This window comes from Lonchura striata, chromosome 1 (genome assembly GCF_046129695.1).
Source record: "Lonchura striata isolate bLonStr1 chromosome 1, bLonStr1.mat, whole genome shotgun sequence".
Classification (NCBI taxonomy): Eukaryota; Metazoa; Chordata; class Aves; order Passeriformes; family Estrildidae; genus Lonchura; species Lonchura striata.
In genome coordinates this window covers 33,498,315-33,742,107 of record NC_134603.1, presented here as the reverse complement: position 1 = coordinate 33,742,107, position 243,793 = coordinate 33,498,315, and the positions used below count along the sequence as shown (strand labels likewise).

At 39.0% G+C, this 243,793-nt stretch overlaps 2 protein-coding genes across 4 annotated transcripts; both read right to left on the bottom strand.

Annotated features, from left to right (window-relative positions):
* Positions 1–17,025: 17,025 nt before the first annotated feature.
* On the bottom strand, positions 17,026–23,724 carry PRDM14 (PR/SET domain 14). Its single transcript, XM_077783016.1, has 8 exons — positions 23,452–23,724; positions 23,176–23,382; positions 22,831–23,115; positions 22,605–22,787; positions 22,166–22,436; positions 20,516–20,718; positions 19,164–19,265; positions 17,026–17,253 (listed from the first exon to the last, which is right to left on the bottom strand). Exons 1-8 carry the CDS (start codon positions 23,722–23,724, stop codon positions 17,026–17,028), a joined length of 1,752 nt encoding a protein of 583 aa, XP_077639142.1.
* A 6,526-nt stretch (positions 23,725–30,250) lies between these two features.
* NCOA2 (nuclear receptor coactivator 2) lies at positions 30,251–217,257 on the bottom strand. Of its 3 annotated transcripts, XM_021543382.3 has the most exons (24): positions 217,045–217,257; positions 207,431–207,510; positions 147,731–147,974; positions 102,906–103,007; positions 101,847–102,019; positions 79,548–79,651; positions 75,293–75,470; positions 73,811–73,996; positions 72,821–72,922; positions 72,584–72,724; positions 69,114–69,261; positions 65,740–67,009; positions 56,953–57,163; positions 53,624–53,833; positions 51,635–51,850; positions 50,889–51,018; positions 47,695–47,860; positions 45,570–45,848; positions 44,649–44,726; positions 43,881–44,118; positions 42,995–43,172; positions 40,574–40,772; positions 37,047–37,136; positions 30,251–34,391 (listed from the first exon to the last, which is right to left on the bottom strand). In XM_021543382.3, exons 4-24 carry the CDS (start codon positions 102,986–102,988, stop codon positions 34,380–34,382), a joined length of 4,392 nt encoding a protein of 1,463 aa, XP_021399057.1. In that variant the 5' UTR covers positions 102,989–103,007; positions 147,731–147,974; positions 207,431–207,510; positions 217,045–217,257; the 3' UTR covers positions 30,251–34,379. The 3 variants fall into 3 exon arrangements, with proteins under 3 accessions (XP_021399057.1, XP_021399054.1, XP_021399053.1); XM_021543379.3 differs by lacking the exon at positions 30,251–34,391 and having other exon boundaries at positions 35,718–37,136; positions 217,004–217,257; XM_021543378.3 differs by lacking the exon at positions 30,251–34,391 and having other exon boundaries at positions 35,718–37,136.
* Between the last annotated feature and the right edge of the window lie 26,536 nt (positions 217,258–243,793).

The window sequence follows — 243,793 nt, the reverse complement described above, 5'->3', positions numbered from 1 at the left end:
ACTTTCATTCCTGAACTGTTACTATTTCTCTGAACTTTTGAGTATAAATACATGGCATCTCACTATCTCACTCTCAATTTCCTAAAGCAGAATTTAAGGAAAAAATTTTAAATTCCTTCATCTCTGCATTGCCTATGTTTACATGAGCCGCTAGTTTTTGGGGACAGTGGCTTCAAACCTTTAGTTTCTTAAGGGTATGAAATAATATTTTTCATGTGTCTGTGCTGAGTTAACCCAGAGTAGTAATTATGCAAGGGTTACAGTGAAACAAAGCAGTACATGAGTTTCCCTCCCATGATAGCAATAGGTATGCTGCAGGTAGATCTGGTTTTGAACAACTCCAGTCATAACTATGTAAAATCCTTCTGCATGTGTGCTACTGAGTTTTGAGCCCAGCATTATGCTGGGAGTACCAAGTAAGCCACGAAGGTTTCATTTTTACTGATTGTGTCATTTACTGAAGAAGCAGAATTGGTGTTTTTACTTGCATTAACAGCCCTCCAAATCCAATCCTGAAAATCCCTGATTCCTATTTTCTCCTGAGATATTAGGAGAAACCAAGCTGTAGCTGAGGTCAGCAACTGATAGATATGGGACTGCTTATTTGTTAGAATTTGGAGTCACGTTGTCCCAGAAGAAACTTATGAAGAGCTTAACATCCTAGCCTTGGTGGCTAAACACCAGGAGTCAGGAAGATGCATCTGCATGAAAGAGGCTATACAGCCTCACTATGCCTCCACTCCCTACCTACAAGCCAGAAAGGAGCAGCATGCTGATAAATCCCAACAGAGTTTGGCAACTCCAAGAGGTGAACAACATAACGTGGCTTCACTAGCAGGTGGCTCTGCACAGCTAGAGAAGGTGTGAGGTACTTACACTGTGGCAGAATTAAGGTGAAAGTAGAATTCCACATTAGCCCAAACGAAAAACACTTCCTCCAAGCTGCTAAATTACACGAACACGTGAGTCAAAGCATAAAAAATTTGAGTCACTTTTCTAACTGGCAGCTGAGATTTGCAGGGGAATCTCATGCCCAGCCATTGCCAGCAGAAGATCCCAAGGGTCTGCCAGGCTGGATGCACTACCCAGCCTGGCTGCTGTCCCAGGGCTGGCACAGGACAGGGGCAGGCATACTTCACTGGTCAAGATAAGCATTTAAGCAGCTTCCAGTAATCCCTTCATTCATTAAACTACACTAAGCAGATTTGCTTGGTCTTCAAAATGAAATCAAACACGTGAAGAAAGGAAAGTGCACCTAAACTGATGGTACAAAGTCAGCATGGGCACTTGGCACCAGGGGCCGCCTGCCTGGGGCAAACACAGATGCATGAGGCTGGCTGCAGCAGTCAGTGCATCCATGCTGGAACAGGTCATGTAGGCTTAATGAACATCCCCTCTTCCCTGTCACCAAGGGGAGTTGGGAAGCAATGTGACTGCAGGGGTCTTGGCACTCACAGCTTATAGGGAGGTGTACTTTTGGCTTGTGTTTCTCAGGGCCAGTCAAGAAATTCAGGCAGCTAAGGCTGAACACCTATTGAGATTCTAACCCACCTTGCCAGATTATTCTCACCATCCCAACTCCCTTGTGTTCCCTAAAACATGTTCCTCCTCTCCTCTCCTCTCCTCTCCTCTCCTCTCCTCTCCTCTCCTCTCCTCTCCTCTCCTCTCCTCTCCTCTCCTCTCCTCTCCTCTCCTCTCCTCTCCTCTCCTCTCCTCTCCTCTCCTCTCCTCTCCTCTCCTCTCCTCTCCTCTCCTCTCCTCTCCTCTCCTCTCCTCTCCTCTCCTCTCCTCTCCTCTCCTCTCCTCTCCTCTCCTCTCCTCTCCTCTCCTCTCCTCTCCTCTCCTCTCCTCTCCTCTCCTCTCCTCTCCTCTCCTCTCCTCTCCTGTTTCCTACCTCCATTACCTCCTTGACATTTACCAAGGAAGTAATACTCTGATAAGATGCCTAAAAAATACAGCCTTGTTTTTACAAATATTCAGACACCTTCTGCTTGTCCTTGTTTGCCATTACCTGTTCTCCTGTTGTTCCAGCTGCCCCTCACCCCACTCATAAACGTGCAGGCCAGATAAGTATCACAGGCCACAGACAGCAATCCTGATGGCAGACAGCATTGAAAGAACAATCAGCTCCTGCTGCCAAGCCCTTACATACATCACCAGCACAACTGGCCACAGCAAGAGAGGAAACACAGGTTTGGTGAGGCACACAGAGACTGATTTTACTTCCCCAGAGTCACTCAGTGAGAAGCTGTTTCATCACTTCCTTCCCTTCTGTGCAGACACCAATTTGCAGGGATGCTGGTTTTGTGCAGATACTGCCACCTGCCTGGTGACCCCCACTTCTGACATGGGGACATATCTGTCTTATGGGATCCATGCCCCCAGGGACAGTAGCTTGAGGGTATTTCTCAACATTGTCTGGATAAATGCTCTTGACACCAGGAATTGCATTTTCTGATCTTGTATGCATTTCCCTGCAATGCAACCCGACCTGCTGGGTCTGGTAGAAAAGTCTTAGGTCATGTGGAACATTTCCATCTAATGTACTGGGGAAGGACCAGCCCAGAAGAGGGCTTCCAGGGCAGCCCACTGTGTGCATGGTACAAACCACAGCCCAGACCTGCCTTAGCTGGCACTCCTAGACTGTACAACAGCCTAAGTAATACCAGTAGTAATTACTTAGAAGATATTCAGTAAAATTACATTTGTTTTCACAATACTATTATCACCAGCTATATAACCCATTCCAATCCATGTCACCTTGTTTCAATAGTAACTACTGAATATTCTTTCCTTGTGTTCCTTCGGATTGCAACAACAGGCTAGTTAAAATCTGCAGACCTATAATACTAAAGATCCTCCTCAAATTATGCATTTTCATATCAGGGAGTTAGATACCTGCCAAAGCATTCCTAGCTTAAAGGGAGTGAATCTGCTCATCAAGTGTGGGAGCTCCATGTTTTAGTAAATTGTTTTTCTTTCTTCAGCTGTGCCTAAGAGAGAAAAAACAGGAACACAACAAAGTGAAGAAAACCATGGGGAATATCTGATTTTATATAAAAGAAAAGGGGGAAAAAAATATTTTATTATTTTTCCTTGTATTCTATCTCTCAAACAAGTGGAAATGTTATTCTAAAATACATATAATGAACGAGATAAAAAAAGCAACAGGAAGCATGGTATCACCCCAAAAACAAATCAGATATTTCAGGTTGGATCCATCTCACTCAGCATTTATTTTAACAAATGGATTGCAGTGTAGAAAGCATAGTGAAATTCATCCCAGGAGTCTGAGCTATAGCTTTCATTCTAGGACATTAATGGAAGATTTTTAACCAGGCTGAGTTTACTGAAACAAAAACATCTCAAGGTCACACTTCTTAGGATGAGATATGTTCAATAAAATCACTGAAAAGGGCACATATGTTCCATGCAGATATACTTACAGATGTCACTCATATATGTTCTCTACCTTTTGAAACCTGAGGTGTAATGGGAGTATATTTATGTTAAAAGGCATTTTAAAAAATCAAGAAATCAATTTCTGGTAAGAAGCCTTCATATGAGGAAATGTTTTTTCCATCTCTTTGGGTCCCTTTCTTATTTTCTTTTTTTTTTTTTTTTTTCCCCTGGCTTACAGACATTGTGGCAAAGTACAGCAGGGGCTTTGTAACAGTTTATTGATGAGGAGTGGCCAAGGACATCTGTGGTCTAGAAAACCCACTACCAATGCAAAACAAAATCCTCAACCTCAAAACCATGAAGTGAATTTTAAAAAGACCACAAAAAGCTCCAGCTTTCTCCTCCTGGGATTCCCCATGGGTATTATTTGAAAAGCAGCTTGTTTTTTTTTTTGTTTTGTTTTGTTTTGTTTTGTTTTTTTCCTGTTGGGATTTCCTATATCAGTGAGAAATCAGTTGATCCTCTGGAGCCTGGAAGTTCCTTAGATCAAAGATGCCATGACCAGAGAGAGGAAGCAAAATTGTTTAAGTGCCATACCTGGAGCACTATACTTCTTCAAAAGAAGCAGAGTAAAATTTTTCAGATGTGTAGATGATGGTCTCTCAGTTCTGTGCTGATCCATGAAAATTCCAAAGCAAATTTCACAGACATTGGGAAGTCCTGACATGGAGAACCAGTTCTAAAATTTAAACCTCAAAGTTGTGTTTTTATCCAAAAGAAATCCTCACTGTCTGACAAATGTTGGACATAAAGAGACAGTTTTCTTGACTTGCTGATAGAAAAAAGTCACAAACTGAAAAGGTCAATTAAACTGATAAAAATTAATTAAAATCAGAATGGCAGTATGAACTCTGGCTACAACAGCTTAAAAGGCACTGGTATCACAGTTTTATTAGACTTTATATTTCATTAGAAATACAAAATGACTGAAAATTAATGTGTTAATTTTACCTTTAGTGCTGTCAATTCACATATATCAAGCTATTTATTAAAAGCTATCAATGTACCTATTTAACAAAGTAAATCCTGTGTACTGCAAAACATGAAGGAAAGTGTGATGGCTCATTTCATTTCAGGTTTCACTTCAACTTCAGGCATGTGATTTATTACCCTGTTATTGCAAGTTTAGGCTTTTAAATCAAGTAACACAAAATCTTGTGTATTTTGTGCAGCTCTGGTGAACTGCAAACCTGAAAAATATGACATTTTTCTTACGGCTTATACATTTTGACTGTCTGAACTTCAACATGCCTTTCTAAATACACACACACACACACACACACACACACACACACACACACACGTTAACACAGAGCTAAATTCTGCAATATGATACATCCTGATTTCTGTGGCTGAAGTGGAGAAAACAGTTTTAATTCAAGAAAATGATTTTGCAGTGGAAGTCGATCAATTATCTCTCCAGGGCCCTGAGAGTGAGGTGATAAGTAGAGCAACTGCTGAATATTATTGGGAAAATAAAAGATGCAACAGACAATAAGAATTCCAACACAAATATTAGGGCTTGGTGCTGTTTTGAGATTTTTTTTTAATTTTTTAAGGACTTGCTAATAAAGGAGTAAATTCTAAGCATCATAATTGACACAGCAGACAGAAGGGTTTTAATCAAGCAATCCATACATCTGACTTTCTTCTAAAAATTGTGTCTTGGTTCCTTTCCCATATATGTGCTAATTACAATCTTGAAAGTTTAAGTAGCTACAAAGTTGTGTCAATTTGTTCACTGTTTAAAATAACAAAAGGGCTTCATCTCCAAGGAGGAAATGTGTGCAAAAGAAAATTCAGCAATGCAGGAGAAGGAAATTCCAAGTATACCTAAAATCCTATAAAAAATAACTTCATTAAAGAGGAGCAGACATGCAATTGAAAGCAAGCTGATTAGGATATTCAGGGCGTCTAGTAGAGCACCAGCTGCAGTGGGCTTAGATGCCCTACACTGATGAATTCCATTTGAAGGAGACATATTAGCTAAGCAATTATTAGACAGGTTTTTGAGCATGGTTACAGAGGAATATATACAGTGTTCCAGCAAAGGGCATCATCAGGCATGTGAGTGCCTGCTCTGCCCATGGAAAGTCAAAAGGAATGGAATAAACGGGATTAAGAAGGTATTTGCAGCAGGACAAAGACAAGGACCTGTTAAGCACTAACACACCAAAATGTTCAAGAGGAGCACTTTAATTGCTTTGGACTGAGTCAATGAAGAAATAGTAAACAGTGGCTACAAATGTGTTAATCTCTCCATATGAAGATGCGATTAAGAATAGCTCACTTGCACTGGTGACACTGCTCCTTTCTTGCTCTTTCCCCACACACCCCCCGTACGCTGTAGAAGAGCGCATAAAGCAGAGGCTGGTCCCCAGCAGGCTGAGGAGATGGCAGCGCTGCTGTGGCTCCCTTCGAGGCCACGCCCGGAGGCTGTTTCCCTTGGAGGATATGTCAAGATGGGAGAGGGAAGCAAGGCTGGCTGTGGGAAGTGCATGTTTGTATCTCCCTTCTGTACAGTAATTATTTTTGAGGTGCATTAACATGGATTTGGGCTCTACTTTGGGCATCAGCCTCTGCAGTGCAAAGAAAAGAATTCAACTGCTCCGCAGCTCCCTTTATCCCCTCCGCCATGTGGAAAATAAGAACTATTATCCTCATCTCTCTTTACACAAGCCTATGAAGATCTAAGGACAAAAAAGTGTGAATTGGCATCACACTGGCACATTAAAATATAACTACGCCAGTTTTCCCGAGTTTCTGCCGGAGACAATCGGCCCTGCTCCCACTTTAAGTGTCTTGGGAACGCCCTCTGTCAGCAGAGAAACCACTGAGTAACAGAAGGTCAGCAGCACAGCTCCAGTACTTTCCTCTGCTGCAGGCTTCCACCTTGTCCTGGCTGCTGTAACAGCGCCTTGGAGAAAGTGGCACTCAGAAATCAGCAAGGAAGAGGTTTGGAAGAGACCAACCTGGCCCAGAGCCTGCTCTACACAGCTGGTGCAGCCTAGACCAGCTCAGCTGAGCCAAAAACTCCAGGGCTGGGGTCATTGTGTTGTAAAGGAGCCATTGTAGCGAAAGCAATAGGGGCGTTTTAAAATACCACTACATGACAATTCCAGTGTCAGAACCGAGCAAGTCAAAGAAGGCAGTTCCTCATAGCAGGTTAAACTCCTGAGGGTGGAGATAATCTCACAGCAGGAAGGGAGGAAAGTGCTATGCCTGCCTGGGCCAAGATGCTTTCACACTCCTCATTGCCAGCTTTAGGCTACAGAGGGGCCATTATCAGAATCATTGTCATTATTATCCTAAAATCTGCTGCCCGACATTCAGGCATCTATCAGGAAAAGACCCAAGGCCCTATTAGTGCAGGCAATAAGCCCCCAGGAGGAGGGGAGGAAACTCATTCCTAGAGAAATTAGCAGTTGCTGCTGGCTACATTCCTATCAGCTTTGTTAATTCTGAAGTGACATTCATTGGTAAATCTGATTTTACCACGTTCTCCCATCAATCAGTAGGACAAGTCTCCTAACAGAGGGTTTTTTTATTTTCACACACAATAATTTGCCTCACAGACACATGATGTAATGATCCTGGGGGAAGCTGATCATCAATACTCTGTATCTATATGAAAACCATGTTCCCACCACCATCACTGTGTCCTGACTGTGTCTGTGATATCTGCCTTTCTGCTCCCAAGCTGCAGTTGAGGAAGTCAGAATTTTCCTAAAAAACTTATTAATCAATTGTGAAAGAATGCCACTCACTCCCCAAGTGATGCTTCCAAAGAACATGATGTTAAATCCTTTACCTGGAAATGCTTCCATTGCAAATGCAATGGAGATTTGAAGACAGTGTCCCACAAAGCCTGGTGTTTTCCTGATACAAAAGAAAGTGTTAGAAAAATCGTGAGTTTTCATCCCATACCTCAGCAGGTCAAGTCCTGCTGAAATTCCAGTTCTTCAAGCTGATTCAGAAATATTTTGTCCTGTTTTAGATGGCTGGTCACAAAAGACACTATCGATAGATTCTGATAGATTTGCAATTCTAAGTTAATATTTTACCACCAACTGCATAAAATACAAAATGAATTAACAAATAGACTGCATACACATGGTATTTCTTTTGGGAAATTAAATATTTGATTGTGATAGAATCTTTAAAGATCTGGGTATTAAAAACCCAATAAACTTCTTGATATACTTCCATCTAAGTGAATGGGAACAGGTAAAAGCCTGCATTAGTCTTTTAGCTGTTTGGGGGTGGGGAGGGGAGGAAGGAACCTCTCAATTTCTTGCAGATTTATGTAAAATAGTCCAAACTCATGAAACTGTGTGTGAAGAGCACAGTCTTTAAGGTGATGAATAGTACTAAAAGACCTCCTTACCACTCTGAAGGTAGTTAACTGACCTGACTGCCTCGAGCTTTGACACCTTTAACCGGCATGTTTATCAAGGGAAAGATGGGTTGAATTTGTAAAATATTTGTCCTCCTTCTGGGGCCATACAGGAACCCACTAAACCGTGTAATTGCTTGATTTTCTTCTACTCCATACCCTGCAAGAGATGACAGGCAGCGAACAGAAAAGAGACTCTGATGCTGAAGGAAAGTAAGTTTTAACTGTCTGATGGGCTGCTGCGTGCCTCCCTCCCATGGGGACGGCTGTAACAGCGGGTTCAAAGCTCTTCCTACAGCCCCCGGGGACCGCTGTGCGTGCAGCTGAGTCCTGCTGGGCACTGCCTGGCGAGGGGATGTGCCCAAAAGCAAGAGGAGATGGGCAAGTGGCCATGTGGGGCTGTGCATGCAGAAGGGTTGAGCAGAGGCAGAGCTGCTGCTCTGTTCTCAGCAATGCCTGCTGAGCCCACCACAGTGCCCGGGCTCTCCCGGGGGTCCCCCAGCCACCACAGAGCCGAGCTAAGCCAAGGCACCTCCGATTAAACTATGGCAGGTTAAACTTCTGCTGAGTTTCTAATGACTGTAAAAACTCCCCTTTGGCCTTGGGTGCTATAACTATTTATGAGGCTGACCTTTAATTACTCTCTCATGTAGAAATCTTTGATAATATGTCTTTGAAAGCTTGACAAATACGGACCTACACAGCACAGATCAATACCAATATAGTAACATAGTACAGCAGCTTCCACAAAAGCAGATGCTGAAAGGTATTACCAGCAAAGTTGCTTCAAAGGACTTATCACTTCAGCTGGGCACTGTTGGCTCTTTCCTATTACTGAAGAGTTTAGGGAATGTAAAAAGCAAACATGCAAGGGATGCCAAATATTAACATGGCATAAAGACTGGAAAGGGTACGAAGCATTATCCCACTGGGCCCAAGGGAACCGCAGCTGTCGGCAGCAGCAGGACAAGAGTGACTGCCATCTGCCGTTGCTGTAAAGTTTGCTGCTCATCGCCTTTCAGGGCTGGAAAAAAATGGATAGTGTTTAGTACCTAGTTTGAATGCCACAGAGCTTCTTGAAAAGCAGCCCCTTAGCAAATCCACTCTCTTCATGAATGCCATCCAAAGTAATAATGAAACAGAGAGTGGAGTTATTAATTCTATAATCAATTTACTTGAATATTCAGTGCTGCTTGACTTTCCAAGTTTTAACGGACATTGTACACATGCATGAGCATATCTAGGTACACATATGCACATATATGTGTGTGTATATGTACACACAAATAAAAGCAAAAAGTCAGTATTATTCTGTTAAGAATGGTGAATACACTTGGCAGATGCCTACACAGTGTAAAGGGGGTTATCAGTACAATCCTACAGTTATATAAAACAGAAACTCATAGTCTAGAATACTTCATTTTTATTTTAACCCACCTAATAAGTATAACTTATTATTATAATATAAGTTTAATACTTCATGCCATAAGTACTATGGAAATAAGTGGAGGTTCTCCTATGACAATGATTAAAATACAGAATATGCATCATCTTTGACCATCACAATAAATTACAGGGAACTTGCCATTGTTCTCACCTAATGGAAGTTTGCTGCTGGATGATTCCCAAAGACATAGATTGAAGAAAATGCAAAGATAAAATTTTAAAAGTTTTATAATAGTTTTTATTTCCTCATCACTTCTAGAAAAATAATGAATTCATCTATCAGACAGAAGCGGTTAAAGGAAAGCGTCACAGACCAAAAAATTGTACAGATTTTGGGAGAGGTTTTAAATGCTAAGAACCACCTTAGTTTTCCTTCTCTTCTGAATTTCTGCAAAATTAAATTGTTTTCTCTTATTCAGAAGAAGAACTGTTGTCCTTTAGCTCTCCTACAGAACTTTTTTTTGTCATAACAACATCCTGGCCAAAACAGCTCCCAGGAGACAAAAGTAATGAAAGCCATAAAGGAAGAAGGTTTTTGTCATGCCAGGCCCTACTTCTCATGTCTTACACATACAAAACCATCAGCAACTAAACTGGGATAGACAGACTATCTGAATAGATTTGGCCAGTTACTCCAACTAGTTTAAAAAATCCAATATGTAGAAACAAACTATGTTGACACTGATAGTAGTGTTACATCAGCATAGAAACAGAAAAGGAATTTAAAAGCCTTAAATTCAGGGACGTTCCCCATGAGGAGGAAAGATCAGACTGATTTTCTCTGAGCTTTCCTCCCTGTCTGTAGATCTGGCATTTGAACTCTCTCTTTGATGGAAAGAAACTCAAAAAAGCAATCTACCTGAAGGAGTCCTTCTCCATCCCTCATTTCTCTAATCTCCAAAACATAAGGCTGAGGACACCCTTGGGAAGGGGCCTGGGGGTGGGGTGTGGGGGGATGAGTAAAGAACACAGATGCTTGAGCAAATAACCAAATGTCACTTATCCAGGAATTTTCCCTTTTGACGGCACGTTTTTTTCATGCTGGATTTTGTTTTGTGTGCAGTATATTAACTGTGTGTGATCTCTCCAGCTGTGAAACTAAGAGGAAGAAGCCTTAGAAGAGGCATGGGTTAATTAGAAGCCTATTGTGATAAATTTAGTAATATCCATACAAGGTTTCATACTACTCTTGACTGGAGGTCCACCAAAGTTGAGAGAAAAAAACCTCCTTTTGACTGGTAAGCTTCTGAATCAGCCTTGTTACAGTGCGTGGAGCAAAGACTCCCAGCAGGGTTTGGGCCCTTCAGAGCCATGGTGTGAAGCCTTCTTTTGCTGCCAGCATAAGGAAAGAAGCTTTCAAGAAGGCAGCTCCAGACACACCAGAAAAGTAAAATCCTGCCCTCCAGGGGCTGGACTGTCTCTCTTCCAGCACTGCACATGGCTCATGGAAGGAAATGTCCCCAGTCCCTCCAGCATCCTTCAGCACTGCCATCTCCAGCACTTCCTGCTCCAGTCTTGCCCATCCTCAGTATCAGCAAGAGCAGGATGCTGCCAGCCCACATTCCCTCTCTGGGTACAGCCATACATCAAGCACTGGGTAGGGGGAGCTCAAGAATAAGAGCAGATATGGGGCTTTTCACATCCCTGACAAAACAAAAAAAAAAAAAAAAAAAAAAAAAAAAAAAAAAAAATTGAAAACCAAATCCAGTTTTCATTAAGAGTGCATTGGTGAAACTGATACTACAGAAATACACATTCCTGTGTGCTGCCTTCCTGCTCCATAATGGCTCTTGCATTAGGGACTGGGGGCAGGGGGCTACTGTTATCCATTTACTTTAGTAAAGATTGCTATTGAATGAAACCTTTAATGGGGTGTTTATGCTCCCGCTCCACTAAGAGCTCCAAGCTTGTGGCAGAGTAGTCTTTCCCTCCACCTTGACAGCTATCAGAGAATCAATACAGGTAATCCCTCAGCTGGCCTCAGCCCCGCTGCTGCGGGTCTGGCCTGGCCACTGCACTGGGGTCACTTGTGGGAAAGCAAAACTTCTCCAGGGAGTGACTTTTCACAACATCCCCCACCTCTGCACTGACCCTCTGCACTCCAGAGGGAATGCCACCAACCCCACTTTGATTTAGACAGAGGATGGACTTATTCTTGCTCTCTAGAAAGCTTGATTTCACTTCAGGGGTTATCTGTGAATTGCACTTTTTGGCCGCTATAATCCAAGTTATCATCTCTTTCTCTTTCCTTCATTCCAGGTGGGTGCTTTCTCTGCTCCTGCATTTCTGTTCATGACTAAGGTATCTCCTACTGGCTTTGCTCAAGTTCCTGCAGACAAAGTGGAAGGATTGCATTTTCTCACTGCTACTTGGCAGGCTGATAACACTGCAGTTTACAGGACAGTGTGGCATTCTCACAATAAGGTATTCAAAAGTGCTCTCTACGCTACTAAATTGCTGGGCTAGCCAGAGGTTAGTCCTGTGACAAAGATTAGTCCTGTGACTTTAAGTCTGGTTTGCCACTGCTGCAGTGGTGTAAAGCTGGGATTTCAGGACAGCCCCTACAGCAAGGCTGCTGCAGAGTGACTGGCTGGGGATGGAGATGGAATAGAGACCCTCAAGCCCCACTGCAGGAGAGGCAGAGGTGCTGTCACTCTCCTCTGGTGCTGCTGCACAGCCCCAGCTGTCAACACCCAAGCCCAGGAACCTCCGAGGGGATGGCTTTTCAGAAAAGGCACTCACTGGTGGAGATGAAGCCTCCTTGGAGCTTAAGTCAAACACCATAAAAGCACAGACTGAAAGTCTGGACAAGTTTCACCTAAGGTTGAAAAGGAACAAAAGAGGGCAAAAACAGAGCCTCACACCTCTCATGTGCCTAAGGCCCTGCACTAGGTGTCTTCGAGAGAGATAGAAGGGGGAAAGTGCAAGGGCATGTGTATCAGGAGAGAAAGGGAATGGTGATGGTGACTGTGTCTGTAGGGGTAAAACAAACACCAGCACTTGCTGCAAAGGCCTGTAGGAGACAGGGGACCCAAGGAATGGCTTTCTTCAGAAGGGGACAGCCAGTCAGGGCTCCTCTGGTGAATGATCTCTCTTGTTTAATGGACAGTTTGGCACTGACCAGTATTTGTTTGTGACATTATCTTCAATTCACCAACTTCCTTGCTGCTTTTCACCTTTCTTCAGTGCTTAACCCTGTTCTCCACAGTGAGCAGCAGGACAGGGACTGGGACAGCAGGGGCTGGGGACCAGGTGTTTGAAGAACAGGGATATGCAGAAGATGCTAGAGGCAGCAGATGTCTGTGGCTAGGCCTTTTGTTCTCTCACACTTGCAAGCCTGAGCTCTGGGACCACCTTTTTTTTATCTCCCCATTGTCATGTACTCGGGAGTTAGCCTCACACTGTCTCTCTCCCTGCACCCCTCTGTTCCAACAAAACAGTTGATTGCCCTCATACTCTGGTTTCTATTTAGATCACTTTCTATTAACATTTAAAAAACCCTGACAGAGTTAATGCAGAACACTTAAAACCAGCTAGTGTCTTACAGGACTGATTAGTCCCAGGGACTTTGTCTTGCTGCTCCCCTTGGGAGGACTGTTTTTAATCCTAGTTAAGGGAAGAAGAGCCAGGGTGCATGCACGTCCTTTGCCTTACTGAAAGCAGTGACAATGTGACCCCAGACAGGGACATCACTCCACAGCCAGTTTAAGCAAAACTGAGAGAGAAACACGGGTACCTATTGCACATAGCGTATTACTGTAGTTACTGTCATGGAAAACAATACTTCTGTCCTATATTTGCAGGTGCCAAGAAATGGAAGAGATGGATTTAGTACAGCATGCAAAGCCACAGCCCAGCCCCCTGAGAACTGCAGTGATGTCCTTTCTGCTGCCTCGGCTCAGAAACAGCTGCAGGAGCATGGAGCACCACGGTGCCTGCTCAGCACAGACCTGACAGCCAGGTATGCCCAGCACAAGGACCGAGCCTTTAGAATCTTAGAAAAGATTCTGCTGAACTTGCAGAAAAGTTCATGCACGTGCACTTGCAGCCTCCTTCATGCACATGTCCCTCTGTGCCATGCAGTCATTCCGGGAACCCGACAGATAGAAAAGTGCAGCATGCACACAAGCTCCCTCAATCTCCCCCCTTAGCTGTGTGTATAAATATCCAAAACCTCACGGCTGGCTGAGCTGCACATTCACTCAGCTGCTGAAAGCATGGCCACAAAAAGTGTAAATGAATGTGCAAATTGTAGGGGAGGAAAACCTCAGCTCACAAGACACACACAGGGTACAGGCACACTACAGGAGGATTCCCTAATCTCTCCTAACCCCCATCTGGCAAGAACAGCAATCTGTTTGCTCTGACAATCAGTGCATTTTTGTTTCAGAAAACTAAAATCTGCATGGTTTTGTGGGTGGCTCAGCTTGACCTCCCTCCTGATAAATTTCTCCCCACCCTGCTGTGAAGTGTGCAGATCCAAGTGCCATCCTCACAGTCCCCAGCACAGCTGGGACTTGCTATTCAAAAGGGAGAGGATGATTCTATAGAATAGTTAAATGCGACAAGGTAGTTTAATTCCTTTTTTAGTGCTCAATCTGGATCCATCATCTTGCTTGCAAGTGGGAATGAACTCAATCCAGAACTGAAAGGCCTCAGCTTTCATGAACTGTTGGGGTACTTAAGACCAAATCCATTAAGACACTGCATGCCTTTGACTTCTTGCGCAGTCAGCTGCTCCCCAGCAGGACAAAGACTAGAATTCACAATAAGAGACTTACAAATGACAAAGTAAACACCCTTCATCCATTTGCTAGTACCTCAAATACCCAACTCTGCATCTAGCAGAAAACATTAGTGTACACGGCAGCCTCCAACGATTTATTTTTATTATGCAAGATTAATAATAGGAAAGGTGGGTGCTAATGTCTTTAGAAACAACTCGATGGGCTAGGGTCTTTAGGACAAACGGCTGTTAATGTCTTTGAAATGGGTCTTAATGTCTCTACCAACCTCAAGCTGAAAGTTTGTTACAAAGCCCAGACAGTTTGACTATAGCCTAAACTCCTGAACTTAACGGCAATAGAAAAATGGGTAAACAAAGTCTGTTGCAAAACCTAGATAGTTTTAAATTCTGAACTGTGGGAGAAAAAGACAAATGTTCAAGGCAGTTTGGGAAATCTGTACCTCAGCCAGTGGGGAAAGGAAGAGGGCAACATGGGGCAAGGAGCCGAGGATAAAAGGAGGCTAAGTTTCCAAAACTCCAGTGGGCTTTCCCTCCCTTCATTCAAATAAAGTTGCAGGACTCCTCTGTCTCCTTTGTGGACACTGGCTTTTCATAGCGTGGTTTTGTGCACAATAATTAGCATCAAAATTTGCATATATGGTTTTAATGTGCAAGACAGCCAGTACCTTCAATAAAAAGTACAAGTATAACTCTTCAAATATAACATACTCCTTTACAGACAACACATCAAAGACTATAGAAAGGTGCAAATAATTTAGCACAAGACATTTGGGGTTTCTTCAAGAAGAAGAAAATGCACACAAGAGCACTACAGAGGCACCATTTAAACATACAACCTTCATTCAGAGCAAAAAAAAAAGGAGGTTACCTGCACAGGAAGCTAACCAGGCATTTCACAGTATTTCAAAGCCATTCCTAGTCATAACATTTTCTTCATTAGTAGGCAGTTTATTTCACCAAATCCTGATTTTTTTTAAAGGGACTGAACTAACAAAGGCTTTGCACACATAATTCTTGTTTCTGTCGGCCAGGATTTTGTATGTTTGTATCTATCCTCCTAGACAGCAGGCAGCTGGAAGGAAGGTTCAGTTCTACCTGTTTCCCAGCATTGTTTGTACATAAGTTCTGTGTTAATTTTCTGCTCATGAGTGAATTTTAAGGGCCAGGGATTCAGCCCTCAAGATGTAAAAAATTTCGTCTGCTCTATTATAGTAATATTTGGTATTAAAATAAGAAAAAAAAACAGAGCCTACCCTAAAACCTACATGAATAAACATATAATGCAAATGGATTTGATTATTTCACATACTGCCTAGTGCTGGACATCAATATTTTGTTTATTGGTAAGTTATTTAATAAATAACTAAAAAATATTTTCACCATGAAAACAATGAGAACAGAGCAACTGAAGGTACAAGAAAAACCTTATGAAAATTAGTGCAAATCAGTATATTTAAGGATACAGTATCTGCACAATATAATTAAATGTACAAGTAAAATTTTCTATTTTTATGCTATAAATAAAGAGAACGTTTAAGTTGGTACAAAATAAAAACTTTACTTTCTTCTACTTTATGTACAAAATTCTTGTTAATCCTAGCTGATCTAGGATACTTTGAAGAGAATTTTATCATCCCAGTAATACTGAACTATCTGTGTTTATCACCTAGCTCCAAAAAGGTGGCTCAGCTTGACTTCCCTTGATGCAACCTACAGTCCCACTGGCACTGTGAGCCCTCTCACATGCACAGCCTCCTGCCAGGCCTGGTGGTCACTCAGTGGTAACTAAAACTTCTATACCAATTACTGCACTCCCTATCCTCAGCAGTCCTTCAGCGCAGGCTCTTTGTTAAGCCTCCTTGTTAAGATTTCACAATGATATGCAATGCAACTTTTTTAAGAATTGGAAATGTCTCACTGACCACACTCCTGCCTTGCCTGTGTGGTCAGTGAAACATGGACGATGACACCTTCCAGTCCTCCCATGGAAGCAAGGCCTTTTCTGCAGACTGGGGAAGGAATTTCATGTGCAGAGTTTTAGGCACTGAGGAGTAGTCCTGATATCATTTTGCAGTAATACAACATAGAGCCAAGAGGAAGCAGTCGAGCCCACCCTTCATATCAGGGTTCACTGAAAATATTCACCTGGCCAGGACCAGACAGGTTCAGGGAAATTCAGAAAGAAGAGCCCACTGCTGGGATTGTGCTTTCCCTGGCCTGCTCAGAGTCTACAATGAAACACCTCTGTAAGACCACTGGACTGCTCATTATCCACCCAATGGCTTACTGATGCTTAGGAATATCACCATGTTTGGTCTTCCAAAATCTTGAGAAGACAAAACCAACCCCCACTATCTCTGCTAGCTGGGATATCAGGCCTGCATATATCTTACCACACCCCACTTCTCTCCCTCTGGGCTAACCAGCATCCAGCACCCTCTGGAAGAGTTGCTCTCACAGTCCTGGAGCTCTTAAGTCTCCCAGCAGCTGAATTATTTAAAATAGCTCTTTGTTGCTCCATCAGCCAGTATCTATGAGAAAGTTCACTTTTAAATAGAGCATCACTAAAAGAGAGGTTAAGGGTAAGTAGACCATATACCTGTGGTCATCTCTCCAAACAACACGAACAGGTTAAATCAGCTTTAAGAAATGCACCTGATAAAAACATACAGACTGTACGAGGCAGTCCACAGGCATTGGAGATGCAGAAAAACTCCTCACAGTGATATTTGTGTAGAAAGGGGTTTGGGGAGGTAGAATTCCCTCCTGCCTGAAGACATTAGAGTATGGGAGGAGAAGGAGAGTGGCATCAGGGTATACCCTGTTCCCTGTGCTCAGTCATGTGCCCTGGGGTCAGAGACCAGACCTACCCCAAGAGCCACTGCAGGCGTCACCTCCTGCGCTGTGCACAACTAGACACACACAGACCAAAACACACATGAGCTGGTCCAGGACACGTCCGTGGGGTTCCCGCCTAATGAGCGGCATGAATCTTCATGTGGAAGCTGCAATCCTCCTGCTCGGGGAAGTGCTGGCCGCACACGGAGCACGCGCAGCCCTTGTCCTTGCTGTGCGTGCGCCGCACGTGGCTGTCGTGGGCCGCGTGCGAGGCGAAGGCTTTGCCGCAGTGCTTGCACTTGAAGGGCTTCTCCCCCGAGTGCTGGCGGATGTGAGTGCGCAGGATGCTGGACGCTGTGAATGCCTGAAAGGGCAGGGATCATCGGAGAGGAGATGGAATCGCAGGTAATTTGCTTTCACACGTGCAATCCCCACCTTCAGCTAACCCAGACCCCCATCAGAAGCAAGTTACCCTGAAAATTAAGTCCTGAAATAGCTCATGTTTCCACTCCTCAGGTAAGTGGAAAAAAAATAATGAAAACTCCCAGCAAGGAGGAATCAGAAGGTAACAGCTATTGTTATACAGATGTGGCTAAGTCCATGGAGAAAGATTTCTGAGCAAAGACACCAGTAAATATCTTCTATATGTCAGAGGGAATAAGTCAATACTAGCCTAATTAGCTTTGCAGCTCCTTTATGTGTGGGAAACATAATGCAGGCTTTTCTTCCACTTTTTGTTTTCACAAGTTCATTTTCCCTACTCCATCATACCCTTCTTTTTCTGCAGGCAGAGTTTCTAGCCTGTTCCCCCACCACTTTTGCGTAGGAAAGTCATAAAGACTTCTTCATTAGGGGATAAAACTCACTAATTAAAATTTGAACAGGAATGCTGTAAACTTGCCTATGTTTCCCCATTTTTTCTTTTCCAAAGAGAGGCAATTTCAGGTCCTTTAGTATTTGCAGACCACATAAAATAAATACTCTCTAGTAATTTTTCACAGCAAACAATAAATCTTAGATACTGTTTCACTGGGAACCTTAGAGCACAAAAAGATCACAGACTCCTATACATAAATCCTTGGAGGTGTATATCAAGGGCAAAAATATGTATTGGGGAGAGAATAGTGATGTTGACCCAGCACTGTTCCTTTAATCTCACAATGCTCTGAAATAAGTGACCACTGATTTCCAGCAAAGGAGCTGGAAAAGCAAAGCCACTGTTAGAGGGAGAAGAGGAAAAGAAAAATTGTAATTGCATAGGAGGAGCCAGTGAGGATTTATTAAAACAGACTCTGGTTTTCCAGCCTGAGAGATTATGGCTATGTCCTAGGATAGCTGCATCCTGCAGCCTGAGGACTAATAGTTTAATCTCATCCAATCCACAACAGTCCAACTAGAATGGGCTGGGGACTGGTCAAATGTCCTTAGAGATCTCTTTATAGAGCAACCTGTAAAGCTCTGCCACCTCCTCTTGTGATTTGAAGATTAAGGATTGTTTCATCCTAATCTCTGTTCAGCATGATCACGGGGAGACAAAAAAAAATATAATAGCCAAAAGGAGTTTCCTCTAAGATTCTTTACAGCAGGACACCTCAGCTTTGTGTTAGTCCAGGCAGTCATAAACAAAACTTCTCTCTACAAAATCAGGAGCAGCTGATGGGGCTCCTGCATTGCATGGACACTCCACAGCACCTACCAATATTCATCCTGTGCATCCACAAGCTGTCTGCTGCAAGAGCTGTCAGCACTTTCACAGGGAGAGCTCACCTGAATCATCCCTGCTGTGATGGGCAGTAACAGCAGGGCACATCTCTGATCAGGGCTGTGTGGTTCTCCTTGTGTTCTTTTTAAAGTGAAACCACCATGCCTGTCTGCCCATCAACAGCCCTGATATTTCAAGGTAAGCATGCACAAATTCATACTGTGCAGGTTAAGTTTATAGACCAAATCTGTTTATTTCACTACAGAAGCAGTGCCAATAACACCAAAAATTACCTATCTGATGAAAAAGTGGGATATTGGATCTAGCTGCATGCTTTGAAATGTTCTCAAGCTTCCCTAAAAGCAGTGATCTGCAGATCACTGAGCTGGGATGAACCACAAATTCCATGACCATATTTCTTCAGCCTCATCCAGCCCTGTCACCTTACCTCACAACTGCCCAGAACATACACCCACTCATCTGGCTAACAGTTAAATACAAAGCATTTTCTTGAGAGAAAACAAAGAAACAAAGCACAGCAGAGGGAGGGATGGGGCAGGGCTTTGCCTTACCTTGTTGCAGTAGACACATTTGTAGGGGCGCTCCCCAGAGTGAACCCTCATGTGCTTGTTTAGGCTTGAGGACTGAGAAAAGCTCTTCCCGCACACAGAGCACTGGGGGGGGAAAGAATAAAGTTAAAAGGAAGCATGTAACTGCATAGTTAATAGCAAAAATTAAGGATGTGGATGATGTGCACATTTCTTACATATAATCTAGATATACACATATATGTATGTATTCATGTGTAAACACAATAGTAATTTTAAGCTACAATAAATTGAAATACCCAGAAGTTTAGTCTGGTTTTAAGAACAGCTTTACCTGCATATGTACATATATATATTAAAACCATGCAAAATTTAAATCATTTGCATTAAAATTGTTTCAATAAATAATTTTTATTTTACAGAACAGATAATGTTGATTTTCAGTAATAAAAAAAAAATAATTCTGTAAAATCTTTAAAAAATAAATATATAAATCAAGTCCAGTTTTAATTTTTTCCCTAAAAGACAAGCTACCTAAAGAATAAAATAATTTGAAATTTACCAAGGAAAGGGAAAGAAAAAGGAATTATATGGTATTTAATAGAATATTTTTTTATCTGTTACTAATTCCATGCAGATATTCTGACATTGCAATAGTGCCATTTTAGTTACAAAATATTTTTTTCCTCAAAAAAATACACATTGTAGGATGATCTATAAAATTTGGAGAATTTTGAGGGCTAATTTAACTGTGCCATTTCAAGCACTAGAACTTGCCTCTCCCAAGCTTCTAGAAAAAGCCTGATTTTCTATTCCCACTGCTGCTAGAGAAAATTAGTGCTAGAAAAGCAAGGTGTTTGGTGCAGATGAGTAAAGCATTTTAAAGATTTGCTTTCATCAATTGAAAATCTGCTTCACACTGAATGTGAATGTAAAACTTTTAAGCTCTGTTTGGTCCAACAGACACAGACAAAGCTGTGGTGGGTTCTGAAGGATGGGGTGTGGGAAACACACATCAGACATCTCTCCCCTGATCCTGGACAAGCCAAGAACCTTTAAGCACAAGTTAACGCACACACCGTGTACGAAAAGAAGCAGCATTCATATGCAATCATTCAAAAAGCCCAGGAGAAAATTTCTTTTTAAACTCTCACTGTGGCAGTGGGGTTTATTTTCCCAACCTAAATCCATTAAATTTCTTTAACCAAACTGTGCTGCACATGACAAGCTCTCCCTGAGTAGTCCCACCAGGAAACTGCCAGGGAAACTGGAAGAGGAGGAAGGTCATCAGCATCTTATCTGGACCAAAAAAAGACTTAATATTAAGTACCCTCAGAAGAGCCAATGCCTGCGGAGAGGCTCGGGAGCAGGCTCACCTTGTGAGGTCTGTGCTTTTCGTGAACGTGGAGAATATGGATCCTCAGCCTGTCTCTTTTTTCAAAGGATCGGTCACAAAGGTGACAAGGAAATTTGCGGTCCCCCTGGTCCACGCAGCGGGTGTACTTGAGGTGTTTGTCCCGGTAGTACTTGTAGGCAAAAACTTTGCCGCAGCGCTCACACTTGAAGCTCTCCCCGGCCTCTGTACAGCAGAAGGGAAAGTGCCACCCCTCCGTTACACCACGGCAAAAGGGACTCAGAGATTAGATCTGTATCCTTGCCAGAGCCGGGACCCCTACGGGGAATTTTAACTCTGACTGATGCTGGCAATATCATTAACAAAAAATGTGTGTGCCGCGTCTCCTGAGCGTTCCCAGTGCTTCCCTTGCCTTTTTAAAGGAGGGGAACAAACTAGAACACACAGTCCACTAAAATTACTGTCTAGCTACTAACTTCACCAAAAACAGGATTTCATCCTTGCATATCCATAAATAGCAAGAAATCATGTGAAAAAACAACTCAGAGTCCCACATAAAAACTTCTCCCCAAACGGAATCATTGTGAGATATTTTTTATCAATAATTGTCCGCAAATTTTATCTACCATCCCAAAACGAAAAATAATTTTGCACACCTTTTCTATTGTTTTCAAATAGCTATCGAACAAAATAGCATATTTATTTGACTTTTTTTTTTAAATTTCAATTAATTTTTTACCACTGAATTTAGAAAAAACACCAGAAAATTTTCAGGCGTTTATACATCTTTTTCTGTCTTTAATAAAAGCACCTTTAGCTTAAGCCTTAAGATGAAAGTAACAATTCAGCATCTGTCTGAATTAGACACTTCAAGAGAAGAGGTACAAAATTTTCCATGCCAAATTTTCATGCGAATTTGCTTCTGTCCCTTTCTGCTGCACCCTGCCGACTCATTCCTTCCCAGCTTTTCCCGCACTGGCACATACCTGTTTTCCCCATACATAAGTTTTGATTATAAGAACATCATACTTTCTATACATTACAGGTAGAACTACCCTCCCTCTCCCCTCACCCTTGCATAAGTGCACTTGACATTTCTTTTGCAAGCAATATTGACATTACGGGATCGGAACGACTTCAGCCTGCCTCATTTACTGAGAGCGTTAATTATACGAAAGTCAGGTACGCAATCCTAAAATGAAACAGGACCAAAGCCGGAATAACCCCGAAAACCCCATCTCCTCCCAAAACGAGACCCTGAACAAAGGCGCTGCGGGGCCGAGGCAAGTTCAGCATAGGACCACCAGATGTTTTACAATCGTCAGACCAAACAACGCTTTAAACTCCCCGAGGAACCGCGGACTGGGAGCGGACTGACGGCGGAAGAAAGGGTAACCTCTTGCTCCGCGCTGCCGGCAGCCCTCGGTGCAGCCCCCCGGATTCCCGGCGCCGAGGGGAAGCTGCTGCTTCGGGGTGCAGGATGCCGCAGGGAGGGGCGGCCGGGCAGATCCGAGGGACCACCGCCTCACCGCAGGGTCTAGGAAGCTTTTAAAGTAAAACAGCCGGACAAAGGTGGTGCCTTTACCTCCCCTCGCGTGACTCTAATCCAGGCCAGGCACACGTCCGTGGGAATAAGGGGCAGTGTCGCTCAAGGGGTTGCCGGCAGGCTCACCTTCGGGGTGCTGCGGGGGTTTCTTCCCCTCTGCCATGCCCTTCAAGCTGATGGGGATGCCCAGAAATTGCACGTAGCAATCGCCGTACCACACCAACAGCTCTTGGTTCGGGAAAATTTCCTTGCAGGTCTCGTAGAAGATTTGTCCCTGGCACTGGATAGCCGTCAAATTCTGCTCCTCGGGGAACCTAGCACAGTTCACCAGGGACATCCAGTTGCCAGTGGAGCCCTTCCCGTCGATAAAGTGGCTCAGACCACCGTATTCAAAGATCTGGAGAGCAGAGAAAAAAGGATCAGGTTTGACCTTCCGCACACGTCCCGCTTTCAGCAGTCCCACCACCCACACCGGGCCGAGCCCCTCTTGCAGGCTACAATAGAGGGGACCTCGCCCCGGCCCCGCGCTGGGGGTGCGGGGTGCGCCCGACGGTGCCGCCGCTACCTCCCACATCAGCGAGTTGTCGTCGTAAGTCTTGATCTCGCTCGTGTTGACCACTTTGCCTTGGAAAGGGCCGAAGCGGACTCCTTTCGGGATGGGGTCCGTACAGAAGACTCCGAGCTGAGACACGTCCCCGTAGGCCACCCGCAGCACGGAGAGCCCTGCGGGTGACAGGGGGCTGAGCGCGGCGCGGCGGGGCGGGCACAGCGCGGCCGCTCCGGACACTTACCTTCGGGCAGCTGCAGCGAGTCCCGGTCGAGCAGCGGGGCGGCGGAGTCCGCAGCGCCTGCAGAAGAGGAACCCCTTCTTCAGCATGGCACCAGCCCTGCAGGAGCGGGTCCTGCCTCCCCGACAAAGGCCGCAGCCCGAACCACCCCCGGCTGTTTCCAGGTGTGGGCTCGTAACGCAAGAAAACCACCGGGAAAATAAGTCCGACGTGCCTCCGGCGATGTACCTTGAGCCAGGCTGCCTGCACCCCTTTTGGGACTGTCCCCGAACCCTCCCGCACACCTGGCTGCAAGGAGCGAGCTGCCGCCCAGGGTCACCCTGTGCCCCTCTCGCCTCCGTCAAATACCCCCTTACCCGAGTTGGCGGGGGACACCCGGAGCCCCGAGATGGCGTGGAGATTCCCGGTGGGCTGGCTGCCCCGGAGTGCCCCGTACAGCACCGCGTTGAGCTCCTCCTCGGTGAAGTGGTACCTGTGGCTGTGCCCCGCCGCCCCGTCTGCCCCCGGGCTGCGGGCAGCCCTGTGCGGGGGGCTCGGGTGGGGAGGCGAGAGCGACTTCGGGGCCCCCGTCGCGAGGGCCGAGCCCTCACTGGGAGGGAAGGGGGACGGCAGCCTGGTGTAGACGGGCAAAGGAAGGCTGGGGAAAGGGCCGGTGGGCAATGGGGGCGGCTCGCTCACAAAAGCGGGGACCCTGCTGAAAGTGAAGGGAGGCAGAGGCGACGAGGTGGAAACCAGCCCGCCCAGGGGTTTCAGGGGCTGGAAGAAGTCGGGGGCCGTCTCGAAGTAATGGGCGGGTGGGAGGAAAGAGGGGTAGTAGGAGGCGAGGCCGGCGGGGCTCATGCCGAACGAGTCTCCGCCGTCTCCGGGGACCGACTCGCCAGCCAGGGACAGAGCCATGTCGGGAAGAGCCGGGCCGGGAAGCGGGGGGCAGACACCTGTGTGCTGCCGGTGCGGGGTCCCTCTGCGGGGCGGGACGGAGGCACGGGAGCGGCCTTGCGCCGTCGGGGCGAGCGGCCGGCCCCTCCCGACCCCCCGCGGCTATATCGGCCCGAGCAGCGGGGCGGGGAGGGTGGGCGCGGGCGGTGGCGGCCGCCCGGGGTCACACGGCCCCGGGGGTGGGCGGGGGTGTTGCCCCGACCGGCACGGCTACCCCGGGGCGGAGCCGCGGCTACTCACGGAGCGGCGGCAGCCCCTCCCCACGGGTGGTAGGGGAGGGGGGGGGGGTGAGTGGGTGGTCCGGGCTCCCGGACCCACCTTCCCCACCGCCGGCTCTGCCCTCCGCCCCTCCGAGCCCCGGGCCGGCCGCGGCTCGTGGCTCCTGCCTCTCCCCAGAGCAGGCGGCCGGCGTGCGGGAGCGCTGCTGCTCCGCACGGGCCGCCTGCTGCCAGAGGGGAGGGCTCCACATGGCTCCCACACAGTGTGTTCGGGGGTTGCAGGGATGTGGTTTGAATATGGAAAGTCAGAAAACACCCCTGGAACTCCAGTGACCTGGACAGACGGGAGCGGCGCAGTCTTGCTCACTGCAGGCTTCACGGGCACAGCTGAGGTGCTTTTACTCTAGCCTGGGGCTTCCTGTCAGGTGCTTAGCAGAACATTGTGCTCCTGCCGGGGTTTGCACGGCTCCATGACCACGCCTATGCTAACCTGCCCTGGATGGGACCGAAGGAAGACACCTGACCCTTGCCTCCTGCAGAGGTGCTGGGTGATCCCCCTGTCTGTGGTTTCATCGCGGGTTTTTAGAGGGTTTTCTCCTGCTTTCCTTCCATGTGGACACATGACAAAATGGCATTGAAAAGAGGGCTTGGAAGGGGCTGGAGGATCCTAGGGGCCCAGGTGTTCATTTTGCAGAGTGTCATCCCTGCTGGTGCAGAGAGATGGAGAAATCTTCAGCCTTTGTATGGACAAAACCCTATACAGCATGTGTTACTGCAGAGCTGCCTGTTGAGCTCATTCCAGCCTGGGTGACATTGCACATGGAGGGAAGGGACCCGATGGGCTCTGCTGCACTGTAGAGAGCTTGGGGACTTGCACCCGGGGGGCTCTCTCAGAGACAGGCAGCATAGGGCTTCTGGGGCACAGCAGAGCATGAGCCAAACTGTACACAGACACAGCTGGAGTAGGGAACTCAGCCAGGCTTAGCTCCTGAAATTTTAAATGCCATTTCAGTGGTTATATTTGGTGTGCTATAGAAATTAATTAGCGTAGCTCCATGTGATCCTGTGTAATATATTGTCTTCATCCCAAAGAAGGGATGTGTTAGGAAGCACTTGAAACAACCCCAGACAGAGAAACTTCAGCTCCAGACACAGTCACTCCCTGCACTTGACCAGAGGTGAAGCTATCCTTTCAAACCTGATTTCTTATCTGGCCTGAATTAGGTGCTCTGAAATAGAGAGCTTGAGAAAGAATCACTGGCTGCCCGGGGCAATGAGGTTGTTTGGCCCTCATTCCTTTGGGCACTGCAACTCCTACTTACCACAAGCTTTCATTTACAATCTCCCTTTATTTTTTCACTCAGGACATAAACACTAAGACAACAAACACAGGCACACAACCCCACTGGAGAGAGTCACAGATCTGATCCAGTCTCCCTCCAAGATCCCTTCCACAGTCAGTCCAACATATCTCTGTCCAAAGTTGAGCAGAAACATTTCTGTAGTCTGCATTAAATGCATTGGGCAAATTCTTCTACCTACATCCATCCTCCATCTCCTACCTACCCATCCTCTACCCAGCTATCCCAACCCCTGCAAGACAAAAGTACTGAATACACCGGGGAAGCTAATATGCACAAGTTGGAATGCACCCTTCTAAAATTTGCTTGAGATAGTCTCTTAGCTTAAATGGCCTGATTTTTCAGTTGTCTTTTCAGTTTTAGTTTTTTTTTTTTTTTTCTAATTATCTCTGCTTTGTGCCAAACCTCTGTTATTTGTAAAACAGAATTGATGTTATAGTGCTTTAGGAAACAGTTTCAGCAGGCATTTCAACACAACTTTATTGATGCATCAGTAGCATAAAAGTAGTACCAGCATTAATCGGATTTACAGGAGCAAGTCTTTGAGCTCTGCACAGAAAAGTTTGAGCTATATTTAGAATTTAAATGTTGCCAGTGAATCTGAAATCTTTTGATGATTCTGTATCCAGGTATCACAGCACAGGAAGAGGGAGAGGGACTAGGGGAGACATGCTCACAGTAGAGATTCAGGAGAAATGGAAGTCAAATAAGTAAAACATGAAATTCTAAAAATCTTACCATTAATTAAATTGTAGACATGACCAGGAACAAAAGTTTTCCTTTTTCTAGAAGCCTGATAACACAGAGTCCAGGAGATAAAAAGGGCTTGAAGCACTGTTGCCACTATATTGCAGATTAATCATTAGATGCTTTAACATCCTCTAAGAAGTTAAAGGCATTTAGTGCATTAAAAAAGCCATGACCTCAGGGAGAGATGTGCGGGAAGCAGAAGGGCAGCCTTGCAGATGCACCCCCAACAGTCCAGTCAGTACTGTGGACAGCCCCAGCCTAGAGGGCCTCCCTTCCCTGATTTTATGTCTTATTACAAAGTAATCAGAGAAGTCCATCAGCCTCCCTTCCCTGCTGCAGGATTTAGAGAGAGTAGGGATGCATATTAAAGACAGGCACCAAGGGACATCCCTGCAGGTGGCTAGCATAGCATTCAGTCACTTCTCAGTTTGGACACGAGTGAGTTCTTCATCAATCTTACATCCACTCTACATCTCTCTTACTCCAGGTTTAAAGCCTGCCTCCTACACATTCCCAAACACTCAAGTTACACCTGTGAGCTTCCGTGTGATCCCCCAAAAACCACAGGGCCACAGCACTTCCTGATGCTCATCTTCCCACATGTGGCCTCCCTGTGCCCCAGCACCTACACCAATACCCAGCTGCAGCATGGAAATGGGAATCCCAGCGATGGCACCAGATGCTGTCATGGAAATAACCTGAATTGCAATTTAGATGAGGTCACAGCATGAACAGTTTATTGCCATGGCAATAGAAGAGGACAGGTAGCAGAAGAGCAACTGAATCTGCTGGTGGACTATTAAAAAAAGGGGGAAAACAAAATTAAGGTGATTCAACTTCCTTTTTCTTGTACTAGTTGTATCTTTAGATACAGCAGCATTTTAATGGTGTTACCATTTGCTCTGTGACTTTGCAAAAGTAATTAGCTGTTCTTAACGCATTCAAAGTACACTGAGATTAGACAATTAACTGAAAAATACATGCACAAGAAAGAGGTGATGAGGCCAGTCTAAAATTTGGATCAAACCAATCTTGCCATAGAGATGCAATCCTCTTCCCTTTGCTGGAGTGGGCAGCTGAGTGAACACAAGCAAATATCTGGAATATTTGTTGTTCTTGTGTTTTAAAGACACTTCACCAACAGTTTGCAGAGAGTTGAGTAAGTTATTCATCAGGATCACTGCAGGACCTTCCAGCATCCTGAGTAGTTGTAGAATGAAGTGATAAAGTGAAGTATAGCAATTGGAGAGTTTTCCCATGTTTCCTCCTCTGTCTTCTCAGGAATATCTCCTAGGGAGAAATTCCTGGGCACATCACAGAAGTTGAAGCAGTTTCACCTCCCCAGCAGCTGTATGGGAGAGTGTCTGTTTCCCCAGTCTTTGCTACCTTCTTCATTCTTAAATGAAGTCCCAGTGAGTGGCAGTTGAGTAGTTTACAGCATATTCAGTAGGAACTGACACATTCCAAGCAAAGTTCCTGCTGCTGTGTGAATGGAAGGAGGGTCTGAATGCTCTCTCAGCTCCTTTTTCTGCACAGAGCCCCCCTTTCATCCTGGAATGTTTCTGCCTTTAGTGCCTAATTTCAGGGGAGGTGAGGGAAACACAACTTGGATGGCATTCAAACTGTCACTTGGCCTGTCCCCTGCACCCAAACTGCTGTTGTTCTTAAAGCCAGAATCTTTTAATGATCCACAGAAGGATTCCAGATCCTTGGGAAGAAGTAACAAAACATTCCCATTGGAGCAGGAATTATCCGAGCATGCTTGTGTTACAGTGGCCTCTTGTGCTCCTGACAATCACACTGGCTGGCTCTGAGTTTTCCTGCCCACCTTCCCTCATGAACGAGAATGATGGCAGCATTTGTCTCATGACAGCAGCCATGGTTTGAAGGTTCACCCAGCAGCAAAGCTGAGCACAAATGCCAGACACACAAGGATGCTGATATGTTCAATCACACAGATTACCATGAACAAGGTGCTACTCTTCAACTGCACCCACTCGTGGTACCCATGTAAGATGTAAACACAGCTAAGTTTCCACCTCTTCTTTAACTGGTAGAGCTCTATGTTCAGTGATGAAAGCACATAATGCCCTCCCTCTCGAGGCTCACAAACACTGGTTCATGGGTGGCCTTGCTCTGGGCACTGCCCTTCTGCCTGCCCAGTTTCCCTGCCCACAGTCCCAGCTCTCACAAAGCTTTTCAGGTCTCTTACTTGCTGGCTTGTGCAGATGGGTGCACCAAACATGAGCACTCACACAATTATCCCTTGTGCACTCCACCACATTCTGGTCATACTCCAGGGTACAGTGTACAGGTTTTTTTTTGTACCCCAGTGTACAGATTTCACCCTTTCAGGCAGAATGTTCTGTTTCAGCCACCATCAAATGTTTCTCTAACTGTCCTTTAAGATCCTTTACTTAATTTTTTTTTTTCTCCTGAGGGTCTCTCAAGCTTCTGATTTGAGATTTGGTTTTTCTTTTGCCGTCCTCCACATACAAATTGAAAAATACAAGCAACTGAAACTGGGGAATCACAGCCTCTGGACTCCAAGATTAGTTAAACCCTGTAATGCAATCGAGTGTGGTTTTTTCATCCCCAAGGTAAGTATAGAGAATGAGAGACTGAGGAGAAGAAACAAGATATACAAGGGCTTCCTCCTGGTCACAACATCTGGCTTAAACCCACCACGCTGGCTGAGGCCGCAGTCATTAGCAGCAGTAACAAAGGAGGCTCAGACTGGAACCTAAGAAGGGTTAATGAGGTCCATCACAGCACCCAAATCCTTAATTCTTGGTGTGGTTTCTTCTTCAGCTGAGAGATGTCCCAAGAACCTGTCCTGAAGTGGTGAAGAGCTCAATGCCCAGCTCTCAAGGACCACTGTTCATAAAAGTTCACTTACATTGTAATTCCATCTTGGACCTATCCTGACCTACATCTCCTAAGGACTTCATCAAATTGTCAGTTCTTTTAGCTGACTTAAGGATAGGACCTCTTACTGTGGCTCTGGGCTGACCTATGTTAAAAGCTGGAATTCAGCTGAAGTGCCAGGAGGGATTTCCAAAAGGTTAATTATTTGACTTTTCAAAAAAGGTTAATTACACAAGTAATTATATATATATATATATACACACATATATATATATACACACACACACATATATATATATACTTACTACATGCTCATGGCCAACAGAATCACTCAAGGCTGCTCTGAGTTCTGCTTTCTTCACAACAAGAACTAATCCATTAGGAAGGTTTCACTGTGATCACCATTCCAGGAGACAAGGTGTGAGTTTGGTCAAAAGGCCCACTTGGGCTGTACTTGCCATCTCTATCTCCACATTTCAGTCCAAGAACCAAGGAAGAGGCCTGACATCACTGGTTGCTCTCTGCCCTTGCCATAGCCACAGCCCAAGCACCCATGACACGTAGCCCTGTCTGCAAGACTCAATGCACAGTTTACCATGAGAAGGGCCTTCAAAAGACAGAGTCACTCTTTCTTTGGTCATGATAATGGATTAGAAGAACTTGTCCATATGTCACATGCACTGTCTCTGTCAGCAAAGCCTGATCTAGAAAGTAAAACACAGCATTTCTCTTCCATAAAGCCAGTTACATCAGAGGTCATAATTAGCTTGTCATATTTTGATGCCAGGAGTCTTAGCTAAAACTTTTGTATCTTCTTTTCAATATTCATTTCACAGCGACAACATAAGATCATTCTTTACATTGTACATTCTGGAATGCTACAAGCATTCTTGTAGCTCCTTTTTTTGTTTTTAATTGACAAATCAAAACCTTTTTAACTGTCTTAAATTCACCATTTGGCATAGGAAGGAGAACAAGCCCGTAACTCTTCTCATCTCCACATTTGAGGTCTGCCTCTGCTGACACTGTCATGAAAGATGCCCATTTCATCTTGACTGATAAAAAAGGTACTCATAATGAACTGTTCTCATATTAAGCCATGTGATATACATTTTCAGTCAATATAGCCCTGAAAAGATGAAATGACTTGCAAGTAACAACTAGCTGGAATATAAATTCATTACCAATGCCTGCTGCCTTTTTAAAACCTAGCAATCCATCTGTCCTCCAGTACTTTAGTGCTACATTTTATACCCTCCTATGAACAAATGAAGACACAACAGAAACCTGTTGAAATCTCTAAAGCCATGTAAAACCCGAAGGCATTAAAATTTATTAAATGATGCAATAACAACAGAATTCTTTATTTACAATAGCATTATTTAACATCAAATAAGCAAATAGCATCAGCAAAGCAATATTAACTTGCATAAATGTATTTAAAATTTCTCTGAATATATCTACTTTTGCATAAACTGCTAACACTAGAAATACAAACATCAATGCAGGTGAACAAAGTGATGTTCAGAGTCAACTCCATTTTGAAAATAAATCACAACCTGAAACACTGTAAGCTTTCTCCTGAAGAACCATAGTTTATATATTGCTTAATTTTACCCTTGTATAATCTTTTCATATACACACATCTCAGATGCAACTTCATGATGAACTGTACAAATAAAACCCACAAATGACATAAAGGGAAAGAAATTAAATGACAGTAAATGTTTGAAGAAATGTGTCCATCATCTCTATTGAACATAAAGATTAAGTGATGATGCACTTATTCCAAAATTGTACACAATTCACTATACAAATATAATACATCAGACAGCTATGTAGGAATATACAAGACTTAAAAACAGATCTAAGGCATTATGCTAGATTTTAGCATTTTGAGGTTCTTGCACATAGCTTTTACCTGTAGTAAGAAACTTAAAAGATTTTGTTTTAGTCTACAAAGAAACACCAGGGAGAAAATTCTAATTAAAATCAAAGCCACTACAGTAAATTTTCTTTTGTGCAGAGAATGCTTTGCTCTTAGGCAGCATACTACCATACAAATACTAGAAAACTTTTAAATTCACACCAACAATTAATGGCTTAAGTTGCATTTCAAAACTGATTGTGTATCTTTGGGTTCTGCAAGTGGAGCTGTGCCACCCATTTCATCTGTTAAGCCCATATGAATTCTGCTTTTAAACAAAGATTAAAAAATGTATTGTATAAACTGCAAAAACATTGCTTTTAATTAATACAGGCCCAAAGGGATACTGGTGTGGGACAATATTTTAAGGATTGAGTAAAATTAATTCCTTGTAGCAAAACAGCTCACTTCACTTTTTAAACTCACCACATTACATGAACACTTAAACGGGTCGTACGACCATGTATATATGCTTATTTTTCACATTATGCGCCTTTCACATTTAATAATGTAAATAGAACACTGATTAATTGTTCTCTTAAAACAAAATCCAAGTACTTTCTCTGACAACTTTACTGTATACAGGATGAAAAATACTGATAATGAAGGGAATTGATTTGGCTTTTTTGTTTCTATAGTGATCAATATGATCAGAAGATTCCTTCACTCACTTTTCTCTTTCATTACTTAGAAGACGACAAAAGTCACAATGAACCCAAATGGTGCCAAAGTGATAGGTACAATCTCCTTTCTTTCAAAATGGCAATGGATGATGAAGTATCATAATCACTACAGATAAGGGTTTACAGGTCTGTTCTGAAATGGGACAAACTGAAACTAATTTTTTTTCCACTGTGAAAAAGAATAATCTATCTGCAGAGGTTATGGTTAAGAACCAAAAAAGAATGGAATAGCAATAAAATTATTTTAAAATTCATTTACGCTTTGTGGTGCATGAAATTAATTACTTTAAATTTATACATTTCTTATATAAGTAATTTTTTGTCAGATACATAATGCAAGTTCAAGATCAATGTTGTAGTAATGAGGCTGTGGAGGGTACGGCTGGTGGTTATTTTTGTTTCCCATCAGCAGGTCAAAGGATGGCTCAGCTGACTAAACATTCTGCTTCAGTTCGGCAACAGAATGGTGACAGCTGAAAAAGTGTTGCTTCTCCAAAATGGCAGCACTGTCTTCTTTAGAGACAAACACAGAAACAGGCTTTGTCATATTTTCCTCAGCCTTAACATAGAATAGCTGCTATTTTATTTGAACCCCCACCTGAATACCAAAACAAATTAAATGACAACAAGACAAACCTTTCAATCCCAAAAGGCAGGGCGGATGAGAGTGTATAAATGCATTTCATTTTACATTACATCAAAAAATTTGCGTTCAGGTTAGAAAGTTTGTGGATTAGTGTCCTGGTTCCGGCCAGGATAGGATAAACTTTCGCAGTAGCCAGGAGAGGGCATGGCTAGGACCCAGAGGTTATTCTGTAACACCTCACATCATTGCGGGGTTGGGAAGGGAGTCTCGAGAAGGGCTCTCTTCTGGATCACGCAGTGGCGGAGGGAGCATCCGGCAGGTCCCGGGTTTCCATGAGAATAGTTTGTCTCTTTCTTGTACCTCTGTCACTAGTATTGTAGTTGTAACTGTTTTCTTATCTCATTGCTGTTTGCAGTACATTGTTCTTATGTCAACCCATGATTATTTACCTTTTGTGCCTCCAATTTCCCTCTCCAGCCCTCCACAGGGAAAGATGGAGGGGGAGCGAGCGGGCTCATGATTTGGAGAGTCTCAGCGGGAGCACTAAATTAGGGAATACCATTCCTAAACAATTAGGAATCAGCAGAAAAAAAACAGGTCAAACTCATCAATTTCTTAATATACCAAGTCCTCAGAAACTGATGTCAGTATAGTAAAAGATTATTCAAACCACAGTGGGCAAGGAAAAAAACCAACACGCCTTAACAGTGGCCTGCTTAGTAACAGTTTTTCTAAGATTTGTTACGAAAGGATATAAACATACAAAAATCAAGAACTGGTTCCTACAGTGGCTGCATATAATATAGGTTAATTAAATGGTATTATGAGCAGAATCACAAGGCTTAGAAAATGAGAAGTCTCAAGCCTACAAATTAGGTCTAATCAAGGCATTGTGATCCTTTACAAAACACTTTTCCAGGAGACACACACGGCTAAGAAGATATCTAATTTAATACTGAAGTACCTCATTTGGAATCAATTTCACAACATGTATATCTCACAAAAATTATACAAGTTAAACACTTAAGTTTTCAACTTAAATTATTGCTTGTTTACATATAAACTGGATTTTATGTACCTTACAAAAAGTCTTCGTAGTTCACACCGCTTTAAAATAATCAGAAACATGATAGTGGTGAAGTCTGTAGTGATATCTGCTATAGGTATTACAGGAATTATTATCTTCCCAGCTAAGGGATGGGAACCAGAATTATCATGCTTTAAAGCAGGTATCTTTGATATTATGCACCAATTCTGCCACTACCATAATCATTACATGCATTACCATTGAACTTTGCTGTTCGGCATCCAGTAACTGGCTGTGCAGATTGCCGGAAACACACCTAAGGAATTAACAGAGTAACCTGTTTTTAAATTCTATTAGAAAGAGTAAGATGACAGAGGTCAGGAGAGCCAGGTTAAAAAAAAAAAAACAGATTTGCTGATTGTTAGGAATTTAATTAAATGAGAATGCAACCAACTTGTATGTTTGGATTAATGACTTGCATCATAAACACTACCACAAAACCCAACCAAATCACCCCTTATAAACAGCCCTCTCACAAGGTAATTTTCATCTCTTTTACAACTTTAACCCCATTCAAAATTGGTCTGTATAGTTTTCTGCATCAGTTGATCTTCTCTGACTTGCTGTCAGTAGAACATGCTTGTTGGAGGTCTCTAAATGTACCAGACGTTGCTTCTACACCCTCCTCCATGCCTCCTCTCCGCCCCAAAATGCAGGCCTTAGTCTAAAACACCAGTTTTCAGACAGAACTGAATCCTTTGCACCAGACTGTGTAAGCCAGGGAAAACAAAGCAAAAAAACCCAAGGTCTAGAACTAAACAGAAACAGAACAAGAGCATGGTTGTTTTTCCTTAAATACATACATTTAAATACATTCAATCTGACATGGTTTATGAAAATTGCCTGTCAACATTTACTTTGCAGGAGAGATCTAAGTTGCACTAAGGTGAATGCAGTGAACAGACTGAGCAATGTCTGTACGCTAGCTTCAGACTGTCAAAGAAGAGGCTGCTCTTCAGCAACGACCCCCGGCTCCCCTCGGGAAGGCAGGGCTGAGTCCTGTTGGCAGCAGGCAGCCGCTGGGGCTGGCAGCTCCACGGGGACACGACAAACAGACACAGCTCTTCAAACTGGTAAGGGTTTGGGGCCATAAGCCCAGTCAGCTGAAGAAAGGAGCAACCAAACCACCCTCAGGGTCAGCAATATTTCTGCAAAAGAAGAGAAATGGGGGAAAAACAAATTAATTCTTCCTGTTGGGATAGAGAGGATGGACAGGTCAATGAGATCTGGGATGCTAGAGTGCAACATCCACTGTCAACCGTGCATCACTCTAATGCTTTACACCTGAAATTTAATTGCAATTTATAAAGCTAAACTATTCTTTGTGTACAACTGACCAGCAACTTAGTTCCTTTGATATCAGTGAGGGTTTAATTTCACTGCATTCTTAGGTCCTTAATTCATTCCAATTATCCCTGATGTTATAATAACTCAAGATCATCCGCCTCTTGTAAACTCCAGCTGAAGGCATGGCAATAGGGTTTAAAAGAAGTCTCATTCTCAGAATATGTGCAAAAATCTCTCTCAGTACTGCATCACTGTCAAAGAAAACAACTGCCCTGGCTAACTTTCCCTTCCAAGACTCATAATGAAAAAGGGAATAAAGAAGTAAAGCCAGCTTCAGCTGCGGATCCCTAGAGATGTTTTTTACATCATACTTAATACCCTTGTGATGTCTTTACACAAATATAGTACAAACTGGTTTCAGCTGAGTTGATTATCTTCTTTCTTATTCACAAAAACATCAGGATGTGGTTTTCACAGTTGCTTTAAGACTACTCCTTCCAATGGCTGCAATCTGTGCCTTTCTGTCTTCCTCTCCCTGTAAATGCCTGTTCCCATGGGGTGCTGTGGTCAGTCAGGTCAGAGAGTCAATCCAGCCAAACCCATTTTCCTCCTCCCCTGGGGTTGCTTTTCACTCGCATCCTGTGGCTCTGGCTGTGGAGCAGCTCTTTGCTCACAGCTTCCTGTCACGAATGAGGAAGGCCCTGTTTGCTCAGGGACAGTGCTGGTGGGTAGGCAGCTTTCTGCCAGTCTGCTGCTAGGCTGCCTTCTGGAAGCTGCCTACACTGTGCTTTGGACCTTACTACACCTTCCTCTGCATTCACACAAGGCCTAGAAATGCAGCTTTACTGACAAATGAAGTCAGTGTCAAGAATTATCCTGTAAAAGCAGGAAAGCAAGGTCCTACATGTTTTGTACATCTCCTATTCCCAGTTTAGCTGGTGCAGCTGGAGCTACTTGAGTGTGACCAGCCATGGGCAGCACTGAGCCCTGATTGTGGCTCCTTCCTTCATCACAGCACAGAGACACCACACTCACATCCCTCATGCCCTGACTAATATGGACAAACTAAACTTTGACTCCTCTTTCTAACATGCTGAGAGGCAGTTCAGGGATCCTGTTAGTGGTTTTTGAAGTGGAAACAAAAGTGCAAATCCAAAGATTTCCTTATTTTCAGGGTGCACATTTAGGAAACAGTATCTCCAGAGAAATACTAAATAAACTCTCCCACTATACCAGCGACTTGAAAAAAATTATGCAATGCAGAAGTTGCACATTAATTACATAGCTTAAACTTTCTTAAAAAAAAAAAAACAACAAAGCTTTGTAGGAGTAGTTTATGGCTCAGCTGCATGAAAAAAGCAGTTTAACCTTTGTTACAGATCAAAGTTCAGTGAAAGGTATTTATAGAGCATATAAACTCCGTTTTCATTGACAGTCAGAGGTACATTAGTAGAATAAATGCAAAATCATTAAGTGCAGTCTGATGTACCTTTTCAAAATAATTTAAGAGATTTGAAGAAGTTGTTTTCTTCAGGTGCAACAAAGCTTCTCTTATGCATCGCTACTGTCCCCTCTCATTATCGTGGCACTGACTCTATTATTATAATTTTACACCCTAGAGATTCCCTGCCAAGAGCCATGCCGCTAACATTTTTCCACCTGCACCCTGACTTCTCTCCACCATCTCTTGTACCTAAAAAGGCCTAAAAGAGAGCTGGAGAAGGACTTTTTACAATGGCATATAGTGTCAGGACAGGGGTCAATGGCTTTAAACTGAAAGAGTGTAAGTTAAGATTAGATATAAGAAGAAATTCATTACTATGAATGTGATGAGGCACTGGAAGGTTGCCCAGACAAGTTGTGGATGACTCATCCCTGGAAGTATTCAATGTTGGATGGGGCTTTGAGCAAGCTGGTCTAATGGCAGGGGGTTGGAACTATAATGCCTTGGTATGTAACAACTTCTGCTAGACCAGAATACACTGCTTCTTTTTATTAATCAAAGTGACCATGAAATGGCTGCAGAAGAGACTCTTTATGTACATATCCCTCACTCTTGGAGACAGACACTTGCATGTTTGTATGAGCAAGATGAAGATGTGAGAAGAATTGGTGTCCAGGAAGTTTTAAATACATATAAATACAAAAAGGACAGGGATACAATAAAATATATGTACTACTTCTGCCTCAGTACTTTCACATTCTTCATTTTCACTCATGTTATTAACTTTTCAGACAGATGTTCCCAATTTCCCCAATTTCTTTAACAGCAGGGAACTTCACCGTGCCCCGGCCCGGGAGGCCGCCGCTAGGTGGCGCCTCCCCCGCGTCGCTCAGCCGCCCTCTGTCTGTCTGTCCGTCTGTCCTTCCTTCCGTCTCTGTGTCTATAGAGCAACCTTCCCTCACACTGATTACTATTATCCAGGGCACTTGTAACTTGGTAAGTAAAAAGGGACTGTACCCGCTCCAGCCACAGTATATTCACAGTTCTGCTGTGCCTAAACCCCATTTCTTACCCGTGCTGCATCTCCATCCTGCTTTATCATATCCATTCCAGGCAGCTGGTTTGCAAAGAGATTGCCTCCCCTCATAGCAGGATCATTAACCTATTGGTAACAAGATATTATTAAGGATAATGAATTAAAAAATATCTTGGGAGGAGGGCTGGGAATTAAAGAAGGAGCTTTACACTACTTGCATGTACCAACATCCACTCCTGAGACGATGCTAAAGTCAGGGAAGTGACTGTATAGCTAGGCACTCCTCTTGCACAGCATGTATTTGACTTATATTATTCTGCTTCACAGTCAACAGCAAAGATTTCATTCCTGATACTATGACCCTTATGCATATTTTACAAAGCAGGTTCCATAAATTATGTCAGCGTTATCTGAAGAGGAAATCCCTGCTATCAAAGTTCTGAAAGCAGAAACATGTAACTACCTTCCTAACTTCATGTGGCTTTGCTGCTTGCAAACCACCACACACTTTTTTCAAAGCCCGATGAGATAACACGTAGGCTAAATTATACCAGCTACTGACATAGTTTTAACAATACTCTTCTGTTTGTAAGCAATGGGAGAAAGGTAACATTAAATGGGAAAATGTGCAGTGGCATGCTTTTCTTAGGAATGGTCTCCACAATTTTCTGAACACAGTCACAGGAAAGTATTGAAGCTGTATGTTTCTGCACAAGCAAAAAGTCTGTCATGCTTAGTTGTGTAATTTGCCAAATTTACAGCATTGCTTTCTCAGGATTCATCTTACCATGCAGGAACAAGAGAGGAGAGAGCCAACAAAATCTGTTTGGCACCAGGGATAATATACCTGCTTCTCACCAGGCATAGCTGCTATTATTAGGTAGTAAGATCTTACTTCCAAAACTATCCAATAGTAATAATGCTGAGTTTTTTTCAAAAGCTAGAACACATTCGCAGAGAGTAACAGTGAATCACTGTTAGTCTCACTGCGGTTAGAAAGAGACAAGCATGTGAAGTTCAAATTATGTATTGTGGAACAAAAAGTGACACTTAACAAGTAAACAAAAGTGTAGGTGACAATATAAGAAAACCCCAAAGAATGAATGAAATGGCAACAGTCAGCAGAATTACAGAAAATACAGTCATTTTGAAAACCACCAGTTACAATAAAAAGTTTAGCAGAGTCTAGGTCAATTGCTAAATAAAGATGTCACTTAAAACACTATGCCCTGAAAACAGGAAAAAAAAAAGTGTCAATTTTAGTATTTAAGTATACATTTTTAGTTACTTGTGTTTCTCAAGAAAGAAAATGCAAAACAGTACAGCACATTCCTGAAGACGAAAAAGTACTGTCCTGTGGCCCAGAAATGGCCCCTCAGCTGTCAGTTGGCCACCTCTGACCTAGACCAAGCATAAAACATTTCTTGCAGATGACACAATGCTGGGGTGGTAAATCAGGAGGAAAACAGGTTACTATCACAGAATGAGCCACAGCACTTTGCTTTAACAGACTCAATCTAAGAAATGCAGTTTTATGGAGACAGGAGGGAGGCAATACTTCTGGGAACAAAGAATGCAGGTTTAATCTATGTAGAATGTGTTGAGGAGAATTTGGGTGACCATCATAAGGGTTTCAGTGTGACACTGTCACCAAAAGAACCAAGGCAACCCCTACAGTGGAAGAGAAATTACAAGCAGAACTTGACTCTACACAGTTTTGGTGCAGTCACCATTAAATTATTGTCTCTGGTTAATCAATTCATGTTTCTAGGAGGAGATTATAACAACAGAGTTTAAAGCAGATCCAAAAAAGGGACTGATAGGTTGAAACCTGAATGTTGAGATGGATAAAGAACCTCAACCTATTTAGTTTACTGGAAGTTAGATAAATGTTATCTTGAAACAAGATCTTGTAGTCTAACAGGAAGGAAAAGCAGTGTGACAGCTGTGCCAGGTGAAACAGTAGCCTGCATGGAAATCTTTGAAATAAAACCAGATCTCTTTCTACAATGCAGTTTGTCAGTTCAGGTTCCTAGGAAAAATTGTGTAGCATGGGCATGCTGAGAAATCAGATCAGGTCATAACCTTTAAATCCCCTTTCTTTTCTTTTTTGGTTTTACTATTGTTTTACTACAGTAAATGTGTACAACTCTATTAACTCAGTAACTAATAACAAAGAAAGTCTGCTATAATTTGGCTTAGCAACAGGGAATATCAGAGGAAGTGACAAGTTTGGGAGTATCAAAATTACTTTGGGTGACCAGTATGTAGCAGCTGTAAAAGACAAATGTGATCTGCAGCTATATCTGTCAGAGTATTCCAAGTGAAATGGGGAAGAACTAGTGTCATGCACATGGCTCTAGTGCTTAGGAAATACTGATTCAAACTATAACAGCTGCAGGAAAGCAAACGGAGTTTAAAGCCTAAGAGACTGAAAAAACATGGCTTGTTTGGCTTACAAGTTTTGGTTTACACAAAACCCAAAACTAAACAAAAAAAAAAAAAATCTACCCAAACTAACAAAAAAAATGTTGATAGAATCTTTCTAAAATACAGGAGAAGAAAAGAGCTATTTAAGCTGAAGGACAACATTGGAAAATTGTTATCAAATTTAGGCTGGAAAAAAGTCATACATTAACAAGCCATCAACATAACCAAATTCAAACTAGAACGTTATGGTATCAGAAAAAAGTTATAGCAAGAGATGTCCATAGCAGATGTTACCTGAAGACATCAGAGGTACCCTCCTGCCAATATTTCTAAGGAAAGTCCATCATTTCAAGCCTATATTTTTGAACAAGCTGTGTTTTGAACAAGCTGAAGGTCAGCTTTGAAATGAACATATTTATTAACTAACCTTAATTAATTATATTATATAATTAACTAACCTGTTAATTAAAAGGATTTGTTTTTCAAACACTTAATAATGTATTGAGAGAGTTTAATTACAGGTTGACAAACAGAAATGTTATCTTTTCTTATTTCAGATATCCTAAGTAGCAGTATCAAATGAGTATGTAAATATCCTCTCAGCAGAAAAGAACAGGTTACTTACCTATTGATTCAGTAACCTATTTTATATGCACCACATTACAAAAAAATGTGCATTTAGTGCTTGTAAAGTTGCCACATGGATAACTCTGAAAGCTGATTTAATATTTATTGCTTGGGATTACAAATACTGTGGCAGTTGAAGCATCTTTTAAACCTTGCCTACATGGGCAGCTTTCACTCTTCTCTCTAGGAAGCAGCTGCCTGCCATCCAATTCTAGCCTCCACTGCCAGGAAAATCAGCAACTGCAACTGTGCTACAGACACTTACCTACTGAGAACAGGAGCTACCATCAGCATGTGCTTCCCGTGGAAATCAAGGAGCTAGCTACAGTGCTCTCTCTACCTCACTGACCACCTTGGCTTCAAGTGCAGAGCTAAAACCAAAGTCCTTTTAACATCATCATTTCTCAATACAACTAGTAAGAGAACCATAATGCAGTGGACCTAAAAATCTACTGGAAGTAAAAGCAAATCCTCCAGCTTGTCATCTCTCAACCTTAGATTCTCACCTGCTCAGGACCCATGGAGGACAACCCTGATGTAGGCACAGAGGTCGCTGAGGTCATGCTGATCTGCCCTGTCATCTGGTTCATGTTGTTCATACCACTTGTGTTGGTTGCCATGGATACACTGATGTTCATGTTATTGTTGTACATGCTGGTGCTTGCTTGCTGCCCAAAATGTGGTGGGGACTGTTGTGAAAACATGCTACAGCAAGGAATGGAAAAAGCAATGCGTCAGACTTAGAATGCTGAAGCCACTAAGAAACTTTTAAAATTGTATCTTAAGCTAGAATTTGTATATACTGTCATTTATTCCAACTTCAAAGGAAAAACTGCATTAATGTATAAGGAGTAGATTTTCAAAATTTAAGGTCCCATGTCTGTGTACAAAAATACATGCCTTTGTGTGTGAAACTATGGCAGAGTACAAATCTGTTATGCACATGCAAGAACAGCCAATTAGCTGCCTAAAGGAGCTTTGTATGTATTTTAAAGTAATCTTTGGAAAGAGAGGAAAACACCTTTAACCTCCAGTGTTAGTACAGTGCAGGACTGCTGAGCTGAAATTGTAGACAGGGTAATAAACTTTCTTTTGCAAAATAGGCTATTTGCATATATGAATACCAGATTTGCACATACAGTTATGGCAAGTGGGCTCACAAATACAAACATGCAATTGTGCAGAAATTTATTTACTAGGTCTTAGCATCAGGTTTTGAAAATGTGGCACTATAAGAAACAACGTAAAATCCAAGATAATTACCACCTATGCTTCTTTAAGGGCATTTCTGAACAACTTACGGGGGAGTAACTGTGGGAAACCTCACCCTAGACTTTATTCACTCCAAATGCTTTCTGGACAGTATCTTCCTTCCCATTATGCTGAAAGTTATATGACAGACTTCTTTACATTTCCTAAAATATGTTTACACACACTGTTTATACATCAATCTTTTCTAGTCTGAGCATAATCCAACAGCCAAAGAAGGAATTATTACTGACAATGTGTCTGTTTAGAGGATGTGCATTAGACTGAAATACTGTAAGGGCTACTGTGTCCCAGTATCAGTGGCTGACTTCCCACTCCCTGTGAAGCACTGCTCCCACAGCTGAGGAAATCTTTCAGGGTTAATACTCAATGCACTTGGGTACTGTGTTAGGCTGTTGCTGTGCACTCTGAGACCTGGTGGAGTGCAATGGCATTCTGGGCACAGAACCAAGCCCATAAAATCCCACCATTCTCTTGCTTCCAATTCCATGTCTTTTCAGGCCACCTCACCCCGTTTTTAAGTTGTTATCTGGTTGGCTGAAACAGTACACTACAGATCATTGTGAATACTCACTGGCTTGTGTAAGCACATTTGACATGTCTCTGCTGTAGAGCTGCAGTTTAGCAAAGCCAACCATTGGACTTATGGAGCTGCCCCTGCTGCCATTTTTGGCAGAAGCCATGACAGTGGCAACTATGCCTCCTGCAGATGTTTCAGGAAGAACATGAGGATGAGGCATGCACAAGGATGAGGATAAGAGATAAATCAGCTGCTTTAGGGGGAACTTTACTTGGATTAGCCTCATCAATAAAATATTAGTGTTTTGTGTTTATTAAATCTTTGTCAAGAAAAAGATTTGCTGCTGTGCTAGGGACAGTAAACCTGAGAACTTCAGGATGACAAAAGAACGGTGCTAGAGACAGCTGTGTGCACCCCAGTGCCAAGTGATACAGGCTGTACCTGACAGCTACCCCCATTTTCCAAGGAAAAGCTCAGATCACTGCCATCTGGAGCTCATTGCTGCCTAGTGATAGTGTTCAACATCCAACCCATTCGATTTGGACAGATTGATTATTAGAGCTACACCCACTGGGGCAGGGGCCTTGGCTGTAAAGGTGACTGCATGGGTGAGGTATTGCTGCAATGCTGTCAGCGAATGACAGCTGATCCCCAACATGTGCAAACACTAATGGGCTGAACCTGGTTACACTCCAGCATTTAAAGTGGGAGGTGGTAATCCATTCACTGCAATTCCAGAACAGTAGAATGCACAGGCTCTGGTTTAGCTGATCCAGCCATGTCAAAAGCAGTGTGGGATGAAAATCATATGCAGAAGAAATGCATCTACACAAACATTAGGCTGGAGTTCACCATGCAGCACAGGTGCTTCTTAAGGGCACACAGTGTTTGATCAGTTATAACAAACAAAACAATGCATTGTGTGGATGCAGGTCTTTTAGCTATGCACTCACTTTGCCTTGTATGAAGACAAATTAAACCAATTTGTCAAGCCAAATTGAAAATAAATCTCTTTTTGGATAGATAGTTAGCAACAAACAAAGAGCAAACAGTTACATAAAATGAGCCCAAAAATACATGTAGACTATAAGTGACCCCATTACTCTGTATGTTCATTTAGGTTTTCTTCTGGATTTACCTGTTACCACCCATATTCCCTTGTGCCCACCCATTCATCTCCGTAGAGGACTGATAGGCAGGATTAGCCTGAGACTGCTGAATCATGGGGCTTTGAGTGTGAGCCAGCCTTGGTGACATCAGTGGACTCTGAGGAGTGGTGGCCCCTGTGAAGCCTGGATCAGGCTGCTGACTAATACCTGAAAAAGAAAATGAGAAATTTACCCACTGTACATTCAGAGTTAAAACAAAGCAAGAGCTCATACCTGCAAATGTGTCTTTAACCAGTCTTATAAACTGGTAAGAGTAGGTATCAAATTTAGATTGGATGGACATAATTTGTTATGTCAATAGAACTTTCACATAACATATTATTTAATACAATTATAACATAACTTACACAGTAGGTATAAATAAAGAAACTGTGTAACAATAACTGTATGAAGGTAACTGCCCAGAACAAAGTGGTTTGTAGCTTTGTAAAACAAAGAAAGGAAACAGTATTAATTATATTATACATTGAGTTAGGGATAGGAAATGGAATGCCTTAGCTAAAACTGATTTATATTACTTAAATTTAAGAGGTTTTTGTTTAGCTCACTCAAAATTCAGAGTCCATCAAGCAAATACATACACATATATGTATTTGTGTGTGTGTGCACATATTTATCTGCAGAAATCTATATATAAACAAACACACACACTGCACTTCTGCTGCTGCTCAAAGAAAGAGCAGTGCTTGGAGAGTAACTGGTAGTAGAGCTAGGAAAGTGGAACCTCCAAGGGGTCCAAAATTGCCATGTTTTTCACTGTTCCCAGGACACCAGGCAAGAGCCTGTGGACCACTAGGGGGAACATGGGGGAGGTAAGGACTGACAAAATGCACAGAGAGGAAGTAGAGCCAGTACCGTAGTTTGGAGGAAATGGAAACTGCTGAGCATTTGCCTGCGGGATGCGCGGGTTGCTCATGGTTGCCGGGATGCCACCGGTGGCCACCATGCTGGGAGTCATGCTCAAGCCTTGCCCTCGCATCATCAGCGTCCGCTGCTGCACCTGCTGCTGCTGCTGCTGCATCTGCCGCTGCCGCAGGTGCTGGCTCAGGATCTCCCGCTGCCTCTGCGCCAGCATCTGCGCGTTGATGGGGCCCTGAGGGAAAACCACCGCCACCCATCCATCAATAACCTTTCCAAGGCAACCCAGCCAGCAGAGGCATCTCCACTAGAGCAATCTCAAATTCCAGCTTTTTTCCCCCTCATCACACAACTAACAGAAATACAAACCAGAAGAGGATAATCTTGCTAATGCTTCTGCTGGGAAAGACCTCCAACACTGCAAGAGTCAGTAACTGAAATAATACCAGTGTTTAAGGCTTCAGTGATTTGTATTTGCAGTGATTTGCATTTGCAAATGGAGCAGCTCTTTAAAAACACACATCTTTAGGAAATGAGAAGCATGGTTAAAAATGCAGTTATATCAAATCTATTAAACAATCATCCATCCCATGTAAAAATGGGAATGACTCTCAGAAATGAAACAGCAAAATACTCCCTATCACACAGATTACAGTATTTGTATTGATAGTGTACTTGCCACATAGCATTACTATTGCATTATACTGGGGCAAGAAAGCAAAAAAGGAAGTGACTTTGTTTTTTAAAAGGTATTATTTTTCTCACCTGTGTTGGCACTCCAGTTCTCAAAGACAGATTCATATTGGAGACGCTGCTGATCTGATTTATCAGTGGCTGCCGATTCTAAAGAGAAACAAAACCAAACCACCCCAACACCAAAACCCAGAAGTTTTTAGAAGGAAAAGGAAAAAAAGAAGTGCTGCATACAGAGTCATACAGATATACTTCCCTGATCAGCTGGTCTGTAGACCTAGTTCTACATTATCCAAGCAGTGACTAATTTTCCTCCTCAAATCCTACTCCCATTCACAGAATACTGTTTCTTAAAGAGATAATACAGCATAAAAATAACATCCCAGGCACTACGCTGTTTATACAAAACATGCTCCCTTCATAGTTCATACTCTTTTTCACTTTGGGACTGGACTGTTGAGGTTTACCCCAAATTAGACCTTATCCTGATGACTGAAGGCAGAAATGATCTTTCCTCCTTAAATACAATAAGCATTGATATCCCACTGATAGTACTACAAACCTCTATATTTAAAAACAAAACAAGAAACAAGAACTTAATTCTCAGATGCAGATCAAGGCCACGGGGAAAAAAAAGGATGCAGGATACAGGCAACAGGCAGCAATAAAAGCAGTTAGATTGGCAGAATAGTCAAGGTAACAGCAAATAGAAAAATATGTATATAACAAAAAGCACCAATGTAACCTTACTCAAAGACAGTGAGATCTAGGCTTAAATACTGGTCCCGTTCTTGTATCGTATTATACAAAGAACAATGTGAAAAGAAAAAAAGAAGATCAAAAAAGAGAATGTGCAAAGCACTATCCTGCCAAAACTCATTGTGGCTCCTGTTAAATTTTAGCTTAGAAGTGGAAGGCAGCAAGAGCCGCTCCATTTGGAGCAAGCTGACCGCATGTGCCACCTGGGAGAGCTGGGCACAGGAAGGGCTGTACCTGCTGCGCCTGGAGCCGGTGCTGCAGCTGCAGCCGCAGCTGGTTGGGCTGGTTCTGCACGATGCCGGCGGGCCGCAGGCCGGGCCGGGGCTGCATGCGCAGGGCGGTGTACCCCGGGCGCTGCCCCATGGCGTGGAAGCTCGGGTCCTGCATGGGCGCGTAGCTGCCCTGCGCCATCTGCGCCTGCGCCGCGTACTGCTGCGAGAACACCGGAGCCTTCTGCTCCATCAGCATGCTGGACTCCTGGCTCGGGAAGGTCTCGGGGTCGACAGCTTGGCTCTGCGGAAACACACCAACAACAGAACAGTTGGTGGGACACGGCTTTCCAGAGAATTACACGGGACTAATACAGACAGCCTGAGAAAACAACCTTCTAGGATGGGAATGTTTTGAAACAGAAAATTACATTAGCTTTCTTTACCTCAATTTAAAACTTAAAAATAAGCTGAACTGTATATTTAACTATCAAAATATACTCATGGAGACAAATTTCTCCTCTCTCTTTTCCTTTGTTTTGTTGTTTTTTTCTCTAAATAAAACTCCATTATCTTTCTTGTGTTCTTTACACAGACATTGCATTACTCTTCTAATGAATAAAAACCCGAAATGACAAATGCTAGATCAAAATCTGTAAACAAAGTGATGCTACTATATTTTTGCCATTCAATCTGAGATAAATTCAAAGGTATCACAAATGAATAGGTAGATTTTTATCAGTATCTTTAAACAAAATAATGACTTCAAATAAAGATGCCTGAAACTATTACAGAAGCTAATGTGAACAGAGTGCCTAATTCGTTCAGGGCACTTTTGCACTAACTGATTATCCATTAGCATAAATAAATGAACACAATTCTGAACTCCATTTTAGATACTCCCCTAGTATTTGCTCTAGCCAGAATAATTTTATAGCTTATTCCACACTGACCTTGAAAATGAAGTTAATCTAAATTTCAGTGCCCTCATGAAAGTCTTTAAGCTGCTGTAAAATGTTCGAAGGCTATTTTAAAAAACACATTTTTAAAATGAAGCAGTCCTCTTATCTGCAAGATCCTTTAACTGTTTCCACTGAATTATTAATTAAATAGAAACATATTTACTGCTTCATTTGAAATAAACCATTATTCATATTTTTTGGTGGTGGCATTCCAAAACCTCTATAATATTGCATGGAAGTTTCATTGGGCAAAATTGAAGTTCACCAATAAATTGTATCTGCAGCTCTACACCTCACTGACTTCTGTTTTGTACCAAACAGGCTTGGAGATAGCTTTCTCATGTTCAAAGCAGAATTTCACTGGTCCTATTTCATATCTAAAATGCAGAGCTGGTTCACAATTAATCCTCAAGGTGCTGATGAGTGCTGGGGAATGAAATGGGTATTGCAGGTTCCTCTAACAACATTAAGGTATTGTACAAGCATATATTGATTTTGTAAATAAAATTCTGATGCCAGAAATGTCAAGAACTAACTTCTACTTGAAATACTTTTATTTTTACTACATTTTTTTGTATAAGACTGAAACAGGGAAGAACAACGTGGAAGTCAACAAAAATAACTGGAGAAGAATGGATGAAAGAGTGCAGCAAGCATGTTCAAAATTTAGACAAAAAAATTACAGTTTAAGTCCTTGAAATCTAATCAGCTGCCTCAGATAAATCTCATCCCTTAACACACATTAATCTACTAAGGAAAAAACCATGGGTGAATTTACTCATCTCAGGTTTGCTAATCCAAAACCCTGTTGCCCCCACCACACTAAGCTCTTGACCCTGTTCCTCTGCTCCTAGGTCTTCATGCTCTTATTTTCCTCTTTCCTATATTCTGTTGCTGGCCATGATCTTACCTTTTGTCCCCCTACAGCTGTTTCTCTGACTACCAATTTTTTGTTTTGGTCAGTTTAGTTGCATAAAGCAGGTCAGAAGGATATCTAGCTGAGGGTGGCAGCGGAGAGGGAGACTAAACCAGGGACTGAGGGAAAAGTTTTCAGGTGACACTGAGCCATTAAATGGACTTCCACCATCCTAGCTTGTAAGAAGTGTTTTCAATTTTTACAATTTCACCATGACAACATATTTTATAAAAGCAATATCTGATACATGCAAAATACCACGTTCAGTATACCTGGCTCACTAGTTCAGGTATTCCTAGAGCACGATCAATTTCTTCTAAACCATCAAAATTCCTTAATGCCATGTAAAGCTGATCCAGAAGAGCACCCTCATCACTTGGTGACTCTGATGAAGGATGATTACACAAGAGATCATCTGGTGAGCTGCCAAACGGTTGCCTGTCAAAACATGAACACAGGGCTGGTAAACAGCTGCTGGAAAACATGAAATAATATCAGACGATTAGTACTCACACTGAATTAACAAGTAGAGACAGAAATCGTTCTAATCACTGCCAATTTTGGTTAAAAAGTTATTCTGGATGGAAGTTATGCTACCCAAAGACTAACGCCTGTCAAGACCCTACAAGTGTGGTGTATCTAACAAGCAAGAAAGCCCAATAAAGGTAGCCCAAGTGCTGACTGCATATTACAGGGTCAACAGAGGAACTGAGAAGTCAGTATAGAATACAGAAGACAGAAGGCTAAATAACTTTAAAAATTTTTAAAACTAGTTGTAGCTTTTTTAAACTATAACTGTAACTATTTTTAAAACTAGTTGCAACTATTTTTAAAACTAGTCGTAACTTTGAATGTCTCATGTCAGATGAAGTATACTACCACAAGTAGTACTCATTTCCACAGACTCTCCCCTCAACTGGTTTTCTATCAGGCTAAACAAGCCAAAGAGGTCACTAACAGGTCCATGGATTGTCTGATCTTGCACAAGCTGAACATCTGGAAGAGCTGGGCAGAAGCATGAGGGAGCAGGGAGAAAAGGACATTCCCCTTTTTGCTTGCAGCAAAACACTCCATCAGCTCACCCCAAATGCACATTTGGGTATCAGTTTATGCACTTTGTTATGTGCCTTGGAAGAACATCAGCAAGAATTTGGGTACTGTCAAGCAGCATGTGGTAACTCTATAAATCCTGCTTACCTCACCCCTGAATTTGTATGCGAAGCACACTTGCAGTTACAATGGCAGAATAAAGGTTTGCTATAAACCCAAAGGACAAAATTTCCTGAGAAACAAACTAAATCTGAAATAACACCTTATCTACAGCCAAATGACATGTTTTTGTTCTGCAGTTCACACACTTGCCCTGCTTCATGCATGCCACCACAAAACTGCAACAGAAAAGAAAAAGAGCAGAGCATTCTACAGGCAAAAGGCAGCTACAATATGCACATCGTGGAAGAATCCCATCCCAGATAATTACTCAGAGACAACAAAAGCTGTCACCCATGGAGGGAGGAAGAGCACTATATGTGAACCCTTTTTACATGTCTCTTTAGAAAAAACAAAGAAACATGTTTGTGTATTTAGTTTCCATAATGAGCTATATGGTTGCCATGGAAGTCTAATTTCTATGTCAAAGCTAAGTGGGAGAGAGCTGCATCGTCAGGCTGCACACTGAATGAACTCAAAGGATGGCAGGCAGGAAAACGAATAAAAATATATTCTTTTTAATTGGATCCCAGACAGTTAAAAAAAATAGGAAGGATATACAATACACCTTTAAAATATTGCAAAGCATTAATCAAACTCATATATAGAGAAATTTACCTAACTCTCATAGATGAAATTATAAATCAGCAAAGAGGAAAGAGAAAAAAAATCCTTTGATTCAAACTGCTTACAAACTCTAAAGATAACTTCTAAGAAGGGATCCATTATATGGAAAAACAATTGATGAGGCTAGCAAAAAATCTTCTCTGAAATTGCAAATGAGTGAATACACATGATAAAGAAAATCAAACATTTGTCAAATTCTGTATATTAAAAAATGACAATTACAATTTCTCAATTTATTTTATATACCCCATTGACAATTTTAATTTTTAATTTAAGAATTATTTTTACTCATTTAATATATGGCAACCATCATATTATAAGAATAGCAATCTTGGAGATTAATAAAGCAAGAAATGGCAGCATCAACCAATTAATTGTCTCTGGTTGGGGTGTAAATGATCTAAATATTGTTACTTTCAGACGCAATGCAATGAGAGTTTTTTCCACCATCTTCAGCTATAAGGAAATTAATCAGATATAAGGAAATTATGACAAATGCAAAGGTAAAAAAATGGAAGAATGAACTGTCTGGCTTGCTGACCAGACATGACCCTGTATTTTCTTTTAAGAAATGTAGTTTTTAAAGTGAATAATTCAGTTATACAAACAGTGCATTTTGCATATGGATATGCTAACTGAGGGAAACACTAGGAAACATCTCAAAAAGCATAGAATATAAGAAAGTAAATGCCACATATATTTATGGATAATATTTTCAGGCATCCTAATGGAAACTAGGAGAATGTAGTCAGAAGATTAACATTTTTTTCAAACATACTTTTTTTCCAAATGTATCTACTTAATTTTCTTTTCAGTGATCCCTTGACTTACTACTTACACCAACATTTTGCATATATGGAATGTCTAAGGATTGCAAAATGCAACATTTTGCATTCCTTAGACATTCCATATATGTGAAGTCACTCTAAAGTAAGCTGCAAACCTTTTGGAGAAGACATGGCTCTTTTTTAAGACATGTAAGCTGCTTACAACAGTTGTGTCACCATTTAAAAGTCTTGATAATGAATGAAGTTATTAATACATTACATATGAGTTAATGAGTTGTGACCAAACTGCAGTTCTGATTACCTGAGGAGGAGCTAACTTCAGGGAAGAGGCAGCTTTCCTTTCACTTCATCTTTCCTTCCTCCTCTTTTACAGAATTTAGGTCAATTAAAAAAACCCAAACAAAACATAATTAACCATGTCCATCACTTAAAATGCTACCCTGCTGCAGGAAGGGACAGATACGACTACACAGTCATAGCTAGTATTACTGGCACTCTTCCATATTTAGTGTTAAGTGTAATTGTTAACAATAAGAACAGCAAAATCGGACAGAATCATGCCTACGTTAATGCTCCAGAGGTGAAAAATGGTGCAACTATACCTCAAGTGCTGGCAGCATTCACTGTGATACAGAACTCTCAATTCACTCAAGACATTACACAGCAAAGAGAGCATTTATAAATATAACTGAAACACACATACATATCACGAGCACAAAATAATACAAAATTTAAATTGATGTACATTTGGTGAATGTTTTATGTAGAACTTAAGTTTCCATGAGGTGTGTAAATTACAGGCCTGCAAAATCTCTGTGATCTGATGTGACACCAAGACTCACCTGTTCTGATTACCAAAAGTTGCCTGTTCTATAGGCAAGATGCTGTCTGGCCATGGTGCAGTCTGATTTGGAGGTGCCTGCTGCTGGCTATACTGAGGTCCTCCTATGTTCATTTCCAATTCAGATGGCCCTAATGAAGAAAAAATAACCATGCAACTTTTCTGAAGAGAAGCTACTTGCATATTTGTTCTTTCAACTGAGTCATGGTAAAAGCAAACAAAAGCATTAAGACTTCAACATTACACTTAAAAGCATCATTATTCTTTTGCTAAAATTTCCTTTTAAATTTTGAGAAAACATGAGTATTCTGATAGTTCAGAATTATAAAATAGCAGATACAACACTGTAGATGCAAAAATGAGTAAGACAAGTGTAAGAAAAAGACTGCACATAGAGTCAGTATTATAATGCACTTGCTTTATAGGTGACCAGGAACAATTATCATTCCACAGCATTTGGTTTAAAAAAACTCCACAGTTTTTAGTGAACCAAGGCAACCTCATGTCCTCTTTCTTTGGCCACACAACTGTGGAGCTACAGAGTAGCAGGAGCTGTCCATCTCAAAACGTGTTAAAATTTAGCATTTTAGACACCTTCTTTCCCATGTTCACAGGAAAATTTCACTGTGATATGGCTCTTATTGAATCTATAAATGAACTGAAGATCTCTTACTTTCTTTTTTTTTCTCCTGCTTTGTCTTTAACAATCCAGCATGCGCCAAAAGGAACAGCTCCACATGGACTTACCCATATTCATGACCTGAGATGGAAGCATCTGCCTTGGGCCAGGCTGGTTGCTGGGTCTCAAGGGGATGCTGGCCGTGGGGTTGCGGATCATGCCTGCTTGCACCGGCCGGTTCATGGTGCCAGCCGTGGGCGCGCAGGTCACCCTCACCGCGGGAGCCTGGCTGCCCCACTCTCCAGATGCCATGGCAGGCCGAGGGGCATTGCCACCAATCATTCCTGCACAAAAGCCAAACACACTCAGGTACCAGCGCATGATCAGAACAGCCTTAACATTACTGCTGCTGAGGAAGCTGCATTTTCAGCAATACCAATGCAGTAGTTTCACTCAAAGCACACTGTACCACAACTACCCATCCAGATGTGCAAAGCTATGGAATAATGCCTTATGCTACTTAGTCAAGGGACTGGAGACTGTGATACATCTTACAAGAGGAAGACTCTTTTATCATTTCCGAAATGCTGCTCAGGGTAAGTGTTCCCACATGTAGTCTGCAACAGGTGCTGAGGGTGTGTGGATAGCCTTAACTTCCTTCCTCAGGAAATGAATCACGTTTGCTGATGTGTGCCAGTGCTTTACTTTCCAAGTGCTAAGTGAGCATGGGGACTTGAGTAACAACATGTTAACACTAAACACACTTACAAATTAGAAGGATTGAGTATCAATTTGTGTTCTGCAAACATCTTTTGGCCACTTCTTTCACTTGGAACCCAGAGCCTTCAGAGCTTCAAGGCTCACCCAGGTAATCTCAGACTGATACACAGTGCAGGGAAATTACTCACAGGAACTTTCCGATAGATGTTGAAGTTCATTACCGTTATTATAGGGGAAGTCCTCCCACATCTACTGTAAACAACTGATACGCTTTATTTACACTTGGAATATATCAAATACTACACTCTGACAGTAGCCAAAAAGCCTCAAGCAAAACCCAACACAAAAACCCCCAAGCTGCAAAGACAGCAGACACAGTATTTATGCATTTCAATTTTATATGAATCAAGACACTAGATAAAACACTGACTTCAGGTTGGACTACTGGTTCAGATTGGTCTTTCCAGTTGCATTATAAAACATCCCTAAATGAATGCTAAAAGCCACATTAACAATTATTACTTATCAGTTCAAATATTTGGTGACATACAACCAGAAAAAACCCTCTGAAGAGGGTCTTTGTTTCAGCTGTTGTGAAAAATTTGCTTTAGTGTTACATCCCCAGGTTCAGTCCATTTGTGTACATATTTTATCAGCTGAAAGATGTGCTGTGCTAGAGCAAGGCAAGGACACAATAATATTCTCAAACTTGTATACATAAGATGAATAAAATCCTCTAATATGTATACAGAACATGAAAGTAAGAGGACACTTGAAAGCATACAAGTTGATCTCTAAACTGCTTAAATAAAATCCTTCGGCTTTTGGCTGCATGTCTCTTTTAATACTGATGCCAACTAAATATACAAATTTGACACCAGTTAGCCAGCTGAGGGGATTTACAATGCCCATTTATTTACTCAGAGCTTGTACAGTGGTTGCTGCACACTTACACAATCTCAGAGTATGCACTAGTTGAAATAAATCCATCAGCCAGACTTTTCTTGTCAAACAGGCTATATGTTTGTTCATTATTAGGTGAACGTGTTGTTAGTTGCAACATCTGATGGTTCCCAAAAAGAAGATAAGGCTATTAAATAAAGAATAATTGAGGGCAAAGCCAATGTCACAAGGGCAACACTATTGCCCATGATTTCATTTTGAAAGACCCATCTCTATAGGTAGGTAAAAAGCAGTGTATAAAAGGCAGGACTAAAACTATGCAGACACAGAAATTCAAAATAAATATGCCAAGACATAACATCCCACAAAACACAATTACTTCCAGACTTCATGGAGAGTAATAATCTGCACTGGTATTAACTCCAATGTTAAACTGCACATGCTATAGCTTGTTACTCAAGTATATTTGGAAAAAAAAAGGAAAATCATCTTACCTGCGCTGCTGTTGCCTAAAGTTCCTTGACTTCCTATCATCCCTTCATTCCTGCCCATCAGTCCCGGCTGAGGTATCACTGAGTAGGGGCTACTCGTTCTTATGGGTGGGAAAGTTCCTGCACCTGTTGGGTTCTGCAGTGTTATATCAAGTGGCAAATTCTGGTTTGGTAATAACCTGCCCAGTTGCCCTGCTCGTGGGTTATTAAAAGCTAGACAGGAGGATCAAAGAAAAAAGCAAAATTACAAGAATGGAAACTTCACTAGGTTAAAAAAAAAAAAAAAAAAAAAAAAAAGGAAAAGAAGAAAAGAACTTAGACACAATTAAAGCTCTTGGTTTCAACTATTTAACGTTGCATAATTTACTCACTCCATATCTGTCTGAGAAACATCCCTTCTTGACATTTAAATATAAATTTCAAAATGGAACATTCTGACACTAAACACAAACCAGATATGACGTATATTTAAAAAAAACCTTTAAATTATGCAGTTTAACTGACAGAAGAGCCACTACAGCAAAATACACCACAATGTGTTATGCATACTACTGCCAATTAATCTTATACCTAGTAGGACTGTAATTGCATGCAGATGCCATCCTTAGGCAGATTGTTAAGAATTATTTCAGTTTGGAAAGTTTTCCAGCATAAGCTGTACCCCTCAAGAAGTTTCCAAATTAAGGACAGACTGACTCTATACTGGATCCCACAGCCCCTTTCAACATGTCCCTCTTAATTTTTTGTCACTAATGAAAAAAAATACTTTTGTGATTCAGCAACAAAAAACAACAGTCCAGAAACAGAGCTGTGCCACCATAATATTCTGCTAAAAAAAGAACCCTCCTTGATAGCTACTGCCACCTTTATTAACTACTTTCTTCTTGGTTGTGCTTTTAATATCGGCCTCTGCAAATAAAACGGCAGACTGCCTCAGCAAAGTGAGTTCCAGACTGTGACTGGCAAGCATCTGGCTCAGCTGGTCTTCGGGCAATGTTCCAATGCATGAAAGCATCCTGTGTGCTCAACTAGTTCTCAAACATGAATCAAACACTGACCTTGTAGCTTTGATTCAATTTCCAATCATACCCATAAAATACATGCAAGTAAATTAAACATTTTTGTGAAAATATTATTTGCAATACTTTCCGATAGCTTCCCCTAGAAGAGGCTCTGATGTGAACAGCATCCTTACAGTGACTTCTGCATTTTTGTGTTCATCACATTACAGAGAAGTTAAATTAATACTTTCTTATTTTAGATTGAAGTAGTGCTACTTTTGAATCTGAAAATTTAGATAAGGCTTAATAAGTTTGTTAAAACACACAGAAATATCTCACAACAGAGGTCTCTGACTTATTTTATAAAATCAGACGACAGGAACTCATTGTACTTTCTTTTAATGTAAGTTCTCTGCCAGGTGTATTTGCTCATGTGTGTGTACAGAAAATATATCACATCACATCACATACACCTAATTCCTACCCATGAAATTTACGTTTTATCTTGTCTCCTGATAACTAAGCAAACAAAACTTACTTATGAAGCAAAAATTACTTTCTCAAGATTAGAAGCACCATGAAATCTAAGGACTGAAGCAAAATTAAACTTCAGTGACAGTTTCAGAACAGTTTGCTCCAGAAGTTTGACACATCACATAGATAAATGAGTTATTTTATGTGCAGCTTTGCCAGCACCAACTAATACTACAAAAAAGAATCCTGGAAATGTGGCACAAAATAACAATATAGTTGATGAGCTGTGACGGTGGTTAGATCACATCCACCTCCTGCTTATTCTACTCTTTGTCAGGATGGGACTGAAGGAGGCTCCCTATCCCCCATGTAACAGACTCCAGCAATCTGGCAGATCTAGCAGCCTTACTATTTTTCAACAGACAAAAATATTTGTGTATTGAAAATAAATGTAATTCATTAAAACCTGTAAAATTAAAGTTGGTTATTTCATCAGAAAAAACAACCATAAAAAAACCCAAATCTCTTTTGGAATTGTGTATGATTTGACATTCATTCTACATTGCTTTTTTGTGAGCACATGAGAGGCCCCTAACTTTTTCTGTGGACCTGTTTTCTGTATGGTCTTCTACTGTACACAGGGCACAAGCTCCTAGGGGAATCAGGCACAGACACAAGACTGAGCCAGGGGGAAATATTTTAGGGTTTTAATTGAGATGGGAAACAGGATGCTGCTTTATACCATGAAGCCACTCTCATTTACAGTCATACTGTAACTCTACTGCCAGTAGCTTTGAAAGCAGATTTAAAGCTATGCTACCCCTAGAAAGCCAAAAGGCTGGAAGAAACAATCAGATCTTGCTTCAGGAAGAATATGCTGAAGACTTCATATGCACAGAGATTCCCTTCTGACTTCTGAGGTGCTGCTGTTAGTACTTCTATACTCACAAAAGCAAATACATAAAACCCAAGTATCCTTTTCTGAGTAACATGAATAACAAGTGATAATTTAAGAATCTGAAGTGGCCTTAATATGAATTTACGCACTAATATTTATTCATAGAATATTAATATTTATCTAAACATTTCTAAGTAATTTGAGTGAATTTGAAAGTAGTACAGTGTTAGTTTATTATTATCAGAATGGCTAAAAATATTATCTAAACTCTATGTTTTATAAGAAAAAAACCTAGAACTCATCTAACAAAGTAAATAGATGTGGACATCCTAGCCAACAGAAGCAAAAAATGAAGCAGCGTTTTTTTATGCTATTTTATTCAACCTTAGTACTTGGTAAGACTCCTGTCTTGCTTGCTTTCCATTATATTATGATGGCAAACCAACATTTCAATGCTGATTTGTAAGCTGATTAATAAGGTTAAGGAAAGTCATCAGCTGGAAGTGACTCATCTAAAAGCCACAATCTCAAATTAAAGTTGGGCATTCTTAATCTTCTGTCCTTCTATTAATCTTGTGGTTTTACAAGAAGACTCTCCTTCATGCTTAGAAAAGCTTTGCTGCAAGAGCTGCCAGAAAAGAATGCCCTGCATCGCAAGAGAATGCACGTGCTCTCCATGCCAAAACCCTGACAACCGCAGCATCACCTGTCAGCGCAGGAGGGGATGTTTGATTTGAGGGTACCCTGACACGTCCCCGGGGACACAGACCTGCAGGGTGTGTGAGCCAGACACAGCTCCGGTGTGCTTGGAGCTGGGATGACCGCAGATGGCGCTCTGCCACCGCACAACACCAGCCCAGAGCTGGAGCTGCCCAGCTCCTCCCTGGCTGACCTGGGGGCACCAGGACCCTGCACTGGGGGGGTTCCCGAGCTCGGTGTGGAGGGCGGGGTGCACTCACTGCTCTGTGAAATCCTCATTGCTGGTTTCTGGGTGGCCACCGCTGCGCCGGGGCTGCTGTCACTGGTGAGCTGCATGAGGTCATTGATGATGGCTTGCTTGTCGACCGAGCCTGCTGGCACGCCTGGGCGGCTATCTGGGAAAAGCTGTGGTAACTGGCTGTTCTGCAGGTCATCCAAAATCTCTTCCAAGTTATCCAACTCGCTGCCTGGCTGCAACAAAGAACACACAAACCCACAGTACAGCTTGCTGATGGCCAAGCCAGGCACCCCCCAGGGTCACAGCCACAGCGGCCGCCTATGTGTCTGGCAACAGCCCTGATGGGGAGGCAGCTCACAAACCTTTGGAAAGGAACTATGCAGGCTTCCAGGGCTCCTCTGCCTTGCTTTTGGGGAGCCCAGTGTGCCACTGGCTCTCTTCAAAACCCCGCATTGGGACATATCATTCCATACCTTGGGCAACAGGGGGATTCCTCCCTGTGTGCTCTGTGATCAGTGCTGACAGCAGGACTAACAGGAGAGCCAGGAGTGCTGAAGATGGGGGTTTATGTAGATATAACCAATATTTCTTTCAGCACAGTTGTATTTCTAGTCTCTTTATGACTTGATTAAAAGCATACAATTGGAAAGTTACTTTATGGCTATATCAATTCCCCATACACCTTTTCTTTGTTACATTCAAAACCTGAACACTGAATAACTCTACATAAGTTAACTGGCAATATATATACACAGGATTGAGAATTTATTTTACTCCCAACTTCCCAAACCATTGAAAATAACTTCTCTAGAGTATGACAAGAGAAAACCCCATATGAATTTACATTTAAATGCAGTGCAAAATTAATGAAATAAAGATGGAAAAAAAATTAAATTCACCTTACACTAACATAGTTACTGACCTGCTTGTTTTATTTGATATATTGCTTTTCACTGGTATTCTCTTTTGTAAGCTTCTCTAAAACCTCTCAGAATTGAAATAATTTTCTGACTGAAATGTGGAAATTATTGCAAGTCTATTCTCCAATCCTAAACCCTTGATTAGGGTAAAACTTGGGTAATAATTAAGAACAGGATGTCTGGTCTCACTTTACTACCATCTTGAACAGTAAATAAATCGTAACAGTATTTATAACAAATATCTACTCAAAATCAGTGTCTTTGTTAGGAAATATGCAATGACAGAGGAGAGGCAGGGTGAGCAGCTACCCGTGAAGGATGGGGAACTGAGAAATAACATCACAAATGTGCAGAACTGAAATACAATTATTCCTGGGCTTTTTTTTTTTTTTTGTCCTTCCCCACATCTTGAGCTTCTTATTGATAGCAAACTTAGGCCACATATCACAGGATACTGTAGAAATACCTGAGATGGCTTTAAAATACCTACTGAGGTTCTCACAGGCTAGGTAGGAAGCATCCTGTCTGTACAGAACTCCTGCCACCACATCGGGAAGTCAAGCTATTTGATTCAAAGGTAGCTAAAATGAAATGCCCCAAGGTTACACTGCTCTGTGCTTTTTTTGCCTTTTTTTTTTTTTTTTTTTTTTTTTTTTGGGTGACTGACTGCAAATAATCATGGTATTATTTTTTATTCTTTCTACATCATGTCCTAGTCAGATAAATTGCAGTATATGGTGCAAAAGAGGAGGGAATTCACTCCATTAAAAGGCAGCACATGGGTGATCTAGGGGCTGGTGTTATTGGCAAAATAGTAGGAAATCAGAGAATCAGAGGACTGGAAGAAATTTAAAGCCTCCAGGCAAAATCAGTGTATGCAATTCCCTATGGAAGTTCATACAGTTGCTTGTTAAAGACATCCAGAGACAGAAAATCCACAGCTTCCCTGGGGATTGGCTTCAGCACTCTGCCATCCTTACTACTCTTGTATTTTTTTTTCTCAGTCTCAATGCAAAATCTCTCACACAGAGATTAAGACTCTTCCTTCCAATCCTATTTTGAATCTGGAGAACATACTGTTTTACATTTTCTTTTTCTAACTTTTTCTCTATTTGAAAACATGTGCCTTTTGTGTTTTAAGCTGAAGTGAATAAACAATCTCAACTCATGAACTTTCTTCAGGAAACAACCTGTTTTCTCAGCCACTCATTCTTTTTGCTCCTCTGGATTGCTTTCAGTTGATCCACACATTTTCTGAAGCCATCTCCAAGACAGGACTTAAAATGAAGCCTTATAGCTGCTGGGTAAAAGCAGAAAATTTCCTCTACACATAGTATGCTTTGATGGCATATTCCAGAAAAGCATGTGATTCTTTTAATTACATGACATTTACTGACTCTCACTCATCTTGTCATCACTATGATCCCTAGAACAGCTCTGAAAAACTCCTATTTAGTCACTTCTCCCCTCATAAAAAAACCAAACAAAAAAACCAAAAAAAAACCCAAAAAATCAAACCCCTGAGATGTAATGATAATAAAGAGCATTTATTCAGCCTGAATGTTCTAACATTTTGTCTCTGTATTTCTTTGTTGCAGCTGAACCTGAATAGCGTCCTCCAGTGTGTTTGCAGACATTCAAGTGCCACACTCAACTTTACCAATCTCTATCGTCACATCAGGTCATTTATGTTAACTAAAACACTGAGCAGCTCTAGATGCTGCATGAGTCCTACAGCATCTCCATTTTGACAGTGAATCCTTCAATAACCAAGTGCGTGGAGGGATTTCCAAACAGCTTCCTCATTACTCACAGCAGTTTTATCTTGACCATGCACCTCTACCCTGCCATATGGAAAAGGGCCTTACTCAAATCTAAACACCTTGACACACTATTTCTCTTATGCCAACAATTCTGCTACCCTCTTGCTGAAGGAAAACTGTTTGGCTGGTCCAAGATTACCTGTTCTTGACAAATCCCTCTGATGACTCACTGCTTTCCAGGCAATTACAAGCAGCTGGGTGGACCCAGCACATCAGTAGAAAAGGCTGAGCCAGAAGGAATCAAATGTGATTACACGAAGCCTAAATCACTGCAAGGACAGGTGATAAGCACATTCAAAAAGGCGCTCCAAGAGACAGCCATGAGTGATGTTTATAGGAGCTGCAGTTTGAGCGATGTGAGATCTGGTACAAGAAGACCGCAAGAGCCAGGAGAAGAGACTGATATAGAGCATCATAAATTATACAAGGATGATTCAGTACTCTTTGGGGGAATTAAGACATATGGCCTTCATTACATGTATCTGAGACAACAGCGAAGGGAAGTTTAATATGTTGCAGAGGGGTTTTTTTGGTAGGTTTTATAGGGGATTTTGTGTCATCTTTTCTTTTAGCATTCTGGCTACTGCAATTCTTTGTTCAAACACTATATATATATATATATATATAGAAAAAGCAACCTCAAAACCAACCTAAAAAAACACCAATGAAGAACAGATTGATCCAAATGTGTCAGAAAACTGATCTCCCAAAGATGCTTTTAATTCCTCTCAGAAGTGGCAAATAAAGGCCAAATAAAACAGATGTATTACAACAACCCAAATACATAACCTTCTCCTTTTTTTGCTTAATAATCAATATTAAATATTTCATCTTTATATTTTTATAAGGGTTCTCAACTGCTACAAAAGCTCCAAGATATTTGGAACTAACACCAAGCTATGATGTTAGCCTAAGTCTTTCCAGACTCATTCTCAAATGGCACCATATGTGCAGAAACTAGCATTAAAATATTTACTTGGTTAGATTCATAGGATTTTTCTTTTATTTATAGTCTATATTTATTTTGTTAATGGCCTAAATTGAATTTTATGTAAATAGAAGGCACCCTGAGCTCCCTGTGAAGCAATTATTTGTCAGGAATTAAGAAAAAAAAAAAAAAAAAAAGCACCTGATAAAGTGCTAAGCATCATAAGAAAGTTCTTATGTGGGTATTTTCACTATGTCTAAGTAATGAAATTACAACAATCTCTGTAGAACTTGGGCACTAAGTTCCAGAAAGTGTAAGACAAATAATTCTCAGGGATATTTGAAAAAGTACTTATTTTATACTGTCATATAGAGAAATACAGATTAACTTAAGAGCTTACAGAATTTTTTCAGCTGTACTGAAAGGCAGCTGCACCTCAACATGAAGTTTGGTTTACAAAAGTTGCTGTTTCAAAACCTAGCTTCCATGGATTGTGAAGGACTGGATAAGATACTCAAGTCTCCAGAAAGCTCCTTCCTGCCATAGGCAATGCCCATGGCTTGCACTGTGGCCCTGTATTCTAAGGACTTGCAACAGGATGTCTTTTGGTGGGGACACAACTTGAAACTAAACCTGACTTGCATAAATTTGAAGTTTAGCTCATCAACCTCAGAAGTACGGGCAAAGCATTTGACCATAATAGGCAAATGAAATCAAATCCTTGCTCCAAACTGGCAATAAATTAAAGGATTATGAAAAGAAGGGAAAAGGAAATGAGAAGTGGAACCAGTACAGTATTTTTCTCCCTGGTAACTGCAATAAACATAAAATTGGCTAGAAATCCTATTAAATTATCAAGCTATTCTATGACTAACATTTGAAAGCAGAACTCTAATTGAAAGACATTCAGAAAATGGAATCCCCATTCTAAGGTTTTAATAGAATTTCAAGAAGAAACAAATGTTCCTCATGAACTTAATGGATTCTGGACTATTAAACCAGAAATAGGTTTTTTAAAGATGAGTGACGTGTAGAGAAAATATGTTAGTATTGGGAAGATACTGGTTTCCACATAAAGCATGAGCACAGCAGAGTTGATAAAGTATGTGAGGGACACCAGAGCAGTTTCTGAGTTTTAGGACAAAAATGTACATACTTGAGATGATTCCTGGAACAGCATTTGTGCAGACTGTTGTATTGCAAAGTCCCTGTCAAAAAGGCTGTCTTTATGGTCTACTGAACAAAAAAGAGGAGAGTACACTTGTGGAGATTAGGATTTTGTTCTACGCTCCCCCAAGTGATTTCTCAGAGAACGAGCTACTTTAGCAAGGTAATATCTAACATTGTTCATGATGTTTCTCTAATGTTCTCCTGTACTTTCACTCTCCTTCCCCTCCAAGCTGCCAGTCAGTGCTTGCCACATCTGACCACCTCCTGATCACTACAGGGGCTGCTCCTGGCAGTGGACAGTCTGGGAGAGCAGGAGAAGGCAGGTTTACTGTTGAGAGACACTCTCTTCCCTTTCTAACAGTGGTGAACCATATGAGAACTTGTGGTGCTTGACAGCAGCAGCCCTACTATGGTTGGTGCTGTAGGAAAAACCCCGCTGAGTGTCCCCAGCAGGTCCCTCTTTTGTCCCCTCCCCTACAGCTGCCGTAACTGGAACAGCAACCAGCCTAATAAAGCCTGATAACCATCATCCCACCAAGGAAGGGAAAAAAGTACGGCAGGGCTGGAGATATTCTCTGCCATTTGAGAAAGGCTTCCTGTCAGTTGCTGCTCTCTGCAGAAGGGTATGTTTAAACACACTACCTAGAAGACTGCTATTTTTAGTACAGTGGTGCACTTCAAAGCATTTCCTGCTCAGAAAGTCACACCAAAAGTAAAAGGAGGAAACGCAATGGCTCTGTTGCCTCCCAACACACTCTACTCCCTTGTAGAGGCCATCCCACTGCTGCTCTGCTGCAGTTTCCAGAGAAACTGCACACTCCAGTGACTAATTACTTAAAAATACAACATTCCTCAGGGAGGAGAAGTTTTAAATAAACCTGTAAAATAGGTAACACAAGCACATGGCTAATTTTTACATATGGGAGGAAGAAGGAGGGGGAAGGATGAAGGAGGATGGAAGAATTTAGCTCAAGAATCTGTGTTCTAGTCTTGTACTAAATAGTTCCAGCTTTGATCTAAATTTAGGCAATGAGCACTTCCTGTGGGAGACCATCATCCAAAGCTGAAGAGTTTTGATGCTAAATATTTTTAGTGATTTTATAATTGGGGTAAAGCGGTTATATGTTTAAAGGCCTGGCCTTTAGATAGTTAAACACTTACATTATTCTATATTTCTCACCATTTCCTCTCCTACTCCATCCTGGACTTCTGTTTATTCAGCTTCAGGTTTCGTTGCATTTTAAGTGGGTTTTAAAGTTTTGTTTACAACCAACAAGACCAACAAAAGCCCTTCTGTCATTATCCAGTAGTCTTCCATCACAGTGACAAGACTGGCTGCTCCATACCTTGGAGCTGAGGAAGCCCTTACCACTTTATCACAACTCTGCACTGCTTTGTGGTTTTCTGAACAAACCCAGCTCCCGGACCTTTCTGTACCTCTGGCTCTCTCTCTCTCCTGAGAGACAAATTCTGTCTTCAAATTTTAAGAAAAGGCAATACATCCACAGCCCGCACTTCAACCCCCTCAAATAGCTCCCCAGCCTCAGAAACATAAAACCTAAAAATAAAAACTGAATAGACTATTCACTTTGTGAAGTTCAATCTTCAGGAGACCTGATTTTCAACTGCTTGAGGTAGGCAATGCTCGTAGACACTGAAGTCTCTTTCTTGAAAGTTGGTTTTACAGTTAGTCTCATGTTTACATTTAGGGTGAAACTTGCCTATGGAAAAGTAAAGCAGCTAGTTTAAACTGTTCACCTGTGCTACCACTTGTCAATGGGAACACCAGTAAAGAACAGCTTACCTCATCTGTTTTAGACACTCATTAGGATAAGATAAAAAAAAAATCCTGAAGTATTTTTATGTGTTTCCATCAGCAATAAAAGGAGTTTGTAGGACTACCTTGGACTAGACAACAAAATTCTAGAGGGGCAGAACCTGTTCTCCAAGAGTTGGTTCGTAAGCTAAACTGTTTCTTGTGTACTGCACAGAGATCATGAAAGAGAAAATTTTAATTATTTTAGAAATTTAATTATTGGGGAACAAACCATCTGAAGGCCATGATTTTGATCTATGAATGAAAGGCATAGATTTTTTTGTGATTACCAAATTTTACATTCTTATCCAGTCCATAATTTGGAGAACTGAAAATCTCTGCTTTCAATCTAGTACTGACTTTAATGTGTAGGATCTGAACTAGGAACTGAAATCTATTAGACATTTGAAAAATACACCATTCTTGCCAGTTTAGCTATGAATTTCTTGGTATGTGTATTTTTCTAGCCTAATGAAATATAAGTTCTCACAGAGAATCTACACACTACCCTTACAGACACAACAAAATACAGGCCTCTATTGAAAACTAAATTAACATCCAGGCTTGAGGATAAATCAGTGCAAATTTCAGTGAGGAGAAATTAATACAATTTGGCTTGGTTTCCCCTAAAGTGCAGGAAGGATTGAAAAACCACCATTGCTCCTACATGGTGGCAATAATTGTCAAATTTTATTGAAACAAAAGCAGCAAAGTAACCTTAGAAGTTGCCTGGATAACTGAGATTTTAACAATGCTGCATCTACACTGGAGCAGCACGTTTGGCCTCTATGTTTTGTGGTTATAACCACTGTTGAAAGAACTGTCTACTAGTTATAGACTGCCAAAAGGGCAAATTAAAAAAATAATAATCCAGTGTTGTGTCTTAGTGCTAAGAAAATGTCATCTATCCCTCCTCAGCCTCACAATACAATATAGAAAATATAAACAAGAATGTCTTTATACACACATAATAAAAAGATACAATAGGTTTTAAAAAATAAACAAGCTCAAACCTAGTCTGCACATTAGAAAATATACAAAATTTTTAAAATTAAGGATATGGCTGTGAATGAGACACAAGAACACTTGCACTGTATGTGATCTGATCATGATTTACAAACTAAGGCTTCACACACAGGGCTGCCTAGGGATTAATGACCAACTGGGAGATTTGATAGTGTAGGACAAATCTAAGGATCATTAACTCCAGCTAGTTATAACCTTCTCTGAAAATGCTTTATACTGAAATTGATATTGTAATTACCCGTTTTATAAATAATATAAACAGTAATACTGTATTATCAGATTGCTTTCATTGTGTCCCTTTTCCTTGCAAAGATCTGAAAACTGGAGCACTCCGGGTGATGTGGACCTGGTGCTTTTGGAAAGTGAATTCTGCATGAAAGCCAGTGACATAACACTTCTTAACATAGGTCCCAACAATACACAATTTATTATTGTGTTGGGTAGCACAGCAACAAACGATCTTGCACAGAAAGCAAAGAAATTCTGAATGCAAAATTCAATGCAGATAACCTTGCACGAGGAGACATGATCCCTGCACTGAACTATTAATCTTTCACAGAAATTTGAGGCTGAATATAAAGAATTTTTAAGACAACAAGAATACCCCATCAAATCCTCCAAATTGGCACAGAAGTCTATTGGCTTTGATTTTAATTTGCAGGTCAAGCATAGCATGAAGACCAGTAATGCAAAGTTGTTATCAGTCCTTTCAAACAATTTCTGTTCTTGAGCATGAACCTGTTTTCCATGGGAAGAGTGTAGCTGCTATGCTGGGCTAGGTCAAGGACCCATTCAGCAAGCACAACAGCAGTTCAACCTCAGCCTGTGGGATAAGCTGTCAATTAGGTAGCACTAACCAAGAGTCACGAGTTATTTTCTCTTTGCCTGACTACCATCTGGGAAAGGCACACTGCATTATCCATCTCCTCCCAGGCAGACCCTGTGCTTTTACACAGTATGACCATCACAACCTAGTAACACCCACTGGGAAACTGAGTGAAGAGTGAATTTCAGAAGACAGGTAACAGCCTCCTGAAATGCCAGGATGCTACTCTTAGTGGAAGTCACATGGCAGGAATGCAGGCCTGGAACAAGTCATTCACACATAATGCAAAAATTAACTTACCTGTTCATTAGGCTCAAAGCTTATATCTTCTTTTTCCGTTCTCATAGCTATTAACTTTGTGCTACCGGAAGGGTCTGTCTTACTGTCCAACCGCTCCAGTTTTGGGGGTATGTCTGGTAAACCAATATCTTTAGTATCATCTTTATCTAGCAAGTAGCGAAGTAGTGCATTATTATTCTTCTTAGGACTCGCTGGCTCCTGTTTAACAGTCACCTCTGAACCAGGAGCTGTGCTACTGGACTCCTGGTTCAGTTCTTTGCCTGTGGCCTCTGCTGTGAGCTTGGCCAAATCTACAGGAGAACTACTGTCCTGCAATAGTCTGTGCAAAATTTTATGCTTCTCCTTGAGCGAGGTTCCGTGTGCTGAACCAGACCCAGGCAACCCTCCCGTGGAGTCCTTGCTAATGTCTCCCATGGTACTGGACAAAGGTGAAGGCTCCATCTGATCTGATTTGGTGGTCAGCAATTGTAAGAGCTTTGTCTGGCTTTTTCCGTCGTGCAGTTTATTCTGTCCATCAGGTCTTTCGCCACTGACAACTGGCGGCATGTTGCTATCGCTGTTGTCTTTCTGTTCTCCTGAATGGCAGCTGCTCTCTGCTTGTCCAGTTGTACCTTCTGATTGCTCCCCATATATTCCAAAGCAGTCTTTAGAGTCCAGGCTTCCCATCTTGCTTAGCTGGGGAGGATTCATATTCACAGGGGAATTTTGTAAATTTCCCATTTTTAGGTCAGGTGAAGCCAAGGACGATCCTAGAGAAACGCCGTGGCCCTCGCTGAGGGCCTGAAGTGCGTTCAGGGAACTGTTGGTGTAGTTATGGCTATTTCCTGTGCTGCTGCAGACTCCCACAGGTGAATGTAAGCTTCCTGCAGGGGAGAACTGACTGGGTGGGATGCGAGGACTTCCTGCCACTCCAGGGCTCACGCGATGCCTTGGGGAAAGCATAGAGTTTGGCTGCCCTGGGTTCATGCCGGGGCTGCTTTGTGAGGGGCTATTCATTTTTAGTGCATAGTTACTACCCTGAGGAGTGGATGCTTGTATGCTTGACACATGGTTCAGTCCCCCTGAACCACCAAACCTGCCTGCTGGCATGCCCACTTGCTCCTTTGGGCCATTTATGGCAAAATTTATATTGCTACTGATGGTCATATCCTGACCTGGGTTCCCACTGCACATGGCCTGATGGGCAGGGCTGCTGGAACTAATTGGGTTCAGTATCTTCCCCATTCCTTGTCCAGTCAAATCCTGATTCATTCCGCAGACATTCTGCTCCCTGTGTGGCAAGAGGAAGAAAAACAGCCTGTTAGCTAAATGACAGCGGCCAACTTGCAATTGCATTACGGAAAAAGAAGCAAAACCCCAAACCTCACTTTAAAATAACACAAAACCCCTACAATCAAAAACAAATCAACAATTTGACAAAAGTGATATGCAACTCTCAACAGGGCTGCACATTAAGTGTATGGTTTTTCAGTACCTCATTAGAAAACAATGAAAGAGAGAAAAAACAAAATTAAACCTCATTTAAATGACAGCCATTAGAAATGCTGATAGGTTGCAATTTCACACTCCCTTTAATGTATCTCTCCTCTACAATTTGGCAAGAGCTAACTTCTAGAACTGAAACAAACCTCATCTGAAACATATGACCCAACAAATACATGTTTTACAAGACAGCTGTGGACAGCTGTTTGCTGGAGTTTTGAATTTTTCTAAGTTAGCCCCACCACAAGGCTAGAGTGGGCTATTTGCCCACCAAGTTCATACTGAAAAGAAAGTTGAAAAAGTCACATTTTTACACTGCCAGATTATTTCAATACTGCTCCAAAACAGCCTGTGAGCCAAGGGAACTACTGGATACTTGTTCAAAATGAGAACAGTCTGTTAGCAATCCAGTCCTGCACAGGCATTTAGGAAAAGGGGAGAAGAAAAACAACAAACCATACACACAGGAGCTGAAACTTGTATTTTAGAGATAGAAGCCGCAAGACAGAAGAAACAGAAGAGAGAGACACACACACACACAGAGAAAAAGCTCTTCTGAGAGCACCTGAAGGTCATTTTTCTTTTCCTCAGTAGATTTTAATTAGTTTATGGGAGGATGTAATACACTTTTTACTCTGTGCTAAAACTTAAATTAGGAAAATCGGATATATTCCCAAATGCTAAAAGCTACAAAAGAGACAGAGTCAAGTAGGTTAGCAAGGAAAAAAATGAGATTCTGAAAAAAAAAAATCAAATCAACTCTGGACTTCCAAAATCAAATACAAATGGAACATTCCTAATATGCATTCTCCATGAGACAAAAACCATTCCTATTTGCACAGTGTAAGTAAGTGCAGATAAACCTTGAGTTTTGCTAAAGCATGAGCAGTGAAATAATTGAAGAATACAGAGTAGTGAATCTTCTTATTCTGTACTGGTTACCTTAGGTGCAAAGGTGAAAAGCATTAACTATAAAAAAGGGGTATTTTTAAAACTTTATTAGAAATACAGTAGTACCAGCACTCTGCTAAAAAAAGTGCAAGAAAATTTATGAGTACCATTTAAAAATTATTAGTGCTTGCTTCTTAAAATTTAATATTTGGTACTTAATAAAATATTAGGTCAATTCAGCAACCCAAAGAAAACAAATTGCAGACAGCTTTTGGTCAGATCAATCTACAATTTCTATAATATGGTTTCAGTTATAATTATGTTTAGCACTGTTTTTTTTCTCTCAAGAAAAATTATACAGAGGATTAGGAATAAAGCCAGGAACAAAATCTGATACAAATACACCAGGACATGCAATGACTTAATAAAAATTGTATGTTGAAATTCTGATGTCAGTGATTACTCAACCCTAACTTTAGCGTATTATTTGCTGTACTTTTTGAAAAAAACTCCAAACTAACAGTTGTGACACTTCTTAGGATTGAACATATGAGAGCCACTAAGCCAAGCACCAGAAAAGACAAGGCATAAAGGGAATAAAAAAATTAAATAACACTTTAAGTGCAGTCCTAGTAATCATAACATGTTCTTTTAAGAAGAACCAGAACCAATAGCAAAATGTGAACTACAAGAATTCTAAGTTTTCTAGATTTAGTTACAGTGGGAAAGTTTCTTGTATCCACTATGCAAAATACAGGAAATTAAAACACTGAAAGTAAGAACACGGCATTGAAAATCCAGCATGCCATTTTTCAATTCTGAAATAATCTTACAGTCTTTTCCTGCTGCAAGCATTGATTTCAAAATCTTACTTTGTTTCCGTGATATCAGTTCTGGGTTAACTGAAATCCATCAGCCTTAAATAATCTATTTGCTTTGGCGACCTTGTAATTTGCATGACTCTTAGCAGAGTGTGGATGTAAGGAAGTGGCCAGGATTACCTGTGAAGCATATGCAAGGAGATTACAAGCTGAGGTTCACTGGTCGTCTGAGAACGGATGAGCTTGCTCTTCGTTTGGGCAGAGACGATGGTGCCATCCGACAGGGAAAAGCGATAAACAGGGCTGAAGGCCAGCCCCTGCCTCAGCACTGCAGGCAAGCACAACAACACAGGTAAACTAATGAGAAACTGCAGGGCAGGTAGCTCAGCTGCTCAGCATCTGATGCTCAGCACCGATACGCAGATGCAGTGCTAATTAAACAAAACAAAAAGAGCATTTTGAAGATATAGATGTGATACATACAAAAAAAAAAAAAAAAAGAAAAAAAGGGATCTAGCATGCTGTAGGGTGATCAAATAAAAATCTGTAAGGAGTGACAGCAATAACAGGAAGATACTCTGAAATAGAATGTATTTCAGGAGCAGACAGGAAGTTCTTGATGTCCATTTCACTTTTCATCAAATGTTTGTCTAATTCCTTTTGTTCCTCAAACACTTTTTCATTTTACCACCTACACCTTGATGATTTAATACAAATGTCCTTATTTTTTAGATCATCTATTTCCATTAGCCTGTATATTCTTCTCTTTATTGCCTGTCTAAATTGTCTTGCAACAGTTACTCTCACTACTTCTTTAATTTAAAAAATGCATAAACTCTTACATGAGAACAATTAGAAATGAGAATTGAAAAGAGAAATTATTACTTGTAAAAGAACAAATACAAAAAAGAAATATATGTAGCTTAAAAAAAGTTACCTAAATCAAAATTAGGGCTCTGCTACCCCTTCTCTGTGTTGACTGCATTTCAGGTTTGGGGTTTACTTCACTGTACACATTCTGCAGCCCTTTAAGTTTTTAATGTAAATCTGAACTTCAACAAATTCAGTTCTCTCAATTCTATATATCCTGTGACACTTCTTTAATGAAAAATTAAAACATGCTGTGGAAAAGCAAATCTCCCAAACATTTAATCTACTGTTCACTCTCTGCCATCAATGAAACAAGTATGGTCACTTATAATTTCTAGTCCAAAAGCAATCACATTAGGATTGCAGACATCAGAGAAGTAAAATACTTCAAAAATTTTCATATAATCATTTAGGGAAAAAATAGGAATTAAGTACTACAAATACATTTAAATTCTTGGGTTTTCATACATCTATATTTTGTGTGGGTTTTTTTCTCCCTTTTTTATTTTTTTAAAAATTATTAATATCATGTGATCTTCATTTCATTGCTAGTCTTTTAATATTTCCTGTTGTAATGAAATGACGTGGTTTTCCAAGTGTGGCTTTTATTTTTCTGGTCTACAGAGCTGCCACATTTTCAGCCTTGCAAGACTGGTTACGATTGCTTTCCTTCCCTGTCCCCCACTGTTATATATTGTTCTGCAAGGTTGCAAAGTATTATCTAGACAGTGAGAAAACAGGAAGCACAATTTAAACAACCAGAAGGGGTTTTTCAGAGTAAAAATGTAACAAAAAACAAAAACCTACAACAGTGAAACAATGCAAAACAAAATTTCACTGTTAGGTATGTCATTGTTTCAGTTTAACCTTTGGGCACCAGAAGGTCCAACGCTCTTAACTTCAGCATATACCCCATCAGGAAATTCCAGTACTCAATGCCAACAGGATACAAGTGAAATCTCTACTTAAATCATTTTCCAAACTAATTCTTTAAGCAAACAAGAATGTTTCCATATTCCTCTTGAGGAAATGCTATTTTTCTGACTGTGGCCAATAAAAACTTACCATATATTCTGCATTTTACACTGAGAAATATTTTTAAAACATGTTTTTTATTGTATATCAAGCTAATGCTGTATTTTTTTCACATTGTAATGCTGGATTACATGTAGGAGATCATAACTTTCCTTGCTTCCAGTCTCAAACCACAGTGACTTGAAAACTGCAAGCACAAAGATGCTACAGCCCACAATTTGACTTGTTTTTCTTCTCCATTCTGCAGGGCAGGGAAGCGAAATATTTCAGCCATTATTCCTCTTCAGTGCTGCATCATTTGTAGGAAAGTAATTCCAGAGGTTTTTCCTCCTCTTACCACTCACTCTTTTCAGTTTGACAAGAAGAAAAGAGCCCTCTCATTTATTAATTCTACAATTTACATGATGACCCTAAGCCACAACTGCAAAATGATACAGTGTAAACTCCAAAACACTTATATTTTCACCATTTCATAGGAAGCTTAAGAGAGGACTCATTTAAACCATAGGACCCAGTGTACCAGCTGCTAATTTGGTCAGGAATAACTTCAAGAAGACTGAAATAAAGTGTTAGGATGCAACAACACATACGCCTAAATCATCTCTGGTACAAATGGGTCCTTACCTGCAGCTGCTCTCTGAACTCCTGGTGTTAACTTTAACTGCATATTGCCTTCTTCAGTTCTGTCTGAAACCACAGCACAAGGCTGTGAACTTTTAGCAATTCTATTGTTTATACCCCAAAACCTGTTATCTAAAATAACACAGCTTTTCTGTGACCCCACATTTCTAAAACACCACCTGAAGATTTCAGGAAAGCAGAACATATTAAAGAACATTTAACTAATGCCTCATGATTAAAGCTCTTTTTTGTTGGTGTGTATTTGATGGAATAATTTGATATCCCAGTTACAGTTTAGTATCCAAGATGACATGTCTTTGTTTAATGACCATGGTAAGTATTTGTTATAAGCCAGCTGTAAATCCTGTTTTTTAAACATGAACCCAAAGAATGATGCTTCTGTACTGGAAATGTTCCAGCTATTCCCAGTTGGTTTTGAAATTATTTTCCCATGGACTAGATAAGGTTATTTGCTTTTATTAATTTGGGTCTGTGTTACTGTAAGTATAAGGGTTTTATGAAAAATCCTCATCCAGTCACTACCGCAGAAACCTTATGGGGACCATTCTGAAGTGCAGTACTTTCCTATTTTTTACCTGCCATAATCTTGATTGAGTAGAAGTGCTTGTGGTATATCCTAAAACAGTTACCAGCTAGATACAGTGCAACAATGTAGGTTTCCAAATAGCATGAGAGGTGCAGCTCTGGGAATTTACACTTAGTGTTTCTCACAGGAAATGTGACAGCAAAAGTAAATTTTTGTTGAGAAAGGGAATACAGGTAATGAACAGCAATATGTGAGTTGAGGTTTTGAAGAATAATGGTCAGTGAACATTTTGGTGGACGACGTGCAAGGTGGTCTTTCCTTCCAAAATAATTTTGACATTTTGAAGATTTAAAACACACTCCAGGATAGCAAGTTCTAATGAAAAGGCTGAAACAATCAGTGATAAAGCTGAAGACCTCCTAGAGAGCCATCAGAATGTGTTAAGTAAAACAGCTTGGGAAAGGGACTGTCAGTAGCTGGTGGTTGTTCCCTCAAAGCATAACAAAGAGAGCACATGCAAGAGATACAAATGGCAAACAGGTTGAATATATAAAGTGATAAAAGTATGAAACCTAACCTTCCTGGTGATGCCTCTTGGCAAAAGATATTTCTCCCTCATGCTGCGAATGAAACCTCTGAATGCATCTTCTCACCAAATCCTCCCAGCCAGGTTTCATAGCTGCTCGCATGGTACTTGTGTCCAATGAAGTTATTTTGCCTGATATTAGATACATTAGAAAGTATTTGTTACAGCAACTTCTCCAGCAAGGAAAAGAAAATAAAATTTAAAACTTCTACTCTTATTTCACAATACCTTGAAGATCCTGGCGTGTAGTAAAGCTCTCTGACGAAGGAAGAAGTGGTCTTTCCTTCATTGGAGCTCTTCTTGCAACACAAATCAAGCAAGACTGCAAATCTTAGAGAAAAATGTTACTTCATTTTATTTTTATGGTAAGGGAAGACTTTTGCTTCAACAAAGACTTCAGAAATATTTTTTTAAAGTTCCTTAAATGTATTTGGACCAAAAAATAGATTTTGTACCAGTAAACACAGACAAAACTCAGTGGGTTTGTATCTTCATTACTTCCTAAACATTAAATAAAACAGGAAAGGTGTGTTTGTTTTCTTTCAGAAGAAAAATTAACAAGGACTGTACCACAATCCATAAGTACTGGCACATGTTTATGAATCTACCTGTAGTAGCTCAACCACTCAGGAAGTAAGTAATAAAAGAGAATATACTGCACACACAAAGAGCACATTTCTTCAACACTCACCACTTTGTACTTTCTAAGACAAATTTCTTTAACTTGCCTCAAATGCTTGCTGTTTCTGAGAACTCACCTTCACAATAACCATTTTTCCTTACCTGAATACTTACAAAATAATCTGAGGAAATTTACCTGCTGAAGTAGTAAATGGTAAAGGAAATGGTGAGCCACGATTGTCTTCAAATTCTAAGAATTCAAAAAACTGCCCTTTGAAACCTTCTCCTCGTCAGCTACATTTTTCTTACAATTTCAGCAATATAAAACTAGGGTATCTCCCTTTGAGGTAAACAGAATTTCTCTCAGTTCGATTAACAAATAGGTGCGTGCAAGTGTATACTCTCATAGCCAAGAAAAAAGTACAGGTAAATAAAAAAGCTCCTTAATTATTATATTAACTACAGTTAAATTAAAAAAAAACAAAAAAACAAAAAAAACAAAACCAAAATCTAAGAATTTTTCCAATTTTCAGACTTAGAGGTCACTTTATCAACTGCTCTGAAATTGCATTTACATAAACTAGAAAGGGTAATTACCTTCACCGTCCTCCTTGAAAGAATTTGGTTGAGAAACAGCAAAGCACTGCATAGTTTCATATTTCTGATGTGCTTCCTGGTTATCGTGGCCTTCCTCAGAATCAGCCAGAGGTTTTACCAGCATCCGACAATTGAAGGTATGGCTATTACGCCTAGGAGTGTCACCAGACCAAGATCCCCCATTCACTGAGCAAAAGCAAAATCAGATAGTGAGACAAATCTGGTACCAGGCCTTTCTGCTGCTTATCCACAGGAGATTAATCAAGATGTTTTACAAACTGGCTGGGAAACAAGCTCATATAACAACAACAACAATTTAATTTTAATATTAAAGCCCAAACCAGCACATAACTAGGTCATTTATAAAATTAACAGAGTTTAAGAGCACTGCTAATTTGTTCAGCTATTATGGTTTTTTTTTCAAGTGACTTAAAATGACATAGTAGGAAAGCAGAATAAAAGTCTAAATATTGGTAAAAGTTATACATCACAGCAAAAGCCTACTGGGTAGATCAAGTTGATTTATGAGACTGAAAAAAATAAGGCTTATATATACTTATAAAAACAGGAAGCAATACAATAAGAAATATATTGAAACACACAGTCACAGCTACAATGGGAAATTCTGAAGGGTTGAAATTGCCTGGGTGGAGCTATGGATAAAGCTAAAGCCTAACACAGTGCTTAAGACAAGTAAAAAAAGAAACAAAATCCGGAGATACACAAATATATGTACTGGACATCAGTCAGAGCAAATCATTGTTATACCACATTAGGAAAAGGCAGGGTCATATTTAAAATATTCTTCACTTGTTCTCTTCAGTCATAAAATGCAATAAATGCAGTAATATATTGACTTTAGCCATTTACATTTTTGCTTCTTCAGAGTATACAAGTACAGTAATAAAATGCTAAAGTGAATAGAGTAATATTTTTAAACTGCTGTGAGTAAATGAGGAACCCAATATTGACTTTCTCTTTCTTTTCATCTCCTCCAAAATTCAATTGCATTAAAACTAATATTAATATGAATCCAAAAATGGCTGAAACTAACAAAAACAGTTTTTGAAAGTTAAAAGTAACTATTGTTGAGAACAAAAACATTGAAATAAAAATTCTAACATAAGGAGGTTTCTGATTTTTCTTTTATATTTCTCCTTTTCTGGGCCATTTTTCGAACAAGCAGCCTAGACAGAGAGTTCACAAAGCTAATGCTGACTTTTAGGGATTCATTCTGGAGATCCATTAAAAAATATCAGCTAACATGAATTACTAAGAGCAATTTTAACAAAGAAGAATTTAAAAAGAGTGGAAGATGCTTTTGAGAATAATATTAATCATTCATAGTCTATATATACATTAAAAATAAATAATATTTATGATGAAACTGTAAGTAGTGTCAGGACATTAAGTTATTGAAATGCTGACTTACAAAACCAAAGTTAAATAAGTAATGGTACGATATCAGGAAAAGTTATATACCTAAAGATTTTGGCAGCAGGATTTTGACAAATTCATTGTGGTCCCCTACATGCAGGATGCTGTATATGCTTGTGTTCATCAGCTCTTCTTGGTTGTACCTCAGGTACTGTGTCACATTCTCAGAAACAAACACAACATTACCTTCTGGGTTCACTACAAAGAAGAACCCATCTAGGGCCTAAAGAGGGAAAACCAGAAAACCAGAGAGAGAGAGAGAGAAAAACACAATAGCAAACAATCAGATTAACAAAATACACTGAAAATAAATATTCCATTCAGAAGACATAACTGAATCTTTCCTCATCCATCCCAGTTCTTACATTATTGTCTGTAGGAGCAAAGGACACATTTCAGATTGAGCTTCTATCTCACTTATATGACACCAGTGTAAAAGCACAGAAAGGTACACACCTTGCAAAATAATGAAACCCACAATCTGCAAGCATGATTGCAGATGGGAGAAATATATCATCCCTCTAATTTTATGTCAAATGAGCAGATAAAGGGGGGATACAGTTAAACTTAAAAGCACCAAAGCTTTTTGTCTAAGTATTCAATTAACAATCTACACAGACTTCTGCACCTTTGCCTGATTTATTCACCTCTCCAAGGACTGGCAGGAAATCACTAGAAGAGTTGTTAAGTTATTCTATCTCCAGGGACAGAAATAAATTAAAAAAACAGGCCACCCACAATTCATTGTGGGTCAAAACCAAGTGGATCCATACTAAATCTGAACACAGCTCACCGCAAAACAGTCTGAATAAGGAGGAGCTGCCACAGCAAGCACAAGGTAATTTTGATTTGACCCAACTTGTGTACTGTACAACTCATCTGTTGGTCTTAGCAGGCAGTTTTGCCCACTGGTTACAGAGAGATGTTTAAAATATCACACATTACTGGGCAGTTAGCAAATCCAGACAATAAAAGAGAAGGCTAATGATGAACTTTACTTCTGCCTTCAGCCACCTAGCAGAAGGCTAAGGAGAAGACAGAACCTGACTCTAGGTTAGAGGTTCACAAGGGAAGATTCAGATGCAACAGACACAGGCTTCAATTCAGAAAATTTTATGGAGATACAAGAAAAAAAAATCCACCATGAAGGTGGTCAGATATGGGAAGAGGTTGCAAAACCACCTTACAGAGATATTCACATCTTGGCTGGACTTGGATCTGGGCCATCTGCTGTACTCAGACCAGCTTGCAGTGGGAGGTAGGAACACACAACCTCCAGAGGTTCTTCCCAAACTTAAGTTAGATAATGATTCTGCACCAGGGGAAGATCAGTGAAAGCACAATGCAAGCGGAGCAGCTGAACCAATGGCTGACAAACACTTTCTTTGTTCTATTTTAAAATTAAAACATAATAAAACCCACAAATAAATGTATATGCGTATACTTTCCCTGACTGCCTCTAAATTAAGATAAACTAGGTCTTTATTTTCTCCTGTTGGCACAAATTCTAATCTCTGTCATTGTTTTTTATCATTGCCTTCTTTTTGTTTCCAATAATTCTTGGTTCCTCCTGTTGATTCGCTTTCTTTGTGAGCTCCATCCTTTATATGTACTTTCTTAACATTCGCTACATTTCCTACAGAGTAATATTTATTTTAACTAACAAGGATTTACCAATTAGTTAATAAATTGAGGCTCTAGTATAATTTTCAGCATAATAATTTATAGTATAATGATCAGTATCTCTGCTTTGGATTAGTGTCTTAGGCTGCATTTTGCCACCATTTAAAGCCAGTGTGAGCATAGCCTGTTTGATTTGGTACTTCCTACATCACAACAGCAACCTGTACTGTGTGAGGCTATGAAGAGTTGGAGCAGAGAGCTGAACTGGCTGAAAATTAATCAAAGAAAGAAAGATGCTAGCCACATCAGTCTCCAGCTGGCCAACCATAGAAGCCACAGTATTTAGAGCTGGCAGAAGAGTGTGGGTTTGGCTGAAGCATCCTGCTTGGCAGCTGTCGACACATTAATTCAGAGGGGCTGCAAAACCAAAGCTACCATAGATGTTTATTGGAGTCCTAAGGAGAAAACTTTCAAAGGTGGAGAGAGCAAACAAGAGATTATGAGAGTTACTGGCATCCCACAATAATCTTCAGTTTTCCCTACTGCTTCCTAGAGTGGCAACTTGTTTGGCAAAGGAGTGCTCTCTGTGCTGCTCCCTCACAGCTGCTTCTTGAATTGATCACAGACGTGGCCATCTGGGCTTAGAGTAACAAAGGGCCTTATATTTCAGTCTCTCATTTCTATTCTCTTAAGAAAATAATCTTGAAGGTAAGCAGCAGCATGCTTTTGAGAAGTTAGTGCACCAAGACACGTGAATATTTTAGAAGCCTCCACTTTTGCAGTAATTTCTTACTTCTGTTCCCAGATGTGAGCCACCACAATCAAAAACTTTTCTTCAGAGCTATTGGGAAAATGGGTGAACGAATAATGGACAGTATGATGGAAGAGAAGAAAACAGATATTTTAGATTTATATATTGGAACAGAAAATACATTTGTGTTGAGATGTTGTCATCTCTCTCTTGACTATATTTCCACACTTCCTTCACATATACTTTATGCTTTAAGCAAGAAATATGTTAAAATATTCCTCAGAGGCAGCTGCCTGATGAATTGTACTCACTGTCTTCAGCTGGAAGCACTAATTATTTTGAGGATTCTTCAGTTTTATTCTTTAATAAAAACATACAATTACATTTCTAAACCAAATCAACTAATAAACTGCTCATCAGCATTGCAATTTTTATTATTATTTGGCAGAGAAAAGGTAGGGTTTTTTTTTAAGAGGTTGTATAAAAGGGTTCTGTAAAGATTAAATAACTGAATTGCATTTCCTTAAGGTGATAAAGACATAAAGAAAGTATCTGTACTCTTTCCACAGCAAATATAGAACAACTTTCAGTCCTTTTTAACTTTCCTGGTGCAAAAGGACCATGGCTCATTAATTTCCACAATGTTTCATTGTTCATATGCAAAGGAAAAAGAAACTAAATTAAATGGAACAACAGAATAAATGTGTGATTTTAGATGCCATGTTTGCTGCAGTAGCCAATCACACAAGATAAGCCAGGAAAAATATAATCTTATTCTTATTTTCCTTGTGATTAAAACAGGTCCTTACAATTAAATTAATAGAAAATTAAAGATAAATTTTAACATAGCAGTGTAACAGATGAATGCATAACCTTGTTTAATAGCAAAAACAACAACATTCAATTCAGTATGCATAATAAATATTAAATTAAATAAATAAATTTCTTACCCCCGCTTTTCAAAGAACAATGCCTCCAACGTGTCTAATCTTGTTTTGCAGTGTGAATTTGGAGCTTTTATTTCATGCACAGAATAGAAAACTATGTCTTCATTTGACCAATTGTGAAAAATAAAGCAGATACTTAAAACTGTTATACAGGCATCCAGAAATGACAGAATAATTATGCTTCTGCCAAAGCTGGTTCCTTTACCTTGATTCAGAGTTTGTGTTTTATGTTACCTAAAGTTACATTTATTCTTCCCTACAGATAAAGTCCACAGTCAGAACAGGATGGGAATAAACAGTCTTCAAGTGAGTTTAAGCAGATAAAGCAGTAGTACATGTAACATAAGGACCCCTGGTAACCTACGTACCCAACATAACTGCTAACACACATTTGGAAGCTAGGTTTGAATCATACAACCTTTTGGGGTATCAAAATAACAGCTAAAATCAGACAGAAATATTAACTGAACAAACTGAAATACACATCTTGAAAACCTCTCCTAGATTACTTTCATATTTTAGAGGGAAGAGTCCTGCTTCAAGCGCTGAAATGATAAAATACTAAAGCAGTATAGCAATGACATGCAATTTTAGAGCAATATTATTCATCTGTATACTACAGTATATAGAAGTCAATGGCTAAGTGCAACAGGTCTTCCACAGCTGTTGTGGTTCAGAAAAATAAAACATGCACAAGCAGACACCCAAGACTTGCTATCAGCTGAAGCCCCTCAAGCTGTCTTTGTTACAAAGAAGCAGAACTCTCAGTGCCTCTCCCTGCTTCAAGTTAAAGAGTTTCATCACTGAATGCAAGAGAAATAAATACGCTGCTTGTTCTTTAATGACATAATCCCAAGTATCCACGATGGCTTGTCTCTCTTGATCATTCCTTTACAGTGACCTCTGACTACACCTTTTCATTTCATTCATCCTAGGAGGAGCAGAACTGCCCTAAATACAGGGATTTTGTGCTCTTTACCTCAAGCATCATTGGTCCAAGTGCATCCTTGTCGATGACACTCTGACCTGTAGACGATACATCTGCTTTTTGCACTTCATCTTCATTAGCTGCTGCTGCTTTTTCTGCAAGAGAAAATAGCGTATGTTAAGTGACAGCAGACTGATCTCACACCAAGAGCCCACAGAGTATTGAGAAGGGCTGCTGTGAAATGCTTACAGTGCAACAGTTCTGAAAATGAGATTAGACAGTCTCCCATAATGATTCAACGGAAGCATAGCTAGCCTATTTGCTTCTCAGCTTTCAGGGCTTATGACACAAATGAAATAATTTCTCATGTTTCTCTGCTAGACATTTCACCAAACTACAGAGCCTAACCCTGGGCAAGGACAAGGGCTCTTTATGAAGGTGCAGTGGGCAAAAACTAGGATCAAGGTGTAGTCAGACTGATCTAAAAGAGGACGCAAAGCTTACAGCTGCAGAGCTTTTCCATGACCGCTATATTTAGAAGGAAAAACATAAGTCCACAATCTACGGTTTCAGTACTGAGAAACAGCGGCCTCAGTTCTGCTCCCATGTCTCCACCCATATTCTTACTATCACGTAATTTTCATACCGCCTTGTTTACCAATATATTATTAGAACTACATAAAATTTCAAGTGCTGCATTTGAAAATTACAGGCAAGAAAATAATGATTTCAGGTTCCTGCAACATAATGCCATACGTTAAAATGTGTTGTATACAGCATTGCAGGTTATACCCAACTCCACATGTAAGGGATATTCACAGAACTTTCAAACCTAGAAGGTTTATAATTCCTATCAAGTAATTAATTCTATTAATTTTTCTATTTCAATAATTATATTTTTGTTTAAGGATTAATTAATAAAATAAATACAGCTACTATGTAAAATATATATTCTAATGCACATTGTAGATTAATGAAACTAGTTACTTTTTGTTGTTAGTTCTATACTCAAAACATTATTTTACTATTTTTCAAGCAGCAGTTATGTAAAAGCTAGAGCCATCCTGCAATCTAGAATATTAAAAAAAAATTAGAAATTTCTTATTTTTTAGTATGACACAATAGATTATTTTACTAAACATTAAAGCACACTGAAATTATAACAAGAATTTATGTCTTCATAGAAGAACATTCATTGCAGGAATTACTGAAAGTACCATGTGCAGATGGAACAAAGGGCCTTTGGAAAATCACTGAAAGTGAAAATTAAAGCATCAGTCATGCAAATTAAAATGTATCCAAGTTTACAGTATTTTCCACTATCTGTAGAGCTGCAATAGTGCAAATAAAGTTATTCTGAATTTCCTTGGGATAGGTTTTAAGGTCAGTGTGAATATGTGCTGCTCAGACATAGAGTAAAGAAGCTGCTTTTGTGAAGCCCTGGGTGTTCTCCTGTCAGCGATCACCCACTGGCAATAAGGCTTTGGTCATTTGAGCTGTCTCATCCTAGATTTCTATGGTTTCTTGCTTTCATGAAAAGACTCACAAAAAATTTAGCTGTCTTCTTAGGTGTTATACACTATATAACACCACTGTGAATAAAGATTTAGCAAATTGCTCTCAAGATGGAGTTGCAGCAAATGGACTAATTTTAAATCACTCTGATTAGCATAATATGATAGAAATAAATTCACTAGAAATAACTATTAACATTTCCTCTGCCACTTGAACTCATGAGGCCATAAAATTAGTATCTCTGGTCTAGACTAGGGGTGGGATTTTATTTTTTTCCTTACCTTTCTTGTTTTGGCAAAAAGCAGAAATTAGGTGTAACAGAAAAACAATTGAACAATCCTTCCCATGCTACAACACAGTGGAGTTGGCACCATATGATATACGAAACTGAAAACATGTTCTAAAAATTCTAAAAGAACTCTAAAAATAGAGTTGAGCTTTTAATAAAGCCAGTGATGATATCTGTTTCCCATCTGTTCCTGCTAACATAAAGTGATCTCTTATTTTCACACTGCAAAATATTAGAATGGACAGGGATATCAGCTTCTTGCTCTTATTTGACCACTGCTCCAGCCATTGATACCATCTTGATTATGGGAGAACATGGGATTATTCTCTATGAGCCAGAAATGGAGGGGCTGCGGATATGATCCCACGAAAGCGTGAAAGCACATTAATTACAGTTTCCTCATGTCACCAGTTTACAGATTACTTTTACTGATTATTTTTTGCATAATATGAAATATTTGCTGCTGATTTTTTCATTCTTATAAACATGGATTTTATACATTGATAAAAATTGTTTTGTTTATACAAAGGAAAAAGAGGACATTTAAAATTGTTATAATAGTAATCAACACAGAAGCTGCAATACCAGGTCAATCCAAGGATCTTTCAAACCTCACATTCAGTTCCTGAGAGTCTCTGCTTTCCTCTCCACTTCTCTCTTTTCTCCATTTTGATTGTTTGACCCCTGACTGCTTCTGCTTCATCACCAGCTGTCCCTCACAACCATTTGACTTCTTAATTTTCTTTTCCCTTTTACACCCTTTTCCTCAGAGAGACCAACATCTTTGTAGAATCAATAAACTCAGTGCTTTCTCAAGGAAAAAGTGTAATGAACGGAGAAAATATGAAAATTCTATTTATACTCGAATGTTACTACCCTCTTTTCCCAGAGATGGTGACAATGTACTACTCATGAACTACTACTACTCCATGTTCACTACTCATGAACTTTGGCTAGGCACTCTGAAAAGCAGTATAAATCACAAGTGCTCCAAAATTATTGACTTCCTAATTGGATCTGTAGCTTACTTGGGTAAAAATTCAAGTATCTGGAGAGCTTAGAAGAGGCTACACCTCCAGGCCACAAGCCACACTTAAATTTAAGTGGCATTGTATAGGACACCTAGGCCTCAGACAGCCTCTGAGTAGGACCAGCTGTAATTCACGTCACTTTTGTAAACTGCACCTACTAATAACGTTCAACTATGCAATAAATTATCCATTTTTGACTGAATTACAAAGCCCCTCGTGTAGACTTTATCAGCACATACAAGACAACTAAGTGTGAATCCTGTCAGCAGTGTCATCCTGACAGTCAGTCATGGGGAATGTCTTGAAATGCAAATCTCTCCATCAGCAATACAGCACATAGGGCTAATTGACAACAAAAATTTGTTACAGAAAGGCTGGAAAAAAAACAGTGATTGATACATGAATTTCTAATGCTGACAAAATAATGCATTATCACAAATCAGTATTCTTTGTTTTTTTAACAGTTCCAGCTTCTGGTGTTAAGTAATGGTGCAAAAATGTAAAGTTTACTTTCCCTTTTTTACTTCTATCTTTTTTAAGTTCATGGGAGCCCAACAAAGAAATCAAAAGCACAGAGAGTTTATAATTGCTACACTAGATTAATGATCTTTAAATGTCATGGCTTAGGAAAATAGCTGTAAAGGCCCAACCTCGCAAAGCCTCTCAGAACCCTGTTTTTCCAGCCTCATGAGAATCATTAGTGTTACCCTCTGACTAACCACAGACACTAGATTTTGCCACTGCAGCCACACGGAGAGGGGAGCTGGTTCCCTGACCTCACAGCTTCCAGTGATGTCTCCTGCCAGGACAGTTCTGCCCCTGTTAAATGTTAGCCAAGTGTTACTGGGTATCCTACAGGCACGGTGGCCAAAGGGCAGCACAGGAAGAGTGTGGACAGGGAAATTCAGCCTTCTGCTGGAAGTGAGCAGGATGGAAAGGCAATTCCCATGGCTTCATCTCCATACAGGGAATTCTGCACTGGAGAAGGTGCATTGAATTAGAAACTGGTCCCATCCTTATGAATATAGCTACCAGGGATCAAGCATATTTTATCTGAATTACAGTAGTATAAACTTGATGCACATTAAATAATTATTAGCTCTGCTCAATTAAGAGTTTAGCCTAGAGAGAGAAAAAAAATTAAATAAAATACAAGTACCCCTGAGAGAGATACTACAAAGAATATATACATCCAATTATGTAGTATTTTAGTGATGTGTGTAATTTAGACTTTAAACTGTGGGTATGTTTACAATTGCATAAGCAGTATTATACTAAAATACATATTAATATTTTCAATTGGGCATCTTCCTAGTGATCATAAACTGTATTTACTTTTCTACATTTAACATACAGAATAAAGAAGGGGAAAAAAGCCCTCTAAATATTTTCTGACAAATTTATGAGTGGGAAGCCTCAAGCTTTATTCAAAGCTCATTCCAGATTCTGAAAGCAAACCTTTGTGAAATCACATTAGTTTAACAGAAATTCATAAGTCAGAGAAATAGAAGCCAAAAGCAATAGTTGGAAGTCTCCTGCTACATTTTAGCTTAGCAAGCCCTCTTGTTTTTCCATCCTCCCAACTAAAGCTATGTCAGTTCTCTCTGCATTTCTGACAGCAGACTCAGAAGTGTTACTGACGGGCATCACCTTCTCTTGGTTGTGTTTCAAACCCTACTTTCCTACAGGTGGGCAGGCAGGACCAGCTGAACCACTCAAAAAGCTCCCTTTGTCTGTATCCAAGCTCTGCTCCAACTTCCTTAAGGAAACCTGCTACAGAAATATTTCCCCCTTCGTGCTCTCTGTGAAACCAAAATGCATTTTTGAATTAAAAGAGGAAAACTTAGCCTCTGCAGAAATTTCAAAAAGATGAAGCATAACTTGAAAGAGAAAATTTGCATCAACACAGATTTAGCCTGTTTTTCACTGGAGCAACATTTAAGGTTCTTCACAGAACAAGAAGAGCACAAAAGAGATGCTGGTGAAATGGTGGGCAGGGAAGAACCCATGCTCTAAAAGCCACCAAAGGAAAAGGTCAAGCAAAAAAAAAAAACAACCTGGTAACAGACAAATTCAAGTTTATTATATGAGACTGTTTAAAACAGGCTTCCCAGATGCCTGTGTCTTTGTAATTTTCTGGAATCACTATTGAAATGCCACACATCTCAAATCACATACTCTTTTGTACAATAGGTAAAAAAAATATAAACAAAGAGATTTGCAATAAGTGACACCAGAAAGCTCAGCTCTGCACTCTTCAAAAAATCCCATACAAATCAAGATCCTTATAACAGTAACAGGAACATCACTTGAAAGTGAATGTAAATACTATACAAAGTTTAAACATGCAATTTAATTTTACACTGGAACTACCTTGAAAACAACTTGAAAACAACTTATCTTCTCCAGTCTTGGTATGTATTAGCTAATTATTCTTGTCTTGACTAATTCATGTATCTACGTTTGCCCTGCATGATCCTTCTGAATTGCTGTGCAAAAAAAACATCCAAATGATCAAGAAAAATGCAGAAGTATCTAATTGTCCAAAGATAAGGGTAGATACAGTACCAAAAACTAATGCTAACATATAATAGAACGTACACTTAGCAAAGGCTATATTTTGGTAATGTATTTGGTAATGTGAGTAGTTTTGAATTACTACACGTGATGAAGTAAAGCAGTGAAGAACGTGCAAGTTATTTTGATGCTTGGTTAACCACAGGGAAAGCAGCTCTGCCTTGTAGCTGTGTAATTCAAAGCACTACAATCCACGGCTCACTTGAAACTTGATATCCCCATGCACGTCCTTACCCAGTTCCCATTGCCTCAATACAAGTTGTTTTTATTCCGTGAAAGCAAGCAATTTTTCAAAACACCAGAGCCTAAGAAACAGCAACTATTTCAGCAATCAATTTTAACACCAGCTTATCCCATCCTTGTGAATAAAGTTAGCTACTATTTTAGGGAAGTGATTATATAGTGAGGTTGTTCTTTCATCACACAGCACACATCTGTCCAGAGCAAAGAAGCTCTTAGACTCTTGAATACATATTTTCCCCCAGAAACTATAGATCAAGTCTTACAGGAAAAACTATGCGACATCTCAGGAAGGTTTCAGGAGGTAAAACAAGGGAGAATTATGCATCTGCACTGAACTAAAATTAGAAAAGCTGCCATATGGCTCTGTGAAGCCAGCAGCACGTTCTTATTCATTAGGAAGCATTCTGCTAACATAAAAACACAAGGCCTTCCTGTGCTCTCCAAATGTGTTTATCTTTTCAACATTAATGCATGATATATCATCAGGCTGCTGAAATCTCCTGCAGTGCATATTAAAAAAGCACAGCTGCACTTTTTCTCAGCACGTTTATTCACTGCGAGCACAGCTTTGCCCACCTCCCTAACACAGCCCGGCTCCCCTCCGGTTGGAAAGAGCTGCACTCCCACTGCACGCTCACCTGCCCAACTCATCTCCCGTGCTCTGTTCTGCTCATCACATCCACATGGCTTAGCTTCATATTTACTACTGCTGGTGGAAGCACACTTAAATGGTAAATGACCCTAGGGCTTGAGCTAAAAGCCCTTGGAAAGCTGTAAGTGAAATTACTCGCTCAGGAGTAACAGTACTTACAACATTGCGGTTTCTTTTTTCCAGTGCAAGCTGCTCTAACTGGTGCAGCTGCTCTCCTATCCCACACATACCTGCCCCACCTTCCAATGGCAAAGAAGCATCACTAGGGCACTAACTCTAGGGAAAGCTTCATATTCTCACAAAACCATCAAATATAGGTAAACATTTGTGCAGCTTTACAAGCTTTGAGTGAAGTCCCACTCTTAGAAAATTCAGTAACAGTAGCCAGCATATAAAATTTTCATGGACACTGAAAGGAAAACTGAAGCACTGAAAACCCATGATGGATTTAGGAATAGCATCAAATGGAAGTAGTAACACCTAAAATTAATACTAGTTTTGTCTCTTAATAATTTTAACATTACGCCATCATTCTTTTCTTGTACAAATCAGCATTTTTGTCACTCAATACACCTTCTGTAAGAAGTACTGCCTGAGAAATAATTGCCCCCAGCTCAGTTAAACTGGAACAAGGACAAAAATAATGAAATTCAACTTACCAAGGATAATATTTAACTGCTTGAGAGAAAGAAGCCTATTATCTCTGTATTTATTTTTTGCTAAATAATTTAATAAGTCTTTTACTACCTTTTCCTTGGTTTCTTCCTCCCTCTCATTTTGCTGTCTTTGCTTTCACCAACATCTATGACCTCTTTTCCTTCTCATTGTTACAAAACTCAATAATCTGCTTCTTGGAAGTGAGGAAAAAGACAGGGGCAGCAGTGGAAGTGCCCACTCCTTCCTGCCCTGGCCCCAGGATCCAGTTGTCTCCAAGTCCCATGAGTTGGAGTACTGCAGTGCTGCATTCCTGGCACATGGCAGCACTCAGAGCAGCAAGGCAGAATACACATAAATAAATACAAATCCATAAATACACTTAAATAACGTATACGAAGATTGCTAACTCTTGGATATAACAGTAACAGCTAAGAGTGATGTTATTCACAGAAACAGCATTATTTACAGAGCTTCATACCTACTATCTGCAGATTTATCTACTTAATGCTGGGGAAGAGATTATTCTTACCTGTTATTACCCTCGAAGGTCCCTAGTCTCTGGTAAGTTAAGGACTGGGGACTGAAGTAAAACCCAGAGTTACAACCTTCTCTCTGCTGCTGCTCAAACAAAGACTAAAGCGTCCTATCCAGGACCCCAATTCCTCAATGGCTTGATCCATCCCCAGCACACAATAAAAATATAAAACAATGCAGCAGTTAAAATAAATTCTTTGGTGGTATTATTTCTAGTATTTTTATTTATCAGTAAAGACACAGAAGGACAACTGCTATATTACCCTTCAAGTGAAATCTAAACTAAGACTGAAAGGAACCCTGACTCCAGAAACTAGTTTTCACCCCATGCCTCATTTAAATTTGTGGTGATGTGTCAACTACCACATTGTGAGTGGAAAGCTGTTTTTCATCTCTGGAACATGAAATAACGCTTCCACTGTGACCATCACCTGTTGAATCCCTGGACATGCTGCAACATTAACCTTTTCCAGTAAGTTTTCAGAAAGGTGAAAAGGAATACAACTGGGTATTTTACTCCTGCAAAATTTTTAGACCTGTCTTATTATTAAAATATTTGAGTATATTCAACATATGCTTTTATATGAAATAAAATGTTTTGCTTAACTTCCAGTCAGAGAAATTAAATGTAGATGTATATATTCCTGTGTTTTAAAGATACTATCTTTTCCCCAAAAAGACCACTAACATTATCTTTCTAGTGTATAGTGACTGATTAGGGAAATAGCTAAATAAATTAATCATCAAAGGTGCCTGGCCCAGGAAATTTCCTTCTCAAATGGCCAAAATCCAGGATGATGCTGATAATTTATAATTTTCACTGATTTTAAAATGCATTTTTAAATGCAGTAGTTTGGGGCTCTGTTTTTGCATTTACATTTCCTAAGAATGTCTAGTAACCAGTATAATCACAAATATCTGATTGATTGCAGTGTCATTTACAATATTTAATAAACGCCTAAAATGCAGTACTCAAACAATAAAGGAGTACACGTGTTAGATTAAGTACATTGGCTGTCAGTGCCTTACCCCAAAATACCCTCAATTTAATCAGTCACTTATTATTCTGTGCTAGAATCAGATAAGCAGATTCAAATATATGTATCTGTAGCTGTATACACAAGCACATCCAGGAAACGGTTTTGCATCTGTTGCTATTTACATGATTTCAAAACACTCACGTAAACTACTCAACTGTGCATGATAACAAATGCTGCACAGCCATCAGCACTGACTTAAAATCTGTTACATTAATATGGCTGCATTTCAAAAGAAAGAGCCAAGCTAACTGACCTCTGCACCGAAATATTAGATACAAATATTTGGCATCACTTCATTTAACAAAGTAATTATTTTCTTTGGTATGTGCTGAATTAGGACAGAAAATTTTACTGTATTTCTTGGCATTTGCAATTTTGTAAGTGTTAGATATTTACCAAATGAGTAACCTCATCTTATTTTGATAATCCATCTCTCAAAACAGTATTAATATGAATGTCTAAATGGTGGGAGTCCAATGTTCTTTAACACTTTGGCTGAGCTAATGTTTTCAAAGACAAGAAACATGGCAGAATCTGATAATTTTGTTCAAAACAGGGCTCCACCATGGTCTCAGAAAGAATATATTGCTTTTACAAATGTTAACAGCCCTCTAATTGGTTCTCTGACACCAGCCAGATTTTGAAAATCAAGATATAACGGTTAACACTCTTTAGACTAAAATCTGCAGATGCAGTTGCCAAGCTAATTAAACTTCTGGGTTTCCAAAACTTAGGCCAAAATAACATGCTAGAGAGGAGTATTAATCTAGCCAGACTCTATTTCTTGAAGCCTAACTCTTCTGTACTCAACCAGCTGTTAAAAGGAAACAGATGACTCCCTTTCTTCGAATGCCACATCGCCATGATTACAAAATATCTGTCTTATTTTAGGATGCTGATAATAAATCTTTGTGACACACCAGATCATCCACAACAACAGGCAAAGATCTTTCTGCTTTTATAAATTGCCATTGACAACTGCGTAAGTTTTAAAGAGACTTAATGCGGTCCACAAAAACGAAATATGATGGATCATGGGCTCCCCAGGAAAGGAGTTTCCATAATAAAATGTAGGCCAAAATGGAGCACAGGTAATTGAAGACAGCTAAGGAAGAACAGAAACAGCTTTAATTTAATGTGTCCATGTTAACATGGATTACAGGGCTCCTACTGTTTCTAATAGTCCAGATTACGGTAGATAAATCTTTTGCAAAAAAGCTCTAAATCATTAAGGACAAGTAAAGTTTTCTTCTGTAACAGCCCAGTGTTCAGAAATAGAAGCTTGGGCCCCTCTCCTTACTTGTCTAACCCACCATCACAGGCCTCAGCCAAATTTTCAAGGCAATTTAGAAACAGAAACTTTCCCATTACTGAAAGGAAAGCAGATGGAAAAACAAAACCTTCTTAGAAGAAACTGTTTATTTCTGCATGTTAGTTATTTAAAGAGATTTTTTTAAATCCAAGTCCTTTAGAAAATTGTGTTTTAAGATAAATTTCATGTATTTCAACAGTGGCTACATTACTTCAATTACATGATGAATACAGCATTTCTGTGGGAAGAAAGGTAATGATTATTAGCCTGAATTGCTTAAAATATTCTCTAAAATTAAGAGATCTTTTTTCATTAACCTAGAAAAATCTTGCCTTATCATGTTGCTATCATTTACATCCAAAGTCACTTTTAACCTCAATTGTATTAATTTATTCCGTCACATATTAATTAGTAGACGTTTTAAAACATCTGCTAATAGCACTGATAGTTACAAATGGGCTCCCTTCAACAGACTGAACCATACTTAAAGCTTAATTAATTAGGCCCTCCCATTTCTGTTTCTCTAACTCAGATTCATGAAGCAGGGAAGTCTGAAATATGTCAGTATAATCCATAAACAGAAAAATGATTAAACACTAATGGTATTGTTTCCTCTCTTTTCTCAATGAGCTTTATCAGTTCTCTTCTGAGGAGAAACTTGGAGCTGTTTTAACAGTTCCCCAAAAGTTCTCCATGGGCAACTATGAGCTCAGTGGAAAGGACGCTCCATGTTGTGCCAGTGGGTGCTGCCTAGCCAGCTCTGTAGTCTTGCTGCTCTTCCCAGCCCCAAACTCCTGACATGGCACAGGCTGGGAGTAAGGGGCCCTTGCTGGGCAATCATCACCCTGAAAATACTGAACACATATAGCTTTAACCAGGAACTGTTGAAGATTATGGTCTGCCTCCAGCCGTGTCCCTCCCTGGCAGGAAGGCCAGTAACGCAGGCTTGCAGCCAAGCCTGAGCATTACATCAGAAGTGATAATCCAGAACATTTTCCTCCAGTCTCCAATTTACTTATTTGCCTGCAAGAAGGAATATGGGCGCCTGCTCCTCATTTTACATTTTACCCGTTAGAACACCAACAGGTGAGACCTTTTACATAACAGCTATTAATTCCACAGCATTATGTGCTCATCTCCGCCTAAACACTTAAGAATACTGGGGCCAAAGTCCTTATTAAATAAACCAACCAACTAACCCAACAAAAATCCCCACAAAAAACAATAGAAGAAACCATACCCCTTCCTTTGGAAAGCATTTAAGCGGTTGAGATAAAGGATATATGTTCCTTGTCTGAGCTTCCAAGAAAGAACAAGTGGCAATACCCATGACCATCACATAGCTCAGGGAAAGGAAGAGTATTCTTGCACCATAATTCACAATGACCCTGAGAAAGCCAATATCCTCCCTCAGTTATATTTAATAAAAGTTTTACAGACTGGCTTCTCTGCCTGTATCGCTGATATAAAAAGGTAATGGGAAAAAAGCTTACTGGGCATTTTTACATTTTAGATTGCCAACTGCAAACACATAATTATATTTTGAACATTAACTACAGTGGCCTGACAATCTGTACTGAAATGTTCACTTAAAATCAGCACCTCTTGCAGATAGACAGATGGTGGCTCAACTTTCAAGCTCAATAGTAATCACAATAATCCTTGATTTTTATCAGTGTAACAGTCAGTGATTCATTAGTAACTTTTGTCACATTCCCTGAACTATTTGATGATTTCTTACTGCAGCAACTAAAAGTAAAAACATTATCAGAAGAATGATAGTGAATGGAATAAAACTGTCACAGGTTTGGTGTTGCTGGTCGTAAAATTATGGCTAAGGCCACCCTAAAGGCAAGAGACAGCAGGACTGGGGAAAGTGTGAAAAAAAAAAAAAAAAAACAAACCAAAAAACAAAACCACAGGACAACTGCTGTAAAGAAAACCATGCAGACTTGAAAATATAACTCTTAAAAAAACAGAGGGAAATTTGAAAATACAAAGAAAATCCATTTGATAAAAAATGCCATTTTTGACAATTAGTGACAAGGAGCATTGCATTCAGAGGAGTCAGTGGGGCTATTAAGAAACAACTAAAGACAGAAAAAAGCCCCCAAACATTCAAATCTTTTCTTCAACCCAAGACAGTGAAAGAACCAAGACAGGAAGAATTTTTAAAAAATACCTTGATATTTTTTCCACCAAACATCAAAATAAACAAACCAAGAAAAATCTAAATGAGGGTCCCTATGAATTTTCCAATCTATATTTAGAAATTACGACCTTGATATCTTTTCCTCCCTTTTTTTTTTTTAGATTTCCAAGTAGATTAAATGCTATATTTAAACACTTCCTCTCCACTGCTGAATACAGGTTCACACCTAATTTGTCTCTGGAAGTAATCTCCCTCAGAAGAATCATGGGAATTGCAGGTTGTTCCAAGTCTTTCTAGGAAATTGTGTCTCAGGAGAAGAAGTACCAGTATAAGGCTAGTGCTCTTCATTATTACGTATCTTAAGACGACAAGGGACCATTCTAACTGCCTAGCCAGCTCTCTGTCACACATCCCAAAATATTTCACCAGCTCCTGCATCATGACAAGAACTTTCACTGAATAATTTGAAGAACATTCAGACTTCTTTGGGAGGGCTGACAGAACTTACCAATTCCTTCATTAAGTTGCTCCCAATTTCAGTTAACTTCCATTAACAATCTGCCCCTTCTGCATGAGTTGGTCACAAACTCCAGCTGTATCCTGCCTTTGTGTGCTGGAGTCCTCTGTGGCAGGCACACTATGGAGCTCCACTCTGGTTCATGCCAGTGAGCAAAGCAAGGTGCACATGAATTTCTGCTCTGAGACGACTTGGGCCTCAGTGAAGGGATGTACGACACGGCTGCTTCTTCCAAAGAAGCATGTGGATACTCATTCAGATAACATGGACATATCTGAAGCACCTCCAGTTATGGAGCATCTACTTAATGGATTTCTGATTTATGGAGTTATCCACTTTAGCAGAATTTAAATTTATGTACTTTTCTGTCTCCCCTTTCTGATATTTGCTCTGATCTTGTGCAAGTTAAAGAAGGGGAGTATGTGTGTATTTAAGTGTGCAGGAAATATATTAAGAGTACCCCTTGTCTTGTAAAATACACAGAGATGTGCCAACACCCCATAATGATGAAAGGAAACAGAAATCATGTAGGTATTGACTGTCTAGTCATTTGTCTGATGGCATTCACTATGAGCTCAACAATGTTCATGACAGAGCAAGCAACTGATCATTTGCCATGTGTGGGAATCCAGGGCTTCCCTCTGGCTGCCTTGGAAGGCCTGGGACCCTGGAAGGGGGTCAGGAACCCCCCTGTAGAGATCCCCAAGAGACACTGTCTCTGATCTCTGTCTATGGAAAAGAGTTTTCAATCTTACAGGATGAATTACAAACTCTGAGTGTTTGATATGAGTAATAATTAGTGTGGCATGGGTGCAAAAATACAGTTTTAGGTTTCTAGATTAGGGGTTCAAAGGGGACAAGATGGAGGAAATTGCATGTGTCCTGTCCTTTTTCTCCTTCTTCATGCCCTCCACGTTTCACTGTAGCGTTGGCATTTTTCTATTGGTTCAGGCTGGGAACACACTGTTCAACGTAGATGATAGATTATTGTACATTATTGTAAATATAGCACACATAGTTTCTGGTATATAATGTTTGTAACATCCCACTGAAGGCAGAGCCCCACATGCTGCCCTGCAGGACAGACCTGTGGCAGGGCAGCAGAACATGTTAGAGATAAGCAAGAATAAACAACCTTGAAAACCAGCACAGACGAATTATGACTTCTTCTTTGGCAACAGGGCAGAAAGACAGAGACTTTTTGCAATTTCAGAATCATCAATACCACAGATTCCGATACCATGTCACCCTTCAATCTTCCGTCTGTGATTTTCCCCCAGTTGCCCAATGAAGCTGAAAGATGAAGTAGTAATATCAGTCTTACTGTTTTTCATATCCTTGCTGATTTCACATTCAAGGACCCCTATTTCCAACCAACTGTCCATACACAGAATGTTTTACAGCAATAACAAAATGCATGACTTAGAACAGATGCAATTATTTTGGTTCTAGTTTGAACACAGAGAAGCCTTTGATCAATGCTTCTTCAATGTGCTGTAAATCCCTGGGTTTTCAGGATTCAAACATGGTATGAAAGGCATTGTACCCTATTGTGAGTAAATATTATATTATTGCTTTTCAAGCTGCAATCTTTAAAAAGAAAAGATAAAAGCTGTGTAACAAAAGCTAGATTCCTTAAAATAGATGATCTTTTTTTGACTGAAGTATCATCACTATTCACGGTGAATTAATTTGCTATTCCATAAATTAAGCTGCAGACAGAGAGCCAAGGTAACATGAAGCCTCCTTCATTTACTTGCTTTATGTGCTGCTGAGATTAAGACGTTGCATTCACTAACCTAAAGCACACAGCAAGATTTGGTGTTCTACAGTCAGCACCTTTTACACTGCAAACCATCCAGCAACAAGGGACTAAAACCACTATCATTAGAACTCAAATCAGAAGGCTACAATTGCTCTAACACTTAAGCTCAGCATTTATTTCTTTGCATCTAAACTCAGCCTTTGTTTCTGACCACACCTCTAAAGACAGAACAGCTGATGAGAAACACTATACTCAAAAGCTTGGTCCATATTGTGGAGGGATGGATGTCAGCCTATATTTCTGATTTTATTTTTCCCTCAAATAAAAATGCTAAATGAATTTATTATATTTACAGTTCATAAAAGATTACATGATAAACTGCAAAAAAGAAAACCATGAACAAACCTGAAAAGTTTTAAAGTTTAAAGTGCTCAGTGACAATTTAAATGCAGCCTGAGAACAATACACTCACCAAGGAGGCAGCCTCCAAAACCCAAAATTTCAAGAAGAGATGTCTCCATCTCTCTTAGGCAAGACATTTTTACTACAATCCAAGTAGTACATAGGCCATAATATGATCATTACATATTAGAATAACTAAACCAAATCTTTAAAGAAGATATTCCTGTAAAGAACAAAGAGGGAACACTTGACAATATCCCCTAAGAAGGTTAAATATAGAAGAAGCAGCTCAGTCCCTTATAGTATTCCCCAGCACTGGTGTTACAGATCACAATCTCTTACAGCACAATCATCTCTGCAGCTATATAATACAAAGTAAACAGCCATATTCTGCTACTTTTAAACGTTTTTTTTTTCTTTTGTACATTTAGAATTTATAAAAGAAAACCAAAGAAAAAAAAACCAAAGACCAAAGAAAAGTGAAATATGTCCCCCCCAAAATAAGTAGGATGTAAAACAAACAAGAAAGTTTTCCCGTAGCACTCGCCAGTAATGACTATTTCTACATGACAAGGACCAGTACCTCCACAGCTAGGAGTAACATTCAGTTTCTCTTAAATTTTGACCCATAACTTGAAGTCAAAGCTTAGATTTTTGGTCTAAAACTTCAAGCAAATTATCTCTGGCATGGAAGTAATCCATCACTGACTAAGCTGAAGCCCCTGGTCAAGAGCAATGTCTTGTTACATGAAACCATCATGTGAAACCCTGCAATGCCCAACAACATCAGGACAGCTGTGGGCACTGGCCCTTACCTCCATCATGGTTGGTGCACTTGGACCTGTGTGGGAGTGGGGCCCCAGCAAGGACCCAGGGTGAGACAGATCCTCTCTAACAGGCCACTCAAAAACACTGCTCAGGATCACCACACAACTGCAGAAATGCTACTGTCACAGTTAGGGAGGAAATGGAAAGTCATGAGCAGGAGGAGGGCAGGGATGGTGAAACCAGGGCTTTTCAACAGCTGATTTATTTTCCACAGGTTACTTTGCAGCCTGAACACTTGGTCATTTTTATCTGTCTTCTTGAAGCAAGAGAATCATAGAATCACAGATTGGCTTGAGTTGGAAGAGAGCTTTAAAGATCACTTAGTCCACCCCTCCTGCCATGAGCAGGGACATCTTTCACCAGACCAAGCCGCTCAAAGCCCCATCCCATCTGGATCTGAGCACTTCCTTGGATGGTGTGTCCACAACTTCTCTGGGAAACCTGCTCCAGTGCCTCATTACCCTCACAATAAAGAACTTCTTCCATGGAAGAAGGCTGTAAGGAAGAAGTCCAATCTAATTCTATCCTCTTTCTGCTCAAAACCACTGCCTTGTGTTCTGGCACTACAGGCCTCAGTAAGAAGTCTCTCTCTGTCTTTCTTGTAAGCCTTCTTTACATATTGAGAGGCTGCAATAAGGCCTCCCCAGAGCCTTCTCCACTCCATGCTGAACAACCCCCCCCCCCCCCCCCCTTATCCCAGTGTGGACACAGTTATATGTCATAAAGCATCTTCAGCTACTTATTCAGTAAGTAATATTAATTACATTATAACACTGCCTCCACAGGAGAATATTAGTATCATTAAAATGCCTTAACTTATATGTAGATAAGGTCTAAGCTAAGTATTCTGCATGATACACAACTCCAGTAAAATAAGCAAACACCAGGAATCTTCCCATTGCTGGGTCTGCTGGCCAGTGACTACTTTTGACCAGATGCAGAAAAGAAACTGATTGTCTGCATTACCTAAAATCACTTTAAATTCTTCAGTGAATCAGTAGCTCTCTGGAGTCATGCAAGTAGTAAAGTCAACATAAACTGTGTATTTAGCCAGAAAGCCTTACAATGTATAGAGGAAGATCAAAGACACTGTCAATGTATCAGTCTTAGTTGTAGGCAGGGGAGACAACAAAGCAAATTCAGTAATAGTTGTTGTTTTGGGTTTTTTTGCTTTTGTTGTTTTTTTTGTTTGTTTTGTTTTGTTTTTTTTTGTAAATGCTCTGTATAAATTCCTTGACTTCAAGCACGAAATTCTGTGATGCTTAATTCCGTCATAAAATCCTATCAGACTGAAAATACAGTATATACAAATAGCGATAGCCATGTAGAATTCCTTCAAAAAGATTCAAAAATTATTATAAAATTTAAATAACTCATCTTAAATATGATTAATATAAAATGTAATTACAGTAAAATTGACCCAGTAAAGCATTTGCAAAACAAAAACCAACAAACAAAACACAAGTCTGCATATGCTCTCTTGCCTTAATATTCTGATTTTACAAGATATTTATGCACATAGCTTTGAACCTTTAAGTAGTTCCACTGACTTAACAGAGATTACTCATCTGCTTAAAGTTAGGCAGTTGCTTAAATACCTTGTGAAATATGAGTCTAAATTCAGATCTGATAAATTCAAAGTAGCAGCAGCCAAAGCAACACCTCATTACAGCGTTAAGACCATGCTGCTTTCTTTTAGCAAGTGATTTTACTTGCATGCTGGTGCTGGAGGCTACAATACACTATCTGCTGGAGTGCCCCTGTGATTACACAGTACTGCTACAAGGAAGCAAAAACTGGTTTTGCTATCAAATGTGAAACCAGAAAAAAGATAAATATGATTAACAACAAGCCTTCTTTTAAAGTTCATACAGGTTTCCATGCATGTCTCTCTTCATCAAGTACTTCTCCCTCTCCCAACACTATTTTGCTTTCACATGGCAATTCATTCTGTCCAAGGCCTGTCTTTTAACACTATTCTGAAAACAAGACCTGTTTCACAACTCAGAAGTGTACATTAACAGCTAGACTAGTAATTACCACCAAATATTCCTTCTCTGAACCACTGAAAAGCTGATCTACAGAACACAAAACCTCTTCAGAAACTAGTGACACATGAAAACTGGACTCTGCAGGAAAATGGAAGTGACACAGAATCATATTTGAGGATACTTTACCACAGTAAATTATATCCCACTGTATGTGAATCTAAATAAGACAGGTGGATGCCATCTTTAAAAAAAAGGTTACAGAAGACAGAAAGGCTTGGAGAATAGAAGGGGAGAAATAAGAGATGGAGAACTGGAGTTTAATAAAAGGAATCAGGGGACTTGAAAAAAAAAAACAAACAACCCCCTGTTTTGCACTTTTATCAGGACACATTCCTCAGCACTCCAACCAAAGAGGTCAGAGGAGACTTTCTGCAGAAACTGCTGAAGAAGCTTAAGGTGATCTTCAGTATCCTCTGTACCTACTGCATTGCTGATATTCAGACAGAAGCACAACTAGATAATAAAGAAAAAAGCACAACTAGATAATAAAGAAAAAAGCACAACTAGATAATGAAGAAAAGGAAGTTTAAAAGTCTAAAGCAGGATTTGTTCAAACAGTGAAATGAGACAAATAGTCTCTGCTTTAAAAGACGACTTATTTGCCTGCTGAGACTGGGGCCAGCATAACAGATAAAAGGAGCTGCAAACTAAGGGCAAGGGTTTAATTTTTATACCCAAAAGAAGAAAACAAACAAGCAAACAAACTAAACCAAAAGAAAACAAAAAAAACACCACAAAACCCTGAAATAAAACCCAGCAAAAGAGAGACAAAGCAATCAAAAAATAAGGACAAAAACCCCACTACCATAATGAGGGGAGGAGTCAGGCTGGTGACAAGAGCAAAGGAAAATGATTACTCTTGGAATAAAATTAAATGAAATTGATGTGAAACAGTTCAACTAATGGTCTACTAAGGAAGAAGAAAATTCAGATTACTTTTGTTTACTGTCAGAGTTGTTGTCTTCAGATATGAGAAAACATTTTCAGCAGTACTTATATGACATAAGTTAGTATCTTAAGTGCTGAAGTTGCTTCTTAAAATAAGACAGGATCCTAAAATCAATCAGACACTATTTCACTAAGCATATTTCCTAAGCACAATCAAATGGCTTTATAGTTCCTTGGACGTCTGGCATATAAAGGAATGTTTGTTCCCAATGGTCTTTAACTTGCCTAACACAAGCTTTTTAAATTAAGCACGTGCAAATCAGAACTTACTTGCCTGCACACATTATGAACGTATCTGCAACATATATGGCCATTACGCTTTCCAAGAAACTTAACACAGACTGCAAACTACAGGAGAGCTTACACTTTAATGACCATGTAACACAACAGTTCCAAATTACTTTTATGTTATAAATAAAAAACTGAATTAATGTTCTCCAAAGTACTTGAAACACAACTCTCAAATCCCCAATAGAGATACCCACATAAGATTTACAAGAATACAACTTCAGTTTCATCTTCACGCTATAATCACAATTTTTCATCTCCTCTGGACATTCACAAAATCTCCATCCATCAATAATAAGATAAAAGTCCTCAGCAGAAAATTAAGCTTTTGTAAAATAACTTGTCATCACTTTCCCAAGTACTAAAACCATTTCAAAACCCAGATTAAAACTTCATGCAATGGTTACATCTTCCAAATATCTTGAATTCTTTTAATGAATTTAGCTTTACACATGCATTTATAACTTGCCTTCAAATTGTAATAAACAGAATCTCTAACATACCACAACTTAGGAATCTTTGAAGTATATACTGTGAGAAACGATATAAAGATAACAGATAAAGTATTCCAAGTATATATTTGCATATAAAATAGATCAGGGTAACATTATACTAGATTATATAGTATTATTAAAGATCTATTAATTTTTCAGTTACCAGCCCAGCTAGCTTGACATGGGAAACAAATATCTGCATTTCATCCTTCCTTGTTCTCACTCCTAGAACCTAGAATAAAGTTTCCCTGACAAATCTCAATAGAAGCTATAAAACTTGTTGCTCTTAGTGGCTTTACAAGGTATTTATAACTGACTGTGCTTTTGTAAGCAACTAGACCTTCATGTGCAATTAGAATTTTTAGTATTTATTTCAAAGAAACAACCTCTTTACTAAAAGTTCTAAATAATAAAACTGTAAATTAAGTTATCACTAATTTAATCTAATCTGCTTTGGAAGAAATGCAGAGCAGACCCACTGTGTGATCACTAAGACATCTTAATTTGTCCATGTCAGTGCAGAATTACTGAAGAGCTTCAAGATGTTAATTTAGTTTTGTCCTACAAGTATTCTGCATAACACTAGAAGTCAACAAAACAACTGTAAGAAAACATTATTTTTAACCTTAAGTCTCATGGCACTTCATGCAAGTATGGCATTATTTTAATGACTTTTGTTTTAGAAATAGATAATGCAAGTTTTGATACTTGTCGAGTGTTATAACAGGTCTTTACAGTGGAAGACCAATCAGGAAGATTCGGAACAAGCCAAAAGTTAGTACATTTAAATTATGAGCATATCTAAGTGCAGGATTCCCAATGCAAGGTGGTAAACTACCTATAAAACATGAGAGAGCAATAGTAATAGCCTCACTAGGTTTCCAAACTGTTTACATTGTTTATGTCAGGTTTTTTGTGGTACTCAACAGACATACAGGTAATTGTACTGTTTATGCAATTTAGACTTTTAGTATATGTGAGATATTTTTGTTAATGAAATACCTGTTCCAAAATAATACTTTGTTTCAGAGTGTGCTGTCATTCACATTTTTCTTAACAGGAAAAGCCTTTTAAATTTGCTATTACAATGAAGAGAAGTAGCTTCTATATAGGAACAGGTATCAAAACTTTATCAGCTCAAAGGAATAATTTCAAATATTCTGATCTTTCCTCTGAGATGCTACTAATGACCACCTTGAAGGTCTTAGTGTTTTGCAGTGCCCCTTAGAGACTTAAAGTCAGTCTGTACAAGCTGTGAGTTTTATGTGGATACCCAGTTACCAGAACACCTAATTGACCTCAACTGAAGAGCCTTGTGTAACAAATCAACATTAAAAAGAGCAATTTAGTGTCTTTATTGCTCAAGGTTTGCAAACTACTTCTACTTGTTGAAATAAACAGTGCTCATAGCAGTTTAGTCTGTCTTTAGGACTGCATATTCAGTCGTTTCTGCAGTAAGACTTTATGAACTAAAAGAACTAACTGCATGTTTGGCACAATTCTGACCCTTAATGACTTCAATAGTTGACATATAACCTGGTCTGATGAGTGTGAATATTTCATAACAATATGAAAACTACTGTTGTGATATTGGTCCTAACAATAAAACTCTGATTTGACAAAGTTACCATGAGTTAGAGCCAGATTTTCAAACTAGATTTTCTAGAATTGCTAACAGAATTACCAAAGTGGACGAACAGATTTTCCTCTATGCACCCACTTCACAGAAAAACACAGGTTTTTTGCCCTTTTCCTTTTCTTAGGTAAAGATAAGGAGTATGTGTTGCTTGGTGATGGCAAAAAAAATCAATTTGAGAAAAGGATGAAGAAAATAAGGGAAAAAGAATATCTCAAAAGTAAGGTGCAAAACAATGATGGGCACTGTGTCAGGTTAACAAGTATACTTCTAATAAGGGGCATGGCAACATCACTAGAATATCTACTTTAAAATTCACAGCAACCTAACAGCAAAAAGAGGAGAACAAGCTGAGAAATAGGAACGCTCCCTAAGATTAATCAGAATTTTGGAGGCAACTGACACCATCTGACTATTTCCACTTTCCATTTAGTTTTGAATAGACTGATGGCTAAAACTGTAGATCTACTTATATATGTAGACAAATATATATCTAAATTATGAAACATGCTGTCTTCACTTTTATAATTTTACACACACAGCATGGAAAAGGAAAAATTATTTTCCCACATAAAAAGTGAAAAAGTGAAAGATGTTTAAAGTGTTTGAAAATCAAAGGAATCACTCTAAACACAATTCATGAAGAGATATCAATCTTCTATATTAAAAGAAAAATTATATGCACCCACTTTAAGAATTTGAATCTGCCCCAAACACCTGCAGTATGCCTGCCTAGACAGACCTGTGCCACAAAACCCACTTCCAAAAAATTTAAAGTTTCTAAAAGACTTGGGTTTTCTCTTTGAATAGGAAATATATCAAAAGAAAAGAAATACAAAACTAATCTTCTAGACAAAGAACAGGAAGAAAACTGTCACGTTCTGTGGTTTACATTTATAACAGGACCCTATCTAGAGATTAGAATAGTTTCAAATCTATTGTAGTTGAGGATATGATGTCATCATTTAAAGGACGCAGATAATTTAGTCCACAATATCTATTCATACCAACAAAAGAAAGCAAAACGAGTATGCAGAACACTTGCATACTCCACTCTCCTGGACTATTTCTCTTTTGCATGGATTCATCATCCATGTAAGAGTATGTGGGTTTTTTTGCACAAAGCTATCTGTTAGTTTAACTTTTGTGAAAGCATAAGTGATTTCAATTCCATTAGATACACACATCAGACTGATCGATTTTCTCTATCTCTAAACAATTTTCAGTGAAGCTTGTTTTTAAAATACTGAATATTATCCTTAAGACACTCTATTCACATGACTGTACATCATTATTCATTACTGATTAATGAAAAACATGGGAATTTGCTAAAGAAAAGCTGAAGAGACTATCAGGTCAGCCAAAAATAATATAGCAATCAAGATAAAATATTCGAAATCAAATAATTCGTCTTCTTACCTTGTTCTTTTATCTGACGAATTTGCTTCACAGTTTCTTTCAAGATTGCACATTTGTCAGGTTTAAAGTTAAAGTTGTCAATGTCATTAAAATTTGCAAAAATCAATTCTGCAAGCTCTTCAATGTATTTATTCTCTTGCTCACGATTGCGTTTCTCAGTGCTTCTTTTAGGGCTGAAAGAGGAGTTTATAAAAATTCTGTCTTTAATGTCAGTTTACTTGCCTTTTGGTCAGCTCAAAGATGATTTTAAAAGGTTTGACAGTAGTTTTACAAAAACACCTTTCTCACTACCAAAATATAACTTACAAGTTTCTCACACAGAAAAGGTTTCCTCTGGAACAAGGAAAGGAGCATTAGAAAAGATGTTACTTATTTTTTTCCAGCAGTCATGTTTTTCTTTCAAAAGAGGATTGGGATTAGAAATTGAAAACACAAGATTATTTTGGGGGATGGGGTGGGGCAGGATTTGAATATTTACAAGTATCCCTCCCACATGGCATTGAGAATCCAAAGAGTATTATATAGTGATTGTGTATGAGAAAATAAAACAGCTTAAATAGCTACACTGAACAATCCATACCCCCTGCCTCCTTGTGAATTTATGGCAATCTTAAGAAATGATGAATGAGTGGTTATGCTTTAAAATGCATTTGTGTTGGTAACAGAACTGCTCTAAAACTGGAAAATATTTTTCAAGACCTAGATTATAATGTACAACAGAGGTGGTAAAAATAATCTCAGATTAACAAAATGAGTGACTGAAGACTTCTTGCAGTGAATGCCAAAAACCATTTTTACATCTCTCCTAAATTGTCACCAAAATACTGCATTTTGGCACAACACTGGATTCAAAAATAAACAAACAAATAACAATAAAAGAGAATAGTTCCCATCCCCACCCCAAACCCTCAACAACACAGAATTACTGCAATAAAGTAGTTTGGCACTGACTTCTCTTTGCAAGAATGTTGTTTGTCATCTTCTAACTGAAAAACAGAAGCACATGTAACCTTTGTTTTAACTCATTCTCTCAATATTTCCAGAAGTAAATGGTCTAACCTGGGTCCAACCTGATCGGGATCCTTGCGCTTTCTTGACTCTGCTCTGGATGGGTCAGAGGTATTTTCTCCCATCCCACTCATCTTGAACACATATCAGCAACTAGAAGGAAGAAAGTGCAAGAAAGGGTTATGGTGGAAAAGTCTTGTGTTTTCAGTTCATATTTACAAGTTTCTCATTCCATGCTCAACTATGATTTTACTTGGCAAATCTATCATTCTAAATAGAGATTGTTTGAAAGATAGCAATAAAAATACTGTGTTTATGACCCTACAAATGCTATACAAAACTCCTTGAGAAGAAAATTTGTAGTGGGTAAGTAATGCATTATCATCTCTTTGATTATTACCAGTTACGTAAGAACAGTTAAGTGTATTTTGTGCCTGGGTTGCTGAATTTTCATGGCAAATTTGCAAGGTTGAATGATGAAAGACAAAGGAGACACCATGGTGCCATGCAAAAAGAAAAACACAACATGAAATAAAATACGTGTCCCAGCTACGTGAAAAGGTAACACATGCAGCTTTAGTTAAAAATCAGAAGCTAATGCCTGCAAAAGTACATGTACAAAACTGTAGCAACGGAGCATCTGTCTGTGGCGCCTCGCGACGCTCCGAGCAGTTGCACACTGGGCAGGAAGGGAAGAGAGGTGCGACCGTCCCCCTGCGAGCTCTGCGATCCCAGTTATCTGATGGTTCGGCGCAGGGACAGATGGAGGCAACACAGGGTTTGGGGTGCTCCAGAGTGGGTTTACTAGGTGGAGAAAATGGAGCCCCAAGACAAGCTTGGAAGGGTAAACAGAAGATTTTATACAGAAACTCAGGAGGAGGGGTGTAGGAACAATAACCAATGAGGGTAGAACTGGGGAGGGGTCTAAGGCGTGACTAAAAAAATATCATAAACCTATAAAGGGAAATACGGGAGTGGAATAACACAAAGTAAGAAATAGGGTGTCAAGTGCAACTAAATGGACAGGGAACACTCTGGAAGAAGGGGAGGGAACCAGAAGGAGTGACAGGGAATGTTCTAAGGAAAGGGGCAGGGAAAGGGAGGATTGACAACTTGGAGGGGAGGAGGTTAGGGAAGAGGGAAATGAAGGAACATTGAACAAACATCAATTTAAGGCAAAAACACACCACCACATCCGTCAGCACTAGAAATTGCTGAGGAACTGATAAATATTTTGTACATATAATCTACCTCACAAGGAGAATAACTGGTCAAGCTAATGTAGAAAAAGAACACAAGCTTTTAATTTGTGCAATAAACAGCCTGTGGAAATCCTACCCTGCTCCCAGCTGTTGGTTTCCCTATGCTCTCTAGAAGGACTCGAAACTCGCCTGCGTCCGATTACATATTTCTCATCAAGTACCAATATTCTGGAGGCAGAAATCACCAAAGGACATAGGGAGATGATGTAAACAATCAAAAATTCATGGAAGATGGGGCAGCCCCAGCTCAGCATCTGCCTAGTTGCTGCCAGTTTTGTGAGGATGATGGCAAAGACATTTCAGAGAGCTCCTGTAGTGTTTGGGATTAGCAGGAAAATAAGCATGAGGGGTATGAAGGAGGTGAGTGTATCCAAGAGGTGACTCACACCATACTAAAATAAGAGCTGGAGCCTGTAATTGTAGGACCACTTCATTTTGGCATAAAGTGGAAATCAGGTATCAAAACAAGGGAGTTCACCACCTCCTTCATGCCCTTCATTTCTGTCCCACCATCTCCTTTCCCTCTGCTGGCCTGGTCAACCATGCACTGAACCTAATAAAGGAATTGCCAGGGGTTAAAGACACATTCCTCTTCCCTTTTTTGTTTTGACATTTTTAAATATCTAGCTGCTAGCCTGTTTGTTGGTAATCAGATGTAGAAATCTTGGTTTTTCCAATGAGCCAACTGAGTGAAGATATTTCAGATATTGGCAGAAAGAGCTGAAAGACTAAGGTCTGAGCAGTTAATGCTGAGAAAGGTTACTCACTGTAACCTGAGCAAGCGAACAATGAGTTGGAGCCATCTCAGATTCAGAACTGACCACCACCTAACATTTCCCTAGATTAAAAGAAAATAAAAATTTATTTTTACTGAAAGTATTTTTTTCACTGAATATTCTGAGTTTGAAGGGACCCACATGGATCACTGAGTCCAACTCTTAAGTGAATGGCCCATACCGGGACCAAACCCACAACCTTTGTATTACTGACTCCATGCTCTGACCAACTGAGCTGATCTCAGTACTTTTTTAACCAGTTTGAGCAGAGAGTGGAGTAATTTCCCTTCTTCTAGATACTGCTCAAGTTTCATAAGAAAGACTGTATCATGCCTGTAATATATAGCTGCCGTCTGGTCTTTGACATGAATGGCACCAGATTGTAGATAGCTGGATTATCTTTTTCTCTACTGAGTCTGTACAAGCACACTCGTGTCTGCGTACACACTGGTATTATTTTGAGAAGATCCCACTGTAAGCGGAGCAAGAAGGTTCCGTGGCAGAGCAGACACAACTCTCCAAGGGAAGATGCACCATCACAAGGTCCACCATTCTGTCCTGGCTGCAGAGGCCCCAGTGATCTCAGCAGGGCAGTGGCAGTCACACCAACGCCAGCCACCCTGCAGAGCATGAGACATCAATTGCAGTCTCCAGTTGGTCTGACACCCTGCTGCTGACACCCTGGCCCTGAGCCCAGCTGCTCCCCTATAGCTGTCTGTCCTCACTGACTTCTAGCCCCAGCAGACACAGACATCTGCATTTATCCAAGCACAGCAGTAGCAATACACACTCTGAAACAATGCAATTTGAGGAAAGTGCAAGATACTATTAAGGAAACTGACAATATTTAAACAGAAGCTTTGCCAGTGGAGAACTGGAACTGTCCTTGCAGCTCTGTTTCAATGACTGAATTGTTCACTGACCAAGGTGAGAAAAAATCGTCAGCATGATGAAAGCTGTACATTCTCAAGATCTGACCTCTGATCCAGACTCAGATGGTGAGTTGTTCTTCTAAAGTTTAGAAGAACAATTAGGCTGGGGAGTCCCTTCATTTCTTATGCTTTCCAAGTAATACCTAAGAAATGTAAATCAGCTATTTTTCTTGAGAAAAGCAAGCATAACAATTCATAAATAATGTCAAACCCTCAACTGTCATCTCACTCCCCTTCCCTCCCAAGCAGTAAGAAGGTAAGCATTTACGGTGGACACCACCCTCCAAAACTCCTTCCTCCTCAAGAAAGCACACAGAAACTTACTGACAACTTTCCTACCTACTCTATCAGACCTACCTCAAAGTTTTATTTTTATGGGTACCAAAGTTTCACCAGTAGCTCCATCAACACATAAATCAATTCTTCTTGCATTCACACTAATGCTATTCTGTAGGAATCCCACGAGGTCCACAGTATCAGCCTTTGGAGGACATATTAAAACTCATCTCCCACCATAAACTCTAAACTTTATCCTTCTGAATTAAGGCGAACAAAAGCAGTATCATAATTACAAAACTAGCACCTTCTTCTCTCCTTATTAAACATAGCAAATAGTACTAAACAAGTAATTTATGTATTTATTTTATTTTGTTTGCACTTACAGGCTATTACATCCTTTTCTCAGCAGCATTATCAGTTTATTCTTAGAATGAGTTACCCATGTCTTTCTCACTGATCATAATTTATTTCTGGAAATCTACCACCTACTACCATGTTTGCTTTCTGTTCTCCTTTATGTTTTAATTCAAAATCTTGTTCTATACCTCTGAGATTTTTTATAGGCCATTTTCTTGTCTTGTAGGTGACTGTGCTCCAGAGCAGACTGTAAAATCCTCTAGATAGGTGTCTTGGAAACTGGAGAGCTAGACAGATGATACTGAAGCAATCTAAAAAATCTCAAAGGCTAAAATGAAAGTCACTCATTGTATCTAGCACATAGTACTAAAATCAAAAAGATGTGCCCCCAAACCCTAGGTATTTAGGGTCTGACTGGGATATCTAAGAGGTCAGAGATTCTTCTGCAATTCAGAAACTAAAATCTATTCCCTAGTTCACAGAAATGAGGAAGAATCAAGTTTTAGAAGGTGTGGATAGACTCCTGTGTAACATTATCTTACCAACTAAAACAGCCAGAACCTGAGCGACGGAGATAGAGTTTCCTCTCCAGAGAGAGCTCCCATCCTGTATTTCCCAGCAGGCAGGATGGCCTCCTGGGTTTGGCTAGGCTACCTGCCTGCCAAAGCTGGATGTTTATGAAGCATAGAGGGCAAGACTGATTAACTCTTGCAGTGTACAGTTTTTAGGGGTGTGGTCTGTACCACTAAACTCACGAGTAAATAGTTCTAACACTGGAGACACAGGGATTGAGGTTTAACTCCTTTAGGCTGAGGAGGGTAGCAAAGCTCCATCTCCCATTTCTCAGCAATGACTCTAATGAGTCAAAAAGGCAAGCACTCTTCCAGATTCATCTTGTCTCTTAAAAATAAAGCAGCTGTTTCACATATTTTACCATGAGCTAATTCACAATCAAGACCAATGCATACCACTAGATGAAAAACTTGAGAAATTTTGGGTACCTCTACCAACTGCATGTGGCACAATCAAGAAACTAAAACCACTTTTTTTTCTAAGAGAGTCCTCCTGGGCACATAAAGTACCAAGAAGCAGGGTTCTGGGAAATCTCCAAGCAAGAAACAGAAAATGTAATAAAATTTTATTTAATTGATAGATGGAATTTAGACATGGAAATAAACATCTCTAGGTTGAAGCAGCTAAAATGCATATTATATGTTTTGGTTTCTGCCTTAACTTCCTCAATACATACTAGTTTATCTGAATCAAAATGTTTTGGTTATTAATTATTACCAATAGTTTTATACTACACAAACATTCATAACATTATATCATTCAATATTTTAACAGGAGAGCTTAAGATTTCAGATATTCCTAGGTTCCTGAACTACTCATAGAACTTCTCAGCTCAGAAAACACAGAAGTCCCACATTTGAAGTCTAATTTTTTCCAGGAAACATGACAATTCAAAGCTAAAGACACTATGAGCAGAATGACAAGTCAGAAACTGAAAGTTTTACTCCAGTAAACTTCCCATTAAGAGAACTACCTTAGATTACAAAGCAGCATTTATCCTACTCCACTGATCTTTTTATACATCTCTACAGGAATTTTCAGAAAGATAAAGAAATTAAACCATTTGATCCATTCAATGCTTTAGAAGTAGTAGAAATGTAGTATCTATCAGCTCTATCATATAAAAATACAACAATCAAGAAAATGATGGTAAGGGTTATTTAGCAAGGTACATAAAAATGATTAACCAAATTAGGAATTGGTAAAAACAAAACCAGCAGTAATCACTGCTTTGAGAAGAGAGAGATAAAAACATGCTTGATAGTGAAAAATATAGCATCATGATATGTTGGATACTGAACTAAGAAAGTTTTATTTCAAAAGAAAGTGTCTTACAAAGTGAATTTTGAATGCATGTCTTGCAGAATGAATTTTCATGCAAGACCAGGCACTCTCTTTTTTATTGTGTAAGTTGAGAGCCTAATTGCACTCCAAAATACAAACATAATATCCCACAGTGGAATTGGTATTTTGCCTTCAGTGGTGGTACCATATTCTTGTATTCTAAATTATGGTTGTTTTCCATGTGTCCTACCCCAACAAAACACCAAAACTACAACAATAGCTAAGAGCTGAACTTCTGATGCTGACTAAGATACTACTCAAGCTTTAATTCCACTGGGCATAAATGAGCAATAGAGCAATGGAAATATAAATACACTCACTGTAGCAGCTTCCTACAAGGAAGGAGATAATTAGAGAATCAGATATATTATTACTAAAAATATCCAAAGAACTAATTTTACACTCCTACTGATGACCTGTACCAACAGGACATGTAAGGTAACTTGATACTTTTTTCCTATTTATATTTAAGATCAGAAGTGCATTTTCCTTCTCTTTCCATTTCACTACCAGTGGCCAAAGCATGACAAATGTAAACAAAACAAAACAAACCAACAAACAAAAACAAACAAAAAACCAAACAAACAACAAACAACACAAAACAAAAACACCCACTGGCTAATTATTCAATTATTCTGATAGATAAATGTAAATCACAAACACTGAAAAATGAAATTTAAAAAATATTAGGATAGCACATATTAGTAACTACATTCATTGACACCTAACCAGTTTCTACCAGATGTGGGAGACTGAAACAACACAGCCTGAAATATGCTTAAATTCTTTTTTATTTTCTTTTTTGTTGTTGTTGTTTTGTTTTTGTTGTTATCAGTAATAAAACAATAGTCCCCGCTCTTGTCGTGACGGCACATCCTCCTTTACATCCTCCACCAGCAACTGCTAAAGTTGGAGTACACAGAGAGGCTTAACCTAATTATAAAGCAATAGTAAACATCCATCTTTCAAATGGGAAAGAAAAGCAGAGGCACCATGAAGTGGGAGACAGGAAAATATCCACTACAAATCAATTGTGTGAATTTTTACAGCTCTTCAATTCCTCAAATGTCACAGAGGAACATGGCATGCAGAGCAAGCCTTCCAACACTGATCCTCAGCACCAGTGAATTCAGTTAATCATCCAGAGTCAATGTAGAAGAAGATAATGTGCATTTTATCTCTTATCAGAGCAGGCCATCTTCCAAACAAGGCCTGTTAAACTGTCAGATTTATTATAAGCCTAACAAATGCAGTTAAAGAATAAGTGAGGATTACACCTTCAAAGCTGCTATTTCAACCTGAAAAGTAGCAAACAAAAGGTAAAGTACCATATAGTGGACAATCAGGTAGAGGTACTATACTACCACCCCTCCAGCCCACCAAGAGGTGAAACTAGTGAACATACAACTGATTCATATTGAAGAGATTTACTGAAGTCAGTGTTTTACTGAGTAACAAACAGAAAAATACTGTTTAGCGACTAAAACTATACTTCCATTAAGTCAGTGAAAAGTTTGGCAAAAAAATTTTCTCTAACAGCTAATTTGAAAAAATTGAAAAAATTCAGTGGTTGTTTACTCAGACATACAGCCATTATAGTTCATCCTTTTTTCCTGTGAAGTTGCCATGACTAGAAAGCTTTCTATCTCAGTTTCAAAATTAGAAATATGCTCTGTGTGACATTAATTCTGGTAGAAGCCAGAGGAAAGTTGGAAGTCACATGCAAATTCTGATTCTTCACATTTTTTCCTGCTTATGAACTCTTTTTTTTGCTGGATTCATTTCAGAACTGGAAAATATTTAATATTGATACATACTGCAATCTGCAACCTTTTCAGCGAAGGCAACACTTGCTAGTCACTTTCCCAGGCCTCCAAAGGAAACTGCTGTCAGAGGCAGGATAAGATACTAGATCAGAGGGGGGGGGGCACTGGAGCCTAAAGCCAACCTTGGCTTGGTCAGCCCAGCAGCTCAGGGGGAGCTTTAACTCCCGGCACTCTCCAGGGCGCCCAGGGGCTCGGCCTTCGCGCACGCAAACTCGCTCAGCACAGGAGTTTCCACAAATCCAGACAGACGTGAATAAAGGTTTGAAAATTAACAAAATAACCAAGAGGTAAAAATCAAGGGAAATACAAGGAACAAGAAAAGAAAGGTAAGAAATATATTAAATCATCGTCCTGAATCCCTGGTATAAGTAAGCCACATGCTCTACAACCAACTTATGTCTTCCTGTCCTTCACCACTAAACACTTGGAACCCCAAAAACAATGGCAATCTGACGAAATAAACAAGATGTCCAATACCTTGGCTGGTGATGGCAACTTCAGATTAAAAACACAAACTAAATTATTTAAGGTTATGCTTCTTTCTCAAAACAGCACTACCACCTTTACTATAGGTAAAACTGTCAAAAACCTTAGCCACGCTACAACAGTCACACAATATAAAGCAAAAAGGGAAAACAGAGATTCTAAAAGGAAGGTGATAGCAGCAAACTGAAAGACTCTAGTCACCTTTAAAGGATTTGTACTAAAATCTGACATGCACCTGTAGCCTCTTCTATCTTTTCTATTCTTTCTATTTTAAAGACAGTCTATTACAGGTAACATAAACACAAGATTTATGGTAGTATTTAGCAAACTCTATTCTTCAACTCTGCAAACTGGAACTAAGAAAAGAAACATAATTTACTTGGAATTGAGTCCATGTATAAAAACTGAAAACTGGATCCAACACCTACTACTCACATTTTTAAGCTGAAGGCTCCTTCCTCAATCTTTTCCCTCACTCTTGTGTAATGGCTTTAGAGTGGTGTATTAGACAGTAAGAAGACGACATATTCCATTTGCAGCCTGAAAGCCAATAATGCTCATGAATTTTTTACCTGACAGACACTTCAAGATGCCACAGGGAAGATCATCTAATAAACACATTAGGCTGCAAATGGGCGGTAGCAGCTCTTTAACACATGCTGCAACAATCAAATAAATGGCTAACATTAATGTTCAGTGTTACAGACTGGGATTTAATATGACTTTCTGTAAAATCCACCTACGTCTTGATGGAGAAAGAGGTTTTTCTTAGCTACTCAAGCCCACAGGTTTAAGAAACCCTCAATTCTGCTTGAGACTTTGCCAAAACCCCTCCAGACTGACCCCAGCTCTGTAGGCTGGCTCCTACCTTCTGTATTCCCATAGGCTAAGGCTCTTAACAGAGCCACTCACTCAGCTGCTTATGGATTAGGCTACGTCAGCACCTCTAATATGCCCAGGAATAGCAAAACCAGGCTCTAATAAAACAACAGTGAAAAAGTATCAGAAGAAAGAAGTACCTTTTTCTTTTTTTCCCTTAATATACAACAGGTTTGCTTAATTTCTACTTTTAAAGAGGAAAGGATCTGTTTGCATCAAAACATCATCAAAGAGGAGACAGGTGTTACTACTTAAAAAAACCTTCAAGACTCTATATTGTAATTTCAGGTCTGGGGTTCTATTTCTCTAGTTATCAAGAATTGTTTGTGATTTTTAATACTCAAGAACAAAAAAATGCAGGTTAATATCACAAAAACTTCCCCTTAAACACCAAATTAAATAACAAAATGCAAGGCCAGAATATCTGTATCTATCTATATCTATAGATATCTATATATCACTCTTACATCCTTTTGTTTGTATTAGGTAGCTAGCTAAGTTAAAAGACCAAACAAACCAAAAGTTATTATAAATCAATTTAGCCTTACATGATGCATTTAATAAATACTAACCCTGCAAGCATTTTCACTGGAAAAGGAGTCCAAGTTCCTACATAAGTTGTTTATTTAATCTAGATTTTTCTCTTGCAGTTCACAATTATTAACAATTTATGAGACTGATTTTGAAGCCTATTATTCATATCTGCTGTGATTTAAAATAAAACTTTGTGAATAGCACAGGTAATAAATGAAGCAAATCCAGCAACACAGAAAAGGATAATATTATGGGAACATTTGTATTTAAACAGCTTTCATTTCCAGTTGATGATACTTCTGGAACAGTGAGTTAAGCATATTTTGACTCCTACTGAATCTTCTCTGCCAATCTCAGTTTCCAAACTGTTATTTGTCCACTTAAACTCACACACCAACTTCCTTCCCAGAAACCACCAAAGAGCAAGGAGAAAATCAGACTCAAGAGACAGGAAAAATGGAACAACTCTCAAAAGCCTAAGACACTGTGGAAAAACTCAAATCCATGACCATTTTCTAATCTCGTAACTGACACAAATGTACACATTACTTACAACACCAGAAAGCTTATACAGTTTGGTGTGATTTTCAAGATGCCTGTCTTAGCAATGAGAAAAATATGACCAATCACATAAACAAAGGCATTTACACGTGTCTGTAATGTCGGCTTGCCTACATTAGGATTTCACTGCAGTTAACTGCCTGTCAAACACCAGTCTATTTGCACTAGATAAAACATATTCCATTGATAAAAAGCTCAGGAAACATGGTTTTGTATAGGTAAAAAGTAGCGGGCAATCCAGACAGAAACACAGCATGTTTCCACACAAGGTGTATACAGTATATAGCATTTAGAGTTACAGGATATACACACAGAGATAAAACCTATCATATCTGAATTTGAGTTCTTTCATTTACCAATCTGAGTTTCAAAGACTTCACACAGCTAAAGAGGTGCTGGTCCTTCTGGTCACTAGGACAAGCTCAGCGTGTCTGCACACTCAGGTGCAATGTGATGTGCAACCTTCAGTCTTAAGCAAAAAATGCCTATATTGCACGCCACCTTCCATATCTCTAACCTGGACATCAAAATAATGTTCCTTCAGCCCCAGAGTAGATACTGTTACTGAAAGCACATAATCTTACTGAAACTTTTCTTGCACTTCAGTAACTCCAACTCTATATGTCTTCTCTAGCACCTCGGCAAAAATTGAACTCATGTTTTCAATTTTCACATTCCTACTGTACCAAGAGGGTTTATCTTTCTTTTCTACTTAACCACCCATTACTAGGAAGCATGTTGAAATTTCAGACCATTATATAGAATGCCAAGTACTTAATTAAAACTCTGAGCTGGATAAAGTGTACCTAAATATTATCTATAATATTTCTACACATTTTGATATTGTTATCATGGTGAAAGAATAATCCACTGCACACATATGTACAAGATACATACTCCACACTTCCTTCTATAATACTGAGATGCTTTCACAAGCATACATTTAACAGTGTATAATAATAAATTTTCAAATTAAGAATCAAGAATTCATCCTGCTTTGTTCCTGAAGGTTGCAAGTTAACAATAGTCTGAAGTCAGACATATACTCAAGTTAAACAAATGGTATTTGAGCTCCACAAATGGCCACAGTCTTGGCAACTTTAACAACTGTCTATGCGGTGAATTGAACTTCACTTTGATGTCCTCTGTGCCCCTCAGAAGTTCAGAATGCTGCACCACTTCTTTAAATTGTATACCAAATTATCCTGTTCAGTACAGTGCCCAAGGTTACAGTTTACCCATCCTCTCTGCCTCTGCAATGTATTTAGAGTGTCTGTCCTGGAAAACACTCAGTGTCCTCCTCAGCCTATGATGGCTTGCTGGAACCCTGGTCCCAGAGGGTGCTGCCTAGCAGCAAGGATGTGGTTCCGGATGTTATGGGAGAGACCAGATGGGGAGCCTGGCCTCTAGTCCCATCCCGTATTTGTATGAACAGGTAGATTCCCTCAGCAGGTGCTTCCTGCTGATACTGGTATGCATACCAGTGTCATCCATTCACACTGGAGCAGCAGAATAAGAGTTGGGAAGTAGAAAAGGCTTTCTTCTTATTAAAGTTTGAGGAGCAACCAATTTAATACATGCTTTTTGAGAGACTACAGCTATATGCATGAAAGATTATCTTTGTATCACCTCCCAACATGCAGAATTACAGTTTTGTACTTAAATATATGCTAGATGGACATTAGATTTTTGGCAAAGCTACTGTGAGTGCTAACTATACACATTGTTACTAAGCTCAATAATTAAAGCCACCAAATTATGCCAGAGTCATATATGAGTGTCTTGCTAACACTTACAAAGTATTATTAACTTGATGTTCTTAATACATCCAGGAGTCCAAAAACTGGTCTGTGAACATGAGTAACAGTTACTAACAACTTCAAATGTCATGTCTGTCTTCATTTTATTTGCTTTAGTAAAACAATGCAACCAGCAATAACAGAAGAAAAATTTCACTGTCATTTTAAAGCACTTAAAAGCATTAAACTCATAAAAATGTTGTTGCTTTACTTAGTCAAATGCCAAGAAATAAAATCTGATGAACACCAGTTTTGTAGCCATGTGTGTCTATATGTATACACACACATACATATGAATCCAGGCAGTAACCAAATAAAATATTCACAGAAGTGGCTACATGAGTCAACCGAAAGAAACATTTCATTTGTGACTACTCTGTCATGGAATCTTATAGCAGGTGTCTTGGAAGAAGGTACAAGGCAGCCATAGATGATCCTTCCCCCAGATCTGCCCTCTGTCTCTGACAATCAGTGGTACAATTAGCTGTAGTGATGCCCAATTCCATCTTAAATCCATATATACCTTTGGCTTCCACAATGCTTACAGGCAATGCCCTACGAGCTTTACAACAGCTCTCTATAAGCTCCCCAAAGCAGAAATGGCACTGTAAAAAAAAGGAACAGTTCTATGGGGATGCTATGACTCAACTGAAATAAATCAGAATTTTATCACTGACTTCACTAAAGCTTCAATTCTCCTGCTAGTCTACTATAAGAAGATATCAAAGTGTAATTTCTCTCTTTTGTAGGTCATAAATCACCCCATGGGCCTGAAAAAGCTATGCTTGTATCCTGTGGCCCAAAGAAAACAAGGTTACTCTACTATTAAAGCTGAATGCTAATTAGGAACCATTTTATTCTCTTTGTAAGAATAAAGTAGAATTCATTTTTGTTAATAATGAAAGTTTAACATTTTGTTAATAATGAAGTTTCTGGTAAAGAATCAAAAGTGCTAAGAAAGAATCAATGTCTACTCCAAGTATTTTTAATTTTGGATTGTAATGGAATATAATTACTGAAGAGAGGAACACCCACTATATTCATAGAAGGAGCTGACCAGAAGTCTGCAATACACAGCCCAAAAGCAAAAAATAACACACATTTATAACTACTTGGACTGATTACCTGGCAAAACTTCAGGAAAAGGACCAAAAATAATTGTATTCCAAGCAGTTCTAAGAGAAGTTTCTTCAGTGAGAATCTGGTGTTGCTCAATCACAACAGCCTATGCTATCAGGAATGGAAAATCACAGCAGTACAGCATCCTGATGAAGTTTGTTTAGGGACAGGGTGCATAGGAGAAAATTAAATGGAAGCAGCAAAGAGGATATTCAGGTATAACACACACTGCAAATTCAATGCATTTATCATAAACTTTTGGGTTGTGTCTTCATTCACAATTTTTGTCCAATTCCTGCACTGTTCCTTGTGTTCTGTATCCTCACCACCCAGCCAGCCCTCCCCAGGGCCCCACTGTGCCCTTCAGCTATCAGGGCAACCACGCAGGGATCGCCCCTGGGTACTGAGACCAGCCCACTTCTGGAAGACCAAGCTTTCACATCTTACACCTCACTTCCAGAGACCAAACTTTTACCTGTTAATCATAATTTTTAGTCCAATTCAGGCATCCTTCTAGGCTTGCCACAGATGAATGTAAGCAGCAAGAGAAGCTAAGGAGGAATGCAGGCAGTAAAATGACTCCATCGGGATTTCCTCACAAGTACAGTGATTATCAACTTACAAACACCCTTCTCATTTACTCAGCTCCAACAGCTTGGCTTGTAGATCAGTCCTCAGTCCTTAACTCAGCTTTCTTACTATAATTATGGGGCTATTATGTATTAACGTGCTAACAAACTTATTCTATTTAATAAATTAGATTCTGAGAATCAAGGTTGTTTTCATACCTTCCCTCATTATTTTCTATAACTAGCCTAAATAAATAAATAAAATGTCTTTATAAAATCTAACCAGACACTTGACTTCCCAACAACATTTATTATTAAAAATTGTTCTAAGAACTCTGGAGTAAAAAAACCCAAACACATTTCAAAGTACGCCTCTAGTTCACACTTTCCAAGGAGGGTTTTTTTCTTACAACATTGGTATATTTTGCAATGCAGTCACCTTCCCTCCTTCCTTGTACAAGAAATTTCCCTTACAGATATGACAACAAAACAGGAAAAAAAAAATTAGAGAGCAACACCTTTTGAACATTACCAGTGTAAACCTGCTGACTATAGAAGTATACAAAATTCTGAAAAGTGGGCAAACAAAATTATTCTTGTCAAAGATAGTTTTATATATGCTAGATACAATAATTCTGTAAGAAACCACTTACGAAAGAAAACATCCCAACTTGAGTTTTGTGAGAACACAAAGCCACCTGAAGAACACAGTCTGCACAAAAGGTTGATTTTGTTCCAATTTTCCCCCCTTACTACATCCTAAAAGGCATCAGGGAAATCAAAATGACTGTACCAGCAGCAAAAATTTATTTTTCTACAAAACACAGGTGCCAACAGATCAGAAAGCACTACTCAGTCCCCACTATCATGTTAGATCTCCTGTAATGAAATAAAGGAAGAAAACACAAGAAGCAGAGAGGAAGTTTCATTGTTCTTGTGGCTTCGACATTTGGTGCTGTGAACGTGACAGGCTCTCAAGCCTCCACGCCACGGCACCGCCTGCCCCAGGCCTCTGTACCAAAATGTTACTATGCTGCAATTAAAATAATCAAACCAAGACAAAAGAGAACAAGCAAATAAATAGCGCAAACTTGTTTACGTTTCTGGCTCTGCCCTCACAGTATGAAATAAAGTCTCTTCAAACATCAACTACATTAATTTAAAAAACAATAATATTTTCCTTTCTCCCTCCTATCTCAAAGTAGCATGAGTTTTTCAAAGTTCTAAATAAAATAAACTAAGGCATTTCCTGTATGCATTTAGTTAATTATTAAACCGATTCTATGCATGATAGTCACCACCACTATTTCAGTATGAATCTGGGAAAACACACTTTTAGCAAACTGCCAGTGCACTGCAGTAATGACTGATCATATGCATCCTCTCAACCCTGCCCTTAACTTTCTAAAGAAATTACAACCAGCACTCCTATACAAATCTAAACACTTAATTTTAGTTTATTTTTTTGTGGTCCAGGATTAGTACTACTGCTGTGATTTAAGGAGAAATGCTGGGCTTAATGCTGTGTACAAGAGGAAAATAAAGTCAACAAGACTGCAATAACTTCCCAAGCAGGGGAAACAGCATACTGCCTTCACTTTACTACAAGTAACTACCAATAACCTTTTTGAGGGGGATTATTAGTTAGTTAATCTGCAATATTAAATGCTGTCCTCCCAAGGTTAAAAGAAAGGTAAATACTGCTGAGATATTTAATGACATCATCATGCATAACCATGAGATAAATACGAGGTCTGAAGATTAACTGAATGTCATTCTGTTTACAAGAGCATGTACTTGTAAAGAAAACTATTAAGATTATAGAGAAAGTTACATAACAACTACCAATATTTCAGTGTGTTTTGTCTACTCAAGCTCTTGGTCAGAAAAAGAAAGCTTTACTGCAAAAATAAAGCTGACATACTTTGTACTTTTCTCATGTGCATATAAATTACTGAATATTGAATAGTAATTACTGCAATGAAAAAGAAACTCTCAGGCTCCACCTCCTCTTGACACTGGGAAAATATAGATGGGTTTGTGCATTATTCTGGATGCCAGAAAACTTGCTTACAAAAATATTTCCTGTGCACTAAGATATATTTAGCCTTATAAACCCGTAAAACTGTCACAGGCAACCACAAGTACACCTGTAGCCATTAAAACGGGGGAGGGGAACAACAGAAACTGCAGACTCGGATTTACATTATTTCTTTGCAATTGTTAATTAGGAACATTATCTTTAAACTCTCTTTCTCAAACAGAAATTGGCTGTTCCTCCCACACTCCCAAACCAACATCTGCTAGCCCCCCTGCACCCTCAACATCCAGACACCTATGATGCACACAGGAGCACACATACGTGCAAAGAGAAAGCACTAACAATGAAGTCACAGCACTTCAGAAACACACCTTGTCGTCTTCCAGCCCTTGCAGATGAAGGCAGATCTTATTAGTTTTTCTGCATTTTCAGATCAAGATGTAGATAAATCCCCCAGTCATCACACTGGGTTTTTTGAGTAAAAATAGGAGGGGAGGAAAAAAAAAAAAAAAAAAAAAAAGAAGAAATAAAAAATAAAAAGAAAAAAAAAATCCAGACGATTACCAGTAAATTTACAGCTTTAAAAATATCAGCTCTCTATTATCCCAAACCTGTGTTATGTCTTGATGTAAACCAAAGCACATGCTGAGTGAGGACGTGCGCACACAGCAGCTTATCATCTCTGTCATCTGCTTCTAATGACAGCTGACAAACTGGCCACGCTAATCCTTCCCTAACTGCTGATCAGAGAGATCCCCCTTTGACAATCCAGCATGGTGGAGTACTCGAAAATTCCTCCTGCTTCTGTTCTGTTGCTGCTCTAAAAAGCAGTTTCCTTTTCATTGAGATAATAGCCTTTTCTGCAGTCACGTGGCACCCGGGCTACATTAGCAGCGCTTGATGATAACAGAGTTACTCCCCTCCCTCCCTTCTGCTGATTTTAAGTGTACGACTCCTGGAGAAACCCAAACCTGGCACACTTGAAATCATTTTGCATCTTCCTCTGTCGAAGAGCAAATTGTGCTGTCGATGTGGAAGAGGAATATAAGGGCTCTCTCTCCTTCTTGCTCCAAAACTAATTAGTGAATATATTTTTAAGCAGTGCCTTTGTTGGGGCATACACATTGGTCATAAACATGTCATATGAGACTAAACCGAATATTAAACATGCTTAATACTGAGTATCTGGCACAATAGAATTATTATTTTTCCCCTAGAGTACTTTAATTTTTTGCCTGTAATTTTAGTTCTGTTGCAATAAATATTCTTCTCTCAGCAACAACCTATGGTTCAAATCCCCCCAGCACCCAACTCTCCTGTAAATACAAAAAAGCACAAATAACAAATGAGCCACACTACAGACTCTAGTGTCAGTGCTTCTATATATTAAGTGGCATCATTTATCTTGCTTTAACTCAGTACCACAACAAATATCTTAAGCATTTTTTTAAACACACTGTCGAGTGAGGAAATCTACTTAAGCTTTAGCTTCAGATTTCCCTCCTGACTGACAAACCCCAGGCAGGTTTGCACCTCACTACCCAGTTTTATAAAAGGCAAAGTACACAGACAAGCATATTGTTCTGTCCTGCCTTCACTGAAGTAGTTCACAGACTACAGAACAAGCCTTTCCTCTTCTGCACTAGCACCATTTCCCTACTACCTCAGCACACAGCATAAACATCCCCAATTTATTCCTCCAGCTCTGTCCTCCTCTCACAACACTGGGCCAGTGCAGCTGGGCACAGACCAGCATAGCCTTACCCAGACATTTCATTGTTGGGATTTGCAAACTATTTAAGAAAGCTGTGGATGAAGCACTGTAAAATAATTGTCAAGCCCACAGAACCACTTCTGCAGCTTTGTACCTGCTCTTTTCCTATATGATCAAGAAACAGAATTATCTCCTTTCGTTTTAGGGCAGATATTAGGAAAAATGGTTCTTCCCCCCAAGGGTGGCTGGCCACAGGCTCCTCAATGAAGTGGTCACAGCACTGAGCCTGGCAGAGTTCAAGGAGTGTTGGACAATGCTCTTGGGCACAGGGTGTGACTTAGGGATGGTGCTGTGCAGGGCCAGGAGTTGGACTTGATGATTCTTGTGGGTCCTTCCCTGTAATTCCTTCTATTTCCACCTTATCCCATTACACTACTTCATTCTCCTTAAAGACAGCACTGATCATTAACTTATGGTTTCTCCAGGAAACTGGAAAACAGTTTTAGATACTGTGGCCATACTCACAGGAAAATAAAATGGAAATTGTGAAGAAATAGTGGCTGTCCTGTACATATGATTTTTGCCAGTGCTGCCCCAACACCCCTTCTGTTTTACTCCTCTCCCTAAGGACAGTTCTACTCAGGAAAGCAGCCTTGCCCAAGGCTCTGGGGAAACCTGCTCCAACACTGATGAACATTATGAGCTCAGGCCCAACCTTCCTGCAGCAGAGCGGCTGGAAGTGAAATGGGAATGAGGCCCCTTCTGGAGCAGCATGAATCCTATTTTCTACTCTTCTCTTTTTCATGCTACAGAGGGAATCTGTGAGAAAGATCCTCAGCCCAGGAAGAAATAATCTGGTCCCATAAGGAGAAGACATACAGCAGAAAAACATATTCACAATAAATTGAGGGGGTTTATTATTTTCAGGCCCTTCTCAGTATGTCCCTCCTTCTCAAAGCACTACATTGCATAGAGTGAGCAAAATAAACATTATTTAGAGTTACACACAACTTTTACCCCAATAGAACAGGAACTGCTTTGCAATCTTAATTTTATCTCATTTGCATTTTCCATATTTATTCCTTATCTAAAGAAGATGCATAAAGCATACTGGTCAAATTGGAAAATTATACTAATGGGACAAAACCTGAAGATTAGGCAGAGCATCTCTGATATTCAAGAAAATATATTAACTGACAATCACCAGAAGGAAAATGAGCTTTCACAAGATTGCACACACACACACAGAACACTTCACTTGTGAAGTACGAACCTAAGGAAAACAAAAAGTGGGAGCATCCCAGTCAGATACCATAGCTAGAACTGATATTTACAGGAATCATAAAATGAGAAATTTAAAGTCAAAACAATATGGTGAGCACAAACACAATAATCACAGTTCTAAAGAAAGAATTATGTGTAAGTAAAAAGGAGGTAACAGAAAAGAGTCATTGTAGCAATAAAATAGGAGTTGAAGGCTGAAAAAGCAGTGAAAGAACACAGATGTTGTTAAAAAGATTGCTTAGTGAAGAACCGTATACAGATAAAGCTAACGGAGAAGCGGGAACATACCACTGCAGTGTACAGACTAATTATAGACAAAAGGGGAAAGAAGAAATGAGTGAAAAAATACTCCTGACAGAAAACACTGCTCTGAATGGAAACAAGGGAACATGCAACAGCAAAGAAGGAAAGGCTCTTTGACTATACCAGGCAGTGAATACATACTTCCAATGAAACTACAGAGTTGCTGCTACCTTTTAAATAGTTTCACAGGAATCACACACTCAACTTGGCGATGAACAGGTGACATTCAAAACTAGCTCTAGCATTAGAGACTTTTTTATGTTAGGATAAGACACAGACCTTATACAGCAGAAGAGGTTCACCTAAGTTTTCTCTAGGAAATTTATCTCATTAATACTTCATTTTCTTTGTCCAGCTGCAGGTGACTTTGAAGTAGAAATGGGGAAGATGCAGCTTCACTAAAACATTTACAATTTATGTTCAAATAACTGAAACTGATAAACAGACCACTTTCCTCACTGCATGCATTTCACAATTTTTAAAGTTTGTTTTCTTTTTCTTCCTTTCTTTTTCTAGAGAAAGAGTGCATCTGGCAGGCAGGACATATCACAACAATCAGGTGTTCTTTGCCCTTCTAATATACCCACACCTGAGACAAGGATTCGTAAAGCCATCTCAAAATACCTTTTCAGTCTTTTTAATTCCAATTAATAAATTATTTTTAGGATTCAATTCCACCCTCACAATCCCTTCAATCCTATCAGTTTGGAGCACCCAGAGGGGTACCCTAATTGACAGGTATAGTAACAGCCCTAATTAGCAAAATAGCAAGACATTTCAAACTGTGTTTGTAAGAGTTTGCAAAGCTGACTCACCAGGCTTTATTCAAGGCATGAGGCCACTGACTTTTAGGAAAGCTGACTGGGCAGCATTAAGTCTCACTCCTTGTGAGAAAGAATGGAAAGGTACTGTACTAACTTAGAGAACAACCAGAAACTATTAGGACTGACTGCTATGATGCACTATAAGGATATTACTGCTCAGATAAAGAACTAAAACAGTATAGTGATTTACATGTGTTACATTTCAATAAATGTAGACACAAACATACAGTTCTTAAATATTAGGTATTTTTTTCAAACTCCTCTAACTGAATCTTACAAAAAAACATTGGTTTTTCAAGTCAAAACTGAAAACCTGTTGACTTAAATGTTAATGACGTGGACATTTCATCAATTTAGAACTCCTAATTGAAAACTCCTAATTGAAAACTAGGATTACACCTCTTAACAGCTGATGAAAAATGAATAGAATACTGTAGATAATCTAGTTTTTTCTGACCTTTGCATCTTCTCTCGAAGGGCACAGAAATCCTATCACTGGAATTTGTAGCATCTGGCATTGCTCAGTCTCTGTATTAGCAGTACATGCACCCACAGTGCTAAGAACCTTTTGATTTCTGTCCATATGAGGGCAATGAAAAGACACTCCCTTCCATCTCAACCTTAGATATTACTGTTGACTTCTCTCTTCATTTAATAAGCTGTTCAATGCTTCTTGAAGACAGCTCATCAAGGCTCTCATAACTTTCATAAACATCCACTCAGAGCATTCCACGTGCAAGTATCTGCAACATCTAACTGGAGAATTCAGTACTGAGATGTGTGCCATATATGGCAATTAAGTTCTGTATGGGCATGTTCACTGAGAATTGTGTTCTTTTTTTTAAGACAAGTTTGATGACTATGGTTAATTGAAATTTTTGAGTAATAGTTCAAGAGGATTTCTTTTATCTTTTTTTTTTTTTAATGTCTAGTGTTTCACTCCTTTGCCTTTAATTAAGAAGGGATACAAGATAAGAAAAATGGGTTCTTTCAGTGCAATCTGGAAATGGTCAGCTCCTGGCTCAGTTCTTTTACCTCCTGCACACCAAAAAAAGTTGTTCTCCCCTGCTCAGAGCCTCTGAAGCAGAGTGCTTGCCAGTGCTCCTTACAGGTTATAGACAGAAAGGTGCTCTCTGATGGAAATGGGCCTCAACCCACAGAGAAAGTTCAAGACCATGAGTTTCTTCCATCCATGCTGAGAGTACATGAGAGGAATTTAGCAAAGGAAGTTTAGCAAGCAAAGAAAAGCAGAACTAGAATGCAAATACTAGAGCATAGAAAAAAATGTTATATTAACACACTATGTTACATAAATGTATTAACAGCTAGTGCTAGCATGTGTTTTTAACAGAATGTAGCTAGTTATGAAGAGTCAGGGATTTTTTATAAAGAAATTATTTTACACTCTACAAAATATGACTGCCAGTAAATATATTTTTTAAATTAGCTTAAAAAACAGAAGTACTTTGAAGGATTTTTAATAGTAAAAGGTTCCCAAAATCTGCAGACTGAGTGCTGGCAAGATTCAATGGCTGAGATTTGAATTAGATGAAAGTTTTAACTAGATAAAAGTCAGACAAGAATACATTTATTTTTAATAGCAAAACAAAACCATACTAATTAATCCAAGGATAAGGTAGTTCTTCTTTCATGTAGTTTTACCTATAAATAAAAGATTTCTAAATTACATTATATGACTCAATCAAGGTAGAAGATTAAAGATAAAATAATTTGGTGAAATTTCAAGGTTTCTGATAACCAGGCAGGGCAGAACAGTGTAACACTCCAGCTGGCCATAACAGCAACAGGGTATGAACTCAGCAGTATTTGATACATTGCCTGTGTTTCCGTTGAAACAGAAACTTGCTGTTGTGTTTAATGCAACTGGAACCTCTAACTTTTAGATCAGGATACAGCAAATTATTCTGCCATACCTGGTGATGAACACTCAGGTCTCTGCAGCTAGATCTCCTTTTCAAGAGAAGACTAACATTTCCCAGGAAGTCACAAAAATCTCATGTCTCCTGAACGTTCAGCTGTCTTCTAACTGCTAGTGGCTTGCAGACATTGCCTTGCATGTGAAAAGCCAGCTCCCACAAAAAGCAAGCAGGAAATGCACAGACACTGTATCTTGCAGATCCTGAGGTTCTGGGCTTTCACATCCAAGAGACCTCAATGAAGAAAGGAGATGCTACTGATTATGACTACTGTCACTTGGGAGAAACTTGAACACAGGGACAGCTGCTTTTTACAAATTTGAGAAGCAATAATAAGCTAATTTAACATTGCATCATCCACTCTCATCAGTTCTAACAAGGACCTGAAGCAGCACTTTGTGATGCTGAGCGGTGAACGGCAACAATGAACAGCAAACATTGATGACTGACCCCTTGCCTTAAGCACTCAGCATGTGGTACACAGAAAAACAGTCATGCTCCAAATTTTGGCATTATTAAACATCCAAAATATCAGTGGATGAGATGGGGTACAGAAAAGAAGCTGAAGAAAGTTAGATTTTCTATGAATAGATTTCAAGCAGTAATTTCCACAGCATTAGACAGAACCACAAAACTTAACTGAGCACAAGCATAAATACTCCTGAGAAAGACAAGAACTGGCTCTTTTTGATGAGAAAACCAAAAGCCATAGACCTATCAGCCTATCAGCCTATCAACCAAAAAGTGAAAGGAAAAGCAGGACCAATTGAAATTAATTTGACTTAAAATAAAATAATGAAATACTCTGCTATGAAATAAATATCAACTTCAGGACAATTGGTCTATGCTAGTTTTTATAATGACGTAGATGTGACAAAATTGGCATTTAACTTTAGTACTGTGTAAATTCAGAAACTACAAATCCCACTTGTGAGAATAGAAGAGGAAAAAACCCCACCACCTTTGTGACAATCCAACAGCAATGACTGAATGTAGAGTATTAAGGAATATTTAACATAATGACAGTTATGTGTTCAACAGAAACCAGACTTGCTCACTTTTCACACAAAAGTGCAGGTTTGCTATAAGCAGTAGTAATAACAAATGACACCATTCAAGCATCTAAGACAATACTCATTTCATTTAAGCAAAGAAGCAATAAAATTTAGGTATGTAGGTAAATATCTACAGTAGAAACAAGACAATTCTTACAAAGACTTAATTCTGAGCAGAAATGCTACACAATCTTAATTAACCCCCAGTGTGGTTAGCACTGAATATTTAAGTCCATGCTAAGAGGAAACATGTCAGAACTTGGGTCTACTGCTAACTCTTATAAAGTTCAACATACTGAATTCCAAAACAGGAATCTGGTTACAACTTTACTTTGTACTAGGTTTTCCCTAAAATCAACTGCAAAGTCAGTTCATCTATAAGACTGAAGAGAAAAGATCAGAAGCAGAATACTGCTTGATCATTTTAATCTGAAATATTTAGAACATATAGCAAATCCTGTCCCATCCTGAGGACTCCTATACACATTTACACCATATTTTACATCAGTATGAAAAAGTCAAATGCAATATTTGAAAATAGATAGCAGACACAATACAACTGCTATCAACTGCAAACAGCAGACCTGACAGATCTTCCCTCAATGTAAAATTAGTGACCCATACCATGTTTATACACAGTACATTTTCCACAAAAGCAATCTCAAAAGTATTACTTTAATGAACATATCAACAATACTGGCAGTGCATTTCATTTTCTCAAAGGCTGCATTTGAGCATGTTGTATTGAAACCAAAGAAGATACAAGGATTGAGAATGAGGAGAAAAGTCAAGTTTGGAATGGCTATTTCATTGCTCTCCTTTTGTCAAAGAGATTCCCATCTTTATCTTTCAAACACATGGTTGTCATGACTCATCTTGAAAAAGCAGTACTTGACAGTTCACAGGACTACTTCTTAAAATCATTAGCAAATAACCTTTAATATGAGACTTACAAGTAATATAGATTTTTATAAATTGCCAGTCTCAAGTTCTTAAGAACCTATATTTTCTAAGCTCCAAGTTAATAATGTAATAATATATAATATTGTTTAAGCCATTTGTCTTGCCATTTGAAGCAAATATCCTTTGAGAAATCAGCCAAGTTTAAATTAACTGTCCTTTCTGCTGTGCAATTTCTTCCCCAAAACTAAACAGAAAATAGGAAGGCATGTAACATATCAAGACAAAAGAGCTCAAAGAAAACATTTTGTTGGCAGTTTTAACAGCAGTATGGCAAAGACAGAAACAATTTGAAATAATCTGGACATAAAGTCATATTTTGCCTTCAAAAGTCAGAAATGCAATCACATCTCGGGGTTCTGTGGTCAAGATGACCCCGAGATCATAAAAAGTCTTTTCCTCCCAGCCCCGCAGCCAAAGAAGAAGTCCAGATGTGTCAGTTTTGCTTCTCAAGGTTGTTTATTTTCTCTTATCTAAAACGTTCTTTCTCTGACCTGCTAAGCTCTGTCTAGCAAGTCAGATCGTGGCATTCTGTTTGCTCTTTAGGGTGGTGTTTACATTTTATACTATGAACTACATGTACTTTTTTTACGATTAATTCCCAATACCTATCACCTATGTTAGACAGTGTGTCTCTACTCTAAACCAATAAAAAGTGTCACCATCACAGTGAAAGATGGAGGGCAAGAAGGAGAAGAAAGACAAGACACACCCAAATTCCTCCATCTTGCCTCACTGAACCCCATTCTAAAAAATCCCAAAATTCTATTTTTTCACCCTGTGTTACATTAACTAAAACTCTTGTGACTTGTAAATCTTCACACAAAATTGGCAGTTTTTTCCACAGCCTAGAATCAAAGCCACAGGTGTTTTTGACTTTGTGCCAAGGTCTCCAAGCACCCTGCCAAAGTCTCAACACAGCCAGGGCAGCCAGAAGGATGTCCTGGGTTCCCACAATCACAATCCAGTCAAAGCAACTGTGAGAGAACTGATGTGCTTTATTTCCAAATTACACCTCCATCTGAGAAGCAGGATGCCCCAACAGGGCCACCTTAAACTCCAAGTACATGGCCACTACCATTGTCCAAAGGCAATCCAGCCTTACTTGCTAAGCAATATTTCAAGACCATCTTTTGACTTTGTTTTGTGATGTGCATTTTTACCAGCTGCTTTGCAGATGACACTGCAGTGGTAATTTTGAATGATAAAGCCATGTAGAGTCCTGGACATGGGAAGGCTGATTTTCTCTTTATTGTATATGTGACCAGGAGGTCAAGTGAGGTGATTCTCCCATTCTACTCTGCTCTCATAACACCCCACCTGGAGTCCTCCATCCAGCTCTGTGGCCTCCAATACAGGAAGAACAGAGATCTGATGGAGTGAGCCCAGAGGAGGGCCACAAAAGATGATCAGAAGGTTGGAGCACCTCTCCTATAAAAACACAAAGAGTTGAGGTTATTCAACCTGGAAAAGTCTTCAGGAAGCCTTACAGAACCTTCCAGTACCTAAAGGGGACTTACTGGAAACCTCTGGAGGGACTCTTTACAAGGGCATGTAGTGACAGCACAAGAGGAAATGGTTTTAACCTGAAAGAGGGTAAGTACAAATTAGATGTTGGGAAGAAATTCTTTACTATGAGAGTGACAAGATGCTGGAACAGACTGCTCAGAGAGGTTGTGGATGCCCCATCCCTGGAAGTATCCAAGGACAGGTTGGATGGAGCTTTGAGAAACCTAGTCTAGTTGAAGGCCTCCCTGTCCATGCAGGGGAGGTGAAACAGGATGATCTGTAAAGTCACTTTCAACCAAAATTATTCCATGATTCTGTGATGCTATGGGAGTTGTGGGGGTTGGATACTATTGTTTTGGAATAGCTACACAGACACTCTGATAACCATATTTTTGAAAATGCTTCTAACTTAACTCAGCAGAGCCAAGGTTCAGGGACAATCACTCTACTCCCAGAAGAGAGCCTGACAGGAGTGGATACAATGAAATTTAAGTGAACTGAGGCCATGAATTAACACTAAAGGGAGCTTTGTTCTCAAACCGGTGCGATTCTCTTGATAAGCATGTTTAACACTGCATTTGCTTGCCAATGTTACTGTTCAAGAAACTTAAGGTGCTAGCAGGCTGCTGAAGGATTTTTTTTCCCCTTGAAAGTCTTTTGGAAAAAAAAATCTCACATTTTTCAGCGTGCAAGGAAGGGGGTGCAAGGTACAGTGATGACCATCCAGAAATGTAAGCCCTTCCAGATCAAGAAGATACCTACAGTAAAATAAATTTTACAAACAATGTTGAAAACCAATTAAAAAAAAGGCTAATCCATGTCCCTATCAGCTAAGAGATGCAATTTCTTAAACTACCTACTGCTTGGAGACTTTGGATTTAATGCAATTCTGAATATACTGGCTGTCAATGCTACATAAATGCACATACAGTAGGCACTGTGGGGCACATGTGAGAACACTTTTTGAGAGGAGCAACAGTGGAGAGCCCCCAGTGGAAGCAACGAATGATATGTTGAAAATTAAGTAACAGGGCCAATTAAAATACCTCAACTTTAGAAAACCAGGCAATATGAGACTACGGCTCCTGCCTGCAGTGCTGTTCTTCTCTACAAAAGTGTATTTAAAAAAAAAAAATCCTGTGGTTTCAATATAATTTTATGACTTGAAATATTTCATAATACAAGGATTAAAGACAGCAAAGGAAATATTGAGCTGAGTATCCCCTACTTAACACTGACACTAACATTTGTATTTGCAATGGAGATCACTGAGACGGATAAGGAGAAAGAACTGACAAAGTTCCCATTTATGGTTCAGGTTCTTAGCAAGTTTCCATGACACAGAATTCCTGCAATTTCTAATACATCACACTTAATATCTGTGGTATACATAAAATAGATTAGTAACTTTTATAAACATATAGCCTGTAGTACCTCAGTGTTCTTAAAAGTCAGAGTGGGGGGTAGATAAGAAAAACCAGACTAACCAAGACATCAGATTCTACAGCTGTGAGGAGGGCTAGATAAAAGTATCCAGTAAATACAAATACCATGCAAAACAATGCCTAAAGTGTAATGGAAGAGAACCAATAAGGAAGGCAATATAAAGGGAAATACTTCCAAGCAGATGGCTCCTTTTAACTAGACACTTCACTAAGGTTTAAAAGTACAGTCTCCTAAACAAAATGTATTGATATGTAGAAGTAAATTTTTTAAAAACAATTTTCTGAAAAAGCACTGGGAATAGCACTGCTTCCCTTCACCATCACAACCTGTTTTCTACTAACATCTTCCCAGTCCTTCTAACTGGACATGACTGCAGCTGTAGACTTGCCATTTATCCAAAAGTGCAGTAGAGAACCAAACATATCCAGGAGTCTGTTATCTCCAAGAGAAGTTCTAAAACATGTGCAAGAACCCTCTTACCTCTATTGTCAGCACTGGAAAGTCTGTGCCTATCCCAAATAGTTAAAAGCTCATTTGGATTTAGCTGGATACAAATTTGACCTAATATTTGGACTTGAATTAAAGGCCAAGCATTTGAGATTTATGCTACTGTCACAGATCTCATTTCTAGGTAATTTAAGTGTGCTCCACTGAAGACCATTCCTTGTACTTTTTCAGGGGCCAAAACTGCTACAGAGAAATCAAATTATTAAAGTAACATATGTCAGCAAGAACATGCACAGCAGCTCTACAAACCCTGTGCTAGCTGCCTACTGTTTTCCAAGCACAGTTGAGAATGTTCACATTGAAGTGCAAAGGGCTGTTCTTGCAACAAGCCTATTCTTGCTTTCTGCATGCTTTGTATCTCTACCTATTCAAGACAAGTTATGTATACACACACATAAGATATGCCTAAATTAGTAACATATATAACGTAAATAGGAAGCAGAGAACACAACTCTTTCAATGACAAGTAGGACCTACAACAAATCCTAGGAAACATAATAAAAGAAAAATCAGTTTCTTAGAAAGCACACTGCTGGCATGTCAATTAGAAAACAAAGGGCTACAAGCACTAGCAGTTTTCTCTTACCCTGTAGTAACTTTATCATGATTTTGATGCCATGAAACTCTTATTTGCTTAGTCCAAAACCCAGTATTTGCCTCACCTATGACTATTCTTTTTGGTCTTATATTCTTTTTTTTTTAATGTTTATTATTTTGAAAACTACATTTGCACTTCTCAGACAAAGCTGGGTATTAACAGTTGAAACCAATTCCTTGGAGAAATATTATCACATACTTATACACATAAAATTATATTAGATTTCATACAATGAACATTTTTTCAGGTAGAGCTATGAAGGTATGACTTTTATTCTCGGGAGGCAAAGGAACAGACAAGACATCCATAACCTTACAGTCTGCATGCTGTGCATGTCATGTAGCAATAAATAATTCATATTTTGACCTTATGGGATACCTTTTACTCATGGATTTCAAAGAGCTTTTGCAAAGATGGATATATGCTTTATTATCGGAAGTTTATAGATCTCAGGATGAAGAGAGACATAAAATTACCTATTCAAGGTCATTTAGCAAGCCAGGTGTATTTAAATAGGTAGTATCAGGCATTCTACCTTTTTGGTTCAGGTTGCAACTTACAGGGACACCACAAGAACAGCCAGATATTGCCTTAAACTTCAATTAAACCTGCAAGAAAGTATGATGGATGTGATCTCTGTAAAAATACAGAAAATCTAAACATATTCCTGAGTGAGAAAGGAGAAAAAATTACTAACTCTAGGTATGTGGTAGCAGGTGGGTACAGGAATTCTCCAGAATAATCTTATGCAAGCATTCTGGAAAGGGCACTAGATTCACAGGCGGAGCTGTCAGGATCTGCTAAAGAGGGATGAAAACAAAGCTGTCTTCCTCCACAATGAGATTTTCTTGGAGACCATATCATTTATCAGAATGAACCTGAAGAAAGTAGAAGCAGTTCTACAATAAAAATGATATAGCGAGGTGAACAGTAGAAAATAATACATTTTAGGAAGACTGATTCTATTTCCAGCAACTTTCCCATAAGATACACTACCAGCACTTAAGGTATGTAAACCAGAACTAACCACATTAACTATTCTAATAAATACTCTTTTATTTTCATTTGCTAAAAAAGTAGCACTTCCCCTGATGTTAATAATTAACTCCTGAAAAATATTTTAAATAAAAAATAAATTTACAAAAAGCTTTGTATAGAAAACAACTCCAAAATTATATATGAGAACATCTGTGAGAATGTAGCACTGGGAAGACAGTTTGTTAGTTAACACCACAGCAATAATGCTTTGGATTAAATACTTAAGTCTTGCAATTCTCTGAACTGCCTTACCTAACATTAAGTACAGGGCTCCATTCATGGCCTTCACTGTAAAGATTGTGTGCAAGTGCTTTCTTGAAGTAAGCTTGGAATATTTCTTACCTTTCAGGATGGAGTCCTCATGTTGTCTCAGACTGCTAAGAACTTAGAAGCATATAACATGCATAAATTATCTGTTTAGCTGCCCTCTGAAGTGCAGCAGTAGCAGGACCCAAGGTCCTTATGTATTAGCCAAGAAAGATAACAAAGATATAAGCCTTGGGTTGTTTCTTTGTATTGCTCATGTTTGCTTCCTTCTCCCCAAAGAAAGAAGGTACTATAATCTGCCACAGAGGGAGCTTACTCTGTTCTAATAACATGATGATTAAACAAACCAAAGATACACATTTTACACAGGGAAAAAATTATCACCACTGTTATCACTACTGGCTTATAACAATTGGTAGCAAACCACTATTTTATAAAAGGTCAGCATTTCAAAGGTAGATTTAACTAACACCACCACTGAAATGTTTCCTTTACACAGAATTAGGTGTCAAAAAGAAAAAAAGAAATAATGAAAACACACACTTTGTATATACACCAAAATGAGGTAAACCCAAAACCTAGTGACTGGCAAATCAAACTACCATCAAGGAGAGAAAAAAACCTATTCTGACTTGTCTATACAATCAGAATGAAATGGAGTTTACAGACATCCAGCATAAACTAAGAAAAGACAGATTTGCCAGAATTTTCCTGGGATTAATTAAAGTGGAATTATTTAAATCCTTCTCTCCTTTCCAGGCCTCTCCAAGTTGAATTTAGTCCATTTAGGTAACAAATTCAAAGTAGACAGGAAGGCATGTGCTATTGTCAAATCAGAAAAGCAATCTGGTTTAGAGAATTTTTTAAGCTTTCAAAATACAAAACCATTCAGAAGACCAAACAAAATACATTCCTCAATTCCTTTGTGCAAGTGGAGTCCTTCAGACAGACAACAAAATGTGCCCCTCATGAATAATTTCCTGCACAAGATTTACATGAAACCCTCAAAAGTCTTGATGTTCATGCCCAACTGCAAAACATATTTGATGCAGCAGAGAGATAAGCAATGCTTGTTGCTGGAGCTCAGTCTCTGATTCCCCTACCCTACAGCTGGTGTGTAAACAGGAGTATCAGCATTGAGGACTGGGATAAACACAAGCCTCGGTGCAAAAGGTGAGGGACCATTACCACACTCTGCACATGTTTCATCACAGTCTGCCCCGTACCTTCTCCGTACTTAAGCTCCTTACCTTTTTTTCACTGCTACTTTCACCACCTGTGCTTAGGCAGAAGTCATTATAAGCTTGTTAGCTGTAAGTGGTCACGTCCACAAACATGGGGAAGGGTTGGTGCTTGGTGCCAATCAGCTTTCACAGCTTTTAATCTGCACCCTACCAGTGATCCCACTGTCCTAAGGATTGACTATCAGGAGGTCAAAACTGTTCCCTGAGCCAAGAGAGGCACAAATGTCATGTTCCTGGTTCCCTCTCTTATGCTGAAAGCATGTATCACCCTAACTCCCATATCTTACAGAAAATGAACGTGTCCAGTTACTTCTTTGATTTTGAAAGTATTTGTTATGTCACCAGACATTGTGCAAAGCCAGAGATCTTCACAGCTTAGGCAAGGAGAAGAGAAAATCTCCAAAGATCTGCAGAGCTCCCCACCCTTTACAAACCAAGAGTATCAAATTCAACACTTTCTTGTAAGAAATATCTCACCTTGATTTTGATACTTTGTGTGGGGAAAAAAAAAATAGATCTGAATCTGAGCCCTGTCTACATTTTCACTAGCAACTTAAATGTATCAAGAAAAAACATTCTTTTAGCTAGGTCTGTATGGGCAAATCACTGCTTTTATGCTCCAATTACACAGCCAGCACTTAGTTTGGTGAGCAGCACCAAAACAGCTGTGTTATACTGTACACTATGACTATATTCTGTGTATTAGTTTATTTGTAATGATTATATAATGGTTTATTGACAACTTAAAAACTTCTCAATATCCAAAATATTCTTGTGACAATAGTTCAGTTACAGAAACCTAAATATTACTGGTATGGTGGTGATGATGCCCTCCTGCCACACTGATTTCAAGCCCAAGTTAAACCAGGTAAGCACCAACTCAGGTGAGCAATACCTCGATACAGGACAACAAGGAAAGGTTCCACCAGGTTTGGAAAGTTGTCTTCTGGAGGCAGAAAACCCCCACCATTTTACTTGAAACTGTATGCAAGGTGAGGTCTAAGAAACGACAGCTTTTGTCACTTACTCTTTCACAGCACATACAAAGGAAAACTAAATTAGATATTTAGATAACACTAAAAGGAAACTGAGTTTACCCTTATTGCACACAGACGTTTCACCTACTTACCAAAGGGTAGATAAGAACTTTTTGTGCCACTCATAATGGAAACCTTCGTACTCAGCTTTGAGCAATACTAGAAGAGTAATTTTAACTATTTTATTTCCAGCAATGGTTAGGAAATACAAGCATCTATCTTATAATGTGGCAAGAAATGATGACCAGAATTAAAAGAAGAATATGCAGGCATTATAAACCACAGGTCACTGATACAGGTTTAATACACCCCCCCAGTTTGGTTGATGTGTTAATAGGTTTTGTATTTTAAAGCAGCATACAGGGTATTCATCAGGTAACTATAATTGTTCAGGATATTTCAGGAACTGGAATACAAAACTAGTTATTTACATAATAGCTGTGAAAAGTGCACATCCTTCAATTAGATTTCTATTTTAATCAGTGAAACTGTGGGAATAATTCCACAATATTTCAATAATAACATTTCAGTAATAATGCTTCAATACCTTTTTATACTTCAGATAGAACAAGAATATAAGCAGAAAAAATGAGTCTGGATGTTCTGGTTCCAAAAATCCTTTTCGTTCCCAAATTTGAAACCCACTTCTTTAATTAATTTCCCTTTCTATTTCATGTATTAAGAATAATTTTTTCTATGGAATTGTTTTTGGATTTGTATTTCTCAACTACAACAAATTCAGAATACCTCTATGAAGCTGCTACTTATGAGACAGAAAGCTGACCACAACAGCCCCTAGTTTCAGGTGGAATAGCTGTCATGCAAAAAAGCCTTAATTCATTAAAGTGATAACACAACAACCACCTCACACTGAAAAATTATGCTACTACCTTTAGATTACAATTACTCAATGAGGCTCTAATGAGGTCTGTGGGGTAACCCTGCCAACCCACTATCTCTGGGAGAGGCCACGAAAACGTCCCCAGCCCAGCACAGGGCAGCCCTTGTGGCTGCGAGCCCACTCTGAAGAGCTGGGACATAACAGGTCCAGGCAAATTTTGAGTGCAACTCAAACCTGGCAATCTGAAAGCTGCTCATCTGTAAAAGAGGGGAATGCACCAGTGGAATTTTTAACTGACCTACAGTTTGTTTTGGTGTGGGTTTTTTTGTGTGTGAGGAGGGTTACAAAACTGTAGAAGGAATTAATCTGTGACAGTGGGTGCTGTTTGACATTTGAGGAGAGTAGTTTTCATTTCACTGCATTTTAACAACCAGAAAAGTTTCAAAATGTTGTGTGACCAGATTCAAACTCATGTAGTAGCAGTCACTGAGCCGTTTAAGTGCCTTAAAGCTTGCAGCAGCAGCTCTTTGCTGCAGGTACAGGCATGGCTAAAATGAACACAATTCATCTCCAAAAAGAAATGGAATTACACCCAGCAGTCTATGTACAGTGCAAGCTCCAGCATGATTTAAAAGAAAAAAAAAGCAAATCCAACCAACCACGCTTTATCAGTATTTTAAAATTCTCCCTTCCTCCAAAGAGCATTTTCCAGTATCTTATTTAGCTTACTACCATATGTTTGCAATTTCTACTCTCCGTAGAAGTCATTCTGAAAAACCAAAGGAAAATTTTTTGTGAACCACAAATATAATAAAATAACCCCCTCCATGAAATGGTCTAAAAAGCTTGGATTGCTTCTGCTCCACCTCCCCACATCTGGCACTCGCATCAGATTACAGGCCAGAAGGCAACGCAAAAAGACAGAAAGGGAGATAGTGGCTGGATCACAGCTAGAAGGAAGCATGCCTTCTCTAACTCACTCTTTTCCCAAATGCCGATACGTCAAAGCCTGATAGGAGAAACAATTGTGGGAGAAGTTTGCACACGTACATACACCAGATACACAAACATCGAACAGGCAGTGAATTACACAAAATATGCTCACATAACTTCAGAACTATCAGTCTGTGCCAAAAGTGCAACTGGGCTTCTGATTTTGTAACTGACAAAATTTACAGGAAATGGGCAATCATTGGTTTCTAATTCACAACACTTTCACTTCTTCTAATTTGCCATGTATTTCACAGGCACAATAAAACCAAAAGACACTGAATAATCTAAACGCCACAGTCTTGTTAAATAAGCAGTTTACTGACTGGACTTTTTGAAGTCTAAATTTTGCAAACTTAACTGGTTTAAAACTCAACCAGGAAGATGGATGAATCTACACAAGAATCCAAGGAGTTGATTGAAATCTACACAAGAATCTAAGGAGCTGATTGAAAGTGTTGTTTCCTAGAGCTCTCTCTGGAACCACATTCTCCTCATCCCTTCAAGCCTGCATCAGTAGCACAACAGCATAAAAACTTTCACTGAGTCTTTCAAGCTTAGAAATAAATCTACTGCAGTCTGAATTATCGAAATTATTTAGATGGTTCAAATTATTTTTTTGTTCCAAATGGACTCGGCACTCTAGTAGGGAACTCGTCGAGTCAAACACAAGCAACAAAAGTGGAATTCTTCTTGCTAAACTAATTGATGGCCCTACAAAAACAAAATGCAACTGCATATTCAAAACTTTCAAAGACGTACTGTATTAGAGCTGCAGAGCGCCATCCCCTCAGTGCCTGCTGTAATATGATCATAATTGCTGTGAAAGGGCGAGAGACTGACTATACGTTAAATCCTGCCATCTGTAGGTGCTTTACACAGTTCCATTTGCTGCTGCCGGGTCAAAAGTTTACCCTATTTTCGCTTGTTCATAACCAATCACACAAGCCTCTGCTATGCATAATCTTTGACCTACTCTCAAAGCAATTTTTGTATTATATAGTCATATGATTACACTGAAAAAACCCACACATTTTATTAAGAATACAGTTCTTGTTGGTTAGCTTTATAATTATTATTATTTCCATATTCAGTAAGCGTACTGTACCGACCTTGTTCTTCCCAGTTAACTCCCTTGGAGCACAATCACAGACCCATGAATTCTCCAACATTTCTGGCTAGTTGCAGTCCAGAACCACATGCAAAACAGAGCTGGAAAGCATTCACAGTATCTGTCATTTTAGAAATAAGGGGAAAGAACTGCTCGATCTGTACTAATAGGGAGAGAAGACGCTTTGTAAACATTTAAATTAATGTTCATAGTAAAAATAAAAAATGTTTCTGAAAATTAGGACAGCCATAAGAATATCCCTATATATTTACCTTAAGAACTAAATATGCAAAAATATGCTTCATGGAAGCATTTATCCTACTGATATTATTATTATTAAATATTAAGGGAACAAGTAGTTTCATGAACAACAGAATTAATTAAGCCTCATCTCCCACAGATTTATACATCCTGGTTGATTGACTTTGGTGTCTAGAAAGGTGAAAGCTTTGAAGGAAGCTTTTCCCACAGCTGGGACATTTGTTTAAAGCTTCTCTTTTCCCATCACTAGGATTCCCAGACAACTAACAAGATTATTTCATGCTGCAACCTTTCCCTCTCTCAGGGCACCTTTAGGTGGTTCCACCTATACTCAGCTACTTATCTTCACAAAACCTGCAGGATCTGAATTTCAAGCCCTCCACTGTGCCAAAAAATGTGATCAAAATCAGCAGTAGGTTCAAAAGATAATGCGGAGAATTGAAGGGATGTGTGCGCATGGCGTGACCTCATGAGCCTTGTTTCTGTAGAAAAAGAGGTCAAAAATAAAGGACAATATTCAACCTTCTTGCTATTTCACATAAAGCTAACTTAGAAGGACCCAACTAAACAGCTGGCTATACTAATAGATCACCTAAAAGTAACCCCACAACATTTAAATCCATATTGCATATTTTGCTAGACAGTTTTTAAAGAAAAGCAGACACACAGGCCCCATTTAATTTCTAATAGGAGATCAAACCAGATACTTTTCCACATATATGTATTTTACTGTAATCTATGAATTGTGATAGATTTGTGATGTTTAAAATTATTTTTAATCTAGCATTTATACAATTGTGTTCAGTCTTCAAGAATATAAACACAAGTCAGCACTTGCATGAATAGTTACATTGCTCCATTTCACATTTGACTTTTACTTGCTAAACCCTTCATAAATGTAACAAGAGAATATAAAACCAGCCATTGCCACTGTGATCAGTGAAGTAATATAAACTAGAGAATAATCAATCAAGTAACAGCATTAAGCCATTTCCAAGCAGGTAATAAAATATGTTCACATGCAAAATTCTAATAGTTATGAAATCAAATAATTTACCAAGAGACAGAATAAAAAATTACCCCAAATAAATAAATCAAGATGTAGATTTTAAAGGCCAACCCCAGTCTACCAGCTCACCTCTTTGGTACAGCAAAGACCATACAGAGGACTTAGCAGCTCTTACAGCAAAGATCAAGACCTTATATGTGCAAAACACATCTCCTTAGAATGCTATATATGAAGTCATATATTATTTCCATAAACTGCTCAGTCTAAGTCAATGAGATGCTTGGAAAAGAGAAAAAGCTAGTCAAAATGTTTCATTTTCACAGAGAAATAAATAAAACCCAAATTAAAACAGAAGTCAATATTTTAAAGCTGTGTGCCCATGTACACATAGCCTTCTCTCATCTGTTAACAGGACTGCTATCACCTATGATCCAGGGTAGGAACAAGTGAATAGTCTCTCGCCCAGAGGAAAGCAAGATGGATGCTGTTACAGGAAACCTACTCCACTCAGTTTATCAGCAGCAAAATGAACAGAGGAAAAAGCCCAGTATAAAAGAAGAAACAAAGAAAAGGCAACAGGACTGACTCTTAAGAACACAAAGGAGAAGGCTGAAGGCACCCAGAGGTATCTAAAACATGTCTCAACACAGGGAAATTTTTCACCTTGGCAGAACAGTCTGATCTAGAGCAGAGCTCAAACAACTGGAGCAACAACTTATCAGGAGATAAAAAGACTAAAGAAGTAAAGTTGAGAATTCAGGAAACCTGACTCAAACCCCAAGATGATCCAGTAGCATGGAAATGCTATAAAACCACTCAGTGTTTTAAATAAGTTTGTGCATCTCTTCTGATTTTCTTACAATACAAAATGTGATTTTAGAAAGTTTGCAATTGAGCATGAATTTATATTACTCTTTATATTACTGGGGCAATTTGGAGAATTTGACACTGGTCTTGGTAATATGGTTAGTTCACTCATATGGGCCCCATTCTTGATAAGGAGAAACAATCTGTCCCCAGCAAAGAGATCTTTCATGCCAGAGTCAGAAACTTTACAGGAACCTGATGAGGCTCCAGTGAATTGACAAGTACCAGGATTTTATACAGGTCCAGAGAGCAATGACATGAGGGATCTGTGATGCAGAATTTTTTCCTTCAGTTTTATTTAAGAACAACAATTCTGCTATACAATTAGAGACAATTAGGTCAATTGCAGTAACTCCTTACAACCACATATATTTCTGTTTGACTGTATTGGAACTAAGTGAGCTAGATTATTTCTATAAATACACATACACAAAAGTAACAAAAAAAGTTCTTCTACCATCAGCTGACTGAATTATAGTAACTTGAGTCCTTAAAGATAACACCCAACTTGGACATGATTTTTTCTATTATTTTATTTTTACCTGAACCATTTTCATTAGTACAAGAGCCTAATGATTTCCTAGGCATGAAAATTCTTAAAACAATTAATTAAAAAAAAAAGTTTAAAAAATCATAAATCATATAAAAATCAAAATCTTAATTTAGTATTTAACCGTATGATCATAAAAACATACAACCAAGTGTGGAGACAATTGTTAGAAGCATTTCCTTTGGATGACATGCATACATTAAAAAGGTATTCAGTGCTCTCATGTAATGGATATGCATATTATCTCGGGATAATAAAAATTTTATAGACTAGCACTGCATGACAATGAAGAGTACACATACAATTTTATTAACATTATTATTGTCTTATATATATACAGAGCTACCCATCTTCCCATATTCTTTTTGGGTTTAATAGTTACAGTCTCAAATTAATCTTGCAGTTCTTCTAAAAGGCAATATAAAACTGTAATATCAAAATCCACTAAAAAAATAGTATTTGACTTCTCAAATGGCAATTAGAAGTTTGAATCTGAATTACTTCATATGCAAATAAGGTGCTTTTAATATGGCAGAGGAGCTTGTAGTTGATAAGGGCATTTTAAATGAAGTGTTTTAAAGGATGTGGTTTTCTATTAAAAGAGGTCATCCATTACAAGGAGTTGGCAATTCTGTTTCAGTGGTTGGCTGCAGAACCTCCCACCAGCTAATTCTCGCAGACTTCACTTCCTAGTCCTTGAGGTAGTCACCAACCTGGCCAGCCCGCACATGCCGCAAGTAGCCATCCTAGAAATAATATCAAGATATTATCATGGAAATAAAGCCAGACCACAGGAGGAAGGGAGGCTCCTTCACTCCCTTAGAGCCAGCCCTCTAAACTGGATTGTGGCAGCGAAGCTGTTCTCCAACTCCTTTGGTAAAAAGCAGAGCAGATGGAAATTTCCTGTAGGCTGATCTTGGCCCAGAGACCACTGTTTGGATGATACTCCTCCACGAATAAGAGCAATCCATTCATTGCAACAAGCTGACTGGCCCTACTGTCTTTTACAACACAGCTCAGTCCAATCCCTTCAGTCAGTGATAAAGCACAGCGCAATGTGAGCACATTTCATCGCCTGTGCCCGGGTAGGAACTAAGCCATGAAGGAAAATATGGCCATGTCACGCTAAGCAAAGAAACACATGAGTAACTCTGGCAAGCAGCTAAGATAAGGCATTTCTGAATGACTAAAGGTAATGTTTTATTGATGTTATGATAAATTATTACCTACGGACACAGAATAAGCAGACACAGCAGCACAAGCTGTGCAACCATACTCTTCAGAGTGGCAGCTGAATGTTCTTCTCTTAACAACATTGGAAGATAACAGTAGAAAGAAATCTTTACACAATAAAAAAATGTTATAAACCTGTTGTGTCCTGGAAGTTTCCAAATTTTATTTAGAATGAAATAAACACTTCAATGTATGTAACCACCATGGATTTTTTACAAGACTCAAAGGAGTTCTCACTTTTTTGGTCTTTCCTCGTCTGTCCATCATAGCTAAAACACTATGGAGCTCAAAGCAGAACTCTGTCCTGACTTCTGTTCCCTTTGCAATACCCTCTTTGCTATGCACAGGCTGCTAAGACTGCTTTTCCAAACTCCACTCAAACATGAGTCAAGGAGCTGGTCATTAATGTAGCTTTTCTGGTTGTTCCTGTTACAACCAGATGGATCTACCAGCTTTTCCCGAAGAAATTAAAACATTGGAACAGGATGAAATAGTCCCTTTAAGGCCTAAAGACAAAAGGTGGTCACTGTGAATTTATGATATTCTACTATTTATCTGACAGTTGAAGAGGAAAGCCAGGAAAGGGAAGGGAAATGTTCTATATTATGTTGAGGACAGAGGAATTGCTGTTGAGCTCTGCCTAAAGGTTTATCACAGGGCTTTGCAAAATGCAGTGCTCTCTATCACATGAAGAAAAGGCACACTCAATCACCATATGGAGCCAGTGCTTCCCTGCAGAAAATCTCCTGGGTGAGCAAACTTTACCTGGAAAAGGCTCCTCAATGGTCCTTTCCAGCAAGTAGAGTACATGGAGAATATTCAGTAGGTATTTGCTGCTCAAGTGCATTATATCAGCAGAGACAGAGAGTGTACAGGCCTTGTCTGGATGAAAAGTTAGGGCTCTCTTCAAAGGCTCTCCAAGCAGCCTAAAGCATATTTAAACCAACCCGAGAGTGTACGGGACCAGAAGAGGAACTCTTTCTTATCCTTTTGTACTCAAGCTTTTCTGTCACACTAAGTGCATGGAGTAGAGTCAAAGGCAGGATGGCTGAATAAACTCAGAAAAAAGCTGTCCAAAAAAGCTGAGCAATCAGCCCTCAAAAAATTAATGATAAAAGACTTTGAATAAAGCCAATTTGTAATGGAATGTAAGAAGGGAAGTCCCTAAAGAGAAAAACTGTCTACCAGCTCTGCAGCAGGTTTTGCTGCCCCATGCAGTTTACCATGGCAAGATGCCAAGTTGGCAAGTCTTGCTCTTCTCCAAGGAGCCTGGCAGAGATCCAGCCACACTCACAGGTCTCGTTACTGCTGCCAAGCTCGAGGGGCAACTGAAGACCCTCTTCTGTGAATCTGCAGATCTGGTTATGACTGGGGACATTTGTGTTTCAAAATGTTCTTAACCAAGTCAAGTTCCCTCTGTGTTTATACAGCGACTGAACAGGCGAAACAGAATACTTAACCCAGCTACAGAAATGAGCCACAGATTGTTAATTATATGGCTATTTGCACTTTGACTGGAAGAGGAAGTAAGCTGGTTATAACTACTTTGGGCTTTACTCCTGCAACTGCATTGAAACCACATTTATGACAGCTGAAACTATGCAATTTATATAAATGTAGGCGCTTCCTGTTTTTGAAACAAGTCGTGGTCTGCTTGCCCTTACCTCACAGTAACATCACTGGAACCAGAATGTATTAAATGTGCTCAGTTTTACTGACTTTATTATCTTAATTTGCTAATTATTTTTAAATGTGTAGATAAAATACATATTTTGGAGTACTGCTGCCAAGCATATCTATTCCTAGGACCTAGCTGTGCTCTTTAGGCATTAGGAAACACATGTTTTTCACATGTGAGACTGAAATGCCCAGCTACCACCAGGGCATGCTCAGTCCCTGGTGACGTGGTCATAGTCACTCTCAGATAAGGAGGCAGGTGTGTCACACTCCAGTGGTAGGCAGGCTGCACCTGAACTACACATGCAGGCAGACCTAACTTTTTCCATTCAATATGCAGTATTTAAAGTAATTTGTAATAGCAGCAATAATGAAAACCTTATTACTTTGCACAGTGTAGTATTCATTCTTCATTCTGGCTAGTGTATGTTCAATTTTATAGACAGTGTGTGTGAGGAGTAACCATAGCCTTACTAGCATGAATTGAAGACAATCACAATTTGACTAGAAAATAATTTTGCAAATATTATTTAACAAACCTAATAGGCAGGAGCATGTTTCCTGTCCTTTTCCCTCATTTTGCTTATTTATGTTAACTGGAACTCACAAACCAAACTTCTTGAATGAGTACAATTACGTAAATCAGCACACTTGCTTTTCCAGTACAGTCATTTTCCTACAAGATTACAGAAGGAAGACTGATGCTACTATTCAAGCAGAAAGTAAACGGATATCCAGCAATTCCTGATGATAAAATGTGGCAATTCTTACCAAAAAAACCACACACAACCCTGTTTAATTTACAGTGTATTCCTCCAGATTTAGTCCAGAACATACTCTTTGAAAGTCAGGTATCCCTCTAAATCCAAGATATCTACAGTCAAGATAGCCAAAATCTTCAACAGAGAGAAGGGGCAACATTTCTACCATCTTTGTTTTGCTCTCCAAGAGCACAACCTCATATTTCAGACCATTAGATCCCACTCTTTGGGCTTTAAGAACTCTCTAGCTTCACAGTGCTAACAGAGTAAACAATTACAGAACTCTTAGTCTCACACTGTCAGAAAATTAAATAAGAATTCAGTTTCAAAATCTTTGTGTAAAAACCTTCAACTGGAAGAAACACTAAAGCTAAAATTTCAAAATTGCACCTGATTGATTTATTTCTCTCTACTTTAAAAGTAAACACAATATACAGGCAAGCAGGCATTTCTTAAAAACACTTCCCATGGTTGCCTTCTCAACCAAGGCATGGTTTTGAAAGCAATTTACAACTACAAGAGCTGGGTCCTGCCATCCCTCTCTTCCAGGCCATCTTCAGCACAGGCATTGTCCAACTCTGCAGTTATAAAGGTCAAGAGCCAGCCAAGTGACTCAACCAAGAATTCATCGAGCTGTCCTCTGGTTTGACTCCCTGAGCCAGCTCAGCCCAGAGCTGTGGCTGCAGTGGCACTGGCACAAGGGAGAGGGGTAACACCTCAGCCCAGAGGGTCCAAATCGCACTTCTGGAAGCTGTCAGACCAATGCTAGCTGCCATGATGTCACATTTGTGGCATCTCCACAAAAACCGGCTGCATGTTCAGTCCCTAACCTCCAAACAAGAGAGGACACATAAAAATCCAATTCATGATGTCCACACAGAGCTGCCCAGACTGAAGAGACTCACTGAGCTACAAAGTCTCTTCTCATCTTCTGACTTTTTTTCTGACTGAAGCCCACTGTTTCTACAAAGAAATGCTCAAGTCTAGATCTTCAAAAACTTATTTCCCAAAGTAATGTGAGCATTTCTAATAAGGAGAAGAAAAAAAGAACTTAATGAAGGCAACCCAGATTAGCTAAATGACACATCATAGTGGAACAATTCTGCTGTTAAAGACCATGCAGATGTTATGATGGAGGCAAAGAAAGCCTTTCTTTAGCTACAGCACAGCTGCTGCATACAACTTCAAAAAGACTTGGCACAGGATTTCAGCCACAAAACTTTCCCCTCACTTCATTTCATGAACGTCATCTGCAGCCACAGTGAGCCGCACCAAGGACAAAACCAACACATGGGGAGTTTGCAACACCTTATCGGCAGAGGGGCAGCTTTTTGCACCAGCAGTACTCACATGCACATTCAGAAAACTTGTATACACATCTCCATTCCTCCTCAGCCCAGCAATCCCTCAAAAGTAATGATATCCCACACTGCTGTCCTCCTATTTATATCTCCATTATCTCCTAAATCTAAGAAGATGAACAAACTATATAATTAACAAATATTACCGCTTAAAAACCAGCTGTAATAAACAGATCATTTCCTTTACTTTTTAAGTAACATTAGAAAGTATTATCAACTTCCAATCACATCCCTCGTGCACTAAGCTACTCTAGACACCCTGACCACAAAGCTGAAAATATCATAGCTTACAATTAGACTGGATGCACATGGTTAATGCCAGTCTTGCATTTTCCATGTAATATATGTAGCATAACGAAAGTGTATATTCACTGTCTAAATTCAAAGTCCAGCTTTCCCCTTTAAATAAGCCGAAGTATTACAGCCAGTGATAGGTAGTAAATAGGAAGAACTTGCATTGATTTTATAATACTTAATTGTAAAGCACACAGAACTTAACTTGATCTGCATTACATTTGTGATTTGCTTTCAGTGATGATAGTGTCAAGAGATATACCTGAAAGCTTTAAGATGCATGTATGTATATGAGATAAAATCAAAACATTTCTTTTCTGACATAGGGGAACAAAATCTTGGGAAAACTGTTTTTAATTTCTCCCTTTTTTCTTCTCTTATTATTCATACAATGTCAGCTTGTTGATTGTAAGACACTCTTAGGCATCTAGCATGTGAAGCCATAAACTGCTTTGTCACCTTCAATATTTTTCCCATGTCTGCAAATCTAAAAAGGATCAGTCCAAATAAGAACACAGCAATAGAAGCAACTAAAACTCTATTAAAATTTAAACTTTGTAAGTAAAACAGACTAGGGAAAATGCAGAAATAAAGAAATAGAAATGCATGGGAAGAGGATTTTTTTTAAAACCTGCTCAACTACTTCACTACCAAGAACTTGATACAAAGCTGGAAGCCTACAACTTTAAAGACTACTAGTAATATTGACTAAAAACAGTGAAGAAAACTCATTAAGCTAAAGGTGAAGCTTGAAATACTAGAAATATTAACCACAGTATTACTGTATTCATAAAAATAAAACATTTTGACATGATCTTTAATAATATTTTAAAAAAAGTAAAGAACATGGGCTCTAACCCCCTGACTCTACTGATCTTATAAAACACCATCTACTTTTCAGAATTAGCAACAGGCTCATGAAATTGAACCAATTTGTTCAACAGATGTTTCAGTTGACTCAAGAGAAATTTTACTTTTCTATTGTAGAAATAGAGTGAGCTGAGTAAAATTCCACTCTTATTAACAGCATTTGAAGTATATTAGCTCATCATTAGTTGCCATTCCCACTCCTTCTTTCTTTGACATAACAGAAAACATTTTCCACACCGGATTAGACGTGACACTGAAATAAAGTAGGCACATTGATAAAAACAAGTCACCCTCCTTCTCTCCCCCTACCCCTGTTTTATGGACACGCAGGAGTGGCAGAGTTTCTGTTTTCCTTGGCGCTCCTGTCTCACATTAGCCGATAATCTCCCCGGTGTGGCTGTGCCAGCGCGCTGCCCTGCAGGCCCACAACACCCCTGCTCTTCCAGTCCCGTGCTTTCCTCCTGCGGGCTCTGCCAGTGAGATCCTTTCGTAATGTGTGCTATTGCATCAGTCTAATTGCAACATAACTCTCAACACTCCAGATAAAGCAAATAATTTCATTTTTAACTTCTGCTCATAAAATACAGATTGTTTCCCCGCCACCCCCACCACTTTTTTTTTGTTTATTTTCAAAGATTTAAAGAAAGACTTGCACAGCAGCAGTCAAACAAAAATGCCTCATGTTTTCTTAGAAAGCAGCACTTAGAAATGTTGCTCAACACCTAAAGCATTAGTGCAGCCTTTCACAGAGCCATATGTAGCAGATCCCCTGTGAGCAGATTGGAAGAGGAATCTTGCTCTGTGTATTTAATATAATATTCAGCCATTATCAAACCTTCATGGTTTTTTATTCTTTCTCTTCCCTGCAATAGAGAGAAATAGCTTATCTGGCAAACACACTCACTATGTTTCTAGGCACTGAAAACATGCTCGTGGTTAATTCATAAAACCTGATTTAATGTTAGGTATTTTGCATTCAGGTTAGGTAAGTTGAAACAATATTTAGCTTAACCATGCATTGGCCAAAAAATTCTCTGTTATCTACTGATTACAACTGCATTGTAACTAGCTGTGGACATCACAGTGGAAAAATACAAACCCCATGCCTGAGGAAATGCAGATGAAATTCTGACTCCAAGCCATTTTGATAGTGGGCATTACAAACACTACTTGGTATCTGATACAATAACCAGGCACAAGAGTCATGTGCCTGCAATGAATGAATTTACATGTAATTTTAACTTTATGTACATATATTATCTCAATTGACAGCACCAAAAAATGCTGTGCTTCTTGCACCCCAAATCATCTTGCATGATACGAATGTCTACACTAAAACTAATCTGGATGCAAGCACTCATTGGAGGAAATATCAGAAGCTAAGTCTCAGAAAACCTAAACTTTGCCTTTGTTTCCTTTTGTGGCATGGTACATGTCACAGTTATGTCATACCATTTCCACAGCACCTCTGCGCCATTCAAAAACTCACAAAATTACCACTAATCAAAACAATAATCTGTTTAACTCTTGGCATTTGGGGTATGGTCCTATACCTGATTTACTGCACACTACTCAAACTTCTTTTTGGACGACAGAACAAGTGATTTCTTTGTGAATTCAATGGTGCAGCTGAGTGCTCCATCAACATAATGGTTAGTCCTAACCTTACTCTGTTACTCCTAACTTACAATAACTCTGTTATTCCTAGCTTCCTAACTAAAGCAGTGACAGCTTTAAGGTCAAAGTGATTCTCCAGTTCTGAAGACAAATTTGTCTCCAGTTTGGCATAATTCAGGCCTAATTTTTTCACAGCACTTGGCATTATGTTGTGGTTTATATAGCACCTTCAAACCTCAGCCCCCACTGCCTCACCCCCAGCCACCAGTGGTCTGTACTTTTCCAAGTAAGATCTGAAGACCTCAAGTCATACACAAGAAAGCAAGACACACAGTGAGCAAAGACGTAAGAAAAGCTAGGATCAAGCAGCTTACCTAGCATCACCTAGGAAGTCTGCAGCACAGCCAGGAAGGGAGTCCCGCACGCCAGGGCAGCATGCAGCTGCACAGAGCACCAGATTGGCTCCTGCCTTCTGCAATCCCCTGCCTCGTCCACCACGCACGTCCTGACTTCTGCTGGAAGTGAGGTGGGGTACTCCAGAGAACAGCCTTCTCCAATGCATCAACCAGATTCATTCCCAGAGCAAGTCCATCCTGTGCATGGACCAGAGCGAGAGCCCTGCAAGGGAAAAAAAACCCAGTACATCAGCATGTGACTTAATACCATCAAATTGAGGGGCTTCCTCACAAGGTGCCAGACAAAAGACATTTCCAAAGATAAGCTCAGTTTTGACAATCCTTGACTTGGACACCGCCACACTGGAAAAATGTTTGCATTCACCACTTCTAGAAATAAGAAACTGAGGCATCAGACATTGTCACACTGGCATCCATAAAAAAAGAGCAGTTGGTTTGAAATCTTCAGACGTACCATGCAGCTTTTGTGGGAAGGTAGTATCAGGTTGGCTGCAAATGTGAAATTATTTTCTGCATGGAAATTAGTCATAGGTGATGACTGAAAACATTATTGAGGAGCTTCTACTGAAATCAGAGTGTTTAATTAATATTCAAGATCTCTGGGCCTTCCAGAACAAACTTCTCTGCCTGTTTTCCTCAAGCCATATCCTCTGGCCCATGTTGATTTAAGCCTGGTCCTTCTTCATTCCTACCTTCAGCACCCCTGCCAAGTCTCTCCTTATCCTGCTCCCCAAGGATTTTTATCTCTCCCAGCTCAGCCACTTCCAGGCTTGGCTAGCAGTGCCACACTCTCCCCTTGACTCCCCGTTCTTCCTTCATTCCCCCAATATTAACTCTCACTCCCACACCACGTCTGCCTCCTTTGTTCACAGTCTATGGCATTTTGGGGCCAGGACCACCACACTAGGGTCCCATCCATGTCAATGTCCCATGGGTTTGCTTCTGACTCTCAGGCACTGGGGTACAAATCCAGCTTTCCTCCCCTCTTCCAGGCACACAGCTTTCAGATGCCCAAGACACCATGTGAGCTCTGTCATTTCTTTAAAAAGTTAAAGTTTGTTTCGATCTGAGAATTTTGCACTGCTGAGAAAGGCAAAGCTGTGACTTGTCATGGGTTCTTCTTCCCCAGTGCCCTTCACCAGCATTTCCCACACTCTAACTCTGAGCCTCTTTCAAAGGGAGGGACATGGAGCATTTCCAAAAAAAGACTAGGTTTTTTTTTTGTTTTGCTTGTTTGTGGTTTTTTTAAAAATCTACAATGAGAAACAACTTTTTCCACACATGCTCACAGAGAGCTATATTATTTTGGCAGCAAAAAAAACCCAAAAATTAAGCTGGCAGCAACTACCTAGCCCCAAAGGCTAACATTTTGTAAAGTTATAAAAAACTCCAAGGAACACCCTATACTGGGAAGAACCAGGCAGCCTTCCTTACTGCAAATTCTGGCACTCTCCTTTCAGCTCTTAACAGCTTAACTCATTTAGTTCACTCCAACAAGACTGTGCAAATCTTACCACCTGAGTGGTCAAACTCAGAAGTAGCAGCAGCTGTGGGTGGACAGTGCTGGAGTGAACCCCATGCCATGCACGCTGCCTCTGCCCTCACCAGCAGTTTTGTTGCATTCCTACAAGCAACGTATCGACAGCATCATCGGACAGCACGCAGCGCAGCTGGCATTTCTTCAGATGTTTTCATCCTGGAAGTACCAATGACTGCCTCAAAAGCTATAGCTGCTCAAAACGTACTTCTAGGCCACGAAGACCTGAAGTAAAATGGGTTAGCTTCATTCCTGATTAAGGTCACACAAAGCTAATAGAGCTAATTTAAGCAAAACCATTTTATTTTACATTTGCAGTAAATCAAGAACAGCCCTGTAAAAGTTACAAAAGGGAAGGATAACTTCATACAGTACTATTGCTTGTGATCGCCTGTCCCTGTCAGGAGTGGAAATAGCCTTCTTAAATGAAATATTGGGAAGCTTCTTCTTTCCTTTTCTCTATTTAGCTATTTAGTTATTTATCTCAGCATGAAAAACAAATGTAGCATGCTGTCAAGTAATATACAAAGGAAAGCATATATATACATATAAAAGAGAAAGGAAAACCTCTCAAAACAGATAACATTCTTTTAGAGCAAAGTCCAATTTACAGATCTTTATACTGAGCCCGTAAGAGCAAACAGGGCAATAATTTCCCGATGACTCTTGTAAATATTCTGTACAAATAAGGTCCAGAAGAGGAGACCAGGAAAAGAAAAACATTCAGTAATTATGATATGGATTAAACGCAATATGACATTTATTTTTCAATAAGAAATAATTATTTCTAAGGGATTACTAGCCATTCCTGCAAGATCATATTTAGTCTAGAGACATTTGATGCAGCTAATTTTTAACAAGATGGCAAAAGAAGTATGAGACCCACATGCATACTCCTAGAACAATTATGTTAATTCTTTTGAAAATTATCTGAGAAGCTTCAACCTCAATATGTAAAAGAAAATCAGCATTAAAAGCTCACTACCATTCTCCAAAATCACTAATAAATAATTTTATCATATTTTGAATTCAATTTAGCAATGAAACTGCCTATCAAGCATCCATATTAGCTATATGTACTTTTTTAAAGTCAGAATAATTATCTGATCACTAGATACAGTTAAGATGAAAAATATAATTACGTTGAATGAAACTTCAGTACTTCAATGTACAATCATGGAAACTACACAAAACTTCTTGCTTAAAAAACAAGAGCAGAATTTCATGCACTATTTCATTTGGCAGAGTATAACACATTTGCTGTCAGCAAAGGACTTTTTTCAGTGAAGAAAAAAGAAAGTTTCTGAATTCAAACAGCATTGCCCAAGTGATTAGAAGTATCAGCCACTGCTAGTTGTCTCTCAGCTGTAAGCAACCACGATGGATTTTGTTCCTACGGACCACTGTACGAACTGAACTGTATTCCTAACAACTCTTCTGAAACCCAGCAGACCTCCAAAAAAAGTTATGTGTTTGTTTAACATAAACTAACCTAATTATTTTGTCATCAAAATCAATATTTATGGGCTAAAACACTACTTCAAGTAGGAAAGCTTTAATGTAAAACAAATCATAAAACACTGATAATGGATATGCTTGAAAAGGCTCTAGGATTGCATGTATTTATATAAGATTTGTGAATGTATAAACACTTGGTTATATATGTCAAGAAAAAGGTGAGGCTCAGTGCAGTGAACTACACATCTGAAGACTTAGCTTCTTTAGAACACTGGATTCCTACAAGGACTTAAGACAGCTGGCTGAAGTATATCAAATATCTTCCTTAACAGCAAAGCCTCGTCCAAGTCCATAAATTCATTGTTTCTGTTTATTATATATTTTTAAAGTAGTTTCCAGCATTTCTGAAATGCAAATTATTCCCCGAAAACCTTCAACAGCTTTTTATTGCTAATACAATTACCACAAAGCCACACTACAGTACAAACATGTGCTTGCTATGTTCAACAACACTGGCATCATTTGGTGAAGGATTCTTCTCTATATGAATAAAACAAATTCTCTTATAAATTCTGTTATGGATGCTGTTCTTTAAACCACCATAAGGAAAATAATTTTCTACAATAGTAGAACTTTCAATCATCAAAAATCCCCACATCATGATTCCTTTTTAATCTCAAGAAATTTCTCAAAGAATTCTATAATCCTACACAACTATCAAATCCTATATACTAGCACCAACACAAAAACTTCTTCCTGCATTGATCAACATGTATAGTGTAGTTTATTCTTTCATTTCAATCTGTTCAAGTAACGTGACACAATAAGTTCAGTATAAAACATTATGGTTCTTATGCAAATTAACAGACTCCCAACATTAAGGTTACTGCTCCACAATACATTGCACACAGCTGCTCACAGCTTGCCTTCACACAGAAAAGTAGATTAAAATGGAATCATGAACTTCTACCTATATTCCATTGATTTTACTGACTTGGGGCACATTATTAAAAAAAGTGTTAGTTACCAATACTGACAACAGCACCTACAGCTTCCAACTGCTGCGGCACTGCATCCCTTAGTTTTGTGTCTCACTGTCATATAAAACAAAGCCCTTGCCTTGGCACCCTGATTAGAGGAAAAAGGGATGGAATTTCTAGCACTGTTTAGTTCCATACCACCCACGTCATGGCAGGGAACATGGTTCCAGCAGGAGGAAGCTGAGGCTGGAAGCAGAATCCAGGGAAGGTGTGCGCAGCTCTCAGGGTCAGCTCGGCAGGACTTGTCCCTCTCTGCTGCTGGCAGTCCCTCCCCAGTTCCTCTGAACTGCAGCATTTCTGGTTTGGTGCTGAAATACAGCACCAGCGAGGTGCAGAAAAAAGAAAATGGAGCCACAGCCACGGCGGCCAGGGCAGCCACTGGAGCTGCTGCTGGAGCCCAAAATGCAGCCAGAACCACCGAGCGTCCCAGCGCATTCCTGCAGTCAGGCCAAGAGGAAGGGTCCCTAAGCTGTTCCAAGGCCATGTCAGATCCCACCAGGTTTAGTCTGGCCTTCCACTGTTTTCCAGCTGGGGGGAAGTTAGGCCGGGAGCATCCCTGACACACCCACTTTGTTTTCCCATCCACCACATGTCTCAGCATGGGGCCAGTTGCCACTCTGCCTTTGACTGGGAAACCACATGGGGTTCTGTTTTCAGGAAGTGTTTTGGTTTGTCCAGTGGTAAATACTCTTTTGTGGGTAAAACACGCACTTTATTACATTCCTTTATCAACATTGCTGTGGTTATTGCAATTTTCCAGTAAATTGTGATTCCATTTTATAATCTCTCCTAGTGTTTCCTCCACTACCAGAAGTGAGGGAGGGAAAGGGGGCGACTTGAGTGGCTTTAATTTTCCCACTGGGTTTTAAACTAGCACACTCAGAAGCCAAGTCAAGCACAATGAACACCCTCCAAGCACAACTCCAACCCTCTACTGTTAACCCCAGCCACCATTGAGAGTTCAAGGTAATTCAGTTTCAGTCAAATATTCTTCAGGTCAAATGACCTTTCTTTAGCAAGTATTGAGGGAAACACCAGATGCAAAGAGTCAACATATCATAACTTTGTGGACATCAGCTCATGTCCCCCACAGACTTTTTCCCGGGATCCACAGCAATTTCCAACACCTTAAGCACTGCTCTGACTGACTAAAGCTTGGTTATGTCACGAGCACTTCTTTGAGACCAACATTTAAGCTCACCTCATTTCTTGTACTCTACAAGAGAATTTGTTTTCCTTAGTCTATGAACAACAGTGCCAAAATAGCTAGAAAGCAAATAGTAAAGAGGTATATAGCAGTATGTAATCCATATGGTGTCTACTAAAATAAATCTACTTAGAGTCTGATGTTTTCAAAACAATACACCTGAATCTCAGATTTATGACTATCAGAAGTCATATACTTACGCGTGATTTAACTTATTTTTAAAATAAAGCAGAGTTATAAACCCAAAACTGAATACCAGCACATATACAAGGATATCTTGCTTAGAAAGCTAACAAAAAGTCCTCAGAACAAATGCATATATTGTAGTATTTTCAGCCCACTGAGGTGGCTCTTAGGATGTATCTCAAAGTGAAGATGACTCCTGGCACACATCTGGGTTTGGTACTGTACCAAAGCAAACTTTTTAAAGTTATCTCCCACTTATTACTGTGGCTTGCAACAGAAATAAACCATGACCCTTTATTTTTGCGAGCAAACCCCCATTTTTGCTACAAGGCTTTATGACTATTATAAACGTATGCTTTAGTTTTCACCAAGGTAATTCAAAACCTCATGATATAATTCATACATTTTGCAGAGACACAGGAAAGTTCTCCATAGAGCAGAGAATAAAATATAGGAGAACTGAGAAATAATATTGCTCCTAAATACATAAAAATGCATGTTACGCATAGGTTCCTTCCCAAAATAATGAACATTAAACTCTATTAAACTCTATTATACTGTTTGTGCCAAATTTGCAAAATTCTTTTAATAAAATGGCCTTTTCCACAATACCTTGCTATGCCAACAGCTTAGCTCCAGAAATTGTAGGTTTTGAGCCTCAAATCCATGATGAGAAGGAGCAGAGAATATTTTCGAAAGATACTGTGTGAGGAAATGTGCTTGACAGCTCTGATTTAATTCATTTCTCCTCTACTGTCTGGGCTACATTTATAAAACTTAATAATCTCCTTTTTGGTATATCTTTGGAACCTACAAATCGTTCCTCTCATGGAAGCCACCCCAAACATCATCACATTATTCTGGAAAGAAATGCTCATAGTGTGTTGTCACACCAGAGTACTGAGCCAACCTTACAGTTCACTATTATAAAGTTCCCTGCATTCATCCTATGCTGCTCAATTTATCCTGCCATGCCAAACTGTCTCAGTCACTTGTTGATGCTTCTCCCCTTTCCATACATAGATTAACTCTTGCTAGCCCAAAGACTAGGAATCAGGCACATTCACCGCCAGGTAAGTACATCTGATTAAGCTCAATCAAACTCCTAAAATCTGATGACTATTGCCATTTCCTGTCTCTTTCCAACTGGGGTTGAAGAATCCTGAATACTCCAAACAGCAGTTTCCAAGCTGTAATGCATGGCTGATAGCCTCATTAACTCCTCTATAATTAATCCAGCAAAACTATATCATACACCAGCATTATAAATGTCTAAATTTCACACAAAGTGATAGCAGTAGCCAGTAAGAAAATTCAGTCATGGGAAAGCATCCTCAAAAATTCAGGGAAGCACTTAGCAACAAAACTTGCCTATCTCAGGTCCTTGCACAAGAACTGAAGAAAGCCCCCAGTACATCAATCTGCCCCACTTGTAATCCATGGTTTCAGTGGCACTTCCCTCACCTTCAGCCAGTGTGGTGGATACACTGCAAACTGCATAGTGCAGAAGTTACAGAAGTTTTTCAGCAAAGAGGGAAGAAAAATCATCACTAACTTCAGTATTTTGGTTCAAATTGTGCTGACTGATTTATTTTTTTTTTTATATTTCTTGCTAAGCTTGTTTTTTTCCCCTCCCTTTAAGCCAAGTCACCATCAACTCACTATGAAACCTGTGGAAAGAGACAGCTTCCCTATCACAATCTCCTGAAATGTGAAATGATTTTAATACTTACCTCCAGTGACAATTACAACACAGAAACAGATAATTATTATATATTAATCTTACGCATTCCCGAGTCATAAAAGAACATACAGCATTTAAATACACATTCCACATGAGAGAAATCTACTCAATTTACTAAGAATAATACTATGCATATACCATTAATAGATTATATTAGTATAAAAATATAAGCCAAATATATATATATATATAATATAAAACACAACATATACATTCCATTTCTAATCTCTAAAAAAAACTGTCCCAAAAATGCTACTCAATTCTTCTAAAAATCAAACCACTTCCAGTGTTATGACTAAATTTGGTGACTCATCTTCTTTGGTTCCAGGATTTTTCTGCAGATATCCCCTGAAATAAGGAAACGGCTTTTGTGTCTCCTGAACACAAATGAAGTTAAGTTGCATCTCTTGAAAGAGAGAGAATATTTTAATTGTTTCAAATGTTCATTAAGTGCAAGTGGGATCAAGTGGAAAAGCTGCTATACCTACAGCGTAGTGCAACTACAATCTCCAGCTTTCACCAAGTAATGTTCTCATGCAAGGTAGGATGCAAAGAAATTCCGACTACACATAAATTAAAGGAGGTAAAGAGAGCTTCACACTTTGCTGCAACGATCAGTCACGCTCACTGCACCTATTCAGAGCACCCTGAACACCCCCATGCCAAATTTCTGTCCTCCTCTATTTCACAGATTATTGACCCACCTTATCCACTCCTTGAGTCACATGAGCACCACTCCTCCCTTCAGCCCCTTTTCTGGAAGTAAAGGGCCATTAATATGACTGCTACCTGACTGGTTTCTAACCAGGCAGGCCAGTTTTACTGCTACCTTAATGACTGCAAACGAGACAACTGCATTTTCCAGTTTTCTGAGCAGCCACTGCAGCAGGGGACATGTGGAAACACTGGTGCACACGCCTGTCCATGGCCCTGCAGACTCCCAGCTATTGCATCACACTGGTGGCTGAAACCCCTTTGCATGCACAGGGCAGCTGTGCATGCAAACCAACCACCTTTAGATGCAAATGATTTTTTTTTTTTTTTTTCTTTAGAAAGTGGCCAGCTGTCATGCCTAACTCTGTTTCTGCTCTTGTATGACAGCAGGACAGATTCCCATTTCTATCAACAACTGCAAAAGGTTTTGTAAACCATCCTTCAGTAACACCAGGGCTTCCGCTTCACATTTCTTCTACTTCCTCTTTCACCCCACTCTCCATACCCCTCAAATCCTCATTCCCATCTATCTTCCTCCTGGTTATGAGACAGGACTATCAGTGCCAACTTTCTGAGCTGCACTAGGAGGATGGGTAGAGGCAGTTTGGGATATTACACTGGAAGGTGTTAATGGCCACCATCAAATGGTTCTTTCATCTCCAGGCAATTGCAGAGCTGGGCCTGCTAACCAGATGCAAGGGGCTCCCTCTTCCCCTCATGTCTTCCTTCTGCATCCCAGACAAACAGAAGTGCCATCAACTTGAGTCCAAGGCCCTATAAACCAATTAGAGGTTTATTTTGAACTTAAAAAGAAGAAAAGGACTGTTTTGCCTTTATAGATGTCAGAAGGAGTTTGCAAACCAACAGTGCAACTCTGAAAGAGACTCGTTAACAACTCCTGTCTGCCTAAGAGGTGGTTGAAAATATGCAGTTTGATTGCCGAAGTTTAATGACATTTGAAGTTCTCAGAAATTCTTATCACAATCATATGTATAAAAAAGGATTTTTAAAAGCTTCAAAAACTAGATGAAAAGCATGTAAGATTGGTTAGGTGATCTCTACTAATTAGTACTGCTTTTTTTATACAGGGCAAGAAAATGACAATTTTTTTCCTAAACTGGCAGTGAACAGCCAATTCAATAAGCTGAGTTTTTGTTTTCTGTGACAGGGCAGTGGAAAAATCTCTTTCATTTATTAGGTCTGCAGAGACCAAAACTGGCTGGGTGTCAAACCTGCTTTGTAAAAGCCCAGATCCATTCAGCCATGTGTAGATCCCATAATTCTTTATGACCTGTTCTCAGTATCAGCTTCACAAAAGATGAAACTTTCATGTCTTCCAGCGAGTGTTAGTGCAACCCTTTATAAAATGAAGCAAGAACTTGAACTGACAGTTCAACACAGAAAGGAAAAAATCCCACCCTAATGGCAGTGCCAAATTAAATTAGTTTTAATTTTTTTTTCTAGATGAGCTTTGCGTAAAGATATAAAATGAGGTTCCCTATAATGGTGGATAAGCAAGCTGTATAAATATGTAAATTTTAATAGTTCATTGCTCCATGCCTCACTGCATGCACCTATGCTTAAGTGACAGTTTCATCACCTCACTAGTGATTGCAGAGTATCCAGAATTTGTCATGTGGATAGACAGGGCAAGGCCTTAAGCTGAAAGGTCTGATGGCAAACTGAGATAGTAAAACAAACTTTTTTTTCTTAGGAGGATCGGGCTTTCAAGATAGAAGAAAACTAGGAGAGTGGAATGACTGACTTGCTTTTAACTACAAGAACTAGATGGCTTTGATAAACTGAATAAAATATGCCGTCCTCTTAAAAACTACTTGTCACATGAAATCAGGTGCACACTATATTATATCTAGGAAAAAATATTAAACTTCAATTTTCAGTAAACACACAGAGCAGAACATTCTTACATTTTTTATAGTAAAAGCTTATGAATAACAGCACCCATAACACTTTATAATCTCAGACTGTGAAATTGAAATAACTAATTAATCCTTTTATTCAAGTGAAATATTCTTGGCTATGCTAAGATTTCTCTGTATCTGTCTATACTGACAGCATTTGCTTGAATTGTCCCATTGTTTTGGCAATGCATTTTTTTACCTATTGCATTCTTTAAAGTAAAAAGAACTACAAACTAACTCACAAATGTTTCCCACATAATTAAGTACTGTGAATAATCATTTTACCATTAAACCAAGGAATTCTTGTGAAACATGCAATGTGCTTCACATATGCTAGAAGTCTAGTGTTCTCATTCCATACTCAGTTTGTAATTTTGCATCTGACACATATGTAACATTAGTAGTCTTAACAACACCTTTCCATGCAAGCTACACGTATTTATCAAGACAGATAAAGATGCACACATGCACATGATTTTCTTCAAAGTTTAATAAAATCTGCAGGGTCTTTAGGTCACTGGAAAATACGCATGATTTTTATCACCACCACATAAACAGCCTTCTTTAATAGTCTCCTCTCTTCAGTATGCAGTCTGCAGATCACAGGAGCACACAGACTCTGAACTTAAGTTTCGTTTTCCCAAGAGCACAGGGAATGTTACAAAGCACCATTTCTCCTACAGGGAAGGGAATTTGGGCTCCTCACACACAGGTTTGCCACAATTCAAACTTCAGCCATAATCTGCTGATGGTTTTAGGGTAAGGAGTAAAAATTTTAGAAGTAAACAAATGCAGCATTCATGAATAGAACACAGAAACAATTCAGAACTGTTTTAGGAATACGATGCTCAAATATGGCTCATTTAACGTTTTAGAAATCTGCTGCAAAACATTAAAACTCTAACCTAATCTTTGTTCCTCGTTTGAAGCAGAACAGCTTTGTGTTGCCTCTAAAAATAGGGAGGGAGCAGTGGAGGATGGGAAGGGGACTGAATAAGAGGATAAGTGGGAGCAAGAACTGATACACCACACTGGCAGTAATTTATAAAAGACTAGTCACCAGTATTCTTAATACTATGGCTTTCCCAACAAAGTCAAGCACTTTCTCAATTACCAAATAAAAAAGGTCATCCTGTACTTTTTATTTTGTACATGCACATGCAAAGGAAAAAAGGAAAAGTTTTGTTTCATCTATTACCAAAACCATCATTCTGCAGTCAACACTTTTAATGAAATACAGGCCAAAGGATTAGTCAGAACAGATTAATGGAAAACAAAGGAAATCTGTATGAAAATACAGATAACTAAACTACATAACTAAATCCCAAAGAGAATCCTGCTTAAGTACCTCCAAATATTATCCTACAAGGGTCCCTGCAAGGGCTTCCACTCACCCCAGCTCCACAGCAATTAGCAGCAACTGTAGTAGCCACTGCCCTGAAGATGAGCAAGTATACTAATATCATCATTAAAGCCTTGAATTAAGTATTCTAAGTATCAAATGTGTCAGCAATATAGTCCATGTATGTTAGAAGTCTTAAGAAAATTCTTTTTTTTTTCAGAAAAGGAGCAGTCAGGGATTTGGCAGGGAAGGCTATGGGTGATGGTACAGGGAAGGCAGTTGCTTCTGAGCTGTTGATCAGCTGGAAAGACAAGTTATTTCAAAGCTACAGGGTCACAAACAAGATAAGAAAGTCAAGTAATTGTGTCTGTCACCGGAAGACTTGTGATGAGCCAGAGGATGGGCATGAGCATGGAGCATCACCAACACAGCACTGCAGGCCTGGTCTTGGAGAGGCAAAAGCAGCACAACCCCACACTTTCCATGGCTTAACATTAGATCCATCTTAGCTGGAGCTTTATGTGAGTAAACATGACTCCAGGAGTTTTTTTCAGAGAGTTATTTTTAAATACCTGACCATATGAGCTTCCTTGGAAGAGGAAAAAAGGGGAGGCAAAACTAAACAGTCATTACACATATATTTAAATATAACATTAAAAAAACCACAAAATATTTAAACTTACTAGAAATGTTCACTTTCATTTTAATTTTAAACTTGGCAGTGGACCTGGACCAGAAAAAGGTTATATTCTAACTGAGATGAAGCAGCGTGGATTTTCTAAAACCAGTCTTTAAAATATATAAGAGGGGGGAAAAAAACCCCCAAGCTTATCCAGAATCTCTCACTTAGAAAGTGGCAATTTGAGCTTTGAGCAATTTGGTTTTGAGCTCTTACTCAGACATGTGCTAAAATCACTCAGAGCTAGAAGAGCTGAAGTAGGGAAGGAAATAGAAGTAAATGCACAACAGGAGAATGTGGCTGTAGAGAGCTCAGTTAACAATCCCCGTATCAACACATTAGGTCAGGAGGTTTGACGAGGAGTTTTCCCAAGAAGCATTTGCACTAATGCCAAAAAGGCACTTGAAAGTCTTTATCTACTTCTGTTTTAAAATATGGATCTAAACACATTGGGATCTATGTAAATCATCTCCAAAGATGCAGTGAGATGCTCATGGTCACAAGCAATAAGTATTATCAAGAGAAAAGGCTGAGACCAAGAAAGAAAACAATTACATCTAATGGCATATTTTGGAAATACTAATACTGTTTCACTGCTGGAAATCTAAAAACCGTATTTTTCCAGCAGTACTTGTTAATATATTTAGACTCAAATTCTGTAACAATACCTAAAATTACAAAGCAAACAACTGCTTGAAAACATGCTTTCAGTACACAGAGAGAAGTATCTGTTGATCAGTCAACCCCAAATCAACTGTCCCCTTCTGTTTACTTGGGATACTTTTACCTGGCACTAGCAATAATGCATACAAGAATTTGCATAGTTCTTCCACAGTTGTGGTTAATTATCCATTACTGAAGTCCTAAGCACAATTATTTGGCAAACAAAATGTTAAGACAATCAAATAGCAGAATTTGACAATGGAACAGTAAAATTTAAATACTAAAATTACATTACCTTATGTCCATATATGACAGTAATTAATAGCCATGCACATTACCTTTCAAGATTACATAATTGCTTTCTCCCTAATATTTCCTTAGTTTTCTAAGTTTGGACTTCTATGTAATTAGCAGAAACTGGGTTTGTTTGTTGTTTTTTGTTTTTTTTTTTTATTTCAAGGAAAGTACACTCACTCCACATCTCAGAGTGGAAAACACAGATAGCTAAGCCATTTCTCAAGTAATAAATTCCCCAAAAAAAACCCCTCAAGCCACTCCCCCTTCCCCTTAACCCACCAACAGAAGAAAAATACCATAAACAACCAACCCCAACCCATAAGTATTGATACTGGTCAATACTTATGGGTTTACTCATTTTAATATTTGGATATTCAATACATTTTCATTTACTATATGTACGTTTGCATTTCTGGAACAACAAAGCTTCTCTTCACATGGCAAAGCACCATCTGCTTCAGAACAGTTTCCTTTCTGCTACATACACCCCATATACTTGAGATGATCTGATAAATTACTTCTGGTTTAGCACAATTACTGCAGCTAATGAAGTTTGTGGTTGTTTATAGAGAGACCAGGAAGAGCTACATCAGCTTTAAACCAAAAACTGTGATGCTGTATGACTCTTTCCTACAGTGGCCATTTAAAATGTCCATTTCATTATGAAACGAATTTCTTTTATGAGCTTCTAGAGTTTCTCTCAAAGTACACAACTTTAAAAAAAATATTTAAAAAACCACAAAAAAACACCCAGAAAGAGCATGAGCACTCACACCACATGTTTCACTAATCATCCACAGAGACAGAACAAACCTCTCTATTACATACACATTTGAGTACCAGCAAGTTCTGCATTTACTTGTATTTGCAACATCCCTACATGTCCCAGAACCCTTCATTCTAACGAGTGTTTAGGTTAATGGTTGGAGTCAATCCTCTTTGAGGTCCTTCTCAACCTAAATGACTCCTATGATCTAAGGCAATGCATTTTGGGTTCCCTCATCTCAAAGAGCTGATGAAAGGCTAAAGGCAATAAACTGAAAGGGGAATGAAATGAGACATGTAATATTTACAAGAGAAGATCTGGAGTTCCAACCATAAATTAGCTTTCTTCAAATTTTATTTCTTGGTATTTATAAGCAGTTACAAGATAATAGTTAAATTGGCATGAGTGCAGCTGAGTATCATCAGGAGACTAAAGCTATTAAAACTATCTCCAGACACCAAGTGGAAGTAAGTGATCCTTGGACTACTTCTTTCTGATATTACCTTTGTATCTTGAAGAGGCAGTGCTGCTTTTCCATCTATATAAACCTTTTCAATGTTCAACAGAGTTAAGTTATAAAACTGAAAGAGGAAAAAGAAAAAAAAAAACAAAAAAAAACCCAAAAAAAACACACACCAAAAAAAAAAAAAACAAAAACAAAAAACACTAACTCACAAAATCACTTCATCCCATCAAAACCAGGACCTAACTGAGCTTGCCTGAGGAAATCAGTTTCCTCACATGGATGAACTACAATGCATCTAACCACACAAATTCCAACTGTGCTGCCCTCTGCACTCTACCACAGTCCTCAGTGCATTCAGTGTTTTGTCGTACTTCCATTGCCCATTGCATGACTGCACGCACCACTTGGTGCAGCATTCAGAAATGTTCGGTGTCAAGTATTATTTTCATAAAGGAACTTTCTATGAAGTTCACAAGTAAGCTGACCTGCTTACTTACAGTATCATTTGTGTTTAGGATCAGCATTCTGCTTTCAACATGAGCAACAAGCAATATCTAAATGGAGGTGATTATTATGGAAACTTAGGCCTTTCTTTTCCACAGTACTTAGGAAATACATTCATTTAAATATTCAAACCACGTAATCTCCTGACTCAAAGTACAGCTTCTCCTTGAGAAGACTGAGCACTCAGCATTTCTGCAAATCAGACCGAAGCTGAGCACATGCAATCAAGATGAATACTCGGTGCTGACCTCCAAAAAAAGCTGAACGACATGCGAGCGTCACATGGGAAGCTGGTGGCAGAGCCCAGTGCAGAATTCTGTTCTTTACAGCTGCCTCAGTCAGAAGAGTATTTTTTGACTGCAATCCTTGCCCAATTCAGCTTTAGGCAGACACTTATCACAAAAACTTGGTGAAGATGGAAGCAACTGAAAATCAGATTTCATATTCATATTGAGATCTGTCAGCATATCCAACAATTTGGCTTTAAATATCACTTTCTCCAACTTTTGCTGCTTTTGTCAGCTTTAGAGGCCACAATTTTTATGCATTAAATTTTATTTTATATATATGCATGTCTCTACATATTTATATATCTTATATAAAAACAGGTTTCTATGTTTTATATATGTCTATAAAAGACTAGCCAAAATGTTATTAAAATATTAATCAATCAGACTTTGGGATGGGGGGATAAGGGACCCAGTTCTATAATTTATGCAAATTAAGTGCGAAAGAATGAAGTACTAATTTTGAAGGCAAAAAGGTCATTTGATGAAAAATTTCTCAAGTAAATGTGAAATACATTAAAAACACACTGCTAATGCAACTCTGCTTTTTTGGCATCATATTTCTTGCTGAACTGCTCATTCATGAACTACTAGCATGAGCATGAATACAAATGCAATGTTTAAATTTCACAGCCCTAATTCAAGATGTCTGTGAACTAAAAAAAATAAACTATTTCAAAAAGTCAGACATTTGTCATGCTGGGGTACTCAGGGTTTCACATGATAAAATTTTACACCTTTCCTTTTGGATTCCCTTCGAAGGACACTCACACTATTTATGTGTGCAGTAGCAAACACCTGATCCTATTACAGAGAACAGATCAGCAAACCAGAAGATCTGTTGTGATCTATTGCTCTCTCTCTGTGTATGTACTTCACTGAGCAGAATGACTGGAAGAAACATGGGCAAAAAGTACTCAGTAAATTTATTTTTTTTAAGCTGGAGTTAAGGATCTTGCTTGAGGAGAAGAAAGTCCTGATTCCTACTCCTTGGTCCCAGGTCTATTTCTATTTTGGTTTTCTGGATCAAAATAACAAACAAAGAATATTTTTAAAAATTCTTAAGGAAACATTGTACTGCCCTTATACAGCTACTGCTGGGGAGGACAGACTGGACAGCAACTCTCATTTCATCACCTGAACTATACCTGAGCTCTCTTTCTGGAACATACTGTATCTTAGCATATAACATGAAAGCTACTTATCATTCCTCCCCCCAGAAAATCAGATATGATCTTGTCAAATAAACTATATTGGTTAGTTTTAATTATATTGCTGTGGTTTAGTTCCTGGTTAATCAAAGCCTTGGTCAGCCTTTACAAGATTTTATCTAAGACTGGAGTTAGTCTGTTAGGTCTAGAATAAGTAACGTCCTGCCCAAAACAATATTAAACTTCTTCTCAGTATAAATTTCTAAGTAGATATTCTTCTCATTATATCTAATTTTCGACATGTAACAAGTTTAGTTGTGAGGGGCTGCTCCATAAAGAAGAAAAATCTATATTATCAGCCCAGATAACTCTAAGCTCACGAAGTTATGGACAAATTTGGCAAACTAATGCAGTATGTTCAACTACTTTGCTGTTTCATGTCCTGCTGAGCCAGAACAGGAAAGGCAAGTGTTTCATCATCAGCTCAAGAGCTCAAAACATGTGAGTATTAATTTTTTTAAAAAAACAAAACCACAAGAGAAATACACTTTTTATTTTCTGTGTTGTTAATTGCAAAGCTACAGTTTTCTCCTTGGGTTGCTTTGCTTTCTCTTTTGTGACTTTCTACTGTCACAAGCTTCTGATTTAGATCCAGCTTCTCCTCCCATCCTGCCTTGCTTTGACTTGTTTCACATCATTCCCACGTGCCTTAATCCTCTTCATAATATTCATTGTTTTCAATCAGTTTTTAATCAGTTTTTTTTAAGTGTTGGTGTCTCATTGAGACTTTTTAAAATAATTTATTTTTCAAATCACATGGTTTATTGTTTGTGTATTTCACACTTTTTGTAATGTAAAATACACAAATACACACAAATTTATGTGCACCTAGTTTTAGAGAGGTACTTTTTGTTCACCCCCAACTAGTCCAGAGTTGATCATGCCTTGAAACTTGGAGCTTTTTTTTTTTTTTTTTTTTTTTGGTTGTGTGCTCAGTCATCCTTTTTATTTCAAACAATGGGATGCAATGCCTTTTTTTTCAAAGTATGGTGCACAACATCTTCCACAAGGACACTGCCATCTCCATATTTAAAATGCCCAAAATAATGGTACTACCAGAGGTAAACTTATTACATATTCCTTAGTTTGTAATCTCCCATGGTATCCTCCTTTTCTCCCCTCCTTCATCTCTTAGGAGGGTCAACCACTCTCATCTACACTGTGATTTTAGCATATCTTCATCTTACACTCTGTTATAAACATTTAGAATTATCTCCTAAAGGGTTATCTGAAAAATCACAACTAATTAATGACACAATTTCTAACAAAGTCAGATGCACTCAATAGTCTGTGTCAGTTTTCCTATCATAAATCTGCATATGAAGTGGGAAATTTATATTGTTCACTTTCCCAACGGAGTGAACACTTTTCTACAAAACCTAATCAGTGTACACATATTTTTATTCTTTGCTGTATATTTATAACCTTGATCAGATGTCAATATGCTGGAAACAGCAGTCTAAAAAGTCCACAATGATTTCCCAAGAGACTTTTTAACTTTATTCTTGGCTCATTTTCATCTAGCTGCCTCTTGGGGAAGTAAGTTCGCTTCCTTCACCACCATCTTAATTTCATTGGAATGGAAAGTAAACTGAATGGAACCAGGAAGATTCCAACCACAAAGAAAAAGAAAACTACTTCAAATGAGAAGCAGAAAGTGGCAGAACCTATGGACTACAAGTGTTTTGCAGCAAAAGTTAATCACAGCTGAACTCAAATTAGTATAGCTGCAGAATTACCATCTGCATACCAGCACGCATGACACGACAACTTCATCACTTTGCTCAAATTAAAGTCCAACATCACTGAAGTCCTCCTAAATTATTTTATTTCCAAAGACATGTTAAATCCCTAAATTATGTCAACACTGATTGCAGAACATGATCACAATTCCATTTAAAAAGTGGCTGGCTTATTTTACTGATGACATCACTTAGGAAGGAAGGTTCTTTGTACTAGAATGGCTGGCACCCTGTATCTCAGCTTTCTAACTCCAGTTTATCTTACCCACCTAAGTATTGTCCATCATTATTTCTTGTGTGCAAGAAGATCTGCCATTCGCTAAAAGGGCATTATTAAATTAGTATCACAATCTGTCTCTGACCCTTAACTTAAAAAAAAATCAGAATATCAACTTCATTTTCCTTATTAATGAAGTGAATGAAACAGTAAGGCAAGACAATGCAATAGTCTCAGCCCATGGATATATAAACAAGCCATACAGATCTCTTTCATTAGTTAAGCAGAGGTAAGAAATAACAAAAAACTAAGTTATGACCTCAAAGTAGAAAAAGACTGATTTGAAGAAGATATTATAGTAGTTCTAAGATGTTTTATACATTTTACATTTTATCAAAACTTTAACAAAATCATAAAATTACAGAATCACAAAATCATTGCAGTTGCAAAAGATCTTGAAGATCATCCTGTCCAACTGTTAACCTCACACTGCCATATTCACCACTAAACTATGTCCCCAAGCACCACAGCCACATGCTTTTTGAACACTTCCAGGGATGATGATTCCACCACTTACTTCCCTGGGAGGCCTGTTCAAATGCCTGACCACCCTTTCGGTGAAGCAATTTTTCCTTATATCCAATCTAAACCTCCCCTGACACAGCTTGAGGCCATTTCCTCTTGCCCTGTCCTTTGTTACCTGGGAAAAAAGACCTAGTCCCATGTCACTACACTCTCAGGTAGTTGTAGAATGTGTAGGAGGCTCTCTTGAGTCTCCTTTTCTGAGAAGGTTGAACAATTCCAGCTCCCTCGGCTGCTCCTAGTAACTTCTGTGCTCCAGACCCTCACCAGTTCCACTGCCCTTCTCTGGACTCTCTCCAGCACCTCAAAGTCTTTCTCGTCCTGAAGGCCCCAGAACTGAAGACAGGATTTGAGGTGTGGCCCTACCAGTGTCGAGTACAGGGGGACAATCACTGCCCGAGATCACTGCTGGTCACACTATTGCTGACACCGGCCACGTGCCGTTGGCCTTCTTGGCCACCTGGGCACAAGTTGGCTCATGTTCAGCTGCTGTCAATCAGCACCCCCAGGTCCTTTTCCATCAGACAGCTCTCCAGCCACTCTGCCCCAAGCCTGTGGTGCTGCATAAGTTTGTTATGACCCCCCAAAAAATCGTACTAAAATAAATAAATACTGGTTTATCACTTTTGCATTTCTGACTGATGTAAGAAATGCTTTAAATTAAAACCTTTCCAAGATAGTGACAATGTCAGAAACAGATACCAGACAGTTCTAAGATTTGCCAGAAAGGCTTCATCACATCACACAATAAATGAGTTTCTGATTTAATAGGAAAAACAACACATTTACAGGCAAAGAAAATTCCACTTCTTCACAAGTATCTAAACAAACAGATAACATTACAAATAGGAAGCAGAAGTCTTATGGGAAAAAGCAAACAATCTCCTCATCATAAAATGCCCTTTGCTAAGCACTTTTCCATACATTAGAAAAGTTACAAGCCTTCTGATGCCATTATGCAACTCTTATGCACATATACATGTTGATTTTCATATACAGCAGAGTGTGTTAACATATAATCAATTACCTAAGTGGTATAAAGACTCAAAGTAAACCCTTCCATGTGTTCCCAGAAAGAGAAAATAATGGCATCAAGTGTCTTTGCAAAACAACAGAGATACAAAAGATATAGCTTCATATGCCATCTGTAACTGTGATGCCAGACCGATGTTTCCCAGAGACCCAATCTTTTTTCTACAACTGCATCTAAAAATTTTTTCCACTACTTTAAATCGAAAGAAAACCCCTCTGATCTGACACCTTGGGACAAGTTAATTGAAAAGTTTTATTAGCAAAAAACTTAAACTGCTTATATGAAGGACTACACCCAAACAATAGATGCTTCAACCACCCTATAGAACGAGTTTTAATTAACAAATAAATAAATTTGCAAGCATTTTCGGAATTAACTTTTCTTCTTAATCAGTTCTAGTCCATCATCTCAAGACTAAGCTTGGACTAATGACAATGCAATGAATCTTGAATGCACCTTTGAAATCTAAACTAGAATTATTGGTTAATTTAACATGCAGACAATTAATTGCTGACTCCCATGGCCACCTTTTTAAACATGGATTACTTAAGCTAAAGCTTTTGGTAAAATAATATACGCTTCCTTAAGAGTCACTCTACAAGTGCTATGACTAACAAAGCTTACTTTCCTACAGATTTGTGCCATGCGGTTGGTTGACCTTGTAAAGCTCTTCCTGTGCCTGAGACATGGATGAAATCACCCTAACCTATGCCAGCTCTTTTGGATCTCACACTTTTTCCTTCTCAGTTCAGCCACTAATAATGTCTCTCTCCTCTTGACTAAGTTTTCTGTTGTTACAAAAGTATTTTAAAGGTATTTATTCCTCCTCCCTTTAAGATATTTACCAATATTTCTGAAAAGGGCTAATAATTCAAAACTACCAAGTGATGATACCCTGAGACAGTCAGACACTGTAATCATAATTGCTTTTACTGCAAAGACAAGTTTAAACATTGAACTTCTAGGGTTTCAGCGATCACCTTTCAAAGAGAAGGGTATCTCAGTAGGTTGGATATCAAGAATTTCTTCATGTAAAGGGTTGTTAAACATTGGTGGTGGGGTCACCATCCTTGGAGATGCTCAAGAAACAACTTAGCGTGCCACTAACAGACAAGGTGGTGGTCAGTCAAGGATTGGACTCTATGATCTCAGAAGTCTTTTACAACTTCTGATACATAGGGAAAGAACAGCATGTTTTCTCTCCTTTGTGCTGTACTGCATACAGAAGAGAAGTTGCAGTGAATCACAGAAAGCCTGAATTTCTGGAAGCACACAGCTAAGACACTACTTTGCCTGGAAATTCAGTGATACCAAATCTCCTATTGGTTTTGACCTAACTAGCCCCTTGCTAAAACTTTAAAACAAAGAAATTGTTCTTCAAAAAGTGCTAAAACTCACAAGTTAATGCTTAAGCTTCCCCCTAGGCTTTAACTCCATTAACCAGCAGTGCTAATTAGACCGAGCTAGGCAAATCCATCAGGAACACACCTTTAAAGCCTGGACTAGACAAGACTGAACACTAATATAAATTGAGTGGATAAATTTATTAGCATAACCACCTAGCAAATATCCCACCAGGCTTGTAAGCATTAATGTCTATAAAGTGCAATAATATAAACAGATTAAATGTTTATTGTAACAAAAAGTAGTGGTGATACATTGTGCTAAGTGAATGCACACAAGCTAAACACAATATAAGCTTTGCCTTTAACTGGACACAGGCTATCATCTTTCAGCATCACTTAAACAATAAAGGTCTAGCTTTAATATCTCTATGATTTGATGGTATTATCTCTACGATGAAACCTTCAGCAAGTCATTATCTGTAACTGCATTTGGTTCTCAACAAATGGTGACAATTCTGCAGTGGAGCTAAGGCCCATGTAGCCAGCACAAATGCAGTGCTGGTAAATAGTACTGCACCCACAGCACCCTGCATACACTGTAAGATGGCCTAACATTTCACCAAGGGATCATCTATGCTATGCAGCTACCACAGATTAAGGCAATCCATGTAAAAGGGTAAGACTATGTGCAGAAAGCTGAGGTTTAAGTGACAAACAACTTGCACCAACTGCACCAACATGACTTCCCCTTCTCCACATTAAGCAAGACTTTAATTCTAACTCAGAAGAAAGGGCAGGTCATTATTCCTTGGACATTTCAGCAACACCTGGATGAATAGTTATGGACTGGGGCCCAGTGGTGTCATGCAAGCAGAAACCTGTATTCTCCTCTTCCTACAGTTTTAGGTGCAAAACTCACAGAACCACAGGATATAACAGCACCCACAGAATACAGACTACTTTGGAGTTGAATACAAGGAGGAATTATTCATTTAGTATTTCTAATTCTAAAAAAACATTATATCGAATAATTCCAGATTATTTTCTGCACAAGTTCTCCAGCTTTTTGCAGTTGTGCAGTTTTATTTGAGGTTACCACACAACTGGGAAATCTTGCTGCCTGAAACATCGAACAGATTAAAATGCTGTGGTTTTTCTAGAACTATACTATTGGAAACGATCCTTACATTCAAACCCCTCTAAAGATGTTAAGCATGTGCCAAGCTGCCTATTTTAGGCTCATCTTCCATCCAGCTCCTTTATAAGGGCAAAGTTTTCCAAGTGTGAAACAATCCAAAGCACTGGTTATATATTTTAAATGTCATGCTAAAATCCTAATTAAATTACTGGACAATTATTCAATTATTTCCCCTTAACTGTTGCAAAATAATGTAGATTTCAGTCTCCCTCGACCCACACTACCGCCTTTCAGAGTTTAAATTCAGAACTAAATGCAATGACCACAGTACAAAGTTTAACAATGCATACTTTAATAGTTTTCTATTTTTTCATCATCCAACAAGTAGTCTAAATAGACAACAGATTTTATAGGAGGAGAATTTTCAGTGGACTATAGAAAACAATGTCCTAATAGTTCTTAACTGAATTTTAGAAAAACAAGTATATATAAAAATTCTCCTGTAAACTTACTTCAGTATGGCACAGAAAATAAACAGAAAATACACAGCAGTATCATAACAAAACAAAAAGTATTTCTACAGACTGGCTTTCTCTTATGCAAGTTAAGGCCAGATACCAATTGTATGCATGTGGCTTCCAGTGAATGACGTAACCAACAGCAGAATTCCAGTCTTATCAGAGACCTGAATGCTTTCCCAAAGACAATGTACTCAGTTTTTCTTACTACTGAATCTTTCTTGCCTTTTCAAGTCATGAAACCTTGGCTCCAACCTGATAAATGCCCAGATTTGATAGAATTTGAAAACAGACAGATTTCCTAACATGTTGGATGTTTGGCTATAATATCATGATTCTTATTCATGAAGCAAAACAATAAAACAAAATTTAATAGAAATGCAAAACAAAATTGAAAACAAAAACTTTAAAAGGCACTGTAGTCACCATTCCTTTACATTTAATAGCATTCTAGAATACTTCAGAGCTGTTAGATATGCAGCTCCCATTCATCTGGCAGAAGGCACTTATTTCTAAGTTATAGTCTGAAGTCTAGCAGAGTTTTGGGGTTGGGACAAAGGGAGCACTGGTATTTTGGTTTGGTTTTTAATATATTGGTCTACAAATAAAAACCAAACAAACACAACACCACCAGCCTCCAAAAAACAAAGTAAAGATCCTAAAACAAAAACTATTTTCCATCCCTGACTACAGCTGAAACAGTCCATCCTCACAGCCTCCTGTTCTTCAACATTCAGTAACTGTGGTTGTAGCTAAAAAATGCTTTAAGTCAACTGAAAATAAGAGAAGCATTCTGTTGTATTTTTAATTTTGCTGTATCTTTATGGCCAATCTTTGCTTGCAGCCTTTGCAACTCAACTGTTTCAAGCAGATGGGAAACAAAAATAGTATTCAAAATAGAGGCAGAAAAATTGTTTTTAAGGCAGTGAAATGAAGAAAGCATTACTCTACTGAATCTCAATTATGCTAGAGAGCACTCTCCTAAGATCCTATGAAACACAACTAAAAGACTTAAACTTGAATAAACAAATACAGGCTAGAAGTATAGGTATCTTGCCATTTTACAGGACAATTACTGGAATATTAGATTTCCAATCTACCTCAAAATCCAACTCATATTGTAATTCACCCTTTTTTTAAGCCCTTATCTGTGATGAATTCACTCTTTCAACATTTGTAGCTTTCTTGCCAAATAGTAACAGTACATAAGTGTACTTAACTCTTTAATATACTACTATTATGTGCAAAATATTCTATATTTAATAGAACAAAAAAAATTTGAGTGAGGATACTGGGAGTTTCACTCCCTCTGCAAAGAATGTAACTAGGAAAACTGTAAAACCTAGGGGTTTTTTAATCATTCTGCAGAACTGGGATAGAGGGCAGGAAAGGCAATACTAAAAAAATTACATATAGGCAATACTAAAAAAATTCCAGATCTTTTTCATATTAAACGTTTATTTGAAAGGTCATTTTAGAACCACTATATAATTCCTCAAACTAGTAAACCTGCAGAAAACAACATTTTGCCACCTATCCCAAAAGTGGACAACAATACCCACATTTCTGTGTCTTCTTGCTTCTTTGTAGGACAGTTCCCTATTTCCATTCAGGAAAGCCAGAAAGAATAAGCATTACAAAGCAATGTCGCTGCTTCACTCCTTGACACATTCTCTTTATATTTCAGTCTTCATGGAAATCAAAATCACCGTGCTTTCTCAATAAATTCATTATGCTAAAACAAGACTTTCTTGTGAAGAAATGAGGAACACACAAGAGATGTACCTCAGAACAGTCTGTACACACACCTTAATGACAATAATCTCTTCAAGAAATCTTGAAAACCTATGCAGTTTAATCTTTCTATTTACATTTTTGCATCAAAGGACACAGCTCAGAACACTGAAGTGTACAACAATTATCTAAGAGTGAACATTGGGAGCCAGGAATTAAACTGCAATATCTCTCATGCAAACAATTATATCATGTTCTAGACTAAACTTGTTTCCACAGAAATGAACTAGCCCCCTTATGATCATATTTGAGGGGCTGGTCCTTAATGTAGCTTGATACAACATGTCAGTACATAATAAAGATTTCAAGGGTTGAAATACTTAGCAAAGAGACTAGAAATTCAGGAGACTAAATCAGGCTCTCAACCCAAGCAGCAACATCAAGAGATACTAGGGGTTGTATTTCCACAGAAAATGTTTTCTTCAGACATGAAACAAGTAACCTTAGGACATTTCATTAACATCCAGCATACTACAGCTATATTTGATTTAGGAAGCTGTGTCAACACGACTTCAGTGAAGTTATCTTGCTTTTCAATAAACACAGTCAAAATGAAATTTCTCACAAGGATTCTAATATTTCAGTTACATTAATTGCAAATTCATAAATCTTTTTCTAGTCTCCAATGCCAATTCTGCCCCACCCACACTCCATGGAGAACTTAGATAAACAAGCCAAACAGGCAAGAAAGTCTCACACATTTGAGCCTGATGTTCATTAAATGCACTTTATGCAAACATTCAGTTATGTAAACATTTATGAATAAATTCTTTATATTTAAATTAAAAATGGAAATACAAGGCTGTATGACACAAGGGTTGTTTTAATTAGTGCAAAGAAATTAATTTTTGTTAAATGTCAGCCCATTTAAACAACCAGAGCCTATATTTGGTGTTTGGGGGAAGGGGGGGAAAGCTCTATGACAGTATTGCTGAGAGAAGCAAGATGCCCATACCAAACACACTAAGAGATGTGGAGATGTCTCACTGCAAAAGAAAGTTTTAGTTTTAGCAGTATCTTGGCATGGATGGAAGTGAATTAGCATTACATCAAGCAAGTGAATTCATCTGCAAAGCAAAACCTACAGACACATAGTTTGTATTAGCAATGATACATACCAAGCTGTTCCAGCAAGACCTTGCCACTTAGAACAGAATATTTTTGTGCTCCAGCCACACAGACCCCAGAGACTCAACCCACATTTCCTGATTTCTACAACAAAGAGTGTCATTAGCTACCAGCATCATCAGGAATGCAGTACTACAGTAACCATACTTAAAGAAACCTTTCATCTAGTTTGGGAAAAACAAAAGTATGGTGAGACTGGTATGACAAGTTAATCAACTTTTAAGCTATTAACCTTAGCTTCAAACAAGACAGCTCAACTAGTAAGCACATAGTCCTACACATACAGAACCTGCGCTCAACTCAAGTTAATACAAGTATTAAATGTTCAGTATAGTCTGATTATTCTAATTCTCTACTTCCTTTTGATTTCATTTGATTCATCTATCAGGTAATGCATAATTTCATAAGATTTAGCTGCTAAATAAAAGTCTCAAATGAGGTTTTCTTTGCTACAAAACTCCAGCACTGGATTCTATTAAGAGTAGAGATTCAAGAGTTATTTTACTAATATGCTGCTCCTCAAAAATATCTGTACTATTAGGTTGGAGTTATGACTTTTCTGGGTTTATCTTTTTCTGCAAGTTGCGTTTAACTGTTCATTTTAGTAAAGGACGAAAATATTCTTTTATACTCAGGCACAGTTGAGTCTCATAATTCCTAGTAATCTTATGACTTTTAATTCCTTACATTCTTGTATGTAATTTTACAATGCCACAGCCAGTCTAGCTGCAATTGGAGCCAAGACCTCACTATTCTGACCCTGTGACTATGCCTCTAATTGTTACATCTTTTGCCATCTTAGTATGTTTTATTAAAACAACACTACTGCATATATTTTTACTTTAGCTTGTCCCTATAATAGCCTATTTCATCAAGTACATAATGCAAACAGTGTGCACAGATGAGGAACATATCAATACAAATAAAAAGAAGTCCCTTAGGTTTCTCATGTAAAACACAGAAAAACTATACTATATTTTTGGAAAAAATGGGGGGGGGGGGGGGGGGGGGGAGGGGTGTGAGAACCAACATGTAGCTGCTGAAGAATATGTAATTCCTGCTTCACCTGACCAGAGAACATAAGATGGGGTATTCATAAAATGTCTTCCAGCAACCCCACCTTGCCTGGAACAAACCTCTGTTTCCAACTCCGTTCAGACTCTCCTTCCGTACCCAGGCAGGCTGTAGCACTGCCATTGATTTCTTGACTACATGTGTGCATGGAGCTTCTAGAGATCACAGGTTAAGTAGTAGAGATAATCCTGTTGCAGTTATCTGTAATTTCTTCACATAAATGTTGATTATATTGGCCAGGCCGGTGGAATAAAACCACTTGCTGTTCTACAGCGTGACTGCAGAGCCCAGCGTGCAGCTCAGCTACAAAAGTGCAACCGAGATGATATTCCTGGCACAGAACTCTATTTTCCTTAACCTGCAATTCCTTCTGTATTTTGTTTACCAGTGGCGTTACATGAACGGTTGTATCAGTAAAAAACTGCAACCTTCAGGTACCTTATGTTTTAAAAAGCTTTTTTTTTTTTTAGTTCCTAAGTTAATTACAATCATCTGTGTATGTGCTTATTTAATGTCAGAGAAATATAAAGGAAAAAAATATGTGAAGGACAACTGAAGTATCTTGATTAATCTAAGTCTTGATTAATTTGAAATTTTTAATATATTTCTAAATGAAAACTGTAGAACTCATATTTCAGAAGCATTCTTCTTGTCATCAGCTTGCTTTTCATTAACTGTTTGATTCTCAAATCTCTAAACTGCCACTCCAGAAGTCAAGCTACAATTAGTTACTGAAGGTGCTTGCTAGATGAGATTAAGAGAGTTCCAGTTGCATCCTGATTAAATCTACACACACCAGACAAATTAACTTGGTAATAAAAGTCATCAAATATATTTGCCTTTTACAATTTGAACAAAACTTTTGGTTTCTAGCATGGATACAGGGAAGCAAGACATTTCAAATTGTGACATGACTGCCAGTTTCAGCTTTTAGACCAGTGCCCTCTTGAAAAAGAGAAGAATATTCCAGATGGCTGAGAAGTTTAATGAAAATCAGGAGCTGTTAACTCAGACATCCTTAAACTCCCTCTTTTTTCTTTTTAAGCAAGTTTCTTGGTCATTCACAAAGACCCTATTCAGAATTAAAGCCTCTGTCTTACAAGGTTTACTGAAGAAGCTGATGACACTGCAAGGGTTTCCTACTACTCTCAAGGCTGCTGTTTGCAAGGTTACAATTTCTGTAGATTTGGGGAAAGCTATTATCTTCTAGTACAGATCACAATAATTCTTTGTCCAACAGTTGAGTAAATAATACACACATACCATCTAGCAACCAAAAAAATTATTATTTCTAAAAACTTCAGAAACCATGATAGGCAAAACCCTGTAATTTCAATCTTTGCTTTTAAAAGAAAAAAGTTTCTAGTAATTTCAGGACATTTGTTTGTCAAAGTTGAATTTGGCCCAGTGTGAGCCAGGCCACCGAGATGAAAATGCCAGGCATACCCAAAGGCATCAAATCACAGCATCTTTTCAACACAGTCTCAATGTCAAACAGCAACAATGAAAAAAAGAAATAAAACAAAGCCCTACTGAGGTCAATGGGACATGTCAAATAACACTGCTATGTACTTTCTAATGAGACTTGTTAGCAACTCTTACAGTTCAACTGCCTAACTACTTTCATCATAAAAGATCTTGAAAGCTTTTCAAGCAGAAGTGCCTACACCTCAGTGGTTTACAGTATACCTTTGATATTCAGTAGAGGAAATCCCCATGGGCTACATAACTGTTTTCATTTTGTCCCATGAAATTCTGTTCACTTCTGGATAATGTATATGCTGGTAAAGTCCAAATTTTTCTCCTTTCTTGCATTCCTGCAAATTTTTTGGCAGCATACCATAGTCATAACCAGCAGTAACAAAGCAGGGCTCATTTCACCACCAAAGCAGCAATGTAAATGTCAGAATAATTTTAAATGGTCAGCAGAAAACTCTTTCCTCCTGCATCCTCTCAAAGAAGACCTTCCAAAAGACACCACAAGGATCAGATGATCCCTTACCTCCAACCATGATACAGTGGTTCTAAAAAAAAACAGAATTAGCACACAGCTAAAGCAGCTGATACCCCACAAGCTGGTAACAAAGAGAATAATTTCCTTCAGTCTTAGATGAGGGAAAATAATGTATGATCAATCATGACCAGGATTTTTCTTGCCCATCCAAACACTTAAAACCCAAAGTGAACCACCCAGCATATCAAAGACTGATGGCAGACAACTTTGTAGATTAGCTGAAGACAATTTTGTAGTTCAGTTGAAAACTTTAAGGCATCACTGCTCCAATTCAAAATTAAAAACTTATTGCTTCCCACTTATTAAACCTCAGAATGTTCCTGCATATATTATTACAGAATGTAAATTGGGTTATACACTCAAGACTTTGAAACATGGGAAATGTTAGCTTGACAGTCATCAGTGCTGCTTTGGATAGTCTACTGTGTCATGCAAACATATTATGATTAAGTTTTTTACCTATGTAATATCATTCCTTCATTAACTTTATCTTTTTTACTGTTAGGAAAAACAACATGCTGAGAAAGGCAAATGAGTACAGCAACCAAATATAAGTAGAACAGGACCCTCCCTCCCACTGAATAGCAACTTCCAGATGACAAAATTATTCTCATTCACATATTCTAAATTCATAGCCATAGGAAAATCTCTTCTGCCAAAATATATTTCTTCCTCAAGATACCGAGTACTTTTTTTCAGTATTAAAGGTTTAGCCTAAGGAACCTTGAACTCTGAATTTCCTTTTTTTTTTCTCCCCCTCCCTTCCTGCTTCAGGACAGGAAGTTTATGCTGCAAGAGAGTTCACAAATGATGGTACCACCAGAGTAGGATGCACACTACATAGCTCTGCCTCAAATGGAAGCACATAGCTTCACCACACTTTAAGGACCATTGCTAACTTGCTAACTTTATTTAGTGCCCCTCATTCTGGGACTGGGGGGATAAAAAACAAATCAGTTGACAACTGTCATGCTCTTAATTTCCCCATATCTATTAACTTCTGTCCTATCATTTCTGGTCACAGGACAGACACAGAGCTCTTCCCACTGAGTCAAGTAAGAGGGAATCAGCCACAGCCCTCATCCAGAGCTGCAGGTTTCAACTGATCTTACTCCAGGAAAGTTCAGGGCTGCAGTTGTTATTCAAATTATTGTTGTAATTTCAAAGACAGGCCAGTGCTGTCTGAAATTTTCTTCTTGTTGTTTCAACTTGCATGGAGCTATGCCTACTGTCCCATCCTCCTCCCCAAATTGAAGAAACTAAACCAGAGACACAGTGACACTGGAAACACGGAATGGCTGAGGTTAGAAGGGGTCTCTGGAGATCATCTAGCCCAACCCAGTGCTCAAAGCAGGATCAGCTACAACAGGCTGCAAAGGACATGGCTGAAATGGGCCTTAAGTATCTCCAAGGATGGAGATTCCAAAACTTCTAAATGCAACAACCAAAGTCTAAGTAAGTTTTTCATGCCCTGCTATAGTTTGACCTATGTAAGACTCATCCAACTTTGGGATTGTACATGCCTTAAAGACACCCGAAAGAAACATACTTTTCTGAGCACAGTCACCAAACTCTCCAAGAAAAACTTCCCAATTCTATATTCATATAATCTACAGGCGACAGCTCAGTGGTTTTGTATGGTGTGAACTAAGTGTTCAAAGAAATGCTTACAGTTTTTAAAGAAAGACTTCCCAGAGTAAATAATCTTTAAATATTAAAATTCTTGAAGAGATACCAAAGTAAAGGAAGAAATCCACTAAGAGGAAAAAGTAGCATATTTTTAATACTACAGAGACTAGAGAGACATGGAGGGTAAAATCACATTGGAGGAAGATTTCAGACCTGTATCAGATACCAAGCAGTCTTAGAAGAAGAAAACATCTTTACAAGATGTACCAGCCTATCAAACATTAACATCACTAAAAGAGTCATACTTTTATTCACTCCAAGATGAAGGATGAAGACCTGACTCCAAGGTATGTAATCCTCCAGGTATGTAATCCTTAACATCCCACAGAACTGATGTAATTTTGAAACAAGAGGTGTGCCTGCTTAGAGAAACCCTCATGAATTCTCTTATCCTCTTGTTTAGCCAGCTCTGTGCAGCAAGTAATGTGGAGCCACACCTGGGCATCTTTGATCTTTCCTGCTTCAGAGAGAAGAATAACCACTAGCCCAGATAGATGGATAAAGTGGGTCAGAATAGTTCTTCATGACATGAAGTTTCTTTCCGTCAACAGATCACCTGTCTCCTGGAGCTGGTTCCTGCAGCCACAACACGTGACAGAGGCAACTTTGCAGCAGGACTGTGGTACTGAGAAAGCACCTCAGGTCACACCAGAACTTCATCAACTTTTCCACTAAGAATCATTTTAGACAGGTGTTGAAGACTTCTCAGAAAGCCTCACAGAATTCCCACAAGTCTCCATTGAGAGTTTAGAAATGAGGAGGGGTGGAATGCTAGGAAACAGGCCCTGCCTTCTGCATAACTGCCATCCAAGAGGCATTTCAAAGACCAAATACTTTGGTTTTAACCACCCTGCTTCTTTAGGGCTGCCCCTAGGCCATCAACAAGACAGGACCTGCCTGCTTTCCTGATAATGAAATAAAAAACGCAGGTGTAGTCACAGAGAGGACCCTCCACCACACACTTTAGCAGACTAGCACTCACTAGGCACAGGAAAGACATACAGCCAAAGCAGATGGGTGCCTAGAAAAGGGGAGTCTGTAGGGCAAAATTTACAGACATTCTTGGGCTAAGAAGCTACTGACTGCTCTCCTACACAGACCTTGTACCAAGAAACAAAAATCTAAGCAAACAATTTATTACTTACATCATAGCAAAACACAAAGAGCTTAACTAGAACTTCCCATTAAAAGCAACTCCTAACTACCTTCAGGTAAAGAGGAGAATACAGCCATATGTGACATGGGCACAGCTGACACTGCTGTACCTTTGCTGCAGGGCAAAGCACACACACCAGCCCTGGGCAGCTGTGCACATCTGGTATCCTGCATGAACAGCTACTCTGGGCAATCTGGGCATACACCCAGCATACCAGGTTTCAACTCAAACATGAACACAATGAAATAATTACATAACAAGAAACTGCCTTTAAAAATCAAAGCCAAAAGCTACTAGATTCAAGAGGTCTGCTAATGTCACAGAAATAGCACAACAGTTAGACTAAAAAAATGCTGCTATTTTCAAGTATTTCTAACCACACACAGAATGACTAGACCTTCAAGACCATTGAGTCTAACCCATTCCCTGACACCTCAACTAAACCATGGGACCAAGTGCCTCATCCAGTCTTTTTTTAAACACATCCAGGATGATGACTCCACTACCTCCTCAGGCAGACTTTTCGAGTACTTTATCACTCCTTTTGTAAAAAACTTTTTCCTAATATCCAGCCTATATTTCCCTTGGCGCAGCTTAAGACTGTGTCCTTTGGTTCCGTCAGTTGCTTCCTGGAGAAAGAGAACAACCCCCACCTGACTACAGCCACCTTTCAGGGAGTTGTAGAGAGTGATAAGGTCACCCCTGAGTCTCCTTTTCTCCAGGCTAAACACCCCCACCTCCCTCAGTGGTTCCTCACAGGGTTTGTGTTGCAAGCCCCTCACCACCCTCATTACTTCCTCTGCATGTGCTCAAGCATCTCAACGTCCTTCCCAAACTGAGGGACCAGAACTGGACACAGCACTTGAGGTGTGGCCTCGCCAGTGCTGAGTACAGGGGGAGAATGACCTCCCTGCTCCTGCTGGCCACACTATTCCTGATACAGGCCAGGATGTCCTTGGCCTTCTTGGCCACCAGGGAACACTGCTGGCTCATGTTCAGTCAGCTGTCAACCCCCAGGTCCCTTTCTGCCTGGGCCCTGTCCAGCCTATAATGTTGCAGGGGGTTATTGTGGCCAAAATGCAGGACTTGGCATTTGGACTTGTTAAACTCCATCCTATTGGACTCTGCCTACCCATACAACCATTCCATGTCTCTCTCCAGAGCCATCCTACCTTCCAACAGATCGACACACGCTCCCAACTCAGTGTCATTCACAAATTTACTGAGAGACTCTAGGCCATCCTCCATGCCATCAATAAAAATATCAAACAGCACTCCCCCAGCACAGACCCCTGAGGAACACCACTGGTGACTGGCCACCAATTGGATGCAGCACCATTCACCACCACTCTCTGAATTATATGTAAGAAACTATGAATCAAAGCCTAAAAGCTTTACTACACAAGCAACTCAGACTTCATTCTATAACTTTTCAGTCTGAACACAAAAATAAATTTAACCATTTTAACCTTTTTCTGTTACTATCTGCAGTTCTGCAATTGCACTTTGATAATCTTCAAGTCAGTATGTCCACAGTAATCAGTTACAAAAGCTGGACTTGCTCACACGTCATAAGTGCTGAATCCAGGAAAAAAAATTAGCACACCTAACTTCCACCTCAGAAGATGACCCTATTTAATAAGGTACATGTTATTCTCATATGTTATGTAAATGTTTTCTTAAAAAAAAAATTTGTTTAATTGCTGCTTTGAAAATCTGGGCCCATGAAAAGTCCATATGTAGAAAAGTATATATTCTCATTTTTAAGTGATTCCACATGTACAGTTACTCAAGTGTAAAAACCTACACATCTTCCAATAAAGCAGACCAAACACTAAAAAGCTGGAAAAATGCTGTAACATTAGATTTATCTAAGAAAAAAATCATGACAGTCAGTGTTTGCTTTTTATAATATTAGCACTACTAAAATGCATGTTCATGCGGTGGCCAAAAGAATTATACAATAGGCTTAGAAGTAAATATTGAAAAGCAGCAGGTTTCCAAACAGTGATCCAAAAGGCCATGGCTGGCACATGGTTCTATTTAGGGCATTTTCCCTGTAAGTATCCATTAGAAATGCCTGGTGGTCTTGAATATACTGAAGGAGGAGAGCCGTTTCATTGCTAAAAAGTTCTGGAATATCCTGGCTCAATTTGAGTTAAAAAAAAAATAAAAACACACAAAAAAACCCCAATATCTTTCAGAAGTCAAATAGTTAACCTTTTCTTTCATACATATTCAACAACTATTAGAGGTTTTATAGAAACAGTACCTAAATAAAAACTAGTTACTAAATAATGCTTTTAAATATATCCAAACTATTTTGGCAAATTAGTGTCTTTGGAGCGGTGTTCCTTTTTTATAGTCTGAAAGGTAGAGGCTGTTCATCCTAATCAAGTATATAACCCCTTTTAAATCTGAATAGCAAATATAAACTCTCACGAGTTTTTCAAAACCTGAAGGCCCTCTCATTAATTTGCTTTCTAAGCCAATTGAAAGAGGTTTTTTGAACATCACACAGACAATGTTTTGTTTAAATAACTGCTTATGAAACAACATTCTATTCAATATTTAAATTCATAGTTTAAACAACTTACTGAAACTCTACAACAGAATTCACTATCCTTGGCAAACAAATCAGAAGCATTACTTTACTCCTTAAATAGCCCTAAAAATCCACACCAACGAGTAACAGATTTGTCAGAACTCAACTATCTTTCATTTACCTTTATATTATATGTAAGCACAGGAAGCAAGCAGGAAGTTATTCCTTAACTTGAGCCAGTCCTTAGCTTGAGCCCAAGCACAGGAACAATTTCTGCCCACCTAAATCAGTATGGTAACACATATCTTTGTGCTAAGCTGGAACACCAGCATTTCAGGTAGACACACAATGCTGATTTCAAAGCAGCATGGATCTAGATATACTCCAGAGTATGTAGTGGACCTTAACTTTATGCATGGCTGACAAATAAACCCATGTTAAAGGGTCTGTTCATCTTCAGAAGCAGTACAACAAAAATACAACACGCTCCACTGGTGTTCAATATTCAAAACCTACCAGTGGTTAAAGACAACCTGTTGCAAAGACACTCACAGAGCCATAAGGGGAGAAAAGGAAGGTGCTCCAAAAGTCTCACCCACCTCCAGATGGACTTAAGACATTTCAAATTGCTAACAATTTCACTATCATTATTGCTATTAAACTTCCTGTGGCCTCAGAACTACTACATCCTGGCAATACTATATGGCTCCAGAACTGAGCTTTTAGTCTCCCTGATACCTACTGCATTTACCTTTTAGTTTGTCCACCTGATAAAAAGCCAATGCACTTTGCCAAGACACACACCTCAGACAAGCAGTTAATACGCATGTGTTTCAGACTGTATTTTTTACTGATTAGTCAGATTTACATAGTACTGTCAAATCTGATTTTTCTTCCTAACTCACCAACATATTAAGCTATCCTCTTCTGCTTTTTACAATGTATAAAATCATTGTACCAACCATCCATTATGATGAACTCTTACACTAAAGAAGGGGCAATATCTTTGCATATGTTCACAATCTACCCAGAAACAAAACAACAAAGTAATAAAACTAGTTTTTTCCTTAAGTTTCAGAAAGTGTTTATTTAAGGTTAAATTGTTATTTTCTTCCTGTAATAGCAACTTTTTCAAAGTTAGTTAAAATGTTTGCTGTTACAACCTCTACAGGTTGCTAAACACTTTCTGGGTACAAAGTCACAAGTTCTGTGGAATGCTGCTCTGTGTACTCTGCCTCTGCCTGCTCAACTTCCCTAGGTAACACACGCACCATACAAACACCAGTTATAAGTGAGGAGTTAAAGGTCTGTGCTGTTAAATTTTGTTATCTACAGAACACACAGCAGGTTCCACTTGACCACTCATAGTATCATCTTCTGGGTTTCTTACGATCGCAAGTGCCATGTCAGTGCATCCCTTCCGTGCAGTCAAAAAGGTTTAAAAGATAATCCAGTAATTCAAGTAATCACAGGATTTCTACACAATTTAATAAAAAAACAGAACAAGGTTTCCCTACTCTACAATTGAGTGAAAAGGCATGTCAGCACTCCCTCAGTTTCAGAATTCATTACTTTTTGGAAAAAAAAGATACAGATTTTTTTTTCCCCCTAAGTGTAATTCCAAATAGTATTATTCCAAATAAACACTGTGCTTCCATTAATGCATGGTATTAGTAGACAAAACTGTAGGGCAGCATGTTAGTTTTTATCCCTTGTCACACAAATGCAACACATCTCAGTTCTTGAAACAAGTATCCTTGTGAACTAGGATTTCAAATAAACATCTTGAAACATTCAGGTTCAATTAATACAATGTATGTTAAAATTTAAGACTGAGATTAATGCCTGAACATTCCCTCAAAACTTAAAACTGTGCTTGGTAATACTTGGAAAAGCCGCAAAGGGGAGAACATGAAGCCTCCTGTCAAATGAGCCCTTTTCCAGGGCAACATATCCCATGTCTGATGAATCCTGAAATGTACAAAGGGGCAACCAAGCAAAGATTGCTAAACACCCTAATGATCAATACCTTTGCACAACCTGGAGAACTAAGCACAGGACTGGCTGCTGCAGCCCTTCAGTTTATGCTCCTGCAGAAACAAACATGTATCTTCCTGGTTTCTTACATGAACAAATTGATGCACAGTTATAATTACTCAAGTTCTGTAAAATTCCCTGAAGAGTTCTCTATGTCCCAGTAAAGCATGAAAGTGTGTCAAGGAACAAACTACTACTGCCTCCATTTTTAGGAACCTTGGTAGGAAAAAAAAAAAAAAAAAAAAAAAAAAAAAAAAAAAAAAGGCAGAAATTACTAATCCAAAATAATTTAAATGCTCACACAAAGCCAGACAGCAAAATAGAGGTATCAGAAATCTAAACAACCTCAGCAACTGCTCCAACTGTCAAAATTAGCATTCTTATTAAAAATATGGCATGATTTTGGTTTGCTTCTCTAAAACATATAAGAGTCCTCTAAACAACTAACTCCACAAAGCAAACTTTAAATACAGACTATTCTCAGATTTTTTTTCCTTCTGGCTTAAGACAACTGATAAGAGCTTTTATGAAATACCATGTACAAATATCATGAGAGAATAGCTATGCAAACAGATTTTAAGAACATTTCTCCTTGTAGTCCCTCAGAACACAAAGAATCACAAATTACTATAATTGGGACTAGAAAGGCCTTGCATATATATTAGAGGTGCCATCAGAATTCATTCCTTCAACTACACTTCAAAAAAGGATCAAGCATATCCTCATGATGAGCAGATGTGTTCAAAATGCCATCATTAGGAACAAACACTACCATATCTACAACTTATATTCAAAGAAAACTCTTCCTATTACATAAAACTTAAAATCCACAGTTCTACAGCCAAGTTGAATAGTACCCTGACCTCTCAAATCTAGATGTCTCATTAAGGTTTTTTACAAGCACATACAAAAAAAAAAATCAGGAATTAAAAACAAAAGGCAGGGGGAAGGGATGAAAGGAATTTTAAGCAAGAGCAAGACATGAATCCAGTTTTTATGTGAAAACAAGGTAATAGAGTTCCGAAGTGCTTCTGACAGTAAGCAGAAAATGTTAGCCATCCCAAGAGTTAGAATATATACCTGGTTTGCCTGAGGCCTTTCCCTCTCTATATGGTTGATTTCTGACCAAAAGTTAATTTAAAATAAGCTAGTCATATCTACCAAAAGTACAAAAACATATAACAACTACAAGTTAAACTCAAAACAGGTAAATTTCTATTGATCTACAGAAGTAAATGTTCTTTTCAACCCTGTAAAGAAATTAAATGTTCTAATCAGTAAGCAAAGGTAGATTGCTCTCAAAGCTGTGTGTACTCAAACACACAAATAGAAGAAAGGCGATGCAGTAAAACCTGTTCCAACATGCTATACATTAGAAATCTAACACTCATATTTCATAGGAGCCAAAGTAAATGAAAATGCAATGAAAAGCAAGCTAAGAACAACGTAGAACCAGAAAGTACAAAGCTTCCACATATTACAGTGTTCACTGAAACACATTTTCATAGTTTAAAAAGGGCAAAAAGAGAAAAACCCATATGATCTATTCTTAATTCTATTTTGAACACATGCACATACATGTCCCTCAGAAGCATCCTTGGATCTTAAATTAAACATACTTTCCCCACAGTTCATTAAATTTGCCCTATCAGACAAAAATGCTTGTCTAAAGATAGGTAACTAAACCAAGCACCCATAATTCAGCAGAAAAAATGTTTCAACGTGGACTGAAGAGTACTAGTCGTTTACCATGAGGATTTGAACTTTATATATGGCAGTCTTCTGAAATTACAAAGCTGAAGAACAATAGCTCAAAGAAACACTCCAGCAAAAAGTAATTTCAAATACAACCAAATGCACAGAAAAACTACTTGTCCTTTTGTGTATAGGCCATTCAAAGATGGCTTTCCTATCACAATTCTTTTGGGCTATTTGTGGGATGACAGGTAATTATTTTAATACAACTTTTCAGAGCAAGATGGACATAATGTGCAGTTAAGACAGGCAAATGAAGGTTTCAGTCAGTCAGTGATGCCTGCACTGACACTCTCCAAAACACTCCTGATGTAGAAGCCTCTTTCACAAGAATTCTCACTAATTTACAACAGGAAAGGAATCATCCCTAAGTAGCTAGGCTGAGATTTTACTCTGCAATTGGTTTTATTACATTCCTGGTGACAAAAGCTGTTGACATTAAGGCTGAATAGTCGAATTTGCACTAGAAGAAAAACTACCTTGAATATCGCTTTCAAGGGGTTTTTTCACTCCTGACAGCACTTAAGTAGCCCAAGAATTTTGTCTAAAATTTAAGAAGTTTTTACCAAACACAATTGAGAAAAGAAGTCTTATACTCTGTCGTACAAAGACTGTTTAACTTGCTTTTCAGTGACATACTTTGTCATTGCCTTTGAAATCATCCACCATTTCTTCTTTAGCTTTACAGTTCCTAGGAAATGCATAAACTCCATGCCCAAATGTTTCAGGACTCATTTTCCCCGAAGGCCATTCCTCAACAGGACGAGCTCGCACATGTGGCCAACTGCTATATTAAGGAACAGGATTAGTATCTGAAAACCGATCAACATCCACATCACCGCTGGATAGAATAATTGAAATTACTGCAGCATCGTTCATCGACAGGCCCGCAGTCAGTTCCGAGCATCACTGGCGTGGTGCACCAGAACAAGAACGGGGCTTTAAAAACTCAGTTGTTTTCCTAACAGGGTTGTCACTGCTGTAAGACGTGACTTGGAAAGCTTATGAGGTGCAACTGAGTACTTACTCAGCTGGAAGTAATAGAGTGATACTTTCACAAGAGCCTTTAAAAACCAAGTGTGCAAGTGATGTAACACCAGTAGACAGAAAAAGGACAGGAAAACAGCATGTAGAGGAGAGGAATAAAAGGCATTTATGTGAAAAGTAGAATTGTTACTCTAAGGGTTTTTTCTCTTAGATCTTTTGCCTAATAATAACAGTGCATATTTCAGTAACATCCATTTGTGTATTACACTTGGGAGAGCACTAAACACTCATTTAATTTGTAGAACAGCACTAGATGCAATAGCCCAATCTTTCTGCTTCTGCCAGAGTTTATAACAATTTGTTTACTTGGTTATTGGAATCACAAGAGGCTGGACTTTTAACTTCTCCTATTGACCAAATCCTGAGATATACAGAAAGGATATAAACACATAATTCACATAATTATGTTGAAACAATGCCATACTAAAACAAACAGAAATTCATGAGTACTGAAATCACTGTTTCAGCTTGCAGTTTAGGAGATCTGGAAACAGAAACCTCACTTGCACATGGAAAATAAATGTCAGTCTTAATTTAAAATTTCATGGTTATTATTGATATAAACAGTACAACAGAAGTTTACATACTGTGAGATATCTTAGAAAATATCTTGTATCTTAGAATAAAACATGTCCTTAAAGTATGGTTATAAAAATATCCATCATAGTATCTGTAGTCAAATATACAAATTAATATATTTACAATGGAACTAACATGCCATAACAATATCTTTGCCAGAAACATTTGTCACTTGGGTAGAATAAACAAGTACCTTAACTTTTTAAAGCCTTTCTGCAGTTAAAAATTCTCATTTATCTCCTTGACAGTGTTATATTAAATTGCACAAAAGTTCTGCATTTAGGAAAGGGAGATGAGAGAAGATTTTTATATTACTACAATTCTGAATGGTGTTCAAATGTATGCAGATAACATTACCAGTTTTGCTGGCACAAATTAGATTGTATTCATTTTTATGGTTTCTGTTACCAAAAGGAAACAAAGGAAGACAGCACTCAATTTTGGTTTCTTAAATGCAGAAAAATGAGAAGTATCATAAGTACAATTCAAATTATGCTTATTTGGAAAGCTGAGGAAAAGTATTTTTCAAAAGGGGAGGTGTTAACATTTCAAACCATTATTTGAAAGTTCTTAAAGGAATTGAGAGAAGCAAGGGCAGGATTACAGCAACAACATTAGGTGCAAACAGAGTCTTGGAATGTACAGTGGAGCAAAACAAGTGTGTGTATGTGGGTGGGACATTATGTAAAAGGAAATAAATAAATGAGTCAACAATTACATTTATTGTTTTAAAAATACCCACTCAATTTTATTCCATCATTTTAAGCAGACTTCAGTGGATAACCTTACCATCTTATTCCTGTAACCATAAGTCTTTTTCCCACCATTTTGTTTTCTCCAGAATCAAATCTCATTTGGAAGAGGATCATAAATGTATTAGGGCAAAAGCAATGGCATCCAGTTGCTGTTCCTTTTTGCTTATCTTGCCACCACATAGGAGTGAGGAAAAGGGGTCACTGCTGCAACTACAGAGAGCTCAACTTCAGGTTAGCAGCATTCATTTCCTAACACACAGAGGTCATCAAAGAACTAACTTACCAAAACCATTTCCTTTGCAAGTACATTCTCAAAACAGACCTGTTAGAATAAGATTCATGATAAATCTTTGAGTGAGACTAAGGATCACGTTGAGACAATGCAATGAACAGTCCTGGTGCTTACTACAGGTAAAACCATAATCTGATTTGGGCAAATTGGCAATCTTACAACTTGAGCTCCTGTCACCACAGGAAAATGCCACAGTAGTGGCTGTTCCTTATTTCAGAATCTCCCTTTCATCAACACAGTCTGTAAAACTGTCCAACACCATAATCTCATATGTAACAAGCATTTATCAGATGTTTTGCTCTCTTTGAGATAAGGAAAATAAAAATCTGACTTGACTTAATTCTACCCTACTTCACTGCTGACACTTGTTAAAGCATTAAATAATATTTCTTACCCTCCACTACCATTTCCTAAGATATTCTTCTGAAAAGAGGCTGAGAGCTGGTGTCAGTCTATAGCATGAGCTATGGGATCACCAAAGGACTCCATTACATTCAGTTCCTACTAAGGAGGCACTTCCCAGACACATTAGGAAACAAGATGGCAAAAGGTACTTCACCAGTTTGTCAAGGATTCATAAACTGCCATATAATAACAGAATCTAGCTTAATCAGTGAAAAAATTTTAAATTTAAATTTTTTTACACTTGATTGTGGATAACAGGACTCTGTTCCTTAAAACAGTATCACATGAGTTTCTCAAGGGCCACCAAAAGGTGATAAAAATAAAAACGGAGTGTCAAGTTCTTCAGGTGGTCAAAAGCTTCTCTCCCAGAACAAGGTACTTTCTATCATTTTTCCTAAAGTCTGAAGTATGATTGAACCTTTTTAGGTCATGTTTTCAGTAAGCTTTTACTTTCTGCACAGCAATTTAAATTACAAGTACATTTTGTGGTAAAATTTTAATCTAGTAAAATATAAATGTGCACAAAAGTAAAACAATTAAGCTTCATCTGCAAAATATATTAAAACTGCCAATATAAAGCGCATACATTAAAAATTAAGCTTGTAAAAATATATAATGATAGACATCTGGCACAAATGTCAGCCTTCACATGCTTGTTTTGTCAGCTGTCAAATCATGGTAATATATGATGGTAAAAGGCACACTGACAGCAACATTCCTGGTATTTTAAAGAACAATCATAAAATGCATGCATCTGCATTGCTACCAAACTAATTGAACAGGGTTGGTGGTCCACAGAAAAATATTCAAGCTTAATGCTTCTGAATCTCAAATGAAACTCTCTCCCAAATTATTTATTTTCCACACAAGGCTTTTTGAAAGAGTTACCTGGAGTTATTGCATGAGTTATTACTCATGCAAGCTTTTACAGCTATTGTAGGTAAATACTGTTCCTAAGCAGCAAATGACATAGGGTCAAGGAATGCGTGCCATTCATTATATACTTACCTTTGTCAATAAGAAAGGTATTTTAAAAACATATGCAAGAGGGAAAAAAAATTCTTCCCAATAATTCCCTGCTTGACTCCATCTTGAAGAGTTAATTATTTTGGCATATCTTGCTGATTTAAAAAACCAATGATTTTCATCTACATCAAACACAAGTTCCAGTTACACTTTGTACTTGAGCACATGAAGCATTAAACCCTCAGTATGTGGTCAAATTACCATCTTCTTATAGTCCATACAGACTAACAAGAAGTTGGAAGGAAAATTAAAATACTATATTGATATAGGTTTTGACCTTAATTTGTTTCTTTCTAAAATAATGATTGAGAGCAATCATTTGTACCATTGGACAAAAAGGAAAGTTATCCAAGATCATGCTACCTAGCTGAAGATTTTATATATCATTATAGTCATCATCTCCTGGAAATCAAAGGAGAAGTAATAAGAAAGAGTTAGTCATAAAGACTTCAACCTAGTTTCCTGTTAAATATATAATCATGTTGCAACAAAAACACATTACTTTTAAATAACCATTCCTTAAAAAGTGTGCCTGAATTTTTTTATGTCGTAGTCAGGAAGCTAAATCAGGTCTGCATTTATTCACATACTAGGCACACTGTAGCATTTTATTTAAATACTGAGGAAGGTGAATGAAGAAGTTTTCATTAGAAACTACAGTTCAGTTGCTGTGATTATTTTAATTTGCAAAGTTAACTTCTGCCTTGATGTTATGAAGTAGAAAAGTTTTAGTCTCTCTGAAAATTACTTTCAAGGCAGAAGAGGAGACAGGTGAGACTTAAGGGATAAAACTATGACTCTTGGCTTTCAAAGACACTGCAGCAGGCACAGGACTTGGTGAGTCACAGTGGAAGTGATGGGCTTTCCTAACCCCACTAGGAAAATTTTATTAGGTGTCATTTTATAATATAAGTCTTCCATCCACTGAAATTCAGAAATAATGAAGCCTAGGCTAAAACTGGCTTTTTAGCCAGTTCAGAAATAATGAAGCCTAGGCTAAGTACAGCTGGCCTCACCAGGAGTATCAGACCTGATCAAGGGCATCTTTTACCACACAGAAATGTGATGTACATGAAACTGGCCAGTAACAGCTTGAGTTTGTGACACCTGCCTCTACCATGTTACCATGCAAAGGACTTTTCCCCTCAATCATTTTACTGAGTAACACTTAGTATAGACTAACTGCATAAATCTCACTGCTTTCACTCATCCAAACAGCAACTAAGCACATAACAAAAGTTCTCATAGTTGTGTAAGACTACAATCACTTGTGGCAAAAGATATATACATACATACACCTCAGTCTTTTCAGTAAGTTTTTGTTACCACCAAGACTATTAAAATGAAGCTTTCCACATGAGCAGTAGCTCAGTGAAATATTACTGCCACTTCAAATGCTTTCTGTATAATATCAAATACCACCAAGGTATTTAATCAGATTGATTATCTGAGGCTGAAACAAACAACTTGCAGCACTGACTGTCAAAATCATTATGCTAGATGTGGGGAAGGACAAATGAAGGCCTGTACTGATCCACTGCCAGAGAACACCGTACATTTTCTTTCTGTCTCTACCTTGAAAATCAAGAGACGGTGAAAAAAGGAAAAGGATGTTAAGACATGACATTATGGATAATTCAAAGATGAAAAACAAGACTACAGCTATCAGTAGGAACTTCAATTTTGTACAATGAAACTATCTATAACATGCACATTTAATTTCTCAGTATATGGAGTTTTTCACACTTTTCTATAAAGAAAGGGAGGTGTACATTTTAAATACCCATAGACATTACAGAAGATTATATTAATACTGTATATATTTTTTTCAACAGATTTGAAGCACATAAAACAGTGTCTTCCTATAACTTATGCTCTGATTGTTAATATAAGAAATCTTAAACCTCATAATCCCTCTGCTGCACAGAAAGGTGTTTCAATCCCAAGGTGATAAGCAGAGAGTAAGGAGCATGGAAATTTAGCATGACAAAGATGCACTTGACTGACATTGTGCCCTCAGTCATTCCTAATTTTGCTCTCCCATTATGATTTTCTGATGCCACACGAGGGCTGCCAACAGGTAAGGACCTTTTTTCACTAACAGGATGACGGTCATATACCTGATGATGTAATTTCTTATGCCTTGCAGAAGCACAGCTCCTTTAGGGCAGTGGAAGAGCAAACTCACACATATTATCCCACAATCGCACAAAAACATGTTTTATCTCAGTCGTGATCACATGGGTTTCACTTCCCTCAGAAACTAGACTAAAAAAGGACAAAGGTAGGGAATATAAAACTATCAGATTCATTTATTTTCACACCTTTTTATCTCTTTCCTGCTCACTTCTTCAGTAATTTTTAGTAAGCTTTCCCCATTACATTGTACTGATCATCAAAGAGAAGCTTGGGAAACATTCTGGCATCCATGTAATTCTTGTAAAAACACTAGGAAGTATAATCCTCTCAAAACAAGGATCCTAGGGAACTAGGGAAGCATTATTTTGGCTTTTAACCAACCATTTCACAGTACAGGTAATTAGTAAGTTACATACCATTAGAAGCAACACCAGCACAAATCCAGCTTCCCTCACTGCTTGCTCTCTCTTCTAATGATGCCAAGATTGTGACAGGCTTACTTAACATGGTTATTGTTTTCAGTTTCAAACTCTTATACTTAATTAAGTTTGAGCTCTAGATGATCTATCTTAAGCAGCCAAACAAACCAAAAATACTCCAACTCCATTCCCTCACCTTTTCCCCCCCTTGCTATAGCAACAATGCATCAGAAACACTTCAGAAGAATTACACTTGTGTTGTATGGCTAGGATTTGGCAAGTGCATGCAATAAGCTACTTTTGAAATAAATTACATGGCATAACATATGTTTCAGTAACAGTAAACACCCAGATTCTGGTCAGTCTTTTAATATCAAAAGAACAATATGTATCAGGAGCAAAAGTCTGTGACAGAAGTAATCTTAAAAACAACTAGATGAGTAATAAGTTGCATTTCATGCATATTTGGTACAGTATTCCATCACCTAACAAACTGGAAGAGCTGCCTCTCCGTCTCTTACACAAAAAGCTACTGTGTTTTGGGATCAAAAAGCATCAGACATTTGCAAATGCTTGAAAAGTTTTCTATAATATATAATCACACACATACACCCCCATCCTAAAGGGAATTTCATTATTTCCATTCAAATGCTGAAAAGATTCAGAAGCACTGAAAAGATTGAGACACTGATCAGAATCTCAATGCTCCCTTCAAGAGCCAACAGGAAATAATAACTAATGAAAAACTCCAAATATTATTAATACAGGAAAATATGTCCAGCTTTGACAACCAAAGCAGTCATGGAATAAACACTTCCATCTTCAGTAGCTGCTAAAATAAACACTCTTTTACAGGCTTTGACAGAGAACAGAATTCATTTCCCCTTTACAGCTGCAGTGTTTCAAAGTCAGTTAAACATCAATGTGACAGCCTTACTTGTGAGAGCTCAGACATTTACTGTATTATCTTAGCTGGACATGAGCAGAAAGCAGAGACTGTGAAGGCAGAGAAGGCAGGGGGGAGAGAGGGAAATCAAGATTGTTTTTCTTAAACACCTTATGAAGTGTTCATCTTAGTTTTTGCCAGAGTGTTATTTTTCTTGTTCATTTATGCTGTATTTAAAGACCCAGCTAATACAAACACAGCACAGATCTGGAAGGCAAAAAGTTCACTAGGATGGAGCTTGTTTGCACAGATACTACTGAGCCACCAACTTCTCACTCTGTCATAGTGTGCTTCTACAAATGAAACCCAGTTGACTGAGCTACTATCAATGCTTAAAAATAATCTATCCTATTTGCTACTAGTCATCACCCTACTGATTTTCTCATTAATATCTAGAAGACACAGTTTAGTCTCTCACCTTAATTTCTGCTATTGACTTTCCTGTACAACCCCTACCTCACAAGACCATTGTGAACCTCAACATATATTAATTTCACACAGAGAAACAAGCATGCTAAGTACTTAATAGTAAGCATCTAGGAATATTGGCCAGATGTCAAACCAACCCTAACAATGGCACAGGCCACTTAACTGAGGATCATGAACAAAGATTAGACACTAAATAACTGTAGTAGCCATTTGCAAAATGAGGTTCTGTGGAAAGCTGGCTGCTCACATGATTATGGTCCTGTCTACTTCCAGGTGTTCAATTACATTAAACAAAATTAAAAATATATCAATACATGTTCTTACTACTGGTTTCACATGAAAGCAGTTGTTGCCATTGGGAGAAATGCTGTGATCACAAAGAGAAAATGTCTTATGAAATACTTAAACAAATGGTTTACTGAGTGACTAATTTTTTCATGACAAATTACACCTACAATACTGAAAAGTTTTCCATTTGGATTGTGAACATATTTATCACTTCTCTGTGCATGCTATAAGCAAGCTTGAAAAAAATAAAAATCTGTATTTCTTCTTTTATTCTTAGCGGTGTTTTGTACATAAATACTGAAGAAAAGGCACATCTGAAATACACCTTAAACTACAGATCTACTGTTAAAAATAAAATGCAGAGAAAACAGTAGCTAGAAAAAACTAAACACTGTCACATGAAACAATCTGTGTAAGTTATGTTATTACGTGGTATTCTTCTTTGCTTCTTTGAGCCAAGTTGTAATTTCAAAGCAAGCCTGAGGATTTGTGACCATTTCATTTGGCAAAAAATGTAACCTTATATTCAGGAAATCTCCAAATCTCAGTTAAGCAGACTTTGAGCCACCTTTCACCTTCTGAAGGGTCACTTCACAGTTAAGGGGAAGAGAAATCAAGATTGACTTCATCTGTCAATAATAAAATCACTCTTCTTCACTCTTCATAGGAGCCCAAATTTGAGGATTTCTATTTCACAGTAATACTTTGAAGTTTCTATCTGGCCATTGACTGACTCCCCATACTCCCCTAAGACACTTTGGTTAATATTTTATGCCCTAGAAAAAAAAAAGAGAAGCAAATAAAACCCTCCCTAGCAAAAGCTTTTTTACCTGTGCTGCTCTATGCCACCCTCTTCCCCAAAAGCTCGAATGAGTGACCTCCAGGGAATGCTGCCTGAGCCAGACTCAGGAGATGAGTTGGCCCACAACTCTGCCTACCACAGAGATGGTGTTTTGATTTAACCCTTTGCCTGCTAAATCCTAACTGTCTGGAGAGCTGCAGAGGTTTTTTTTGGTGCTGTGCTGCTGCACTCTCCTCACTCCAGCACCACTATTTTTAGTAACCAGCAAATGGGTGGCTGTAGGACCTCTCCTATCACCAGAAAGCAATCCAGCTTGAAGTGGACAAGCAGCCCAGCTCATGCATGCTAGCAATTCTTCAGATAGAGGCTCGCAAGCCCAGTTCTGCCTTCTTCTGCTGCACCTAGCACTTCATTACATCAATTTTAAAGCAGAAGAGGTCTTTTTATCTTTGGTAAACAAATCTTTGATTGAAACACTGTAAAACAAAAGTGCATCCTTTCTCTCTTTATAAACCTTACTGCATTATTTTACTTGCATATATGTCAGCTCTTAGAGTACGAAATAATTTTCATATCTTAAAAAAATTCCTTTCCTCTACATGTGTACAAAAACTGATGACTATGCTGTTTTACCTAGTATCTCCTCCCAAAATTGCAAATCCTCAGATTTGGTTAAGACTTTAATTTCCATATAAATTACGAACATCAGAAACATGATACAAGACATTGAAATACAATTTTAAATTTATTTCAAATTGATGCATATCAAACTACACCATCATAAATATAGCTTCATTAATTTAAAAAAGGAACAAAAAATTCTCAGAAGCAACAGGAAGTAAATTCTGTTAAATATGCAATTTGAACTATGTATAGACCCAGTTACTCAAATCAGAAATTTTAAGTGAAATACAGGCACGTGATGTGTGGCAGATTGGCAATGGAAAAGTTCTGCAGGACAGGCTACACTCAGAACAGTGCTGGAGCTGAGCCCACGACTCATGTCAAAACTGATGTCAAAAAGTCTTGTGAATTTTCTCAGTATAAGCAATGCACACTGCACAGCTTGTCTCCATCCAATAATCCTCACCATTAAAAATGACGCATTATGCTAAGCTTTTCACTGTCTTAATTTATGACATCACAAACCAGAGATGTTTTTTAAAAATTCAATTTGACTTGTAAGACAAAGAAATACACAATCTGCTGGAATATGACTAGTTTTGTTATATGACTTTTAAAGGTGATGTAACATGTAATGTAACAGCAACATGCATCAAATTTCTAGTATAAAATAGTGAGAAGTAAAATGTTAAAGTGAATTAATTTTTAACTGAAATTCCCCTGCTTTTACTCCCCCAAATTCAAGTTACTAAATAACTGCCAAATACTTCCTTCATGTATGACACAGCATAAAACAGCTGAATACTTGTATTTCAGTAATTTGCAAATTAATTTTAAATGCTGTGGCAGGATAAACTTTTTATACATGCATAAACTTGCAAAATATACAAGCTGCTTCTTTATCTTCTTATAAAAAGCAGAACTCCCTTCAGTTCCAGTCACGTGAATTTAATTTCATAATCAATTTTATTATGAAAAAAATGAAGATACTTCCTGTTGGGGCACAAAACATTTATGCAAATAGAAGAAACACAAAATTTCTCCATGCATAAATAACACTGAAGACAAAATCAATAGTAAAACCCTAACTGCAACTCCCCCCCAGTTAAAGAATACATTTCCCCCTTATCCGTCAATTATATTAATCTCCAATTAGAAAGCTGATGGTCAGTAAAAAAAAAAAAAAAAAAAAAAACAACGAAACACCAAAAAGTCCCAACCCCCCCCCCAAAAAAAAAAAAAAAAAAAAAAAAAAACACCCTAATCACCACCCTGCAATTTCAACCTTGAATTAGATCTTAAAATTAAGCCCCATTCATACAAGGCCTTAGTCATCAGGTCACAATCCTAATTTAAAACAACAATTTTTCCCTTTTGGTTCCACTATAAGGTGATAGCTAGCACCTCTAGTAATTTAAAGACATCCCATTTTCCTTGAGGTTAACCAGACAGCAAATCAAATAATCCCAGAGAGGATTCAGAGAAGGCTTGACCCATTATTGAAGTGTTAAATTAGAATTTCAAAGAGTAACTCCATAGTCACCTTTCACAGGGATAATTTTTAATTCTTCTCCTGTGAAATGTGAAGTTAAGTCAATACTTGGTGTTTTATCTCATAACAAAAGCAGACAAAAATACTGCTAACTCAAAACAATCTAGGTTGATTCTTGTTTAATAAAACAGCAAAAGGCCACTGCTTCAATGTTTTAATAGGCAAGTTCTCTCTAGCATTTTTTTTACAATTTCAGTATTAATTCACGTTGGTAGAGAGAAGCAGGAATTTTATTTACATTTTATGAAATTAAATGCATAAATATATTTATTTTCTTAGCACAAACCACAAATGCCAATTAATCTGAATTTTGCATATGGAGAAAATAATGAGGATTGACCCCATTTTACATCTAAGAAAATGAGGAACTTAAGCTCAAGTGATTTCTTTAGTACACTTCTAGCAAACCTAGCACTGAAGAATAAGTCCCTGGCTCTCTAGCACAAGGTCCATCCCTGCTGTTACCTATGCAAGTCCATTCCTTTGGGTATAATTAGAGGGTAATTTCAATCACATGCAGGGGTAAATATTCCAAGTCCCCGAATTCTAAAAAACATTCCTGCCACCTTATGTAAACTACTGGTGGAATTTAAAATTTTAAAAAAACTTCTCAACAATATGTTCAATTTTTGTAGCTGCCCCTAAGCCAGCCTAAATAAATCATTTTAGCTGCATGTTCAACACAACAGCAAAAGCTTAACACAGCAAGGGCCACAGAACTCATCACCAGCATGGCATAAGAGTAGTTGGTATAACCTGGTATCCTAAACAAACCAACAACACAGAACTAAAAACTGATGCTGCAACCAGTACAACTTACAAGATAGAAATAAAACACACACAAAAACCCCATACATTTCTAATCATTAAAATATGCAATAGAAATTCTCATGTTGTTGCAGATATGCACCCTCACAGAAAACCATGTTACATTAATTTATTCTCCTCCTCAAGACATAGTCTGTGTAAGAAAATACCAGTTCCCTTTTACCGACTTCCTTCCTTGCCAGTGGTAAGCAAAATCATTTAAAAACCAATAAAACACAATGTTGTCTTTACATTCAGCTAATGTAAGTGAAATATTAGCAGAAGCAGGTTTGACCTAATATTGGATTTTACATTTTCATCTTTCCTGTACTGCCAGTTAGCTCAAACTTTCTGCAAGAAATCTTATTTCCCTTCTCAGAATCTCATCTCTTAAAAAAAGTCCCTACTCCCCTGAGGAAATTCTAAGGGCAGGGTCACAGTCATCCTTTCTCAGCTTCCGCAATACAACTTGAGTAGAAATTATTTACACAAGTGTAACAGAACTGAGTACGGCTCATTTATGAAGAAGTTACCACTATGCTTATACAGCAATATTTCCACAAAATCAGAACAGTAATAAGTCTCCAAATCATGTCAATAGCAAAAGAAGTTAAAGCATACGGCCCTTCCCACCATAACACAAAGTACTCCCTAGTGGGTTTAAATTTTTGAGTTCAATTCTACAACTGCTGGCCACTTCATACATAGTCCACATTTTTACTTCTTAATTGCTCTGAGATGCCTAAATAGGTCTCATTTTGATCTTTTCAGGTTTTCAAAACTCATCCATTTTACACAAGAAAATACCTCACACTGACCTTAGCAATAGATTTGGAAAGCAAAGATGGTATATGCAGTAGCAACCATGTGAAACTTTAATTGTATTACATCTTTATAGTCAAATGCATCCATTTAATTATAGACAATCATACATCTGATACGAGGAGCAGAGCTGTGCCTATGATGAATTTTTTATTTCAGCCGTTGTACAGGAAAAACGCATATTTTAAAACTGTTACAAGTTGTGCAAATAGTCAATTCACCAGGAAAAAATGCCCTTGTTTCAGATAGCTTACTTCATGTCGAAGTAGGGTAAGCTATTCAAAGCATTAAGAATATCCACAAGGGGATGTAATTGCTAAATATATCTGTGAATGTATACCTTAGCTTCCTTTGCAGTACCTTCTCTGAGAAGAAAACCTTATGGGTAGTAGGTAAATAAATTACATCTATAAAAGTAGGCATGAGAAGAAACTATTCTCCTACTGTAGGACACATGAAGCAGACAGGATGCTCACCTCCAAAGTAGGAAAATCAGTTTTCTGACAAATTATTTACACACCAGTGGTATTCCTCAGGCAGCAAAGCTCTGCTCAGAGACACTGAGCAGCCCAGAGAAAGCAGCCATCTCCTGAGAGGAAGGAGACCCAAAAGTAAGTCTCTGCTCTGAATCAGGAGCAGTGCAATTCCCTCCTCCATCTTGCTGTGCACCCACATCCCGGTGCTCAGAGGGTGGAGGCCTGCTGCTATCCACCCTGCAGCCTCTCCCTGCCTCAGCAAAGATGGGTGCAGCCCCAGTGCCAGCCCTGCTGGTGCGTTTGCAGGCGCAGCTCCTGCACTCCTCCCGGGTGAAGTGGGTGACACTCTCGGCCACAGCTGTAAAACGCTGGCCACCTGCCCATCCCCAGCTTGGCACAATGGGGAGAGGCAAGGCCACCCTGGTCCCGGGGGCAGCCAGGGAGTGAGACCAGAGGCCAGGAAGCAGGGAGCCATCTGACCCATCAGCTGTCCCCCTACCCAGAGCACAGGCTGTGCCACTGAGATGGTGGCCCTGCATGAGCCCTCTCCTTGCACTCCTTACACCTCCCACTCAGAGTGTACCCAGAGCCACGCAGGTGGCTTTCCTCTGGCTCAAAGACAGTTGAGTCTTGATGTAACTCTAGCCTTGAAATCCAAAACTTTATGTTAGAATTTCCTAAGTGAGCCATTACAGCATTTCTGATTAGCAGGGACTTTTACCACCTTCCTCAATGAAGCTACTTAGGAAATTCCAGCCAACTAATTAACAGCTTTATGCTAGTCAAAAATAAATCTTTTGTAAGCAATTCCTCCTCAAAATACACATATACAAGTAAGTTCAAATCTCTAGAAAGAGTCTCACAATCATGGATCAAATTGTCCTGACAAAACATGGGACTATCCCAAAGCTTTACAAGATTGTATCAGAAGACCACAATACAGTTTTCCTGGAAGCTGGGGGCTGAAGGAAATAGCTCAGAAACCAAAGTGATGAAGCAAATAAGAGGACGAATAACTAAGATGCAATTTTGATAACTACTGTTACTGGAATCCAGTTCAGCAGCACAGGCTGCTAGGGCTTTTTTCCCCTTTAAGTGCCCACAGTACCTAAAACAGGACCAGACCACCATATGCATGGTTCCATGCCTGTATTCAAAAATAAATGGTAAAACGTGTGTGCTATATACAAAGCACATTTGGCACTAATCAACTAAGGCTGAAAATTAATAGAACAAATCCATTTAGGTTGTGGCACATAGCCTGTGGTGTACAGTAGTGGTGGTAGCATGGTTGGGGTGTGACAGAGGTGGAATAGCAGGTGATATCTCATATAAGATAACCTGGTTTGGGGTGTTTTGGGTTTGGGGCTTTTTTGCCTTCTGTAGGTTTGTACTGAGAATGTTTTAAGTGTGGCAACAATCATATTATACAATTTGACTCAATGGTATTGGTTCCTCAAATATTTCAATGTTGATGCAGTGGGTTAACCATAGTCAGATGCCAGACAACCACCAAAGACCTCTCTCTTACTGCTTTCTGCAGATGGACAGGGGAAAGAAAGTATGACAACAGGTTCATGAGTTGAGAAACCCACACACCAAACACCATCACAGGCAAAACAGGTTAGAATCAGTTTTTAACTGAACTTACTGCTAATAAAATCAGAGAAGGATAATGAGAAGTAAAATAAAACCTTAAAAACACCTTCCCCTCCCCCCTCCTTCCTTCCCAGCTCTGCCTTCTCCACCATCAGTGCAGGAAGAGACAGAATGGGGGTTGTGGCCAGGTCGTCACCTATTGTCTCTGCCACTACTTAGGGACAAGAGTCCTTCCCCTGCTCCTAACATGGGGTTCCTCCCATGGGAGACAGTTCTCCACTAACTTCTCTAAAGTGAGTCCATCTCGGGAGCAACAGTTCTCTACAAACTGCTGCAATCTGAGTCCATCCCATGGGCAACAAACTGCTGTAGTTTAGGTCACTCTTCCATGGGGTGCAGTCTTTCAAGGACAGGCTGCTCCCCTCTGGGTCCTCCACAGGAACACAAGTCCTACCAAAAAACTGCTGTAGCATGGGGTCCCCTCTCCATAGGATTGCAGGACTCTGCCAGGACCCTGCTCCAGCATGGACCTCCCACAGGGTCACAGTCTGTTCTCGGGCACCCACCTGTTCTGGTGTGAGGCTCCTCCACAGGCTGCAGTCAGATCTCTGCATCCCCATGGATCTCCATGGGCTGCAGGGGCAGAGCTGCTTCACCATGGTCATCACCATGGACTGCAGAGGAATCCCAGCTCCGGTGCCTGGAGAACCTCCTGCTCCTCCTGACCTTGGTGTCTGCACACACACTTGTTCCTCTCACACATTCCCACCCTGCTCTTCCCTGCTCACAATTACAACTGAGCAAGGACATTTTTTTCTTCTTCTTAAGTGTTATCTCAGAGGTGCTTCCCCTGTTCCTAACCGGCCCAGCCTTGACCAGCAGCAGGTCTGTCTTTGGCACACCAGGGGTTACCAACCTAAGTGCCAGAAATTCACTCAGCATACTCACTGCTGGACAAGGAGGAAGCATCTCAAAGAATCTACCCGTTACCAAAGCTTGGCCATACAGACCCAATACAGCTGATCAAGAGCCTAGAACTTGGATATTGACAAAAGAGCAAGCTCATGAGGAAGGAAAGACTAAAATAAGAGTCAGGGACAAGGAACATTTTAAAAATTACTAGTCGCGCATCAAGCTCCATGTACCATTAGCTGAAGATAAACCCTGTTTCACCCCAGGATACATTCTGGAAGTTACATACTGTAACTCGAGACACAAAAAGTTTTACATGAGTCTGTTCAGCAGGACTAAGCAATAAAAACACAGCTAACCAGGATCTGTGAAGAGAAGCCAAGCAAAAAACCACAACTGAAAACTGAAAGGCCATAAAAATTAACCCAAGTGAAATTTCATGTGTTGGCCACCCACTGTTAGAGAAATGTTGATGGTTTTATCCCATTTTAAAATACTATTATAAACTGTGTCACCACACAGTAGTTTCAAGCCCACAATCTGAAGAAAGAAATGTAGGGGACATCGCACTCTTTTAAAGCAGTAAAATAGGTACCTAGAGATTGAAGGACAAATGAATCCAAGGCAAAAAGGGATCTTCAATTCTATGTGTTACTCATAAGGATAATGTTTTAAAGTTTAAGTGAGAACATTCAAATATAAGCTAAGAAAAACATGGTGAAAAAATGTGAATAGAAACATTTTAATTCCTCCTGACACTACTACAGCTTCCCTCAAGGAGAAACCAAATTGCAATACCTACTATAAAAATAATTCTTTTTTCAATTCTAATTTTAAATATTCCTAGTTTGCCTATTGTTGTCATTTTGAAAGATACAGAGTCTGGTGCACAGAGAATGCTGTAGTTTATTGATTTGGGATTACTGAAGGAAGAAAAGTACTGATAATGAAAAAAAGGCAAAAATCTGGACCATAAAAACAGATGCTGGAATAGGAGAAAAGAGCATATTTTTCATTTATCATGGCCACAGTTGCAAATAAAGTTTCAGCAACACATTTACACACATACTGTAACAAATACTGTGTACAGAAGAGTGCCAGTACCCTTTTTTGGTTGCAGTGAGATGACTAGAGGAGGTTTCTGTAACATATTTGAATAGTTAAAGCCCTGCACAATGATGCTGTAATACTCACCAATATTTCTCCAATCATTTTCAGCGTACTGAACTTCTGTGACTTATCTAACAAGGACCTTTCATCTGAATTTTTCAACATCCAAAGTTTATTTTAAAAAGAAAACCTGTAATTTCTTGGCAGTGCAGTTAATATAAAAGAAAATTAATGAGAGAGAAACACATTGTACAAGACTTTATATTATAATAATCTACAAATTTCCTTACCATCACAGCAGATAAGTCTTCTGAGCCTAACATCCCCACATTGTGGTATTGGAAAAATTCACCCACTTTAATGTACACAAATATCCATGAACCTCAAAGTATTGTACTATAATGCTGTCAAATCAACAGACTACTGGAATTCAATTTCCAGAAAGCCAAGGCAAAATCTACTGGCCTTCATCTAAAATACCAGTGCCATTTCCAAGCCCTCTATTTAATTAATACTATTTACTGTCAAGAGCCAAGCCGTGTAAATATTTCACTCTTTCCAATTCAGGGACTGAAGACAGGCCCAGAGGAAAATCTGCCCAAGTAAATGCATCTCATCTTCTTTGATGATGCAAGTGCTCAGTTGTCCTGTTCTTGACCCCTCTGGAATTCTGAGACTCCAATACTGGTGATACAATGTCATCAATCTATATATAAAATATACATTGATTTTCCACAGATGATAATGACAGCTATTGCTTCTGCTAATGCTAATACAGTATAACTTTGTCCATATAAAAAGGTTCCTATCAAGGTAAGAAATGAAAAATCTTAGCAAAGTCCATTACAAAGTCAAAACCAATATTTAAAAAGTGAATAAAATCAAGTTAGCAATCCCATTTCCTAAATATTTTTTATTTATCTCACTGAAACTGCAATGTTCAAAATAATCTTCCAGGATATAACTATTTACAAAAGGCAAGCTGCAATCAATTGAATGAGCATTTTCAACAATCCTGGATATATATTAAGTTTGGTTCCATCAATGCAGTAAAAAGTTCACTGACAGAGCACTCCATTTAAATCCGTTTACAGTAGGTAATGAGTTTTACATATATAAGAATAGTTTAATCCAGCTTTACAATGAATTTGAACATTGTGGCCTCAAAACTACAAAAGTACTTTAAAAGTATTTCCATTACTAACAAATCTAGTTCTGCTAGTTGCAAGCATAACATTTCTCTCTACAGCACTCTAGATTTTCATAAAATTTAAAGGAAAGAAATGCAATATACTACATTTGTGTAAATTTCAACTTTTCCACAAAATAATGTTTTTTGTAAACTTCTAGTTCCAATTTTAGGGGAAAAAAGCTTTTAGGGGGCAATTGTATAAATCTCAATAGATGCTCATTTCCTAATACTTCAGTGCTCATCGCACCACCCACACAGAGCTTCACTCTCAGATTAGGAGTATCATTTTAACGCTGATTACGTTAAATTCACCATAATCAAGCATCCACTTTTACAAGCATCTTCATAGGCAATTCACATTAACTAATATCACTACTGAACAGCAGTGACTGAACACAGAATAATCTTATCACATTTCATGCAAGACACAACTCCCCAGTTTTGAAGTCTAGCAATGAAAACACATTCCTTTTATTTATCACAAACCAATTCAACATAGATTAAGCATCCTTCACAGAGAAGACCAGATTCATTAAAGATTACACATACCATTATTTTATTTCAACTATGTCAGAAATACAGCTTCTGTGGGAATTAGGGTGTTCTGAACTGACTCCAGGGCTCTAGGTAAGCATCATTGCAGCCCTGCTTTACAAGATCACAGAAGCCAGCTCTGCCTTATTCAGGTTTGGTACCTGAATTCTATTGTAAGTTCCTCATTTGCATCCTTAAATTAATACCCAAGGCTCTTAAAATTTGTTTCAATATAAGGCAGTTTTATTTTCAGTATTGCACTTTATTTTCTGACAGCATTCCCTTTACACAAACATGTATTAAGAGAACACAGTCAAAAATAAGACATTTGTCAGAATTTTCTGTATCTACTACAGCTGTAAACAACAAGCACTATAACTCAGAATAAAAAGACACACAAATATTTTCTATCACACTTGACACTAACTACAACACAAACGACAATGAAATCACTACAAAGTTAGATGGAAACAGATTCTCCAGATCAAGAGTGACAGAAAACTGAGATTTCTCTAATCTATGTTCTTTTTGCTGAGAACTATTCCTTACAAAGCAAACCACTTCATGAAAAAAGGAGAGAGAGATAAAAAATGCTTTCTGACTGGTAACTTTTAGACTGGAAATTAAAACAGATTTTGTATCTGTTTGGCTTTTTTGTAAATGTATACTTATCATCATTCTAATTGCATCCCCTTTTTTGTGAGCACACAGCAGCTGCTAACCACTACCTAAACTAACATGAAAAATAGGCCAAATAAGTCTTAACTAGTAGGTTCATTTTCCAAAAAAACTTCATAGAATGGTAGACAAGCTGAATGTGCACAATTTCAGTCAGAGTCATGGTGCAGTCTCACAACATACAGTCGAAACCAACATCCATAATTGCACAAGAAACACTAATCAAAAGCCAAGGCCTAGATTTCTTAAATGACACTCCAATGGATGTATCCTTCTAACACTAGTATAATTTCAGATGGGTATACTGATTAAAATAAACAGCTACAGCTCTTTGATCTTGCAACAGACAAGGCGAACATGCAAATATGTCAAATAATAAGGCTTAAGCCCTGGACACTCAAAACTCAATAGAAAGATTTCCAAGGATTCAATGGAACCAAAATTTTAAGCTATTCTTTGGCTTATGGAACCTACTTTTGCTGAACTGTCTATAATAGGAACACAGATATAACCACACACTTTAAAGTAAAAGGATATTTTGAGTGAAAACTATCACTCTGCTTCATCCTTGCCCTATAAATCCTATCATTACAAGATTTTTTACAGTGGTTTATTCCTCAATGTCATCACCATAGACTTCAGATACAAATATTCATGTCATATTTGCTCTTATTAAAGGTTTTGAACTTCCTAAACACAGAAACTGTGTTTCAGTCAGCATGTGTGAAGATACCAGATTATTTTCCATCAGTGTATCAACCAAATCTATAGTTTTGGTGCAGAATGTAGCAACACTAAGGAAAAGACAGGCTGTTTTTTTTTCTCTCCATATAAATTAATTAGGAAAAAAAACAGATAATTATATGGAAATTTCTTTTTATTTTCATATTTCCCTAATGCATTCAGTTTTTTAATCGAAAATTGAAATTGAGACAACTGAAAACAAACATACAATCAACTTGACAACAAAATTTCATGTTCTCTATAGAGAACCCTGGCAGTGACATTTTTCTCTTTATTACATATACCTAAGTCATTCTGAGTGCTATTCACTAGGAAAACAATATTTTAGAGTATTTGCATTTTTTTTAAACAATTTGCTTAAATGATTACAAAAGCAGATCATTATTGAGAAGACCTGCACAAGTACATTATGATTATGAAGTGTAGGTAAGTAGTGTAAATAAATAATAACCAATATCGTGTAAGCAATAAGTGTAAATAAGTAATAACTCTGTGGCTAAGCATTTTCAAGTTAATATAAAACAAAAACCAATTATTAACCAGAATTCTAAACTTCATTGAATAGAATGAACTCCAGAGTGTTTTATCTGAACTGAAAAGGGAAAGGACAGAAAAAAGCACTGGAAAACTGCTTAACCTGCTTTCTCGTTCACTGATGCTAGAAAATTAGGAAAGTTTAAAGAAAAGCATTGTTGGTTTGCAAAAACTGCTGAACATAATTAACAAAAGAGGAAATGATACTTGATGTGGGCTTACATAATTTTACCCATATTTGGTCGGCATTTTATAAACAGTCATCCACCAAACAACTAAAAACTCTTTCACAGGCTCGTTTCCCACCTCTATATTTAGTGTGCAAGCCTCAAAAATACATATTTCTGACCTTAATAAGTCACTCTATGTGTTAAAAGACAACATTTATTCATGAGTACACTGAAATGGTTCTCACATAAAATCTCAAATGCATATTTGTTGTAAAAGATTTATACCAAGTGAATATACTGATATATCAAACATACCTAAAATAAAACCACAGCATTTATAGTCTACTTTCTTTCACTGCACTACCAAACTATTATTAGTCTGCATTTAAACAATCCGCAGGGGTCTCTTTTTCTAATTCTCAGTGGTATTATCCCTTCTTGAGAGCAGAGTTAAACAGGCACAGCACTGCCTGATGGAGTCATAAGACAGTAATTCTTGAGCAACAAGCAGTTTAAGTCATCAGTGTCATTATACCAATTTCAACCCTCAATTTAAGTAATTTATTAGTGCAGAGAGTTGGATGGAAAAGCTTGTATTATTTCATATTCAACCTTTGCCATAAGACAGACCATAATCAGCACATCTGAAAATGTCAATTCCTTAGTTACAGTATAAAATACCAAACAAACCTAATAATAAAGGCTGAAGGGATCAACATGCAATATTCCTTCTCAGCAGAAAGTCCCATTCCTGGTCCTGGCACCAAAGCAAGGACCCTCTGCTTCCATAACCAGTTTCACCATTATTTTCAAAGTTTCTAAAATGTCTTTCCACTCAGTGTACAGTATCTCATGTTACTTAACACCAAGGTTTGTTCTGCTGTATCCACACAATCAGTTTAAGACATCTCACATCAAACTCCCCAGTGAAGAAGATAAAACTGCAACACAATCCAATTAAATGCAATAGGATATAGACAACTCACCAAGACTCAGCGATGCAGACAATGATTTCTAGGGGCTGTGTATGCAGGGGGCCTCACTACTCAGACACATCTCAAGTATGCTAGGAAGAAATTTGAGAGAAAAATATTAGTCTTTTTTTCTTGGAGATGGGCATGGAAGAACAAAAACATGACAGCACATTGCTGTTTTAAGCACAACACAATGAGGGAAACGCAAACTTTGTGGAGCGTTATCTGCTTTTCCAGACATAACTACAACCCCCTTCCAGCTTCACAATCACTCCAGTCACACAACTTCCTTTCTACCTGCTGTCTACTGCAAATTCACAGTGATAGCAGCTAAAATGTTTACATTAACTTACACAGTACACAGCCTCTATTTTCACTAACGAATCTATGAGAACTCTGAAAGTGCTTGGTTCCTTTTTTGGTTGACTGCTTGATTTGACAGCACATTAGTTTCAAATCTCTAAAAAGGAGAAACTGATGTTCTTTCAACCATTATTATAAGTTGCATGTTTCTTCTCTCAGCCTCCACTTACAATACTCCTGACCCAAGTGACAAGCATCAGTGAATAGAAAGCCTTTCACTCATATGGAGTCCCATAAAGCAGGAAAGACTCCACACATTGCACAGCAAAATAATTCCTTCAAGGGAGGAGGAGTGTGCCACTGCCCACACAAATATTATACCTGAATTTCTGTTTGTAGGTCAGAGAGCACAAATGTATCCAAGCAAACCACCAAAGAGTTTTCTACTTCCCTATTCTGACAAACTAAAAGGCAGATAAAGCAAATGAGAACATAAATACAATGGAAGATATGCTACAAGAGTCATCAGCAAAAAAAAACCCACCATACACTAATTATGCCTTGAGAGTAGCAGAAATTAGAATCAATCTCTTTCTTTGCCATTTCTGCCACCTTACAGGAACCTTCTTCAAATAAACTCTGTGTAAGTTCTTTCAGTCACAGACAGGATACCACTACAGTAACAGACTATTTAGGGGCATCACTAACAAAGTGTCCTTATATAAAATATACACACAGAAGATAGGACAACATTATTTCATCAGGAATGTCCAAAAAGCACACAAGCTCTGTGAATCACTAACTCAGGGCTTTGAGTGGGTCCTTGTTGACAGGAAAAATCATCTTGTCTTGGAATGAAACATTAAGTAAGCTACTAGATATTCTGGCAGTTCAGAGGCACCAAAGAGAAGCCATAGCCTCAGCAGCACATGGGGCTGCAGCCCCAGCCCACAGTGGGGAGACCTTTTCCCATGAGGGACAGCAAACAGGACAATGCCTGTGCAAATAGGAGCATTTCCCACTCGTCTCCTATTACCTGCTGTGCACCAGTGAATGAGTATTCTACTACCATTTTGTTTCTTGACAACTAAGGTGGCTGCTCACTTTTATTTTCCTGCTGTTTTTCCCTATTTTTTACATCCCACCTCCTGATCTCTGTGACCTCCACTAAAGCCACTCAAGGAGTCTGCACACAAGTCATGTGGCTCCTGACCCTTACAGTAGTGTCCACAAGGCCCCACTGGAAAGGACAAGCTTTGCTGATTTTCATTTTTCTATTCATAAAACCTTTAACAATAATATTGTCTGAAAACAAAGACAACACATTATAGCTTCACACTAGAAGCACTACCTTCGAAACAAAAACATGACTAACAAGACCTCACTTCGCAAAAAAACCTCATGAATTACAAAGTAACTAGCGACAGGCTCATGTACCTGAACAGATGTATTATCTAGTATATTTCTGATACATTTCTCTAAACTAGACTGTCAAGTGAAGAAAAGAAGTGATGAACATGAAGTTATGGACAACAAAATTACCTGTTAGTCCTTTGCCTTTCCTTCTGAAGCTCATTCTGCAGGCTGAAGAAAAAGCAAGCCAACTACCACCTATGCCTATGCAAATTTACACCCAACCCACAAGAATCAGGAGCTTCTTGGAATGACTTTCAGAACTCAAGGGAACTTCTCTTGCAACAAGCCAGGTCTCACAGTGGCATAACTCTGTTAACAGTGGTGCACAAAGACCCACATGAAGAGCAGGTCACTGACTCAAACAATACACAAATTATCAACATTACCTACAATATAAAAATGGAATGCACCACAGCCACACCTGTCATTTTCCAACACCACCATCCAATCCTCCATCCCACAAAGAGGAAAAGAAAACTCTTTTAAAGGTCGAAAAACCTCAAGTAAAAACAATTGATATGGATGGAACAGAATAACACTGTCCTCTGACTTCAGAACACTTTACATCTTTATTTTCCATTTGTGCACAGTCACTTCTTTCCCATGTGGTCTCTATTCCAGGTACCTAAGGTGCGTTTACCTCCGTTGTCCATAAAAACTTCATGGTGAACAAAACACACAACAACAATGCTACAAACTACAGTTAAGCTGAAAGGGAGTGGGAACTGCCACTTTCAGACCTACTTGGAAGAGATCATCCACAGCATGCAAGCTTAGTGAGCATGAACTTGCTGAGCTTAGTGAGGCTTTTCTCATCTACATTCAATCTTCAGGTTCCATCATTCCTAAACTAAGACAAAAAGGAGCCACAAATGATCTCACCATCCTGCAGTTATCACTAGCTCCACACAGAACTGTACCAAGAAAATATTTTGAGGCCTCATGAAAAATTCAGTATCTTTGTTTCAAAGTAACGCTTTAAAAAAATCTAGCAAAACAAGCAAAAGTATGTTTGCACTACAAATGCCAACAAAAATTGGCAAGCAATTAAAATAAAAAAAACCTTCAAACTATGCTATTAGAGCTACATTTTATAGCCTGTAAAGTATCAACAAGTTGGGTTTTTTTTACCCCAGATAATAGCAAAAACTCTTCTGGACTCATTTAAAGAAAATAGTACATTTCTAGCTGTAAATTTTAATTTTGGAAAAAATACAAAGATTTGGACTAGAAGAAGAGCTTTTCTCCTTGAGAATATAATTGAAAACTGGAATTTATTCATTTATTTCTATACCCTCAATACCACCAGAAAATAGATAGAACAGGATGAGGACATTGTTCATGTACCTGGAGACCAAGGTATAAAACTGAGTGAAACTAGCAAGTGAAATTAGTTGACAATAATCACATGTATTTCTCAGAATATGTAACAACTTGGTCAGCAAGTCCTGACAATAATTTTGAAAGGGTAAAGAGAAAGGGCTGAAGAGCGACTTTGTGAACTCAAAGCATGGTGTAAGCAGAATGAAGAAAAATAATCTCCACTGTAGCCTAAATGATACTTGAACTCTCAGATTCACAAGTATTAAAACTTATGACCTTGGGTTTTCATGGGGTTTGGGTTGCTTTGGTTATTTTGGGTTTTGGGGTTTTTTATTAATTTTTAATTGCACCACACAGTCATATGATGAATTTGTAAGTTCATAAAAATATGTGTAATAAAAGTGTCAGCATATACTCTCAAATTTATTCATAGGCAGACTTTCCTCTATTCTCAAGAAGCTTTATTTTTAAATGCAGTTTAGTATCTCCTACATAATCCATGAAGTACAAATAGGTGACAAACTGCATTGTTTTTAATTGGAGTGATTTTCTTCAAAATCCATGGGCCAGGCTCATTAGGGATCAATACTGACAGCAATGAAAAACTGAATCTGTTCACACACAGATGAATTACAGCACAGGCAGAGTAAGAGTAAAATTCTATAATAATTCTGACTTAACAAGCAAAATGTTCTTTCACTTTCCATGCCCATTCTTCAGTCCCTGGCTTCTCCACTGAGGCAGCCAATAAAGCAGCCAATTGTGATATGCCCACTATAAATCCTACCCAAGAGCAACAATATGTCTTACATAGCTCACTAAAAAAGCATCAAAATAGCAACTCTCAGTCAACACTACGGCAGATATATGCTCTCACTATGTCCCCTCATAGAAGCTCATGTGCTCCATACTACCCAAGATTAATGGATAAATCAACACATTCGGTAGATATTTTAATTAATTTGTCACCTATACTCTCTGCCTTTTCATTAATCCAATAAAAGTTTCCATGTAATGGGGACTATTGTAGCAAAATACAAGTTTTCTTTTCCAAACAGAAAATAACTTCTTGAAGTTTAAAAACAAAGAGAAAAACGTAAATAGGATTTACTGAGGACATTGCATCTTAGCTGCAAAAAGCAAATGCACATTCCAAAGAATTTTCTTCTTAATATCTAAGTAATGGAAGCACACTCACAGAAAGAGTGAGATTTACTATCAGTTGTAACTGCTAAAATGAGAGCAAAGAAAAAATAATATCTGTCTGTAACTGTATTAATGGGAGATTGTTATGGAAGCCATTTAAGGAAATGCAAGACTTGGAATAGCATAATGATGAAGCTGCAGAAGAAAAAAAAATGTGCACATTGTTAATATGCTGCAGTATAGCTTCAGACACTTAAATTAATGAACTAATTTCAAACTTCAAGATGTCAAGCACTCTGATGACGATACATTTTCCATAGGAATTGTTTCCATTATATATCCATAAAACTCTTAAATAAATTTTCCATTAGTCTTTCATTTGAATAACGTGCAATTTCCACAGAAAAAGATTGAAAAATCATAAACAGTTACAAAACACACTGCAGCAAATCTACCACATTCAAGATCTATTTTTCAAACTGTTCATCAACTCAAAATAATTGTATAAAATCGACAAAAGTATTCCAGATGCTGAGGAGAGGTAATAGGTAAATGCAGGGCTGAATGAAAGAAAATTAATTTCTTCCACTCATTTTTCCGTCTCATAAATGCTATTTCTGAATACTCACAACACTGACAAAATTGCTTTGTCTTAAAACTGTCTAAAAAATATCCTGGGTTTTTTGTCTTTTTTTTTCTAATTCTGTATCCTAAATTGATTAAACTATACAACCTGTCATTTTTCATGTCAGATTTCTACTTGGTATGTTTTGAAAAGGATGAGCTACTGAATCATTAAAATAGGGAGTGTTTGCATAATGTAAATACTGCTGACAAACTACTAACTGTAGAACTGGTAAGATGCCTTTGTAATACGTTACCACTGATGTAATATTAGAAATTATTCTTAATACTCTAAGTTACCATTTCAGCAATACATATGACTGTTTAAAATGCTATTCCAACACAGAGCAGGAGTCCTGGAAACTGTATTTTATTCCCTGAAATAATAAAATATTATCAAAATATTATCTATAATAAATACATTAAATATATGTTATCTAAGCTCCATTATCCTGATGGGTAAAAGCCAAAGAATACTTCTGTAGGGTTTAAATTCCCAAGAGAAGAAGAGCCCAGATCCTGTCTGCAAGCACACAATGGAATCACAGCTGACGATGCACATCTTTTTCTGGATGTCTCCATATGCTCAGGAGGGTTTTTCCCCTCCTCTCCCTCCCTGTTTCTCCCTCTCCGCCTCCCTTGCTCCAAGCATTACATTGAAGAATTTGTCATTATCTGCTGCCAGAAGTATAAGAATGTTTTAACAACTAACAAAAATAAAGCAGTGCAGTGAACTTCACCTCATTTAAAAATAAAAATAGGGGATCCTGCCAGAGTAGCTCTAAGTTAACTAACAGCAGAAAATGGGTGGATGAATGAATGCTGTTACATGCCTTCTATAAAGTAATTATCAATGTTACTTTGTTCTTAGTTTAAAATGCTGTGCCACACAGCAGAGTATATACAGCAACAACACATTTAACCTCTGACCTCTAAAGCCAAACATGGACGTAAATGAATATTGAGCATTTTAATGCCTATCAGAATACTGAAGAAATGTGTGGAATTTGTTAAATATACCTACTTGCATGCAATCTGCATTGTTTAGAGAGGCCAGCCACAGCAAATGTACAAAGAACTGAACATGGCAAGAACAGTTTTAGTTCAGCGTTCCCTTTCTCCAATGAACAATCTATTTGTGCTCGGCAGACAAAGAGAGTTACGTTTATATTTAAATTTGGTAGCAATCTTTAGTTAGTCTTTTTCTTTCAAATGAACTGTCAGCATCCTCAAGGCTTAGACCTCTTAAGCCTCTGCAATTCTGGTGTCAGGTGCTAGAGAAACTCCAGCTGAGCGCAGAAGCCCAGATTTTGCCAATGAGACAGTGACATCAGCAACAAAGGCAAGGAGCAGAAGACAGTGGGCATTGTAGCAGCAGCTGGCTCGCTCACTGACTTTGTTCTTCCTGCTGCAAAATCTGGGCTCCCTGCAGATGGGCTAGCTCTTACTGGATTTTTGGAGGACAGAGGGAAAAGTTCAGAATGCCAACACTACAGACTAAATTACGTGCCTCTTTCAACAGAGCCTTTCATTAGAACATAAAAATGTTCTAATGAGCAAGCTACATCCTAAATAATTATAAAACATAAACATTATTCTTAAGTAATTAATTTTTACTTCGGAGTCTCAGTTTAATGCAATACGCTATACTATATATTAATAAATCCCTTATATTTTCTAATGTTTCAACCAGAAATAACCTTTATTTTCTCTTTCAAACAGCATGATTCCAGTTTAAAAACTTAAACTGGGTCCAAAAGTACCATTCTTGATGGCTATGAAGTATTCAAATGTCTTGAGTCTCAAATTTAGCACTGACACCACCAGGACACACAATGAGGAATTTACACACTTGGGAAAGAAGTGCCTTCATACATTGCAGAGATACTGAAGAACCACATCAGACATGGATTCTCTCCCTAATAAAGACCACAAGCCTGAGAAAATACAAAGTTGAGAAATCTTCATGTTTTATGTGAAATAAAATGGTACAGTGACTAGAAAGATGAGGTGATTGCAGCATGTTTGACATGAATTTATTGCATAATGCTCAGCGAGATAAAAACATAATAAAAATAATGAAATTCTTCAAAATATTGCACGATGTTGAAAAAGGAGGAAACCTTTCTTCTTACAGTTGTACTCAATATTCTTGAAGGCTGAGTCCATGACAAAATATTTTCTTCAAGACTGCAGATAACGAAGATTTCCTAAGAACATTAAGCTTCTCCACTTATGGATTAACCACTGGGGGACAATTTTCAACTTTCCTTATTTCGTATGACACAACAGAGCCAACTTCTGTGTCCAGTCCCCAAAGAGCTGTTACCATAAATGCAAAAGTGAGAGATACAAATGCATCAGTGTCCATAGGTGCTTACATACACGTCTGTACATGGAAATACGTGCAAACCTGGTATATCCTATTTGTGACACCATTGCTTACATAAACAAACAAGTCTTCTGGAAAAAAGTAGGAGGCACCAAGTACCTACACCAAGTGCGATAAAACAACCAGTTTCCATCCACACTAAGCTGTGTTTTAGCAAACAAGAGCTCTGCTTTGGGGTGTAACAGTTTCAATGTGACAGTTTCAATATTTCTCAGAGAGCATCCAACACAGTGGACAAGCAGCTTTGGCGCTGCCAGAGGATTCCCCATGAGAGGAGCCCACCAGGTGGCCCAACACTGCCACTGGGTTATAAGGAGCCAGGAAATTAACTGACTAGGGTTGTTTTTATAGTTCAGTACATAAAAAACCCAAAGGGATAAAATCCAAATGACTGCCTTCACCCACAATAGCAGAACAAAAACGAAAAAAAAATGCTTTAAGTACAAACACTGGCAGTCTTAAATGCTTACTTATTTACAGTGGCAATAGAGCTCTGCTGTAGCTGCCATAGCCAGGCAGTATATGCTTAGCTCAAATTATACTTAAGCATTATGTGTTCAGTTCTAAATCCTATTCACCTGCTTCTTACTACTCTGAGACAAAAAAAAAAAAAAAAGGAAATATATAAACAATTGATTATTATCAAACAAGCAGGCTGTTCTCCTTTCACAAGGAGACTCTCCAAGCTAAATTACAAGTATATTTATAGAGTGTCCCACATACACACACTTCAGACCAAAGTATACAGGCTAACTCAAACTAAGTACATATCATGAGATACACGTATCACGACTTTCCAGTGACTGCCAGCAACCTCTTCGCCTTTTTTTTTTCTATTTTTTTTTTTTTTATTTCCCTCCCCCCCACCTTTTTCTGCTAGGCTCTCGGGCAGGCTTCCCACAAACTACACGGCCTGAATGCCCCTCTCCGGCAAGAGCAGAGCGCGGTCTGCGAGCCGGGGGAACGCTCAGGCCCAAGCGGCGGCGAAGGAACGAGGGGCAGCGAGGCAGGCGAGGGCCACGGCTCCAATTACGCCTCGGCCCGCAGCCTGGGAGCCGCGCGGTGCCCGCGGCGGCGCACACACGGCCCCCCGCGGACGAGGGGAGGGGCCGCGCACCCGCCCTCCGCGGAGGCAGCGGGCACCTCCGCGCCCCTCCCCCGCGCCTCACGCGTGGGGCTCCGCTGGCCGCCGAGCGCCCCGCCTGCGGCCGCCGCCCGCTGCGGGGAGCGGGAGGGAGCGGAGCGGCACCCGCCCAGGGACCCCGGCCCCGCGCCCGGCCGGCTGCTCCCCTCTTCCCCCTCCTCCTGCCGCCGCTCCCCGCCCCGCGCACACACGCAGACACACGGCACTGCGGCGGCCGAGCCCCCACCCCTCCCCGGGCCGCGGGGAGGCGGCGGCCGGGCGCCCCGGGCTGCGCTCGCACGCAGCTGCGACGCCCCGCCGCCCGCCCCCGCGGCTCGGCCCGGCGCTGCGCGGCGCGCACGGGCAGGCACAGCCCCCGCGCAGAAAGTTAGAGAAGTTGCCCGCTTCGCCCCCTCCTTCCCCTCGCGTCCCCTGAGCGCGGAGCGGCGGCGAGGCGCCCTGCGCAGGGGGAAGGGGACAAGGCGCCGGGCGGCGCGCTCCCTGCCCGGCGCGGAAAGGGGGGCGGCCGGCTCGGCCCCGCGGCCGGAGCGCGGAGCGGCCCGCGCCACTGCGCACCGAGTCGTTGTCAGCCGGGGAGGAGCAGGCGGCGGCGTCGCTCTGCTCCCCAAATCACCCCTTTTGTCATCGGGGAGAGACCCTCCCTCAAGTTTCGCTATCGCTGCGTGGTGGGGGTGAGGGAGAACGTCCTAAACAGTCCCTTCAAAATTGCACCCCGCTGCTCCATCCTCCCCCGGCCCGGCCAGGGCAGGCTCTGACCCCCAGACCAGCCCCTCGCCTTCTCGATTCCTCGCACTTTCCCCCCCAGCCAGGGGCGCGGAGAGGTGGCACCCGACCGCCGCCTGGCCTGGAGCAGGAAACCGGCCCCTCGGCCCGGCAGGGTGGGGTGCCCTATCCCCCTCCCCCCCCCACCCCCGGCCGAAACAGGGGGACGTCCCGGAGAAGTAACCCCGCGCCCACCCCCCACCGCCGGGCGCGGGGGTGCGAGCACGATGCCCCGGCAAGGGGCGGCCCCGCGGCCCCTCCGCTCCCCACGGAGGGGCCGCAGCCCCCGCCCCGCTCCCCCCGCCGCCGGCGCGGGGGAAGCCGCCTCGCCGCGGCCGCGGTGCCGCCCGCCAACGCCGCCCCTCCGCGCACCGGCGCGGCCCCGGGCGGCCCCCGGCGCTCCGCGGGGCGGCCGGGCAGGCGCGGGGGCCCAGGCACACCCCGCGGCGCGCCGGGGCCGTGCGGGAGCCGTTACCGGGGTCAGTGCCGTCTCCCGCCGCTGCCGCCGGCGCTGACCTTCGCTTTGTAAGATGAAGCTGAAGCTGGGGCTGCGGCCGCCATGTTCCTTTTTAATAACTGCCTGCTTGTTTATTTCAATGGAGACCCTCCCACCGCTCGCCCTCCTCCTCCTCCTCCTCCCCTTCTACCCAGAGGAGGGCTGGACGGGGAGGAGGCAGGGGGAGGCACAAGTCACTCCCCCCTGCCCCCGGGCACGGCGGCAGCGGCCGGGCCCCGGGCGGGGGGAGGCCGGGCCGGGCGGGTGGGCGGCAGCGCGGCGCGGTCCGGGGGCCGCCGCCGCCCCTCGCCGCTGCCGCTCGGCGGAGCGCGGGCCCGCTCGGCGCCCCGCCCGCGGGGACAATGGCAGCCGCCCGCTCGCAGCCCTGCGCAGCGCTCGCGGGAGCCTCCTCCTCGGCACCCGAGCCGTGGAGAAAGGGGAAGGGAAAAACAAAGTCCTTCGCCCTCGGAAGCGAGAGACTTTGGCTGTGGCCCTTTGCTGTTCGTCCTTGGAGGAACCCCGCTCCCAGGCGGGACCGGAGCAGTCAGCCCTCTTACGGCTTTCAGTGGCCCATATTCACGAAAACAGGGAAACAAGGCGGGGGGATACAGTCTTACTTCCTTTCTTTGCCTCGGGAAAAAAAAAAAAAAAAAAAAAAAAAAAAAAAAAAAAGACATGTTGAAAATCGTGTCAGCTGTACCTCGCTCGTGGGAGCAAGAGGATTGAGATGAAGGCTTTCCCTAGATTGGAGGAGTGAATACATGAGTTAAAATTTGTTAAGGGCGGGAGGGCAATTGTTAAACATTGCCCTTTAGTTCAGGAAGCAAACCGTGATGCAGAAATCCTATCTTACAAGAAAAGCTTTACGTTTTCACACGTAACGATAATGGCGAGTTGTACTTTGCACTGCAACAGTCGTTATTTTTGACATTTTGTAGCCTGAACGCGCAGCCCCAAGCTGTTCTGCAGATTATATATTGTTCCTGGTGGTATAGCTAAATCTGCTTGCAATTAGGCTCATCCAATATTTTTTTGATCATAATTCTTGTTTTTCAGATGGCTACATTTTGCCTTATTGTGCTGCATAAAATTTCCCATACTTGTCTGTTTTCATTTTTAAGCTGTTTTTTTGCATTGGGCAAAAATAGTTCAATTATTTCTCCAAACAAATTAAAGAAAAGCTCTTTTCCACTCTCCTCTCTCATGTTAAAGGAAGAAGCCTTTGAAATCAACTAGCTGAAAACTTGCAACATTTTCTTCTTCGACTGAGAAAACTCAGAAATTGGAGGGATGGCCATCAGATATCTATTTGAATTTAGTCCCATTAGAGATGGGGCTGGAGGGATTGTCGTTCTTAAATGTTCAATGAGAGCTTTCATGCGATAGTAACCAAAGATGCAATCCACCTTAATGCCACTATTTTAGCTGGAGTACTTTTGACATCATCTTCAGAAGACAAGGCTCCATCGCTGGGCTGCAGCAGCTGGAGAGGGCAACCTTTCTGAATGTCCTTCCCCATCAGTTGTATTTGGCAGAGAAATTAGTCTTCAGGAGGCTCTCCCACCCTGCCCATACACAGGCAGGCAAAAAAAAGATTGAGGATTAATTCTGTCGGCAAAACACACATAACAGAATATTACCTTGAAATAACATAGCAAGTAAGAGTAGCTTGCATTTGAGGGAAATTTTTTTTTTTTAAATCCATCCAAAAAATGGAGTAAAGAATCCTGGAGAGACAGAACTTTTCCTCTGATCTCATTTGTCGTATCTGTGCAAATCTCTCTAGCAAATAAGCTAACAGATAGGAAATTTACCTCACAGTTGTGATTCATTCTCCAATGCAAAGTGAAACAGTTTCACTGGGGGAAGAAAAGAAAAAAGTATGTCTTTAATTTTGTGACCATAGACAGTCCAATTTAGAATTGCCCAGATAATTTTAATTCCAGCACTTCTTATTTAGGAAAGCTTTGATTTGGTTGTTTTTTTTTTCCCTAACATCTAACTTTTTTAACATGACCAAAAATCTTTATTAAACTAATTCCTAAATCCACCAGGAAAAGCAAGGAAGATCTTTAACTTTCTGTGGTAGGAGCATAAAAGACAGCTCATATAACATGACGTTTATAGCCTAAACATTAACAGAAAGGCCTGGCTCCTATGTGGCTGAGTTTTCTAGTGAAACTGTGTGGGAGAGGAGATTTAACTACACACATATGTTCAGATCCACTGAAATTTGTTACAAGCTTCTAACTCATAAGCAGATAAGATTATCAACTAAGGCCAAAGCCCTGGTTACAAGTGTCATTGTATGCAAAGACCAATAATTATGTTATTCCTAACTGCTATTCTTTAAAGGGAAGGGACCATCTTCCAGATGGGAAATAGATTTGATAAACACACTTCAGTGCAGATTTTATTCAGCACTACAGCTCTTCTCTAAAACTTCTCCAGTGTCACCATTCTTGCATTATGCTGACTAGAGATGGGCTTAGTTCTTCAGCAAAAACTTAATCCATTCTAAACAAGAGTAATACAAGTTTCCTGTCATTCTTGTGTATTCACTTTCCTCTCCTTCATTCTTCTGCTTGCTATTTTGTTCACAACATCACTTTATATATTCATTTGATTATTCACTATGATTTGCAAACCTTTCCTCACGTGAAAATTAGCATTGAGCTAAGTTTTTGATTTTTTTTGAGTGAGATTTGGTTGGATTTCCTTTTATAACTTTTTTCCCCCCTGAATTAACAGGAAAAAATTCAAAATCTGAATGCAGCCATGTTTTCCTGGTCAGTACAGTCATATATTGTCAATGTTATTTTTTCTTGCCTTTTCTGCATACCATATTTCTTTTATAATTGATACACAGAGTAAAACTAGCACTTGAAGGTGTATTTCTCACTGTTTTTCAAATGAGTAAAGTTATTTTTCCATAAGGTGAAAGGTTATGAACAAATTGTTGATAGTTTATGAACTTGGTAGGCCACTCAGGTATAGCTGCTGTCTCATAAAGCTCTATCTGCAGCTTATATGCATAAGAAAGAATGGTTTATGTGCACCTGCTGAAACCAGGGCTATATATAACACAGCTGTTGGTGTACAAAGCCTTTTTCATGAGCAGCTGCATTTACTCTGTAGAATCACTTTGCCCACCTTTATGGGGAACTGAATCCCCACTTATTCATTAACCTTTCCAAGTGGATTTAAATATGGTCTTTATGAAACCAATGAGATTTTTGTTGACACAGTATATACCTAACTCAAACTCACAAAAAAATAAAAAAAAAATTTAAAACCATGTGAAAATACTCCACTATTTTAACCTTCTTCAGGATCCAGGGGACCTGTTGAGGTCTTGTGGTTGAAGCCCCATCTCCAAGTAGGGCCAATTTTGAAGTTATGCCAGGTTTTCCAGGGTCATTACCAGATTAATTTTACTGTCTCTACAGCCTCTTTGAAGTATCCATTCCACAATTTGAACACATTTGTGAGTTGTTTGTTTTGTTTTGTTTTGGTTTTTTTTTCTCCACAATGTCTAATTGGTCTGTTCTAGCTTATGCCTGTTGTTTCCCACAATGAAAAGGTTCCTGTGGACTTCCTAGAAGGTTCCATCTTCTCTACATCTGCCCGTTAAGAAGTTGAAGACAACACTAAAATTTACACCAGCCTTTTCTTCTTCAGACTAATGGCCTGACCTTCTTGGTCTCTTCTTGTACATCATGTGCTCTAGCACCTTCACCATCATGGTGGCCCTCCCCTGGAATTTCTTTATGTCTGCGTCTTTCCCACACTGTGTAGCTCAAAACTGCACTCAATTTTCCAGTGTGGTCTCACTCCATGGATGGAAATAGCCACTTTTCTCAACCTGCTGGCTATTGCAGCCCAGGACGCTGTTGACCTTCTCTGTTGCAAGGTCACTGCTGACTTACTTGTTGCTCACCAGGACTTCCAAATTTCTTTTTGAAAATCCTTTCCTGTTGCTTTAGCCTCCAAATGGCTATTCTGTACCAGATGCAGGATGCTGCTCCAACACTCATTGGACTTTGTGGGATTCCTGCCAGCCTATTTCTCCAGTCTGCTAAGGTTGCCCAGAGCACTGCTATCTCCCGCTTTTCTGTGATCCGCTTTTCATCTCATCCCTGAAGTTCCTGACCATGTTACACAGCAACAGTCACAGTATCCACTCCTGGAGTAGATTGGCCACCAGCAGGACCTGCTCCCACTGATCACAGCCCTTGAGACCAATGCAGTCAATGTTCCACATTATCTTCTACTTAGACTTGTTCATACCCCTCCAATGTGGTCAAAGGAGGTCTGCGGTCGATTGTGTCTGAAGCTTTGTTATAGTCAAGATAAATGATATCAGCTTGCTCTCCACTCCTCCACAGATCCTCTTATCTCATTATACAAACCAGTCACATTGGTCAGGGAGAATTTGCTTTTGTAAACTCTTGCAAAGAGAGAAATGGATGCACTAACTTGCTGCCTGCCTCCAGGCACCTTATTGCCTTTCACACACCTGGAGAAGGTGTCCAGGAGGATTTACTACTTTATCCTCCCACAGTCTGAGGTCAGGCTGGCTGGCCTATTGTGCCTTGGATCTCCCTCCTAGAAGATGGACTTGACATTTGCCTTTTTCCACCTTCCCCAGTCACCATTACCTTTACTCACTACACCACTACACCACCCCCCTGCCATGACACACACACCCTATAGTTCCTACAACTACAGTGGCCCTCTGACCTCCATTCACATCTCCAAACTATTGCTGGTTACCCTGCTTCCATTAGCCCTTTACCACAGCCTGCCCTTTCAAAGTAACACATTGACTTACATGGCTTCCTTTAAAGCATCAAGGATCTCGCTCAGGTTCTTCAAGGACACTTTGGCTTTATCATGATTTGATACAGTGCTACAACAACTTAATTAAGAGTTTGCAGTCAAGAGCATATCTTATGCATATAGTGCTTATATGGTTAGAATTTTTTTTCCTAGAAAAACTTTAGAAATATATATATATTTACACCTCAAATAACAAGCTTCCAACTAAAAAAGTTATTACTTAAACATCTTGTTGTATGTTTATACCTTATTAATTCAATAATCTGCTTCACCGACATTTTTTAAAATAAAATAATCTTGAAAAGCTTAATACATTTTTAATACAAAAATTCAAATGAAGATAAATTTTAACAAATAAAATGTTTTGAAGAAAGTTATAAATGTGTAGGCTAAGAATAAGAATTTTAATCAATATTTGTTCAAATATTTTTATACTGGAATTAAAGACTCATTTTACTCATGCTACTTTGGTAAACAATTAATGCTAAGAAAAAATAATGTTCAGCTGAAGGAAATACACCTATAGAACTAAAGTACAACTGCTATAATTTTACCAGAAGTGTATTTATTTTTCTCATATTGTAATGTCATACCAAAACCCGTGCCTTTTACCTTTGCTGGATGCTCCTCCATTTACCTAGCCCTGTTGTTTCTTTACTTTCCTTCAGCTGTGTATAATTGTGACCACATGAACTGCTGGATCAGACAAGCAAAACCTGCCTTGCATATTGTGAGGGAACTTCTGAGGAGGTGACACCAAATTCCAACCCTAAGAAGAGGGACAGTGTCTGCTGGGTACCCCTGGAGTCCTGGACCCAATGCCCAGTGATCTCCAGAGGTCCTTCCCAGCCTCAAGAACTCTGTGCCTCTTTGATATCTTTAATGGGAAAAAATTCTTTTTGCTATTGTGCTTTATTTTGCACTGTTCTCCAACTTTTCAATTGTTTCTTTAACCACCTTTTTTTCCGCCTTTGTCCTTATTTTCTCTTTTATCTTTGTTTTTGCTAGTCTTTTATTCTCAGTCTTTCCCATATTCTCATCCTGCAGCATGTGTTCAACAATAGTTATGCTGTGACATATTCTGTGTATTCATGCAGTCTATTAAAGAAGACATTGCCATCCCTCCCACTGAGGATTAAAAAAGCCCAGCTCACCCCTGTACTCTGCCTTTAACCAAAATGGTAAACAGCCCTCAAGCAGACACATTAAGGGGCAGAACTGAGCTACTTATAAGTAATAGAGGTAGAAGTGTTTCATTATGGCTTTGCTGGTTAAAGAGCAGTGTTTTCTTCCCCTTGTAATTACATTGTTGAATATGTTAACTTACCTTTTGTGTAGAATTTTGCAACACTGTCTTCTTCCCTTGATTTCCTGCACTTGAATACACAAATTTTTGTGCCTTCACAAGATTTCCATATTGAAGAGCATTGCAGAGGAAGGCATAATTAAGGGCCATCCCACCATCACAAAGTGGAGAGGTACACATTTACAAGCTTCCTTTGTACCGCTCTCTTTGGGATGTGCTCTGAAAATTGATTCTAAGGCAGATTTATTAATTCATAATTAAAAATTACTTCTCATTATTGACCATACATATTAGAAAACCTTCCTCCTAAATCATGAGTGTACAACCCTAAGTGGCTCTACATTTTCTATGTTGAAAGTGTTTTTCTAAACTTACTATTAAGATGATTACACCTTGAGTCTCATCAACATTTGCTCACCACTGACCACTTACTATGTAAATCTAGAGTTATGTACACATGTAAATTAATTTACCAGCTCATGTAATTAAGAGTCCAGAAGACAGAAAAAAATATCAGAGTGGTAGTGAAGCATGTTTTTAACTGTCAAAAACTAAGCATGTCTGTACAAGCAACACATTTCATGCAGCAGACTTAAAATCTGCCTCCCTCTTTTGCAGTTCCTAATGCCGTTGTGAAAGAAATGAAATGAAGATGGAAGGATGACAGTGATTTAGTCACAGAACCAGTTAAATGACTTTCTAAACTAGAGGCCGCAGATAGTTTTTTGATTTACAGATAGCACAGAAGCTTGATCTTAGAAACTTTTAACTGAAGTAAATAAAGTCCAGAAAGTACAAAGTAAATTTAAAGATTCTGGCTTCACTTCAAGAGAGATGTAAGAGTTTCAAGTTATACTTCTGTAAATTCAGACAATTAGCTTCTTGCTATATATTTTTAATCACTAGGTTTTTTAAACATTTATTTTTGTTATTAAAACAATTGCATTTTCATTAAAGCTTCCCAAACTTCTGTTTTGCATTTGACCTCCAACCCTAGATCCTACAATAACAAAATTTTTGTATGGAATTATTTTAATCTAACAAAATAATAAAAAAAAATTGTCTCTGAGTTTTTTAGGCTATGTGGTAGGGCAGATGTTTTCCATTCCCTGACACTACCTCTATTTCACCTCTGAAAACTCCTTGACATCAGTTTCATCTGACTCACCAGAGGCATCAGGAATGGGGAACAATCATTCTTGTAGATTGAGCCTGAGAATGCAAAACGACCAGAACTGTTGAAGATTTCCCTAACCAGTTTTGGACATCTCTCCTCTTTCCCTGAGCAGCTCCCTGGATTTGCAGACTCTGATGGTCTCCTTGGACTGCCTTCCCTCCTTTTGGAGTAGATACACTTGCCACATGAACCTCTGTATGTAGGCCAAGATGAAACATTGTTCACAATGCAGTAAGAAATTCTGTGGGTTTTGTTCTCCTTTCTCGCACCAGGAAGAAAAGGTAACAGCGCTGAATTTACATAATCACTGGTCATCAAAATTGTCACCAAAATGAGTCTTTTCTGCAGCCTCCTTGCACACTCAAGGAGACAGCTCTGTATCAGTAAAAGATGGTTCACGATTCTGAAGTTGTAATTGCACCATAATACATTCTCACCTCTGTTTTTTCAAGACAGAGGTTTTGGCTTTACTACACATGCCTGTTATCCATTGGCTCATCAGGAAAAAGTAAAGTTGGCAAATGCCAAGGCTGAAGAGGAGAAAGGCTACAATTGTGTTTGTCTTGATATTTTTTTCTTGTGCTGTCAAGCTGCAGACCTTCCACTTTTAAGTCCTGAAATACATTTGTAATAATTATAGCAATGTTTAAAAATATTAGAGAGTAAAGTTGTTTCATTAAAAAAAATTAAGAGGAAAGGGAATAAAAGAGAAATGGATAGACTAATTGAGGGCTCCTATTTGCAGTAAGACAAAACATGCTTGACTAGGTGCTTGAAAGATGATGCAAATGTACCGAATGGTTTGGAAAAGCACAATTTGTAATCATGTGTGTACTTACACACAACTTAACCAACTCAACCTTACCATTGTCTGGTGAGTCCAACCTGACAGCGAAGGTAATGGGCTCTGTCAATAGCTCTGCTTGCACTCTTTAAATCAACAAGTGTTTTGCAAGAGCCACTGTAGCTCTAAGGTTTCCAAGAGAAGCGATGTAAAGCTATTCCTCCTCCCCCACCCTTGCCGTCCTTTCTGCTCTGTCCCTCTCTGAAGGCAAGTTACAGCCTAAGCTTTCCCCTACTCGTTTTCATGCTTACACTTAAGAAAGATCCTGTGTTAGAAAATTGAAGTATATTTGATGAGATTCTTATAAATACTGTGCTTGCTGAGATGAAGGCTTCCAGAACAAATTGTCCTTTATGCTCTCCTCTACTAAGTCTCGGCCATATGTTTAGCAAATAGGAAAAAAAGGTCCTATGAAGGACAGACTGAGCTCAGAAAAAGGTGTGTATCAGAGAGAACCAAATTATTAAGAGGAATTTAATTTCTTTATAGAAAACTATCACATTCCCTCTTAGTTTAAATACACCTGGGTTGGTTAAATATATAACCTGAATCCAGATAAAAAAATCTAACAACAAGATCATGAGGCTGAAAGAGGTCAGGAGGCCATCTGTGTCCACCCCCTCCTTTAAGACAGGATGATCAACACCTGTCTCATTCCTAATGGATCGGTCTAACCTGTTCTTAATGACCTGTAATGAAGACATCTCAGCCTCCCAGGCAACTGTATTGCTTTAAACTTCTCCACATAAGTTTTTCTAGTGCTTAAACAGTTTGGTGTGGGTTTTTTTGTTTTTTGTTTTTTGTTTTTTTTTTTTTTTTTTTTTTTTCTGCAGTTTAGCTCTTTATCTTCTCCTCAAATCTACCACAGAGATGGAGATTTTTTTTCTCCCCTCTCTTGTTGCTGTTCTCATCCTTAAGCAGAGCTGCAGCAGTGTTTCTCTTGAGTCTGTTGCTATCCTGAGCAAACCCAGTTCCTTCCTGCTCTCCTTCCAGGGCACGTTTTACCGGTCCTGCTCACTCAAACCACTGTGGGCTTTCTGCTGTTGGTACAGAGAAAGGAATTCATTTTAGACACTGAGCATACTGCTTAGTTTGAGGCCTTACTGATGCTGGAAGCATTACTTTGCCATTGCCATAATTTGCCATGCAAGCTGTACGTCGCTTTCCACATCCCAATAATTTATTTCTCCCCCACCTCTCCAACAATATGGCATTGCTCACTGTTGTTCAGAGATCAGATCTACCATCCTAGCTTTAGGATTTCCCAAATTTTAAAATGCCGTTTAGTACATTATTACATGCATTGCATTGATGTAAAGACATACACCACTTCAGATGAGGACCTTTCCCAGCCATGACTTAAACAAAAATTGAAGAAATAAATCTAGCAGAGCTACTTAGACCACAAATATTTGTACATATTGGCAAAATCAAGATTCTAAATCAAAGCATAATAAACAAACAGCTAGTGCTTGTGAGCAGATCTGCCTGAATTTTTCAAACACAATAGCACAAGCATTATTTTCTGTGCTAATTGTATTTCTACAAATCAGGATCGAGAATATCAGAGAACCATCAGGAAACTACAGAAAAGGCTCAGTAACACCTCATTACAGTCTTAAGACAAACACTGATATGTAGGAAAAAAACTCCAAACCTTCCAGGATGGAGAAGGATACTACTTATGTTTATGAAACCGGGATGGTCACATTTGCTTAGGTATTCTGTTCACAGCTATGTATTTTTCTAAACAGGTCACATAACTCTAGGTTTAAACACAAGGCACTACACTTCTGCTGTAGCAGCGATTACCTCTTGAACACAATCCCATTTTGCTAAGGACTGTACAAGTTTATTGCGAAGAGCTTTTCCCTGGCCAAACATTGCAAGTTAAATACCAGATAAGGAGTGGGTGGACTGCGAGGGGAAAAAAAACCAAACAAAAGAACCCACAACAAAAAAAAACCCCACCACTCCAACCTAACCTACAAGCCGCATCCTCACCCTCCACCTAGAGAGTGGAGTTAAAGGGAACAATGAAACTCTGGCCAAGTCCAGGGCTTGGTATGATAGAGAGCTGTCCTACTCCAGCTGCTAAACTGTAGTTGAGTCACTTGGTAGAAACTAGAGCAGGGTAAACAATGCAACAATTCAAAAAATTCAGGAGACACCCTTAGTTAAGTGATTTGGTAAATATATTTAGCTTTGCTGGGGATACTCACTGAGGCTACTTACATGCCTAAGCACCTTGCTAATCAGGAGGCTATTTAAGCTATTTGGAGTCAGAAACTGAAATGTGTTTGTTTGAAGCTAGTGGGCCTGGTTTTAGCTGGTTCTTGCAAGACAAAATCATGCATAGTAAAATATGCCTTCCAAACATGTATTTAGTTGAATTTATTTGCTAGCAATATATTTTTTAAAGATTGTTTTTCATACTTATTATTGCAGATCCATGTATTTATTTTTTTTTCTGGAAAAATGATACAATTAAAAAGAAAAAACCCAATCCAACACTTATAATTTTGAGACAAGCTTGTCTGCCAGCAAAAAAAAGCTTTTTTTTAATATTATTTTTGATATTACTTAAACCTCATCCCCTACTACTTTGATAAAGTCTTTAATTTTCTTTGATTAACAGTCATAGAGGAGGAGCCCTGAATTGTGACATGTGGAACAAGGTGTATTCAAGGAAAACAATGTATAGATGTGTATAGATGAGTAGAATTTTGAATGTGTTGATTAACTTTTCACACACATGGTTTAGTTTTCCATGCTGGCTATCTTACATGCAACTTTTAGTTTATAATCTACCCATGAAAACTGAGTAAAATATTACACATTCCTATTAAATTGCTTACATGTCTTTTCTGTGTAGGAATTGCTTGTGATATTATTCAGGAATTCTATTTGATTGATTACTTTAAAGTGTGTTCAGTTGCACAGTGTCTTAGCATCCCCTTCATTGTTTGTGAATACTTGCAAATTTTAGAGGAGTAAGAAATGGTTAGAGAAGTCAGGTATTTTATTTCTGTTTAAACATCACAAGGCCTCTGCAGCTATGTAGTAATAAATGGCAATTTTCTCATTGTGTAAGCTTATTTTCCTTACATTTTCTCACTATTCTTATAAAAACTAGAAGAAATAAATAATAATAATAGAGATCGGGGAGAGCATGAGCAGGGAGTAGTAGGCTTGCCTATGTCTAATAAGTTTTCCTAATTCACATAACTCAAACAAGAAAATCAAGTGAGCTGGCAAACCCTAAAGAATGGAATGAAGAAGTAATGCAAGAGTAATTTCTAATTAATGCTGTTTATTTTGTAGAAGTAGAGTATTTAAACATCTGGAATTTCATCTATACACCACCATTCAAATATATTGCTTTAAAAACATATATGTATCACTTCGAATACAATGTATATCTAGAAATGTGCCTATATACACATTATAGACATACCATGACATCTATTAAATCACCAGCTCTAATTATTCATAGTCATTGTAAGTAAACATGCTGAAGTCAGGGCAAGAAGACAAAGTGATAAAAGAGAAGATAAAAATGTAAATGTCTGAGTAGATACAATTCTAATAAACAAGACCACTTTCAAGAGACAATTTCTCCTCTTTTCATGCACCATGACAGTTTGGTGACTGGAGTCAGAAATTCTGAAAATTAAATGCAAATTAAGATGAAAATGAAAATCAAGTTGTTTCTTACACAAGGAAATGTGCATACATTTTGGATAGCCCATAATCCATAATTAAATCATGACTGAATTGCTACTTCAGAGCAAGTGGAAAGGTGTATTGAAAAAAAAATTAAGTCCTAAATAGTCAAGGTATGTAAATATTTCTTTATACCTGCAGCAATTTCAAACTTCATATGTTTCTCTAAGACCTACCTACCTATACTCCAGATAGAAACACATGTGAGAATCCTGTACAGATTGCAATAAAGATAGAATCTACACTGAAATATGGGTTGATTTTATTGAAAAAAAAGGCTGCTAAAAGGCACAACGTGAAGGTTCAACCCTACACTGTTTTGTAAATGCAAGTATTATTCTAAATACAAGCAGAAAGGAACCTCGCCCAAACTCAAATCACAGTGTCTGCAACTACCACTTACCGGAAAAAAAATAAAAAGAGGACAAGAATACTTTGTAGTTCTTGTGTAACTGGTTCACACACAGGCAGGTAGAAATCTGCATCAAACCCCTGTGTCAGCTCTTTTTCCTATGAGAGCTGTGTGTTACCCTTTCCTTGCCCCATGAAATGGGGTGGAACTGCAGGGCTGACGTCATTTACACAGAACAAACTAAGTCCTACTTCAGAAAAAAAAAAAAAAGCATTAAAAGCAGACTACAGCCAGCTTTTCTTTGGCTATACCCTATGCTTTTTTCCAGCCAGCAGCAGTCATCTCACTGTATTGCAGGCTCTTCCTATCGATACTGCTCCTTACTGCCTGTTCTAAGGAGGAAATGCTGCGACGAGCAAGGCAATGGAAGCCAAACAGCTTGCAGTGTATCAGCTCCAAAGTGAAGTCTTGAAATTCCATAAACATACTAGGTTTTTATTAAAAAGCACAGAACATCTGTACTATTTCACAGTCAATTGCTGTGTTTTATACACCAGTAATACCATCACATCCAAATACATGTGTGTCTGGGGGCTCCAGATGCAATAGGTGCTGAGATACTGCAAGTCAGGGAAGACTTTAGGCACTGAAGGTGCTTGTAAGTACTTCAGGTCCTTGTAAAACTTCTGAACAAAACTACTATGGAAGCCAAACTTTCAAAGCTGACAAAAACTAGCAATCCCAGCATGGTTACAATTATGGAAAAAGCAATACAAGCATTCAACTTTTAGAAAACAAAATCACTACTTTGGACATCTTAGCCAAAATAATGAGATGTTACGTAACTCTTGGGTCAAGGTGTTAATTTTAGTTCAAGCCAGGACTGAGGCATGAACTGCACCTCTTGGATTATAACCTGGAAGGTTTCTAGTAGGGTATTCTTGCCCCAGCTGCACTCCTTTAAATCAATCCTTATCTTTATCATATCTTCTCTTGGTCTTTACTTCCTCTTTCACTGAGACTGTTAAAAAATCTGCAGGCTCCCTTTTCAACAGAGAAGCCACTCTCTTTTCCATCTTGACCAAGATAAGAGACCACAAGGGGGAAGGACATGATCTCAGGGGTGGCTGGAGCTTGGGACACCTGCCTCAGAAGGTGCTGGGAAGTGTGATGTGGTTCCCCAGCCCTCCAGAGCCAGTGCTCAACCTCAGCAGTTCCTCACAGGCACCAGGAAGAAAATAATTGCACTGCTGTCAATTTGAAGCAATAGTTATATGAGGAAACAACATAAAAATAAGAAACATTCTGATAATTACTTGTTTCTTGCTTTTTAAAAACAAAACAAATATTGCTGCTTTTTTTTTTTTTTTTTTTTTTTTGAAACTTCTTTTCTTGAAACCTGGACACCAGTTTGATGGGGGGGAAGGTTCGGAAGAGAAAAGTCCCTACCCAATGGTAACAAAGGACAACCCCCCCTTGCCTGCTGTAGGCGATGCATTTCATCAGAAACCACACTACATTGGGTACCAGACAGCAGCACACCAGAAACGAGCAGCCTCAGCACTCAGTACCAACAGGCACCCATTTTGACTCTCATAAGTGAGCAGGCCTGAAATGAGCATTAGAAAAACACATCTGATGCCAGTGGGCCTGATGCACAGAGATGGCACTCAGAGCAGCAAAACTTAATTTGCAATTTCCTTGTATCTCCACAGAGCACCTTCCGTAAGCAATTAATTCACTTATGAACTAATTAGATGTTCAACACCTTTAAAACTTAGGTCCTCATTGTTGTAAAAAATTAACAAAGTGTACTAATTCTGTTTGTAGAAGTGGGTTTCCCACAAAGTAATAACTGTTTTCTTTGGACTTTAATTCCTTATTTAATTTGATTGCATGAATTAAGATGTAGAGGCTTCATCAAGAATATAGGTAGTTGAAGTCTCTTCAAGGTCTTTCTTTTAAAGGATACAAAAATTTCTATTTACGTAGCTTTGTTTGAGAACCTAACATTTACTGAGATAAATGGTAAGGTAATTATATTCAATGTTACCGAAAGAAAATGACAGAGAACGTTATGTAATCGTTCTATTTCTGCAAATCCATGTTTTTTAGTTGCTAGTCTGCAATCTGTATTTTACCCAGTAATATCCCAATTTCCTCCCTAAGACAAGCTGCAAATTGAGTTTATAGTTTATTTTAATATTTCCTGCCATCAAATTATATGGATAAGAAATCCTGTATATTCATGCCATAATCCCATTTCTGTAGAAAAAAAGAATATATGACCTGTAGTATAATATTGTCATGCAAATGGATTGGAGTCTCCCTATCTTAGCTTGCTCAGACTTTGAAATCTTTTAAAGTAAACAACATATTTTTTTAGGTTAGCTGGAGAATGAACTTAGAAACTTCACATGGAAAACTGAGATATCATCTTTCAAAATGAACAAAATAATGGAGAATAATAAAAAAAAAATCCTTGTTTAACATGATTTTGCTTAGAGTTCCATTAAGAAATGAAGAACAGTTGTCCAAGCCCTTCACTGAAATACTACAATATAACCTGAGACACTAGACAGATTTTTGGGTTTTACTGAGAACAAGTTTTGTGACATGAATGTTTAATTTCATTAGAAGATGAGGATGAAAGTCAAAGAAAGAATTATAGCTGCATTAAATTTCAAAAGAAAGAAAAAAAACAGTCACTCTGCAGAAAGAAGACTACAGACAGGAGAGCAAAGTATCTTTATGAGATTGGTGAAAGAAATTTATATCCTAAGGAAAACATGTTGAAAATCTATATGAATAAGTAAGGGGAAACATAGTGGGAGGGACCATCATAACTCCAGGTCCAAGCAAACTAAAAAAACAAAGTGAAAAATACTAAATTAAATAGGCAAGATAAAATCAATTGAGAGAGGCATTTAAGACTGGTATTTACATAGTTTTAACACAATCAAAATAATTATTATAAATCCAGCATAGCACAGAAATTATACATTCATTGAAATGTCTTCAATTACATACTTTTTACAGCAAATATATAGCAAGAGAAAACACTTGTTACTTCTAATACTAGATGATAAGCAAAGTACTGGGTACAATCTGGGGAAATGAATGTAATGATTGTCAAGATTTAACAGCTGGTAATTTCAGGGTAGTTGAAACTTTAATGTGGTTTGTTCTCCTGTCCTGAGTGCTTTCTGAAAATCAGGTCTCCTCTGAAGTTTTCTCAGAAAATGGGGCACATAGAATAACTAGCAATTTGTTAAAACTGTGGCCTGAAAATACCTTCAGGAAATAGACAACTGCACAAAGTTTGATGAATATATTGACTGACTCCTGTGAAAATTTTGGACAGTGGCAGAGTACAATGGAATGTCCAACAATGAATAAGTAATACATAAGTGACACCTCCTAAAAAGAAAAACTAAAATGCAGCAACCTGATAAAACTATCCAGCTTATTTATGAAATGGAGAAACAACCTCCTAAAACATCAGAACAATCACTAACAAGCAAACTCATATCAGATGTATTGAATGTTTTGGGAAAGTACCAAACTAAGAGCCAGGAGTATCATTTAGTGAGACAACCTAACCACAGTGCTGTGTGATGCTGACAAATTCCTCTCTGACCATATTACCATGATTAGTTGGTGCAATTAATACTAATAACACAGGATGCAGTGGTGCCTTAATTTCTGTAGAGGATTACAAAACTATAATAAAGGGATACATGCTGTATTTTTATTGCTACTCTTACAATGCTTTTTATTTTCCAGCCAGAAAGCTGCAAGTAAATCTTTTTAACATACCTGTGTATAGGATATCCACAACAATCAAGACTTGTCCAGAAAAAGTAAGATACAACTGTTCAAAGGTATTTGAATATGTTTGGGAGAAAGTTAAGACCAGAAAGAAAGTACATAAGGCCCTATATTTAGGTCTACTTAAAATCTTCATTTTTCCCTTTTCCTAACATCAAGTGTCTTACAGAGCCCATGGTCTAGACTTGTACCACAGGGTGCCTTCTCTCTAAATTAAAATTCAGAAATTACTAGAGAGTATTCTGGAGAACATTTATGTCTACATACATTCTCCCGACTCATAATGAGTAACCTCATAAAGGAAATGCTCGAATGCTTTGATTTTTATTGCAAGGCAGCAGATCAGAAGAGAAAATGATATTTTCAAGTAAGATTCAGCAAGGATCTGAATACACCTGAAAGAAATAACAATTGCTTTAAAAAACTGGTGATACAATTTTATTTAAAATGCTTTGAAAATTGAAGTAGTACCTACAATCCCCAACCTGGTTGTCCTCACTAAATAATAGCAGGGCCTGTTTCACAGGTTTGTGTGACGGTTGGTGATGTGTCTTGTTAATCTTACATAAAGGGTGACTTCAAGCTGACTTACATGGCTTGAAAGCCATTTAAAGACATCTTTAAAAACCAGAAAGGTAAGCAGTGAGAATGTGAGTTTATTTAGCTTTCTATGAGCTTAAGGAGGTTTATAAATTGGTTTCATCTCATTTAGCAGCTTCATTAATACAATGGCAGAGCATGTTGTAAACAACATGCTAATCACATCACATAATGCTAAAATGAGAGGGTCTGATGGCATTAATGAGAATAGAGATAGTATTAAAAAACCAAACCAAAACAAAAACCAGAGACAATGAAAACAGTGTAAGAAAATATAATAACAAGCTTTGAAAACTATTATAAGGAGAGTATAGGCAAAGCCAGTGAAGGGAGGGCGGGGCAGTGGAAGCAGGCGTGCCCAGGCAGCCCTGGGTGACACCAGACAGCAATCTGGAGGCAGTTTCACATCGTGATGCAGTAGCACAAAAAGGATGTAAAATTCAGGGTGCTACTGTGGCATTTCTCTTCTAATAGAGCAGAGAAAGACACTCCTTCTAGCTAAATCTGGCTCAGATAGCTTTCACTCCCAGAAGACAGGCAGCACACTGGCATAGATTGAAACAAACTGAAATGAAGGACGGAAAGAGAGAAAAGGTCTTAAAGGTTGCAAGGAGAACATGAAATTATGTAGAGGTTTTGAAATCTCCCCTTCACAAATTTTACAGGAAACAAAGTTTGGAAACATTAGATAAAACATGATGGAGGAAAATGAAGAAGGGGGTTGGCAACGGGTATATTTTTTGATTGAGTCAAATCATTCCAGCCAGAAACCGTTCAAAGTCTCTTGCAGATGAATGGTGGCAAATTAGAAATGGGTTGTCATTCTCTCTGCTAGTCCCACGGAGAAAGGCTTCATTTTGCAAAGGCCTTGTGCCAAATGACATCTCCATCAGTCACAACAAAAGAGTCAAGATCTGAAAGGAGAAGACAAGCAGCTTCCTTTCAGATGTATGTGCTCTCAATAATTCTTAAATTATTTCATGAACAATATTCATCATGAGGATCAGGAGCTCATTATCTGCATTTTTCATGGGAATTCTGACCAACATTTTAATAATGTGTCATTCTGAAAGCTGACACTCAAATCATATTAAATCATTTGAAGTGTAAAGTCACAAACTTCACTGTTTAGCAAAGAGCACCAATGCCATTAGATTTTGGTACTCCCTCATCCTGCCAAAGCTTCCTTTAAGTTGTGCTGTCCCTGACTCCATTTCAAGACTTTTCAACTCTTCTCTCTCAACCAGTACTTCAGGTGATGGTTGCTACTGGCAAATGTCTTGAGGATGGGCAATTCATGGCCTAGTTTCTAATAAATATAACTGCTACTACAGACCCAGTAGTGTTTGTGTGCACTTCTTCCTCAGTGCTGCTGTTATTCTCTGAAACTTTGGAGTACTCATGTTGCAATAAAAACCACTCTTCCTTAGGCAGAGGGGGAACTGTAAAACTTCATTAATCATATTTTTTTCCTTTCTTAAGGGCTAAAAACAAAACAACATGATTCTCATCCTTAATTTTATGCACTCAGACGTGAGAATGGTGACTCATGAGAAATAAAAGGCAATGCAACTGTGTCTTTTGAGCCAAGATAGAAAGACTCATCTGCTGCATAAATCCCAGGATCCTACTAGAAAACAACATGAAAGTGGAACTGCTCAGTCCAGCCAGCATACAAAACAGTATCAGAGAATGCTCACCATCACATATCTAGGATCCCTCACTCCTCAAAAGCTCTTCCTCTGGCTGTCACCCGTGATGTTTGAAACAAGCACATGAACTTGGCTTATCCCTGCTTTGCAGCCAGACTGCCTCCTCCACAGCACCTCCAGCTGCTGCTCGGCCCTGAACAGCATCCCCAGGACTCCACCTTGCCAGGCTGTGGGCCCCAGGATTTCTTGTGTGCTCTGGTTTTGGGCTGTATGCAATGAGCTCTGCCCAAACACAGCAGTAGAAAAAACAGAGCCCTGGCGCTGTTGGTAACTGCGGCGTGATCCTCTGAGACTGAAAGAGTGCAAGGGCAAGGAGCCATCCCACCTCCTGTCAGCTTCCTGATACCTGAGCAGGCACCCACGTGTTCACATACCTGCCTGCATGCACATGCAGTGTGACAGCCACTCAAAGCTGGAAAAAAAAGGGTGATGAATGAGTTCTGATCTCTTTCCTCTTAAGAAGAGGGCCATTTCATGCACTGTTATATGCACTGCATTGGCAGAATCAATGGTAAGCATCATGCTGTTTATAAATCAAACCAAGACTGTTTTCCTAATTACATTTACATCACTTTGGTTTTTAAATTTTCATCATAAACAGGGCACATATTCTGGAATGACATCAAGGACTTTCTAATGACACAGGAAATAAGCAGATAACTCTGCAGCAATATTGACTTGTGATACTTGTGTGCAATAAAAAAATCTTTTTTGATCAGGGCTCTGCATATAGGGGATTCCAAAATAAGACATGAAGCAACAAGAAATTGTTTATGAAGTATACTTTTATATTAATAATTTTTGGGGGGTAGGGCAAAAAGTAAACCAAACCAAATTTTAGTTAACGATCTTTACTTTTGTTCTAAGTATTTCTGACATTTGTTCAGCCTCCCCCACTCTGCCTCTCCTTGCACTGAATTCTGCCTGATCACAGGGCCACAAGTCAAAATGAGATCAAATGACGCAGAAATTGAACTTTAACCCCCACTTCTTCTCACCAGTTATTTCCCCCATGCACTGGCAAGCAAAAAACCCTCAAATATGAAGCAGAAGTCATTCCCCCACAAATAGTGAAGTCAAATAAAACCCAATTAAAAAAAAAGAAAAAACAAAAACAAACAACCCAGACAAACAGCTAAAATGTTTAAATTGACACAAAGACTTTCCTTTTTGCAGAGTTCTGCCAGGCAGATTATCTGCAATGAGAAGTGGAGCATTTAGAATGAAGAGCAGAAATAGAAATGTAGGCGTGGAGACTGCTAGCTCAGAAGAGTCTTTTGTCTGGCGATACTGTGACTAAAGATAATCTTTGTTTATCTTGTATGTTTAACTTGTGTCTTGTATACCCAAAGTGTTGGAAAAAAAATGTGGAATTACAAGTGAGTAACTGAACAAACCCATAACACAGGGTATAATTTCTAGGCATGGTGAAGGCAGGAAAAACAAACTCAGCAGTTATTATACTGTATTTATTCTCTTTTTTCCTTTATAAGCACTCCCAGACTTGTGGCACAATAATGTTACAATTAAAGCATATTTTGACTAACAATTTCACAGCAGAATGGAACGAATTATGTGACATTGCTAATACAGCAAAGCAGAGCTGCAATGCACCCTGGCTACACAAGTACAGCTTACAGCTAAAACTTTACAGACATGAAGGAGTGAGCTCAAGGCTGCCGAAAACTGAATAGGATTTAAGTATTTAGTGTCACCCAATCAGTGAAATATGATTAATGAGTCTGGAGGAGTTTACCGCTTTTTAGTCTCCAAAGCAAGGCGGACATGGAGGGAAATGTATTGGAGCTCTTCAGCGATAAAAGCCGCAGCAAAATTCTGCACAGTTAAACTACACGTTCAGTTGCAGCTGCTTATTTCTCCTCTGTGTGATTAGAGCCTCCCATTTCCCTCATTACAGGCTTGATATTATTGAAGCAAAGCCAACAGCAAGTTAGCAAGCCAGCAGGGGATCAAATTGATTATACAGTTAGCTGCGGAAAAACTGAAATTCTTTATTAAGGGGAAATGAAATACAGTTAATTTATGCTTCAGCTGAACCCCTCCCACACTACACTTACTCTGCTGGTACTCTGAATTTTCTCTGAAGCTACAAGACAGCTGAAAAATTACAAAAGCTTTATTGATATAAAAATAAATCAGGCCTTCAGTATTTTTTAAAGGATTTTTCTATTACTAATTATCATAACTCGGTATATAGGACAACACAGCATTAAAGCCAAAAAGAAAGGAAGGCAGAAAGAAGTAGGCTTTAGGTAGACTGGAAGATTTGCTATCTGTCTTTAGCTGGTGTTACAGAGGCAGTCCACAAGTAAATGTAAACATCACCTTATCAGTAAAGCAGAAACTCAATTTTTGTGGCATTGCAGTTGTAAATCTCTTTCTCAAAATTAAGAAAATAATTGTTTGGGACAGAAGTAGTTTTTCGAGAATAAGAACAGGCCTGTTAGTTTATTTCTGACAAGGACAGACAGTGAGATAAAGCTTGTTTCTAAAATGAGACCTTGCAGAAGACAACACCAGACTTGCCCCATCCCAAGCAGTTATAGCCAAGCAGTTCAGATCTTCCCTGCAGAGCTGGAAAGCGCTGAGAGCCCATGAACAGAAAGTTCCCCCTGCCCCACAGGCCTTTGCTCTCCAGCCCCAAACATTTGTCCTTGGCAAAGCTCTGATAAATGGAGCTGTGGATGGAAATCTACCAAGGAACATCCCCTCTCCACACAGATGTCGCCTCTCACTGCTCTCAGCAATGTGGTCCTAGGCCACTCGCCACCCTTCCTAGAGACAATCACTGTTTCTTTTAATCTATTTTGCATTGTCCCTTTCCAGGCCCTGGCAGGAAAACATCCTCTTCAGAAGGCACCTTGGCTTCTGTCCCAAGAGGATGAAGGATGTTGTAACTTGTGGAAGTTTAGCAACCAAGCCCACACAAGGGTCCCATGGAGGGAAATGCTTAATGAGACTGCTCTGCAGGAAGTGAAAATACCATACAATGCATTTTTAATGAATTTGTCAGGATTCACAGCCTACATTGTTGTCGTTGACAAGATTTGTTTAATCAAATTGTGAGGAGCAGCCCACTAATTGTTGGTCTCCTTAGATAGGCCTTCCTCTGGTTCACTAGACTTTCTTCAGCCCTTTTTGTGTTTCTGGTGCTTTCTTCATGTTGCAACACTCCTGTAATATGTTTTTTTCCCTGATCACTGAGGAATGCTTTGAGATTTCTCTCTAGTTTTCAGACAAAACTTTTACCAATACCTGTCAGTGTCTTTTTGGATAAAAAGATTGTGATGGTTTTGTCTGGGGTAGAATTAGTGTTCTTCATAGTCAGTATTGGGCTGTGTTTTGGATTTGTGCTGCAAACTGCTGATAATACAGAAATATTTTAGCTGTTGCTTATCGGGACTTGCACAGAGCCAAGGCCTTTTCTGCTCCTCACTCCATCCCACCAGCAAGCAGCTGGTGCCAAGGAGTTGGCACGGGACACAGCTGGGACAGCTGACCACAGCTGGCCAAAGGGATATTTCCTACCATATGGCATCACACTCAGGATACAAAGTGGAGGGATGGAGGAGTAAGGTGGGGACATTCAGAGTAATGGTGTTTTCCTTCCTCAGTTTCTGAACACTTGCCTTCCTTTGGGAAAAGGTGTATTAATTAATTGTTTCTCTTTGCTCATGTGTACTGCTTTTACTTTATTCATTACTTTTCTTTATCTGAACCCTTGAGTTTCCACACTTTTACCTTTCCGATTATTTCCCTGATCTCACTGAGGGGAGTGAGTGAACAGCTGTGTGGAGCTTAGTTATCAGCTGGGGTTAAACCATGACAAATATTCAAGGGTCTTATTAGAATAAAAGCAATCGAGCTTGATTTGTGCTACCCACTTAGGCAATATTAATATTAAAAGAGAAGTAAAAATAGACATTATGCTTTTGTTTCCTCTTACTCTTCTCACCCGAGAATCTAATAAAATAAAGGTCTTCTTTTCCACTTTCTGCTATAATATACACTGGCTGATCTGAGGAAGTGATAATAAATGCAAGTGAAAGTTTGCACACAACTTAAAATGCAGAAGGGCTTATTTCACTGAAGGCTGAGTGTTTACCAGGAAATGAGATGGACTCAAATTGCCCCTGTGACTGCTTGAGACATATACTCATTAAAGATACCATTGAAGTAATATGGAGGAGGAAATAAATTGCTTGAAAGGACAGTGCCAAGACTGGCAAATCTAAAATTTACTACACAGTCATACAGAAGCTATTTTGGGAGCCACAATCACCTCTTGGAAAAATAAACACATTTCCACAGAACAGCAATTCCGTATGTTGCACTTGGCCATCTTGACTGAAGCAATAGCGTAATGACTTTTACAAGTGGCAAAAACCAGTCTCTTGGCAAAAACAATCCCTAACCTCATGAAATACAGAATATTTTGCTAAAAGGAAAACAAAGTTGAAATGTATTTTATATAAATATAGATATATATAATTGTTGTTTACAAGAAAACTTCTACTAGGGGACAGTAAGTCTATGGTACTCAAACTCTGATATAAAACAAGCACTGACAAAAAAAATGCTGCTCTTATGCTGATAGGTGGTTTTGAAAAAGAAACAAAAAATCCCTGCTTCAGAAACAACTAAGTGAGACATATTTCCAATAAATTATCTGTGGTATTCTGTACAAGTTTTTTTTTCTGATCCATAGCAGCTATCTATTTCAAATAGTATTATTTTTATATGGTGCAAAAAATACCATAGGGAAACCAGTCACCTAGACACCCTAGATACGTCATAACTCTTAGTGGGATACAATCAGAAAGCATCCAGAAAGTTGTGTGTGAATGTGTATATACATTTATACATATATGTATACTCTGCACACGGAGTCCTTTCATAGGCTTTTCACCTATATTTTGATGTTTAATTTTGCCTTTTCTTTGCTATGTGACTGGTTTTTACATTTTTATATATATATATATATAAATTTGAAATTACATATAAATATATATATAATTCAAAGGAACTCCATTTTGAAAAGGGAGCATGGCAAAAGACTGTAAAGACCTAAGGCCCTCCTCAGTAACCTGAGGTAAGGGCCATGAAAAATTCCTGTTGTGAAAATCAGTCCTCACATGGCTGTGGGGGCTCTTTAGCTAAGTGGTGTCATCTTAAGGCAAGGGCTTGAATTATAGAGCATGAGTACTGATTTGGAGAGCCCCCATTATTTGCAATAGAGTTGCAAGACATAGTAAGTACTATGTGATTTCCTAGTATATGACCAAAAAAAACTCACCGTGGCCCAGAAAAACCACAGGGGACAGAGCTTTTCTGTTAGGGCAAATTGTCTTTCTGGGGATAAAGCTGCATATATGTAAGAGAGTCATATCACTAAATGGATCTATCCATGTGTAACAAATCTGACACCTGCATTTTCAGCATGATAAAGACATCCTGATCCATGTGTAGTGAATGTGCCATTTAACCATCCCTGGACTGTGGACAAGAATTTGCAAGTCCAATGCCTCTAAATTCCTTTAGATGACCCTGTTATTGGTCTCAAATGCAATTCATGTACTTTGAAGGTGGAAAAAATTTCTTTTGTACAGTAGGCAACAAAGAAAAGTGATTGACAGCATATATGAAGTGAAGAGCACATCCAGAGCCTGTGTATTACACAGTATTGTTTCCTAATACTTTCACAGTTGCTTGTAATGCTTTTTGACTAATCAGTTCCAAATGCTTTTCAAAGATTCAGACATTTAAAAAAATCATTAATGTTTTTGAGTGTATTTTGCTGTGAAGACAAGCTGAAATCCTGAAAGGAACGTTTAAGAAGATGGCTTGGTTGTGAGTGCAACAAACAGGCATCTCAAAAGCAGCTGGCATCAAGAAGAGTGACAAAAGTCAAGGCATTCAAAAGTCCTCTGTGATATTCAGAAATCTGTGGTCTGTGAGTCCTGTTTCCTGCATCTTTAAGACATAACATGTCATTGTTCTGCATCAGTGAGCATCCGTCTGCAGCTGGGAGCAATAGGCATCACTGATACCAACCACTGCTTTGCCAGGTGTAAAAACCTGGAGTTAAATAATTTTATCCCTAGGTCATTCTCTAAGTCAGTTACAGTGCAAAGGAGGGCTGCATTTCCACCACCTTGCTGACAATTAGATACACAACAGATGCAAAGCACTCATCTTTCTTGCTACCAAAAGTGAAAACTCCCCGTTAACTCAGAATTTCCTTGCTGTAACAAAAGTGAACATTTTATTTTTGCTTTCAGTTTACTAGAGATTGAAAGGTCATGTAAATCTGCTTTTATGAATATTCTTAACATATTCTAGAACATAAGCACAATATCAACACAAATTAAGACGATTCTGAAAAGAGAGAGGTGGAGAATTATGCTTTAGCATTGTAACACTATTGTATTAACATCACCCTTGAGTGAGGTTGATGCACTGCATAGGAATCTGGGCTGTTTTGCTATAAGTGGAAAGTTACTTAAGTAGGGTGTCTCTGCAGTGATGAAGGATGCAGCAAAGAGGTGGAGATTTAAAAAGCCAGCTTCTCAGAAAGAATACAGCAACATAAGAACAGGTATAGGGATTTGAAGGCCTTTTTTTTAGCTGCTACATTTTTGTAGCTTTTATACTCTGTACAGAATACACTTTTCAGCATTTGAAGTACTAAGGGCCTGGGAAACCTTAGACAACTGGAAAACAAACAAAAAACCCCAAAATGCAAACCCAAATAATCTGAAGCAGTACAGCAATGCTGATTCACTTGGAATCCTAGATAATATAACCCATAAAATCTAAGATCTTTTATGGGGATGCAAAATAGGTCCCAATAAGGAAAAAAAGAAAAGTAAAAGAAAAACCAAAGGAAAGAAGTAGGTTTGATGCAGTGATAAAACACAGGCCTTTGATAAATTCCCAGATGTACTCTGGGCTAGCTGTATTTTGAGGTAATATAGGTTCCTTGAGAGTGGAGGAGGTGTAATCTCCAAGCCACTGGGAAGTTTAATGCTGACTGTTCAATTGGTGTAAATGTACAAAGTGGGTACAGCAAGAAGAAAACAAGCAAAACTGTCTAGCATTAATATAATTTCTATAAGCTTTTGCTTGCCTAGGACTAGAGAGCAACAGAGAATAACTCTGTTCAGCCTGGTTTTGAACAGCAACTGGAGATGAGCTAGGATAGTCACAGCATTAAAGCATCCAGCTGACACTTGAACAACATGTCTAAAATGAGCATATCCAGAAGCACCTAGTGGCTGAGGAAAAAAATTCCCTGCTTTTGCATTTCAAGTCCTATTTTTAGATCACTGGTATTTTAAAATAAGGTTTTCAAGAAGCGTGTTTAAAAAAAAAAAAAAAAAAACAGACAGAATTTACAGAACAAGACCAAAATGTGAAGTGCTGGATGACTGTGGGTGAAGGAAAAGACTTTGGCACAGGTTTCTCAGCAAGACAGCCTAGCCCAGACTCCTGGCCAGGCTCCAGCTTTGGAAGCTGTCCTCAGACTCCTCCGAGATGACTATCGGCTCCTCTTCCTGCTCAAAGCTGTTGAGCAATAAAGCTCTGAGTTGTCAAACCGATACCGCTCTTTCAAGCAGAAGTGCTGTGATTCAGCCATCAGTGAAATAACCCTCCCAATACTACAACTCCCAGAGCAGCTCTGGAATTAAAAGCATAATTGTAAATGCAATGTTTTTGTTTTGTTAAGCTTTTTGGTGAATGCCGGTTTGTTATTGTCTTTACTGATGTGGTCTTTCATTAGTAACGGCTGACCATGTAATACCGGAAACCTTTCACTGCAAACAGGAGTAAAGTTGTGCACTTCACAGCTGCATTTTAGGAGCATGAGAAGTATTTTGAAAAATGGCTTTATTCCTTCATTGTGTCATCTCAGTAAAGCAAGAGAAGAGAGGATGTCTGAGCACAACAGAAACACTTGAATTCATGAGACGGGCAAAGCCAAACTTGAACGATCTCTCCTTGTCCCATGGAAGCACTGCTCCCATCATGCTAACATTTCTTCAGCATCCCCAAAAATGAACCAGGATGGCCATGGAGTACTGAAATTAACTCTATCTTGCCTATCAGCCACTTCTTTTTTGTTTTGGGATGTGATTTTTTTGGGGTTTTTGTTTTGTTTTGTTATTTAAAATCTCAATTGATTTGGTTTTGTTGGTGTATTTTTGTTTGGTTGTTTTTTTGTTTATGTGGGGTTATTTGGGATTTTTTTGTTGTTTATTTTTCACCAATAAAGAAGAGCACAATTTAGCATCTAAAATGTTTTGTTTTCCACACCAAATTCAAACCACTTTTATCTCAGTGCTGACTTCTTCTGGC

What these genes read in the sequence shown, in the direction of transcription:
- PRDM14 (XM_077783016.1), bottom strand. Translation starts at nt 23,724, where the DNA reads ATGGCTCTGTCCCTGGCTGGCGAGTCGGTCCCCGGAGACGGCGGAGAC. An exon ending in TCCCCAGCCTTCCTTTGCCC is followed by an intron (nt 23,383 to 23,451) that starts GTCTACACCAGG and finishes GGGGCCCCGAAG; the next exon opens with TCGCTCTCGCCTCCCCACCC. An exon ending in ACAACTCGCTGATGTGGGAG is followed by an intron (nt 22,437 to 22,604) that starts GTAGCGGCGGCA and finishes TCTGCTCTCCAG; the next exon opens with ATCTTTGAATACGGTGGTCT.
- NCOA2 (XM_021543379.3), bottom strand. Translation starts at nt 102,988, where the DNA reads ATGAGTGGGATGGGAGAAAATACCTCTGACCCATCCAGAGCAGAGTCA. An exon ending in ATCTCAGGTCATGAATATGG is followed by an intron (nt 51,019 to 51,634) that starts GTAAGTCCATGT and finishes TTTCTTCATTAG; the next exon opens with GGCCATCTGAATTGGAAATG. An exon ending in ACCGGCTCCAGGCGCAGCAG is followed by an intron (nt 44,727 to 45,569) that starts GTACAGCCCTTC and finishes GTTTCTCTTTAG; the next exon opens with AATCGGCAGCCACTGATAAA.